Source organism: Pseudophryne corroboree, chromosome 4 (genome assembly GCF_028390025.1).
Source record: "Pseudophryne corroboree isolate aPseCor3 chromosome 4, aPseCor3.hap2, whole genome shotgun sequence".
NCBI lineage: Eukaryota > Metazoa > Chordata > Amphibia > Anura > Myobatrachidae > Pseudophryne > Pseudophryne corroboree.
Genome location: NC_086447.1, coordinates 679,574,102 through 679,862,459, shown reverse-complemented (window position 1 = coordinate 679,862,459; position 288,358 = coordinate 679,574,102). Strand labels below are relative to the sequence as shown.

Below are 288,358 nucleotides of genomic sequence, written 5' to 3'. Positions count from 1 at the left end.
AAGGCCTCCTCCACTTTGGTTGGATTATAACCTCGTGCTAGAAATCTGTCCTTGAGGACTTCTGCTTGTGTTGTGAATTCGCTGAATTCACTGCAGTTTTTTCTAGCCTAAGGAACTGCGAGTATGGAACTCCATCTATCCAAATTGGATGGTGGCAGCTTGACACTGGAATAAAATTGTTCGCGTCTACTTCTTTAAAGAAAGTGGATGTCTTCACTACTTTTCCTACTTCACTCACCAACTTGAGATCCAATAGTCAATTTTGGTAAGATATGTTCTGAAGGTGAACTTTAAATTGAAGGGATTCATTTGCAGATGGCTCATGAACTGCTCTACACTCTGTTCATCTCCCTTATGAATTTAAGTGCAATTAGCTTGATGTCTTGTCGATCTATACTTTACCATGTGAGAATCAGAACTTGACTTTACAATAGAAGTGTCCTACATGTTTTGTACATTGGGCTATGTAAAATTGCAGCCTTTTAATATTAATTTTCGGAATAAATGGGGTGCGTTCCACCTAGTATATGATCTCAATACAGTTCCTCTTTTCTTTAGTATAAAGATTTTCATTCGCCACGAGGCGTTCCTAGATATTGCGACATCATCATCTGACGGGGATGCGGGGTGGTCCGGGCTCTGGGGGCGGCGCCGCGAGCTGGGGTCTCTGACGCGAGCGACGCCGGAGACGCTAAGCCCGGCGTGCTGACGGAGTCCGTGGCATCAACGCAGTTCTCGTCAGGTGACCGATGGGGGCGCAGTTTGGCCATACTATGCAGGCATACTATTCTTCCCTGTTCTGAAGGAGACAGAAATTTATTTACGGGCATGTGATGCGTTCCAGCTGAAACGCATACCGGAATCATTAGTTCCTTACCAGCTGAAGTCATTTTCAGTGTGGTTTAATTTCAAATAGAGAATTTTGCCAATAGAATGTAGCATAAGATCTATCCCTATTTTACATAGGACATCTATGTTTAACAAACAGATCACTAAGCCTCGTTGTAGTAAATTTAAACATCAGTTTTATTAGTCAGCAGTAATGCAAAATGCAGCTAATTAAGGGAAATGGTGTAATCACACTAGGAGTTTAAATAGCAGCCAGGGTGAGAGGCATTTCATTCTGAAATTTCCACACCCATGGTTGCAAGTTAGGAGATCGTTTATGGTGAGTGCATCTTTCTGATACATTTGTGTTTAAAGTAGTGATGAGCGGGTTTGGTTCCTCGGAATCCGAACCCGGCCGAACTTCACCTTTTTTTTACACGGGTCCGAGCGACTCGGATCCTCCTGCCTTGCTCGGTTAACCCGAGCGCGCCCGAACGTCATCATCCCGCTGTCGGATTCTCGCGAGACTCGGATTCTATATAAGGAGCCGCGCGTTGCCGCCATTTTCACACGTGCATTGAGATTGATAGGGAGAGGACGTGGCTGGCGTCCTCTCCGAGTCCGTTGTATTATATTAGAACTTAGTTAGTTATAATTGTGGGGAGGATTGGGGACGGGAAGCAGCTGTTAGGAAGTACAGTGCAGGGTTTTGAGTTTAATCCGTTGTTTCTCTGCCTGAAAAAAAACGCTCCACCATATCTGTGCTCACTCAGTGTGCTGCACTGCTGCATGATATATCTGTGCTGAGTGCACTGCTCACACTGCCTAATTGTGGGGACTGGGGAGCAGTTATAGCAGGAGTACAGTGCACAGTTTTGCTGACAGTGACCACCAGTCCAGTATACGTTTGTCTGCCTGAAAAACACTGTGGTGTTTTTTTTTTTCTTTCTTCATGCTAGTTTGTTTAGCAGTCTGCTGACAGTGTCCACCAGGTCCATTATACAGTATATTATATATATAATTAAGCACTAAGCAGCAGTACGGTAGGCCACGGCTGTACCTACCTCTGTGTCGACTCGTCACTCGTCGTCCATAAGTATAAGTAATACTATCCATCCATCTACATTGTATACCTGTGGTGTTTTTTTTTTTTCTTTCTTCATACTAGTTTAGCAGTCTGCTGCTGACACTGTCCACCAGGTCCGTTATACAGTATATTATATTTATATATAAGCACTAAGCAGCAGTACGGTAGGCCACGGCTGTACCTACCTCTGTGTCGTCACTCGTCGTCCATAAGTATAAGTAATACTATACTATCCATCCATCTACATTGTATACCTGTGGTGTTTTTTTTTTCTTTCTTCATACTAGTTTAGCAGTCTGCTGACACTGTCCACCAGGTCCGTTATACTCACAGTATATTATATTTATATATAAGCACTAAGCAGCAGTACGGTAGGCCACGGCTGTACCTACCTCTGTGTCGTCAGTGCACTCGTCGTCCATAAGTATAAGTAATACTATACTATCCATCCATCTACATTGTATACCTGTGGTGGTTTTTTTTTTCTTTCTTCATACTAGTTTAGCAGTCTGCTGACACTGTCCACCAGGTCCGTTATACAGTATATAATATTTATATATAAGCACTAAGCAGCAGTACGGTAGGCCACGGCTGTACCTACCTCTGTGTCGTCACTCGTCGTCCATAAGTATAAGTAATACTATACTATCCATCCATCTACATTGTATACCTGTGGTGTTTTTTTTCTCTTTCTTCATACTAGTTTAGCAGTCTGCTGACACTGTCCACCAGGTCCGTTATACAGTATATTATATTTATATATAAGCACTAAGCAGCAGTACGGTAGGCCACGGCTGTACCTACTTCTGTGTCGTCACTCGTCGTCCATAAGTATAAATAATACTATACTATCCATCCATCTACATTGTATACCTGTGGTGTTTTTTTTTTCTTTCTTCATACTAGTTTAGCAGTCTGCTGACACTGTCCACCAGGTCCGTTATACAGTATATTATATTTATATATAAGCACTAAGCAGCAGTACGGTAGGCCACGGCTGTACCTACCTCTGTGTCGTCACTCGTCGTCCATAAGTATAAGTAATACTATACTATCCATCTACATTGTATACCTGTGGTGTTTTTTCTTTCTTTCTTCATACTAGTTTAGCAGTCTGCTGACACTGTCCACCAGGTCCGTTATACAGTATATTATATTTATATATAAGCACTAAGCAGCAGTACGGTAGGCCACGGCTGTACCTACCTCTGTGTCGTCACTCGTCGTCCATAAGTATAAGTAATACTATACTATCCATCCATCTACATTGTATACCTGTGGTGTTTTTTTTTCTTTCTTCATACTAGTTTAGCAGTCTGCTGACACTGTCCACCAGGTCCGTTATACAGTATATTATATTTATATATAAGCACTAAGCAGCAGTACGGTAGGCCACGGCTGTACCTACCTCTGTGTCGTCACTCGTCGTCCATAAGTATAAGTAATACTATACTATCCATCCATCTACATTGTATACCTGTGGTGGCTTTTAGTTGTGCGCAAAATATGGAGAACAAAAATGTGGAGGTTAAAAAAATAGGGAAAGATCAAGATCCACTTCCACCTCGTGCTGAAACTGCTGCCACTAGTCATGGCCGAGACGATGAAATGCCATCAACGTCGTCTGCCAAGGCCGATGCCCAATGTCATTGTACAGAGCATGTAAAATCCAAAACACAAAAGATCAGTAAAAAAATAACCCAAAAATCAAAATTAAAAGCGTCTGAGGAGAAGCGTAAACTTGCCAATATGCCATTTACGACACAGAGTGGCAAGGAACGGCTGAGGCCCTGGCCTATGTTCATGGCTAGTGGTTCAGCTTCACATGAGGATGGAAGCACTCATCCTCTCGCTAGAAAAAAGAAAAGACTTGCGGCAAAAGCACAGCAAAGAACTGTGCGTTCTTCGAAATCACAAATCCCAAAGGAGAGTCCAATTGTGTCGGTTGCGATGCCTGACCTTCCCAACACTGGATGGGAAGAGCTTGCGCCTTCCACCATTTGCACGCCCCCTGCAAGTGTTGAAAGGAGCACCCGCAGTCCAGTTCCTGATAGTGAAATTGAAGATGTCAGTGTTGAAGTACACCAGGATGAGGATATGGGTGTTGCTGGCGCTGGGGAGGAAATTGACAAGGAGGATTCTGATGGTGAGGTGGTTTGTTTAAGTCAGGCACCCGGGGAGACACCTGTTGTCCGTGGGAGAAATATGGCCATTGACATGCCTGGTGAAAATACCAAAAAAATCAGCTCTTCAGTGTGGAAGTATTTCAACAGAAATGCGGACAACAGGTGTCAAGCCGTGTGTTGCCTTTGTCAAGCTGTAATAAGTAGGGGTAAGGACGTTAACCACCTCGGAACATCCTCCCTTATATGTCACCTGCAGCGCATTCATAATAAGTCAGTGACAAGTTCAAAAACTTTGGGCGACAGCGGAAGCAGTCCACTGACCAGTAAATCCCTTCCTCTTGTAACCAAGCTCGCGCAAACCACACCACCAACTCCCTCAGTGTCAATTTCCTCCTTACCCAGGAAAGCCAATAGTCCTGCAGGCCATGTCACTGGCAAGTCTGACGAGTCCTCTCCTGCCTGGGATTCCTCCGATGCATCCTTGAGTGTAACGCCTACTGCTGCTGGCGCTGCTGTTGTTGCTGCTGGGAGTCGATCGTCATCCCAGAGGGGAAGTCGGAAGACCACTTGTACTATTTCCAGTAAGCAATTGACTGTCCAACAGTCCTTTGCGAGGAAGATGAAATATCACAGCAGTCATCCTGTTGCAAAGCGGATAACTGAGGCCTTGACAACTATGTTGGTGTTAGACTTGCGTCCGGTATCCGCCGTTAGTTCACAGGGAACTAGACAATTTCTTGAGGTAGTGTGCCCCCGTTACCAAATACCATCTAGGTTCCACTTCTCTAGGCAGGCGATACCGAGAATGTACACGGACGTCAGAAAAAGACTCCACAGTGTCCTAAAAAATGCAGTTGTACCCAATGTCCACTTAACCACGGACATGTGGACAAGTGGAGCAGGGCAGACTCAGGACTATATGACTGTGACAGCCCACTGGGTAGATGTATTGCCTCCCGCTGCAAGAACAGCAGCGGCGGCACCAGTAGCAGCATCTCGCAAACGCCAACTCGTTCCTAGGCAGGCTACGCTTTGTATCACCGCTTTCCAGAATACGCACACTGCTGAAAACCTCTTACGGCAACTGAAGAAGATCATCGCAGAATGGCTTACCCCAATTGGACTCTCCTGGGGATTTGTGGCATCGGACAACGCCAGCAATATTGTGCGTGCATTACATCTGGGCAAATTCCAGCACGTCCCATGTTTTGCACATACCTTGAATTTGGTGGTGCAGAATTATTTAAAAAACGACGGGCGTGCAAGAGATGCTGTTGGTGGCCAGAAGAATTGCGAGCCACTTTCGGCGTGCAGGCACCGCGTACAGAAGACTGGAGCACCACCAAAAAAACCTGAACCTGCCCTGCCATCATCTGAAGCAAGAGGTGGTAACGAGGTGGAATTCAACCCTCTATATGCTTCAGAGGATGGAGGAGCAGCAAAAGGCCATTCAAGACTATACATCTGCCCACGATATAGGCAAAGGAGGTGGAATGCACCTGTCTCAAGCGCAGTGGAGAATGATTTCAACGTTGTGCAAGGTTCTGCTGCCCTTTGAACTTGCCACACGTGAAGTCAGTTCTGACACTGCCAGCCTGAGTCAGGTCATTCCCCTCATCAGGCTTTTGCAGAAGAAGCTGGAGGCATTGAAGGAGGAGCTAAAACAGAGCGATTCCGCTAGGCATGTGGGACTTGTGGATGGAGCCCTTCATTTGCTTAACCAGGATTCACGTGTGGTCAATCTGTTGAAATCAGAGCACTACATTTTGGCCACCGTGCTCGATCCTAGATTTAAAACCTAAGTTGGATCTCTCTTTCCAGCAGACACAAGTCTGCAGGGGTTCAAAGAACTGCTGGTGAGAAAATTGTCAAGTCAAGCGGAACGCGACCTGTCAACATCTCCTCCTTCACATTCTCCCGCAACTGGGGGTGCGAAGAAAAGGCTACGAATTCCGAGCCCACCCGCTGGCAGTGATGCAGGGCAGTCTGGAGCGACTGCTGATGCTGACATCTGGTCCGGACTGAAGGACCTGCCAACGATTACTGACATGTCGTCTACTGTCACTGCATATGATTCTCTCACCATTGAAAGAATGGTGGAGGATTATATGAGTGACCGCATCCAAGTAGGCACGTCAGACAGTACGTACGTATACTGGCAGGGAAAAGAGGCAATTTGGAGGCCCTTGCACAAACTGGCTTTATTCTACCTAAGTTGCCCTCCCTCCAGTGTGTACTCCGAAAGATTGTTTAGTGCCGCCGCTCACCTTGTCAGCAATCGGCGTACGAGGTTACTTCCAGAAAATGTTGAGAAGATGATGTTCATTAAAATGAATTATAATCAATTACTCCATGGAGACATTCACCAGCAGCAATTGCCTCCAGAAAGTACACGGGGATCTGAGATGGTGGATTCCAGTGGGAACGAATTAATAATCTGTGAGGAGGGGGATGTACACAGTGAAAGGGGTGATGAATCGGACGATGATGATGAGGTGGACATCTTGCCTCTGTAGAGCCAGTTTGTGCAAGGAGAGATTGATTGCTTCTTTTTTGGTGGGGGCCCAAACCAACCAGTCATTTCAGTCACAGTCGTGTGGCAGACCCTGTCGCTGAAATTATGGGTTGATTAAAGTGTGCATGTCCTGTTTATACAACATAAGGGTGGGTGGGAGGGCCCAAGGACAATTCCATCTTGCACCTCTTTTTTCTTCTTTGCGTCATGTGCTGTTTGGGGAGTATTTTTTGGAAGGGCCATCCTGCCTGACACTGCAGTGCCACTCCTAGATGGGCCAGGTGTTTGTGTCGGCCACTAGGGTCGCTTAGCTTACTCACACAGCTACCTCATTGCGCCTCTTTTTTTTCTTCTTTGCGTCATGTGCTGTTTGGGGAGTATTTTTTGGAAGGGCCATCCTGCGTGACACTGCAGTGCCACTCCTAGATGGGCCAGGTGTTTGTGTCGGCCACTAGGGTCGCTTAGCTTACTCACACAGCTACCTCATTGCGCCTCTTTTTTTTCTTCTTTGCGTCATGTGCTGTTTGGGGAGTATTTTTTGGAAGGGCCATCCTGCGTGACACTGCAGTGCCACTCCTAGATGGGCCAGGTGTTTGTGTCGGCCACTAGGGTCGCTTAGCTTACTCACACAGCTACCTCATTGCTCCTCTTTTTTTCTTTTTTGCGTCATGTGCTGTTTGGGGAGTATTTTTTGGAAGGGCCATCCTGCGTGACACTGCAGTGCCACTCCTAGATGGGCCAGGTGTTTGTGTCGGCCACTAGGGTCGCTTAGCTTACTCACACAGCTACCTCATTGCGCCTCTTTTTTTTCTTCTTTGCGTCATGTGCTGTTTGGGGAGGGTTTTTTGGAAGGGCCATCCTGCGTGACACTGCAGTGCCACTCCTAGATGGGCCAGGTGTTTGTGTCGGCCACTAGGGTCGCTTAGCTTACTCACACAGCTACCTCATTGCGCCTCTTTTTTTCTTTGCGTCATGTGCTGTTTGGGGAGTATTTTTTGGAAGGGCCATCCTGCGTGACACTGCAGTGCCACTCCTAGATGGGCCAGGTGTTTGTGTCGGCCACTAGGGTCGCTTAGCTTACTCACATAGCTACCTCATTGCGCCTCTTTTTTTCTTTGCGTCATGTGCTGTTTGGGGAGTATTTTTTGGAAGAGCCATCCTGCCTGACACTGCAGTGCCACTCCTAGATGGGCCAGGTGTTTGTGTTGGCCACTTGGGTCGCTTAGCTTAGCCATTCAGCGACCTCGGTGCAAATTTTAGGACTAAAAATAATATTGTGAGGTGTGAGGTGTTCAGAATAGACTGAAAATGAGTGGAAATTATGGTTATTGAGGTTAATAATACTATGGGATCAAAATGACCCCCAAATTCTATGATTTAAGCTGTTTTTTAGGGTTTTTTGAAAAAAACACCCGAATCCAAAACACACCCGAATCCGACAAAAAAAATTCGGTGAGGTTTTGCCAAAACGCGTTCGAACCCAAAACACGGCCAAGGAACCGAACCAAAAACCAAAACACAAAACCCGAAAAATTTTTCATCTTTATTTTTATTTGTATTGATTTCAGTATACCCATAAATCTTTTTTTCTCAGCCAATCATATAGCACATGGCCCATTTTCACTCTATTTTGGCAGGGTGATCCAGTACTAAAGATGGAAAGGCTCTGTTTAGAGTCAAAGTGGGAAGCCACTTTTTAAGGTCCATGTTCCTTTTATATATGAAGAGCTTGCCTTTATATAAAGGTACTTTATTTCATTCCATTTATTCACAACAGTTTTTTAGTTGAAGGAAGGCACAACCCCTCACAATGAGTCTTCTTTTTACTTAGGTTGTTTTAAAAACATCTTTACTGCAGAACTATTGATGTAATATTTTGATCCTAACATTTTTGGTAGGTGCTCATTAATTTCCTTTTTTTCACTTAATATTATACCCTAAGAATATCAGTTTTTTCAAGAATTATAATTAGTTTCTCTATGTCCCCAAACAAGCTACCCCTGATGAAGTTAAATAGACGAAACACGTTGGGTTTATCAGCTACAAATCAGTAATCCAGTTGAGGATAACGCTCCCTTGTACCAAGTTTACACCTTGTTAAGGTGACGGAGTTCGTACATCCATATCACCTACTGGATATTTATGGATTCATAAAAGAATTTGTTTTCATGTACAATAGTTCATAAGACCTTCTGTTTAAGGCTTTTTGTGAATTCATTTTGTTATTAAATAATTTTATTCTAATTGTTTGTTTGGGTGACTTTTTGGTGAGGGGTTATTCACTGTAGGTATCCAGAAAACCCCATCTTCTACAGTATAAGATATATCCATTTGGAAGGACTTCCGTTCAATCTATACAAGAACTTTAGCGCACTCAGGAATTGTTTTTTCTGTTTATGTAAGTTTGAGATTTGGCAACGGAGATCTCACCTGTAGTGCTGCTCTTTTCCTTTAGGTGCAAGATAAGGATCATTTTTTGTGTCTTATATATATATATATATATATATATAAATAAACTTCTAACTTTTCTTATTTATGTCTGCACAGAACATGTCTAATAATGAAATAACTGTACAGTACATTGCCCACGCAGGTGCTTAGCAGAGTATCACAGTAGGACAGCTTACAGGGGCAGACTATGCATTTCCTACCCATTTATACTCCATTCAGGAAGGCATATGGTACAGTAGAGTGGATTTATTTTACAGTTACTTGTACAATTCAGGCTGACAGTACTAACGCAAGCATCCAAGTGCCGCCCCCCAAACAAGTGCCGTCTCTAGGCATGTGCCTTACGTGCCTAATGAGAAATTTGCCACTGCCTAGTAGAGATGACTCAAAATTGGCTGAATTCAGGGTTCCAACAAAACTGTCAGGTCCATGTATTTTTCATTCCATCCACCAGTGTAACAGATAAGGAAGCCATGTTGGGCGCACTAGAAAGGTTACACTATTGGAGGTGAGCCATACCTGGACCTAAGGCATACAGTGCCTTGCTAAAGTACCCCCTTGGATTTTTACCTATTTTGTTACATTACAACCTGTAATTTTAATTATTTTTTAATCTGAATTTTATGTGCTGGAAATGCACAAAATAGTCTAAGTTGGTGAAGTGAAATGAGAAAAATGTATACAAAAAATAATTTTTATAAATAAAAATCTGAAAATTGGCACGTACACATCTATTCACCCACTTTGCTATGAAGCCTCTCAAAAGTTCTGGTGCGACCAATCACCTTAAGAAGTCACATAATTAGTGAAATAAAGTCCACCTGTGTGCAATCTAAGTGTCACATGATCTGTCAGTATAAACACAACTTTTCTGAAAGGCCCCAGAGGCTGCAACACCACTAAGCAAGAGGCATCACACCATGAAGACCAAGGAGATCTCCAAACAAGTCAGGGACAAAGTTGTTGAGAAGTACAAGTCAGGGTTGGGTTATAAAAAAATATCCAAATCTTTGATGAGCCCCCGGAGCACCATCAAATCCCTTATCTTCAAATGGAAAGAACATGGTACTACAACAAACCTGCCAAGAGAGGGCCGGCCACAAAAACTCACAGACCGGGCAAGGAGGCCATTAATCAGAGAGGCAGCGCAGAGACCAAAGGTAACCCTGAAGGAGCTGGGGGGGGGGGGGGAAGGGGGAAACCTGGTTTGCACATCCTATTACTAAAGATATCGGAGGTAATTCTGAGTTGATTGCAGCAGGAAATTTGTTAGCAGTTGGGCAAAACCATGTGCACAGCAGGGGAGGCAGATATAACATGTGCAGAGAGAGTTAGATTTGGGTGGGGTGTATTCAATCTGCAATCTAAATTGCAGTGTAAAAATAAAGCAGCCAGTATTTACCCTGCACAGAAACAAAATAACCCACCCAAATCTAACTCTCTCTGCAAATGTTATATCTGCCTCCCCTGCAGTGCACATGGTTTTGCCCAACTGCTAACAAAGTTCCTGCTGCGATCAACTCAGAAATACTCCCATCAAGAGGTGCTATCATGCTGAGGCTTCTAATACTATGCTGGAGGAAGAGAGATGCAGATGCACTAAGAACACTGATAGTAAAAATAATTAAAATAAACCCTCACAATTAACATGGAGTATAATTGAAGTTCTTAGCACACATTTGCGCAAATATGCGGGCCCATGTACCGCGGCCAGGTGACTTCTTCACATGGGTCCCTAACATTCCTAGGAGCTGCAGTGTTCTACAGCAAAGACTGGTGTATATGTGTATGTGACCACAATAAGCCGTACACTCCATAGATCTGGGCTTTATGGGAGAGTGGCCAGAAAAAAGCTATTAAGAAGGCATGTTTTGAGTTTTCCAAAAGGCATGTGGATGACTCCCCAAATGTATGGAGGAAGGCGCTCCGGTCAGATGAGACTAAAATTTAACTTGTCGGCCACCAAGGAAAACGCTATATCTGATGCAAACCTAACACATCCCATCACCCCAAGAACATCATCCCCACATTCAAACATGGTGGTGTCAGCATCATGCTGTGGGGATGTATTTCAGCAGCAGGGACTGGGAAACAGTTTCGAGTCGAGGGAAAGATGGATGGTGCTAAATACAGGGATATTCTTGAGCAAAACCTGTTTCAGTCTGCCTGTAATTTGAGACTGGGACGGAAGTTCACCTTCCAGCAGGACAATGACCCGAAGCATACTACTAATGCAACACTCGAGTGGTTTAAGGGGAACATTTTTAATGTGTTGGAATGGCCTAGTAAAAGCCTAGATCTCAATCCATTTGAGAATCTGTGGTCAGACTTGAAGATTGCTGTTCACAAGCAGAAACCATCCAACATGAAGGAGCTGGAGCAGTTTTGCCTTGAGGAATGGACAAAAATCCCAGTGGCAAGATGTGGCACACTCATAGAGACTTATCCAAAATGACTTGCAGCTGTAATTGCAACAAAAGGTGACTCTACAAAGTACTGACTTCAGGGGGGTAAATAGTTCTGCACGCTGAAGATTTCTGTTATTTTGTCCTATTTGTTGTTTGCTGCACCAAAAAAAAAAACATCTTCAAAGTTGTAGGCATGGTCTGTGAATGGAATTATGCAAACCTTCAAACAATCCATTTTAATTCCAGGTTGTGAGGCAACAAAACATTAAAAATGCAAAGGTGTGTGTGTGTGTGTGTGGTAATACTTTAGCAAGGCACCGTATAAGGGAAAACTGACACTTGTGTACAGAAAGATCCATGTGAAGAACATCCTGCTCTCGGAAGAACCATCCGACCCAACCATCTGGGGTGTTTTATTTAACCACTTAACTGACGATTTATTTAGCCGAAAACCGCTCCGAAATTGTCAGTTTTTTCTTATGACTGATTTAGGTGAAGAACATGACTTTAACCCTATCCCAAATGATTTTAGCTAAAAAAAAAAAAAAGGTTTTTGTTTTTACAATTGTATAAAAAATATTCCCCCCCAAACAGCGAAACATCGCGACCATCGAAACATCAGGACCATCGCGGCTTTCATTTTGAAAGACGGGACAGCCTGCAGGTATACAGGGGGTGTCTGGGGGTGGCTTGGGAGGTTTCATTTACTCTCCCCAGCGCCTGCCATTCTCTGCAGCTGTTGGGGAAGGGGGGGGGGTGTTACCGTGCTAACCGAACAGCAGTGATTGGCAGCACGGCAGACACAGGGGGAGAGTGCAGGGGGTCAGAGGGACCTTCCGGCCCCTCTGACAGCAGCGGAGGGAAGTTTATCTTCCCTGCTGCTGCTAACGCTCTCTATCTGACTAATCGCATCCTGTGCGACCAGGTCAGATAGAGCACTTGCAGGCATGGTCGCATCTGATGCGACCATGCCAGGCAAGTCGTTAAACAATAGCTACAAACCATGTAAAAGAACAATGACAAGATAATGCTTATTCCAGGTATGACCCAAGTCATGGTTGTTCTGTAAGTCTTCAAAGCATGAGTGTTTTTGTTTTCAAAAGGAAAAAAAATCACTATGCAGATATAAATGAAAAAACGTAATTAATAGCGTCAATCAAGCATAATCAATAGTATTAATCAAGTGCCACAAGAAAAAAGGAAAATAAAATTAGCTAAATATTAATGTTTGTGGACACCGCATAGTTAGTGAGACACACGCATAGTTTTGTGTGTAAACAAGAAAAAATTCATTAACTTACCTTTACGTGTGCTTCTCCCACTATTGAACATTCCAAAAATGAAGCCATTGCTTAATCAGCTGATATGGGTGTGTTTCAAGAAAATAGTGTTGTCAACTGTGTCCGTGATTCAGCAAGTTGTGCGCACCTTTTCATGTGCATATCAGCAGGGGCGGAACTGAAGCGGAACTCCCGGAGGCAACGGAGTCAGTTGCCGCCGGGCTCCAGCCCTGAAGGGGGCATCTGGCTCCTGCACTGATCGTGCCCTCCCTGTTTAACTAGAAGCCTGCAGCCACCCAGAGGAGGTGGTACGCAGATCAGCATTAGCACTGTGCTCCCCCCCCCCCCGTGACCCGGTGCTGATTCGTCTGTGCTGTGTTAGTCATGTGTAGGGCCGTCTCCATTGGATTCTTAGGGCATGTGTGTGTATGAGACCCTGCGCTGCACTACGCTCATCTGCCTCCAATACATTGCTCCATCAGCTCTCTCCTCTGACTGAATGCTACCGCCACCACCCTGGACAACCGTGCCAGACAGCCGCGCCGATAGCATCCATGCCCCACCTCCTCGCTTGGACCAATGGCCTTGCCGAAAATAGAGGCGACAGGAGAGAGCTGGTGGAGCATTGTATTGAAGGCAGATGAGCGTAGTGCGGCGCAGTGACTCTCACACACACACACACACACACACACACACACACACTGAGGCTGACGGAAGCTGACTGAGTTGCGCCTGCACGCACAGAGCCCTGGCCGGCAGCAGCAGCAACCGGAGCAAGGCGGGGGAGATGAACTCAGGGATGCGGGTGCGGAAGAGAATTAGAGTGGAAAGCTCAAAAAAGTGAGTTGTCACCTGGGAAGGAGAGCTGGGGGCAGGCTGTCATTAGGAGTCAGTGCCCAGCAACATCTCCACAGGTGACCGTATGTAGAACACTGCTACTTATTCTTCAATTATACTATACTGGATATAGCATGAACTGTGGGGCCAGTATGCGCTATGGTGGAGTGGGCAAGCAGACTGTCTACAGGTCAGTTATCCAATCCCCCCATACCAATGTTCCTTCTACCCCAGCCCACCCCCACCTCACTGCCCCTCCCCACTCATCCCATTGCCTCCCTCTTTTCCAGCCCAGTATCCTCCACCATATTACTGACACCCCTATGTCCCAGTGTCTCCCACCCTGCCAGCTCAGAGTCTTCCCCCTTCTCTCCCCAACCATCCCACTTCTCCACCTCACTGCCCCCTCACCTAGCACCCCTGAGATCCAGTCCAGTCACAGTGACCCCGCCCCTCTCATTCAGCCTAATAACCGCTCTTCTCCAGTTTAGTTTTCTCCCTCCCGCCCCCATCTCACTAACCCTCTTCCCAAACAGTCCTGTACCCCCCTTCTCCCCATTGGAGGATGTGGTCGTAAAGATAGAACACCCCCTACTGCCTGTGGGACATCACAGTCACCGCCGATAGCATCACCACTGATCACCACTGGAGGTTATTTTGTTATTTTTCATGTGAAGCCAATGGGTGGTATCTAATTAGCCCCAATCCGTTTTAAGCTGACAAAAACAACCAGATATCGTGATTAATGAATGATGGTCATTATCGTGGTATCTTATTACAGGCCATTTTCATCAGACAAAAAATGAACACGCAATCGTACAATAACACATGAGATCAGGGATAAATCCCCAATCCCATGTATTACCGCGGAGTTCGTTCATTGCAGATTATGCTTCAGGTGCCTGTGTGCTTTATTATTTTCACTGTGGTGGCCTGTGTGCTTTATTATTTTTCTATCTGTGCCAATGTGTGTGTGTGTGTGTTTTTAACAACAATGGAAACAGTAATGTAGTGTCGGGTTAAGAGGCGTCACTGATGTAGTGTAGGGTATAGAGGGGTCAGTGATGTAGTGTAGGGTATAGAGGGGTCAGTGATGTAGTGGCGGGTATAGAGGAGTCAGTTAAAATACTAATTATTTTTTGCGGGGGAGGGGGCACAATATTTATCTTGCCTCCGGGCATCTGGGATGAAGTTACGCCACTGCATATCAGCACAGCTGTTGGTAGGCATATGTCACATCTGAATGAACACACAGTAACTCATCTACGCTCTTATGAAAATGCACCTTCCCACACACATTCCACCTCTCTGGTTGCAATAGTTAATATAAGCAGATTGCGTTCAACTCCTGTTTTAGTGTTCACTCTGCATAAGGACCAGAATCATTGGCGTTTCTATCATGGGTGCAATGTGTGCAGTGCACATAGGTTCCAGGGGCTAGGGGGAGCACACAATGCATCCATAATGTTTTAATACTTATTTTTCTGGAGTCCCGCGACGGGTACTGCAGCCATGGCAAAAATCACACCCAAAATGGCCTCTGTACAAGCGCAGTACGAAATTGGTCTCCTAACCATGGTGGGCGCCATGTTTCTGGAGACCTGCGCTTGCGCAGTAGACTCCGGCACAATCCTGGAGCCTATGGCACCGCGGAGAGAGGGCCCACCCGGAGTCTCCACACGGGCCCCCTCCACCCTTAAAACGCCCCTGCCCAGAATTCTTAATCCAATATACACTTATATTTTGTCTAACTTGTAGTAATCTTCTTTGTAAATAAATGTGTTTTTTTAGACTTGTAGTGACAGCATACAATGATTATTAAGACAAATATGTTAACTTTTCAGGTTCATTTGCTTACCTGCTGTAAATCTCTTTTTATTATTCTGAAAGTAAAGCCCAGTATGAAAGTGTGATAACATCTGGTGTACGGTCATTATTTATTCCAAAACTTGAGACTTTTGTCGGTAATAGGCTTGACTCATTCATAAAGATTGGATCATGCTTTCTCCAGAATTACATCCAATATGAAGTACAATTAAAGTAAATCTCCTTCTATAATTGCATTTTCCTTCATTCAGAGAACAGTGCTTCTGATTCTGTTACAATAGAGAAAGCCATTTAACACTTCATGGACTTATCTGATATCAAAGCAAATATTACAGTTAGTGCTGCTTGGAAAGGAGAGTAGGAGTTGGGCAAGTTTATGGATTCATTGGGGTAAATTTACTAAGAAGTAAGTTTTTTTTTTTTTAGAACTGGTGATGTTGCCCATAGCAACCAATCAGATTCTACTTTACATTTATCTACCTGCATCTAGAAGATAATAGAATCTGGTTGCTATGGGCAACATCACCAGTTCTAAATAAAAAAACTCCCATCTTAGTAAATTTACCCCATTGAGTGTATCTATTTTTGTTTCCATGAAATATGTTACAAAAAACCCTTAACCCTAAAAAAGTAAATTTCCCTTTAAATTAATCAATGCGAATGCTACCAGGAAATGCGTCCTGCCATTCCAGTGCAGGCTTCTGTCAGATGAGCATTGTGCTGCATTATTATTTATTGTTATTACTGACAACTAATAAGCTGGCTGTAAGTAACCTTTTGTCCAGCTGCTAGTGCTAGGTCAGGGACCAAGTTAGAGGAAAGGAAGGGAAAACTGGGTGTGGTATTGTGCCTAAGGGTTAAGAGTACATCTATTAACATCTGCTCCTGCTTTGAATATATGCTTAAATGTTTGTCATCTAGTTCATCAGATAGTAAACACATTTCACCACATGATGCCTGGGTCATGGTCTGATAACACTTCTTCCCCAGCCTGAGGGTAACTGATTTACAGAATTATTTTGGAGTACCTCAGCCACTGGACGCTCCCTGGGTAGCAGAGCCAAATATGCACCTTGTTAGAAATAATTTTGTAGAATTATATAGGCAAACACCAGTGGATAACTCAAACCATGAACAGCCCAGTTACCTAACCAGTGGCACTGGCTTATTGATAGACTGCAGGTACATACATACACTGGTGATGGACCATAGCTTGCGCAGAGTGGGGTTTCACACAACTCACCATCCAGTGAGTGTGTACATAGATATGTCCTCATATATTATTGCCTGTGATCAGGTATGGAGTGGGATGGAAAGCCAGCACGGGAAATTTTTGTAAGTAGCCCCAATGGAGGCGGGGTTTGTTGAGGAGGTGAGGTCTCTGTAAAGATGCCGGGTACTCCTTTCTCATAGGGTCTGATTCTTAGTTGAAGGCAGTAGAGATGAGCGGGTTCGGTTTCTTTGAATCCGAACCCGCACGAACTTCACTTTTTTTTCCACGGGTCCGAGCGACTCGGATCTTCCCGCCTTGCTCGGTTAACCCGAGCGCGCCCGAACGTCATCATGACGCTGTCGGATTCTTGCGAGGCTCGGATTCTATCGCGAGACTCGGATTCTATATAAGGAGCCGCGCGTCGCCGCCATTTTCACTCGTGCATTGAGATTGATAGGGAGAGGACGTGTCTGGCGTCCTCTCCATTAGAATAGAGATAGATAGATTAGATAGAGAGAGATTGTGCAGAGTCGCAGACAGAGTTAGTTTACCACAGTCAGTGACCAGTGCAGTTGCTAGTTAACTTTTATTTAATATAATATATCCGTTCACTTCTCTCTGCTATATCCGTTCTCTGCCTGAAAAAAAAAACGATACACAGCACAGTCAGTCACACAGTGTGACTCAGTCTGTGTGCACTCAGCTCAGCCCAGTGTGCTGCACAGTCATCAATGTATAAATTAAAAGCTTATAATTAATTGTGGGGGAGACTGGGGAGCACTGCAGGTTGTTAGCAGGAGCCAGGAGTACAATTATATTAATTAACAGTGCACACTTTTGCTGCAGGAGTGGTGACCAGTGCCTGACCACCAGTATAGTATTGTTGTATACTACTAATATCTCTTTAAATATCAACCAGTCTATATTAGCAGCAGACACAGTACAGTGCGGTAGTTCACGGCTGTGGCTACCTCTGTGTCGGCACACGGCAGGCAGTCCGTCCGACCAGAATTGTATTATTTATTATTATATACCTACCACCTAACCGTGGTTTTTTTTTCATTCTTTATACCGTCATAGTGTCATCCTAATTGTTACGAGTATACTACTATCTCTTTATCAACCAGTGTACAGTGCGGTAGTTCACGGCTGTGGCTACCTCTGTGTCGGCACACGGCAGGCAGTCCGTCCGACCAGAATTGTATTATTTATTATTAATTATATACCTACCACCTAACCGTGGTTTTTTTTTCATTCTTTATACCGTCATAGTGTCATCCTAATTGTTACGAGTATACTACTATCTCTTTATCAACCAGTGTACAGTGCGGTAGTTCACGGCTGTGGCTACCTCTGTGTCGGCACACGGCAGGCAGTCCGTCCGACCAGAATTGTATTATTTATTATTATATACCTACCACCTAACCGTGGTTTTTTTTTCATTCTTTATACCGTCATAGTGTCATCCTAATTGTTACGAGTATACTACTATCTCTTTATCAACCAGTGTACAGTGCGGTAGTTCACGGCTGTGGCTACCTCTGTGTCGGCACACGGCAGGCAGTCCGTCCGACCAGAATTGTATTATTTATTATTATATACCTACCACCTAACCGTGGTTTTTTTTTCATTCTTTATACCGTCATAGTGTCATCCTAATTGTTACGAGTATACTACTATCTCTTTATCAACCAGTGTACAGTGCGGTAGTTCACGGCTGTGGCTACCTCTGTGTCGGCACACGGCAGGCAGTCCGTCCGACCAGAATTGTATTATTTATTATTATATACCTACCACCTAACCGTGGTTTTTTTTTCATTCTTTATACCGTCATAGTGTCATCCTAATTGTTACGAGTATACTACTATCTCTTTATCAACCAGTGTACAGTGCGGTAGTTCACGGCTGTGGCTACCTCTGTGTCGGCACACGGCAGGCAGTCCGTCCGACCAGAATTGTATTATTTATTATTATATACCTACCACCTAACCGTGGTTTTTTTTTCATTCTTTATACCGTCATAGTGTCATCCTAATTGTTACGAGTATACTACTATCTCTTTATCAACCAGTGTACAGTGCGGTAGTTCACGGCTGTGGCTACCTCCGTGTCGGCAGTCGGCAGGCAGTCCGTCCATCCATAATTGTATTATTATTATAATATATACCACCTAACCGTGGTTTTTTTTTCATTCTTTATACCGTCATAGTGTCATACTAGTTGTTACGAGTATACTACTATCTCTTTATCAACCAGTGTACAGTGCGGTAGTTCACGGCTGTGGCTACCTCTGTGTCGGCAGTCGGCAGGCAGTCCGTCCATCCATAATTGTATTATTATTATAATATATACCACCTAACCGTGGTTTTTTTTCCATTCTTTAATCTTTATACCGTCGTCATAGTGTCATACTAGTTGTTACGAGTATACTACTATCTCTTTATCAACCAGTGTACAGTGCGGTAGTTCACGGCTGTGGCTACCTCTGTGTCGGCAGTCGGCAGGCAGTCCGTCCATCCATAATTGTATTATTATTATAATATATACCACCTAACCGTGGTTTTTTTTTCATTCTTTATACCGTCATAGTGTCATACTAGTTGTTACGAGTATACTACTATCTCTTTATCAACCAGTGTACAGTGCGGTAGTTCACGGCTGTGGCTACCTCTGTGTCGGCAGTCGGCAGGCAGTCCGTCCATCCATAATTGTATTATTATTATAATATATACCACCTAACCGTGGTTTTTTTTTCATTCTTTATACCGTCATAGTGTCATACTAGTTGTTACGAGTATACTACTATCTCTTTATCAACCAGTGTACAGTGCGGTAGTTCACGGCTGTGGCTACCTCTGTGTCGGCAGTTGGCAGGCAGTCCGTCCATCCATAATTGTATTATTATTATAATATATACCACCTAACCGTGGTTTTTTTTTCATTCTTTATACCGTCGTCATAGTGTCATACTAGTTGTTACGAGTATACTACTATCTCTTTATCAACCAGTGTACAGTGCGGTAGTTCACGGCTGTGGCTACCTCTGTGTCGGCAGTCGGCAGGCAGTCCGTCCATCCATAATTGTATTATTATTATAATATATACCACCTAACCGTGGTTTTTTTTTCATTCTTTATACCGTCGTCATAGTGTCATACTAGTTGTTACGAGTATACTACTATCTCTTTATCAACCAGTGTACAGTGCGGTAGTTCACGGCTGTGGCTACCTCTGTGTCGGCAGTCGGCAGGCAGTCCGTCCATCCATAATTGTATTATTATTATAATATATACCACCTAACCGTGGTTTTTTTATACCACCTAACCGTGGCAGTCCGTCCATAATTGTATACTAGTAAACTATCCAATCCATCCATCTCCATTGTTTACCTGAGGTGCCTTTTAGTTCTGCCTATAAAATATGGAGAACAAAAAAGTTGAGGTTCCAAAATTAGGGAAAGATCAAGATCCACTTCCACCTCGTGCTGAAGCTGCTGCCACTAGTCATGGCCGAGACGATGAAATGCCAGCAACGTCGTCTGCCAAGGCCGATGCCCAATGTCATAGTACAGAGCATGTCAAATCCAAAACACCAAATATCAGAAAAAAAAGGACTCCAAAACCTAAAATAAAATTGTCGGAGGAGAAGCGTAAACTTGCCAATATGCCATTTACCACACGGAGTGGCAAGGAACGGCTGAGGCCCTGGCCTATGTTCATGGCTAGTGGTTCAGCTTCACATGAGGATGGAAGCACTCAGCCTCTCGCTAGAAAACTGAAAAGACTCAAGCTGGCAAAAGCACCGCAAAGAACTGTGCGTTCTTTGAAATCCCAAATCCACAAGGAGAGTCCAATTGTGTCGTTTGCGATGCCTGACCTTCCCAACACTGGACGTGAAGAGCATGCGCCTTCCACTATTTGCATGCCCCCTGCAAGTGCTGGAAGGAGCACCCGCAGTCCAGTTCCTGATAGTCAGATTGAAGATGTCAGTGTTGAAGTACACCAGGATGAGGAGGATATGGGTGTTGCTGGCGCTGGGGAGGAAATTGACCAGGAGGATTCTGATGGTGAGGTGGTTTGTTTAAGTCAGGCACCCGGGGAGACACCTGTTGTCCGTGGGAGGAATATGGCCGTTGACATGCCAGGTGAAAATACCAAAAAAATCAGCTCTTCGGTGTGGAGGTATTTCACCAGAAATGCGGACAACAGGTGTCAAGCCGTGTGTTCCCTTTGTCAAGCTGTAATAAGTAGGGGTAAGGACGTTAACCACCTCGGAACATCCTCCCTTATACGTCACCTGCAGCGCATTCATAATAAGTCAGTGACAAGTTCAAAAACTTTGGGTGACAGCGGAAGCAGTCCACTGACCAGTAAATCCCTTCCTCTTGTAACCAAGCTCACGCAAACCACCCCACCAACTCCCTCAGTGTCAATTTCCTCCTTCCCCAGGAATGCCAATAGTCCTGCAGGCCATGTCACTGGCAAGTCTGACGAGTCCTTTCCTGCCTGGGATTCCTCCGATGCATCCTTGCGTGTAACGCCTACTGCTGCTGGCGCTGCTGTTGTTGCCGCTGGGAGTCGATGGTCATCCCAGAGGGGAAGTCGTAAGCCCACTTGTACTACTTCCAGTAAGCAATTGACTGTTCAACAGTCCTTTGCGAGGAAGATGAAATATCACAGCAGTCATCCTACTGCAAAGCGGATAACTGAGTCCTTGACAACTATGTTGGTGTTAGACGTGCGTCCGGTATCCGCCGTTAGTTCACAGGGAACTAGACAATTTATTGAGGCAGTGTGCCCCCGTTACCAAATACCATCTAGGTTCCACTTCTCTAGGCAGGCGATACCGAGAATGTACACGGACGTCAGAAAAAGACTCACCAGTGTCCTAAAAAATGCAGTTGTACCCAATGTCCACTTAACCACGGACATGTGGACAAGTGGAGCAGGGCAGGGTCAGGACTATATGACTGTGACAGCCCACTGGGTAGATGTATGGACTCCCGCCGCAAGAACAGCAGCGGCGGCACCAGTAGCAGCATCTCGCAAACGCCAACTCTTTCCTAGGCAGGCTACGCTTTGTATCACCGCTTTCCAGAATACGCACACAGCTGAAAACCTCTTACGGCAACTGAGGAAGATCATCGCGGAATGGCTTACCCCAATTGGACTCTCCTGTGGATTTGTGGCATCGGACAACGCCAGCAATATTGTGTGTGCATTAAATATGGGCAAATTCCAGCACGTCCCATGTTTTGCACATACCTTGAATTTGGTGGTGCAGAATTTTTTAAAAAACGACAGGGGCGTGCAAGAGATGCTGTCGGTGGCCAGAAAAATTGCGGGACACTTTCGGCGTACAGGCACCACGTACAGAAGACTGGAGCACCACCAAAAACTACTGAACCTGCCCTGCCATCATCTGAAGCAAGAAGTGGTAACGAGGTGGAATTCAACCCTCTATATGCTTCAGAGGTTGGAGGAGCAGCAAAAGGCCATTCAAGCCTATACAATTGAGCACGATATAGGAGATGGAATGCACCTGTCTCAAGTGCAGTGGAGAATGATTTCAACGTTGTGCAAGGTTCTGATGCCCTTTGAACTTGCCACACGTGAAGTCAGTTCAGACACTGCCAGCCTGAGTCAGGTCATTCCCCTCATCAGGCTTTTGCAGAAGAAGCTGGAGGCATTGAAGAAGGAGCTAACACGGAGCGATTCCGCTAGGCATGTGGGACTTGTGGATGCAGCCCTTAATTCGCTTAACAAGGATTCACGGGTGGTCAATCTGTTGAAATCAGAGCACTACATTTTGGCCACCGTGCTCGATCCTAGATTTAAAGCCTACCTTGGATCTCTCTTTCCGGCAGACACAGGTCTGCTGGGGTTGAAAGACCTGCTGGTGACAAAATTGTCAAGTCAAGCGGAACGCGACCTGTCAACATCTCCTCCTTCACATTCTCCCGCAACTGGGGGTGCGAGGAAAAGGCTCAGAATTCCGAGCCCACCCGCTGGCGGTGATGCAGGGCAGTCTGGAGCGACTGCTGATGCTGACATCTGGTCCGGACTGAAGGACCTGACAACGATTACGGACATGTCGTCTACTGTCACTGCATATGATTCTCTCAACATTGATAGAATGGTGGAGGATTATATGAGTGACCGCATCCAAGTAGGCACGTCACACAGTCCGTACTTATACTGGCAGGAAAAAGAGGCAATTTGGAGGCCCTTGCACAAACTGGCTTTATTCTACCTAAGTTGCCCTCCCACAAGTGTGTACTCCGAAAGAGTGTTTAGTGCCGCCGCTCACCTTGTCAGCAATCGGCGTACGAGGTTACATCCAGAAAATGTGGAGAAGATGATGTTCATTAAAATGAATTATAATCAATTCCTCCGCGGAGACATTGACCAGCAGCAATTGCCTCCACAAAGTACACAGGGAGCTGAGATGGTGGATTCCAGTGGGGACGAATTGATAATCTGTGAGGAGGGGGATGTACACGGTGATATATCGGAGGGTGAAGATGAGGTGGACATCTTGCCTCTGTAGAGCCAGTTTGTGCAAGGAGAGATTAATTGCTTCTTTTTTGGGGGGGTCCAAACCAACCCGTCATATCAGTCACAGTCGTGTGGCAGACCCTGTCACTGAAATGATGGGTTGGTTAAAGTGTGCATGTCCTGTTTTGTTTATACAACATAAGGGTGGGTGGGAGGGCCCAAGGATAATTCCATCTTGCACCTCTTTTTTCTTTTCTTTTTCTTTGCATCATGTGCTGATTGGGGAGGGTTTTTTGGAAGGGACATCCTGCGTGACACTGCAGTGCCACTCCTAGATGGGCCCGGTGTTTGTGTCGGCCACTAGGGTCGCTAATCTTACTCACACAGCTACCTCATTGCGCCTCTTTTTTTCTTTGCGTCATGTGCTGTTTGGGGAGGGTTTTTTGGAAGGGGCATCCTGCGTGACACTGCAGTGCCACTCCTAGATGTGCCCGGTGTTTGTGTCGGCCACTAGGGTCGCTAATCTTACTCACACAGTCAGCTACCTCATTGCGCCTCTTTTTTTCTTTGCGTCATGTGCTGTTTGGGGAGGGTTTTTTGGAAGGGCCATCCTGCGTGACACTGCAGTGCCACTCCTAGATGGGCCCGGTGTTTGTGTCGGCCACTAGGGTCGCTTATCTTACTCACACAGCGACCTCGGTGCAAATTTTAGGACTAAAAATAATATTGTGAGGTGTGATGTGTTCAGAATAGGCTGAAAATGAGTGTAAATTATGTTTTTTGAGGTTAATAATACTTTGGGATCAAAATTACCCCCAAATTCTATGATTTAAGCTGTTTTTTAGGTTTTTTTTAAAAAAACACCCGAATCCAAAACACACCCGAATCCGACAAAAAAAATTCGGTGAGGTTTTGCCAAAACGCGGTCGAACCCAAAACACGGCCGCGGAACCGAACCCAAAACCAAAACACAAAACCCGAAAAATTTCCGGCGCTCATCTCTAGAAGGCAGTCATAGTCATCCTTGCCTCTTGCAAGACCTCATGATCAGGGCCCTCTTCTGCTCATGTTCCTTTCCCTCTCCCACCTAGACCATCATTCACTTCATACTCCCCACAATGGCACCCAACCCTCGACTGCTAATTGCACAATGCCTACATATCATGCACTTGTCCTGCATTGTCTTGCACTGTACGTTGCTGATTTCTTGTTTTGCTCATTTGCCTATATACCTCGTTAGGAGCTGCAGAACCCCAGTGGCATCATATAAAGAAAGGATAATAATAATAATAATAATAATAATAATCATTATCACCATTTGAACTCCTGCAGTTTTTAGGACGAATACCATGTGTAAAAGCAAAAGTGATTACTGCACTGCACCCATGTGCTGAAAAGTCATACATAGTGTGGACCTAGAGGCTATATGCTGATAATCAAGGTTAAGAATGAAATGCATAGTTTTGTGACACTAAAGAACAGACACTAACACACAGAGACGCTGACACACGGATGCTGACACATTGACACTGACGATGACATGAACACACTGACACACAGGTGCAAACACACAGATGCTAACAGACACTGACACAGACAATGTCACACTGACACACATGCTGACACAAAGACACACAGATGCTGACACACTTACACACACAGATGCTGACACACAGATGGATGCTGACACACAGATGCTGACACAGAGACACTGAAGCTGACACACTGACGCTGACACAGACACACAGATACTGATACACTGACCCACAGATGCTGACTCATGACACACAGATGCTGGCACACAGACACTGACACACTGGCCCTGACACCCTGAAGCTAACATACAGGTACTGACAGACACACAGATGCTGACACACAGATGCTGGCATGCTAACACAGAGATGCTGACCCACAGATGCTGACACAGATGCTGATATAGAAGCTGACTCACACACATTGACACAGAGACACTGAAACACTGCAATTTCTGTGAGGCAGTGTCATCGTTCCCCTGGGCCCTGGCCCAGTTTCTGCCTACTTCATCCACAAGTGCAGCAGAAAACCAGGACAGCCAGTATGGTGAGGAGAAGACACAGAGGAGGCATAGCCAGTGTCTCAGCCAGTAGCAGGAAGAGGAGGGCTTATCATGTCCGTGGCAACCAGGGCAGTAAGGGGCCGGCCCCAGCAGTGTCTGAGCTGAGCATAGTTGCCAATTCAGCTTATAACAAGCGGAATTGGGCTTGTTTTTTCTTCTGGTTGCTTATTTTTTTGGGTGGTTGCTTGTTGCTTGTTTTTGGGCTTATAATTTTTTTTGCTGCTTGTTTTTGGGCTTCTTTTGTTTTTAGGTATCACTGACACCAACTTTCAGAGATAATTAGTCATTCATCCATATAACACAGATCCTCACACTGACATACTGTAGGTGAGACGTTGTGGATGAATAGAGTCTTAAAGAAATGATGATGAGTCATTCCTTATGTCTATTGTTGCCGACTGCCGGTTGTGTGTATTCAGTAGGGCTAATTTGTTTTTAACAATGACAACAACAAAGACACTGACCAGTGACCAGACACACAACAGTGAAGCAATTTAGGACCACTTTATGTGGTATTCTTTATGTCAGATATGGTTTAAGACCCTTGGGTATTTGTTGCATGGATTTTAAACCAACTACCAATATGCTTCAGCGCTTCAACTCAGGAATGTATAACATGGAAGCTTCTATAGACGATGGAGACAGCTCAGATGAATTTGCTTATATCCATTTTACATAAAACCTTTGTAATTCAGTGTGCCATGTACTTTACCTCACAGTATGCCATCTGCAATGCACTTTACTTCACACAGTGTGCCATGCACTTTACCTCACACAGTGGGGGTCATTCCGAGTTGTTCGCTCGCTAGCTGCTTTTAGCAGCATTGCACACGCTAGGCCGCCGCCCTCTGGGAGTGTATCTTCGCTTAGTAGAATTGCGAACGAAAGATTAGCAGAATTGTGAATAAATAATTCTTAGCAGTTTCTGAGTAGCTCGAGACCTACTCCTACACTGCGATCAGCTCAGTCCGTTTCGTTCCTGGTTTGACATCACAAACACGCCCTGCGTTCGGCCAGCCACTCCCCCGTTTCTCCAGACACTGCTGCGTTTTATCCTGGCACGCCTGCGTTTTTTCCGCACACTCCCAGAAAACTGTAAATTTCCGCCCAGAAACACCCACTTCCTGTCAATCACACTCCGATCACGTCAACGATTAAAATTCTTCGTTCGGACGTGAGTAAGTCTACCAAGTTTTGTGCGAAATTACTTAGCGCATGCGCACTGCGTACCATGCACATGCGCATTTTTGCCTTAATCGCTCCGTTGCGAAAATCGGCAACGAGCGAACAACTCGGAATGACCCCCAGTGTGCTATCTGCAATGCACTATACTTCACACAGTGTGCCATGCACTTTACCTCACATAGCATGCCATCTGCAATGCACTTTACTTCACACAGTGTGCCATGCACTTTACCTCACAGTGTGCCATCTGCAATGCACTTTACCTCTCAGTAATTCCTATGTTATTTATTGAATTGAGTTACTATTTAATATTTATATATGCATTTATTATTTTGAATTGTCTTAATAATCTTTTGTTTTGTTACCTTGATTTGGCCTCTTTATTTATTTAATAGAAGTACAAAGTTGGATGTTGTAAGATTATTTGTTTTATCTTTCCATCGAATAAATATTTCACAGTGAATACAAATGACCACAGATACAGTATATACAGTTGACAATTTTCACTTGAGATTTTTCTTTAGAGGAAACATGAAAGTATAGTATCTTAAATTCACAACTCTAACTATAATATTTATAAAAATTCCAGTATTCTTTAAAAGCCAGTTTTGTGCTGATAAATATCATTGTAAAGACCTTAAAGGCAGATTATAAAATAATTATATGTATTTTAATAAGACAAACAATAATGTTTGTTTTTATATATAAAAAAAAAAACTTGAGTTGGGCTTTTTTTTGGGCTGCTTAGGATTGGTTTGGGCTTGTTTTGGGCTTATTTTTCAGTCATTGGTTGCTTGTTTTTCATTTCAGAGTTGGCAACACTGGAGCTGAGCATTGCTAGTGTTATCTGCGCTGCCTGGCAGAAAACAAGTGTGTGCATGCACACCGCAATCTTGAACCTGGGATTGGCCTCCCTAGTCAGAAGGTATGGTGGAACCAGGTTGTTGTGGTTTGCTTTCCACAGTTAACTTAAAACCTGGAAGCATATCACCCAGCACTGGCAGTGTAGGCCAGGACCATCCGTCAGTGTCGGATGGGCCGGCCTGGCAGAGTGGGGCAAATGGTCAACCAACCGGAAAATTGTCTCGGCATCCAAATCCACCCCTGCTTGTGATGCTACGCATTGCGGACTAAAAGTTTTGGCATATCATTTGCTAGCGGGAGCGTGCATACACACGCTCCCACTAGCCTTACAGTACAACAAGCAGGGGCAGCCGCAGGAGGTAGCGTACTTGTATGTATGGGGAGCCAACAAAGGTGGTTCAATGGGAGCAGTGGGAGTTTATTCTTTCGCTACCTGTTACTTTTGCAGGAGGCAGCAGTGGTAGCAATAGCATGCATACACACATGCCTTCTCTATAATACACTTCTAAGGGGAGCCAGCAGCCACAGAATGCTGGGGGTGGGGAAGGGGGGAGGGGAGGGGGGATCTAGGGGCTGCTACAGTTTGGTCATTAGTTCCTCTGCTGTCCATTTTCTTCTAACTGGTCAGTTGTCTTAGGAATTCTATGGCTCACCTTCTTGTGCAAAACCATGGGCAGTGACCTCAAATAATGGTCCATGACAGCTCTTTCAATCAACTGAGGTCCAGTTAATGTCTCTGGTTGTAACCATTTCTTGGTCAAGTGGATTAGGGTGTGCATTTCTGAGAGGGGAGGCTTGTCTATGTAGTACACACAGCAGTGAGCTCATTTTGCTCAGACTGACAGATTTCAGTTTCTAGCTTTTCATAGTCCAGAGTATCTGCAGTGCTTAAGACAAAGTAAGATTTTTGAGGTTCTTCTGGAAGATAGGGTGCCAACAGGCTGGCCCACTGTTCTTTAGGCCACCTCTCACACTCAGCAGTTCTCTCAAAGGGGGTCAGATATGCCTCTACATCAGCCATAGTCATTTTTTGAAGAAAGTGACTAGCTCATATGAAGCTGATTGGGCCATTAGAGGAAGCATTTCCAGGCTGTGCTGCAAGATGCAGCACTACCGCTTTTAAGCTCTCACGGTCCTGGTTCTGCATCCGTATCGTCTCGCCATCCAATTGATGTTTCCTAGTGGCTTCCTGCTGCTCTGCTGTAGCAAGGCCTTAATTATGTCTTCCATGTTATCAAGTTTTTCCAGCAACTTTGTAGCCGTTTTTACCCAGGACATGTATCAGCGCTATTTTACAAAAAGGGAGGATCTGGCTCTTTAACTGTTCCACTTGGACTTGCCTTTGCATGTGAGGCACCACATCTCCCAGCACGTGTCACGCTGCGAAAAAATCTCTGTAGAGTATTGCTCTTGCAGTTTTACTGTGTGGTGTTTCTATTAGCTTCTATTCAGGCAAACACAGACTTGCGTTCTGCAGGTATCTCAAGCCTGCTACTTCTTTCACTATGCGCAGATCTTTTGCAAGCAATTTCTCCACCAAGTTGTAACAGGGTTATGGAACAGGTACCATCTCCTGGGGCAGCTGGCAGTGCACAGCAGCTGAGAGTTCACACAAGTCCAAGGTTTCTGGTGCAACTGACCTCAACCAGTTTTTTTTTTTTATGCAGCAAAATAAAATAAAACATCAAAATAAATACCTTGCCACCTGGCACTAATTAAGTCATACCCAACTAATACTACAAAAACACAAAAAGTTTCTTCAAGCGTAGAGCACTTGTTTTCAGTTGCAGGTTTTCTCTTATAGGGGTAAATTTACTAAGGTGGGAGTTTTTTTTTAGAACTGGTGATGTTGCTCATAGCAACCAATCAGATTCTACTTAACATTTTTCTATCTGCTTATAGAAGATAATAGATAGAATCTGATTGCTTGCTATAGGCAATATCACCAGTTCTAAATAACTCCCACCTTAGTAAATTTACCCCATAAAGACTCTGCAGCCCCTTTTCCCCAGGCATTATGAGAGACGTAATGATGAGGCTGACAGCCTTTTAACACCTGCGGCTTGCTGGAGCCCAAACATCATCTTCTGCACTTGTGCGGCACTGCATGCTTCTAAAAGCAGGAAACCCCAACCAGCCCGGCACACACAGGATAGGACACTGCCAGGATAAGCAGCATTGGGTGCTAGACAGATCTTTGGCTAATACGGTGAGGGAAAAAGTAATATGGGGGATGGCAACACCAGATTTTTTTTTTTTTTTTTGGGGGGGGGGGGGGGGGGGGGGGGGTTTGCATTAGTAACCTGTTTATGTTTCTCTATCAATCCATGTCTATGACCCTCTGTTACCCCATATATATGCCCCTCTGTCACCATATGTATGTCCCTCTGTCGCCTCATGTATTCGTGCCACTGTCACCCCATGTATATGTGCTACTGTCATCGCGTGTATGTCCCTCGGTCACTCTGTGTATCACTCTCCACTGAAACCTTTGCAGGCTGTAAAGTGAAAACTCAGTGATATCTATGACTTCATTGCAGTTTTCTCTTCTATAAATAGGGAGAAGAGGAAAAAAAAATATTTTCTCCAGCTGAAATGATGGAGAAAAGAGGTTTTAATGTTTACTAGCTCGAGCTCAAAATCTACTTTAACCACTGTATAGTATATTTCCATTATGTGTGCCAAATATCATGTTCTACCTATGTAACCCAACAGCAAGATTGTGTTACTAACCCATTACCTGAAGGAAAATAAAATAATAATAATAATCAAAAAAATAAATACATTTTATTTATATATAAATTTATTTATATATAAATATATATATATATATACTGCTCAAAAAAATAAAGGGAACACTTAAACAACACAATGTAACTCCAAGTCAATCACACTTCTGTGAAATCAAACTGTCCACTTAGGAAGCAACACTGATTGACAATCAATTTCACATGCTGTTGTGCAAATGGAATAGACAACAGGTGGGAATTATAGGCAATTAGCAAGACACCCCCAATAAAGGAGTTGTTCTGCAGGTGGTGACCACAGACCACTTCTCAGCTCCTATGCTTCCTGGCTGATGTTTTGGTCACTTTTGAAAGCTGGCGGTGCTTTCACTCTAGTGGTAGCATGAGACGGAGTCTACAACCCCCACAAGTGGCTCAGGTAGTGCAGCTCATCCAGGATGGCACATCAATGCGAGCTGTGGCAAGAAGGTTTGCTGTGTCTGTCAGCGTAGTGTCCAGAGCATGGAGGCGCTACCAGAAGACAGGCCAGTACATCAGGAGACGTGGAGGACGCCGTAGTAGGGCAACAACCCAGCAGCAGGACCGCTACCTCCGCCTTTGTGCAAAGAGGAACAGGAGGAGCACTGCCAGAGCCCTGCAAAATGACCTCCAGCAAGCCACAAATGTGCATGTGTCTACTCAAACGATCAGAAACAGACTCCATGAGGGTGGTATGAGGGCCCGACGTCCACAGGTGGGGGTTGTGCTAACAGCACAACACCGTGCAGGACGTTTGACATTTGCCAGATAACACCAAGATTGGCAAATTCGCCACTGGCGCCCTGTGCTCTTCACAGATGAAAGCAGGTTCTCACTGAGCACATGTGACAGACGTGACAGAGTCTGGAGACGCCAAGGAGAACGTTCTGCTGCCTGCAACATCGTCCAGCATGACCGGTTTGGCAGTGGGTCAGTAATGGTGTGGGGTGGCATTTCTTTGGGGGGCCGCACAGCCCTCCATGTGCTCACCAGAGGTAGCCTGACGGCCATTAGGTACCGAGATGAGATCCTCAGACCCCTTGTGAGACCATATGCTGGTGCGGTTGGCCCTGGGTTCCTCCTAATGCAAGACAATGCTAGACCTCATGTGGCTGGAGTGTGTCAGCAGAAGGCATTGATGCTATGGACTGGCCCGCCCATTCCCCAGACCTGAATCCAACTGAGCACATCTGGGACATCATGTCTCGCTCCATCCACCAATGCCACGTTGCACCACAGACTGTCCAGGAGTTGGCGGATGCTTTAGTCCAGGTCTGGGAGGAGATCCCTCAGGAGACCATCCGCCACCTCATCAGGAGCATGCCCAGGCATTGTAGGGAGGTCATACAGGCACGTGGAGGCCACACACACTACTGAGCCTCATTTTGATTTGTTTTAAGGACATTACATCAAAGTTGGATCAGCCTGTAGTGTGTTTTTCCACTTTAAGTTTAAGTGTGACTCCAAATCCAGACCTCCATGGGTTAATAAATTTGATTTCCATTGATAATTTGTGTGTGTTTTTGTTGTCAGCACATTCAACTATGTAAAGAACAAAGTATTTAATAAGAATATTTCATTCATTCAGATCTAGGATGTGTTGTTTAAGCATTCCCTTTATTTTTTTGAGCAGTGTTTAGATATATACATAGATATATACATATATAAATATATAAATATATATATATATATATATAGTCTGTGACAAAGAGCACACACATCCAAAGTACTGCTTCAAAGACTTTTATAAAACATTCAGAAAAAGTTCACATAGCTCCACATAAAGTGCATTTATCCGGAATCAGGACAATTATAAAGGTATACAAGCCTGCCAGGGTGGTCTATAATATAGCCATGTCCCGCAAATTCCGGTGAGCATCAGCATGGTGTCAACAGCTGTTTCGGTGCCTTATGAGCACCTTCATTCCGGATATATGCACTTTATATGGAGCTATGTGAACTTTTTCTGAATGTTTTATAAAAGTTTTTGAAGCAGTACTTTGGATGTGCGGGCTCTTTGTCACAGACTGCATTTACCGTATTATGTGTCGGCAGACCAACCTTTACCAGTTATGTGTGCGACCATTTTTTCCCTATATATATTGATAAAGCTAATTATTTATCTTATAACATTCACTATATATTGGAAAGAGACTCAGTACGCAATGGGCGTACGGGGTACCGTAATGGTACGCACTTAGCGTAGCAGACGCTAGGCCGTGGTCGAGACGCACGAGCGTCACGTTCGCTCACGGCTTACGCTGGGTATCGAGCACGCTATAGGCGGCCCGAGCACCGTAATGCTACGCTACTAGCGTAGCGGACGCTGTGTCCACGAGAGGAACACGAGCGGCGCAGACGCTGACAGGATGACACACAGTAAACCTTGTATGCAACACAATGAAAGGCTAAGCCTATACTGTAAACCTTGGTCTAGTAATGTTAACACAATGTAACGCTGATTAACCTCTATTATATAAAAGCTGCTTGAGCGATTGAGACGCTCAGAAACCCTCTATACTAGCTAGTGAAACACAGACACCTTGCTGAGGTTCCAACACCTTTACTAACGTGATTTAGCTATGTAAAAAGGGGAAAACAGTTAAAAGCTTATACACTACAGCACTAACATAAAACACCTAAACAGAATAACTGGACATATATATACAATAGCGTCTTAATCCTAAACAATAACAGTGAGAGAGAGAGAGTATGGCAAATACAAACAGAGAATAAGTTGGTTACAGAGAACTTACACACGTGGGGAATGATCGCTAGCGCAGTCCTGGAACCAGCTCTCTAGTTAGTCAATGATGAAAACTTTTGTGGAGAGAAGACTGAGCTGGCCCAGGCTGGCTGTTCTTATATACACTACATACAGTACACTACAAAGGGCCCTACAATCTCATTGTTCATTGGACACAGGACTCTGTCTTCACATTAAAACAAAAGGTCATAGGTTGATTCGAACAGGTGGGCTGTGACTATTTCAAACTGCTCAGGTGGGAGGGAATCTCAGGTTTCCCGCCGCATGGATAATCAACTGCAAATACAGTAAATGTCCATAAACTTCTTATAAACATAACTATACGAAGGAGCGATTAATCTCTTTCAAACCAACACCGGAATGTTACTAATAATATACTCTTCCGTTGCATACTAAACACCACTGCTCAAAACCTGTCTGACCCTTCGTATCATGTAAAGAGGGATCTCTCTGTCCATGAACCAGTTACACTAAAGAAACTTACTGATATTATTAAGGGGACCATAACCTATAAAATACACTATTTAGATTAACTATGTAACGATCGAGTCGCCCGCCAGACGCACACAAACTCTACCGTAAATGCGCATACCACGCGCCTGAGCGCACGACCGTGGAGGCGCCGTCACGCAACTGCGAATATGCGCACGCACGGGAGAGAATGTGCACGTGCAGCGGGCAAGCGCATGGGGTTAGTACAAGGCATCATAGGTCGCTATATTTTTCGACTTTGACAATATATATATATATATATATATATGGAAAAAATAGAGTACAGCACCAATTGTGAGATATAGCTCTAGTTACAAAATAAATTATATATGATTACAGCATTTAGAACACACAAACCCAATATCAGGGCGTCAGCCAACCTCTAAAAAATATCAGTATTACTACTGTGGTATGTGAATTGGAAAAGAGGGAATAGGGGTGCGGCGACTAGTGATGTTCAATAATAGATATAGGTTTCTATAAATATGATAAAAGGGTATAAAAATACAGGTTGAGTATCCCATATCCAAATATTCCGAAATACGGAATATTCCGAAATACGGAATATTCCGAAATACGGACTTTTTTGAGTGAGAGTGAGATAGTGAAACCTTTGTTTTTTAATGGCTCAATGTACACAAACTTTGTTTAATACACAAAGTTATTAAAAATATTGTATTAAATGACCTTCAGGCTGTGTGTATAAGGTGTATATGAAACATAAATGAATTGTGTGAATGTAGACACACTTTGTTAAATGCACAAAGTTATAAAAAATATTGGCTAAAATGACCTTCAGGCTGTGTGTATAAGGTGTATATGTAATATAAATGCATTCTGTGCTTAGACTTGGGTCCCATCACCATGATATCTCATTATGGTATGCAATTATTCCAAAATACGGAAAAATCCGATATCCAAAATACCTCTGGTCCCAAGCATTTTGGATAAGGGAGACTCAACCTGTATATAATTTCTAAAAGAGTATAAAATGCAGAGATCTGGACATGATAAAACTGATAAAAAAATACAATTTTAATTTCTAAATAACAAAAAACACATAAGGTCAGAAAAACAGAGTGGATTAAAAACCTAGGCGGTCAAACTTATCTCAGATAGAATGGAGGTCAGTGAGGGAACCCAATGCGTTTCGTCCGTTCTGGACTTCATCAAGGGGTGATCTAATGCTGGGACTGGGCTCAAATCTATACCTCTCATATTAGTTAATTGGTTGTGACATCACTTCCTGTTTGTCATATCTCATAAGTAACTGTGGTCCAAAGAAAAAAGGATAAACCTATTGGAGTATTATGGGAAATATGTAAGGACTATGTCCTTTCTTAAATATATGGAAAACAAGTGTTTGAAAGTCTAGTTTTAGTTCCACATATCGTGAGTGTGGTGCTTCCACCACACTTCCTGTAAAGTCCGTCTGACGTCGCGCCGGTGTCCAACTTCCGCCACACTTCTGGTTCTTCATTGCACACGCGCTGGCTGCCTGGGTAGTACGTCCTCTGTGGTCCAGGCCTTGGTGAACCGCATCCCGGAATGCAGGCAGCTTCCTGTATGCTTTCTCCTCCTTCCTTCTATTTAGTGGAGGTGATGGCGGCCATTTTCATGTAGCTGCAGACATATCTCTTGCTGAAATAGGTGTCTTGTATTCTATGAATTAACAGCTGCCGTGGCATAGATAATAAATAAAAAGGAAATCAGAATATACAAGTATTGTGGTTGTTATTTAGTGTGCTTACAATAATTACAAAGGGTTAATTATATGAATTGTGATTTTTATATACTTAGGATTATATATTGTTATTTTTATATTGTTTAATCTAAAAGGAAATCCAGAACCAGTGAAAATAAAATTATTAATATACATTAATATATACTTTAGTGCTAATAAAGAAGGTGTGAAGTGCTTAGTGAGTGCTGATTATAATCTATATTGCATATACAGGTGATGGATGACATATATTAAATAATAATAATTGTTTTTTTAAGCCTCTAGTTCACTTACAGTACTGAAACTTCCCAGGTAGTCTCCCTCCCTGGTACTGATCCAGCCCAACACTGCTTAGCTTCCAAGATCAAATGAGATTGGGCGTTTACCAGTGTGGTTTGACTGTATAGACATCATGACACTAAACCAGTTGTTAAAACTACTTTATTTAATAAATGTGAATTATACATAATTTACGTGAGCTATAGACTGTAGAGAAAATAATAATAGAAGCGAGGGATACTGCACTTCACAGAAACGGTGCAATTTCGTATCCTTCATTAAGACCTAAAGGATGCAGAGTTTGAAGTTGAAAGATCAAGTACATTTCACGTCTTGACAGTTTATTCGCAAGGTCACAGCCTCTTTCTCCTAGTGTGACATGTTCAATTGCCTTGAATGTTAACTCCTCAGGATTGGAATTATGTTTCAACGTGAAATGCCTTGGTACTGCGTGATTGTCCACTTTATTCTTTATACTTCGGACATGTTCCTGGATCCTCATCTTAAGAGTTCTCTTTGTTTTACCAACATATTTCATTCCACAAGTGCATTCCAGTAGGTAGATCATGGATGAAGTAATACAGTTCATAAATTCCTTGATGGTGTATTCCTTTTTTTTTTTTGCTGTCTTCTCTCGCTGGATTCCTTATTGTGTCTTTCATTTGTGCGCCTGTCCTTGCTGATAAATCCTGGTCGGTAATGGATCCCAATCTCTGAAGAGCGGTAAACCTGTTGGTTGTTCTTACATATGGACTGGATGGTGAATCAGTGCTTCCCTTCCTTCTCAATTTCCCTTTGTCTGGTACAGTTTTACATTGTTGTTTTCCCATATTGTTCGGCTGGTAACCCGGAGCTTTGAATCTGCTCCAAGTTTTCGTAAGTCCCTGGTCATAGTCTTTTTTGTCCCGTAGAAATTTCTTCTCTTCCCCTTTAATCACCTCCTCCTCCATGTGTTCCAGCTTTTTATTTAATACTTTCTCATTGATTTTATAATCCTCCTTGTCTTTAAAAATAACCATCTCTGATTCTTTTGTTCTGATCTCAGTTTCCATTTCCACAAGGGTGGTCTTTTTCTTAGTTATGAGTAGCCTCATTAGACTAATGGAACAGGAATGTAAAATAGAATCCCATTCTTCTAGAAACTTTGGATCTATATTCCCCAGGGTAGGTTGTATAAGAAGTCTTAGGTCTCTGGGTACTCTTTTAACTGCAACATAATGTTCAAGTCCTTTTATGACCCACCATGTTTTCACTTCTTTAATGAGGAGTTTTTACACCCGCCAGAACATATCATCAAGTTCTTGTGTAGGTGTCGTTTCAGTGCTCTGTTTACTCTCATTAAAAATCTTTTGACACATCATTCCTTTTGGTTGTGCGGTCACTACCTCTAAACATTTTTAGCCTAGTACTGAGCGCTTAGTCCCACCAGGCAGCGGTAACAGTATACCAACAACAAATTTACGGAAAAAATAGAGTACAGCGCCAATTGTGAGTTATAGCTCTAGTTACAAAATAAATTCTATATGACTACAGCATTTAGAACACACAAATCCAATATCAGGGCGGCAGCCAACCCCTAAAAAATAACAGTATTGGTATACTACTGTGGTATGTGAATTGGAAAAGAGGGGATAGGGGTGCGGCGACTAGTGATGTTCAATAATAGATATAGGCTTCTAAAAATATGATAAAAAGGTATAAAAATTTATAAAAATATATAATTTCTAAAAGAGTATAAAATGCAGAGAACTAGACATGATAAAACTGATAAAAAATACAATTGTAATTTATAAATAACAAAAAATACATGCAGTACTAAAACTTCCCAGGTAGTCTCCCTCCCTGGTACTGATCCGGCCCACACTGCTTTATTCTTTATACTTCGGACATGCTCCTGGATCCTCATTTTAAGAGGTCTCTTTGTTTTACCCACATATTTCATTCCGCAAGTGCATTCCAGTAGGTAGATCACGGATGAAGTATTACAGTTTATAAATTCCTTGATGGTGTATTCCTTTTTCCCCTCTGCATCACTAAACTTCTTCCTGTTGCGATGTAGGTGTTTGCACACGTTACACTTTCCACATTTATATGATCCTACACATTTCAGACCACTTTGAACAGTTTTTTTCCGGTATCATACTTGATGCGATAATGTCCTTCAAATTTCTAGACTTCCTGAAAATGAGCTGGGGTTGAGGAGGTAAAATTTCCTTTAGGATTGGATCCATTAGCAAGATTCCCCAATGAGTTCTGAGGGAGTCTCTTATGATCTACCTACTGGAATGCACTTGCGGAATGAAATATGTGGGTAAAACAAAGAGACCTCTTAAGATGAGGATCCAGGAACATGCCCAAATTATAAAGAATAAAGTGGACAATCACGCAGTACCAAGGCATTTCACTTTGAAACATAATTCCAATCCTGAGGAGTTAACAAGGCAATTGAACATGTCACGCTAGGAGAAAGAGACGATGACCTTGTGAATAAACTGTCAAGACGTGAAATGTACTGGATCTTTCAACTTCAAACTCTGTATCCTTTAGGTCTTAATGAAGGATACGAAATTGCACCATTTCTGTGAGGTGCAGTATTCCTCGCTTCTATTATTATTTTCTCTACAGTCTATAGCTCACGTAAATTATGTATAATTCACATTTCTTAAATAAAGTAGTTTTAACAACTGGTTTAGTGTCATGATGTCTATACAGTCAAACCACACTGGTAAACGCCCAATCTCGTTTGATCTTGGAAGCTAAGCAGTGTTGGGCTGGATCAGTACCAGGGAGGGAGACTACCTGGGAAGTTTCGGTACTGTAAGTGAACTAGAGGCTTAAAAAAATCAATTATTATTTAATATATGTCATCTATCACCTGTATATGCAATGTAGATTATAATCTGCACTCACTAAGCACTTCGCACCTTCTTTTTTATTAGTACTAAAGTATATATTAATATATATTAATAATTTTATTTTCACTGGTTCTGGATTTCCTTTTAGATTAAACAATATAAATATAAAAATAACAATATATAATCCTAAGTATATAAAAAGCACAATTCATATAATTAACCCTTTGTAATTATTGTAAGCACACTAAATAACAACCACAACACTTGTATATTCTGATTTCCTTTTTATTTATTATCTATGCCAAGGGAGCTGTTAATTGATGGAATATAAGACACCTATTTCAGCAAGAGATAGGTCTGCAGCTTCATGAAAATGGCCGCTGTCACCTCCTCTAAATAGAAGGAAGGAGGAGAAAGCATACAGGAAGCTGCCTGCGTTCCGGGATGCGGTTCACCAAGGCCTGGACCACAGAGAACATACTACACAGGCATCCAGCGCATGCGGAATCAAGAACCGGAAGTGGGGCGGAAGTTGGACACCGGCGCAACATCAGACGGACTTTACCGGAAGTGTGGTGGAAGCGCCATACTCACGATATGTGGAACTAAAACTAGACTTTCAAGCACTCGTTTTCCATATATTTAAGAATGGACATAGTACTTACTCCTTACATATTTCCCATAATACTCCCATAGGTTTATCCTTTTTTCTTTGGCCCACAGTTACTTAAGAGATATGACAAACAGGAAGTGATGTCACAACCAATTAACTAATATGAGAGGTATAAATTTGAGTCCAGTCCCAGCATTAGATCACCCCTTGATGAAGTCCTGAATGGATGAAATGCGTTGGGTTCCCTCACTGACCTCCATTCTATCTGAGATAAGTTTGACCGCCTAGGTTTTTAATCCACTCTGTTTTTCTGACCTTATGTATTTTTTGTTATTTATAAATTAAAATTGTATTTTTTTATCAGTTTTATCATGTCCAGATCTCTGCATTTTATACTCTTTTAGAAATTATATAGTCTTATAAATTGTTATACCTTTTTATCATATTTATAGAAACCTATATCTATTAAAGCGCCTTGAGTCCTATTGGAGAAAGAGCGCTATATAAATAACATTATTATTATTATAATTATTGAACATCACTAGTCGCCGCACCCCTATCTCCTCTTTTCCAATATACATATATATATATATATTTATTTATGTAAGACATCGCACAAGCAGCGGCACTCGGAGACTATTCCAGTGAATAGTTGTAAACAAGTGCAGTTTAATTCATCACATCAAAATGCAGCCAACGTTTCGGGGCACTAACGCCCCTTTGTCAAGGTGAAGCAAAAGTATTAACAGTGCATACAAACAGTGGGGGTCATTCCGAGTTGGTCGCTCGGTAAAAATCTTCGCATCGCAGCGATTTTCCGCTTAATGCGCATGCGCAATGTCCGCACTGCGACTGCGCCAAGTAAATTTGCTATGCAGTTAGGATTTTTACTCACGGCTTTTTCATCGTTCTGGCGATCGTAATGTGATTGACAGGAAATGGGTGTTACTGGGCGGAAACAGGCCGTTTTATGGGCGTGTGGGAAAAAACGCTACCGTTTCCGGAAAAAACGCAGGAGTGGCCGGAGAAACGGAGGAGTGTCTGGGCGAACGCTGGGTGTGTTTGTGACGTCAAACCAGGAACGACAAGCAGTGAAATGATCGCAGATGCCGAGTAAGTCTGAAGCTACTCAGAAACTGCTACGAGGTGTGTAATCGCAATATTGCGAATACATCGGTCGCAATTTTAAGATGCTCAGATTCACTCCCAGTAGGCGGCGGCTTAGCATGAGCAAATCTGCTAAAATCCGCTTGCGAGGGAACAACTCGGAATGTCCCCCAGTACCTTTATAAGTGAGGAGACCCGCCGACGGGAATGACAACGGAGCCCGGAGACAGCAGTTACTTCTGCGACGGCTCCAGTGCACAGTGTAGTGATGTAAGAGCGCTGGACATGTGACCACGCGCTGTGCCATTGGTTCCCCGGGTATCCTAGAAACCCATTCGAAAACAGATGATGTGTCACACCGCGTCCATAATCTCCATGGCAACCAGGATTCGTCCAGGGGACCTGGAGTCAGGCAGCCACTGTCTTGCGCTTTAAAAACAAAACAAACATATATTAGACACGAGCACGTTGTAAATTCATATATAAATTAAATACAGCAGCATACAACCTAATGTACACTCTAATATATGCAGCATCGTAGTACAGAATAGCGCTATTCCTGTGAAGGTCCTAAGGATTCCAGTCAGGCCCCGTTGCAAATGGACTGAATATTGACTATAATTTCTATATTTCTATGTATCTATTGGAAGGTCATGTCTACTTAAATACTGATGTGTTAATAAAAAAAAAACAGTGTAACTATTATATCACAAGCCCCTTCTATAGATACACTATAAAAAGATAACTCCCCAAGATACTATGATATAAACCACTATGTTCCAAAATACAAGGATATAACTACTTACTGGGTTAGTTCTGCCTAAAATCCATTCCACTGCATATATATATATATATATATATATATATATATACATACAGAATGTGGTCCGGCTCTCCCTTAGGTGGTCTATGCGCCGGGTGCCCGAACGAGGAGATAGCAACAGCAGGAGATAGAAGGTACGGCACTCCAAGCGACTTGAATAAAAAACTCTTACACCAGCATGAAGTTTAGACAACGTTTCAGGGCTTTTATTCAGCCCTAGCTGACCTGACGAAAGGGCTAGAATAAAAGCCCTGAAACGTTGTCTAAACTTCATGCTGGTGTAAGAGTTTTTTATTCAAGTCGCTTGGAGTGCCGTACCTTCTATCTCCTGCTATATATATATATATATATATATATATAAAGATAAGGATTGGACCGGCACTCCCGCAAATGGTGCAGCTGCCCTGGTGCCCTCTGAAGAAAATCCAATTACAAACGCATAGAAAAAATCAGCGGCACTCAGAGACTGTTTAAATGGTCAAAAAATATTCTATTAAAGATTACTGCAAAAAATTCCTTTTTGCAGTAATCTTTAATAGAATATTTTTTGACCATTTAAACAGTCTCTGAGTGCCGCTGATTTTTTCTATGCGTTTATATATATATATATATATGCGTATATATATATATATATATATATATACTGTATATATCTATATATATCTATATGTGTGGATATATATATATATATATATATATATATGTACTGTTGTGTTCACCTTGACAAAGGGGTGGTAGCACCCCGAAACGTTGGATCTTTTTTGCACTATCATGGAATAAATACCGTTTGTTTGGAAACCCCATGAGTTATTTCCCTGAGTGCCGCTGCATGCTAGGAGCCGTGACGTGTATATATATATATATATGTATATATAAAAACAGTAGTGATATGCAGCGGCGCTCAGAGAAAAAAACATGTACACAAGCCTGTGTTTTGCCAAAACACAGGCTTGAAATGTTGGCAAAACACAGGCTTGTGTACATGTAGTTTTTTCTTTGAGTGCCGCCGCATATCATTATTGTTATACAGAGGGACACCTATGCCTTTTCAGCGGAGGGCAACGGGGCAAGTACTGCTGCTTTGTAGAGAGTGCCGTTCATACAGATTGTTACATATACTGTATATATATATATATATATATATATAATGAGAAAAATTTATATAAAAAAAGAATTTCAACAGGATAATGACCCGAAGCATACTGCTAAAGCAACACTTGAGTGGTTTAAGAGGAAACATTTAAATGTGTTGGAATGGCCTAGTCAAAGACCAGATCTCAATCCATTTGAGAATTTGTGGTCAGACTTGAAGATTGCTGTTCACAAGCGGAAACCATCCAACATGAAGGAGCTATAGCAGTTTTGCCTTGAGGGATGGGCAAAAATCCCAGTGGCAAGATGTGGCAAGCTCATAGAGACTTATCCAAAGCGACTTGCAGCTGTAATTGCCGCAAAAGGTGGCTCTACAAAGTACTGACTTTAGGGTGGTGAATAGTTATGCACGCTGAAGTTTTCTGTAATTTTGTCCTATTTGTTATTTGCTGCACTAAAAAAAAAAAAAAAAAAATCTTTAAAGTTGTAGCCATGCTATGTGAATGGAATGATGCAAACCTTCAAACAATCCATTTTAATTCCAGGTTGTGAGGCAACAAAACATGAAAAATGCAAAGGGGGTGAATACTTTAGCAAGGCAGGAGCATCAGGTAGAAACCTATTTAGGCGATAAGAACACACATGCACACCCTTCCATACAAGAGGGAAGAGGTTTAGTGATTGTCAAGATCCTCAAATCAGGTGCGTCAGGGTGGGACCCCTGTGGATACCTGTGGACATAAGAGAAATCACATTATCAACGGTAAGTTCTTACCATTACGTCTATTTCTCTGGCTGGGTCCACAGGATTATCCACAGGATAACATTGGGATTCCCAAAGCCAGTTTTAGTGGTGGGGACGCTCCTGATTACACAGGAGGACCTTTCGCCCGAAGTCTGCGTCATGAGAGACAAAAGTATCCAAGGCATAATGTCTAATGAATGTGTTTATGGAAGACTATGTGGCTGCCTTACAAATCTGTTGTGCTGAAACACCCTGTTGTGCTGCCCATGAAGGACCTACCTTACGTGTAGAGTGAGCAGAGACATTAGCCGGAGTAGGGAGATCTGCATGAGAATAAGCTTCTGATATTAGCATTCGGAGCCATCTTGCCAGCATCTGTTTACTAGCAAGCCATCCTCTTCTATGAAATCCGTAGAGAATGAAGAGAGAATCTGTTTTCCTGATGGCACTAGTACGATCTATGTAGATTCTTAAAGCTCGGACTACGTCCAGCAACGCTTCTCCCACAGAAAGTCCCGATACCTGAAAAGCTGGGACTACAATCTCTTCGTTAAGGTGAAACTTTGAAACCACCTTACGAAGATAACCAGATCTAGTTCTGAGAACTGCTCTGTCTGGAAAAAAACTTAGGAAAGGAGACTTACACGATAACGCTCCTAAATCTGACACTCTTCTGGCTGACGCCATTGCCAGTAGAAAAAGTACTTTAGCCGTTACCCATTTAAGATCTGCTCTCTTAAGTGGTTCAAACGGAGGTCCCTGGAGGAACTTAAGAACTAAATTCAAATCCTAGGGAGCTGCAGGAGGAACAAATGGAGGTTGAATATGTACAACTCCCTGAACGAAAGTACGTACATCCTGTAAATCAGCAATCTTTCGCTGAAACCATACAGTTAACGCTGATACTTGAACTCTCAAGGAAGCTACTTTCAAACCTTTATCCAATCCTGCTTGAAGGAAATCCAAAATCCAGGATACTTTAAAAGATCTTGGATTCAAACTTTTTTCATTACACCAATGAATATAGGCTTGCCATATTCTATGATACACACGAGCTGAAGAAGGCTTTCTTGCTCTGAGCATAGTTTGGATTACTTGTTTTGAAAATCCTCTAGCTTCTAAGATAGAGGTTTCAACAGCCACGCCGTCAAAGACAGACGATCCAGATGGCTGTGCCAACAAGGACTCTGCATTAGCAGATCTGGACGTTGAGGGAGCAGTATCGGTGCTTCCACGGACATTCTCAGTAGATCTGTGTACCAATGCCTTCTTGGCCAAGCTGGAGCTATTAGAATTATTGCTCCCTTTGCTTGCTTTATTTTTCTCACTACTCTGGGTAACAGAGATATTGGAGGGAACAGATATGTGTTAGGGTCTCCTGCCCTGTGCTGCCACGTCGTCATGGCAACCGGGAGACAAGTGCTAGTGAAGTAACCTGAGCGCAGCTGATACTCCGGTTCGGGTCTTTTGCTGTGCAGTGGTTATAGGCTCTGTGCACGGCAGGGGATCCGGTGCTGGTTTTTGTGCTCACAGTCTGTGAGGTCTGAGTGGGGCGTGGACAGCACCTGCTTTATAAGGCCTCTTTTCAGGGTAAGCAGATGCTGCTGAATCTTTGTTGGTTAGTCAGTTCATGAAAGTTAGCCAGTACTGTGTAGCTTTGTATTTGTTTGTTGCTTACTGCAAATAGGCCTGGGGATTTGGTATTACACTCTGCCAGTCCAGACCTAGCAGTAAGACTGGAGTCAGTCGTTTGGCTTGCTGGGGTTCTGTTACTACTCTGTGAACTTAGCAAGTTTGCGGCTGTATTCTAAGACTTGCCTGTCTAATCCTGTCTCACTGTGCTAGGTGTCAGGGGTCAGTTTAGTGGCAGTAAGCTAAAACCTGTGCACTGCAAGTGAGAAATAGGATTGTGGAGACTCTCCTTGTGTCTATCATTCCATCTCTGACCAAGGAGTTTGCTGCCACACCCGTTGGTAACCCTTTAGGGTTTTGCTGTTGCCCTTAGCAACAGCATTTCGGGTTCTCTACGTATTAAAACACAACATCTTGCTTTTTCCATCTGTGCAGTTCTAATACAAGGGAGATACCCAGTTCCAGTGGCGGATCCAGGGGGGGGGGCACTCGGGCCCGTGCCCCCCCTGTCATTTGTGGCTTGCCCCCCCCCGTCCCCCGCCCCCCCCCCCGCGCGGCGGCGGCGCTGCACAGGGAGATGACGGGCGCCCGCTGAGATTGTGTTACCAGCGGGCGCCCGTCTCCCTGCACAGCGGTAGCCGGAGGCAGGAGCTCAGTACTGAGCTCCGGCTTCCGGCGCTGTCACTGCGCCGTGCGCTATGGGAGAGACGTCAGTCATGACGTCTCTCTCATAGTACTGAGGAGAGGACGCCAGCCAGAAGGAGGACTGCAGCGGTGCGGGAACGGGGCTCGGTAAGTATTATGTTTTTTTCTTCCTTAATGCAGTGGGGGCATCTCCTGGGGGAAACTACGGGGGGACATTACTACTGGGGGGGGCACCAACAAGGGGCATTACTACTGGGGGGGCATCAACAAGGGGCATTACTACTGAGGGGGGGCATTACTACTGGGGGCATTATAACTGGGGGCATCACTACTGGGGGGGCAGCTACTGGGGGCATTATTACTGGGGGGGCAGCTACTGGGGGCATTATTACTGGGGGGCACCTACAGGGGGCATTACTACTTGGGGGCTAAACTACAGGGGGAGCCAAACTACTGGGGGCATAACTACAAGGGCCAAACTATTGGGGGCATTACTACTGGAGGCTATACTATAAGGGGGGCATAACTACAGGGGCTAAACTGCAATGGGGCAAACTACAGGGGGGCATTACTACTGGTGGCTAAACTATAAGGGAGGCATAACTACAGGGGCTAAACTACAATGGGGCAAACTATAGGGGGGCATTACTACTGGTGGCTAAACTACTGGGGTCATAACTGCAGGGGCATTACCACTGGGGGCATAATGACTGGGGGCATTACTACAGGCAACATTACTACTGGGGGCAATACGGGCACTGCATAAGGGACACCACTACTATGGGGTCTATATAAGGGGCACTACCAGTACAGTGGACATTGCATAATGAGCGCTACAACTGTGGGCATTGTATAAGAAGCGCCACCTCACATGCACCGAAGCCGCACGCAAATGTACTTGCCCCTTCCATGGTGCCCCCCCTATCATTTTCTTCTGGATCCGCCCCTGCCCAGTTCCTTAGCCTCTGGGCTTCTCTGTTCACTTTGTGTGTGTTTTGTTGCCCTATTACCTTCTGTGTACGTTATGTCATATTCCCCAGTTTGTCTGTGAGTCCATTTGTTTTGCATAACAGTTCAGACACCAGTACATTCCTGCAGACACTGGAGTGCATAACAGTTCTGACACCAGTACTTTCCTGCAGGCACTGGTGTGCATAACATATTCAGCAGCCTAATACTCCTGTTGAAATTTTGTGGGAATATGGAGCATACCCCTCAAAATACGTTGCAACAGGTGGTCGATCAGGTGCAGGTCCTGACTCGACAATTTAATGATTTGTCCATTAAAATGCACACCTCCCAGGCTGCTGGCGGAGCTCCCGCAGCAGCAGCACCTGCAGGGGTTAAGGAGCCGAAAGTAAATCTCCCGGATCGTTTTTCTGGAGATCGCTCGCAGTTCTTTTGTTTCAAGGAGAGCTGCAAGCTATACTTCCGGCTTAGGCCTCAGTCTTCTGGGTCGGAGATTCAGCGGGTGGGCATAGTGATTTCCTTGCTACAAGGAGACCCACAGGTCTGGGCATATGGGTTGCAGCCTGACTGTCCGTCGCTTAAAAGTGTTGATGCTTTTTTTACGGCACTGGGCATGTTGTATGATGACCCTGACAAGACGGCCTCAGCCGAGGCTCAGATTTCGATCCTTAAGCAAGGGCGAAGGCCAGTTGAGGTTTACTGTACGGAGTTTCGGAGGTTGGCCCATGATACCCAGTGGAATGACCCAGCCCTGAGACACCAGTACCGAAGAGGTCTTTCTAACCAGATAAAGGACCAACTGGTACAATATCCCTTGCCTGATAGCTTGGATCAGCTCATGCAGTTATCCATCCGGGTGGATAGACGGCTGAGAGAGCGTAGGCTTGAAAGGGAGACTGAGATTTCCTTCCTTCCCAAGGGAACCTCAGACTCCGAGGAATTTTCTGAGGAGCCTATGCAGATTGGGGCTACCCGCCTCTCCTCGCGTGAGAAGACGCGGAGGAGACAGCAGGGGTTGTGTTTGTACTGTGGGAATAAAGGTCATGTGGTAGTATCATGCCCAGAAAAGCCGGAAAACTTCAGGGCCTGAGGGTGATGGGAAATATCCTGTCAGGCCAGAAGTCAGAATTTCCCAAGAAGACTTTTATCATTCCGGTGACCTTGAAGATCCTCGGTCAAACTGTCAAGACTGAGGCCTTTGTGGACAGTGGGGCTGACGGGGTTTTTATGGACCGCCAATTCGCCCTGAAACACTCTGTTCCCTTAGTACCCTTGGCATCGGAAATTGAGATTTGTGGGTTAAACGGGGAACCATTATCCCAAGGTAAAATTACCTCTTGCACTAGCCAGATTTCTTTGTTTATTGGAGCCACACACTCTGAAAAATTGTCCTTTTATGTGACTGTCTGTACTTTTGCCCCATTGGTGTTGGGGTTACCCTGGTTAAGGGCCCACAATCCTCAATTTGACTGGGTCTCTGGGGAGATTCTTAGTTGGGGTACTGATTGTTTCAGGAGTTGCTTGAGCCTTCCAGTCAGGCTCTCGCAGCTAAGTTTGCCAGGATTGCCAGGGTGTTATGCAGATTTTGCGGACGTGTTCTCCAAAAAAGTTGCAGAGGTACTACCTCCCCATCGCCCCTATGACTGTGCCATTGATTTGTTGCCAAATGCTAAGCTTCCCAAGAGCAGGTTGTACTCCCTGTCACGTCCTGAGACTCAGGCTATGGCAGAGTACATTCAGGAGAACTTGGCTAAGGGATTTATCAGACCTTCACAGTCTCCAGTTGGGTCGGGGTTCTTCTTCGTGGGTAAAAAGGACGGTTCGTTGCGACCCTGCATCGACTTCAGGGAATTGAACCGTATCACGATTAAAAACTCATACCCACTGCCTCTCATTTCGGTCTTGTTTGACCAGCTTCGTACTGCCACCATTTTTTCTAAGATTGACCTACGCGGTGCGTACAATCTAATCCGAATAAGAGAGGGGGATGAATGGAAGACTGCCTTTAATACCCACTCAGGGCATTATGAATATTTGGTGATGCCTTTTGGGCTCTGTAATGCCCCGGCAGTCTTCCAGGATTTCATGAATGATGTGCTCAGGGAATATTTGGATAGATTCTTAGTTGTATACTTAGATGACATCCTAATCTTCTCCCATTCCCTGGAGGAACATCGGAAGCATGTACGCTTAGTCCTCCAGAAACTCAGAGACCACCGGCTTGGGGCGAAGCTGGAGAAGTGCGAATTTGAAGTTCAGCAAATCGCATTTCTAGGATATATTATCTCCCCAGAAGGTTTCCAAATGGAGGGTTCCAAGGTACAGGCAGTCCTGGATTGGGTGCAGCCCACTAGTTTGAAGGCGCTTCAGCGTTTCCTGGGCTTTGCGAATTTTTATAGACGATTTATCGCTGGATTTTCGTCTATAGTGGCGCCCTTGGTGGCACTCACTAAGAAAGGGGCGGATGTTGCTCGCTGGTCTTGTGAGGCTAAAGCGGCTTTTGCCCGTCTCAAAAGGGCATTTGTTTCGGCCAAGGTGCTGCGACACCCAGATCCAGAGCGTCCTTTTGTGGTGGAGGTGGATGCCTCTGAGATGGGTATTGGGGCAGTGCTTTCTCAGATGGGAGTGTCTGATAATCGCCTTCATCCCTGTGCTTACTTTTCCCGTAAATTTTCGCCTGCCGAGATGAATTATGACGTGGGTAACCGGGAATTGTTGGCTATTAAGGATGCACTCGAGGAGTGGAGACACTGGCTTGAGGGGGCTAAGTTTGTGGTCTCAATTCTCACTGACCATAAGAATCTGGCATATTTAGAGTCAGCGAAGCGTCTCAATGCCAGGCAGGCACGATGGGCTTTGTTTTTTGCTCGCTTTAATTTTTTGATAACATATCGCCCTGGGTCAAAAAACATCAAGGCTGATGCGCTCTCGCGGAGTTTTGCTCCAATCCAGGAGACCACCGAGGAGCCGTTGCCCATTGTTTCCCCATCATGTATTAAAGTGGGCATTACCCAGGACCTCTTATCATTAGTCCTTAGAGCACAGGAGCAGGCTCCTCCAGACCTTCCGGTAGGTCTTTTGTTTGTGCCTCCTAGGTTAAGACAGCGAGTGTTCCTGGAATTCCATGCCAAGAAGTCGGCAGGTCACCCGGGTATTGCCAGAACTCGGGAGTTGCTATCTAGGGCGGTGTGGTGGCCCTCGGTGGCTAAGGATGTGGATCAGTGGGTTCGGGCATGTGACATCTGTGCCCGAAATAAGACTCCTAGAGGGGTTCCTGTTGGCCCATTACATCCACTCTCTATCCCATCTAAGCCATGGACCCACATTTCAATGGATTTTGTGGTGGACTTGCCCAAATCCTCGGGGATGACAGCCATCTGGGTTGTCGTTGACAGGTTTTCGAAGATGGCGCACTTCGTTCCACTGGTTGGGCTGCCATCAGCCAGACGCCTGTCTGAATTATTTATGCTGCATGTTGTGCGTCTCCACGGGTTGCCACTTGATGTGGTCTCTGACCGCGGATCCCAGTTTGTGGCCAAATTCTGGAGGGCATTTTGTTCCGATCTCCAGATTTCTGTCAGCTTGTCGTCAGGCTACCATCCGCAGTCTAATGGGCAGACTGAAAGGGTGAACCAGTCCTTGGAGCAGTTCCTCAGGTGTTATGTCTCCAAGTGTCAGACTGACTGGGTTGCTCATCTGTCCATGGCGGAGTTTGCCTATAACAACGCGGCTCACTCTGCTACAGGGATCTCTCCCTTCCTTTGTGTGTATGGGCATCATCCTAAGGCCAATTCTTTTGACCCCCTGGACTCCACGCCTGGTGGTTCCTCTGTGGTTTCGGTCCTTAGAGGTATTTGGCGGAAAGTGAAGAAAGCCCTTGTGTCTGTGTCATTAGTGACCAAAAGGGTTTTTGATAAGCGGAAAAGACCCTGCAGCTTCAAATTAGGAGACTTCGTCTGGTTGTCTACCAAGAATTTGAAGTTGAGACAGCCATCTCATAAGTTAGGGCCCCGGTTCATCGGCCCTTATAAGATCACCAGGGTTATCAATCCGGTGGCATTTCAGTTAGATCTGCCCCGTTCTTTGGGTATCAATAAAACATTTCATTGTTCCCTTTTAAAACGGGCGATTAGTAATCCTTCTTCCAGTGGAAGACCTTCCCCTCTTCTGATACGTGGCCAGAGGGAGTTTGTTGTTGAAAGGATTCTTGACTCCAAGGTGGTTCGGGGTCGGATGTCATTTTTGGTGCACTGGAAGGGGTATGGCCCGGAGGAGCGGTCGTGGGTGCGCAGTTGTGATCTTCATGCCCCCAGACTGATACGCTCTTTCTTCTCGCAGTTCCCCGATAAACCCGGTGGTAGGGGTTCTTTGACCCCTCGTCAGAGGGGGGGTACTGTTAGGGTCTCCTGCCCTGTGCTGCCACGTCGTCATGGCAACCGGGAGACAAGTGCTAGTGAAGTAACCTGAGCGCAGCTGATACTCCGGTTCGGGTCTTTTGCTGTGCAGTGGTTATAGGCTCTGTGCACGGCAGGGGATCCGGTGCTGGTTTTTGTGCTCACAGTCTGTGAGGTCTGAGTGGGGCGTGGACAGCACCTGCTTTATAAGGCCTCTTTTCAGGGTAAGCAGATGCTGCTGAATCTTTGTTGGTTAGTCAGTTCATGAAAGTTAGCCAGTACTGTGTAGCTTTGTATTTGTTTGTTGCTTACTGCAAATAGGCCTGGGGATTTGGTATTACACTCTGCCAGTCCAGACCTAGCAGTAAGACTGGAGTCAGTCGTTTGGCTTGCTGGGGTTCTGTTACTACTCTGTGAACTTAGCAAGTTTGCGGCTGTATTCTAAGACTTGCCTGTCTAATCCTGTCTCACTGTGCTAGGTGTCAGGGGTCAGTTTAGTGGCAGTAAGCTAAAACCTGTGCACTGCAAGTGAGAAATAGGATTGTGGAGACTCTCCTTGTGTCTATCATTCCATCTCTGACCAAGGAGTTTGCTGCCACACCCGTTGGTAACCCTTTAGGGTTTTGCTGTTGCCCTTAGCAACAGCATTTCGGGTTCTCTACGTATTAAAACACAACATCTTGCTTTTTCCATCTGTGCAGTTCTAATACAAGGGAGATACCCAGTTCCTTAGCCTCTGGGCTTCTCTGTTCACTTTGTGTGTGTTTTGTTGCCCTATTACCTTCTGTGTACGTTATGTCATATTCCCCAGTTTGTCTGTGAGTCCATTTGTTTTGCATAACAGTTCAGACACCAGTACATTCCTGCAGACACTGGAGTGCATAACAGTTCTGACACCAGTACTTTCCTGCAGGCACTGGTGTGCATAACAATATGCCAGACGAAATTTCCATTCTACTGACTGTGCGTCTACAAGGACCGCTCCGGGATCCTTTGTTCTCGATCCGTACCTCGGAACTTTGTTGTTTAGACGAGACGCCATGAGGTCTATCTCTGGTAGACCCCATCTGTTCACTAGTGTCTGAAATACTTCTGGGTGTAATGCCCATTCGGTTTCCTGAATGGTGTGTCGACTGAGAAAATCCGCTTCCCAGTTCAGTACACCTGGGACAAACACTGCCAACAATGCTGGGAGATGAAGTTCTGCCCACCTTAGAATGGGAGTTACTTCCTCCATCAATCTTTTGCTGTGAGTTCCTCCTTGATGATTGAGGTACGCTACTGCTGTCGCATTGTCTGAGCAAATCTGGACCGGTCTTCCTTGCAAACTGTCCTTTGCCTGAACCAGAGCCATATAAATGGCTCTTGTTTCCAACAGATTTATTGGCAGGCGACTTTCCCTTACGGTCCATTTTCCCTGGAACCAAAGGCTTCCGAGTACCGCACCCCAGCCTTGCAGACTGGCATCTGTTGTCAGGACTTGCCATTCTTTTATCCAAAAGGGCCTCCCGTTGTTTAAATGGTCTGTCTGTAGCCACAATGCTAGAGACCTTTTTACGTTTACTGGAAACTTTATCGTCTGCTTTTTTATCGTCTGATGATTTCCGTTTCATTTGGTCAGAATAAGGTGCTGTAAAGGTCTGGAGTGGAATTGTGCATATTCCACCATGTCGAAGGTTGATACCATCAGACCCAACAGTCGCATTGCTGCATGGACTGACATTGTCTGGGCGTGCAATGCTTCCTGAGTCATGACCTGCACCTTGACTATCTTTTTCTCTGGTAAGAGAACTTTCTGTAGGTCTGAATCCAATGTGGTCCCCAAATGAACCATCCGCTGTGACGGATTCAGAGAAGACTTTTCCCAATTTATGAGCCACCCGTATCTCTGTAAACAAACTATTGTCTGTTGAAGATGGCTCAAAAGTAACTCCTGCGAATGTGCTAGGATTAACAGGTCGTCGAGGTATGGAAAATTCATATCCCTTGCTTGCGGAGATAAGATGCCATAACCACCATAATCTTGGTAAACACCCTGGGTGCTGTTGCTAACCCAAAGGGCAAAGCTTGGAACTGAAAATGTTCCTGGAGGATGGCGAACCTGAGGTAACACTGATGAGACAGTGCTATAGGCACATGTAGGTAAGCATCCCGTACATCCAGAGATACCATGTAATCTCCCGGTTCCATAGCCAATATTATGGAGCATAATGTCTCCATGTGGAACCTTGGGATCCAAATGTATTTGTTTAACAATTTCAGATTGAGAATTGGTCGAAATGACCCATTTGATTTCTGGATCAGAAATAGATTGGAGTAAAACCCCTGTCCCCTTTGTGATGGAGGTACTGGGACAATCACACCTGACTGCAGTAATTTTTGGACTGCTTCTTGCAGGGCATTGGCCTTCAACTCTATACAAGACGGGCTGGTGCAAAAAAAATCTTTGAGTAGGCTGCCTCCTGAATGGGAACCCATACCCCTGAGATACCACCTTCTGCACCCAAGCATCTGTTGTCGACTGTTGCCATATGTGTGCAAAATGAAGGAGTCGGCCCCCAACCATGGAATCCTCCAGGCGGAGGCCCGTCTCTTCAGGCTGATGGATTCTGTTCAGGCTTGGAAGCTGGCTTTCTACTAGCCCATTGCTTCCTACCCCTGGCCGATCTATTGGACTGGGGCTGCTTAGACTCCTCTTTAGCTTTCGCTTTGCTTTGCCATCGAAATGGGCAAAACTTTGAACCCTTTCACTTAGGGTTATAAGTAGCCGGAAATCTGACCTTCTTTGATTCAGCCTCTGATTCTAGGATATCAGATAATCATTTTCCAAACAATATATTACCAATGAAAGGCAATGCTTCCAATTCTTTCTTGGATTCTGCATCTGCTTTCCAGGTACGTAGCCAAACTGCTCTACGAGCGGCTATTGTCAAGGCTGAAGCTTTAGAAGCAACTGTACCCATATCAATTGCTGCTTCTTCCAAGTATTGGGCAGATTGTCTTAAACGGCTTAAATAATACTCTTGCTCCCTATTAGGAGAAGAAAGGCCACTCTCTAGTTCCTCTATCCATTCGCCCATTGCCTTTGCTACCCAGGCCGAAGCCATAGCAGGTCTTACCACTGCTCCTACAAGAGAAAATAAATTTTTCAAGAAGCTATCTACCCTTCTGTCAGTGACATCATTTAGTGAGGCAGATGACAGTGGTAAAGCAGATTTATGCACAAGTCGCAGTACATGTGCATCTACTTTTGGAGGAACTTCTCTTTTCGAACACTCCACAGCTGGAAATGGATAATAAGAATCCCATCTTTTCGGAATCTTATACTTTTTACTGGGCGTCGCCCAAGACTCATCCATCATTTCCGTCAGTTCATCTGACGCTGGGAATACAGTTTTAACTGACTTTGTTCGTTTAAACACAGGTGCTTTAGACTTTAACACTGTCTTGGCTGGCTCTTCCAAGGAGAAAACAGCCTTCACAGCGTCAATAAGTTCAGCTACATCCTCTGAACTAAAACTCTGTGACTGATCATCATACGGAGTATTTGAATATACTGTATCATCATCTGTTGTATCATCTTGTGTAGTCTGCCACATCGACGCATCTGTCTTAGTCTTACCTGTCCCTTGGTTACTTGTAGAGGCTACTGGAACCAAGCCGTAGGAAGGGAGCTGCATGTATGGGTTAATAGTATAACCTAACCCTTGGGGTGGTGCTACCGGAGTTAGCCTGTCCGCTATTGAAGAAAAAGTCTTTGCGAACATATTCCATGGTGGCACTGTTGGTGGTTGAACCAAATCCTGTTTTTTACTTTGCTGAAAAGCAAAACAGTTCGCACACAACCCCTCATAAGTGACCAACTGGTCCATACCAATTAACCCTGTCTTACAAGATAAGCATGTTAGGGCTTTAGGAGTGCCTGATAAATTCTCCTCGTCCCTTTTGCCGCTCACAGACATGGTAATATTCTGTTAATGACTACACAAATTGTGACTGAAAATCACCTATATATGGATATATAGAAGTGAGATCAAGCTGACCACAACCGAGCACCTGATTTGAAGGTCAGAATAGGACTGACAACATAAAAAAGTCAGCACACATCCTAGCAGTCAGTCACATGTCAAAGCATTAAACATTGTCATATGAGAATACAACCCCCATAACAATTTACAAGTAAGTAGGAAAATTGTACTTCTGTTTTTAACTGGTTCTTCTCAAACATAACATGCAGAAACAACAGTAATATACAGATCTCATATGCAATATGTACTAAAATTAACAATTCATACTAACAAGTAGAGAGAATTTTTAGTACTGTATACCCTTCCTCCGTAGAGCGGGATACAGGGAGACTCACCACACTTCCATATCCAAACAAATACGCTCGCAAGACGCTGAGTGGATTCAGATGCTACTGGTGTACACTGCCTTTCTGATAACTGATGCAAGACACGGACGCTCACTGACGGACACAGTCAGATGTATAGAAGGTTTCCTTTCTAAGTGACCCTTCAGTACCTTGGTTTCCAAATTTTTGTACAAGTTATCTCACCACAAGGCCACACTGATTGTTCATCAGAAAGCCTCTGTGTTATATTGAAGTTTCCATCATGCATGTATGAACAAGTTTTGTCGCATTATACTGTTTGTATAAACTACTGTACTTCTCAGCTGCTTGAGAGATACCCCTGATGAAGTCTTTTGTATAAGACGAAACACGTTGGGTTGTCTGTGTTGTGAAGCTATCTCCGAACCAACTATAAGGAGAATGAGGAGATTGTTGTGATCCTTCAACATTTGTATTCAGCGCTAAGAGTCATACATCTTAAAGTGTGGAATGATATATCTCCTCTGTATTAATTTGAATATGTTTTTAATAAATGTTTTATGATGGAACATGTTGTTATTTTTAAAAAAAGTATTAACCAATTAGAGGTTGGAATAGTGGGAGTTGATGCGACCCCCTGGCGCCAATTCTTCTATTGTTGTATATTCCTTATTTCCAGTCCCTTCTAACAGGGGACTTAGTTGAATCAGGCTGCCTATACTAAATAGTTTACGTACGTATTTATTCGGGTTGACAGGTTTTACAAATTAGCGCAAAGGGAGAGTATTTGTTTGATATATATATATATATATATATATACATACATATACATACACACACATACACATACACAAACACACACACACACACATCCGAACATCCACACCAAAAGGCTCCAGCAGGGGCTGTGTTGAGGATGAGACCAGCACACCTAAACAAATTTAATGTCACATACAGTACAGTACGTCATTGTGCAAAATCAGCATTGTAGGCAAAGACAGTTCATGACATAGAACATAGTGTATCTGTGTATCTCACAGCTTCTGAGGTCCTCTGAACAACCCAGTCAAAGCTCTCTGAACTGTCTTTGCCTACAATGTTGAATTTGCACAAATGACTTAAGTGACATTAATTTGTTTAAATGGGCTGCTGGACTCATCTTCAGCATAGCCCCTGCTGGAGCCTCATGGTGTAGATCAGGCATTCCCAACCACGGTCCTCAAGGCACACCAACAGTGCATGTTTTAGTGATATCCAGGCTGCAGCACAGGTAACATAAATAGTAGCTCAGTTATTTTGATTTAACAATCTGTGCTGCAGCCCTGATATCACTAAAACCTGCACTGTTGGTGTGCCTTGAGGACCGTGGTTGGGAATGCCTGGTGTAAATGTTTGGATATATATATATATATATATATATATATTGGGACAGGAGAGGTACTTTGCCACCTATGCGCTCCATTGTAGCCAATGGTGGGAACTTTGCGGTCAGCGGTGAGGTTACTTTCCGTCAACCGCTGACCGCAAAGTTCCCACCATTGGCTACAATGGGGCGAATAGGCGCTACATTGTATCTGTGCCGTGTGCTGCCTCACAGACACTACAGGAGCACACAGCCAATCAGGAGAGTGCCACGACGTGGCGCTCCCTGATTGGCTGAAGGGACCCTCTTTGACAGGAGTCAGGGGGGGTCCTGGCAGTCGGGGAAAGGGGTCCCATGTGTAAACATGGGACCCCTTTCAGTGCGTGGTCGGGTTTTTGTTTTTTTGTTTTGCCAAATACGTGGATTATACTTTGGACACAATCTACACTGGATTATGTGAGTATAATTTTTTTCACAGGTCCCCCAAGGATTCTACATGGAGAAGAGGACCGAGCCTCGTGGGAACATAGGTAAGTATGTATGTATGGTGGTGTGCATGTATGTAATAAACTTATACTTTCACGGTGTGTGTGTCCTGTTTTTTGGGGGGTATTTGTTTAGTAGTAGTACTACAGGTACCAGCGGGCCAGGTTTTCAACCGCATGCTGGTACTTGTGGTTCTCCAAGTACCAGCTTGCGGGGGAGGCTTGCTGGGACTTGTAGTACTGCTACTAAAAACAATATTCACATTTTTTACACATGGCTATCAGCCCCCCATCCGCCGCCCTTGGATGGGGGGACAGCCTCGGGCTTCACCCCTGGCCCTTGGGTGGCTGGAGGGGGGGACCCCTTGATTTAAGGGGTTCCCACTCCTCCAGGGTACCCCAACCAGGGGTGACTAGATGGGTATGTAATGACAGGGCCGCAGGGACCAGTATAAAAGTGTCCCCCTGCTGTGGCATTATGTACCTGGCTAGTGGAGCCCGGTGCTGGTTTCAAAAATACGGGGGACCCCTACGCTTTTTGTCCCCCGTATTTTTGGAACCAGGACCAGGCGCAAAGCCCGGTGCTGGTTGATGAAATATGAGGGAACCCCTGTCATTTTTTTCTCCATATTTTGTCTACCAGGACCGGCTCAAAGAGCCCGAGGCTGGTAGTGCTTAGGAGGGGGGACCCCACGCAATTTTTTTCGGATTTTTTACTACTTAAAACACCTTTTTAAGGTACACAATGAAGCCCTGCACGGTTCTCACAGATCCGGCTGGGATTCCTTGTGTTTTGTCAGGCAGTGTTTTACTCATCACTCCCGTAAAACACTGCCTAACATTACGAATCACATCGACATCGTAAAATATGAATTGGGAAAAGTCGGCAGCTTAGTGAATGATCGTATCAGGATTAAAAAAGTTGCAGTAAAATGCACCTGATACCATTTGAGTTCAAACACCCTTCAAAACGGCAAAAACACAAATCTTTGTAAATATACCCCTAGGTGTTACCGGTGCCAAGAGCTTGGCCATATAAGGTGGAATTGTCCATATAGGCCAAGACCAGTGAGGGCCGGGGTGACTACTAGGCCCAGAGTGTACTTAAAAACCTTCCCCAGTCCAGAGTTGGTTAATGTCAGGTGTCACAAACACCCAGACAAGAATGAAGCGACTTCCTCAGTAGCCAGTAAATCCGAGCCCGATAATGGAAACATCCATAAAGGTGGAAAGGTGAAAAGAAGGGGAAGTTTAGTGGGCAACAGGAAGTTTTCCACTAAACGATAACTTTGGCCACTATGCCAAAGTGGAGGGAAAGGGAAGGTGGCACAGTGGAGTTAGTGCCACCAACCTTTAATGGAAATAGATTCCAAGTCCAGTTAAAAGGGCCTCGGACGTGTACTTGGGAGAGGAACTTGGGACCCAGGTGTATGGGCCAGAGTTATGTCCCAAAGATTTGTCAGCCTAAAATAATTGGCAATTGTGAAACCTTGCCAATGTCACATGCCGCTTTTCTGAGCCAGGAAATGCTGAGGGAAAGGGTATGTGGCAGGAGAGGTACTTTGCCACCTGTAAGCTACACACAGGGTCCTGGGGGTGGATGGGAAGTGTGGATGGACTGGGTTCCCATCCATTTGGCCCAGACCATGTCTTATAGGCTTCTTAGCCCCAAGAAGCTGCTTCATCAACCAGCACCTGGGTGCTGGGTTTAAAGCAGAGTCTCTCCCTTGAGTCAGGGCTCCTGAAGGCAGTTAGTGTCCAGGTGATAGGCCTGCTAGGGACAGTGGGATCCGGAGGACTGGGCCACTAGTGTCAGGATGCCGGGACCTGAAGGGTTCCTTATTAAGTAAGAGGGAGTGAGGCAGGGCCTAACCTCCCTGGTAGTTTGAACTAAAGACAGTGATCTTTGTTTTATGTATATCTTTGTTTTTGAGCTACCTGAATAAAAGTATTTGTTGTTTTTGCACAAGCCTGGAGTCGGTCATTGGTGGATTTTTGTAGCAGAGCACATTCTAGCAGGTCTACTGTTACTATATATATATATATATATATATATATACTGTATGTATATATAGCTATACATATATACATATATAAATATATACACACATATATATCTCCTATATATTTGCCCAACTCTGTGACTCTGTGCTGGCCGTAACGCTGGGCGGAGTCACAGGCACAGATCTGGCCAGGAACAGTCCCCTCCCTCTCTCCGCCCAGTCCCCTCCCGATCTCCGCCCAGTCCCCTGTCTCCCTTCTCCCCGTACTGCCCCTGGTGAGTGGTGACACCGCAGCCGCTGACTGTGAGCGGAACTCACATTACCCGCCTCACAGTCTTGCGGCTGCCACTGAGTCAGGGAGACATGCTGAACAGTGACTCGCCCCCCCTCCCTCCAGCCCGCGGCAACCACCCGCATCTGCCCCCCTCCCGCGGCACTCCCGTCCCCTCCCCCTCCCGCAGCACCAACATCCGCAGCACTCCCGCCCAGAGTCTTCACTTTTCTAACACCCGCTGCGGTAGCGGGCGATAAGGGGGCGTGGCTACGTGGCAGAGGGCGTGGCTTCGCATCCCGACCCCCGTTTTCGGCACGTTGTGGTTCGGTGGACACTGCTGAATCTGCAGTGCTGGCTTCTGCGCTGTGACAGGAGCCGGCACTTTGGTGTCACCCCTCAGAGGGTAACACCCGGGTGCGGGCCGCACTCCCCGCACCCACGTTGTGGCGCCACTGCTCCTGCCCCCTCCCTCACCCGTAGCACAAACACCCACCGTCTCCACCCACCACCCGCGGCATTCCCGTCCCCTCCCCCACCCAGAGCACAAACACCCACGCAACCCACCCGCGGAACTCCCGCCCCCTCCCCCACCCGTAGCACCAACACCCGCGCCACCTACCCACAGCACCCACCCCATCCACCCACCACCCGTGGCACTCCACCCCCTCCCCCACCCACAGCACCAACACCCGCGGCACCCACCGCATCCACCCACCACCCGTGGCACTCCTCCCCCTCCCCCACCCGCTGCACCAACACGCGCACCACCCGCGGCACTCCCGTCCCCTCCCCCACCCAGAGCACAAACACCCGCGCCACCCACCCGCGGAACTCCCGCCCACTCCCCCAACCCGTAGCACCAACACCCGCGGCAACCAACTGCATTCGCCCCCCACCCGCGGCACTCCCACCCTCTCCCCCACCCGCAGCACCAACACCCGCGCCACCTACCCGCGGCACCCACCGCATCCACCCACCACCCGTGGCACTCCACCCCCTCCCCCACATGCAGCACCAACACCCGCGGCACCCACCGCATCCACCCACCACCCGTGGCACCCCCCCCCTTTCCCACCCGCTGCACCAACACCCGTGGCACTCCCGTCCCCTCCCCCACCCAGAGCACAAACACCCGCGCCACCCACCCGCGAAACTCCCGCCCCCAACCCGTAGCACCAACACCCGCGGTAACCCACCGCATCCACCCACCACCCGCGGCACTCCCACCCTTTCCCCCACTCGCAGCACCAACACCCGCGGCACCCACCGCATCCACCCACCACCCGTGGCACTCCCCCCCCTCCCCCACCCGCAGCACCAACACCCGCACCACCTGCGGCACTCCCGTCCCCTCCCCCACCCAGAGCACAAACACCCGCGCCACCCACCCACGGAACTCCCGCCCCCTCCCCCAACCCGTAGCACCAACACCCGCGGCAACCAACCGCATTCGCCCCCCATCTGCGGCACTCCCACCCTCTCCCCCACCCGCAGCACCAACACCCGCGGCACCCACCGCATCCACCCACCACCCGTGGCACTCCCCCACCCACAGCACCAACACCCGCACCACTCGTGGCACTCTGCCCCCTCCCCCACCCACAGCACCAACACCCACTGCCCCCCCCCCCAGCGGCACCCAACGCATCCCCCACATCCGCTCCCACCCGCGGCACTCCCACTCGTAGCTCCCACTCCTGCAGCACCCCCCGCCCCTCCCCCACCTGCTGCAACCCTGCCCCTCCCCCATACCCACCCTCTCCCCCACCCGCAGCACCAACACCCGCACCACCTACCCGGGGCACCCACCGCATCCACCCACCACCTGTGGCACTCCACCCCCTCCCCCACCCGCAGCACCAACACCCGCACCACCCCTGGCACTCTGCCCCCTCCCCCACCCACAGCACCAACACCCGCGGTAACCAACTGCATTCGCCCCCCACCCGCGGCACTCCCACCCTCTCCCCCACCCGCAGCACCAAAACCCGTGCCACCTACCCGCGGCACCCACCGCATCCACCCACCACCCGTGGCACTCCACCCCCTCCCCCACCCGCAGCACCAACACCCGCGGCACCCACCGCATCCACCCACCACCCGTGGCACCCCCCCCTCCCCCACCCGCTGCACCAACACCCGCGGCACTCCCGTCCCCTCCCCCACCCAGAGCACAAACACCCGCGCCACCCACCTGCGGAACTCCCGCCCCCAACCCGTAGCACCAACAACCGCGGTAACCAATCGCATTCACCCCCCACCCGCTGCACTCCCACCCTCTCCCCCACCCGCAGCACCAACACCCGCGCCACCTACCCGCAGCACCCACCGCATCCACCCACCACCCGTGGCACTCCACCCCCTCCCCCACCCGCAGCACCAACACCCTCGGCACCCACCGCATCCACCCACCACCCGTGGCACTCCCCCCCCTCCCCCACCCGCTGCACCAACACGCGCACCACCCGCGGCACTCCCGTCCCCTCCCCCACCCAGAGCACAAACACCCGCGCCACCCACCCGCGGATCTCCCGCCCCCTCACCCAACCCGTAGCACCAACACCCGCGGCAACCAACCGCATTCGCACCCCAGCCGCGGCACTCCCACCCTCTCCCCCACCCGCAGCACCAACACCTGCGGCACCCACCGCATCCACCCACCACCCGTGGCACTCCACCCCCTCCCCCACCCGCCCCTGCAACCATAGCACCCTCACACCCACTCACCCCCAACCGCACCACCCCGGCTAACTGCCCCCTCCCCCACCCGCGGCAAAGCCGTGCAGAGGTTAACGGGGCGAAGCCCCTAACGACGGTGTGAAGAGCGCCCGCAGGGCGCGATGAATCGCCTAGTATATATATAGATATATATGCTGCAGTACATCTTGCTGAATGGCATGCGAGCTGTGACTATTTAAAAACACCATATGGCAGGTAATCAATAGCTGGTGGTCAAAGTATGAGACAACTACCAGCTCTTTTTGTATCTAAATATACTGTACATTATGCGGTATAATCGGTTTTTAAGTAGAGTGTACAGGTCAGCAACCACTTGCGATGTGAGATCCATTCACAGGAGTGTATGCCCTATTCAACCCTAAAGGCTGCAGGTGAATGCAGCGCACACACACATTCAAGGGCACCCTAGTTGAACCCACTTTGCTACGAATATCCGCAATTGTGGCATTGTTGAGCATGTAGATATCTGTACAAATCACTGGCCTATGAACAGTGGCTTATACTCCTTGTCCTGATAACACCATTATCTGATAGTGTTACCAGAACAACATAAAGTATTTAAAAAATCTTCACGGAAAAAGCATGATTTTTTTTCTAAATATAACATTATTTACACTAATTGTATTGATTATAAAAAGGAAAGTTACTTATTAATTATACAAGTGCACTGTATGACCCAGTGAACAATCTGATATGATGTTAAAAACGTGCATTGTCACAAACAGATTATTTTGTATCAAGGGAGCCACACTATACTGTAGTTGCAAACACTGGTTAACAAAATAAACTTGGATGTTACTTTTGTGTAAACTCTGCCTCCTATGTGAATTTAAATCCTAGAATGAGCCGCTTATGTTTTAAAAACTGTTGGTATTAAAATGAAAAATGATTCAAATGGTCCCCAGCTGTAGGAGGTAATAAATAGCCCAGTCTGCTAATGGGTCCACAAAAAAAAGGCAATGCCCACTGGTGATCAGGCTGCAATGGAATAATGCCCATTCCAAACTGGTATAGTGGATAGGCCGCAACACTTACAAAACAATATGACCCATTCGGTAAGTAGCACATTTTTCTTAGAGCGAGGGAAGATGCCAGCAAGCTGAAGTCAACTTCTGTGAAACTCCTGGAAAATCCGTCGCAAATCACTCCCCGTGAAAATAGAGTGGCTAATATGGGCGGCTGTATGCAGCAATTGTATAGGAGCAATGTATCCAGTGAGAAACACTGTGGCATACAGGTAGTTAATTTGCAGACTAGAAACCTGCACTGTTCTCACCTAGGTATGCATCCTAACAACCTATGTGTTTTTGTGCTGGTCTGCAAGGTCCATACTGTACTATGCCCATATAGGACCAGCTCTGCTCACCCAATTCTATCTCTTTAGTTGCAAGGGTCATTGCGACTAAAGAGTCGTTATTTCCTATTTATGCAGAACCTTTGAGGTTAACAATAGATACCAGGAGGTTGGGATCGATATGCCGGTGTTCAGGATGCTGGCAGTCAGTACAGACCGTGGCATCCCGATGCTCAGAATGCCGACAAGGGAAGGTAAGTATACTTACCTTCCCCCAGTGGCCCCATAACCCTAACCCTCCCTTGTAGCAGCCTATTCTGGCATCAGTGTTTCGACTGCTTTCCCTGTCTTTGGGGTTATTTAGAGATGGACGCAGATCTTGCTTCTGCAGAAAGATCTGCGTCATTCTACTCACATGCTGTGGGACTGCCCAGCACAGGGCAAGGCAGTACAGCATGTGTGTTGCACCATCTCGCAATTTAATTGTGAGAACATCAATTAGAGGATGACCCCTGTCTGCGCAGTGGTTCATGCCATCTTTTGTATTGCACCTGATGAATGTGAGGTCATGCAGCCACCCTGAAAATGATACGGACACACCTGCGTTGTCCGGACAACGCCCACCAAACTCCACTTAGCCGCTCCCCCAACGGCCGCTGCTGTCAATTACTATGCAATTGTATCCTTTTGGGATGTGATCGCATTTTGGAAGGGTCGCGCATGTGCGTGCACAGACTCTATGGACACGGCCGCTGCATGCGAACACAGGGGCTACGTCCATCTCTGAATAGCCCTCATTGTCGCATCTGATCCGACCAGTCAGAAATCCCACTGTGCGGCTGCAGGAAGAGAATCTACCTGCAGCCACAGCTATTAGTGGGACCTCATAGTATCTCTGCTTTCTGGCTTCATACCCTCTGTAGCAGCAGCTGGGGGTAAAAAGCAGCCCCATACCTTTCCTCTGGACCTCTGGAGGCTACAGAGAGGAGCAGGCTCTGGGAAAGTGTGAAGTCGCCATGGTCTCGATGTTCTGATCATTGATTGTCAGATGGTCCGATCAACAATGTTTGTATTGATGTTTCAAAATTATCATACTGGTTTTTTCTTTTATTGTATTGGGTATACAGTATTTTAAATAGGTGAAATAGGTGTCCTTAACCAAATTCAATCATAAAAAAAAATAAAAAATTCTGAACTTTTTTGGGAAAAAATATTAGCCAGTTAAGTGTTTAAATGTTATTTATCCACCAGAAAACAGCAGCTTTATATCATCTAACCCGCAATTACTGTTGAATAGCTTCAGACATGCTGAGTGAATAAACATTTCACTTTCTTTTGGCTACTTGACAATGGGATTACACAGCATTGTAAAGATATGATACACTTCAGAAGTGAAGGTACTGTAACATACTGTGATAAGACCAGCAGCCAAGAAGCTTGGGAAATGCTTTAAGACAAAGACCACTTGGGAAACTCCTCTGGCAACCTTCACATTTGGCAACAGTTGCTCTGCCTTGCTAACATGGTAAATGATCAGCTCAGTGGCACCATATCAGAGAAACAGAGCTGTGCGCAGCAGTCAGTGGCAATGCTACTGATCTGTCATTGAGCAGGCTCTCGTCAGGGAAATAATTACACTGCTAATACTATCTCTCTTTAAGTAATCCTACAACCTCTGTTCTCCAGTTTTCTATTCTGTTTGTGATACAGCCCCCATAGGTTTCAATCAGTAGTGATCAGTTATGCTTCATGATCTTCTCTAAATGTCTCCAAAAGTTAACTTTATTTTTATATTTTGTTGTGGTAGGAAAATGCATAAAAACACAACCGTTCAGGCAGAATAAAAAAATAAATAAATTAAAAATGAAAGTAATAATAATAATAATAATAATAATAATAATAAAAAATCTGAAATAAAAAAAAAAAAGACTTTTAAGTGTTGTATATAAATTAGGCAGCATCATGGAGAGTAACAGGGTAAAGTAACAGATCAATTATAAATGAGTGCTAAGGAGCTGCAATTATACTGTATTTCATTTAAATTCATAGAATGTTTGCTCCAATATATTACAATAATTTGTCTAGCCGTCCAACTGCATTTAAGTCCCCTCTTCTGGCCATTTCCTGCACTGACTCCCCATTGCTTGCTCCCCATTCTTCCATATTTTAAGGTAATTCCCAAGGTGCTCATTAATTGGATGGGGTTCTGTTTCTTTAAGCCAATAAGCTGTCAGACATAAACCTATTAATAAAGCATAGTGTATAACAGCGGCAGCTCCTACCTGGATGGAAGAGGGGGGCTGCCACTAGCCAAGCTGACTTGTCCCCGCCGACTGCTCCTGCTGCCGGCCAGGTCACGTCACCTGCACAATGTAACTAACAGGTGCCAGGACCGGTGCATGTGCAGTAGTGGTGGCGGTACTGCAGATGTGCAAATCCCCAGCTTCTATGGACTGCATTAGCTGCAGCCCATAGAAGCCAGCTAGGGCTGAATGGCATGGAGTAGCTTCCTCACGCCTCAATCTCTGCCCTCCTGCCTTTCCCTCACACCCACCCTATGCACTGTTGCTTTTCCTTCACATCCCACCATCTGTCTATCAACTATTCTTTAATGTTATGGGGTACAAGGCAGTAAAGACTAGATATGGGGGTTCAGGGCAGTGATGATAACACAGGACGTCAGTGTCACAACTGAGGGCCTGAGCTGACGGGAGGCAGCCTCAGTTGTAGGGGCTGAGATGTACCGGAACCTGGGAGGTTGTATCAGACCCCTGGACATGTAAGTAACATGAATAATAACTGCCCGAAGGCGTGACCACGACAAGTTAGATAAAAGTCAATGATGTTTATTATGACAACTCCGCATCACAGCAGCAATAAAAGAAAACGTAAAAGTCAGCAAAGAATAAATACAGTTCCTGAGTACTACAGCATGGCAGGAGCCGCAGGGCACTGGTAGTGTGAGATAGTTCTTATGATCTTCCAGATGGAAAGTCCTTACCAGGCCCGGCTGTAGCAATGGAGATAACCCAGGATTGTACCAGCTGGTGTTCCAGGAAGAGCTGGGTTGCTGAAGGTAAAACAGCTGCTGTGGATACTGGCTGGAACCAGACTGTTGTTAGCACGGAGTGGATACTGGCTGGGACCAGTTAAATAATAAATGAACTTTGGGAGCGATGAAATGTGAACTGAAATGTAGAACTTGAGAGCGGAGAAATAATAATTCCGGTGGAGAGTGGTAAAGTGTAGAAAGGACACCGGCCCTTTAAGGGAAGCTGTATTCTGCTGGAAGCTGAGGCTGGAAGCAGGTAGTGTTGTAGCTGGAAACAGATGAATCCACAATGGATTGGAGAGTCAGGCTACACCGCAGGTGGAATGCTGGTGCGGGTCTCTATGGTGGAAGTCTTGAGACAGGAGCTGGAACCTGGAAGACAATCATAGAAGAGAGACAAACAGGAACTAGGTTTGACAACCAAAGCACTGACGTCTTCCTTGCTCAGGCACAGCTTACTTATACCTGCAGCAAGGAAGGGGTTGGCTAGGCAATTATGCAAATCAACAATACAAACAGCAGATTGGTGGAAATGATCAGATGACAGAATCCAAGATGGCTGCGCCCATGCAGACACTTGGAGGGAAGTTTGGTTTGTAATCCATGTGGTCTGGGAAACAGTAATGGCGGCGCCGGCCACCGGAGACAGGAGACGCCAGGCTGATAGATGCACATTTAACCACGCGGGCACAGCGGAGGCCACGGCTGATGAAAACACCACTCTGACACTCTGCATGTGGAAACTCAGGAACAGCGGAATCTGGTCCTGGAACGCTGAGCCCGCCTTAGGAGGCATCTGAAGGGTAAGTAATGGCGTCCAGATACCCGGATCGTGACAGCACCCCCCCCTTTAGGAGTGGCCCCAGGACACTTCTTAGGCTTTAAAGGAAACTTTGCGTGGAAATTTCGGACCAAGGCAGGAGCATGGACGTCAGAGACATTGGTCCAAGAGCGTTCTTCAGGACCATAGCCCTTCCAGTCAATGAGATACTGAAGTTGACCGTAACGGTGACGTGAGTCCAGGATCTTGGCCACTTCATACTCAACGCCTCGTTGAGTTTGGACTTTCGGAGTTGGTGGAAGTGAGGAATGAAACCGATTCAAGATTAGCGGTTTCAACAGGGAAACATGGAATGTCCTGGGTATTTTTAAGAAGGGAGGTAACTGGAGTCTGTAAGCAACAGGATTGATGACTTGATCAATTTTAAAAGGACCGATGTAGCGAGGTGCAAACTTCATACTGGGAACTCTTAACCTCAAATTCTTCGTGGATAACCATACCCGATCACCCACCTTGAGAGCAGGAACTGCTCGACGCTTCTTATCCGCAAACTTCTTGTACCTGAACGATGCCTTGAGCAGAGCTGATCGTACGCTCTTCCAGATATTGGCAAACTGATGCAAGGTGATATCCACTGCGGGAACAGAAGTTGCTGGAAGCGGTTGGAACTCAGGGACTTTAGGGTGGAATCCAAAGTTGGTGAAGAATGGTGTTGAAGAAGATGAAGAATGATACTGGTTGTTATGACAGAACTCGGCCCAGGGAAGTAATTGAACCCAGTCATCTTGAGAGGAGGACACATAGATGCGGAGGAAGGCCTCCAAGTCCTGATTCACCCTCTCAGTTTGACCATTGGTCTGAGGATGGTAAGCCGTGGAAAACTTTAACTTGACTTGGAGGACTTGACATAAACTTCGCCAGAATTTGGCTGTGAATTGAACTCCTCGATCCGAGATAATTTCTTCTGGAAGACCGTGGAGTCGGAAGATCTCTTGTATGAATACTTGAGCCAACTTGGAAGCTGACGGAAGACCGGTGAGAGGAATGAAGTGTGCCATCTTGGTGAACCGGTCAACTACCACCCAGATGGTATTGAACTTGTTGCACATGGGCAAATCTGTAATAAAATCCATCGACAAATGGGTCCATGGTCGACGGGGAACAGATAGTGGAACCAGTTGCCCCGCAGGCGACTGGCGGGATACTTTATGTTGAGCACACTTTGGGCAAGATGCAATAAACTCCAAAACGTCCTTTTTCAGAGTTGGCCACCAATAGGACCTAGAGATAAACTCCAGGGTTTTTTGGATACCTGTATGTCCGGCAAAACGGGAAGCATGGGCCCAATGCATGAGCTTCTTCCTTAGTGTCGGCTTCACAAAACTTTTCCCTGATGGGGGCGTAGAGTCCATCCCTACCGTGGAGAATGCCAACGGATTTATAATAGGATGCTTGTCTGAAGACTCTGACTCATTTTCTTGCTCCCATGAGCGGGAAAGGGCATCGGCCTTGCGATTCTGAGAGCCCGGACAGAACTGGAGTTTAAAGTCGAACCTGGAAAAGAAAAGTGCCCATCTGGCCTGACGAGGGTTGAGACATTGTGCGCCTTTTAGATATAGAAGGTTCTTGTGGTCTGTAAGGATGGTGATTGAATGAGAAGCTCCCTCCAACAGATATCTCCACTCCTCTAGAGCGAGCTTGATGGCTAGCAACTCCTGGTCGCCAATGGCATAGTTGCGCTCCGCTGGGGAGAACTTCCGTGAGAAGAAACTGCAAGGATGTAAATGACCATCTTTAGCCCTCTGAGATAACACCGCTCCTACTCCAACGGAGGAGGCATCCACCTCTAAGATGAAAGGAGAGTCGACGTCAGGCTGTTTCAGGACAGGTGCAGAGATGAACCTCTGTTTTAAAAGATGAAAAGCTTGCATGGCTTCTTCAGACCACTTGGACGGGTTAGCACCCTTCTTGGTGAAAGCAGTAATAGGCGCCACAATGGTGGAAAAGTCTCGTATAAACTTTCGGTAATAATTGGCGAACCCTAAGAACCTCTGGACCCCTTTGAGGGTTAAGGGTACTGGCCAATTCTGGATTGCTTGTAGTTTCTCAGGATCCATCTCTAGTCCGGAACCGGACACAATGTACCCTAGAAACGGAATGGACTTGACTTCAAAGACGCATTTCTCTAATTTGCAGTAGAGATGATTGACACGGAGACAGGACAGAACCTCCTTTACCCAGAAACGATGTTCCTCTAAATTGTTGGCAAAAATGAGGATATCATCTAGATAGACCACGACATGACGGTATAGAATGTCTCTGAAGATCTCATTGACGAAATGCTGGAAGACAGCTGGAGCATTGCTCAATCCGAAGGGCATGACGAGGTACTCATAATGTCCGTCACGGGTGTTAAATGCGGTCTTCCACTCGTCACCCTCACGGATCCGGATGAGATTGTATGCACCTCTCAGGTCCAGCTTTGTAAAGATGGTAGCTCCGCTAACTCTGTCAAAGAGCTCAGTAATCAGGGGTAAAGGATAGCGGTTCTTGATGGTAATGTCGTTCAAACCTCTGTAGTCGATGCACGGCCGCAGACCACCATCTTTCTTCTTTACAAAAAAGAAGCCTGCGCCGGCTGGAGAAGAAGAAGGTCGAATGAACCCCTTTGCTAGGTTCTCTTTTATGTATTCCTCCATAGAATGCGTCTCGGGGAGAGACAACGGATAAGTTCGGCCTCGAGGTGGAACCTTCCCTGGAACGAGATCAATCGGGCAGTCCCATTCTCTATGAGGGGGAAGGATATCAGCAGAAGCTTTACTGAACACATCCGTGAAATCTTGATATGGAGGAGGTGGAACATCAGACGACCTGGGGGAGGAGGAACAGACAGGCAACACTTTAAACAAACATGTCTTAGTACAGGAGGAACCCCATGCCAGGATTTGCGTAGTCGTCCAATCAATTGTAGGATTGTGAAGACGGAGCCATGGAAGGCCCAGGACCACAGGATGTGTGGCTCTTGGAATCACTAAAAGTGAAATAAGTTCGGAATGAAGAACTCCCACTCTCAGACGAACTGGTAGAGTCCTTAGAGAAATAACTGTATCAAAAATTTTACTGCCATCCACAGCAGTTAAGGAAAAGGACGAAGGAAGTCTCTCGGTGGGTAGGGACCACCGTTTAACATAGGCTTCGGTAATAAAGTTCCCAGCTGCTCCGGAATCCAGGAGGGCAATGACGTTCTGATAACGTTGAGCAACTTGAAGCGAGACTGGGAGGTTACAATCTTGAGGAGATGGAGAGGAGATCATTACTCCTAGCCGGCCCTCTCCTTGGCGAGCTAGGATTTGGAGTTTCCCGGACGTTTGGGACAGGCATTAATGGTGTGAGACGGAGCTGCACAGTACAAACAGAGAAACTCGGAGAGACGTCTTCGGCGCTCAGCAGGAGTTAAACGGGAACGGCCAATTTGCATGGGTTCATCTTTAGTTGGTGACAGTTGGCGAGGAGGAGGAGCAGAAGATTTTGGAGCAGATGATCTTCCACGCTCAGTTGCTCTCTCTCTGAAACGTAAGTCAACTTTCGTACAAAGTGAGATTAACTCATCTAACTTGGAGGGTAAGTCTCTGGTAGCTAACTCATCTTTAATACGCTCGGATAAACCATGCCAGAATGCAGCATACAGGGCCTCGTCGTTCCATGCCAGTTCGGATGCCAGGATCTGGAACTGTATAAGATATTGTCCTACAGTACGTGATCCCTGGCGTAAACGGAGAATCTCAGACGAAGCTGAAGTTACCCGGCCTGGCTCGTCGAAGATGCGCCTGAATGTTGACACGAATGCAGTGTAAGAAGATAGCAGGGTGTCGGACCTCTCCCACAACGGTGATGCCCAATCGAGGGCTGAGCCACTGAGAAGAGAAATAATGTAGGCAATTTTTGTACGGTCACTGGGGAAATTGCCAGGTTGTAGCTCAAACTGAATCTCACACTGGTTGAGAAATCCCCTGCAGAATCTTGGAGATCCGTCAAATTTTGCTGGCGTTGGAAGATGAAGACGTGGAGCAGGAATGGGTAAGGTGGGTGGGGTTATAGCTGGAGTCACTGTGGTTGACGCACCAGACGCGCCTGATCCACGGAGAGTGGTCTGAATCCCATCCAGCCGAGTAGAGAGATCCTGGAGACAGCGGATGATGTGGCCCTGTGCAGCCTCCTGATGTTCTAGTCGGGCTGCCAGTTCTTGCATCGGCCTGGCCGCTTGATCCTGGTCTCCGGCTGGATTCATTAGGTCAGTGCTTACTGTCACAACTGAGGGCCTGAGCTGACGGGAGGCAGCCTCAGTTGTAGGGGCTGAGATGTACCGGAACCTGGGAGGTTGTATCAGACCCCTGGACATGTAAGTAACATGAATAATAACTGCCCGAAGGCGTGACCACGACAAGTTAGATAAAAGTCAATGATGTTTATTATGACAACTCCGCATCACAGCAGCAATAAAAGAAAACGTAAAAGTCAGCAAAGAATAAATACAGTTCCTGAGTACTACAGCATGGCAGGAGCCACAGGGCACTGGTAGTGTGAGATAGTTCTTATGATCTTCCAGATGGAAAGTCCTTACCAGGCCCGGCTGTAGCAATGGAGATAACCCAGGATTGTACCAGCTGGTGTTCCAGGAAGAGCTGGGTTGCTGAAGGTAAAACAGCTGCTGTGGATACTGGCTGGAACCAGACTGTTGTTAGCACGGAGTGGATACTGGCTGGGACCAGTTAAATAATAAATGAACTTTGGGAGCGATGAAATGTGAACTGAAATGTAGAACTTGAGAGCGGAGAAATAATAATTCCGGTGGAGAGTGGTAAAGTGTAGAAAGGACACCGGCCCTTTAAGGGAAGCTGTATTCTGCTGGAAGCTGAGGCTGGAAGCAGGTAGTGTTGTAGCTGGAAACAGATGAATCCACAATGGATTGGAGAGTCAGGCTACACCGCAGGTGGAATGCTGGTGCGGGTCTCTATGGTGGAAGTCTTGAGACAGGAGCTGGAACCTGGAAGACAATCATAGAAGAGAGACAAACAGGAACTAGGTTTGACAACCAAAGCACTGACGTCTTCCTTGCTCAGGCACAGCTTACTTATACCTGCAGCAAGGAAGGGGTTGGCTAGGCAATTATGCAAATCAACAATACAAACAGCAGATTGGTGGAAATGATCAGATGACAGAATCCAAGATGGCTGCGCCCATGCAGACACTTGGAGGGAAGTTTGGTTTGTAATCCATGTGGTCTGGGAAACAGTAATGGCGGCGCCGGCCACCGGAGACAGGAGACGCCAGGCTGATAGATGCACATTTAACCACGCGGGCACAGCGGAGGCCGCGGCTGATGAAAACACCACTCTGACACTCTGCATGTGGAAACTCAGGAACAGCGGAATCTGGTCCTGGAACGCTGAGCCCGCCTTAGGAGGCATCTGAAGGGTAAGTAATGGCGTCCAGATACCCGGATCGTGACAGTCAGACAATGAGGAAATTAAATGAGAGATCATGCCAGTGATAAAGGGATATGAAGAGGAGCTGGTCAACAATAACAGGATATGTGGGTGCAGGACAGCAATAAATATATATGATCATGTAGGGCAGGATGTGGGAGATCATATTTGTGATCAGAACCGCCATCAGAGGGGGACTGCTGAGACTGTTGTCCCGGGCCCAAACAGAGAGGGGGCCCACTGCAGCTGTGGATTAGTGTATCTGTATAGAAATGCCCTCAACAAAATTAGAGATGAGCGGGTTCGGTTCCTCGGAATCCGAACCCGCCCGAACTTCAGCTTTTTTTACACGGATCCAAGCGACTCGGATCTTCCCGCCTTGCTCGGTTAACCCGAGCGCGCCCGAACGTCATCATGACGCTGTCGGATTCTCGCGAGGCTCGGATTCTATCGCGAGACTCGGATTCTATATAAGGAGCCGCGCGTCGCCGCCATTTTCACACGTGCATTGAGATTGATAGGGAGAGGACGTGGCTGGCGTCCTCTCCATTTAGATTATAAGAGAGAGAGATTTACTGGAGCTTAGGACTAGGAGGAGTACTGTAGAAGTGTAGAGAGTGCAGAGAGTTTACTAGTGAGTGACCACCAGACAGTGCAGTTTATTTAATATATCCGTTCTCTGCCTGAAAAAAGCGATACACACAGTGACTCAGTCACATACCATATCTGTGTGCACTGCTCAGGCTCAGCCCAGTGTGCTGCATCATCTATATATATTATATATCTGTCTGACTGCTCAGCTCACACAGCTTATAATTGTGGGGGAGACTGGGGAGCACTGCAGTGCCAGTTATAGGTTATAGCAGGAGCCAGGAGTACATAATATTATATAGTGAGTGACCACCAGACAGTGCAGTTTATTTAATATATCCGTTCTCTGCCTGAAAAAAGCGATACACACAGTGACTCAGTCACATACCATATCTGTGTGCACTGCTCAGGCTCAGCCCAGTGTGCTGCATCATCTATATATATTATATATCTGTCTGACTGCTCAGCTCACACAGCTTATAATTGTGGGGGAGACTGGGGAGCACTGCAGTGCCAGTTATAGGTTATAGCAGGAGCCAGGAGTACATAATATTATATAGTGAGTGACCACCAGACAGTGCAGTTTATTTAATATATCCGTTCTCTGCCTGAAAAAAGCGATACACACAGTGACTCAGTCACATACCATATCTGTGTGCACTGCTCAGGCTCAGCCCAGTGTGCTGCATCATCTATATATATTATATATCTGTCTGACTGCTCAGCTCACACAGCTTATAATTGTGGGGGAGACTGGGGAGCACTGCAGTGCCAGTTATAGGTTATAGCAGGAGCCAGGAGTACATAATATTATATAGTGAGTGACCACCAGACAGTGCAGTTTATTTAATATATCCGTTCTCTGCCTGAAAAAAGCGATACACACAGTGACTCAGTCACATACCATATCTGTGTGCACTGCTCAGGCTCAGCCCAGTGTGCTGCATCATCTATATATATTATATATCTGTCTGACTGCTCAGCTCACACAGCTTATAATTGTGGGGGAGACTGGGGAGCACTGCAGTGCCAGTTATAGGTTATAGCAGGAGCCAGGAGTACATAATATTATATTAAAATTAAACAGTGCACACTTTTGCTGCAGGAGTGCCACTGCCAGTGTGACTGACCAGTGACCTGACCACACTGACCACCAGTATAGTTAGTAGTATACTTATATTGTGATTGCCTGAAAAAGTTAAACACTCGTCGTGTGACTTCACTTGTGTGTTGTTTTTTTTTTTATTCTATAAAAATAAAACTCATTCTGCTGACAGACAGTGTCCAGCAGGTCCGTCATTATATAATATATAATATATACCTGTCCGGCTGCAGTAGTGATATATATATATTTTTTATATCATTTATCATCCAGTCGCAGCAGACACAGTACGGTAGTTCACGGCTGTGGCTACCTCTGTGTCTGCACTCGGCAGGCAGTCCGTCCATAATTGTATACCACCTAACCGTGGTTTTTTTTTCTTTCTTCTTTATACATACATAGTTACATAGACATCTCTTTATCAACCAGTCTATATTAGCAGCAGACACAGTACAGTACGGTAGTTCACGGCTGTGGCTACCTCTGTGTCTGCACTCGGCAGGCAGTCCGTCCATAATTGTATACCACCTAACCGTGGTTTTTTTTTCTTTCTTCTTTATACATACATACTACTACGACATCTCTTTATCAACCAGTCTATATTATTAGCAGCAGACACAGTACAGTACGGTAGTTCACGGCTGTGGCTACCTCTGTGTCTGCACTCGGCAGGCAGTCCGTCCATAATTGTATACCACCTAACCGTGGTTTTTTTTTCTTTCTTCTTTATACATACATAGTTACATAGACATCTCTTTATCAACCAGTCTATATTAGCAGCAGACACAGTACAGTACGGTAGTTCACGGCTGTGGCTACCTCTGTGTCTGCACTCGGCAGGCAGTCCATAATTGTATACTAGTATCCATCTCCATTGTTTACCTGAGGTGCCTTTTAGTTGTGCCTATTAAAATATGGAGAACAAAAATGTTGAGGTTCCAAAATTAGGGAAAGATCAAGATCCACTTCCACCTCGTGCTGAAGCTGCTGCCACTAGTCATGGCCGAGACGATGAAATGCCAGCAACGTCGTCTGCCAAGGCCGATGCCCAATGTCATAGTACAGAGCATGTCAAATCCAAAACACCAAATATCAGAAAAAAAAGGACTCCAAAACCTAAAATAAAATTGTCGGAGGAGAAGCGTAAACTTGCCAATATGCCATTTACGACACGGAGTGGCAAGGAACGGCTGAGGCCCTGGCCTATGTTCATGGCTAGTGGTTCAGCTTCACATGAGGATGGAAGCACTCAGCCTCTCGCTAGAAAAATGAAAAGACTCAAGCTGGCAAAAGCAGCACAGCAAAGAACTGTGCATTCTTCGAAATCCCAAATCCACAAGGAGAGTCCAATTGTGTCGGTTGCGATGCCTGACCTTCCCAACACTGGACGTGAAGAGCATGCGCCTTCCACCATTTGCACGCCCCCTGCAAGTGCTGGAAGGAGCACCCGCAGTCCAGTTCCTGATAGTCAGATTGAAGATGTCAGTGTTGAAGTACACCAGGATGAGGAGGATATGGGTGTTGCTGGCGCTGGGGAGGAAATTGACCAGGAGGATTCTGATGGTGAGGTGGTTTGTTTAAGTCAGGCACCCGGGGAGACACCTGTTGTCCGTGGGAGGAATATGGCCGTTGACATGCCAGGTGAAAATACCAAAAAAATCAGCTCTTCGGTGTGGAGGTATTTCACCAGAAATGCGGACAACAGGTGTCAAGCCGTGTGTTCCCTTTGTCAAGCTGTAATAAGTAGGGGTAAGGACGTTAACCACCTCGGAACATCCTCCCTTATACGTCACCTGCAGCGCATTCATAATAAGTCAGTGACAAGTTCAAAAACTTTGGGTGACAGCGGAAGCAGTCCACTGACCAGTAAATCCCTTCCTCTTGTAACCAAGCTCACGCAAACCACCCCACCAACTCCCTCAGTGTCAATTTCCTCCTTCCCCAGGAATGCCAATAGTCCTGCAGGCCATGTCACTGGCAATTCTGACGAGTCCTCTCCTGCCTGGGATTCCTCCGATGCATCCTTGCGTGTAACGCCTACTGCTGCTGGCGCTGCTGTTGTTGCTGCTGGGAGTCGATGGTCATCCCAGAGGGGAAGTCGTAAGCCCACTTGTACTACTTCCAGTAAGCAATTGACTGTTCAACAGTCCTTTGCGAGGAAGATGAAATATCACAGCAGTCATCCTGCTGCAAAGCGGATAACTGAGGCCTTGACAACTATGTTGGTGTTAGACGTGCGTCCGGTATCCGCCGTTAGTTCACAGGGAACTAGACAATTTATTGAGGCAGTGTGCCCCCGTTACCAAATACCATCTAGGTTCCACTTCTCTAGGCAGGCGATACCGAGAATGTACACGGACGTCAGAAAAAGACTCACCAGTGTCCTAAAAAATGCAGTTGTACCCAATGTCCACTTAACCACGGACATGTGGACAAGTGGAGCAGGGCAGGGTCAGGACTATATGACTGTGACAGCCCACTGGGTAGATGTATGGACTCCCGCCGCAAGAACAGCAGCGGCGGCACCAGTAGCAGCATCTCGCAAACGCCAACTCTTTCCTAGGCAGGCTACGCTTTGTATCACCGCTTTCCAGAATACGCACACAGCTAAAAACCTCTTACGGCAACTGAGGAAGATCATCGCGGAATGGCTTACCCCAATTGGACTCTCCTGTGGATTTGTGGCATCGGACAACGCCAGCAATATTGTGTGTGCATTAAATATGGGCAAATTCCAGCACGTCCCATGTTTTGCACATACCTTGAATTTGGTGGTGCAGAATTTTTAAAAAAACGACAGGGGCGTGCAAGAGATGCTGTCGGTGGCCAGAAGAATTGCGGGACACTTTCGGCGTACAGGCACCACGTACAGAAGACTGGAGCACCACCAAAAACTACTGAACCTGCCCTGCCATCATCTGAAGCAAGAAGTGGTAACGAGGTGGAATTCAACCCTCTATATGCTTCAGAGGTTGGAGGAGCAGCAAAAGGCCATTCAAGCCTATACAATTGAGCACGATATAGTAGGTGGAATGCACCTGTCTCAAGCGCAGTGGAGAATGATTTCAACGTTGTGCAAGGTTCTGATGCCCTTTGAACTTGCCACACGTGAAGTCAGTTCAGACACTGCCAGCCTGAGTCAGGTCATTCCCCTCATCAGGCTTTTGCAGAAGAAGCTGGAGACATTGAAGGAGGAGCTAACACGGAGCGATTCCGCTAGGCATGTGGGACTTGTGGATGGAGCCCTTAATTCGCTTAACAAGGATTCACGGGTGGTCAATCTGTTGAAATCAGAGCACTACATTTTGGCCACCGTGCTCGATCCTAGATTTAAAGCCTACCTTGGATCTCTCTTTCCGGCAGACACAAGTCTGCTGGGGTTGAAAGACCTGCTGGTGACAAAATTGTCAAGTCAAGCGGAACGCGACCTGTCAACATCTCCTCCTTCACATTCTCCCGCAACTGGGGGTGCGAGGAAAAGGCTCAGAATTCCGAGCCCACCCGCTGGCGGTGATGCAGGGCAGTCTGGAGCGACTGCTGATGCTGACATCTGGTCCGGACTGAAGGACCTGACAACGATTACGGACATGTCGTCTACTGTCACTGCATATGATTCTCTCAACATTGATAGAATGGTGGAGGATTATATGAGTGACCGCATCCAAGTAGGCACGTCACACAGTCCGTACTTATACTGGCAGGAAAAAGAGGCAATTTGGAGGCCCTTGCACAAACTGGCTTTATTCTACCTAAGTTGCCCTCCCACAAGTGTGTACTCCGAAAGAGTGTTTAGTGCCGCCGCTCACCTTGTCAGCAATCGGCGTACGAGGTTACATCCAGAAAATGTGGAGAAGATGATGTTCATTAAAATGAATTATAATCAATTCCTCCGCGGAGACATTGACCAGCAGCAATTGCCTCCACAAAGTACACAGGGAGCTGAGATGGTGGATTCCAGTGGGGACGAATTGATAATCTGTGAGGAGGGGGATGTACACGGTGATATATCGGAGGGTGATGATGAGGTGGACATCTTGCCTCTGTAGAGCCAGTTTGTGCAAGGAGAGATTAATTGCTTCTTTTTTGGGGGGGGTCCAAACCAACCCGTCATATCAGTCACAGTCGTGTGGCAGACCCTGTCACTGAAATGATGGGTTGGTTAAAGTGTGCATGTCCTGTTTTGTTTATACAACATAAGGGTGGGTGGGTGTTAGGGTCTCCTGCCCTGTGCTGCCACGTCGTCATGGCAACCGGGAGACAAGTGCTAGTGGAGTAACCTGAGCGCAGCTGATACTCCGGTTCGGGTCTTTTGCTGTGCAGTGGTTATAGGCTCTGTGCACGGCAGGGGATCCGGTGCTGGTTTTTGTGCTCACAGTCTGTGAGGTCTGAGTGGGGCGTGGACAGCACCTGCTTTATAAGGCCTCTTTTCAGGGTAAGCAGATGCTGCTGAATCTCTGTTGGTTAGTCAGTTCATGAAAGTTAGCCAGTACTGTGTAGCTTTGTATTTGTTTGTTGCTTACTGCAAATAGGCCTGGGGATTTGGTATTACACTCTGCCAATCCAGACCTAGCAGTAAGACTGGAGTCAGTCGTTTAGCTTGCTGGGGTTCTGTTATTACTCTGTGAACTTAGCAAGTTTGCGGCTGTATTCTAACACTTGCCTGTCTAATCCTGTCTCACTGTGCTAGGTGTCAGGGGTCAGTTTAGTGGCAGTAAGCTTAAACCTGTGCACTGCAAGTGAGAATCAGGATTGTGGAGGCTCTCCTTGTGTCTATCATTCCATCTCTGACCAAGGAGTTTACTGCCACACCCGTTGGTAACCCTTTAGGGTTTTGCTGTTGCCCTTAGCAACAGCATTTCGGGTTCTCTACGTATTAAAACACAACATCTTGCTTTTTACATCTGAGCAGTTCTAATACAAGGGAGATACCCAGTTCCTTAGCCTCTGGGCTTCTCTGTTCACTGTGTGTGTATTTTGTTACCCTATCACCTTCTGTGTACGTTATGTCATATTCCCCAGTTTGTCTGTGAGTCCATTTGTTTTGCATAACAGTTCAAACACCAGTACATTCCTGCAGACACTGGAGTGCATAACAGTTCTGACACTAGTACTTTCCTGCAGGCACTGGTGTGCATAACATATTCAGCAGCCAAATACTCCTGTTGAAATTTTGTGGGAATATGGAGCATACCCCTCAAAATACGTTGCAACAGGTGGTCGATCAGGTGCAGGTCCTGACTCGACAATTTAATGATTTGTCCATTAAGATGCACACCTCCCAGGCTGCTGGCGGAGCTCCCGCAGCAGCAGCACCTGCAGGGGTTAAGGAGCCGAAAGTAAATCTCCCGGATCGTTTTTCTGGAGATCGCTCGCAGTTCTTTTGTTTCAAGGAGAGCTGCAAGCTATACTTCCGGCTTAGGCCTCAGTCTTCTGGGTCGGAGATTCAGCGGGTGGGCATAGTGATTTCCTTGCTACAAGGAGACCCACAGGTCTGGGCATATGGGTTGCAGCCTGACTGTCCGTCGCTTAAAAGTGTTGATGCTTTTTTTACGGCACTGGGCATGTTGTATGATGACCCTGACAAGACGGCCTCAGCCGAGGCTCAGATTTCGATCCTTAAGCAAGGGCGAAGGCCAGTTGAGGTTTACTGTACGGAGTTTCGGAGGTTGGCCCATGATACCCAGTGGAATGACCCAGCCCTGAGACACCAGTACCGAAGAGGTCTTTCTAACCAGATAAAGGACCAACTGGTACAATATCCTTTGCCTGATAGCTTGGATCAGCTCATGCAGTTATCCATCCGGGTGGATAGACGGCTGAGAGAGCGTAGGCTTGAAAGGGAGACTGAGATTTCCTTCCTTCCCAAGGGAACCTCAGACTCTGAGGAATTTTCTGAGGAGCCTATGCAGATTGGGGCTACCCGCCTCTCCTCGCGTGAGAAGACGCGGAGGAGACAGCAGGGGTTGTGTTTGTACTGTGGGAATAAAGGTCATGTGGTAGTATCATGCCCAGAAAAGCCGGAAAACTTCAGGGCCTGAGGGTGATGGGAAATATCCTGTCAGGCCAGAAGTCAGAATTTCCCAAGAAGACTTTTATCATTCCGGTGACCTTGAAGATCCTCAATCAAACTGTCAAGACTGAGGCCTTTGTGGACAGTGGGGCCGACGGGGTTTTTATGGACCGCCAATTCGCCCTAAAACACTCTGTTCCCTTAGTACCCTTGGCATCGGAAATTGAGATTTGTGGGTTAAACGGGGAACCATTATCCCAAGGTAAAATTACCTCTTGCACTAGCCAGATTTCTTTGTTTATTGGAGCCACACACTCTGAAAAATTGTCCTTTTATGTGACTGTCTGTACTTTTGCCCCATTGGTGTTGGGGTTACCCTGGTTAAGGGCCCACAATCCTCAATTTGACTGGGTCTCTGGGGAGATTCTTAGTTGGGGTACTGATTGTTTCAGGAGTTGCTTGAGCCTTCCAGTCAGGCTCTCGCAGCTAAGTTTGCCAGGATTGCCAGGGTGTTATGCAGATTTTGCGGACGTGTTCTCCAAAAAAGTTGCAGAGGTACTACCTCCCCATCGCCCCTATGACTGTGCCATTGATTTGTTGCCAAATGCTAAGCTTCCCAAGAGCAGGTTGTACTCCCTGTCACGTCCTGAGACTCAGGCTATGGCAGAGTACATTCAGGAGAACTTGGCTAAGGGATTTATCAGACCTTCACAGTCTCCAGTTCGGTCGGGGTTCTTCTTCGTGGGTAAAAAGGACGGTTCGTTGCGACCCTGCATCGACTTCAGGGAATTGAACCGTATCACGATTAAAAACTCATACCCACTGCCTCTCATTTCGGTCTTGTTTGACCAGCTTCGTACTGCCACCATTTTTTCTAAGATTGACCTACGCGGTGCGTACAATCTAATCCGAATAAGAGAGGGGGATGAATGGAAGACTGCCTTTAATACCCACTCAGGGCATTATGAATATTTGGTGATGCCTTTTGGGCTCTGTAATGCCCCGGCAGTCTTCCAGGATTTCATGAATGATGTGCTCAGGGAATATTTGGATAGATTCTTAGTTGTATACTTAGATGACATCCTAATCTTCTCCCATTCCCTGGAGGAACATCGGAAGCATGTACGCTTAGTCCTCCAGAAACTCAGAGACCACCGGCTTGGGGCGAAGCTGGAGAAGTGCGAATTTGAAGTTCAGCAAATCGCATTTCTAGGATATATTATCTCCCCAGAAGGTTTCCAAATGGAGGGTTCCAAGGTACAGGCAGTCCTGGATTGGGTGCAGCCCACTAGTTTGAAGGCGCTTCAGCGTTTCCTGGGCTTTGCAAATTTTTATAGACGATTTATCGCTGGATTTTCGTCTATAGTGGCGCCCTTGGTGGCACTCACTAAGAAAGGGGCGGATGTTGCTCACTGGTCTTGTGAGGCTAAAGCGGCTTTTGCCCGTCTCAAAAGGGCATTTGTTTCGGCCAAGGTGCTGCGACACCCAGATCCAGAGCGTCCTTTTGTGGTGGAGGTGGATGCCTCTGAGATGGGTATTGGGGCAGTGCTTTCTCAGATGGGAGTGTCTGATAATCGCCTTCATCCCTGTGCTTACTTTTCCCGTAAATTTTCGCCTGCCGAGATGAATTATGACGTGGGTAACCGGGAATTGTTGGCTATTAAGGATGCACTCGAGGAGTGGAGACACTGGCTTGAGGGGGCTAAGTTTGTGGTCTCAACTCTCACTGACCATAAGAATCTGGCATATTTAGAGTCAGCGAAGCGTCTCAATGCCAGGCAGGCACGATGGGCTTTGTTTTTTGCCCGCTTTAATTTTTTGATAACATATCGCCCTGGGTCAAAAAACATCAAGGCTGATGCGCTCTCGCGGAGTTTTGCTCCAATCCAGGAGACCACCGAGGAGCCGTTGCCCATTGTTTCCCCATCATGTATTAAAGTGGGCATTACCCAGGACCTCTTATCATTAGTCCTTAGAGCACAGGAGCAGGCTCCTCCAGACCTTCCGGTAGGTCTTTTGTTTGTGCCTCCTAGGTTAAGACAGCGAGTGTTCCTGGAATTCCATGCCAAGAAGTCGGCAGGTCACCCGGGTATTGCCAGAACTCGGGAGTTGCTATCTAGGGCGGTGTGGTGGCCCTCGGTGGCTAAGGATGTGGATCAGTGGGTTCGGGCATGTGACATCTGTGCCCGAAATAAGACTCCTAGAGGGGTTCCTGTTGGCCCATTACATCCACTCTCTATCCCATCTAAGCCATGGACTCACATTTCAATGGATTTTGTGGTGGACTTGCCCAAATCCTCGGGGATGACAGCCATCTGGGTTGTCGTTGACAGGTTTTCGAAGATGGCGCACTTCGTTCCACTGGTTGGGCTGCCATCAGCCAGACGCCTGTCTGAATTATTTATGCTGCATGTTGTGCGTCTCCACGGGTTGCCACTTGATGTGGTCTTTGACCGCGGATCCCAGTTTGTGGCCAAATTCTGGAGGGCATTTTGTTCCGATCTCCAGATTTCTGTCAGCTTGTCGTCAGGCTACCATCCGCAGTCTAATGGGCAGACTGAAAGGGTGAACCAGTCCTTGGAGCAGTTCCTCAGGTGTTATGTCTCCAAGTGTCAGACTGACTGGGTTGCTCATCTGTCCATGGCGGAGTTTGCCTATAACAACGCGGCTCACTCTGCTACAGGGATCTCTCCCTTCCTTTGTGTGTATGGGCATCATCCTAAGGCCAATTCTTTTGACCCCCTGGACTCCACGCCTGGTGGTTCCTCTGTGGTTTTGGTCCTTAGAGGTATTTGGCGTAAAGTGAAGAAAGCCCTTGTGTCTGTGTCATTAGTGACCAAAAGGGTTTTTGATAAGCGGAAAAGACCCTGCAGCTTCAAATTAGGAGACTTCGTCTGGTTGTCTACCAAGAATTTGAAGTTGAGACAGCCATCTCATAAGTTAGGGCCCCGGTTCATCGGCCCTTATAAGATCACCAGGGTTATCAATCCGGTGGCATTTCAGTTAGATCTGCCCCGTTCTTTGGGTATCAATAAAACATTTCATTGTTCCCTTTTAAAACGGGCGATTAGTAATCCTTCTTCCAGTGGAAGACCTTCCCCTCTTCTGATACGTGGCCAGAGGGAGTTTGTTGTTGAAAGGATTCTTGACTCCAAGGTGGTTCGGGGTCGGCTGTCATTTTTGGTGCACTGGAAGGGGTATGGCCCGGAGGAGCGGTCGTGGGTGCGCAGTTGTGATCTTCATGCCCCCAGACTGATACGCTCTTTCTTCTCGCAGTTCCCCGATAAACCCGGTGGTAGGGGTTCTTTGACCCCTCGTCAGAGGGGGGGTACTGTTAGGGTCTCCTGCCCTGTGCTGCCACGTCGTCATGGCAACCGGGAGACAAGTGCTAGTGGAGTAACCTGAGCGCAGCTGATACTCCGGTTCGGGTCTTTTGCTGTGCAGTGGTTATAGGCTCTGTGCACGGCAGGGGATCCGGTGCTGGTTTTTGTGCTCACAGTCTGTGAGGTCTGAGTGGGGCGTGGACAGCACCTGCTTTATAAGGCCTCTTTTCAGGGTAAGCAGATGCTGCTGAATCTCTGTTGGTTAGTCAGTTCATGAAAGTTAGCCAGTACTGTGTAGCTTTGTATTTGTTTGTTGCTTACTGCAAATAGGCCTGGGGATTTGGTATTACACTCTGCCAATCCAGACCTAGCAGTAAGACTGGAGTCAGTCGTTTAGCTTGCTGGGGTTCTGTTATTACTCTGTGAACTTAGCAAGTTTGCGGCTGTATTCTAACACTTGCCTGTCTAATCCTGTCTCACTGTGCTAGGTGTCAGGGGTCAGTTTAGTGGCAGTAAGCTTAAACCTGTGCACTGCAAGTGAGAATCAGGATTGTGGAGGCTCTCCTTGTGTCTATCATTCCATCTCTGACCAAGGAGTTTACTGCCACACCCGTTGGTAACCCTTTAGGGTTTTGCTGTTGCCCTTAGCAACAGCATTTCGGGTTCTCTACGTATTAAAACACAACATCTTGCTTTTTACATCTGAGCAGTTCTAATACAAGGGAGATACCCAGTTCCTTAGCCTCTGGGCTTCTCTGTTCACTGTGTGTGTATTTTGTTACCCTATCACCTTCTGTGTACGTTATGTCATATTCCCCAGTTTGTCTGTGAGTCCATTTGTTTTGCATAACAGTTCAAACACCAGTACATTCCTGCAGACACTGGAGTGCATAACAGTTCTGACACTAGTACTTTCCTGCAGGCACTGGTGTGCATAACAGTGGGAGGGCCCAAGGACAATTCCATCTTGCACCTCTTTTTTCTTTTCTTTTTCTTTGCATCATGTGCTGATTGGGGAGGGTTTTTTGGAAGGGACATCCTGCGTGACACTGCAGTGCCACTCCTAAATGGGCCCGGTGTTTGTGTCGGCCACTAGGGTCGCTAATCTTACTCACACAGTCAGCTACCTCATTGCGCCTCTTTTTTTCTTTGCGTCATGTGCTGTTTGGGGAGGGTTTTTTGGAAGGGACATCCTGCGTGACACTGCAGTGCCACTCCTAGATGGGCCCGGTGTTTGTGTCGGCCACTAGGGTCGCTAATCTTACTCACACAGCTACCTCATTGCGCCTCTTTTTTTCTTTGCGTCATGTGCTGTTTGGGGAGGGTTTTTTGGAAGGGACATCCTGCGTGACACTGCAGTGCCACTCCTAGATGGGCCCGGTGTTTGTGTCGGCCACTAGGGTCGCTAATCATACTCACACAGCTACCTCATTGCGCCTCTTTTTTTCTTTGCGTCATGTGCTGTTTGGGGAGGGTTTTTTGGAAGGGCCATCCTGCGTGACACTGCAGTGCCACTCCTAGATGGGCCCGGTGTTTGTGTCGGCCACTAGGGTCGCTAATCTTACTCACACAGCTACCTCATTGCGCCTCTTTTTTTCTTTGCGTCATGTGCTGTTTGGGGAGGGTTTTTTGGAAGGGACATCCTGCGTGACACTGCAGTGCCACTCCTAGATGGGCCCGGTGTTTGTGTCGGCCACTAGGGTCGCTTATCTTACTCACACAGCGACCTCGGTGCAAATTTTAGGACTAAAAATAATATTGTGAGGTGTGAGGTATTCAGAATAGACTGAAAATGAGTGTAAATTATGGTTTTTGAGGTTAATAATACTTTGGGATCAAAATGACCCCCAAATTCTATGATTTAAGCTGTTTTTTAGTGTTTTTTGAAAAAAACACCCGAATCCAAAACACACCCGAATCCGACAAAAAAAATTCGGTGAGGTTTTGCCAAAACGCGTTCGAACCCAAAACACGGCCGCGGAACCGAACCCAAAACCAAAACACAAAACCCGAAAAATTTCAGGCGCTCATCTCTAAACAAAATGGCCACCACCATGGAGGAGACAAATAACTGACAATATGGAATAACAAACACATACAGTAGAAAGACAAGGAAGCATCACATTTAACAAAAGATAGAAGGCAACATTATGTCTGCAGGATCGCGGCAGAACAAATAGCACACTGGAAAACTCTGGCCAACAGCTGGTCTGGCCGCGGGGGGTTGAGTATAGGTTTATGCTGTGGGTAGGGGGGTGTTAGGTTTAAACACCACTGGGCATGGTTAGTATTAGGCTGCTCAGGTGGGGGTAGGGAGGGGCAGTTAGGGTCAGGCTGCGGGAAGGGAGGGGTAAGGGGTAGGAGGGGAGGGTGTCGGGATACTGCATGTCAGGATGCCACTGTCAGTATTCTGACTGCTGGCATCCCAAGAGCTGGGATCCCGATACTATCCCGGTACAGGCTGCAGGGTGCCATTCCATGCACTCTGCAAGCCAAATGCAGGTGCCATGGGCACTCCCCATAAAGCCCTACACCCTGGTTGACAGCACTACTTACACACCCCTTATTGAAGCCCTGCTCTCCACATGACAGCTATATGTGATGCTTTTATTATTATTATTATTATTAATTATTATTATCTGTCATGTGAACGATTTTTATCAAATAAGTTCATTATACTAGGTACTAGTGATGTGCACCGGAAATTTTTCGGGTTTTGTGTTTTGGTTTTGGATTCGGTTCCGCGGCCGTGTTTTGGATTCGGACGTGTTTGGCAAAACCTCCCTGAAATTTTTTTGTCGGATTCGGGTGTGTTTTGGATTTGGGTGGTTTTTTTTACAAAAAACCCTAAAAAACAGCTTAAATCATAGAATTTGGGGGTCATTTTGATCCCATAGTATTATTAACCTCAATAACCATAATTTCCACTCATTTCCAGTCTATTCTGAACACCTCACACCTCACAATATTATTTTTAGTCCTAAAATTTGCACCGAGGTCACTGGATGGCTAAGCTAAGCGACCCAAGTGGCCGACACAAACACCTGGCCCATCTAGGAGTGGCACTGCAGTGTCAGACAGGATGGCAGATTTAAAAAATAGTCCTTAAACAGCACATGATGCAAAGAAAAAAAGAGGTGCAATGAGGTAGCTGTGTGACTAAGCTAAGCGACCCAAGTGGATGACACAAACACCTGGCCCATCTAGGAGTGGCACTGCAGTGTCAGACAGGATGGCAGATTTAAAAAATAGTTCCCAAACAGCACATGATGCAAAGAAAAAAAGAGGTGCACCAAGGTCGCTGGATGGCTAAGCTAAGCGACCCAAGTGGCCGACACAAACACCTGGCCCATCTAGGAGTGGCACTGCAGTGTCAGACAGGATGGCAGATTTAAAAAATAGTCCCCAAACAGCACATGATGCAAAGAAAAAAAGAGGTGCACCAAGGTCGCTGGATGGCTAAGCTAAGCGACCCAAGTGGCCGACACAAACACCTGGCCCATCTAGGAGTGGCACTGCAGTGTCAGACAGGATGGCAGATTTAAAAAATAGTCCCCAAACAGCACATGATGGAAAGAAAAAAAGAGGTGCAATGAGGTAGCTGTGTGACTAAGCTAAGCGACCCAAGTGGCCGACACAAACACCTGGCCCATCTAGGAGTGGCACTGCAGTGTCAGACAGGATGGCAGATTTAAAAAATAGTCCCCAAACAGCACATGATGCAAAGAAAAAAAGAGGTGCACCAAGGTCGCTGGATGGCTAAGCTAAGCGACCCAAGTGGCCGACACAAACACCTGGCCCATCTAGGAGTGGCACTGCAGTGTCAGACAGGATGGCAGATTTAAAAAATAGTCCCCAAACAGCACATGATGGAAAGAAAAAAAGAGGTGCAATGAGGTAGCTGTGTGACTAAGCTAAGCGACCCAAGTGGCCGACACAAACACCTGGCCCATCTAGGAGTGGCACTGCAGTGTCAGACAGGATGGCAGATTTAAAAAATAGTCCCCAAACAGCACATGATGCAAAGAAAAAAAGAGGTGCACCAATGTCGCTGGATGGCTAAGCTAAGCGACCCAAGTGGCCGACACAAACACCTGGCCAATCTAGGAGTGGCTCTGCAGTGTCAGACAGGATGGCAGATTTAAAAAATAGTCCCCAAACAGCACATGATGCAAAGAAAAAAAGAGGTGCACCAAGGTCGCTGGATGGCTAAGCTAAGCGACCCAAGTGGCCGACACAAACACCTGGCCCATCTAGGAGTGGCTCTGCAGTGTCAGACAGGATGGTAAATTTAAAAAATAGTCCCCACACAGCACATGATACAAAGAAAAAAAGAGGTGCACCAAGGTCGCTGAATGGCTAAGCTAAGCGACCCAAGTGGCCGACACAAACACCTGGCACTGCAGTTTTCTAGTGAGAGGATGAGTGCTTCCATCCTCATGTGAATCTGAACCACTAGCCATGAACATAGGCCAGGGCCTCAGCCGTTCCTTGCCACTCCGTGTCGTAAATGGCATATTGCCAAGTTTACGCTTCTCATCAGACGCTTTTAATTTCGATTTTTGGGTCATTTTACTGAACTTTTGTAGTATACTTGACGACACAGAGGTAGAGCAGTGGACTACTGTACCATACTGCTATATATATACTGGTGGTCAGCAAAATTCTGCACTGTCCTCCTACTATATACTGCGCACAACTAAAATGCAGCACAGGTATGGATGGATAGTATACTTGATGACACAGATGTAGAGCAGTGGACTACTGTACCGTACTGCTATATATATACTGGTGGTCAGCAAAATTCTGCACTGTCCTACTACTATATACTGCGCACAACTAAAATGCAGCACAGGTATGGATGGATAGTATACTTGACGACACAGAGGTAGAGCAATAGACTACTGTACCGTACTGCTATATATATACTGGTGGTCAGCAAAATTCTGCACTGTCCTCCTACTATATACTGCGCACAACTAAAATGCAGCACAGGTATGGATGGATAGTATACTTGACGACACAGAGGTAGAGCAATGGATTACTGTACCGTACTGCTATATATATACTGGTGGTCACAGCAAAATGCTGCACTGTCCTCCTACTATATACTACAATGCAGCACAGATATGGAGCGTTTTTCGGGCAGAGAACGTAGATATTTTCAGCACACTGAGCACAGATATTTGCAAGCACACTGAGCACAGATATTTGCAGCACACTGAGCACAGATATTTGCAGCACACTGAGCACAGAAACTGAGAGAACGCAGCCACGTCCTCTCGCTATCATCTCCAAAGCACGAGTGAAAATGGCGGCGACACGCGGCTCCTTTTATAGAATACGAATCTCGCGAGAATCCGACAGCGGGATGATGACGTTCGGGCGCGCTCGGGTTAACCGAGCAAGGCGGGAAGATCTGAGTCTGCCTCGGAACCGTGTAAAATGGGTGAAGTTCGGGGGGGTTCGGATCCTGAGGAACCGAACCCACTCATCACTACAAGGTACATTTCAATGTTTACAAAATGTAATCAAACCTTTTTACTCACCAAAGAAGCTTTTGCCAATATAACCGCTGAACACACTCGTAGCAGACTTTCTACTACATTGGAAATAAAATATTGTGCTGATTTAGAGATGGATGCAGTGAGCAACACTGGTGCATCTCTGGATGCAGAAGCGATGCTCAAATATTCTAATGCAGCAGGAGGCATCTGTGGAAAAAAGATGCCTCCTGCATGCATCGCTGATCAGAGTGCTGAGTCCTTAGATGCAGTATCATATCACCATTACAACCATCGGCATACATCGGCCATCTGATAGGCAAAACTAGTTCCACCTCTGCTTCAGCCCTGACCCTGCAATTACCCTATTGAGTTACCAACTGCACCTGTTCCAGCATGAAAGCTACCTGGCTGCTGCAGCTCTGCTTTCTGTATGCGCTGTGCATGCAGCTCCTAAGTCCCCTCCTCAGCATCACATGACACATTGCGTCCATGATACTCAGGAGTAAACCTGGAAGCCACTCTGCATTGTATGTGCCTGCAGAACACAAAGACAGAGGCTCAGATAGATCCAAGAGAGGAGCCAGAAGATGGGGGGCATGATACAGGGAGGCACTGTGGAGCATATTATGAAGGGGGGTCTGTGTGGCATACAATAGGGGCACTGAGGGGCAAATATGGTGGAGAACTGTGTGGCTTGGATCAGGTCTCCCTACGAAGGCTTTTTAATAGTGATTGGTATATATATATATATATATATATATATATATATATTTTTTTTTTTTTAATTATTATTTTTATTTCTTTTTTAACAAATTCTTTTTACTGAAGCATAAATATGATGTCATGAGATTGGTACATTTCTCATTAATCAGGAGGTGTATGTACACTGCTACTGTTTTTTCTTCACTTCAATGTGTCAGAACATTGTGTGTTTCTGTACGGCGGTGGGGCGCTATGACATGAGCCTGCCTTGAGTTTCATGGCTCCACGCTATGCATCTGATCGTATGTTCTCAGAAATTGAAAGAACTGTAGACCAGATTTTGGACTGTTAGATTCCTGGACATTTGATGCCCGGAATTAGTTACCATCCAGGCTCTGTATGTGTTTTATGATCACTAGACTGTCCGGAGTAATCCCAGATGAGTGGTAACCCACCCTAATATCTAAAACCCACAATGTCTCCTATTGAAGTCACCCTGCTCAGTGACAATATGGCTATACCTACAATATACAGTAAGGCCACTTTTATAGTATTTTCCAGGACCAGTTTAAAACTCCCATTCCAATTCCTGCCCTATGCAGGATAACATGTCTCCATCCTACCTTATCCCTAATCTACAATATATTTTTGGAATGTCCTGTGGTGGGGAAGCTGGGAAGCACACATTTTATGGAGAGACCCTGGGGGCAGCCCAGCAACTTGGAGTGTGCTGGACATGCCCCCTACAGTGACACAAACAAGGGTTCCCGCTAGGCTCTGTCCCTCCTGCCAATGCCCCACCCCTTTTTTGGGCACACTGAGGTCCCAACTATTTGTTCTAGAATGTTGAGAGGGATGCACTTATCTGTCAAGAAAATGGAATAGGTTTTAAGTAGAGATGAGCGGGTTTGGTTCTCAGAGAACCGAACCCTACCGGACTTTGCCTTCCGAGTTCGGTTCTGAGCCAGACTCGGGTTTTCCCGCCTATTCAGAAACCCGAATGCGGCAAAACGTCATCATCCCACTGACGAATTCTCGCGGGATTTGGATTCCATATAAGGAGCCGCGCGTCGTGGCCATTTTCACTCCAGTCTCGGAGAGTGTATTGAGAGGACGTGTACTCAGTGTTCAGTGTCTGTGTAGGGGCGCTTCCTCCACTGCTCCTACCCACCCCCTTCTGCGGCACCCCTCCCCCCACCACACAGGCTTCTCTCTCCACTCCTTTGTGCTTCCTCTACTGCTCCACCCACCCCCCATCCACAGCACCCATCCCCCACCCCACAGGCTTCTCTTTCCAGTCCCACACTCCCCTGCACAGATTCCCCTCTCCTCTCTGTTACCTCACAGCTCCAAACCCCCCCCCCCCCTTCGCCACACAGTTTCCCCTCTCCAACTCTCACTCCCCTCACAGCTCCAAACTTCCATAAACAGAACCAAGGCACCCATCCGACCCCGTCTCTCCCCCACAAAGATTTCCCTCTCCTCCCCTCACAGCTCCAAGTGCCAGCGCCCAGTACCCCATCCCCCAATCCCCCCATCGATGGCACCTTTGCCCTGCATCACCCACATGAGTTCCCCTTTCCTGCTTTCTACCCTCACAGCTTTAGCCCCTCTATCCACAGCATCCCCTATCACCCCCTCACCCCACAAACCAGTTAGGGGTTGACTGCAGTTATGGTAGGGGTTAGGATTAGACTGCAAGTGGGGTAAAACTGCAGTTAGAGTGGGATTAAGATTAGGCTGCATTTAGGGTAGGGTTAGGATTAGATTGCGGTTAGGGTAAAACTGCAGTTAGGGTGGGGTTAGTATGAGAGGCTAGGGTGGGGTTAGTATGAGGCTAGGGTGGGGTTAGTATGAGGCTGCAGTTAGGGTGGGGGTTAGGATTAGACTGCGGTTAGGGTAATGCTGGAGTTAGGGTTAAGATGCAGTTAAAGTGGGGTTAGGGTAAGGGTAGGATTACAAAGAATTAAGGTTCAAAAAGGGTTGAGATTACCTAAAGCATAAAAAAAGGGGCAGACTAAATGGACAATGTGGTTCTTATCTGCCATCAAATTCTATGTTTCTATATTTCTATGATTAGATAGGGTTAGCCTGCAGTTAGGGTGGGGTTAGGGTAAGGGTAGGATTAGATAGGGTTAGGCTGCAGTTAGGGTGGGGGTTAGGATTAGACTGCGGTTAGGGTAATGCTGGAGTTAGGGTGGGGATAGGATCAGGCTGCAGTTAGGGTGTTGGCTCCTGGGAGATAGTGGGTGACACCCAATGTCTCCCTCCCTGTCACCCACTATCTCCATGTCACCCTCTCTCTAACACCCACTGTCTCCCTGTCACTGCCCATGTAAGGCCGCTCCCAGAAATTTTTCCAGGGCCACTTATAGTCCCCAATCTGCCCCTGGACTCATTACTACACCGTCACGCTGCACCATGACTAAGGACCCTGGAGACTGCTACCCTCTGCCTCCTGAGTGACTGCAGGGGACTGACAGACTGATGCTGATGCCACAAGGGTGATGATTGAGGCCAGGCAGATAGAAGGAACAGCCTGGTCCCTGCCTACAGAGAGAGAGCAAGCCCATCTCACACCCAGCCCCAGAAGTAAGTACTGTAAGCTTACAATTATCACTCCTTGTAGCCACCTCACAGCTTTCATACACTGCCTCCCCAGTCACCCACTATCTCCCTGTTACCCTCTACCTGTCACCCACTATCTTTCTGTCACTCTCTATCATCCTGTCACCCTTTTCCTATCACCCACTATCTCCCTGTCACCCACTATCTTCTTGTCACCCTCTTCCTGTCACCCATTATCTCGCTGTCTCCCTCTTCCCATCACCCAATGTCTCCCTGATACCCTCTATTTCCCTGTCACTCAATGTCTCCCTGTCATCCTCTGCCTCTTTAGAAACCCCCTTTCACAAATCCTGCGTTTGCCTCTGACCCAGGAGGTGCTTAGACCTAACCTCCCCCCTGCTCATAACTCTAAGCTGTCCTCTATACTTACGGTTGGGATTCTGACATTGATCTCCTGACCCTGTTGGGATTCCAGCGTCAATATTCTGATGGGTGTCAGATTCCGGCGTCTGTATTTTGACTGCTGGGATCATAACAGCCAGCATCCCAATAGGGTAATGTGACTTTAATATTTACAAAATGTCAAACCTAATCCCAAAGCTATCCTTGGCTGTAAATACAGTATGCTTAGTGTATGCCTGATGTAGAAATACTACTTTGTTTTGAGTTGTATGTGTGCTGAGGTGTGTAACTTAACATACCCACATAAGTCTGACATAATCTTAATGCTGACGTTCAGGGTGCAAACTGTGTCTAGTGCTAAAGGCTCTGACAGTTTTATCCAACTGCTGTTTATAAACAATAAAAGGCCTTGTAAAATCTAGTACAGGTTGAGTATCCCTTATCCAAAATGCTTGGGACCAGAGGTATTTTGGATATGGGATTTTTCCGTATTTTGGAATAATTGCATACCATAATGAGATATCATGGTGATGGGACCTAAATCTAAGCACAGAATGCATTTATGTTTCATATACACCTTATACACACAGCCTGAAGGTCATTTTAGCCAATATTTATTATAACTTTGTGCATTAAACAAAGTGTGTCTACATTCACACAATTCATTTATGTTTCATATACACCTTATACACACAGCCTGAAGGTCATATAATACAATATTTTTAATAATTTTGTGTATTAAACAAAGTTTGTATACATTGAGCCATCAAAAAACAAAGGTGTCACTATCTCACTCTCACACAAAAAAAGTCCGTATTTTGGAATATTCCGTATTTCGGAATATTTGGATATGGGATACTCAACCTGTAAAACAATTACGTATTTTGTATGTTAAGAACGCTGTTAAGCCTCTTTGTGTGTTCTTAATGTTATTAAAATCTCAATGACCTACATTAGCCCATATTTTATAAAATACATTTATTGCTGACTCAAGAAAATGCACGTTAGCAATTTGTAGTCACTGCACATCTGCATATAAACTAAAGTGAGGGCAGACGAGATTCTCAAAGCTCTGAACAATGAAAGGAAATCCCAACCCAAACTTTTTATATCTCCTGGAAATGCATTCCCCTGAAAACTACAGTGATAACATGCTCTAAAAATGCCTAACTTTATATTCAACATACTTATAAGGATATATTTGGCTAATACATAATCATTTGATGCAAGAGAAAAACTGTTGTTTCTTCCTCTTATTGTAAAGTACCTATTTCTTTCTGAAAGGTTATAATGTTACCATGGATAGGTGATTGCATCAAGGTGACTGCGCGGGAGCATAATGTTGCACCTTCTTTTGGTGCCAATGTACATTCATGGTAAATGCATCTTGTATGGAAAAGCATATTTATATGTAAGCACAATCAAATCTAGTAAGTACCAGTTTCCACATAGGCTCATGAATTATTTGAGACAGAAATTAAATCAAATGAACAGGTTTTTTTTAGAAGAATAGAAAAAGTAGCAATTCATTTTTCGGTGATGCAGAGGTTACAGGCTAGCCGCTAGTCAGTCACTAGCTCAGATCCTTGAATCATCAATCACCCACTACTACATATGTTCTCAAACGCGGTCCACAAGGCACCCCAATGGTCCAGGTTTTAAGTATATCCATGCTTGGCCACAGGTGACTAAATTAGCACCTCAGTCAATTTGATTTAACCATCTGTGCTAAGCCATGTATATACCTAAAATCAGGACCCCATTGGGCATACTTGCCTACCTGACCCTCTCCATGAGGGAGAAAATGCTCTATTCCTGGACTTTCCTGGTAATGTATGATTGCCATCACCTGTGGTGAAACACCTTTCTTATCAATTAACTAGCTCACCACAGGTGATGGCAATCATACATTAGCAGGAAAGTCCAGGAACAGAGCATTTTCTCCCTCATGGAGAGGGTCAGGTAAGCAAGTATGTGTTGGGGTGCCTTGAAGACCACATTTGAGAACCTCTGCCCTACGGTATTAAAAAGAGGTGTAACCACACCTATACGCAGCTTGAAGAGCTTATTCAGACATACTTGGGGAGGTTTCTAATTGCTTGATAAACCTCCTCCTACCTGAGAATGAGGTGATCATTTACTGACAGACTGGAACCTCCCTTAGGAACCGCCAATTCACTGCATGCAGCCATAGATCTTAAAGATCTGTTCCTCCCTTTCCTTTCCATCTGTGTGTGCCCACCTTCTCCTGCCAATGACACAAATATAGGGGGCCACTCAAAAACTGTAATCTGTGTGTATTTAGCAGAGGAATGTATTCACATGCTGAGCAAAATATTTAAGATGCAGGCCAGCATCATGTATTCCTAATTTCAGCAAGCCCTATATAATACTATATACTTTAAACACCACTGAATTACAGTTATATCCAGTCACCTCTCATATTCAGACACTTGCACTGGCTTGTAAACCACACCAATACAGGCAAAGGCATAGGGCCTAATTCAGATCTGATCGTAGCAGCAAATTTGTTAGCACTTGCGCAAAACCATATGCACTGCAGGGGGTGCAGATATAACATGTGCAGAGAGAGTTAAATTTGGGTGGGGTGTGTTCAAACTGAAATCTAAATTGCAGTGTAAAAATAAAGTAGCCAGTATTTACCCTGCACAGAAACAAAATAACCCACCCAAATCTAACTCTCTCTGCACATGTTATATCTGTCACACCTGGGCCCGCTGGTACCTGTAGTTCTACTACAAAAAAAAATACCCAAATAAAAACAAAACACACACACCGTGATAGTCAAATTTTATTACATACATGCACACCAACATACGTACATACTTACCTATGTTGACACGAAGAGTCGGTCCTCTTCTCCAGTAGAATCCTGGGATACCTGTAAATAAAAATGATACTCACAAAAAATCCTGTGTAGATCAGTCCTCTTCTTTAAGTTTGTAATCCGGGGATTTGGCAAAATAAAAAAACTTATTACCCGATCCACGCACTGAAAGGGAACCCCTGTCAATTTTTTCCCTGTATTTTTACAACCAGGAATATATATATTTACACTGCGCTCAACCCCGATTTCTGGTTATGCATGTATATATAATTGTATACCAAATAATGCAATAATAAATACATTTCAAAATTGTGTTTATTTTAAATGCAATGGTTGCTGATTGTCCAAAATTAGCATAATATGCGTACTATGCTGTAAATGGCTTTCTTAAGCCCTATATTGGTTGTACAGGGGCACAATTGCTCTTTGGGATACTTGAATTGAGTCCAGCACACGAGAAAAAGGGGGGAAAAAATGAAAGGAGTAGAATGTGAAAAGAAAAGTCAGTTTGTTTAAAATGCAGACTGCGGCGTCCTGCTGGTCTGTATGTGAAGTAGTGCACTAGTTGGGATCTAAGCCGTGTTTGATGTTTAGACAGTTAAGGAGGTTGAAATCAAAGAAAGGGGACTCCGGACTGGTCTTACCTCCCCTAGCTCCTGCCACCGGCACTGTGACTGTGTTCGGTCACACGCCAGAGGCCGGTCAGCCTGGGTTCGGTGCCTGTCTTGGGGGGGAATGCACGAACTGCGACTGCTCTCAGAGCGGTTCGTTGCTGCACTCCCTCCACCTACAGAGACTCACCTCGATTCTCCTCCTCCGCTGCTGACTGCATCAGTGACAGGCTTTCTCCTTGATGTCTCTCTGCCGTCCGTGGCCTGCAATCACTTACTGGTCTTCAGTCACGTGACCGGGTGCCGTCTCGGGTGCTGCTGCTTCTTCTTGATCGTGCCGCTGTTGTGGGTCGTATTATTGGGATGCTCCAACGCGTTTCGGCCCTTGGGGGACTTCCTCTGGGAGAGAAGTGTATGGGAATTTCTCCTATGGTGAATTTAAATAGCCTGATCTGTGACACCTTGCTCTGATTGGTTCTCGTTCTCCATGTGGTGATAGGTTGTTAATCTTGTCAGTCACATTGTACGTCCAATGGAGATATCACTACTGTGTTCACATGTGATCAAGCCTGTGTTATCCTTGGTTGGTTTTTGATTCTGTCAATCATGTGCCTTATCTAATGAAATAAAAATAGGTTTCTACCTATGATGTTCTATTTTCTGTAACATGTATTTTATTGAGCTGCTAACTGTGACAATGAATCTGATTTAGTGAACATAAATAAACAAACGAAAGTCTAATAAATTATATGAATGTAAAATTAAAATTAAAATTAAAATAAATATAAATGGATATGAATGAGACTGCTAAATAAATCAAATAGAGTGAATGAATGTAAATATGAATCAAATAAATAATAATAATAATAAATAAAATAAATATAAATAAATGTAAAGCTACAACCTACTATGAAGTGTTATTTCTGGATCTTTGGTTAATCGCAGGAAATTGATATCAAGTATGGTGTGTGAGCATTAGTTCTCACTGGCAAATAATGGATCTCACCTCATTATCAAAATTGAGCCCTTTTGGTACTAATGTGTCCATCTCAATCATGACTCTTAGTTCTTCTTTATTTATGTGGTGAATGAAGTTGCCCCCTCTCCATTTTGGTTTAACTTCTTTCAATCCTATGAATGTGAGTACTGTGGGGTCGCTGTTGTGGAATTGTTTGAAATGCTTGGATAATGGATGTTCCTCTGTCCCTTTTGTTATGTTCCGAATGTGTTCGCTTAACCTTATCTTAAGCTGTCTGACTGTCCTCCCTACGTATTGCTTGTGACATGGACATTCAAGCATGTATGTCACTCCCTTGCTGTGACATGTCAACGTGGATCTGATTTGCATTGTTTTCTTGTTTGAAGTGAATGTGACTGTGTGAACAGGTTTGGTACTTATGCTTCTAGTGGTTGTGCATGCTTTACATGTACCACAATAATAAAAACCTCCTTTTATGTCAACTTTGTCAATAGTGGTCTGTTTCTGTGTTTTAGGTGCAATGTGATTCTTCACAATTTTCTGCCTAATGTCTGGCGCTTTTCTGAATATTATTCTGGGTTTTGGTGGTAGAACATTCACCTGTGTTTCGTCTTGTAACAGAATAGGCCAGTATTTGTTAATGATCTTTCTAACTTGATGGGAATTCCTGGAATATTGCGTGATAAAGTATATGTTATCATCCTGAACTTGTTTCTGTTTTTGGTTATAGTGTAACAGTGGTCCTCTATCCAGTTCTCGTACTTTTCTGAATGTTTCTTGAATTGGTGGCACTGTCGTATTTCTTTTCTATAAACTGGCTCTTTAGATTTTGTCCCTGTATGTCATAATCTGTCAGGCGTGAGCAGTTCCTCCGTAAACGTCTGAACTGCCCTGTGGGGATGTTCTTTAGCCATTTCTGATAGTGGCCACTGGATGTGAGGATGTGACTGTTCACGTCTACTGGTTTGTGAAAAGTGTTTGTGTGGATGGTGTTGTCTGTTATGAAAATATTGAGATCCAAAAATTTGACTTTTTCTTTACTGAAATTGGTAGTGAATTGTATGTTTTGATCGTTGCTGTTGATGTACCTTAAAAAGTTTTCTAGTGATGCCTGAGTACCCTTCCATATGAAAAATATATCATCTGTGAATCTTGATCACAGGACGAGGTTCGCGCCGAGCCCCACCATGGACCAGATAAAGAGGTCCTCCCAATGGCTCATGAAAAGATTGGCGTAGCTAGGCGTGAACCTCGTACCCATGGCCGTGCCGGTGACCTGTAGGTAAAACTCATCTTCAAACCACAAGTAGTTGTGGGTGAGTATGTATTGTATGCAATCGATGATGAAATCTCTCTGAGCTGGTGCCATTGTTTCGTCTTTGGTTAGAAAGTAGTGTGTGCTGGAGGTGCCCTGATCATGATCTATTATTGTGTAAAGTGATGTTACGTCACATGTGACTAGCCAGTAGTCTTCCTGCCATGTGATTTCCTGTAATTTGTTCAATATGTCAGTTGTATCCTTTAGATGTGATGGTTGTGCTGATACATATGGTTGTAGAAAGGTGTCTATATACTGAGAAAGGTTGGAGGTGAGTGAATTGATTCCGGATATGATTGGTCTGCCTGGTGGGTTAAGTTTGTTTTTGTGTATTTTAGGGAGATAATAAAATACTGGGATTATTGGATGTGATTTATCTAGAAATGAATGTTCTTTTGGTATCAAGATCTCTGTATCCAAACCTCTCCTCAGGAGTGCCCAGAGTTCTTTTTGGAATTTGGCTGTAGGGTCTGCGGGTAATTTCCTGTAAGTGGTGGTGTCATCGAGAATCCTATGTGCCTCCTTAAAATAATCCTCACTGTTTAAACAACTACTCCCCCTCCTTTGTCGGCTGGTTTCACTACTATGGTCGCATCTTTACTTACTCCGTGAGTGCTTTGAGTTCGGCTTTTGTCATGTTAGTCTTGTGTTTTGATGGTTGGTCACAGATTTTCAATATGTCATGTTGAATCATGTTAGGGAATGTCTCTATCTGTTTTCCCATTACATAACTGGGGTAGAAGGTGGATGATGGACGGTGTTCAGTATGTTTGTATATGTCTGTGATTGGTGGTTTGTGTTGTGGTAATGGAGTCTGTTGGAAGAATTTTTTGAGGGTGAGTTTGCGTGTAAATTTCTGGATATCCAAATATGTGTTAAATTTGTCCATGTTGGTTGTTGGGGCAAACTTAAGGCCTTTATCCAGTGCACTAATGTGATTTTTGCTTAATGTTGCATTGCTAAGGTTAAAAATTCCCTTTCCTGGAGTGACGTTGATCCTTGGTCCTCTCATTTTGCAACTTTGTCCCACTCTACATCCTCGTCTGCCTCTTCCTTTTTCCTTTTTAGTGGTTTCCTCTGTGTTGAGACGGGTTCCATTTGTAGGCCCGTCTCCTGATCTAAAAAATGTTGATTGACACATGATTTGTCTGTAGAATTAATTGGATTGGGTCCGGTCTCAGTAGTGATTGTGTGTAATTCTTCTGGTTGGGGTACAAGCAATGACTGTATGTCACGCCACCCTTGCTCTAGTGAATGTCGCGCTGTCTCAAATTCTATATCATCTTCTAAGTCATGTAGAGAAAATGAAATGTCAGTGGTCGAACTGATTGTGGATAGGTTGTCAAGATCACTGGTGTCTGTATCCCTTTTTGTGTCGATATCTGTGGTACTATGAAGTTTTGTCATGTATTGTTGATAGGTTAATTTCAGTCTCTTGTAAATGGGTGTGTTAGGTTTGGGGGTAGTATTCTTATTGATTCGTTGTGTGAGTTGCTTGTATCTGCCTGATGACCTGTCCTTTGTTGGGCTGGTGTGTTTCCTAATTATGTTAGTGGATTTGTTTGTCTTTGAGCGGGATTTGTCCTTAATCCCGTATTTGTCCCTTAGTATTTTGTTTTTCTTTGTGGTTATGATTCTGTCTTCTCCCTGTTTTATTTTGGTCAAAGTGAGATGTACTAGTGTCTTGAATTCATCATCTTGCTCAAATGGCTGCAGTTTAGTGTTTAAGTCGTCAATCTCTTTTTCTAGGTGATATTGTTCCTCTTTCTGTGTGTCAATCAATAATGTGATGAGTGATTGAGAGCAGGTATCGAGTATTTCATTCCACTTGGCTATGAACAGGATGTTGTTAATGTAATGTGATGGATTTTTCTTTATTTTCAATCCTTTTGGTGTTATCTTGTTGATGCTATACCATTCTAATGTTTTTGTGTCCCACCATAGTTTGTTTTCTTTCTGAACTATTTTTGAATGTGGTGAGAAATTCGCTAATATGTAGGTTTGGGGAACTTTTGGTATCTAATTCTGTGAAAACTGATTGGGCCCTCTTTACCCTATCTTGTCTATTGCTTGAGTTGTCAGTCCCATATGTGTAGCTTCTTGTACTTCTTGCTGCAGTTCCTGGACGCTGTTTTAAAGATAATAGTAACAAAAGGTGGGTGGACTGCGCACAGAGGCACACTATGTTACGGGGAGTGCTGCTGATGTTTAACAAGTTGGTCCTACTTGTTATAATAAATGGTACCAAGAATATATATATTTACACTGCGCTCAACCCTGATTTCTGGTTATGCATGTATATATAATTGTATACCAAATAATGCAATAATAAATACATTTCAAAATTGTGTTTATTTTAAATGCAATGGTTGCTGATTGTCCAAAATTAGCATAATATGCGTACTATGCTGTAAATGGCTTTCTTAAGCCCTATATTGGTTGTACAGGGGCACAATTGCTCTTTGGGATACTTGAATTGAGTCCAGAACACGAGAAAAAGGGGGAAAAAAATGAAAGGAGTAGAATGTGAAAAGAAAAGTCAGTTTGTTTAAAATGCAGACTGCGGCGTCCTGCTGGTCTGTATGTGAAGTAGTGCACTAGTTGGGATCTAAGCCGTGTTTGATGTTTAGACAGTTAAGGAGGTTGAAATCAAAGAAAGGGGACTCCGGACTGGTCTTACCTCCCCTAGCTCCTGCCACCGGCACTGTGACTGTGTTTGGTCACACGCCAGAGGCCGGTCAGCCTGGGTTCGGTGCCTGTCTTGGGGGGGGGGGGGGGAATGCACGCACTGCGACTGCTCTCAGAGCGGTTCGTTGCTGCACTCCCTCCACCTACAGAGACTCACCTCGATTCTCTTCCTCCGCTGCTGACTGCATCAGTGACAGGCTTTCTCCTTGATGTCTCTCTGCCGTCCGTGGCCCGCAATCACTTCCTGGTCTTCAGTCACGTGACCGGGTGCCGTCTCGGGTGCTGCTGCTTCTTCTTGATCGTGCCGCTGTTGTGGGTCGTATTATTGGGATGCTCGAACGCGTTTCGGCCCTTGGGGGCCTTCCTCTGGGAGAGAAGTCTATGGGGATTTCTCCTATGGTGAATTTAAATAGCCTGATCTGTGACACCTTCGCTCTGATTGGTTCTCGTTCTCCATGTGGTGATAGGTTGTTAATCTTGTCAGTCACATTGTACGTCCAATGGAGATATCACTACTGTGTTCACATGTGATCAAGCCTGTGTTATCCTTGGTTGGTTTTTGATTCTGTCAATCATGTGCCTTATCTAATGAAATAAAAATAGGTTTCTACCTATGATGTTCTATTTTCTGTAACATGTATTTTATTGAGCTGCTAACTGTGACAATGAATCTGATTTAGTGAACATAAATAAACAAACGAAAGTCTAATAAATTATATGAATGTAAAATTAAAATTAAAATTAAAATAAATATAAATGGATATGAATGAGACTGCTAAATAAATCAAATAGAGTGAATGAATGTAAATATGAATCAAATAAATAATAATAATAATAAATAAAATAAATATAAATAAATGTAAAGCTACAACCTACTATGAAGTGTTATTTCTGGATCTTTGGTTAATCGCAGGAAATTGATATCAAGTATGGTGTGTGAGCATTAGTTCTCACTGGCAAATAATGGATCTCACCTCATTATCAAAATTGAGCCCTTTTGGTACTAATGTGTCCATCTCAATCATGACTCTTAGTTCTTCTTTATTTATGTGGTGAATGAAGTTGCCCCCTCTCCATTTTGGTTTAACTTCTTTCAATCCTATGAATGTGAGTACTGTGGGGTCGCTGTTGTGGAATTGTTTGAAATGCTTGGATAATGGATGTTCCTCTGTCCCTTTTGTTATGTTCCGAATGTGTTCGCTTAACCTTATCTTAAGCTGTCTGACTGTCCTCCCTACGTATTGCTTGTGACATGGACATTCAAGCATGTATGTCACTCCCTTGCTGTGACATGTCAACGTGGATCTGATTTGCATTGTTTTCTTGTTTGAAGTGAATGTGACTGTGTGAACAGGTTTGGTACTTATGCTTCTAGTGGTTGTGCATGCTTTACATGTACCACAATAATAAAAACCTCCTTTTATGTCAACTTTGTCAATAGTGGTCTGTTTCTGTGTTTTAGGTGCAATGTGATTCTTCACAATTTTCTGCCTAATGTCTGGCGCTTTTCTGAATATTATTCTGGGTTTTGGTGGTAGAACATTCACCTGTGTTTCGTCTTGTAACAGAATAGGCCAGTATTTGTTAATGATCTTTCTAACTTGATGGGAATTCCTGGAATATTGCGTGATAAAGTATATGTTATCATCCTGAACTTGTTTCTGTTTTTGGTTATAGTGTAACAGTGGTCCTCTATCCAGTTCTCGTACTTTTCTGAATGTTTCTTGAATTGGTGGCACTGTCGTATTTCTTTTCTATAAACTGGCTCTTTAGATTTTGTCCCTGTATGTCATAATCTGTCAGGCGTGAGCAGTTCCTCCGTAAACGTCTGAACTGCCCTGTGGGGATGTTCTTTAGCCATTTCTGATAGTGGCCACTGGATGTGAGGATGTGACTGTTCACGTCTACTGGTTTGTGAAAAGTGTTTGTGTGGATGGTGTTGTCTGTTATGAAAATATTGAGATCCAAAAATTTGACTTTTTCTTTACTGAAATTGGTAGTGAATTGTATGTTTTGATCGTTGCTGTTGATGTACCTTAAAAAGTTTTCTAGTGATGCCTGAGTACCCTTCCATATGAAAAATATATCATCTGTGAATCTTGATCACAGGACGAGGTTCGCGCCGAGCCCCACCATGGACCAGATAAAGAGGTCCTCCCAATGGCTCATGAAAAGATTGGCGTAGCTAGGCGTGAACCTCGTACCCATGGCCGTGCCGGTGACCTGTAGGTAAAACTCATCTTCAAACCACAAGTAGTTGTGGGTGAGTATGTATTGTATGCAATCGATGATGAAATCTCTCTGAGCTGGTGCCATTGTTTCGTCTTTGGTTAGAAAGTAGTGTGTGCTGGAGGTGCCCTGATCATGATCTATTATTGTGTAAAGTGATGTTACGTCACATGTGACTAGCCAGTAGTCTTCCTGCCATGTGATTTCCTGTAATTTGTTCAATATGTCAGTTGTATCCTTTAGATGTGATGGTTGTGCTGATACATATGGTTGTAGAAAGGTGTCTATATACTGAGAAAGGTTGGAGGTGAGTGAATTGATTCCGGATATGATTGGTCTGCCTGGTGGGTTAAGTTTGTTTTTGTGTATTTTAGGGAGATAATAAAATACTGGGATTATTGGATGTGATTTATCTAGAAATGAATGTTCTTTTGGTATCAAGATCTCTGTATCCAAACCTCTCCTCAGGAGTGCCCAGAGTTCTTTTTGGAATTTGGCTGTAGGGTCTGCGGGTAATTTCCTGTAAGTGGTGGTGTCATCGAGAATCCTATGTGCCTCCTTAAAATAATCCTCACTGTTTAAACAACTACTCCCCCTCCTTTGTCGGCTGGTTTCACTACTATGGTCGCATCTTTACTTACTCCGTGAGTGCTTTGAGTTCGGCTTTTGTCATGTTAGTCTTGTGTTTTGATGGTTGGTCACAGATTTTCAATATGTCATGTTGAATCATGTTAGGGAATGTCTCTATCTGTTTTCCCATTACATAACTGGGGTAGAAGGTGGATGATGGACGGTGTTCAGTATGTTTGTATATGTCTGTGATTGGTGGTTTGTGTTGTGGTAATGGAGTCTGTTGGAAGAATTTTTTGAGGGTGAGTTTGCGTGTAAATTTCTGGATATCCAAATATGTGTTAAATTTGTCCATGTTGGTTGTTGGGGCAAACTTAAGGCCTTTATCCAGTGCACTAATGTGATTTTTGCTTAATGTTGCATTGCTAAGGTTAAAAATTCCCTTTCCTGGAGTGACGTTGATCCTTGGTCCTCTCATTTTGCAACTTTGTCCCACTCTACATCCTCGTCTGCCTCTTCCTTTTTCCTTTTTAGTGGTTTCCTCTGTGTTGAGACGGGTTCCATTTGTAGGCCCGTCTCCTGATCTAAAAAATGTTGATTGACACATGATTTGTCTGTAGAATTAATTGGATTGGGTCCGGTCTCAGTAGTGATTGTGTGTAATTCTTCTGGTTGGGGTACAAGCAATGACTGTATGTCACGCCACCCTTGCTCTAGTGAATGTCGCGCTGTCTCAAATTCTATATCATCTTCTAAGTCATGTAGAGAAAATGAAATGTCAGTGGTCGAACTGATTGTGGATAGGTTGTCAAGATCACTGGTGTCTGTATCCCTTTTTGTGTCGATATCTGTGGTACTATGAAGTTTTGTCATGTATTGTTGATAGGTTAATTTCAGTCTCTTGTAAATGGGTGTGTTAGGTTTGGGGGTAGTATTCTTATTGATTCGTTGTGTGAGTTGCTTGTATCTGCCTGATGACCTGTCCTTTGTTGGGCTGGTGTGTTTCCTAATTATGTTAGTGGATTTGTTTGTCTTTGAGCGGGATTTGTCCTTAATCCCGTATTTGTCCCTTAGTATTTTGTTTTTCTTTGTGGTTATGATTCTGTCTTCTCCCTGTTTTATTTTGGTCAAAGTGAGATGTACTAGTGTCTTGAATTCATCATCTTGCTCAAATGGCTGCAGTTTAGTGTTTAAGTCGTCAATCTCTTTTTCTAGGTGATATTGTTCCTCTTTCTGTGTGTCAATCAATAATGTGATGAGTGATTGAGAGCAGGTATCGAGTATTTCATTCCACTTGGCTATGAACAGGATGTTGTTAATGTAATGTGATGGATTTTTCTTTATTTTCAATCCTTTTGGTGTTATCTTGTTGATGCTATACCATTCTAATGTTTTTGTGTCCCACCATAGTTTGTTTTCTTTCTGAACTATTTTTGAATGTGGTGAGAAATTCGCTAATATGTAGGTTTGGGGAACTTTTGGTATCTAATTCTGTGAAAACTGATTGGGCCCTCTTTACCCTATCTTGTCTATTGCTTGAGTTGTCAGTCCCATATGTGTAGCTTCTTGTACTTCTTGCTGCAGTTCCTGGACGCTGTTTTAAAGATAATAGTAACAAAAGGTGGGTGGACTGCGCACAGAGGCACACTATGTTACGGGGAGTGCTGCTGATGTTTAACAAGTTGGTCCTACTTGTTATAATAAATGGTACCAAGAATATATATATTTACACTGCGCTCAACCCTGATTTCTGGTTATGCATGTATATATAATTGTATACCAAATAATGCAATAATAAATACATTTCAAAATTGTGTTTATTTTAAATGCAATGGTTGCTGATTGTCCAAAATTAGCATAATATGCGTACTATGCTGTAAATGGCTTTCTTAAGCCCTATATTGGTTGTACAGGGGCACAATTGCTCTTTGGGATACTTGAATTGAGTCCAGAACACGAGAAAAAGGGGGAAAAAAATGAAAGGAGTAGAATGTGAAAAGAAAAGTCAGTTTGTTTAAAATGCAGACCGCGGCGTCCCGCTGGTCTGTATGTGAAGTAGTGCACTAGTTGGGATCTAAGCCGTGTTTGATGTTTAGACAGTTAAGGAGGTTGAAATCAAAGAAAGGGGACTCCGGACTGGTCTTACCTCCCCTAGCTCCTGCCACCGGCACTGTGACTGTGTTCGGTCACACGCTAGAGGCCGGTCAGCCTGGGTTCGGTGCCTGTCTTGGGGGGGGGGGGGAATGCACGCACTGCGACTGCTCTCAGAGCGGTTCGTTGCTGCACTCCCTCCACCTACAGAGACTCACCTCGATTCTCCTCCTCCGCTGCTGACTGCATCAGTGACAGGCTTTCTCCTTGATGTCTCTCTGCCGTCCGTGGCCCGCAATCACTTCCTGGTCTTCAGTCACGTGACCGGGTGCCGTCTCGGGTGCTGCTGCTTCTTCTTGATCGTGCCGCTGTTGTGGGTCGTATTATTGGGATGCTCGAACGCGTTTCGGCCCTTGGGGGCCTTCCTCTGGGAGAGAAGTCTATGGGGATTTCTCCTATGGTGAATTTAAATAGCCTGATCTGTGACACCTTCGCTCTGATTGGTTCTCGTTCTCCATGTGGTGATAGGTTGTTAATCTTGTCAGTCACATTGTACGTCCAATGGAGATATCACTACTGTGTTCACATGTGATCAAGCCTGTGTTATCCTTGGTTGGTTTTTGATTCTGTCAATCATGTGCCTTATCTAATGAAATAAAAATAGGTTTCTACCTATGATGTTCTATTTTCTGTAACATGTATTTTATTGAGCTGCTAACTGTGACAATGAATCTGATTTAGTGAACATAAATAAACAAACGAAAGTCTAATAAATTATATGAATGTAAAATTAAAATTAAAATTAAAATAAATATAAATGGATATGAATGAGACTGCTAAATAAATCAAATAGAGTGAATGAATGTAAATATGAATCAAATAAATAATAATAATAATAAATAAAATAAATATAAATAAATGTAAAGCTACAACCTACTATGAAGTGTTATTTCTGGATCTTTGGTTAATCGCAGGAAATTGATATCAAGTATGGTGTGTGAGCATTAGTTCTCACTGGCAAATAATGGATCTCACCTCATTATCAAAATTGAGCCCTTTTGGTACTAATGTGTCCATCTCAATCATGACTCTTAGTTCTTCTTTATTTATGTGGTGAATGAAGTTGCCCCCTCTCCATTTTGGTTTAACTTCTTTCAATCCTATGAATGTGAGTACTGTGGGGTCGCTGTTGTGGAATTGTTTGAAATGCTTGGATAATGGATGTTCCTCTGTCCCTTTTGTTATGTTCCGAATGTGTTCGCTTAACCTTATCTTAAGCTGTCTGACTGTCCTCCCTACGTATTGCTTGTGACATGGACATTCAAGCATGTATGTCACTCCCTTGCTGTGACATGTCAACGTGGATCTGATTTGCATTGTTTTCTTGTTTGAAGTGAATGTGACTGTGTGAACAGGTTTGGTACTTATGCTTCTAGTGGTTGTGCATGCTTTACATGTACCACAATAATAAAAACCTCCTTTTATGTCAACTTTGTCAATAGTGGTCTGTTTCTGTGTTTTAGGTGCAATGTGATTCTTCACAATTTTCTGCCTAATGTCTGGCGCTTTTCTGAATATTATTCTGGGTTTTGGTGGTAGAACATTCACCTGTGTTTCGTCTTGTAACAGAATAGGCCAGTATTTGTTAATGATCTTTCTAACTTGATGGGAATTCCTGGAATATTGCGTGATAAAGTATATGTTATCATCCTGAACTTGTTTCTGTTTTTGGTTATAGTGTAACAGTGGTCCTCTATCCAGTTCTCGTACTTTTCTGAATGTTTCTTGAATTGGTGGCACTGTCGTATTTCTTTTCTATAAACTGGCTCTTTAGATTTTGTCCCTGTATGTCATAATCTGTCAGGCGTGAGCAGTTCCTCCGTAAACGTCTGAACTGCCCTGTGGGGATGTTCTTTAGCCATTTCTGATAGTGGCCACTGGATGTGAGGATGTGACTGTTCACGTCTACTGGTTTGTGAAAAGTGTTTGTGTGGATGGTGTTGTCTGTTATGAAAATATTGAGATCCAAAAATTTGACTTTTTCTTTACTGAAATTGGTAGTGAATTGTATGTTTTGATCGTTGCTGTTGATGTACCTTAAAAAGTTTTCTAGTGATGCCTGAGTACCCTTCCATATGAAAAATATATCATCTGTGAATCTTGATCACAGGACGAGGTTCGCGCCGAGCCCCACCATGGACCAGATAAAGAGGTCCTCCCAATGGCTCATGAAAAGATTGGCGTAGCTAGGCGTGAACCTCGTACCCATGGCCGTGCCGGTGACCTGTAGGTAAAACTCATCTTCAAACCACAAGTAGTTGTGGGTGAGTATGTATTGTATGCAATCGATGATGAAATCTCTCTGAGCTGGTGCCATTGTTTCGTCTTTGGTTAGAAAGTAGTGTGTGCTGGAGGTGCCCTGATCATGATCTATTATTGTGTAAAGTGATGTTACGTCACATGTGACTAGCCAGTAGTCTTCCTGCCATGTGATTTCCTGTAATTTGTTCAATATGTCAGTTGTATCCTTTAGATGTGATGGTTGTGCTGATACATATGGTTGTAGAAAGGTGTCTATATACTGAGAAAGGTTGGAGGTGAGTGAATTGATTCCGGATATGATTGGTCTGCCTGGTGGGTTAAGTTTGTTTTTGTGTATTTTAGGGAGATAATAAAATACTGGGATTATTGGATGTGATTTATCTAGAAATGAATGTTCTTTTGGTATCAAGATCTCTGTATCCAAACCTCTCCTCAGGAGTGCCCAGAGTTCTTTTTGGAATTTGGCTGTAGGGTCTGCGGGTAATTTCCTGTAAGTGGTGGTGTCATCGAGAATCCTATGTGCCTCCTTAAAATAATCCTCACTGTTTAAACAACTACTCCCCCTCCTTTGTCGGCTGGTTTCACTACTATGGTCGCATCTTTACTTACTCCGTGAGTGCTTTGAGTTCGGCTTTTGTCATGTTAGTCTTGTGTTTTGATGGTTGGTCACAGATTTTCAATATGTCATGTTGAATCATGTTAGGGAATGTCTCTATCTGTTTTCCCATTACATAACTGGGGTAGAAGGTGGATGATGGACGGTGTTCAGTATGTTTGTATATGTCTGTGATTGGTGGTTTGTGTTGTGGTAATGGAGTCTGTTGGAAGAATTTTTTGAGGGTGAGTTTGCGTGTAAATTTCTGGATATCCAAATATGTGTTAAATTTGTCCATGTTGGTTGTTGGGGCAAACTTAAGGCCTTTATCCAGTGCACTAATGTGATTTTTGCTTAATGTTGCATTGCTAAGGTTAAAAATTCCCTTTCCTGGAGTGACGTTGATCCTTGGTCCTCTCATTTTGCAACTTTGTCCCACTCTACATCCTCGTCTGCCTCTTCCTTTTTCCTTTTTAGTGGTTTCCTCTGTGTTGAGACGGGTTCCATTTGTAGGCCCGTCTCCTGATCTAAAAAATGTTGATTGACACATGATTTGTCTGTAGAATTAATTGGATTGGGTCCGGTCTCAGTAGTGATTGTGTGTAATTCTTCTGGTTGGGGTACAAGCAATGACTGTATGTCACGCCACCCTTGCTCTAGTGAATGTCGCGCTGTCTCAAATTCTATATCATCTTCTAAGTCATGTAGAGAAAATGAAATGTCAGTGGTCGAACTGATTGTGGATAGGTTGTCAAGATCACTGGTGTCTGTATCCCTTTTTGTGTCGATATCTGTGGTACTATGAAGTTTTGTCATGTATTGTTGATAGGTTAATTTCAGTCTCTTGTAAATGGGTGTGTTAGGTTTGGGGGTAGTATTCTTATTGATTCGTTGTGTGAGTTGCTTGTATCTGCCTGATGACCTGTCCTTTGTTGGGCTGGTGTGTTTCCTAATTATGTTAGTGGATTTGTTTGTCTTTGAGCGGGATTTGTCCTTAATCCCGTATTTGTCCCTTAGTATTTTGTTTTTCTTTGTGGTTATGATTCTGTCTTCTCCCTGTTTTATTTTGGTCAAAGTGAGATGTACTAGTGTCTTGAATTCATCATCTTGCTCAAATGGCTGCAGTTTAGTGTTTAAGTCGTCAATCTCTTTTTCTAGGTGATATTGTTCCTCTTTCTGTGTGTCAATCAATAATGTGATGAGTGATTGAGAGCAGGTATCGAGTATTTCATTCCACTTGGCTATGAACAGGATGTTGTTAATGTAATGTGATGGATTTTTCTTTATTTTCAATCCTTTTGGTGTTATCTTGTTGATGCTATACCATTCTAATGTTTTTGTGTCCCACCATAGTTTGTTTTCTTTCTGAACTATTTTTGAATGTGGTGAGAAATTCGCTAATATGTAGGTTTGGGGAACTTTTGGTATCTAATTCTGTGAAAACTGATTGGGCCCTCTTTACCCTATCTTGTCTATTGCTTGAGTTGTCAGTCCCATATGTGTAGCTTCTTGTACTTCTTGCTGCAGTTCCTGGACGCTGTTTTAAAGATAATAGTAACAAAAGGTGGGTGGACTGCGCACAGAGGCACACTATGTTACGGGGAGTGCTGCTGATGTTTAACAAGTTGGTCCTACTTGTTATAATAAATGGTACCAAGAATATATATATTTACACTGCGCTCAACCCTGATTTCTGGTTATGCATGTATATATAATTGTATACCAAATAATGCAATAATAAATACATTTCAAAATTGTGTTTATTTTAAATGCAATGGTTGCTGATTGTCCAAAATTAGCATAATATGCGTACTATGCTGTAAATGGCTTTCTTAAGCCCTATATTGGTTGTACAGGGGCACAATTGCTCTTTGGGATACTTGAATTGAGTCCAGAACACGAGAAAAAGGGGGAAAAAAATGAAAGGAGTAGAATGTGAAAAGAAAAGTCAGTTTGTTTAAAATGCAGACTGCGGCGTCCTGCTGGTCTGTATGTGAAGTAGTGCACTAGTTGGGATCTAAGCCGTGTTTGATGTTTAGACAGTTAAGGAGGTTGAAATCAAAGAAAGGGGACTCCGGACTGGTCTTACCTCCCCTAGCTCCTGCCACCGGCACTGTGACTGTGTTCGGTCACACGCCAGAGGCCGGTCAGCCTGGGTTCGGTGCCTGTCTTGGGGGGGAATGCACGAACTGCGACTGCTCTCAGAGCGGTTCGTTGCTGCACTCCCTCCACCTACAGAGACTCACCTCGATTCTCTTCCTCCGCTGCTGACTGCATCAGTGACAGGCTTTCTCCTTGATGTCTCTCTGCCGTCCGTGGCCCGCAATCACTTCCTGGTCTTCAGTCACGTGACCGGGTGCCGTCTCGGGTGCTGCTGCTTCTTCTTGATTGTGCCGCTGTTGTGGGTCGTATTATTGGGATGCTCGAACGCGTTTCGGCCCTTGGGGGCCTTCCTCTGGGAGAGAAGTCTATGGGGATTTCTCCTATGGTGAATTTAAATAGCCTGATCTGTGACACCTTCGCTCTGATTGGTTCTCATTCTCCATGTGGTGATAGGTTGTTAATCTTGTCAGTCACATTGTACGTCCAATGGAGATATCACTACTGTGTTCACATGTGATCAAGCCTGTGTTATCCTTGGTTGGTTTTTGATTGTCAGTCATGTGCCTTATCTAATGAAATAAAAATAGGTTTCTACCTATGATGTTCTATTTTCTGTAACATGTATTTTATTTAGCTGCTAACTGTGACAATGAATCTGATTTAGTGAACATAAATAAATAAACGAAAGTCTAATAAATTATATGAATGTAAAATTTAAATGAAAATTAAAATAAATATAAATGGATATGAATGAGACTGCTAAATAAATCAAAGAGTGAATGAATGTAAATATGAATCAAATAAATAATAATAAATAAAATAAAATAAATATAAATAAATGTAAAACTACAACCTACTATGAAGTGTTATTTCTGGATCTTTGGTTAATCACAGGAAATTGATATCAAGTATGGTGTGTGAGCATTAGTTCTCACTGGCAAATAATGGATCTCACCTCATTATCAAAATTGAGCCCTTTTGGTACTAATGTGTCCATCTCAATCATGACTCTTAGTTCTTCTTTATTTATGTGGTGAATGAAGTTGCCCCTTCTCCATTTTGGTTTAACTTCTTTCAATCCTATGAATGTGAGTACTGTGGGGTCGCTGTTGTGGAATTGTTTGAAATGCTTGGATAATGGATGTTCCTCTGTCCCTTTTGTTATGTTCCGAATGTGTTCGCTTAACCTTATCTTAAGCTGTCTGAACCAACCAGGACCGGCTCATAGAGCCCGAGGCTGGTTATGTTTAGGAGGGGGGACCCCACACATTTTTTTTTCTGATATTTAACTCTTTCCCACTCTTTCCCACTGATAAACATGCACGGATCTCACGGATCCGTGCATGCCTATCAGAACACGGTAAAAAAAAGCAGGTCTATTTGAAAACTGCTTTTTTTACAATTTGTATTTTTTCACGGCAGTGTTTGGCTATTGCCGGCAGTGATTGTGAATACGAATTTTTAGTAAATTACCGAGTTGTATAAAATAACAGACGTATTTGACCGATGGTGTATTCATTCATATATTTTTTTTTTCGACTTCCAAAAAATATGAATGGCCTCATCACTGCCGAGATTTCAGTTTAGGAAATTCCTGAGATGACACTTTGATGAAAAACACCAAATCGGTCAAAATCGGGAGCTTAGTAAATATACCCCATAGTCAGAACTTTGTGGACCCCATAACCACATCATTGAATAGGCACATGCAACAATGATTCTAGAGGGACACATTTGTTTGTGCCAGTTGTTCATTTTGTGTTAGAATTTTACATTCAGAATGTGTACACTATAATGTTGACAAGTTCAGAATATTAACATTCAGAATGTCAACATGCTTGTCAGGGCCATCTTAACATATGGGCACACTGGGCAGCTGCCCAGGGTCCCATTATTCTAGGGGCTGTCGAGCCTGGGGTGTGCTGGGCTGGGGGGGCATTTGCCCCCATGGGCTGGTGCCTCCAGAGATTGTCCACTCTGAGCCACTGTCCAACGACTGAACCTCAGGAAAATCCATATTATCCACAGAGGGGAACAAGGGTCAACAGTACTATCCCCCAACAGTTTCTTCACTGCAAGTCATATCCTCCGAGCTTGTGGTAATAAGGGTGGAAGAGAGGCAATCGTAGAACAAGCTAGTAGGAATTGCAGCGGAGAAAACATCAAACCTGCCTTATTTAGAAATGGCACAGGGAGGTTACCATAATGCTCAGGAGAAACCCATTCCCTCAACTGAGCCTCCTGAGCAGCCACATAATAAAGATACAAATCTGGTAGGGACAAGCGCCTCTCATGCCTAGACCTACACAGAGTCTTAACAGCAATACGGGCTTGCTTTGAACCCCAAATAAAAGAAGTAATGTGACAAATAATCAGATGAAATTGGGAAAGAGGAATGTAGAAGGGAGACTTAAGCAATATATATAAGTTCTTCAGCTGAACAATCATTTTGACAAAGTTCCCCCGACCCTTAACAGATAAAGGGAATTTCTGCCAGACACGTGACTTTTCTTGCGTTAAATTTAGGGCAATAAAGTCAGCTGGAGAGTGATAAATCTGAATTCCAAGATATTTAAATTGGGAAATCCAATTTTTGGGGAAGTCATAAGTGGGTAGCTGCAGGGTAGATGGAAGAAATGGAAATACCACCGACTTATCCCAGTTAATGTGGATTCCCGAATAAGAGACAAACTCTTCAACCAGCTCACGGAGCCGAGGCAAAAAATGAGCCATACCAGACAGGAAGAGAATCATATCATCAGCGTAGAGGCCAATTTTTTCTTCACAGTCTACAATCTTGATACCTTTGATAGCAGAGGATTCTCAAATTTTACACGCCAGGGGCTCTATTGCCAACGCAAAGAGCAAAAGGGACAATTGACTGCCCGGGCGCATTCCCCTCTCTAAGTAAAAGGAGTCAGTGGTAAAGCAATTAACATTTATCCTAGCAGCCGGGGAGGAGTATAAAAGTTTAACCCATGCTATAAAATTCGGGCCCAAACCAAACCTAGCTAATACTTCCCAGAGATAAATCCATTCCACGGAATCAAAGGCACGGGCAGCATCCAGGGATACAATAACCGCATCGTCCATCTCCTCACAGGCCAATTGCATATAAGTAAAGAGACAGCGTAAATTAAGGGCAGTAGATCTGCCTGGCATAAAACCAGTTTAGTCCCTATGCACTATTTCAAGCACCACAGTATTAAGACGTAGAGCCAGTAATTTCGCCAAAATGTTAATATCAGTGTTGAGTAAGGAGATAGGACACTATGAGTCATGTAAACAAGAGTCTTGACCCAGCTTTGGAATCAAGACCACTAAAGCTTCCGCCACAGAGGAGGGGGGAGGGGGGGGGGGTGAACCTAGCAAAGAATTACAAATTTCCAGAAGCTTAGGAGCAAAAAAAATCTTTTATACAATTTAATGGGAAGACCATCCACCCCAGGAGCCTTATTATTAGGGAAGGGCTGAATTGCAATCTCCACTTCTTCCAATGTAAAAGAACTTTCCAGAAACTGTTGGGAGTCCGAACAAAGCACTGGCAGTACAACCTCATCCAGATATGCAGACAGCTGCAAACTAGAGTAGTGCACTTTAGACTTATATACACCAACAAAGTGAGCATAAAAACTAGCCGCAATAGAAGGAGTGTCAACACACATAGTAAGATCAGCCCACCTCAAACCATGCACAGTAGTAGGGGAAAACTCCTCTCTAGCTAAATAAGCTAAAAACGTTCCCGTCCTATCACCCTGAATATAAAAATCATGTGACCAGAAAAGCAAACTCCGTTCAGAGTTATCCAGGAGAAGGTCCGTCCACTACTTATGGACGACCAACCACTCCGCTCGATCAGCCAATAAACAACTATGCTGCTGCAGATAAACTTGCTCCAACTCCAGACTCTGTCTCTCCACCTCCTCCTCAAACTTTCTAAAAAGCTTTTATTTTGGCAACTCTAGAAATCAAGGAGCCTCGCAGAAAGGCCTTAAAAGCGTTCCATGTCAGAGGGGCATCGTCACCCACTGGGTTGTTCACAAAAACTTCCTCCCACAGCACTAGTAACTCAGAGGCAGCCCCCATCTGAGACAACCAAAAGGGGTTAAATCTCCAAAAAGATGCCCCCTTAGGGATATTGAAGTCTAGAGAAAGAAGTATTGGGGAGTTATCGTAATTCCCTCGAGCAAAATAGTCTACAAAGGAGACAGATGGAATGAGGGAGACAGATAAAAGGGCCCTGTCTATGCGAGAAAACACACCAAAGGAGCCAGAAAAGCAGGAAAAGCGTTTAACTGAGGTTGAACGTAAATACCATACATCCAGGAAACCCATTTCAGAAACCAAACGAGCAAAGGCAGGAGTGCCCCCTCGCACAGTCTGAGAACCAGATCTATCCATATCTTCATGCATAACAGCATTAAAGTCGCCAATACAGATGACCGGAGTTGAGGGATAATACTGTATAAGCACACAAACTTTAACTAAACTGCCAGAGTTATAGGGAGGGGGAATGTACACTGCCAGAAGTATAAACAGGGCATTATGAATGGTGGCAGCTAAAAAAACATGACAACCCAGCGAATCAATCTGCACCCTCTGACAAAGGAAACTCAGATTTTTATTAATTAAAACTGATACATCCCTGGAATTAGAGTGAACGGTAGAATGAAAGGTTCATCCCACCCATGTTTTTTTAAGGAGAGTACACAACTACCCACTAAGTGGGTTTCAAATAAGCACACCAAACCCAGGAACTGGGCCTTAAGCCGTTTCAGGACAAGGGCGTGCTTATCCTCATTAAGGCCTCTAACATTCCATGAGACAATATGTACCATTGTAAGGCAATAAGAATAAGAAAGTTAGAAAAATCAGAGCAAAGACTAAAGCCACCATCGCCCCAGCACACTGCCAACCACCATCCATGCACATAGAGCAAACATATATCAGCACAAGAAATGCAAAAGATAAAACACACAGACAAGAAAAAAACAGACGTAAGAAAGGAGAATACCGGAGACAGGCGGGCCAAGCAGGGATCCACCAGGGGGGAAGCTGGACAAAGGGGAAGGTAGGAGGCACACAGCAGGCACTATATCACCGGTCCCAAGATGCCACAGGGTGCACATCGGCAGCCGACAGCGGTGCTGCCGCACTACACTTAGGCAGGTAACAGGGAGAGGAGGCTCAGATGGGGTCCCGCACACATCTCAAAGTGGGTAGCAAACACTCAGCCAAACAGGCACCAATATGTGGATGGCCACCTCAGGCAGCAGGAGAAAGAACAGGATAATTAGGACAGGGAGCTAACAGGCACACGTCCTACTCTATGCTCATCTAGGCCACGCCCCCCATACAGTACACACTTGATACCACATATAAACACACACAGTACACACACATCCACCAATGTCACATATACACACACACACACACTTATAGTACACACAAGCACCACCACATATACACACTACACACACATCACCACATATACACACACACAAACAGTACACAATACACAAACAGTACATATACAGTACACACCACTCATACAGTACAGTATACACACTAATTGATGCTATTAATCAAGTAGCCATCATAGAACTTTCGGCGTGGATTTTGTTCAAAGTTTTCAAACAAGTGATTTCCAAATTTTTAGGCAATGTCAAGGATTCAAACTCCAAAGAAATTGTCAGGAAAATGCTTAATAGTTACAGAAACCTTGGCTGCAATATGAGTTTAAAGGTACATTTTTTTGAATTCCCATATTGAGCATTTCCCGAATAATATCGGAGACTACAGTGAAGAACAGGGTGAACGGTTCCACCAAGATGTTACAGATGTAGAAAGAAGATGCCAGGGTTGTTGGGACATCAGCATGATAGCTGACTATGGCTGGATGATACACAGAGACGACACAGAAAAAAAGATATTTACGATTTTTTCAATAATTATGGTTTTGTTTCTATTATTTATTTTATTGTTATTTTATTATGTACTTATGACAAAAACCCAGTGATCTCATCTACACTTCTTCGTATTTCACAATAAATATGTCAAGAACATTTTTAAACTTCTTGTTTTTTTCTTAAAAATGTATGTAACCCCCTTATAGGTAGATGTGATGTGCTAATTTTTTTTTATATACTTTTTCTCCTGTACAAAGGAGTATAATTAAGAATATGAAAGTATTATTAAAAAAGCTTTCAATACCTTAAAATTTGCAGACCTGTGTAATCAGTGAGCCTGACACTGTCATAGAAGGCTTCTCCTTAATTACATCATTTTTTAAGTGAGCTTGGGGGCGAGAATTGAGCTTCAAGATTAAGGTTTTCCCAGAAAGGGACAATGTACACAAATGAAGATTTCCATTCACAGCTTGTCAGACCCTGCCCCCTCCTCCCCTATTTTTGCACTCACTGCAAACTGTGATCTTCGCAGACCCGGAGGCCCTGCAGCTGTGGGGTTGTCATATAAGATTCAAAAGCTGCTAATAGGGAGGAGCATTTGAAGCATCGACATCAGCAAAAAAGGTGAGATGACACAAGAGGTTAATTGTGTGTAATCTCTTACCAGATTTCTATTCAGCCTGACCCTTATTCCCCCTACCCCCCACAGCCTAACCCTAACCCTCCCCGGCGGTGTCTAACCACCCTACCCTGCCCACAGCCTAAACCAAACCAGCCCTCCCCGCAGCCTAACCCTGTCCCTCCCTCGTGGTGCCTTAGCCTAACCATCCCTGTTTGCAGCCTAAACATAACCCTCCCCCTCGCAGCATAACCATAACACTTCACCTGCAGCCTAAAGCTAACCTCCCCCCGCTGTGTCTTACCTCTGTGCAGTGCCAGCAGCCTCTCATTTGGGATTCCAGTGTTCGGGGTCCCGGCGCTAGCATTTCGATCCATGTTGGGATCTTGGCATTAGTATTCCGAGCAGTGTCGGGATTCTAGCATCAGTATTCCAACTGCCAGGATCCTGAACTAGTGGCAATATAATAAGACTACGACACTGTAATGTGGCTTAATATGAAATGGGAGGCACTGTATAAACCGTGGGTACTTTAATGTGGCACAATATGAACTGGAGGCACTACAATGTGGCATAGTATAGACAGAGGCACTGCGTGGTATAATATGAATAAGGGCACTATTATGGATCATAAAATATCTAGGGTACTACTATGGGAGGGGATGCGGTCAAGATCCCGCCGGACGGAATCCCGGCGGTTGAAATACCGACGCCGGAATCCCGACGGCACAATCCCGGCATATTCTCTCTCCGTGGGTGTCCACGACAGGGGCTGCGTTCCGCTTGCCACCCCGGCCGGGATTGTGTGGTCGGGATTCCGGCGTCGGTATTTCGACCACCGGGATCCTGTCCAGCGGGATTTAGTACTGATCCCTATGGGAGATAACATTAACTAGGTCATTACTATCAGACATAATACTAACTTAGGTCACTACTATTGTTCATAAATGAAATAGGGTACAATTTGGGGCATAAAATGAACAACAGCTGTAGAGATAGGTATCTCCCTAGAAGCATTGGGTAGGGGTCCCTTGAAAATGGTGTTATGTGGCCCACAAAGTTCTGGAATGGCAATATTGCCATATGTAAATACAAAACAGAAAAAAAATAGTTTTGGGCAAAAACAATGCCCACACTAATATATGTTTAAAACTCCATTTAATTGTAGCTTAATGCACTAACCTCTCATATTTAGAGCCTCATACAGATGGAGCCTCACTCATCTAGCCTTCTCTGCTGTGCATAGGTGCACCAAGGCTTATTAGCAAAAGCCTTTCGTCTATTGTTCTCAGATGCAATACAATACAGAGAGAACAATACACCAGAAATTACTGCTGTGAATGTACGATAAGCAGGACCATGCATGCGCAGAAGACCTGGCAGACCTCACAGCATATCATAGGGATTGGCTCCTTTTTAGAACTCCTTTCCCTGTGGGTGCATGTTAATTCTTTTACCCACAGTGATTGCATATTCCAATGTGATATTGGGTGCTAATATTGTGCCCAGATCGCATTGCATATGTAACGAATAATAAACTGGCCCCAAAGTGCCCAGTAGACATCTCTGGTAAATCTTGAGAACCACTGGACAGATTTTTATGTGATTTTTACAGTTCTATAGAGGATTTCTCAAGGTAGGTTTAAGTGTATGAAACATTACTCTTTGACAAAAGGGAGCCGAGCAGTGACGATTTTAGTGAAGCAAGCCAAAGAAATTCTGGCGCTTTTTTTTAGCTTACACTGCCTAAATCTTTAAAGATATATCACAATGATGGACTTTATTTCATACTACAGTATGTAGCCAGTGATATGTATTATCCGGTTTCTCCTGAAAAATTTATGTTTACAGATACAAAATTTAAGGGTTTTCCTTTTTTCCATTCCTATTTCATTTATGTGAAAAATAATAATTTTTCCTCAAAGTAATCTTATAAAACCTCAGACAAAAAAGCCTATCATCGTAAATTCAGAATTACTCCCATGCAAAGCCAGGGCGGGTAGCTAGTGTTAGATACTGTATATCTAATTTTCGATATATTTCACTTTTCTACAGTTGGGCAAATGTTTTTATCATCTACTACTAAAATACCATTTTGTTTTGTTTCCAGTGTAATAGATAAAAACACATCTAATAAATATCCAATAAGCAATGCTGGATCATTAAATATTAAAATTAAGATTATGTGTCCCTACTCAAAAATATATTTAAGTTTTCCTTTATTATCTGTTTAAAAGAGTTTTCTACATTAATTGTGAATTTTATTTAAACGTTTCTTTTCTGATTAATAGATCTTTCATTTATTTCCCTCTTCTGGGATCGCTGGATACCACAGCTGGACTGGCCATCAGGCAATTCTGTGAAATGCCAGAAGGTTTGATGTCAAGATGGGTCGGTCAGCTGGATTGTTGTGAGACCATGCCTGTGACTCATGGCACACCCCTGTGTTGTGTGGTCACACCTATTTGCACATGACTACACCCCCTTTTCAGTGAGCGCAGTGAAAATGGATGCCAAGTCTGGATTATAGCCCCAATCCTTCCCTGGGTGGCAAATCTGCTGATCAAATTCAGTATTACTTTGTGTATTATGGTCTGGGGTCTAAAGGCGAGGGGTGGGTACAAATTACTTGTGCCTCCATTAGGGCCTGGTGATGATGATGATGGCGAGGCAGTTTAGACTCAATTGTCCATTCATGTCTTCAACTGAGCCATATTGTAGGTGAGGGATGTGACCTTGCAGTCCAGTAGCTTCCTATAAGTTCTCATTGTCACACCACATCTATGGGCTGATTCTGAGTTGGGAGTAAAATAAAAAAGATCAGTGTCATCACTAGGGGGACGTGAGATGTACTGGGTGACACCATCTGAGGGGGTGACACCAAAATAGCAGTGCTGCTTTGCTATTATGGTGTAACAAAGTTGTTGGGAGAGGCTGGGGGCTGCAAGAGAGCTGGCCAACAGAGGCACTCCTGTGCCCAAAACATCACAACAGGCTACACCCCTTTTCTCCCCTACAGAAAACAAGAGCAGCAGCCAGGTGTCCACCAGAAAATGTAAGCCACCGGCACTGCCGCAACCATAATTCAAGGCCCTTGCTACCTCCACAGAGGGGACAGGCAGCCACAGAGGAGGGAGGTGGCTCCGATTCTGCAGAAGTCGTGGACAGTGGCAGGAAGTGCCTGGCAGTACAGAGGGACCATCTGTGGAGGAGAATGCAGAGTGACAACCCTAAAATATCACACCAGATGGTGTAACTTTTCGGGCATGAGGCCACAGCCCTTTTGCAAACGCACAAGCCTATGGAGCATGAACACTCCAACTACCACACCGAGTGTCACAACACCTGGTGACACCTCTGAAAAAACGCAAGTACTGTAACATTGCGCATTGGCAAAACCATGTTATACTGCAGGTACAGCAGGTATAAAATGTGCAGAGAGCTTTCAGTGATCTCCATCAGGAAAAAACATGACACAGTAGCACTATGGGGGTCATTCCGACCCATTCGCACGCAGCGGTTTGTTGCTGCAGTGCGAACGGGTCCAGAATGCGCTTGTGCGGCGGCCACACTGCGCATGTGCGACATTGCCCGGCGACAGGGGTCGCCGGGTTACGTCGTGTCCTACGAGAAAAGTGGTTGCTGAGCCGACCGCAAGAAGATTGACAGAAGGCATTCCTGGGCAGATCCGGACTGTTGGCTGGCGTTTTCGGGGAGTGGTAAGGAAAACGCAGGTGTGTCCAGAAGAACGGAGGGCGGATGTCTGACGTCAAAGCCGACTCCAGCATCGCAGAGATCGTCGCACAGGGTAAGTATATCCAGGGCTGGTCTAGTTTTATTGAACTAGTGAATACACTCCCCCATAGGCGTGTACTTGTTGACCGCAGCTGCGATCAACAAGGAATGACCACCTATGTCTTTTCATTGAAATCACTGTCAATTCTTTCCTGCTATATACAGTAGAGTCAAACAGTGCAGGGGGCAAGGGCGTAGCTACCATAGGTGCAGGAGATGCAGCTGCTATGGGGCTCAAGCCATCTTTGGGGCCTGGCCCTTCCCCAGCTCCCAAGTTGCTGACCCCTGCTGGCAGTTTTTACCTTAGAAGTGTGCTGCTGCACCACAGCCACACCAACTCACCCAAATGCCTCCGCCCATTGGCGTTTCTATCATGGGTGCAATGTGTGCGGTGTACACGGGCCCCTGGGTCCAGGGGGCCCCACACTGCACACATTGCACCCATATTTTAGTACTTACCTCTCCGGAGTCCAGCATTGGACACTGTAGCCGCCTCCGTCGTGCAAAAATCCACTGCAAAATGGCCGTAGCGCATGCGCACTTTGAATTTGAGCCTACAGCGCTGTGGAGAGGAGGGGGCCCACCCGGAGTCTGCACATGGGCCCCTCCTCGCTTAAGACGCGCCTGGCTGAGTCCTATCTAATGTTGGATGGAGGCATGGCTGAGTCTGCAGGGACCTCCCCGGACCACGGCCACACCTCCTCCCAGCGTCTGTGAGGAGGAGAGACTAGATGGAGCAGGCTGGGAAAGCAAGTGTGGCTGCAGTGCAGCAGCACACTGCTAACATGTATAAAAGCAGAAATTGAGGCCCCAGTGGTGAGTGCCCACCTGCTACAGGTAGTCCACGGGGGGAGGGGGGCCCTTAAGTAGTCGGGCGCAGGGGATTTTTAAGTAATCCACGAGGAGGGGGCCCCTCTGTGCAGTCAGTTGGGGGCCAGGGTGGGGGGCATGGAAATTATGCTATGGGTCCCCAATTTGCATAGCTACTCCCCTGGCAGGGGGGTTTATGTAAACACTAGCACACCATATTGCTATTTTTGAGAATTGATGGCGTTTAGTAGAATTTGTGTTTGCATCAAAAAGCCTCTTTAAAAGCATTTACTATACCAGTGACGTGCGGTGGGGTGAGGCAGGTGAGACAGAGCCTTTCCTGTCATACTTATGTTTCTAGCAGAGTTTTGATTGTATAAAGTAGAGATGTGCACCGGAAATTTTTCGGGTTTTGTGTTTTGGTTTTGGATTCGGTTCCGCGGCCGTGTTTTGGATTCGGACGCATTTTGGCAAAACCTCACTGAAATTTTTTTGTCGGATTTGAGTGAGTTTTGGATTCGGGTGTTTTTAGAAAAAAAACCCCCTCAAAAACAGCTTAAATCATAGAATTTGGGGGTAATTTTGATCCCATAGTATTATTAACCTCAATAACCATAATTTCCACTCATTTCCAGTCTATTCTGAACACCTCACACCTCACAATACTATTTTTAGTCCTAATATTTGCACCAAGGTCACTGGATGACTAAGCTAAGTGACCCAAGAGGGCGGCACAAACACCTGGCCCATCTAGGAGTGGCACTGAAGTGGCAGACAGGATGGCACTTAAAAAAATTGGCCCCAAACAGCACATGATGCAAAGAAAAGAGAAAAAGAGGTGCACTGTGGTCGCTGGACGGCTAAGCTAAGCGACACAAACACCTCAATATCACAGGAATTATTTGTTCTAATCAATGGTATTATTGGTCCAAATCACTGTAAGAAAATGACAAAATCACAGGAATTATTTGTTCTAATCAATGGTATTATTGGTCCAAATCACTGGAAGAAAATGGCAAAATCACTGTAATCATTTGGCAAGATCACTGTAATTAATAATTAATTATAAATCACTGATATTAATTGGTAAAATCTCATTTCGCCTGCCTAGTGAAGTGGAATCTAGATGGGATTTTGTACCGGGGACACAATAACTTCATCAATTGCCTAAATCCCAATGCACTAATGGCGGAAAATGGGCGCACGTCTATCAGCGCACTGATTATACTGAGCACTGATTATACTGAGCACTGATTTTACTGAGCACTGATTTTACTGAGCACTGATGATACTACGGAGAACTGACACTGAGCAGCGAGAACAGCACTGGACTATTGTACTGTAGTATACTGGTCACCACAATGCAGCACTGACACTGAGCACAGATATTAAGCACTGATCAGGATACTAGAAGTGACACAGAGCAGCAAGATACAGCAATGGCCTACTGTACTATATACTGGTGGTCACCAAAATGCTGCACTGTACTACTATACTGCTCACAACAATGCAGCACAGATATGGATACTTGAAGTGACACGGAGCTGCAAGAAACAGCAATGGCCTACTGTATTGTACTATATGTATACTGCTGGTCACCAAAATGCTGCACTGTCCTACTATATACTGCTCACAATAATGCAGCACAGAGATAGTATACTTGACACAGAGCTGCAAGATACAGCAATGGCCTACTGTACTGTACTACTATAATTATATACTGGTGGTCCCCACAATGCAGCACACTGAGCACAGATATTTGCAGCACACTAAGCACAGATATGGAGCGTTTTCAGGCAGAGAACGTAGATATTTGCAGCACACTGAGCACAGATACAGAGTTTTTCAGGGAGAGAACGCAGCCACGTCCTCTCCGTTCAATCTCCAATGCATGAGTGAAAATGGCGGCGACGCGAGGCTCTTTATATAGAATACGAATCTCGCGAGAATCCGACAGCGGGATGATGACGTTCGGCTGCGTTCGGGTTAACTGAGCAAGGCGGGAAGATCCGAGGCTGCCTCGGAGCCGTGTAAAATAGGTGTAGTTCAGGGGGGGGGGGGGGGGGTTCGGATCTCGGAGAACAGAACCCGCTCATCTCTAGTATAAAGTATATAACAAATACAAAGAATATGTTTGAAATATTGTTTTTGCATTATTCTAATCATTTTTATAGCCAAAACTCTGGAGTAAAAAGTCTATGGTAGATGAGGCAGTGCATCCCCTGCTTATCTTTTCCGTACATCTCTGATCAAAACTCACTAAATTTCCAGGAGTTTATACTGCTGCACCTGTGTATAATTAGAGATGAGCGGGTTCGGTTCCTCGGAATCCGAACCCGCCCGAACTTCATGATTTTTTACACGGATCCGAGCGACTCGGATCTTCCCGCCTTGCTCGGTTAACCCGAGCGCGCCCGAACGTCATCATGACGCTGTCGGATTCTCGCGAGGCTCGGATTCTATCGCGAGACTCGGATTCTATATAAGGAGCCGCGCGTCGCCGCCATTTTACACGTGCATTGAGATTGATAGTGAGAGGACGTGGCTGGCGTCCTCTCCGTTTAGAGAAGAAATAGATAGGAGAGTGAGAGTGAGACAGTGACACTTCATTTACTGGAGCTTAGGAGGAGTACTCAGACAGAGAGTGCAGAATTTTGCTGATAGTATTAGTTAGTTATACTAGTGACAGAGTGAGACAGTGACACTTCATTTACTGGAGCTTAGGAGGAGTACTCAGACAGAGAGTGCAGAATTTTGCTGATAGTATTAGTTAGTTATACTAGTGACTGACCAGTGACCACCAGTGCAGTTTTATATTATTTAATATAATCCGTTCTCTGCCTGAAAAAACGATACACAGTGACTCAGTCACATACCATATCTGTGCTCAGCCCAGTGTGCTGCTGCATCATCTATGTATAATATCTGACTGTGCTCACACAGCTTAATTGTGGGGGAGACTGGGGAGCAGTTAGGTTATAGCAGGAGCCAGGAGTACATATTAAAATTAAACAGTGCACACTTTTTTTCTGCAGGAGTGCCACTGCCAGTGTGACTGACCAGTGACCTGACCACCAGTATATAGTATACTATATTGTATTGTGAATGTCTGCCTGTAAAAGTTAAACACACGTCGTGTGACTTGTGTGGTGTTTTTTTATTCTATAAAATAAAAAACTCATTCTGCTGACAGACAGTGTCCAGCAGGTCCGTCATTATATAATATATACCTGTCCGGCTGCAGTAGTGATATATATATATTTTTTATATCATTATTTATCATCCAGTCGCAGCAGACACAGTACGGTAGTTCACGGCTGTAGCTACCTCTGTGTCGGCACTCGGCAGTCCATCCATAATTGTATACTACCTACCCGTGTTTTTTTCTTTTCTTTCTTCTTTATACATACTACATCTCATTATCATCCAGTCTATATTAGCAGCAGACACAGTACAGTACGGTAGTCCACGGCTGTAGCTACCTCTGTGTCGGCACTCGGCAGTCCGTCCATAATTGTATACCACCTACCCGTGGTTTTTCTTTTCTTTTTTCTTTATACATACTACATCTCATTATCAACCAGTCTATATTAGCAGCAGACACAGTACGGTAGTCCACGGCTGTAGCTACCTCTGTGTCGGCACTCGGCAGTCCATCCATAATTGTATACCACCTACCCGTGGTTTTTTTTCTTTCTTCTTTATACATACTACATCTCATTATCATCCAGTCTATATTAGCAGCAGACACAGTACAGTACGGTAGTCCACGGCTGTAGCTACCTCTGTGTCGGCACTCGGCAGTCCGTCCATAATTGTATACCACCTACCCGTGGTTTTTTTTTTCTTTCTTCTTTATACATACTACATCTCATTATCAACCAGTCTATATTAGCAGCAGACACAGTACGGTAGTCCACGGCTGTAGCTACCTCTGTGTCGGCACTCGGCAGTCCATCCATAATTGTATACCACCTACCCGTGGTTTTTTTTTCTTTCTTCTTTATACATACTACATCTCATTATCATCCAGTCTATATTAGCAGCAGACACAGTACAGTACAATAGTCCACGGCTGTAGCTACCTCTGTGTCGGCACTCGGCAGTCCATCCATAATTGTATACTAGTATCCATCCATCTCCATTGTTTACCTGAGGTGCCTTTTAGTTGTGCCTATTAAAATATGGAGAACAAAAATGTTGAGGTTCCAAAATTAGGGAAAGATCAAGATCCACTTCCACCTCGTGCTGAAGCTGCTGCCACTAGTCATGGCCGAGACGATGAAATGCCAGCAACGTCGTCTGCCAAGGCCGATGCCCAATGTCATAGTACAGAGCATGTCAAATCCAAAACACCAAATATCAGTAAAAAAAGGACTCCAAAACCTAAAATAAAATTGTCGGAGGAGAAGCGTAAACTTGCCAATATGCCATTTACCACACGGAGTGGCAAGGAACGGCTGAGGCCCTGGCCTATGTTCATGGCTAGTGGTTCAGCTTCACATGAGGATGGAAGCACTCAGCCTCTCGCTAGAAAACTGAAAAGACTCAAGCTGGCAAAAGCACCGCAAAGAACTGTGCGTTCTTCGAAATCCAAAATCCACAAGGAGAGTCCAATTGTGTCGGTTGCGATGCCTGACCTTCCCAACACTGGACGTGAAGAGCATGCGCCTTCCACCATTTGCACGCCCCCTGCAAGTGCTGGAAGGAGCACCCGCAGTCCAGTTCCTGATAGTCAGATTGAAGATGTCAGTGTTGAAGTACACCAGGATCAGGAGGATATGGGTGTTGCTGGCGCTGGGGAGGAAATTGACCAGGAGGATTCTGATGGTGAGGTGGTTTGTTTAAGTCAGGCACCCGGGGAGACACCTGTTGTCCGTGGGAGGAATATGGCCACTGACATGCCTGGTGAAAATACAAAAAAAAATCAGCTCTTCGGTGTGGAAGTATTTCAACAGAAATGCGGACAACAGGTGTCAAGCCGTGTGTTGCCTTTGTCAAGCTGTAATAAGTAGGGGTAAGGACGTTAACCACCTCGGAACATCCTCCCTTATACGTCACCTGCAGCGCATTCATAATAAGTCAGTGACAAGTTCAAAAACTTTGGGCGACAGCGGAAGCAGTCCACTGACCAGTAAATCCCTTCCTCTTGTAACCAAGCTCACGCAAACCACCCCACCAACTCCCTCAGTGTCAATTTCCTCCTTCCCCAGGAATGCCAATAGTCCTGCAGGCCATGTCACTGGCAATTCTGACGAGTCCTCTCCTGCCTGGGATTCCTCCGATGCATCCTTGCGTGTAACGCCTACTGCTGCTGGTGCTGCTGTTGTTGCTGCTGGGAGTCGATGGTCATCCCAGAGGGGAAGTCGTAAGCCCACTTGTACTACTTCCAGTAAGCAATTGACTGTTCAACAGTCCTTTGCGAGGAAGATGAAATATCACAGCAGTCATCCTGCTGCAAAGCGGATAACTGAGGCCTTGACAACTATGTTGGTGTTAGACGTGCGTCCGGTATCCGCCGTTAGTTCACAGGGAACTAGACAATTTATTGAGGCAGTGTGCCCCCGTTACCAAATACCATCTAGGTTCCACTTCTCTAGGCAGGCGATACCGAGAATGTACACGGACGTCAGAAAAAGACTCACCAGTGTCCTAAAAAATGCAGTTGTACCCAATGTCCACTTAACCACGGACATGTGGACAAGTGGAGCAGGGCAGGGTCAGGACTATATGACTGTGACAGCCCACTGGGTAGATGTATGGACTCCCGCCGCAAGAACAGCAGCGGCGGCACCAGTAGCAGCATCTCGCAAACGCCAACTCTTTCCTAGGCAGGCTACGCTTTGTATCACCGCTTTCCAGAATACGCACACAGCTGAAAACCTCTTACGGCAACTGAGGAAGATCATCGCGGAATGGCTTACCCCAATTGGACTCTCCTGTGGATTTGTGGCATCGGACAACGCCAGCAATATTGTGTGTGCATTAAATATGGGCAAATTCCAGCACGTCCCATGTTTTGCACATACCTTGAATTTGGTGGTGCAGAATTTTTTAAAAACGACAGGGGCGTGCAAGAGATGCTGTCGGTGGCCAGAAGAATTGCGGGACACTTTCGGCGTACAGGCACCACGTACAGAAGACTGGAGCACCACCAAAAACTACTGAACCTGCCCTGCCATCATCTGAAGCAAGAAGTGGTAACGAGGTGGAATTCAACCCTCTATATGCTTCAGAGGTTGGAGGAGCAGCAAAAGGCCATTCAAGCCTATACAATTGAGCACGATATAGGAGGTGGAATGCACCTGTCTCAAGCGCAGTGGAGAATGATTTCAACGTTGTGCAAGGTTCTGATGCCCTTTGAACTTGCCACACGTGAAGTCAGTTCAGACACTGCCAGCCTGAGTCAGGTCATTCCCCTCATCAGGCTTTTGCAGAAGAAGCTGGAGACATTGAAGGAGGAGCTAACACGGAGCGATTCCGCTAGGCATGTGGGACTTGTGGATGGAGCCCTTAATTCGCTTAACAAGGATTCACGGGTGGTCAATCTATTGAAATCAGAGCACTACATTTTGGCCACCGTGCTCGATCCTAGATTTAAAGCCTACCTTGGATCTCTCTTTCCGGCAGACACAAGTCTGCTGGGGTTGAAAGACCTGCTGGTGAGAAAATTGTCAAGTTAAGTGGAACGCGACCTGTCAACATCTCCTCCTTCACATTCTCCCGCAACTGGGGGTGCGAGGAAAAGGCTCAGAATTCCGAGCCCACCCGCTGGCGGTGATGCAGGGCAGTCTGGAGCGACTGCTGATGCTGACATCTGGTCCGGACTGAAGGACCTGACAACGATTACGGACATGTCGTCTACTGTCACTGCATATGATTCTCTCAACATTGAAAGAATGGTGGAGGATTATATGAGTGACCGCATCCAAGTAGGCACGTCACACAGTCCGTACTTATACTGGCAGGAAAAAGAGGCAATTTGGAGGCCCTTGCAGAAACTGGCTTTATTCTACCTAAGTTGCCCTCCCACAAGTGTGTACTCCGAAAGAGTGTTTAGTGCCGCCGCTCACCTTGTCAGCAATCGGCGTACGAGGTTACATCCAGAAAATGTGGAGAAGATGATGTTCATTAAAATGAATTATAATCAATTCCTCCGCGGAGACATTGACCAGCAGCAATTGCCTCCACAAAGTACACAGGGAGCTGAGATGGTGGATTCCAGTGGGGACGAATTGATAATCTGTGAGGAGGGGGATGTACACGGTGATATATCGGAGGATGATGATGAGGTGGACATCTTGCCTCTGTAGAGCCAGTTTGTGCAAGGAGAGATTAATTGCTTCTTTTTTTGGGGGGGTCCAAACCAACCCGTCATATCAGTCACAGTCGTGTGGCAGACCCTGTCACTGAAATGATGGGTTGGTTAAAGTGTGCATGTCCTGTTTATACAACATAAGGGTGGGTGGGAGGGCCCAAGGACAATTCCATCTTGCACCTCTTTTTTCTTTTATTTTTCTTTGCGTCATGTGCTGTTTGGGGAGGGTTTTTTGGAAGGGCCATCCTGCGTGACACTGCAGTGCCACTCCTAGATGGGCCCGGTGTTTGTGTCGGCCACTAGGGTCGCTTATCTTACTCACACAGTCAGCTACCTCATTGCGCCTCTTTTTTTCTTTGCGTCATGTGCTGTTTGGGGAGGGTTTTTTGGAAAGGCCATCCTGCGTGACACTGCAGTGCCACTCCTAGATGGGCCCGGTGTTTGTGTCGGCCACTAGGGTCGCTTATCTTACTCACACAGTCAGCTACCTCATTGCGCCTCTTTTTTTCTTTGCGTCATGTGCTGTTTGGGGAGGGTTTTTTGGAAGGGCCATCCTGCGTGACACTGCAGTGCCACTCCTAGATGGGCCCGGTGTTTGTGTCGGCCACTAGGGTCGCTTATCTTACTCACACAGTCAGCTACCTCATTGCGCCTCTTTTTTTCTTTGCGTCATGTGCTGTTTGGGGAGGGTTTTTTGGAAGGGACATCCTGCGTGACACTGCAGTGCCACTCCTAGATGGGCCCGGTGTTTGTGTCGGCGACTAGGGTCGCTTATCTTACTCACACAGTCAGCTACCTCATTGCGCCTCTTTTTTTCTTTGCGTCATGTGCTGTTTGGGGAGGGTTTTTTGGAAGGGACATCCTGCGTGACACTGCAGTGCCACTCCTAGATGGGCCCGGTGTTTGTGTCGGCCACTAGGGTCGCTTATCTTACTCACACAGTCAGCTACCTCATTGCGCCTCTTTTTTTCTTTGCGTCATGTGCTGTTTGGGGAGGGTTTTTTGGAAGGGACATCCTGCGTGACACTGCAGTGCCACTCCTAGATGGGCCCGGTGTTTGTGTCGGCCACTAGGGTCGCTTATCTTACTCACACAGTCAGCTACCTCATTGCGCCTCTTTTTTTCTTTGCGTCATGTGCTGTTTGGAGGGTTTTTTGGGAGGGACATCCTGCGTGACACTGCAGTGCCACTCCTAGATGGGCCCGGTGTTTGTGTCGGCCACTAGGGTCGCTTATCTTACTCACACAGCGACCTCGGTGCAAATTTTAGGACTAAAAATAATATTGTGAGGTGTGAGGTATTCAGAATAGACTGAAAATGAGTGTAAATTATGGTTTTTGAGGTTAATAATACTTTGGGATCAAAATGACCCCCAAATTCTATGATTTAAGCTGTTTTTTAGGGTTTTTTGAAAAAAACACCCGAATCCAAAACACACCCGAATCCGACAAAAAAAATTCGGTGAGGTTTTGCCAAAACGCGGTCGAACCCAAAACACGGCCGGGGAACCGAACCCAAAACCAAAACACAAAACCCGAAAAATTTCCGGCGCTCATCTCTATGTATAATGCCCAGATGTACCCTTTGGCTCATATTTTGCATGTAAATCTGGCTCTGGTGCTAGCAAGTGTCCCCTTAGCCTTTTAGCTCACCGCATGGCCCTGACCTCTATTATATATTCTTATATTTGCTGTTTGTCATAATACAATGTAGTATACAAAAACAAATTTGTTTCATGTGTTAAATGGTCATTAAAATGATTTAAAGTTACTTTACAGCTATTTTTACAATGTAATTAACTCAAAGAATTGCCTTGGGATTAACTCGTTTGTTAACTGTGATCTTTCAGCAGGTGTAGCAAATCTCAGACTCCGATCGTCTCAGAAACTCTAAAGCATATAGAAGTGAAAGCTAATAGTATAGTATAATACATTTAAAAAATGCATTTATTACACAAAAGAAAAAAAATGTAACTCTACATTTAAAATAGTGCACAACTGTTTTGTACAAATAGAACTTTTCTGAACAACTGGAACAATATAGTCAGAGGAAAGGAAGGATTCCAAAGGGGAGAACTACCTTAATGCCCCTGTTTGGCTCCTTCTGCCAGATGCCAGTTGTTTGTGCGCATGCATGAATCATGTTCACATGTATACACTAGCACTACCGAGTCAGACTCGGTAGTGCTAAGGGGCCCTATACACGAGAGAGATGTGTGCTGAGCGAACCACTCAGCAGCACACATCTCTCCCGCCGCTCAGCACACATCGCGCGGGGGGAGACGGGGGCTCATTTCACCCAGCGGGTGACATAAGCGAAGTGCTAGATTGACCTGCACGGCAGGCCAATCTAGCACCAGTGATAGCGATGCGCGGGGCTGCGCATCGCTATCGCTGTAGGGGCTACACACGAGTGATCCATGCTTAAAATTTAAGCAATCTAGTCCGATTGCTTAGATTTTAAGCATGGATCTCTCCGTGAGTACCCCCCTTAAGATTCACTTGTCTATTTGCTAAGCCTTGGAAGGAGATAAAGTGGACGGAGATAAAGTACCAGCCAATCAGCTCCTAACTGTCATTTTTCAAACCCAGCCTGTGACATGGCAATTAGGAGCTGATTGGCTGGTACTTTATCTCCGTCCACTTTATCTCCATCCAAGGCTTAGTAAATAGACCTTAGTATGTTACGGAAGTAGCAGTGATAGGGACCGCGGCGACAGCTAATCTACGGACTAGGCGGCCACCTAAGTTCGGGGAGCACATTTGAGAAGACGGATTCACCTCTGGTTTACAGGCATTTTTCTCTGACATTGGGCTCACACTGGATTACTTAATTTAGCACCACTGCTATTATTAGTTTACTATATACTGTATATGTTACACAGGGAAAAGTTTTCTGGGAAATCTAAACTGAGGAAGCTATTTATTAAGTAATTGCTAGGGATATACTCGTTGTACACTTTCACACGTACTACAGTTTTTCATGTCATAGTACTCGCCATCAACACAATACAGAAGTACACTACTCAGAGAGAGTGAGAGAGAGGCAGCCTGTTTATAGTCATGTGCCTCTGGGGATTTAGGAGGGTGATGCTTGTTGTTCAGTACTGATGGAAATAAATGTAAGCAAATCATATTTGAAAAGGCAATGGAATTGTGCATTGTTTAGAGTCAATTCAGTGCATCTAGGGAAATGACGAGAAGGAAATTGTTCCATGTCTCAGGAACTGTGTGGTGTCCTGAGATAAGACGGGACTTGTTCTCCATGAGTATAAATGCAGGAAGTGTGCTACACATGTTTCCTTTGACACCACAAAAGCGCACTAAGGATGTAGAGTAACTGCTCTCACTTTGCCATTGGAACTCAGTCACATAAAGAGTTCTCGCATGACTGAATTGGACATACAGTAGCTACGGTATATTAGATTTTTACCTTGGATATGGGTAACATCACAGTTCATCAGAACATTACATGCCATGCCGAGCCATACAATATTACATGCTCAAAGGAACTGGTGGAAGAGTTTGTGGGTAAGATAATGATTTCATTTTCACTTTCTGATGGTTATGTTGATCTTATTGTTTCCCTTTGTCTCGATGAGGATTATTGGTACTGTATTACAAATTGACTAATTTGTATGTGACACTCGTCTAACACATGCTAATACATGTGTCTGTGTGTGTGTGTGTGTGTGTGTGTGTGTGTGTGTATATATATATATATATATATATATGTAGAATTCTATTTTGAGGAAAACATAAAAGGTACTTTATTATTAACTTAATAAGATATTATTATGTAAAACATTAAGAGTTTGAGGCTAGCTATGCCCTTGGGAGATTTGGGTAAGACATGTTAATAGAATGGTATTGCATTTAAAAAATAAATAAATCTGTTGCATTTACATTATGGAAAAAATAATGTGTGTAAGTATGTCATATTCCATGTGGTACAAAGTATTTGTGTTTCTATGGCTTTATCATTAAATATTGTACACAATTTTGTCCCTTTTGGTTATGAAGGGATAGAGGTAATTAGGAAAACTATTACTAAAGTAGATATGTTCTATTTTGATTTTATTACAATTTAACAATTTTCATTGAGGTATGCTGTACGTTTTTGCATATTGAGTATCGTACAGTATCTAATGATATAGAGAAAACAGTGAGCACAGATTTGACTTAAGTATACAAAAACATTTGTCTGGAGCATAGTAAATGTATCTTTACATAGTTAATGTATCTTTACTCTTACGTATTAGAGGTCCATTTATTAATATTATTTTTACTAAAATAATGTGAAAAAAAGGTGTTTTCACACCCTTTTCACATTATTTTAGTATTACCTGAATGTATTAAAGGGCATTTGGAGCAGTTTTCCTGAAAAACTGCTCCAACCCCTTTAATTCGTTTTTTTTTTTTTAGTAAGCCACATTGCATTCCCCATACTTATAATGGGAGATGCGATCTGACCAGATTTACTAAAAAAAAATTTGGAAAAAATACTGCAGTGTGCCCTTCACAAGACAGCACTGCAATAGGGAGGCAGCTTTCTCTGCTCCTGGCTGAGCGGGGACCCAGCAGTATGATCAGCTATGTGTGATGGACACACAAGGTGATCAAAGTATTCAAAAAAACAAAAAGTAAAAAAATAAAACAATAAACCCAACATACCCACCTGTCCAGGGAGTCGTTGTCCGCTGCTCCGGTGAGTGCTGCCGGGTCCCCCATATGCTACAATGTGACCGCGGTGCAGGAAAGTGACGCTGCAAAGCGGCAGCGCACTTTACAGCACCGGGGGTCACCGCAGCACACAGGATCCAGCGCCGGCTCCCTGGACAGGTGAGTATATTATGCTGATGGGGAAGGGGGTCCGCGGCACGCGGGGGTAGTCGCGATGGTGGGGGGGTCAACCAGGCAGCGGTGGTAGTGGCGATGGCGGCAAATGGGCAGCAGGATATCGGGGTATTTTTTCCGAAAAATACCCTGGTGATGCTGCGAAGAGACATTGCAGGGCCAGAGCTTGACCGCAAGCTCTGTCCCTACGTGCGATAATTGATACATCCCTGCAATGTAATCAGTTTTCGCAGTGCGAGTTTGGGCGATTTTATCACATGACATCCGCATCCAAGATGCGGTTTGTGATAAATAGGCCCCTTAAGCCCAGTACCCACGGGCCGATGCTGGAGAGATGTGTGCTGAGCGAACCGCTCAGCACACATCTCTCCTGCCGCTCAGCACAGCGCGATCTGTGCTGAGCGTGCGGGGGGAGACGTGGGGGCCGATCATTTCACCCAGCGGGTGAAGTGAGCGACCCGCTAGATTGGCCTGCATGCAGGCCAATCTAGCAGCAGCGATAGCGATGTGCGGGGACGCGCATCGCTATCGCCGAGGGGGCTACACACGGAGCGATCATGCCGATATTCTAAGCAATCTAGTCAGATTGCTTAGAATATCACTCCGTGAGTACCCCCCTTTAGAATGCTGTAAGAACATAGTGATCTAATTGTAATGGAGTTCCAGTTCTACCACAAACAATGGCCATTGTTTTTATATGGGAGATTAAAATGAGGCATAAGGAGGTGGAGGTAGAGAAAGTTGTTCCCTGCTTTGCAAAGTGGCACTAGTAGTAGCAGTGGCATAAGTTGAAGCACAGAGGCCATGATTTTTATATTTAATCCTGCCTGATACCTCTGCTTTATCCCAGACTGACTCTTGAATTTGCAACCACCTGCCTCTATAGGTGATTATTTTAGGCATTCTTTAAAAAAAATTTATTCAGTATTTAAATTTTTTTTTTAAATTATCAAAATTCTTGCATAGTAGTAAAAGACTGTATTGACAACCAGAATGCATCTAATGAAACTGGATCTATTAGTGATGGTCAATTAAGGTATTAGCAAATCCTTCTTATGGATGTACTGATGTTGTCTGGCAAGGGAGAGTTTAATCAGGTTTCCATTTCTTTTGTCTGGGCTTTCCTTATCTTAAGGGTCTGCCCAGTATGACTAATCGACTGGTTTCAGGTATTGAAGTGTGCTCCTGCTTTGAACATGTGGTGCTGAACTACTGGCCCAGCTGCCGTCACGATTTAAGCCACAGTTATGCCAACACGGGATAAATATTTGAAACCATGCTCCTAATAACACAGCAGAAGTGGTGTCAAATACAAAGTTGATGAGGGTGTGGCCCGGCCTGATCTATGTATGCACTACCTGGAAGCACAGTCTCATTCACATGAATGGGTTTCCTGCACTGCTGGTGGGTCACTCCCGTCCTTTCTTGGTGAGCAAACTGGCACTTCCAATACCCCCCTGCAGTTCCTTCTTGTTGGGAAGAAAAGAAAGGTGTTTGCTCCAATTTTATACCAGGAAATTAGTTTTGGTGCGCTGCACACATATTGCTTGGATTTTGGACTGCTTGGGATCTAGATACACCACTTTGGGACATTAGTGGACTCCCCGAACAGGGCAGTTTTGATTGATGGCAAGTCTTTTTGTCCCCTTTATGGGAGCTTTACTTAAAACTTTTGGCCAGCTTAAAAAAGACTTTCCCCTTCCCAATTGGAACTTTTTTCGTTACTCACTATTGCGTCATTCCCTCTGTGCCCGGTTCTGGGATTCCTTCCCTGTACAGATGGGTTCACGGTTATCTTGGCTAGTTTGCTGCGCCTAGGCACAGCATGGTTTATTAACATAAACCCTTCATCTATTGTTCTCAGCTGCAATACAATACAGAGAACAATACAGCAGGAGATTAAGTCATTACAGCAGGGGATTAAGTCCAACTGCCCAGTCTCAGTTAATCCTATTAAAGGTCAAGATAAACATAACCCCATTTGTATTTTAGACTTTCCTGTGAAAAAGTTGCTGCTCTCTATGGTCTCCCATTGTGTCTGCTGTTTATTCTATCTTATGTTGTCTTTCTTCTTTTGATAGCCTTACACAGTTTTTGAAACCTACAGATATAGCTATGCTTATCCTTGCTGCGATGCAGGATGCTGCAACATGGTTAGGCTACAACTATTCGCAGCCAGTGATCGCTCCATTAATTCCTATTGAAATTTATGAAGTGATCACCGGCTGCAAATAATCGCAGCCTGGCATGCCATACAGCATGCCGTGATGCAACATTTAAGATGAGCATGACTACATCTGTAGGTGGGAAACTGACTTAGGGACCCTCTCAGATGAGCAGTGGGTCCATATGCTTGGCTGTAATCTGGATGCTAATGCCTCTATCAGCTATATGCAGATACAGTTTTATTTTTTTTAATAGAATGTATTACTCTCTACTTAGTCTATCTAATATGGGAATTTGGGCTGACTCCACATGCTGTAGATATGGGTTAGGGTTGTCAGAGGCAGCTTTCTGGCATATCCTTTGGGAGTGTCGGATGTGCAAATAGGACTGTGTCCATACTACTCTACCCACTTTGATTCCTCGTAATCAGTGGTCGAAATGGAAATTTTGAAGTGGGGTATGGAAAAGTGAAGGCTTTCCGTGTGCGCTCTGGAAAAAGGGGCATGGCCACTCAAAAGGGGTTGTGCTCTTAAGTGGTGGGTGTAGTATGGGATGCCGACGGCCGGGCTCCCGGCGACCAGCATACCGGCTCTGGGAGCCCGACCGGCGGCATACCGACAGCGTGGCGAGCGCAAATGAGCCCCTTGCGGGCTCGCTGCAGGCACGGTGATGCTATTTATTCTCCCTCCAGGGGGGTTGTGGACCCCCACGAGGAAGAATATCTGTCGGTATGCCGGGTGTCGGGATTCCGGCACCGGTATACTGTGTGCCGGGATCCCGACATTCGGCAACCTGAAGACCACCCGTACCACACCATATACCCCTTTATACACATTATGCACCACAATAGTAGGACCCGTTATACTATCTAGTACTGGTGCTCCTTACACATTATGCCACATGGAATGAGCCAAAATTCACACGGAATGAGACAAAATTCACATTATGCCACACAGTGTGAGATGAAATTCACATTTTTCCCACACAGTATGAACCAAACTTCACACAGAATGAGACAAATTCACATTATGCCACACAGAATGAGCCAAAATTCACATGGAATGAGCCAAATTCACATTATGCCACACGGAATGAGCCAAAAATTCACATGGAATGAGCCAAATTCACATGATGCCACACTAAAATTACCTAATCAGCAGAGGCGGTGTGGAGGAGGCTGTGATTGGTGGCGTGGAGGATGAGGAGGTTGTGGTCAGCAGCAGTGCAGAGTTGGTTGTGATTGGCGACTGATGAGGAGGCTGTGGTCAGCGGAGCAGAGGCTGTGGGCAGTGGTGCGGAGGAGGCTGTGCTGTGGGAGGTGACGGTGTAGAGCAGGAGGCTACGGGTGTGGGTGCAAAGGAGGCGGTGGTAGCCTTTGGCGTGGCTCTGGACCTCTCGGACCTCTGGCAAGGCGGACACCTCTCGGACCTCTGGCAAGGCGGACACCTCTCGGACCTCTGGCAAGGCGGACACCTCTCGGACCCCTGGCAAGGCAGACACCTCACGGACCTCTGGCATGGCAGACTTGGATGACTGAGTGACCCTGAAAGACAAAATATCATTTGGACTGACCATTGACACGGCCGTCCTAATTTGCCCAGTAGACGGAAAAACAGCATCCTCATGCCATGAGGCAAGGGCAGACAGGTCCTCATGCTGTGAGGCAAGGGCAACAGAGACCTCATGCCGTGAGGCAAGGGCAACAGAGACCTCATGCCGTGAGGCAAGGGCAGCAGAGACCTCATGCCGTGAGGCAAGGGCAGCAGAGACCTCATGCCGTGAGGCAAGGGCAGTAGGGACCTCATGCCGGGTCGCTGGGCCGTACACCCCTCCTGGGGTCGCTGGGCCGGACACCCCTCCTGGGGTCGCTGGGCCAGACACCTCTCCTGGGGTCGCTTGGCCGGACACCTCTCCTGGGGTCGCTTGGCTGGACACCCCTCCTGGGGTCGCTTGGCCGGACACCCCTCCTGGGGTCGCTAGGCCGGACACCCCTCCTTTTGAAATTTGAGCACCACAGTGGCATAACGGAGCAGAATTAGGCACTATGGCAGAATGAGGAAAGCTCTTTTTAGGTTTGCGAGCAGGATATAATTGAATAAAATGTCCAGACCTGCCGCAACAAAAACAAAGTTTTTTATCCCTTCTGTGTCTTTTTTCTTCCTCAGAGAGGCTGGGTCGTGGAGAGCTCCAGAACTTGCCTTTGCTTGGGATTGGAAAACAGCGGCCAGAATTGAGAGCACCAGACTCATATTTTTCCCTTTTCCCCTGCGTCTCCTTAAAGGGACCTGGTAATCTTATTGAATATTCAGGCAGAGCAGACAATATCTCTGAAGACAGGGTTTGAATATTCTCCAGTTTCTCTCTGAAATCCACTAGCAATGTAGAACCCACGAACGGCATAAACTCGAGAGGCAGGGAATTTTTTTTAAATGAAGCCATTTTATGAAATTCAGCTTTACCTCAAACTCCTGCACACGTTTATTTGGGCAGATCATTCTGTTAGAATTACTAGGTTTCTCTGTGTGTGCATACCTGAAATGAGGTCAGCTGAAGCTAGGTGAAAATTAAAACAAGGTTTATTGTAGAAGAGAACCAGTAAAATATCAGCATACAGAAACTGAATCCTTGAGTAACATGGAACAGAACACAATATTCCCAAATAATTGTAATGGCTTGTTATAGAAACAGGGAGGATGATTATGCTCGAATATAGGTATAGTCCAGGTTAATTACAGAGGTGAAATAAACATGAAGAAATCCGGGTTTAAACCAAGCAGGGGGAAAATAACATACCAAAACGTAGCAATCAGGCAGGGGTGGAAACAGACTGCAAATAATAATACAGGAATGCAGATGTTGATCCAGCAGGGTTAGAAGTCTTGTAGCAAGACATATGTAACGGCAAACTGCAGGGAATGTCTCCAAGATGTAGGTATGGCAGAAGCAGGACAGGATAACTGGAGAGAGCCTAGTCACACTCCAGACGGAACCACAATGATCTGCACATGAATGCTGGTGAGCTGGAGCTAAATAGCAGCACAAGGTGTTGGCCACAGCTGCTCACAATCAGGTAATCAACCTGCAGGGACAGAGTGTGCAACTGCCATTCAGACCTAAGGCAGCAAGTGAGACCCCTAGAGGCAGGAATGAGACAATGCAAGGCAACACAAACACAGACATTCCTAACAGTATGAGCTGCAATTCAGGGACAGTGAGAGTGACAGCAGGGACATAGGGACAGGGAGTGTGACAGCAGGGACATAGGGACAGTGACAGTAGGGACAGGGAGTGTGAGAGGGACATAGGGAGAGGGACAGAAATGACATAGGGACAGGAGGAGAGAAAGGCAGCAGTATAAAATTACCTAATCAGCAGAGGCGGTGTGGAGGAGGCTGTGATTGGTGGCGTGGAGGATGAGGAGGTTGTGGTCAGCAGCAGTGCAGAGTTGGTTGTGATTGGCGACTGATGAGGAGGCTGTGGTCAGCGGAGCAGAGGCTGTGGGCAGTGGTGCGGAGGAGGCTGTGCTGTGGGAGGTGACGGTGTAGAGCAGGAGGCTACGGGTGTGGGTGCAAAGGAGGCGGTGGTAGCCTTTGGCGTGGCTCTGGTCCCCCTATGACCGCCAGTATATCAAATCTGCCGTAGACCAGCAGCCAATCAGGAGCGTCCCTCAATAGCGCTGAATTTGAAATACTGCGGTGATGGGGGTTTCAGTCAGTGCTCGAAGTGGCAGTATGCCATACTGGTGTATACTGGCCCACTTCGAGCACTGCTCGTAATACACTCATATGCCTTTTTGGTTTATCCACTGAAGAGATGTTTAATGTTATGACATCTTAATATGTCATTACCTAAAGTTATTATAGCGTATTAGGCTTGGGGTTGATTCGCCTGATTTCCATAGTTGAATCTCACTGGCCAATGACACAGTCATGAGAGATACTTGTACACGGTCAGTAGCGGCTCTTGCCACGGGCAAGCAGGCTTTTTGCCCGGGGCGCTGCTACCCTGATGGCGCCGCCGTGGAAAGAGCCGCTATTGCTCCTCCTTCCCTCCCCACTCCCGGCTGCAGCGAGCGCTGTGTGCGCCCGCTACAGCCAGCATCACTGACTGACGCTAGAGGTCAAAATTGACCCCTAGTGTCAGTGCGGCGCTGCTATGGGAGAGACATCATGACGTCTCTCCCATAGAGAGGAGCCGGCGCCCGGAGACAGCAGCAGCGGCAACAGCGGTCCGGAAACAGGAGCGAGGCTGGTAAGTATTTTCTTTTTTCTTTTAGTCTTTGAAAGCGTCGCTACTACTGGGGGCACATACAGGGGGCACAGCTACAAGGGGCCCTATCACTGGGGGCACAGCTACAAGGGGCACAACTACAGAGGGCACATACTGGGGGCACTGCTACAGGGGGAACAGCTACTGGGGCACTACTACAGGGGGCACATACTGCGGGCACATACTGGGGGCACTACTACGGGGGGCACATACTGGGGGCACTACTACGGGGGGCACAGCTACAAAGGGCACAGCTACTGGGGGCACTACTACAGGGGGCACAGCTACAGAGGGCACATACTGGGGGCACAGCTACAAAGGGCACAGCTACTGGGGGCAAATCTACAGGGGGCCCATACTGGGGGCACTGCTACAGGGGGAACAGCTACTGGGGGCACTACTACAGGGAGCACTGCTACAGTGGGCACTGCTACAAGGGGCACAGCTACTGGGGGCATATCTACAGGGGGCACATGCTGGGGCACTGCTACAGGGGGAACAGCTACTGGGGGCACTGCTACAGGTGGCACAACTACAAGGGGAACAGCTACTGGGGGCACAGCTACTGGGTGCAAATCTACAGGAGGGCACAGCTACAGTGGGAAAGTCAACTGGGGGGCACAACTACTTGGGGCAAATCTGGGGGTACAGCTACTGGGGGCACAACTGTGGCCGCGACCCTCCCCTAGGAAGCCACGCCCCTATTTTTTGCAACCTAACTATTGCCGCGGGGGGGGGGGAGCAGTGGAAACTTTCGCACTGGGCGCCGCAAGGTGTAGAATCGGCCCTGTACACGGTTATAGTGGCTTTGAATAAATTTTACAAATTGTGGTCATCATGGTATGCATCTTCTACGGGCGTAGGAGGATAGTTTCTTTGTCTTGCCAGTGCACTATCTTACGATTACTTGTTGTTTGTCTTATGTTTTTGTTGATTACTTGCTCAAGTTGCTTCCTCTGTACTTTTTACTTGACTACCACAAGTACATTGTGTTTGAGAGTTTTGCGCTAATACTAAAAAACACTCTGGTGTCTGATATCTGAATAAACCATACACTTTAAATGTTATACCAGATACATTATTTTATTTTTCAATGGCATGAATATTCAGTATAAAAAATAAAATATCACATGAACAACCAGTTATTCACATCACAATACCAATAAAAGCAGACATCACACACATATAAATCGGGATCCGGTCTGAAGATCGACACTGTCTAGGTCGACAATGTTTAGGTCGACCACTATAGGTCGACAGTCACTAGGTCGACAGGGTTTCTAGGTCGACATGTGCTAGGTCGACAGGTCAAAAGGTCGACATGAGTTTTTCACATTTTTTTTCTTTTTTTGAACTTTTTCATACTTAACGATCCACGTGGACTACGATTGGAATGGTAATCTGTGCTGAGCGAAGCGAGGCACCATGCCCGAAGCATGGCGAGCGGCGAGGGGACACGGTGCACTAATTGGAGTTCCCAGTCACTCTACGAAGAAAACGGCAAAAAAACCTCATGTCGACCTTTTGACCTGTCGACTTAGCACATGTCGACCTAGAAACCCTGTCGACCTTCCATCCCTGTTGACCTAGTGACTGTCGACCTATAGTGGTCGACCTAGATACTGTCGATTTGATGAACCACACCCATATAAATCATACCTCCCAACATGATCCTCTCCAGGAGGGACAGAATACTCTGCTCCTGGATTTCCCTGATAATTTAGGATTGCCATCACCTGTTGTAAAACACCTTTCTTATCCATTAACCTGTTTAAAACAGGTAATGACAATCATACATTAAAAGTCCAGAAGCAGAGCATTCTGTCCCTCCTGGAGAGGGTCATGTTGGGAGGTACTGTATGTAAAATGGTCTTTCCTACTAAAGGTGGATTTTGTATATTAGCTCTTATAGGACACTTCCACAGGATTATGCACAGCCCTTGTGTTGATAAACTTCCAGAAAATGACTGGTTAAATCACAATATCCTGATGCATATGCTTTCCTTCCTTTGTATATTAAATGGAATTGAACAAGTGATTATCCCAGCAGGTGCCTAATTAATTGTGCAGAGTTCTAGTGCACTGATAAAGCTAAATATTTATCGTATATAATACCCTTTATGAGGTCTAAGAACACTGTACGCTATCTACGTATGAAGTACCGTAAGGGTACGCTAGTTGCGTAACAATCGCTTTGCCGTGATCGAGACGCTCAAGCGTCACGTTCACTCACGGCCAAGAGATCACAGGCAGGCACGTTATTGGCTGTTGACTAAAGTAATGATTCGCTATAGCGTAGCGGACGCTCGGGACCACGAGGAGATCACCAGCGGCGCTGACGCTCACTATATTAAACCTTTGTATCTAAACCATAAACAGTGTATTGTGCAGTAAAACCTTAGTGTAATGTTAGAGTGTAAATGCAACACAGTATAACCTTATTACCTTTAAAGCTGTTCGAGCGTCACCGACGCTCTGAGAATACTTAATACTATAAGAAACACACAGATACCGTGCTCAGGGTCCAACGCCTAAAATATATATTATGAATGCTATACTTGCAAAAAGAGTTAAACACAATACAAGTCATACACTACAATATAACATAGACTACCTAACCAGATAACTACACAGGAAATACAATACAATACAATTTAAGGGAAAATGAGAGAGAAAGAGGAGGAGAGAGAGAGATTGGCCCACAATAACAAGAAGATCAATATAGTTGCGGAGAAACACTTACGCACAAAGGAAACGATCGCATGCGCCTCTGGACATCCAGCTCACGATTTTCAGCAATGATAACCGTTGAAGAGTGAGCTGGATGTGATCGGCTTGCCTATTTATGCCCCACACACAATACAATTCAATGGTCCCTACAATCTCATTGTTCATTGGACACAGGAATTCGGCTTTGCATTATAACATAAAGGTCATAGGTTGATTCATACAGGTGGGCTGTGACTGCTTCCAACTGTTCAGGTGGGTGGGACACTGAGTTTCCCGCCGCATGACTAAATAAGAACAAATAATAGTAAATGGACATAAACTTCTTATGTCCATAACTATTCGCACGAGCGATTAATCCGCTCCAAACCAACACCGGAATATTGCTATTTAAATACTCTTCCGATGGGTACCAAACACCACTGTATGACCCCTGTTAGACCCTTCGTACAATACAAAGAGGGATCTCTCTGTTCAGGAACATGCTATGTTAACTAAACTTTCAGAATCTATCAAAGGGACCATGATCTACAAAATACATTATTACTGAAAATATGTAACGATTGAGTCGCACGCTACGATCACATAAACTCTACCGTAAATACGCATACCGTGCGCCTGCGGGTGCCCGCGACTGTGAGTATGCGCATGCACGGGAGAGCGCACGCATGCGCAGCGCGGACCAGAATGAGGTGCAAATATGGCAGTGTGTATAGAGATATTTTTCTGACTTTGACAGTCCACCCTTTGGCAGTCAATAATAACTGCCACCTTCTAAAACATTTCAAAAGAGAAAAATATATGTCAGGGGTTAATACATTTACATGGTTGGGTAGGGGAGGAGAGGAGAAGGTAGGAAAAGGGTATGACCTAGTGAGATAGCAGAAGCATGTGTGTATGAATCCGTGCTTGGGGGTCATGTATCATCGTGCCGTACGTGTTTTAAATCAAGCTTCGAGGTATTGCGAAGTATACATTTGAATTCCTTCTTATCCCGTGGTACGGGTCTGTGGATGGGCTGTCAAACTTTACCGAGCTCTTTTCGGTTTTGGTTGTAACAAAATGGGGGAGCACATTTTAGTTGATGATACATGAATGGGGGAGATATGTGATTGCTGATATCTGTGCCTGTATTCCCTATCGACTATGTGTGTCATTACCTGAGGGTTGTAGAAATGAAGAAAATACATAATTACGGTAAATGCGGTGGTATTCTATGTCAGGTAAATGTACATTCGTCGATTGAGGTCTTGTTTGGTGTCTGTTGAATGCAGTCTTCTTTGTGCTTTTGCCCATAAGGTGCGAGCAAAAGCTGTCAATGTCCATAGATTTACAAAAGTGTTGGGCTAGCGTAATTTTAAAATTTCTAGGGAAACTGGGGATCCATGGCATAGTTCATCAAAAATCTGTGTATCAGGTTGTCAAAACTTCTTCTTTAATCCCTCTGTTGTCTGTATATCGGCTCATCAAATTCCTCGTCCAAGTGGGTCTTTTTACCTTGGAGAAAACGGAAAAACAGGTGAAAGAAACGGACCGTATAATCGCATTTTCATTACATCATTGTTTCTACCGTTGGGTCGTAAATCAAGTCCATCGGAATTACAGTTTCCTCACTCCTCAAACTCATTACCTCAGGTAGTACATTTCCAATATAACACAATCCTTCAGAGTTTGGGGCAAGCCGCTCATACGCCTTTCTCCCGCATATGAAATATGCATCATCGGGGAGAACATATGGGACGGAAAATGTCATTACCATGTTACACATTTTCCATGTGAACTCTCCTAACCCTACTTCTCCCATCTGTTTAGTACACCTATCAGTTTGTACGATCTGTGCACTGTATCCTAGTGATACCTCTCCAACTCTCGTAATCCTACTTCCTAGGGTATACCTATATCGGAAATATTTTCCACTATCGGCTATGTGGCGTATAAGCTCTGTATCTGTAGGCATTCTATCTGCTCTATGCGAAAAGGTCATGGTCTGATTACTCCATGACACTTCCCAATTTCCCGGCTTTCGGGGATTGGAAATGTTAAAACATATGAGGGATCTATCCACATGATATTGGTGGAGCTTCAAACTAGGAGGGCTGGAGATATTAAACCTCCTGTCCACCGGTCTCCCACCCTTTAGCTCAAGTACCTCCCCTACCGTTAAAGGAAATGGTACTAGCCCTGATTTGCTATGACCTTGAGGTACTTGAGAGCATACCCAACAATCTGTTTGATTTAACACACTACCCACTAAGGAGTGATAGTCACTCAATGGATGCCGGTCCATGTGGATATTAAAACTGGATTGGCATTTCTTGATGCACCCATCCTCAACTACATTGTCACAGAGCCTACAGATACAGTTCTCTTTTCAGCTAACAATCCTTAAGAGAAAAATGTTTACAACTAACATGGCTAGATCGTTTCTGGTACTCGCCTTTTGCTTGGTGGTTGTATTGCTATTGGAAATTTACACCTCCGTCTCAGTCATCGGAACCTTTCTGGATCCTTTCTCGACCTCCATGGTACTCTCGCCGGAACAGACTGCTCTGGTCAACATCATGGTCAACAGGAAAATCCATATCACAGTCTCTTTGGGCAAGTCCATCTTACAGGAGGAGAAAAGAAGAAATTTGTAATGGGGGTACAGAAAAAAACAGTTTGAGGGGGAGAGAAACTTGTCACGATAATTAAGTTCTCTAGTCTTGTTGTTCTTCTTGTTCTGCTGTCATCTCAAAGGTGCTGTCTCTCAGTCTTCCAAACGAACATTCCGGTGATGCAATATTCCCTCCAAACCAGCGATCTTTCTGTAAGGAGAAAAAAAAAATCTTGCATTGCCATTTGTCTAACTGAGGTGTGACATACCATCTTTAAAACATGAGTGAGAAGAGGAAAAAAAACAAAAGAGAGAGAGAGAACAATTCATATATGTATATATAACATAACACATCAATAAACACCAGAAAAAGAAAGAAACATTTTTCAACATAAACATTTTCTAAAACATTGTCAGATCATCAGGCTGTCATATCTACATGTCCAATGGTTTCCTTGCGCAGTCCCTCCCCCCCAGCACTTCCACATTCCATTGTCTGTATCTGGCCAGAATACATTGATGCGGATAGGTCATGCTGGGGTTTGGTAGACTTCTGCAAAGACCGAGTATATATGTAATGTTTGAATCCTACCAATAATCGTCAGAGATGGGGAGAGAGAAAAAGAAACATTTCACAGATACATTTACAACGTTTCACCCGGTCATTCCTGTGTCTTCAGGGAATGACCTCCCAATTTATTAACTATAACCTCAGGCTTACCATCAGTCCTAATGATCACCTTTCTTGATTGCACATTATGGGTGTGGCTCAAAATTCTTCCTATATGACCCCTGTTTATAATGGTGTGTGTTTTAATTTTGCTCATTTCTTGGTCTAGGGGGTCTGACTTTATGTGGGTTATTACAGTCGCTGGCATAATGCCCTTCTCTTCTACAAGGATAACAAACCCTGGGTTTCCTCCAAGTGTCAATGACCTGAGGTCTTGGTTGATTTGATGCCTCCTCAAACGCTCGGATGCTCATCGCCATCAACCGTTTTCCCTGTGCTTCCCTGATTTCTTGGATATTATGATTATGTCGTTGTCTAGGGGGCTGATGTGACTTTTGTCTACTTCCTGATCTACAATCTCTTGCAAAATGACCTTCCTTCTGGCAATTGTAACTGACTTCCACATTTGAATTCCTCGCAGGGGTTTGGGGCTTATGCTGGAGTGGTCTTGTGGTTAGGGCCTGTATACTTGTGGCCATTAATTTATCACTTTGTGACTCTCTGTATCTGGTGATATTTCGATCAATATCAATAGCGGCCTCTCTTAATGCAGCCACTGAGATATTTCTCCAGTTTGGGTTGGTGGTCTGTACCCTTGTTCTCAATACCTCCTTTAAACCATTCATTAATACCTTAACCGCTATTTCTCTATGCTGTGCGCATGTTTTGATGTCTGTGATCCCAGTGTTCCTAGCCATTACTTGCAGTGCTCGATTGAAATAATTGGAAATACTTTCCCCTTCGTTTTGTCTTATGGAGAAGATTTCATTCCACTTGACAACGGCAGGGAAATATACTTCCAACTGTTGGTTTATCTGCTTAATACATTCCTGATTGTGTTCCTCCGTTTGAGGTACTTCTGTGTCTAATTGACAATCAGTAATAAATTTCGCAGGGTCAACACTGGAGGGCAAACATGCCCTCAGCACTGTCCGCCAATCTTTGTTGGTGGGTTCTGTTGAGTTTCCTAGTTCTTTAATGAACCTTTGACATGCGACTAGATTTTTCCTTGGATCAGGAAATTCGGACATAATTGATCTCAATTCGGTCCGGGACCAGGGACAGCGCATTGCACTGTCCTGGACGGGAATGGTTCCCTGATCGTCAGTCTTCCCATTGGGGACTGTGATCACCCTGACAGGACTAAACTCAATTACATCACCTTGTTTTGGTCTTACAATATGGGGTACATTTGTTTGTGCGTGATATAAAACATTGTACGTACCTGTGGACACGACCTCACCTGACCCTCCGTTAGGGGGTTTGATTATTGCCTTTACCGATTTGGTCGCGTCCACCTGGATGTCTTGTGTGATGGCTGCTGGAAGTGGTGCCGACATCGTGTTGAGTTCACTTTCTTGCTCGTATTCCTGAGGGAAGTTTGACATGGGGTGCAACTTGCACGGGTTAATAGTTGTACATTTAACAGCATTACAATTATCATCGTTATGTTTATTACACTTATTCTTATCATCTATACTACAGTTGCTAAGTGCGTTTTTATTGTTCAACATTGTGCCTTTCTCCGCAACCATAATCCTCTCCATTGCCACATCTCTCCTCCCAAGATGAGAGTCAGGTATGTCAGTTAGCTCTTTTTGCATTTCACTTTCCTGTTGCCATAACTTTAAACAGTCATAATGTTTGATCCGTCTCTTTGCTGGTTCAATAAGACCTATCCTTCTCCTTAGATTTAGTAACACTTCTGGGCTAAAGCTACCTATTCTTGGGAATTTCTCCCCGTCATGTACAGTCATTCTTTCCCATTCATCACATAAAACCTCTGTGTGTGAACCATATTTTTCACACATTACATACCTGGCCGACCCTATTGGTCGGTTTACTAAATCAACCCGAACCGAGGTTGATCGCCCACTACCTGAACAACTGGCCCCCATAACTTGCAGGTGTTGCTTTTCTTCAGCGAACCCTTACAAAAACCAAGATGTCCGGGGCAGGCTGGCGGTGAAGTTTACCGAGTACTCCACTCACTTCTCGCCCACGTTGGCCAGTAACACAATCACTGTATCCAGAGCTGTTGTACCCAACCTAGGGCCCCTGTGAACCTTTATTTACTGGGGCGCGTTCCCCAGCAAGTATCGGTTGTTGGATAGTTCCTGAGTGACCAGCGAACTTCCCTTAAAATAAAAAAAATTACACAAATCACGTTAAAATGTACAAATAGCGTTTATGACCTTCGTACACAAATAGTACCGGTCAGGTTTACTAATGCACACAATTACGTGCGGTACAATCGTTCAGCACATAAGCAACTAATCTTATGTGTGGAGCGACCAGTGGAATCGAAAATTTCGGCTGCGAATTCCTTCAGCCAGAGCTTAATGGCCTATATGGGTTCCGCACCAACCCTTCTTGGTGTTGTGCTACTTGTCTCTATAGCGGACTTCCTTGTCTGCTGTACCTGGATCTCCTGGTCTGTTATGCGACCTCCTGGTCTGTTACAGTATGACCTCCTGGTCTGCTACACTCTAATGCTCAAATTTTTTTATGTTTAACCAGAGATGCCTCCCTAGCCACCATGCACGTCACTTACATGTATGTACCTTCACGAGAACTCGATACTTTTCTTGTGGTTCAACCTCAAAATTGTATAATTGCAAACACTCACTCACCACATGTACACTTTTGTTTCTATTTCTATTTCTGCGCAGAATTTTTTTTTAAACCAGATGTGTTGTAAATTTGGAGAAGGATCTGTTAATCTAAATTTCGGATATAAAAATAGATTTGCGCTATTTATCGCCTGTTGCGTTACTTACCGCGTTGCGCTATTTATCGCGTTGAAAAAAAAATTAACACTTGTGATTTGAGTTACGTGGGCGTACCCGTACGCTCCGTTGCGTAATATACGCTGCGTGCGTCGGCCCTTGGATTGCGTACGCAAGTCTCAGTCCTTTGTTAGAGACACGTGTACGCAAAGCAAAGATCCACCGTAACACAATTTATACGTTTATCAATGTAGATGATCCTTTATCATCTACCGCGCACCACACTGACCTCCTCGTCTCTCAGGCAAAGCTGTGTGTTTGTCTATACTTTAACTATATTACCTTTACTCAAACTATTGAAATAGCGGCAAATCTCTCTCAGCACGTTTATCAATTATAAAAAGGCAAACAGAAGAGTGATATACGAAAATACACAAATGAAAAAGAAATGCATATATATGTGCGTGCGTGTGTACGCAAGACAGAAAAAAATAAATAGTTTTAAAAGAGACTATCGTTTTGTTCTTACCTCCGGTTCCGGATTCCTTCAGCACCCTTTACTAAGAGAAGCAGACGCTTATCCCGACAGCACTACGAGGAATATAACCTCCCGCCCTTTGCTGATGGATAATGTCTGCTGTATCTACCTAGTGCAGATATGTGAAGGACGGGCGAGCCGCCAATTGATAAAGCTAAATATTTATCGTATATAATACCCTTTATGAGGTCTAAGAACACTGTACGCTATCTACGTATGAAGTACCGTAAGGGTACGCTAGTTGCGTAACAATCGCTTTGCCGTGATCGAGACGCTCAAGCGTCACGTTCACTCACGGCCAAGAGATCACAGGCAGGCACGTTATTGGCTGTTGACTAAAGTAATGATTCGCTATAGCGTAGCGGACGCTCGGGACCACGAGGAGATCACCAGCGGCGCTGACGCTCACTATATTAAACCTTTGTATCTAAACCATAAACAGTGTATTGTGCAGTAAAACCTTAGTGTAATGTTAGAGTGTAAATGCAACACAGTATAACCTTATTACCTTTAAAGCTGTTCGAGCGTCACCGACGCTCTGAGAATACTTAATACTATAAGAAACACACAGATACCGTGCTCAGGGTCCAACGCCTAAAATATATATTATGAATGCTATACTTGCAAAAAGAGTTAAACACAATACAAGTCATACACTACAATATAACATAGACTACCTAACCAGATAACTACACAGGAAATACAATACAATACAATTTAAGGGAAAATGAGAGAGAAAGAGGAGGAGAGAGAGAGATTGGCCCACAATAACAAGAAGATCAATATAGTTGCGGAGAAACACTTATGCACAAAGGAAACGATCGCATGCGCCTCTGGACATCCAGCTCCCGATTTTCAGCAATGATAACCGTTGAAGAGTGAGCTGGATGTGATCGGCTTGCCTATTTATGCCCCACACACAATACAATTCAATGGTCCCTACAATCTCATTGTTCATTGGACACAGGAATTCGGCTTTGCATTATAACAAAAGGTCATAGGTTGATTCATACAGGTGGGCTGTGACTGCTTCCAACTGTTCAGGTGGGTGGGACACTGAGTTTCCCGCCGCATGACTAAATAAGAACAAATAATAGTAAATGGACATAAACTTCTTATGTCCATAACTATTCGCACGAGCGATTAATCCGCTCCAAACCAACACCGGAATATTGCTATTTAAATACTCTTCCGATGGGTACCAAACACCACTGTATGACCCCTGTTAGACCCTTCGTACAATACAAAGAGGGATCTCTCTGTTCAGGAACATGCTATGTTAACTAAACTTTCAGAATCTATCAAAGGGACCATGATCTACAAAATACATTATTACTGAAAATATGTAACGATTGAGTCGCACGCTACGATCACATAAACTCTACCGTAAATACGCATACCGTGCGCCTGCGGGTGCCCGCGACTGTGAGTATGCGCACGCACGGGAGAGCGCACGCATGCGCAGCGCGGACCAGAATGAGGTGCAAATATGGCAGTGTGTATAGAGATATTTTTCTGACTTTGACAGCACACACTTTCTTTCATTTGTATATTGAGTAAATGCTAGCTTAAAAAAACGTTTTTTTTTTTCCACTAGAACCAGTGTACCCATGGATTTAAAAGCACATATATATCTATCTCTATGCTTTGAGTTGATCTCTGTGTGTAGCTGTTCAGGTAGAACGCATACTTGCCTACCTGACCCTCTCCATGAGGAAGAAAATGCTCTGTTCCTGGACTTTCCTGGTAATGTATGATTGCCATCACCTGTGGTGAACTAGTTAATTGATAAGAAAGGTGTTTCACCACAGGTGATGGCAATCATACATTACCAGGAAAGTCCAGGAACAGAGCATTTTCTCCCTCATGGAGAGGGTCAGGTAGGCAAGTATGGGTAGAAGGACTTGTAATATTACAGCAATATATAACAGTTCTCCTCAGTCCTGCAGCTTTCACATACTTTACCGCTCAAGTAGAATGGTAGATTTGCACTCTTTAGCTCTCCTGATGATCAGGCACATGGAGTCGAGATCACCACTGTGCGTGGTGAGGGCGTCCGGCTGCAGCTCCCGGTTCTACCTCTGTAACCGTGCTAACTCTGCTCCCTCTGATCAGTCACAATCAAATGAGTCAGGCTGTCACTGGCCTCTGGGGTTTGGCAGAGAAAAGCTGCCATGGAGCATACCGATAATGTCCCAATGGAAATCTTGCGTCCCAGGTGAATAACAGGACTGGTGAATGGTCCACGACAATCAAAGGCAGTAGCACGTAAATTCTCTTATATTTTCCATGCGATTTGTATATATTATCCACCATGTTTGGTGTACGTAAATGTCATTATACTCTATGGTCTATGCTTACTGTTTTTTTATTTATTGTTTATGTTTTTTTTTGGATAAAACAATTTGATAACATTTTTTGATTTAAATAACAAAACAAAAAACAAACGTAGAAAAACTGCATGCTTGATATAGGTAGTGTAATATCAAAAAGTATTTTATAATATTACTAGTTAAAAGCCTGTGAAAATGACTGACACCAGGGCCAGATAATATTAAAGGGGTGGGGTGGGGGGGGGGGTAGGTCACTACTCACACAGGAACAGCTGGGTTTCTGGAAGTCCTCCTGCTGGGAGTCAGGGGTCTGTCATGCTATGTGTGTGCGAATGTGTGTGTAGCGTTAGCCTTTTATAAATATAAAAAAGAAACAACAATATAGTGGGCGCTATTCAATTCTTTTTAAGAAATCAATAGGATTATCAGTATTTTGAAACAATATTCATATGGCTGCCCACACCAGGGAGGATCTGGATATCGTCCAATACAATAGGGTATCTAAACACGAGGATAATGTGGGCGCACAATTAGAATGTAATAAAAGTTGGATCAGCTGCTGGTTTGATTATTAGTACAATTAATTTATAAAAAAAACCATAATATAATTACGTTAAAAATTATAATAATTCATATTACCCATAAAAAAACAGCAAGAATGAATTGAGACATTAGTATCTCATCTGTATATAGAAATTAATAAATAGCAATTGCTGGTTTATAGATAGCAGGTTAATGGTACGCATGCATAATCTGTCTGTTAGTTGCAACTCCTTAGTACAGGGCTGGCCAAACCGGTCCTCGAGATCTAGCAACAGTTCATGTTTTCCAGGCCTCCTGGAGATCTGTAGAATTGTCAGGTAGGAATAAATGCAGCACATCTTAATTAGTAATGACTACACCTGTGCACCAGCTAGGTGGTCTGGAAAATGTGAACTGTTGGTAGATTTCGAGGACTGGTTTGGCCAGCTCTGCCTTAGTATATATGTAGTCTGTTAGTGTTAGCGCAGTCTCTAGTAATGTAAGCATACAGTTGATGTAACTAATACTTCAACCTCAATTGGCGTTAAATGGATAGTTTCCTTTTAGTTGATTTCCATATATCCTTAGCCTTTGCTGTAGATTTATTTGGCTCACAGTCACTTACAGATTCACGGGTATGCAGCTATTTAAATGCTGATGACAACTCGGTAAGACTGACAGTGCTGTGTGGGCTGTTCGGCTATTTGGCCTCATTCAGACCCGTTCGCACGCTGCATTTTTTCGCAGCCGTGCAAACGGGTCTGAACTGTGCATGCATGTGACCGGCAATGCGCAGGTGCGTCGTTGCCTGGTGACGGGGCTCACCAGGAGAATGACGGCTTCTACGAAGAAAGCGATCGCAGGGGCGATCACAAGAAGATTGACAGGCAGAAGGCGTTCCTGGGCGGCAACTCACCGTTTTCTAGGAGTGTCGGAAGAAACGCAGGCATGTCCGGTCGTTTCCTGGAAGGGTTCCTGACGTCCGCTTCTTCAAGGATCATCGCAGCGGGTGAGTAAGTCCTGAGCTGTGCAGAAACTGCACAAACATTTGTTTGTGCAGCTCACTGCACAGCTGAACGCAGCCCTACAAAGCCCTAACCCCCTCCCTTGTAGGCGGTGATTACCTGGTCGCAGCAGTGCAAAAAATAGCCTGCATGCGACCAGGTCTGAATTAGGCCCATTGTTCGTTGTTCATAGCCCAAGCGCCTTTGCCATCCCTGCTAAGTATCCCACTCTGCAGTGGTTTAAGATGGCCCAGCCAGAGCCGGATTAAGGGGTCAGGCCGCCCCCAGGCACAATGATATTGCCCCCCCCCCCCCCAAGCACCACGGGAAGGGGCGTGGCCACAGAATAGTACCAATTCACATTACACCGCACAGTAACATAGTATCTAAGGTTGAAAAAAGACAATTGTTCATCGAGTTCAACCTATTTGTGGTCTACTGTGCAGTATTATTTTTGGACTAAATTCTATTTGATCCTGATGTCAGCCGTTGTGTTTTATTCCTCTTTTTTTTATTTTATTTTTTATAACTATAGTACGTGACTACGCACCATAACCCTGGATATCCTTATCCATTAGGAATTTATCTAACCCATTCTTAAAGGTGTTGACTGAGTCCGCCATTACAACTCTCTCAGGCAGGGAATTCCAAACACGTATAGTCCTTACTGTGAAAATACCTTTTCACTGCTTTGTGCGGAATCTCCTCTCCTCTAACCTAAGCGAGTGTCCACGTGTCCTCTGTGCTGATCTTACCAGAAACAGGTCCTGCACAAGCTCTGTATATTGTCCCCTTATATATTTGTAGATGTTGATCATGTCCACTCTTAGTCTTCTCTTTTCCAGTGTAAACATGCCTAGCCTTGCAAGCCTTTCCTCGTATTCCAGCATCTCCATGCCTTTAATTAGTTTGGTCGCCCGCCTCTGAACCTTTTCTAGCTCCAGGATATCCTTTTTGTGGTATGGTGCCCAAAATTGTACACAGTATTCAAGATGTGGTCTCACTAGTGATTTATATAATGGGAGTATAACACTGTCGTCCCCTGCATCAATTCCACGTTTTATGCATGCTAATATTTTATTAGCCTTCTTTGCTGCAATCCTACTTTGGGTACTGCTGCTTAGCTTGCTATCTATGTGAACACCTAAGTCTTTTTCCAGCACAGAATCCCCTAATAATACTCTATTTAGTATGTAGGTGTTCTTTTTGTTCTTGTTATCACAGTGCATTACCTTACACTTGTAGGTATTGAAGCTCATTCTCCATTTGGCTGCCCATGCTTCTAGTTTAACTAAGTTGTTCTGAAGAGACTCAGCATCCCCCTCCATATTTATAACCTTACACAACTTGGTATCATCTGCAAAAATTGACACCATGCTCTCTAGACCTACTGTTAGGTCGTTAATGAAAATGTTGAACAATAGTGGTCCAAGTACAGACCCTTGTGGCACACCACTTAGCACTTCGGTCCAATTTGAAAATGATCCATTAACCACAACGCGTTGCTCCCTATTATCTAACCAATTTCTGACCCAAGTGCATATTGTGCTCCCTAGCCCTATATATTGTACCTTATAGATAAGTTGCATGTGTGGTACTGTGTCTACAGCTTTGGAAAAGTCTAAAAAGATTACATCAACCTCCTTACCCTGATCAAGGTTCGCACTTACTGTTTCATAAAAGCCAAGTAAGTTGGTTTGACATGATTTGTCCTTCACAAATCCATGTTGATTCCTTTTTAATGACCTTATTGGCTTCAAGGAACTTCTGAATACTATCCCTTAGAATACCTTCCAATACTTTCCCCACTATAGATGTAAGACTAACTGGTCTATAATTACCCAGTTCAGCTATACTACCCTTTTTGAATATTGGCACTACTTCCGCTATACGCCAGTCTTTGGGAACCATACCTGATATAACTGAATCTGTAAAGATAAAAAATAGCAGTCTTGCAAGTTCAGAGTGATGCTCCCTAAGAACCCTTGGGTGAATTCCATCAGGACCCCGTGACTTTTAATAATCTTTACATTTTTTATTCGGTCACAGACAACCACCTCACTTAAATAAGCACTTAGCAGTGGGACATTATCTTTGTTGAGATTGTGTGTTAGTCCCTGCATTTGGTCCTCTCTTGTAAATACCATTGGAAAAAAACTCATTTAGTTTGTCTGCTATGTCATTATCATTTTTGAGTAAGACTCCCAACTTGTCTTTTAAAGGGCCTATACTCTCCTTTTTTAATCTCTTGATGTTGATATACAGTATTAAAAAAAAAAAAAATTGGGATTCGTTTTGCTTTCCTTTGCTACTAGTTTTTCAGTTTCTACTTTAGCCGTTCTTATTTCTTTTTTGCTTATTTTGTTACAATCCTTATAGTGCTGAAATTACTCCACATTCCCGTCAGATTTGTATTTTTTAAATGCTCGCCTTTTCTTGCCCATTAGTTCCTTTATCTTTTTGTTAAGCCACATTGGTTTGGGATTGTTATTCCTTTTTTTTGCTGCTTGTGGGAATAAATTTGCCAGTATTTTTAACTAGCAGTGATTTTAATACATCCCATTTCTCTGTAGTATTTTTCCCTTGAAACAAAATTTCCAATTCAATGTCCCTTAAAGCTTCCGTCATCATGTCAAAGTTGGCTTTGCTAAAGTTTAGAGTCCTAGTTGAGCCAGTATAGGACTGCTTATGAAAACTGATATTGAATTTGACCATATTGTGGTCGCTGTTTCCTATAGGCTCCGCTACTATAATATTTTATACCAGTTCCCCATTGTTTGTTAATACCATGTCTAAGATTGCATTGTTCCTAGTTGGTTCATCGATTAATTGAACTAAGTAGTTATCAGTTAGTGCGTTTAAAAACATATTACCCCAAGCAGTATCACATGAATCGTTTGTCCAATTTATCTCCGGATAGTTGAAATCTCCCATCACTATTACGTCACCTACTCCCACCGCTTTATCAATTTGCTTCAGCATAATTTCCTCGACAGACACATTAATACCAGGCGACCTGTACCATAACCCCAATACTAAATTTTATTCCTTTACCCCTTCATGCAATTTCAACCCATAACGTCTCAACAGTATTTACAGTCCCCTCTTAAATATCTTCCCGTATATCAGGTTTTAAGGATGGCTTTATGTAAAGACATACCCCTCCACCCCGTTTATTTAATCTGTCTCTCCTGAACAGCATATAACCCTCTAGACTGACTGTCCAATCATGAGATTCGTCCCACCAAGTTTCAGTAACGCCTATAATATCATACTGTTTGCTTGTTGCAAGGATTTCTAGTTCGCCCTTTTTACCTGTAAGGCTTCTAGCGTTTAAATACATACAGTTAAGATAAGTATTTCCCCTTGTGCTAGGGACATCATTCTTTTTATGCAGCATCGATAACCCGTAATTGTTAATAATTATTGTTTTGGTAAAACATTTTTTAATACCCATGTTAATGCCCTTGCCGGCTGCTCTTTCCCTCCCCCCACTCCTCCCCCATTTCGTTCACTACCACCATCCCCAATATTCTCACTGCATGACCCATAGTTTCTAGCTAAACCCTCTACCCAGGCATCTAGTTTAAAATCTCCTCCAACCTTCTTACCATCCTTCCCCGCAGCACAGCTGCCCCCTCCTCATTCAGGTGCAATCCATCACAGCAAAAAAGATGGCGCCTGACTGAGAAGTCTGCCAAGTGTTCTAGGAACACAAACCCCTCTTTCCTGCACCAATCCCTAAGCCACACATTTACCTCCCTAATCTCCCTCTGCCTCCCTGGGCTAGCGCGTGGCATGGGTAATATTTCAGAGAATATTACCTTAGATGTCCTTGCCTTAAGGTTCTTGCCTAAGTCCCTATAGTCTTTCTTAAGGACATCCCACCTTCCACTTACTTTGTAGTTGGTGCCAACATGCACCAAGACTGCTGGGTCATTCCCAGCCCCGCCCAACAATCTATCTACTCGGTCCGCGATGTGCCGCACCTAAGCATCCGGGAGACAACAGACTGTACGGCGATCACGGTCCCGGTAGCAGATTGCCCTATCTGTCTTCCTGATAATGGAATCCCCTACCACCACAATCTGACTACGTACCTCACTATCTTTTATCCCAACTGCGCCAGAGGGACCGCTCCTCTGGTTGCTAGAGGGAACAGTCTCCTCCAGCAGCGTCATTTCCTCACTACCATCCACCGAATCCTCGTCCAATCAGGCGAATTTGTTGGGGTTTGGTAGTTCAGAGATGTCGAGCCTCCCCCTCTTTTTCTTCCTTCTAACTGTGACCCAGCTAGCTGTCTGGTCATCCTCATCTACCGGTGACCCCTCCTGCAACTCCTCCACCGTTCTATGTAAGCCTTGCTCGAAATTGTGAATCTCTCTCAGCTGCGTAACAGTTTGCTCTAGATCAGTTACCTGGGCTTCCAGGGCAACCGTTCGCACACACCTCATGCAGATGTAATCACACTGGGATGGTTGCTCTAGATGCGTGTACATCTTGCACGACATGCACTGAGTGAGATCCCCAATCACAGCCCCACCCATAATGTTTGTTTGGTCTAACTCCCTGTTACCTTCAGAAGAAAAAAAAGAAAAAGAAGAACAATCTATGTAATGCAATACAGTACGATAGCCTAGCTGTGACGAGAAACAATATACAACAATAGGATAGTGACTGATAATACAAAATAAACTAGGACAAGGGCAGAAAAAGTGGGACAGAGAGAACAGGAGATAAAAAACAAAACACAAAAAGCACTGACTTATACAATTATGAAGTTGGGCTTATACTTATCAATCCTTGTGCACCCCCTGATCCTTCTCTTTTATGTAGCAGTAGTCCCCGGCTCCTACAGCGACAGCAGCAGCAATGGCAGCAGTCTCTGGCCCCCTCCGTCCACTTCTCTGATGGCTGCAGCAGCAAACTCTGTTTCCCTTGAGCAGCTCCTACTGGCAGCAGCAACAGTAGGCTCTGACCCCACAGGCAGGCTGTGGGAGCAGCAATTCGTTGCTCGGCTGCAGGCAGTACCTAGTACACTCACATAAAAAAAGGGAGAAGAAAAAAAAGTGCAGCCCCTCACACAAAAACAAAACAGGCAGCCCTACACGCACGAAACACACAAAACCACTTCCCCTCACACACACACAATCTCAGCCCCTTACACACACACAAAATCTCAGCCCCTCCAGTGCCAGATTAATGTCCACATAGGCCTGGAGCTGAAATTCATGAAGGGCCTATTGTGTGTCAATGCAGCAGAGCCGGATTAAGGGGGGGGGGGGGCAGGGTGCGTTATTTCTCGGGGGCCCCGGGTGCCTGCCATCAACCACCAGCCGATTGAATGTATTTTTCTTTTTTAATGAAGACGTTCAATAGCCTAATGGCCAGCCCCCATGTGGTCACTGGTATCCTACAACTCTCCCATCATGCACCTTGATGCTCAGACACCTGGGACAGAGAGAGAGAGCGAGAGATGCCTGGGACAGAGAGAGCAAGAGGCACCTGTGGCAGAGAGAGTCAGAGACCTGGGGCAGAGAGAGCGAGAAACACCTGGGGCAGAGAGAGAGAGAGAGTCAGAGACACCTGGGACAGAGATAGAGTCAGAGACACTTGGAGCAGAGAGAGAGAGAGAGACAGACATGGAGTGAAGAGAAAGACACCTGGAGCAGAGAGAGACGTGGAGCAGAGAGAGAGACGTGGAGCAGAGAGAGAGACGTGGAGCAGAGAGAGAGAGACATGGAGAAGAAAGAGATACATGCAGAAGAGAGAGATACGTGGAGAAGAGCGAGAGAGACGTGGAGCAGAGAGAGAGAGAGACGTGGAGCAGAGAGACATGGAGTGCAGAGAGAGAGAGACATGGAGCTGAGAGAGAGAGAGAGAGACGTGGAGCAGAGAGAGAAAGATGTGGAGCAGAGAAGAGGAAAAGAGACCTGGGGCAGAGAGAGAGAACAAGAGACTCTTGGGGCAGAGAGAGAGAGAGAGAGCAAGAGACACTTGAAGCAGAGAGACATGGAGCAGAAAGCGAGAGAGACACTTGAAGCAGAGAGAAAGAGACACTTGGAGCAGGGAGAGAGACCCGGGGCAGTTAGAGATAGAGAGAGACGTGGAGCAGAGAGAGACGTGGAACAGAGAGAGAGAGAGAGAGAGAGATGTGGAGTAGAGAGAGAGATGTGGAGCAGAGAAAGAGAAAGATACGTGGAGAAGAGAGAGAGAGATACGTGGAGCAGAGAGAAGGAAACATGGAGCAGAGAGAGAGACCTGGGGCAGAAAGAGAGAGAGCAAGAGACACTTGAAGCAGATAGACATGGAGCAGAAATAGAGAGATAGACACACTTGGAGCAGAGAGAAAGAGACACTTGGAGCAGGGAGAAAGACCTGGGGCAGTAATGGTGCCCATACACTTGTGCGATGCCCCGCAACATCGCGGGGCATCGCACCGGTAGTTCAGGTGCGATTAAATCGCACCTGAACTGCCAAAGTTATTCCCATGCGATCATGCGATAAGTCGCATGGTAATCACGTGATGGGCACGTCACCACTGAGTGGGAGTGGCCCGGCGGGTGTCCATTGCAGTGCGATATATTGCATGTGTTAAAAAAAAAAAAAACATGCGCTCGCACTGCGATGTGATAAAATTAAATGCAGCATATAATATCATGAGATGCGACATTCGAGCAGCGTGCCCGCGCATCGTGTCGCATGGTACCTTAAATGTGCATACAATCCTTCGATTTATCTCACAGATGCGGTTGAAATCGAAGTATTGTACCTGATATCTCACAAGTGTATGGGCTACATTAGAGAGAGAGAGAGAGACGTGGAGCAGAAAGAGAAAGAGACACTTGTAGCAAGGAGAGAGACCTGGGGGGGAGAGAGAGAGGGGCAGTGAATGAGGAAATTAATCTTGGGAGTGTAGGTGAGGCAGTAAATGAGGGATGGGATAATGAGAAGTGACATAGCAGGCCGAGCTGACATAGTGTAATACTGCAATTTTTCAATCAGTGGGTATCTGTGTTTAAGCAATTGCTAGTACTTCTTATGATGGTCTACATATATGTAGACAATTCAAGCTTTTAAGGAGCGGATGACACAAGATAGGCCAATCTGATCTACTTCAAAAGGACTTCTTTCAAATGGTTTCTCTTCCACAAACATAAAATCAAGAAGAAAAAATCTCCATAGTGTAAAACCTAAGGATGATTTATTTAAAACACAAAGTGGGACAGGAGGTTCCTGCACCCACACAGTAAAAGGTCAAATACAATTGGAAACACAATCCAAAATACAGAAGCTGGGACTCCTACCAGATGGTGTTGTCCACTCTGAAAAGTAGACAATGCAAGCATGGATCAAGGGAGTATACAGGCGTCCCTGGGTCTCAACCTCCAGATCCTGGGTAGGGGTCCCTCTGTCTGGTCACCTTCCTTTCCAACGCGTTTCGATACGTAGTATCTTCCTCAAGGCATAAGGAAAGTGAGCACACAGCAGGCTATTTATACCCACCGGATGTTGGAGAAACCTTTCCCTAAAACTAGACATGGATCAACTAACGCTATCCCCTATATACATATAAAAGACAGATTCCCAATATTCAATCCGTTTCATAAATTAGAGAAAGTCATAATACAAAGAAGAGCCCGTCAAATCCACCCGAGTATCCATCCGTGTATGTCATCACATCGCGCCTCGCGTGCGGCCGCATCCGTCACCTCCATCCGTCTTCCCGGAAGTGACGGCCGCCGCGTCATCGTTGCTGGCGTCACGCCCGGAAGTTCCGTCCCGCATCTCCACTCTCCTCGTTCTATCGTACGTGTGAGAGATTGAGGGAAAACATGCAGTGGATTCCGAGAGTTCATTACGGAGATACCATTGTATATGGCTGATGTTCCACTTTTAATGTCACCAGATGTTAATCGTCGGTGGCCATCTTTGTGTATGACGTTGGATTGAAATTTGGATTAAACAACATTATATGGAAATCCCCATCGAAAGTACCTTAATAAAAAACCCACAAATTAGTTTTTTTAATTACCAGAATATAAATTATAAATAACAAAAACCATTTCAACTCAAAATCTTTATTGATACCTTCCGGTATCAAATGTTTTAAAACAGTGAATCATACTCATTTCGGTTTTGGCCAACCTCTTACTGATATCACTATTGTAGATATGTGATATCAGTAAGAGGTTGGCCAAAACTGAAATGAGTATGATTCACTGTTTTAAAACATTGATACCGGAAGGTATCAATAAAGATTTTGAGTTGAAATGGTTTTTGTAATTTATAATTTATATTCTGGTAATTAAAAAAACTAATTTGTGTGTTTTTTATTAAGGTACTTTCGATGGGGATTTCCATATAGTGTTGTTTAATCCAAATTTCAATCCAACGTCATACACAAAGATGGCCACCGACGATTAACATCTGGTGACATTAAAAGTGGAACATCAGCCATATACAATGGTATCTCCGCAATGAACTCTCGGAATCCACCGCATGTTTTCCCTCAATCTCTCACATGTACGATAGAACGAGGAGAGTGGAGATGCGGGACGGAACTTCCGGGCGTGACGCCAGCAACGATGACGCGGCGGCCGTCACTTCCGGGAAGACGGACGGAGGTGACGGATGCGGCCGCACGCGAGGCGCGATGTGATGACATACACGGATGGATACTCGGCTGGATTTGGCGGGTACTTCTTTGCATTATGACTTTCTCTAATTTATGAAACGGATTGAATACTGGGAATCTGTCTTTTATATGTATATAGGGGATAGCGTTAGTTGATCCATGTCTAGTTTTAGGGAAAGGTTTCTCAAACATCCGGTGGGTATAAATTGCCTGCTGTGTGCTCACTTTCCTTATGCCTTGAGGAAGATACTACGTATCGAAACGCGTTGGAAAGGAAGGTGACCAGACAGAGGGACCCCTACCCAGGATCTGGAGGTTGAGACCCAGGGACGCCTGTATACTCCCTTGATCCATGCTTGCATTGTCTACTTTTCAGAGTGGACAACACCATCTGGTAGGAGTCCCAGCTTCTGTATTTTGGATTGTGTTTCCAATTGTATTTGACCTTTTACTGTGTGGGTGCAGGAACCTCCTGTCCCACTTTGTGTTTTAAATAAATCATCCTAAGGTTTTACACCATGGAGATTTTTTTCTTCTTGATTTTATGTTTGTGGAAGAGAAGCCATTTGAAAGAAGTCCTTTTGAAGGAGATCAGATTGGCCTATCTTGTGTCATCCGCTCCTTAAAAGCTTGAATTGTCTACATATATGTAGACCATCATAAGGGGTACGAGCGATTGCTTAAACACAGATACCCACTGATTGAAAAATTGCAGTATTACACTATGTCTGCACATGTTTTTGTTTTGAGGTATTGAGGACTACTGATTTATGTGAACCCCGGATGAGAAGATCCAACCTCTATTGATCTGTCTACCGAAGAATTTGTGCGCTTTTTGTGTGGTGGTATCTTTCTTTATCGTCATTGCATTTGTTTGGGGTGTGGGTGATACTCCTTCCATTTACATAATAGAGCCATTTTTGCGCAGTGGTGAAACTCCATTTTGTTTAAGAATAGCAGGCAGAGCGTTTGGGAGTGTGACAGGCTGGATGGAATAGACAGGACACCGGAGGGGGGTGACGGCTGTATGGGGGCCCGATAAATGCCGGCGCTGACCCCTTGTACACAAACACCTGCTCTGCTTACCTCATACCTGGCTGTAGCAGCTCCCACTCTCTTTCGCCAAAGCCTTCCATGGTTCTGCCATACCAATGTCTGAGGAGTCAGGACAATAGCACAGTCAGCAGTTCACCTTCCTCCAGGTCTCAGCACATTTCTTAAGTTTTTTTAGCAGCTCCCCTCCGTCCGCCGCTCTGCCTGATGACTGCCCTTCCTCTCGGAGCTCACAGGTCTGCGGGCATTGAATGAGGAGCAATGCATACCCCAGCTTGCTGCTTTGCGCCGGCCCTGGGTGGGTTATCAGTATGCTTAATAAGCCTTGCTCCAGCATCCCGCACAGGCTGGCGCCCAGGGATTATGCCCTGCCATCGTTACACCACTGCTGCCATGATGTTGCCACCAGATACCCCTCTAGACGTGGGGCATAGAGCAGCCAGTGACAAACAGCAGCTGCAGAACACCTCACACACCACTGTTTGGCAGCATATTAAATATTTTTTAATTGAGGACTGGCCGCTAAAGCAGCAGGACAGGACTACAGGTGAAGCAGGGAGCGTGAGACTGAGACAACGCTGCGCGCGGTCCAGTGGGCAGAGCTTCGGCTGATGGGGTGCTCAGTAACGTTGGACCAGGGGGCAGAGCTTAACATGGCTAAGGGGTGGAGCTTCAGGTGAAGGGAATCGAGTGGAAGAACTAGAGATGAGCGGGTTCGGTTTCTCTGAAACCGAACCCGCACGAACTTCATGTTTTTTTTCACGGGTCCGAGCAGACTCGGATCCTCCCGCCTTGCTCGGTTAACCCGAGCGCGCCCGAACGTCATCATGACGCTGTCGGATTCTCGCGAGACTCGGATTCTATATAAGGAGCCGCGCGTCGCCGCCATTTTCACACGTGCATTGAGATTGATAGGGAGAGGACGTGGCTGGCGTCCTCTCCATTAGAAATTAGATTAGAAGAGAGAGAGAGATTGTGCAGAGTCAGACAGAGTTTACCACAGTGACCAGTGCAGTTGTTGTTAGTTAACTTTTATTTATTTTAATATAATATATCCGTCCGTTCTCTGCTATATCCGTTCTCTGCCTGAAAAAAAAACGATACACAGCAGCAGCCAGTCACACAGTGTGACTCAGTCTGTGTGCACTCAGCTCAGCCCAGTGTGCTGCACATCAATGTATAAAAGGCAAAGCTTATAATAATTGTGGGGGAGACTGGGGAGCACTGCAGGTTGTTATAGCAGGAGCCCCCAGGAGTACATAATATTATATTAATTTAAAATTAAACAGTGCACACTTTTGCTGCAGGAGTGCCACTGCCAGTGTGACTAGTGGTGACCAGTGCCTGACCACCAGTATAGTAGTATATTGTTGTATGTATTGTATACTATCTCTTTATCAACCAGTCTATATTAGCAGCAGACACAGTACAGTGCGGTAGTTCACGGCTGTGGCTACCTCTGTGTCGGCAGTCGGAACTCGGCAGGCAGTCCGTCCATCCATAATTGTATTACAATATATACCACCTAACCGTGGTATTTTTTTTTCTTTCTTTATACCGTCGTCATAGTGTCATACTAGTTGTTACGAGTATACTACTATCTCTTTATCAACCAGTGTACAGTGCGGTAGTTCACGGCTGTGGCTACCTCTGTGTCGGCAGTCGGCAGGCAGTCCGTCCATCCATAATTGTATTATTATTATAATATATACCACCTAACCGTGGTTTTTTTTTCATTCTTTATACCGTCGTCATAGTGTCATACTAGTTGTTACGAGTATACTACTATCTCTTTATCAACCAGTGTACAGTGCGGTAGTTCACGGCTGTGGCTACCTCTGTGTCGGCAGTCGGCAGGCAGTCCGTCCATCCATAATTGTATTATTATTATAATATATACCACCTAACCGTGGTTTTTTTTTCATTCTTTATACCGTCGTCATAGTGTCATACTAGTTGTTACGAGTATACTACTATCTCTTTATCAACCAGTGTACAGTGCGGTAGTTCACGGCTGTGGCTACCTCTGTGTCGGCAGTCGGCAGGCAGTCCGTCCATCCATAATTGTATTATTATTATAATATATACCACCTAACCGTGGTTTTTTTTTCATTCTTTATACCGTCGTCATAGTGTCATACTAGTTGTTACGAGTATACTACTATCTCTTTATCAACCAGTGTACAGTGCGGTAGTTCACGGCTGTGGCTACCTCTGTGTCGGCAGTCGGCAGGCAGTCCGTCCATCCATAATTGTATTATTATTATAATATATACCACCTAACCGTGGTTTTTTTTTCATTCTTTATACCGTCGTCATAGTGTCATACTAGTTGTTACGAGTATACTACTATCTCTTTATCAACCAGTGTACAGTGCGGTAGTTCACTGCTGTGGCTACCTCTGTGTCGGCAGTCGGCAGGCAGTCCGTCCATCCATAATTGTATTATTATTATAATATATACCACCTAACTGTGGTATTTTTTTTTCTTTCTTTATACCGTCGTCATAGTGTCATACTAGTTGTTACGAGTATACTACTATCTCTTTATCAACCAGTGTACAGTGCGGTAGTTCACGGCTGTGGCTACCTCTGTGTCGGCAGTCGGCAGGCAGTCCGTCCATCCATAATTGTATTATTATTATAATATATACCACCTAACCGTGGTTTTTTTTTCATTCTTTATACCGTCGTCATAGTGTCATACTAGTTGTTACGAGTATACTACTATCTCTTTATCAACCAGTGTACAGTGCGGTAGTTCACGGCTGTGGCTACCTCTGTGTCGGCAGTCGGCAGGCAGTCCGTCCATCCATAATTGTATTATTATTATAATATATACCACCTAACCGTGGTTTTTTTTTCATTCTTTATACCGTCGTCATAGTGTCATACTAGTTGTTACGAGTATACTACTATCTCTTTATCAACCAGTGTACAGTGCGGTAGTTCACGGCTGTGGCTACCTCTGTGTCGGCAGTCGGCAGGCAGTCCGTCCATCCATAATTGTATTATTATTATAATATATACCACCTAACTGTGGTATTTTTTTTTCTTTCTTTATACCGTCGTCATAGTGTCATACTAGTTGTTACGAGTATACTACTATCTCTTTATCAACCAGTGTACAGTGCGGTAGTTCACGGCTGTGGCTACCTCTGTGTCGGCAGTCGGCAGGCAGTCCGTCCATCCATAATTGTATTATTATTATAATATATACCACCTAACCGTGGTTTTTTTTTCATTCTTTATACCGTCGTCATAGTGTCATACTAGTTGTTACGAGTATACTACTATCTCTTTATCAACCAGTGTACAGTGCGGTAGTTCACGGCTGTGGCTACCTCTGTGTCGGCAGTCGGCAGGCAGTCCGTCCATCCATAATTGTATTATTATTATAATATATACCACCTAACTGTGGTATTTTTTTTTCTTTCTTTATACCGTCGTCATAGTGTCATACTAGTTGTTACGAGTATACTACTATCTCTTTATCAACCAGTGTACAGTGCGGTAGTTCACGGCTGTGGCTACCTCTGTGTCGGCAGTCGGCAGGCAGTCCGTCCATCCATAATTGTATTATTATTATAATATATACCACCTAACCGTGGTTTTTTTATACCACCTAACCGTGGCAGTCCGTCCATAATTGTATACTAGTATCCAATCCATCCATCTCCATTGTTTACCTGAGGTGCCTTTTAGTTCTGCCTATAAAATATGGAGAACAAAAAAGTTGAGGTTCCAAAATTAGGGAAAGATCAAGATCCACTTCCACCTCGTGCTGAAGCTGCTGCCACTAGTCATGGCCGAGACGATGAAATGCCAGCAACGTCGTCTGCCAAGGCCGATGCCCAATGTCATAGTACAGAGCATGTCAAATCCAAAACACCAAATATCAGAAAAAAAAGGACTCCAAAACCTAAACTAAAATTGTCGGAGGAGAAGCGTAAACTTGCCAATATGCCATTTACCACACGGAGTGGCAAGGAACGGCTGAGGCCCTGGCCTATGTTCATGGCTAGTGGTTCAGCTTCACATGAGGATGGAAGCACTCAGCCTCTCGCTAGAAAAATGAAACGACTCAAGCTGGCAAAAGCACAGCAAAGAACTGTGCGTTCTTCGAAATCCCAAATCCACAAGGAGAGTCCAATTGTGTCGGTTGCGATGCCTGACCTTCCCAACACTGGATGTGAAGAGCATGCGCCTTCCACCATTTGCACGCCCCCTGCAAGTGCTGGAAGGAGCACCCGCAGTCCAGTTCCTGATAGTGAGATTGAAGATGTCAGTGTTGAAGTCCACCAGGATGAGGAGGATATGGGTGTTGCTGGCGCTGGGGAGGAAATTGACAAGGAGGATTCTGATGGTGAGGTGGTTTGTTTAAGTCAGGCACCCGGGGAGACACCTGTTGTCCGTGGGACGAATATGGCCGTTGACATGCCAGGTGAAAATACCAAAAAAATCAGCTCTTCGGTGTGGAGGTATTTCACCAGAAATGCGGACAACAGGTGTCAAGCCGTGTGTTCCCTTTGTCAAGCTGTAATAAGTAGGGGTAAGGACGTTAACCACCTCGGAACATCCTCCCTTATACGTCACCTGCAGCGCATTCATAATAAGTCAGTGACAAGTTCAAAAACTTTGGGTGACAGCGGAAGCACTCCACTGACCAGTAAATCCCTTCCTCTTGTAACCAAGCTCACGCAAACCACCCCACCAACTCCCTCAGTGTCAATTTCCTCCTTCCCCAGGAATGCCAATAGTCCTGCAGGCCATGTCACTGGCAAGTCTGACGAGTCCTCTCCTGCCTGGGATTCCTCCGATGCATCCTTGCGTGTAACGCCTACTGCTGCTGACGCTGCTGTTGTTGCTGCTGGGAGTCGATGGTCATCCCAGAGAGGAAGTCGTAAGACCACTTTTACTACTTCCACCAAGCAATTGACTGTCCAACAGTCATTTGCGAGGAAGATTAAATATCACAGCAGTCATCCTACTGCAAAGCGGATAACTGAGGCCTTGACATCCTGGGTGGTGAGAAACGTGGTTCCGGTATCCATCATTACTGCAGAGCCAACTAGAGACTTGTTGGAGGTACTGTGTCCCCGGTACCAAATACCATCTAGGTTCCATTTCTCTAGGGTTGCGATACCGAAAATGTACACAGACCTCAGAAAAAGAGTCACCAGTGTCCTAAAAAATGCAGCTGTACCCAATGTCCACTTAACCACGGACATGTGGACAAGTGGAGCAGGGCAGGGTCAGGACTATATGACTGTGACAGCCCACTGGGTAGATGTATGGACTCCCGCCGCAAGAACAGCAGCGGCGGCACCAGTAGCAGCATCTCGCAAACGCCAACTCGTTCCTAGGCAGGCTACGCTTTGTATCACCGGTTTCCAGAATACGCACACAGCTGAAAACCTCTTACGGCAACTGAGGAAGATCATCGCGGAATGGCTTACCCCAATTGGACTCTCCTGTGGATTTGTGGCATCGGACAACGCCAGCAATATTGTGCGTGCATTACATCTGGGCAAATTCCAGCACGTCCCATGTTTTGCACATACCTTGAATTTGGTGGTGCAGAATTTTTTAAAAAACGACAGGGGCGTGCAAGAGATGCTGTCGGTGGCCAGAAAAATTGCGGGACACTTTCGGCGTACAGGCAGCACGTACAGAAGACTGGAGCACCACCAAAAACGCCTGAACCTGCCCTGCCATCATCTGAAGCAGGAGGTGGTAACGAGGTGGAATTCAACCCTGTATATGCTTCAGAGGTTGGAGGAGCAGCAAAAGGCCATTCAAGCCTATACAACTGACCACGATATAGGAGGTGGAATGCACCTGTCTCAAGCGCAGTGGAGAATGATTTCAACGTTGTGCAAGGTTCTGCAACCTTTTGAACTTGCCACACGTGAAGTCAGTTCAGACACTGCCAGCCTGAGTCAGGTCATTCCCCTCATCAGGCTTTTGCAGAAGAAGCTGGAGACATTGAAGGAGGAGCTAAGACAGAGCGATTCCGCTAGGCATGTGGGACTTGTGGATGGAGCCCTTAATTCGCTTAACAAGGATTCACGGGTGGTCAATCTGTTGAAATCAGAGCACTACATTTTGGCCACCGTGCTCGATCCTAGATTTAAAACCTACCTTGGATCTCTCTTTCCGGCGCACACAAGTCTGCTGGGTTTCAAAGACCTGCTGGTGAGAAAATTGTCAAGTCAAGCGGAACGCGACCTGTCAACATCTCCTCCTTCACATTCTCCCGCAACTGGGGGTGCGAGGAAAAGGCTCAGAATTCCGAGCCCACCCGCTGGCGGTGATGCAGGGCAGTCTGGAGCGACTGCTGATGCTGACATCTGGTCCGGACTGAAGGACCTGACAACCATTACGGACATGTCGTCTACTGTCACTGCATATGATTCTATCACCATTGATAGAATGGTGGAGGATTATATGAGTGACCGCATCCAAGTAGGCACGTCACACAGTCCGTACTTATACTGGCAGGAAAAAGAGGCAATTTGGAGGCCCTTGCACAAACTGGCTTTATTCTACCTAAGTTGCCCTCCCACAAGTGTGTACTCCGAAAGAGTGTTTAGTGCCGCCGCTCACCTTGTCAGCAATCGGCGTACGAGGTTACATCCAGAAAATGTGGAGAAGATGATGTTCATTAAAATGAATTATAATCAATTCCTCCACGGAGACATTGACCAGCAGCAATTGCCTCCACAAAGTACACAGGGAGCTGACATGGTGGATTCCAGTGGGGACGAATTGATAATCTGTGAGGAGGGGGATGTACACGGTGATATATCGGAGGATGATGATGAGGTGGACATCTTGCCTCTGTAGAGCCAGTTTGTGCAAGGAGAGATTAATTGCTTCTTTTTTGGTGGGGGTCCAAACCAACCCGTCATTTCAGTCACAGTCGTGTGGCAGACCCTGTCACTGAAATGATGGGTTGGTTAAAGTGTGCATGTCCTGTTTTGTTTATACAACATAAGGGTGGGTGGGAAGGGCCCAAGGACAATTCCATCTTGCACCTCTTTTTTCTTTTATTTTTCTTTGCGTCATGTGCTGTTTGGGGAGGGTTTTTTGTAAGTGACATCCTGCGTGACACTGCAGTGCCACTCCTAGATGGGCCCGGTGTTTGTGTCGGCCACTAGGGTCGCTTATCTTTCTCACACAGCTACCTCATTGCGCCTCTTTTTTTCTTTGCGTCATGTGCTGTTTGGGGAGGGTTTTTTGGAAGGGACATCCTGCGTGACACTGCAGTGCCACTCCTAGATGGGCCCGGTGTTTGTGTCGGCCACTAGGGTCGCTTATCTTTCTCACACAGTCAGCTACCTCATTGCGCCTCTTTTTTTCTTTGCGTCATGTGCTGTTTGGGGAGGGTTTTTTGGAAGGGACATCCTGCGTGACACTGCAGTGCCACTCCTAGATGGGCCCGGTGTTTGTGTCGGCCACTAGGGTCGCTAATCTTACTCACACAGCTACCTCATTGCGCCTCTTTTTTTCTTTGCGTCATGTGCTGTTTGGGGAGGGTTTTTTGGAAGGGACATCCTGCGTGACACTGCAGTGCCACTCCTAGATGGGCCCGGTGTTTGTGTCGGCCACTAGGGTCGCTTATCTTACTCACACAGCGACCTCGGTGCAAATTTTAGGACTAAAAATAATATTGTGAGGTGTGATGTGTTCAGAATAGGCTGAAAATGAGTGTAAATTATGTTTTTTGAGGTTAATAATACTTTGGGATCAAAATTACCCCCAAATTCTATGATTTAAGCTGTTTTTTAGGGTTTTTTGAAAAAAACACCCGAATCCAAAACACACCCGAATCCGACAAAAAAAATTCGGTGAGGTTTTGCCAAAACGCGGTCGAACCCAAAACACGGCCGCGGAACCGAACCCAAAACCAAAACACAAAACCCGAAAAATTTCCGGCGCTCATCTCTAGGAAGAACCAGGGGGCGGAGTTTAAGGTCCAGATACAGAGCTTTGGATGATATGTGAGAGCAGAGGAACTATTCAGGTACAGCTGCAGATGGACTAAGAGGGCGGGGCTTATCGCGACCGAGGGGGCGGAGCTTATCATGGCCAAGGGGTGGAGCTTCAGGTGAAGGGAATCGAGTGGAAGAACCAGTGGGCGGAGCTTAAGGTCCAGATACAGAGCTTTGGATGATATGTGAGAGCAGAGGAACTATTCAGGTACAGCTGCAGATGGACTAAGGGGGCGGGGCTTATCGCGACCGAGGGGGCGGAGCTTATCACGGACCTGCGGTGGAGCTTGCCTTGGGGAGACATGGAGGGTGAGTGGTTGGTTATGCAGGGCTGCTAGTGAATTGGGAGCATAGTTGCCTACTTTGCTGCCTCCTCCTCAGGGAGGAGGCAGCGTTGTAGGTGTATGGGGGGCGTGGCCGGCACAGGATAGGCGGTCCGGGTGCGTGGCCGGCAGCAGAATGGGCGGTCCGGGGGCGTAACATCAGGGTCGCGTCAACATGACTCCGCCCCCCGCTGTGCTGAGAAACGAGCCGCTGCATAGCGGGGGGCGGAGCTACGATGACGCGATTCAGCGCGAATCACGTCATCGGACCCCCTCGGGCCGCCCGCTTGTTCTCTGCTGCGGGCGGCCGAGGGGGAAAGCAGGAGGCTTGCCCACCTTTCCGGGAGGCCGGGAGGGTCACCCGATTTTCGGGAGCCTCCCGGCCATTCCGGGAGGGTAGGCAAGTATGCTTGGGAGGGGATGGGCAAAGCTTAGGACTGGATTGGAGGAATGCAGTTTGTGATTACAGGAGAAAAGTTTTTTTTCTCCTGTCAACACTATCTGCGTTGCAGGAGATCCTGTGGGCCTATTTTCAGTGGGGGCTTGGAGCTACAGCTCCATCCGCCCCATTGTTAATCCGGCCCTGTGCCCCTCACACACACACAAAATCTCAGCCCCTCACACACACACACACACACACACACACACACACACACACACACACACACACACACACACACACACAAAATCTCAGCCCCTCACACACACAATCACAGCCCCCTCACACACACACACACACACACAAGGTCTCAGCCCCTCACACACACAAATCACAGCACCTCAGTCACTCAACGTTACAGCCCCTCACTCACACAAAAAGGCAGCCCCTTCAGATTACACAGAGAGCGGCAGTGGCTGCACGCTCCGGTCAGCTTTGGCCTCCTCCCCGGCGTTCGCTCTGCCCCCCTTCGGTGCCCAGTACCTGATCTGGACCCCCTCTCCGGCACCTCAGCACACCACCTCATACACGCATCCAACCTCCGCGCGACACGTGAGCACTTCCAGTCCGGTTCATCGCTCCTCCTCCTATCCTGTAGATTGCAATTGTCCATCAGTCACATTACACCACACAGTAGTACCCCTTATACACACCAGGAATACATATTGTGCCAGGTAGAGCCCGTATCACACATTACGGCAGGCAGAGTCCCCTTTCACACATTACGGCAGGCAGAGTCCCCTTTCACACATTACGGCAGCAGAGTCCCCCTTTTTACACACTATGGCAGGTAGAGTCCCATTATTAAACACTGTGGCAGGCAGTGTCCCCCTTTTTACACACTACGGGAGAAGAGTCCCCCTTTTTACACATTACGGCAACAGAGTCCCCCTTTTTTCACATAACGGCAACAGAGTCCCCTTTTTTACACATTACACAGCAGAGTACCCATTTTTAAACATTACGGCAACAGAGTCCCCCTTTTTAAACACTATGGCAGGCAGAGTCCCTCTTCTACTTATACTACTGCACAATGGGCAGGCCCGGTGACAGGGGGGGATCAAAGGGGACACCCGTATGGGGCCCCAAAGTTCAGGGGGGCCCCTGAGGTCAAGGACACAAAATATATGGGGTTGCAGTGACTAAAAATGCTGCTGAAAACTAATCAAATTGCCCTCAAATTAATCAATTATAAGTATGTAGCAACCCAAAACCTCCCCCACCCCCGTTTACCCAGTCACTTGGTCCGGTCCTCGCCGAGACGCCGTCACTTCGCACCACACCGCCTATCCCTGCCGCCGCTGATGACAAAGAGCCAGGCCGCATACAGGAGCAGCATACAAGAGCCGTCTGCAGCTCCACAGCACAATACCGAGTCCCGACCCTGGCTGTGGTGAGTGTATGCATGCCATGGTAGTGGATCGGGGACCGTGGCAGGTAAAAAAAAAAAAAAAAAGAGGGAGATTGTGTGTGTGTGTGTGTGTGTGTGTATGTGTGTGTATATATATATATATATATATATATATATAGATTTTAGAGATGAGCGGGTTCGGTTCGTCGAGATCCGAACCCCCCCCCAACTTCACGTGGTCCGAGGCAGCCTTGGTTCTTCCCGCCTTACTCACAAAACCCGAATGGGGGAAAACGTCATCATCCCGCTGTCGGATTCTCGCGAGATTCGGATTCCATATAAAGAGCCGTGTATCGCCGCCATTTTCACTCGTGCATTGTAGATTGAGCGGAGAGGACGTGGCTACGTTCTCTGCCTGAATAGCCCAATATCAGCTAAATATCAGCTCAATATCTGTGCTCAGTATCAGTGCTGCATTGTGGTGACCAGTATATACTATATAGTAGTACAGTACAGTAGTCCATTGCTGTATTTTGCTGCTCCGTGTCAGTTCTATTATCCTGAACAGTGCTCAATTTCTGTGCTCATTATTATCATTGCTGCATTGTGGTGACCAGTATATAGTAGTACAGTACAGTAGTCCAGTGCTGTTCTCGCTGCCCAGTGTCAGTTCTATTATCCTGAACAGTGCTCAATATCTGTGCTCAGTATCAGTGCTGCATTGTGGTGAATAAAAGTCCAGTGTATTGTGCTGCATCTTGCTGCTGTAGGGTGCTGTGGTAGTGTCCTGTCACTGTGCATAGGTCATCATCATTCCAGTCACAGTGGTATCTGGTATCTATCTAGTGGTATCTAATTCCAGACATTACTGCCGTCTAATTCCAGATATATTACTGGCATATAATTCCACACTTTAAAACATGGAGAACAAAAATGTGGAGGGTAAAAAAAGGAAAGATCAAGATCCACTTCCACCTAGTGCTGAAGCTGCTGCCACTAGTCATGGCAGAGACGATGAAATGCCATCAACGTCGTCTGCCAAGGCCGATGCCCAATGTCATAGTAGAGAGCATGTAAAATCCAAAAAACAAAAGTTCAGTAAAATGACCCAAAAATCTAAATTAAAAGCGTCTGAAGAGAAGCGTAAACTTGCCAATATGCCATTTACGACACGGAGTGGCAAGGAACGGCTGAGGCCCTGACCTATGTTCATGGCTTGTGGTTCAGCTTCACATGAGGATGGAAGCACTCATCCTCCCGCTAGAAAACTGAAGAGAGTTAAGTTGGCAAAAGCAGAGCAACGAACTGTGCGTTCTTCTAAATCACAAATCCCCAAGGAGAGTCCAATTGTGTCGGTTGCGATGCCTGACCTTCCCAACACTGGACGGGAAGAGGTGGCTCCTTCCACCATTTGCACACCCCCTGCAAATGCTGGAAGGAGGACCCACAGTCCAGTTCCTGATAGTCAAATTGAAGATGTCACTGTTGAAGTACACCAGGATGAGGAAATGGGTGTTGCTGGCACTGAGGAGGAAATTGACAAGTAGGATTATGATGGAGAGGTGGTTTGTTTTAGTCAGGCACCCGGCGAGACACCTGTTGTCCATGGGATGAATAAGGCCATTGACATGCCTCGTCAAAATACCAAAAAAATCACCTCTTCGGTGTGGAATTATTTAAAAAATGCAGACAACTGGTGTCAAGCCGTGTGTTGCCTTTGTCAAGCTGTAATAAGTAGGGGTGAGGACGTTAACCACCTAGAAACACCCTCCCTTATACGTCACATGGAGCACATTCATCAGAAGTCATTGACAAGTTCAAAAACTTTGGGTGACAGTGGAAGCAGTCCACTGACAACTAAATCCCTTCTTCCTCTTGTACCCAAGCTCCTGCAAAAAACACCACCATCTCCCTCAATGTCAATTTCCTCCTTAGACAGGAATGCCAATAGTCCTGCAGGCCATGTCACTGGCAAGTCTGACGAGTCCTCTCCTAACTGGGATTCCTCCGATGGAACCTTGAGTGCAACGCCTACTGCTGCTGGCGCTGCTGTTGTTGTTGCTGGGAGTCGATCGTTATCCCAGAGGGGAAGTCGGAAGACCACTTGTACTACTTCCAGTAAGCAATTGACTGTCCAACAGTCCTTTGCGAGGAAGATGAAATATCACAGCAGTCATCCTGTTGCAAGGCGGATAACTCAGGCCTTGACAACTATGTTGGTGTTAGACGTGCGTCCGGTATCCGCCGTTAGTTCACAGGGACTTAGAGAATTGCTTGAGGTAGTGTGTCCCCGGTACCAAATACCATCTAGGTTCCACTTCTCTAGGCAGGCGATACCGAGAATGTACACAGACGTCAGAAAAAGAGTCACCAGTGTCCTAAAAAATGCAGTTGTACCCAATGTCCACTTAACCACGGACATGTGGACAAGTGGAGCAGGGCAGACTAAGGACTATATGACTGTGACAGCCCACTGGGTAGATATATTGCCTCCCGCAGCAACAGCAGTGGTGGCACCAGTAGCAGCATCTCGCAAACGCCAACTCGTTCCTAGGCAGGCTACGCTTTGTATCACCGCTTTCTATAAGAGGCACACAGCTGACAACCTCTTACGGAAACTGAGGAACATCATCGCAGATTGACTTACCCCAATTGGACTCTCCTGTGGATTTGTGACATCGGACAACGCCACCAATATTATGCGTGCACTACATGTGGGCAAATTCCAGCACGTCCCATGTTTTGCACATACAAAGAATTTGGTGGTGCAGAATTTTTTTTAAAATGACAGGGACGTGCAAGAGATGCTGTCGGTGGCCCGAAGAATTGCCAGCCACTTTCAGCATTCAGCCACCGCATGCCGAAGACTAGAGCGCCATCAAACACTCCTGAACCTGCCCAGCCATCAGCTGAAGCAAGAGGTGGTAACGAGGTGGAATTCAACCCTCTATATGCTTCAGGGGATGGAGGAGCAGCAAAAGGCCATTCAAGCCTATACATCTGCCTACGATATAGGCAAAGGAGGGGGAATGCACCTGACTCAAGCACAGTGGAGAATTAATTCAACGTTGTGCAAGGTTCTGCAATTCTTTGAACTTGCCACACGTGAAGTCAGTTCAGACACTGCCAGCCTGAGTCAGGTCATTCCCCTCATCAGGCTTTTGCAGAAGCAGCTGGAGAGATTGAAGGAGGAGCTAAAACGGAGCGATTCCGCTAGGCATGTGGGACTTGTGGATGGAGCCCTTCATTAGCTTAACCAGGATTCACGGGAGGTCAATCTGTTGAAATCAGAGTACCACATTTTGGCCACCATGCTCGATCCTAGGTTTAAAGCCTATGTTGTATCTCTCTTTCCAGCAGACACAAGTCTGCAGATGTTCAAAGACCTGCTGGTGAAACACTTGTCAAGTCAAGCGGAACGTGACCCGCCAACAGCTTCTCCTTCATTTTCTACCGCCACTGGAGCTGCCAGGAAAAGGATAACATTTCCAAAACCACCCGCTGGCAGTGATGCAGGTCAGTCAGGAGCGATAGCTGACATCTGGTCCGGACTGAAGGACCTGCCAATGATTACTGACATGTCGTCTACTGTCACTGCATATGATTCTTTCACCATTGAAAGAATGGTGGAGGATTATATGAGTGACAGCATCACTGTAGGCATGTCAGACAGTCCGTACGTATACTGGCAGGAAAAAGAGGCAATTTGGAGGCCCTTGCACAAACCTGCTTTACTTTAACTAAGTTGCCCCCCCTCCAGTGTGTACTCCGAAAGAGTGTTTAGTGCAGCCGGTAACCTTGTCAGTGATCGGCATAGGAGGTTTCTTCCAGAAAATGTGGAGAAGATGATGTTCATAAAAATTAATTATTATCAATTCCTCCGTGGAGACATTCACCAGCAATTGCCTCCAGAAAGTACACAGGGACCTGTGATGGCGGATTCCAGTGGGGACAAACTAATACTCTGTGAGGAGGGGGGTGTACACAGTGAAAGGGGTGAGGAATCGGATGATGAGGAGGAGGTGGACATCTTGCCTCTGTAGAGCCAGTTTGTGCAAGGAGAGTGATTGCTTCTTTTTTGGTGGGGGCCAAAACCAACCAGTCATTTCAGCCACAGTCGTGTGGCAGATCCTGTCGCTGAAATGATGGGTTTGATAAAGTGTGCATGCCCTGACATAAGGGTGGGTGGGAGGGCCCAAGGACAATTCCATCTTGCACCTCTTTTTTTTTTTATTTATCTTTGCATCGTGTGCTGTTTGGGGACTATTTTTTAAGTGCCATCCTATCTGACACTGCAGTGCCACTCCTAGATGGGCCAGGTGTTTATGCCGCCCACTTGGGTCACTTAGCTTAGTCATCCAGCGACCTCGGTGCAAATTTTTCGGACTAAAAATAATATTCTGAGGTGTAAGGTGTTCAGAATAGACTGGAAATGAGTGGAAATTATGGTTATAAAGGTTAATAATACTATAGGATCAAAATTACCCCCAAATTCTATGATTTAAGCTGTTTTTGAGGGGTTTTTGAAAAAAAAACACCCGAATCTGACAAAAATTCTTAAGGGAGGTTTTGCCAAAATGCGTCCGAATCCAAAACACGACCGCGGAACCGAATCCAAAACCAAAACACAAAACCCGAAAAATGCCCAGTGCACATCCCTAATAAATAAATAAATAAATAGATAAATATATACAGGTTGAGTCTCCCTTATCCAAAATGCTTGGGACCAGAGGTATTTTGGATATGGGATATTTCCGTATTTTGGAATAATTGCATACCATAATGAGATATCATGGTGATGGGACCTAAATCTAAGCACAGAATGCATTTATGTTACATATACACCTTATACACACACAGCCTGAAGGTCATCTTAGCCAATATTTTTTATAACTTTGTGCATTAAACAAAGTGTGTATACATTCACACTATTCATTTATGTTTCATATACACCTTATACACACAGCCTGAAGGTCATTTAATACAATATTTTTAATAACTTTGTGTATTAAACAAAGTTTGTGTACATTGAGCCATCAGAAAACAAAGGTTTCACTATCTCAGTCTCACTCAAAGAAGTCCGTATTTCGGAATATTCCGTATTTCGGAATATTTGGATATGGGATACTCAACCTGTGTATATATATATATAATATCATGGTGTGAACAGCTCTGTATATTGTTAGTGGATTGGGCACCCAGTATATATACAGGCATTCTCCCTCTATTTATTACACACTGCACTAACAATATACAGAGCTGTTCACACCATGAAAGAAAAAAAAACGTTATATATATATATACACACTAGAGATGTGCACTTGAAATTTTTCGGGTTTTGTGTTTTGGTTTTGCGGCCGTGTTTTGGGTTCGACCGCATTTTGGCAAAACCTCACCGAATTTTTTTTGTCGGATTCGGGTGTGTTTTGGATTCGGGTGTTTTTTTCAAAAAACACTAAAAAACAGCTTAAATCATAGAATTTGGGGGTCATTTTGATCCCAAAGTATTATTAACCTCAAAAACCATAATTTCCACTCATTTTCAGTCTATTCTGAACACCTCACACCTCACAACATTATTTTTAGTCCTAAAATTTGCACCGAGGTCGCTGGATGACTAAGCTAAGCGACCCTAGTGGCCGACACAAACACCTGGCCCATCTAGGAGTGGCACTGCAGTGTCACGCAGGATGGCCCTTCCAAAAAACACTCCCCAAACAGCACATGACGCAAAGAAAAAAAGAGGCGCAATGAGGTAGCTGTGTGAGTAAGCTAAGCGACCCTAGTGGCCGACACAAACACCTGGCCCATCTAGGAGTGGCACTGCAGTGTCACGCAGGATGGCCCTTCCAAAAAACACTCCCCAAACAGCACATGACGCAAAGAAAAAAAGAGGTGCAATGAGGTAGCTGTGTGAGTAAGATAAGCGACCCTAGTGGCCGACACAAACACCTGGCCCATCTAGGAGTGGCACTGCAGTGTCACGCAGGATGGCCCTTCCAAAAAACACTCCCCAAACAGCACATGACGCAAAGAAAAAAAGAGGCGCAATGAGGTAGCTGTGTGAGTAAGATAAGCGACCCTAGTGGCCGACACAAACACCTGGCCCATCTAGGAGTGGTTTTTTTAAAAAAAAAACCACGGGTAGGTGGTATAAAATTATGGATGGACGAGCGACTGCCGACACAGAGGTAGCTACAGCCGTGGACTACCGTACTGTGTCTGCTGCTAATATAGACTGGATGATAATGAGATAAAATTAAAATATATATATATATCACACTAGTACTGCAGCCGGACAGGTATATATTATGTAATGACGGACCTGCTGGACACTGTCTGTCAGACTCAGCACTGCAGACTCCTAAAGTAAGCTACTAGTATCAAGAAGATAGAAAAAAAAAAAACCACGGGTAGGTGGTATACAATTATGGATGGACGAGCGACTGCCGACACAGAGGTAGCTACAGCCGTGGACTACCGTACTGTGTCTGCTGCTAATATAGACTGGATGATAATGAGATAAAATTAAAATATATATATATATCACACTAGTACTGCAGCCGGACAGGTATATATTATGTAATGACGGACCTGCTGGACACTGTCTGTCAGCACTGCAGACTCCTAAAGTAAGCTACTAGTATCAAGAAGATAGAAAAAAAAAAAACCACGGGTAGGTGGTATACAATTATGGATGGACGAGCGACTGCCGACACAGAGGTAGCTACAGCCGTGGACTACCGTACTGTGTCTGCTGCTAATATAGACTGGATGATAATGAGATAAAATTAAAATATATATATATATCACACTAGTACTGCAGCCGGACAGGTATATATTATGTAATGACGGACCTGCTGGACACTGTCTGTCAGACTCAGCACTGCAGACTCCTAAAGTAAGCTACTAGTATCAAGAAGATAGAAAAAAAAAAAACCACGGGTAGGTGGTATACAATTATGGATGGACGAGCGACTGCCGACACAGAGGTAGCTACAGCCGTGGACTACCGTATTGTGTCTGCTGCTAATATAGACTGGATGATAATGAGATAAAATTAAAATATATATATATCACACTAGTACTGCAGCCGGACAGGTATATATTATGTAATGACGGACCTGCTGGACACTGTCTGCAGAATGCGTTTATAAAAACACCACACGACGAGTGTTTAACTTTTTCAGGCAGACAATCACAATATACTGGTGGTCAGCAGACAATCACAATACTGGTGGTCAGTGGTCACTGGTCAGTCACACTGGCAGTGGCACTCTGGCAGCAAAAGTGTGCACTGTACTTAAAATATGTACTCCTGCTATAACTGCTCCCCAGTCTCCCCCACAATTAAGCTGTGTGAGCAGTGAGGACTCAGCACAGTCAGATAATGATATACAGTATTACATATGATGCAGCACACTGGGCTGAGCACAGATATGGTATGTGACTGTGTCACACTGTGTATCGTTTTTTTTCAGGCAGAGAACGGATTAATTAAACTGGTGGTCACTGGTCACACTATCAGCAGCAAGTAGTACTCCTCCTAATAATATGCTCCCCAAAATTTGTGTCTCTCTCTAGTACTCTAGTCTAAACGGAGAGGACGCCAGCCACGTCCTCTCCCTATCAATCTCAATGCACGTGTGAAAATGGCGGCGACGCGCGGCTCCTTATATAGAATCAGAGTCTCGCGATAGAATACGAGCCTCGCGAGAATCCGACAGCGGGATGATGACGTTCGGGCGCGCTCGGGTTAACCGAGCAAGGCGGGAAGATCCGAGTCGCTCGGCCCCGTGTAAAAAAACCTGAAGTTCGGGCGGGTTCGGATTCCGAGGAACCGAACCCGCTCATCTCTAATACACACACACAGATGTGTCCACTTACATCTTTGCTTTTTTACCAATTTGGCACAACATGCAAAACACGGCTAAGCTGTTTTTCATGAGTAGCGAGTGGATGAATTTTAACATTTTTGTTTGCCATAATAGAATATGTATAAAGTAACATATTAAAGAAGCAAATTAAGAAAAATCACAAGGCATGGCTATGTATGTGTGTGTGTGTGTGTGTGTGTATATATATATATATATATATATAGGCATTCTCCCTCTATTTATTACATGCTGCGGTGGTCGATTTGCAATGTTTCAGGCCTCAGTAGCCCGACTTCAGGCGGGAAATACATACAGTAATGATGATGGGGTGAGACCCCCGAAACGTTGACATAAAGTCTTTTCACCTTTACAAGTCTGGGAGTGCCGCCTTTTGTTTTGCTATATATATTTATACAGGTTGAGTATCCCTTATCCAAAATGCTTGGGGCCAGAAGTATTTTGGATATCGGATTTTTCCGTATTTTGGAATAATTGCATACCATAATGAGATATCATGGCAATGGGACCCAAGTCTAAGCACAGAATGCATTTATGTTTCATATACACCTTATACACACAGACTGAAGGTAATTTAGCCAATATCTTTAATAATTTTGTGCATTAAACAAAGTGTGTGTACATTCACACAATTCATTTGTTTCATATACAACTTATACACACAGCCTGAAGGTCATTTAATACAATATTTTTAATAACCTTGTGTATTAAACAAAGTTTGTGTACATTGAGCCATCAGAAAACCAAGGTTTCACTATTTCACTCTCGCTCAAAAAATTCTGTATTTCGGAATATTCCGTATTTTGGAATATTTGGATATGGGATACTCAACCTGTGTGTATGTATATGTGTATGTATATGTGTATGTGTATATATATATATATATAAAGAAGAGAACACAAGAGCCAAAATGTGTTTTAAATTATTTTAACAGGTGAAATCAGATATGTGGGATGGTAAGTTTAGCTTGATCACTTATCTGATTTAGATATGCAATGATCTGTCAGCCTTCATTTGGATTCAATACATGGAAATGAAAAAAGCAAAACATAGTGTGTACCATTCACAAAACATATCGCATAACACTGTCTGAGTCAGAGTGGCATCATTAGGGATTTGGCAAGTTCCCACTAGTAAATAATTCTTAGCCACATCAGTGTAAATTTTAAAAACATAAATTTAATACAATGACATAAGAATGGCTGAATAACACACGTACAAGAAATAAAAACATATAAAGCTTATCTGTCCATAAATTGGATATCTGGACTTCACACACACACACAAACACACGCGCACATATATATAAATATATACTGTGTGTGTGTATATATGTGTGTGTGTGTGTGTGTGTGTGTATATATATATATATATATATATATATATATATATATAAAATAAGAATTTACTCACCGGTAATTCTATTTCTCGTAGTCCGTAGTGGATGCTGGGACTCCGTAAGGACCATGGGGAATAGCGGCTCCGCAGGAGACTGGGCACAACTAAAAGAAAGCTTTAGACTACTGGTGTGCACTGGCTCCTCCCACTATGACCCTCCTCCAGACTTCAGTTAGGATACTGTGCCCGGAAGAGCTGACACAATAAGGAAGGATTTTGAATCCCGGGTAAGACTCATACCAGCCACACCAATCACACCGTATAACTCGTGATACAATACCCAGTTAACAGTATGATAACAACTGAGCCTCTCAACAGATGGCTCAACAATAACCCTTTAGTTAGGCAATAACTATATACAAGTATTGCAGACAATCCGCACTTGGGATGGCGCCCAGCATCCACTACGGACTACGAGAAATAGAATTACCGGTGAGTAAATTCTTATTTTCTCTAACGTCCTAAGTGGATGCTGGGACTCCGTAAGGACCATGGGGATTATACCAAAGCTCCCAAACGGGCGGGAGAGTGCGGATGACTCTGCAGCACCGAATGGGCAAACTCTAGGTCCTCCTCAGCCAGGGTGTCAAACTTGTAGAATTTAGCAAACGTGTTTGACCCCGACCAAGTAGCTGCTCGGCAAAGTTGTAGAGCCGAGACCCCTCGGGCAGCCGCCCAAGAAGAGCCCACCTTCCTCGTGGAATGGGCTTTTACTGATTTAGGATGCGGCAGTCCAGCCGCAGAATGTGCAAGCTGAATCGTACTACAGATCCAGCGAGCAATAGTCTGCTTTGAAGCAGGTGCACCCAACTTGTTGGGCGCATACAGGATAAATAGCGAGTCAGTCTTTCTGACTCCAGCCGTCCTGGAAACATATACTTTTCAGGGCCCTGACTACGTCCAGTAACTTGGAATCCTCCAAGTCCCAAGTAGCCGCAGGCACCACAATAGGTTGGTTCACATGAAAAACTGATACCACCTTAGGAAGGAATTGGGAACGAGTCCTCAATTCCGCCTTATCCATATAAAATACAGATAAGGGCTTTTGCATGACAAAGCCGCCAATTCTGATACACGCCTGGCCGACGCCAAGGCCCACAGCATGACCACTTTCCACGTGAGGTATTGTAGCTCCACGGATTTAAGTGGCTCAACCCAATGCGACTTCAGGAAATCCAACACCACGTTGAGATCCCACGGTGCCACTGGAGGCACAAACGGGGGCTGACTATGCAGCACTCCCTTAACAAAAGTCCGAACTTCAGGCAGTGAAGCCAGTTCTATTTTGAAAGAAAATCGATAGAGCCGAAATCTGGACCTTAATGGAACCCAATTTTAGGCCCATAGTCACCTCTGACTGTAGGAAGTGCAGAAATCGACCTAGCTGAAATTCCTCCTTTGGGGCCTTCCTGGCCTCACAGCACGCAACATATTTCCGCCATATGCGGTGATAATGGTTTGCGTTCACTTCTTTCCTAGCTTTAATTAGCGTAGGGATAACTTCCTCCGGAATGCCCTTTTCCTTCAGGATCCGGCGTTCAACCGCCATGCCGTCAAACGCAGCCGCGGTACGTCTTGGAACAGACAGGCCCCCTGCTGCAGCAGGTCCTGTCTGAACGGCAGAGGCCATGGGTCCTCTGAGATCATCTCTTGGAGTTCTGGGTACCAAGCTCTTCTTGGCCAATCCGGAACAATGAGTATAGTTCTTACTCCTCTCCTTCTTATTATTCTCATTACCCTGGGTAAGAGAGGCAGAGAAGGGAACACATACACCGACTGGTACACCCACGGTGTTACCAGAGCATCCACAGCTATCGCCTGAGGGTCCCTTGACCTGGCGCAATATCTTTATAGCTTTTTGTTGAGGTGGGACGCCATCATGTCCACCTGTGGCCTTTCCCAACGGTGTTCAATCATTTGGAAGACTTCTGGATGAAGTCCCCACTCTCCCGGGTGGAGGTCGTGTCTGCTGAGAAAGTCTGCTTCTCAGTTGTCCACTCCGGGAATGAACACTGCTGACAGTGCTAACACATGATTTTCCGCCCATCGGAGAATCCTTGTGGCTTCTGCCATCGCCATCCTGCTTCTTGTGCCACCCTGTCGGTTTACATGAGCGACCACCATGATGTTGTCTGACTGGATCAGCACCGGCCGGTGTTGAAGCAGGGGTCTAGCCTGACTTAGGGCATTGTAAATGGCCCTTAGTTCCAGAACATTTATGTGTATGGAAGTCTCCTGACTTTTCCATAGGCCTTGGAAGTTTCTTCCCTGTGTGACTGCCCCCCAGCCTCGAAGGCTGGCATCCGTGGTCATCAGGACCCAGTCCTGTATGCCGAATCTGCGGCCCTCTAGAAGATGAGCACTCTGCAGCCACCACCATAGCGACACCCTGGCCCTTGGAGACAGGGTTATCCGCCAATGCATCTGAAGATGCGACCCGGACCACTTGTCCAACAGATCCCACTGGAAGATCCTTGCATGGGACCTGGCGAATGGAATTTCTTCGTAAGAAGCTACCATCTTTTCCAGGGCTCGCGTGCATTGATGCACCGACACCTGTATTTGTATTAGGAGGTCTCTGTCTAGAGACGCCAACTCCTTGGACTTCTCCTCCGGGAGAAACCCTTTTTATCCTGTTCTGTGTCCTAAACCATACCCAGGAACAGTAGACGCGTCGTAGGAACCAGCTGCGACTTTGGAATATTCAGAATCCAGCCGTGCTGTTGTAGCACTTCCCGAGATAGTGCTACTCCGACGAACAACTGCTCCCTGGACCTCGCCTTTATAAGGAGATCGTCCAAGTACGGGATAAGTACTTCGGCCATTACCTTGGTAAATACCCTCGGTGCCGGGGACAGACCAACGGCAACGTCTGGAATTGGTAATGACGATCCTGTACCACAATTTTGAGGTACTCCTGGTGAAGAGGGTAAATAGGGACATGCAGGTAAGCATCCTTGATGTCCAATGATACCCTGAAATTCTCCAGGCTTGCAATAATCGCCCTGAGCGATTCCATTTTGAACTTGAACCTTCGTATATAAGTGTTCAAGGATTTCAATTTTAGAATGGGTCTCACCGAACCGTCTGGTTTCGGTACCACAACATTTTGGAACAGTAACCCCGGCCTTGTTGAAGGAGGGGTACCTTGATTTCACCTGCTGGAAGTACAGCTTGTGAATTGCCGCCAGTACTACCTTTCTCCGAGGGCAGCAGGCAAGGCTGATGTGAGGTAACGGCGAGGGGGAGTCGCCTCGAACTCCAGCCTGTATCCCTGTGATACTACTTGCAGAACCTAGGGATCCACCTGTGGGCAAGCCCACTGGTCCCTGAAGTTCCCGAGACGCGCCCCCACCGCACCTGTCTCCACCTGTGGAGCCCCAGCGTCATGCGGTGGACTCAGAGGAAGCGGGGGAAGATTTTTGATCCTGGGAACTGGCTGTCTGGTGCAGCTTTTTCCTTCTTCCCTTGTCTCTGTGCAGAAAGGAAGCGCCTTTGACCCGCTTGCTTTTCTGAAGCCGAAAGGACTGTACTTGAAAATACGGTGCTTTCTTAGGCTGTGAGGAAACCTGAGGTAAAATTTTTTCTTCCCAGCTGTTGCTGTGGATACGAGGTCCCAGAGACCATCCCCAAACAATTCCTCACCCTTATAAGGCAAAATCTTCATGTGCCTTTTAAAGGCAGCATCACCTGTCCACTGCCGGGTCTCTAATACCCTCCTGGCAGAATGGACATTGCATTAATTCTGGATGCCAGCCGGCAAATATCCCTCTGTGCATCCTTCATATAAGACGACGTCTTTAATATGCTCTATGTTAGCAAAATATTATCCCTGTCTAGGGGTTTAATATTATCCGACAGGGTATCAGACCACGCTGCAGCAGCACTATTTATGCTGAGGCAATTGCAGGTCTCAGTATAGTACCTGAGTGTGTATATACAGACTTCAGGATAGCCTCCTGCTTTTTATCAGCAGGCTCCTTCAAGGTGGCCGTATCCTAAGACGACAGTGTCACCTTCTTTGACAAACGTGTGAGCGCCTTATCCACCCTAGGGGATATCTCCCAACGTGACCTATACTTTGGCGGGAAAGGGTACGCCATCAGTAACTTTTTAGAAATTACCAGTTTCTTATCGGGGGAACCCACGCTTCTTTACACACTTCATTCACTCATCTGATGGGGGAACAAAACACTGGACTTTTTCTCCCCAAAAATAAAACACCTTTTATGTGGTATTTGGGTTCATGTCAGAAATGTGTAACACATTTTTTATTGCCGAGATCATGCAACGGATGTTCCTAGTGGATTGTGTATATATATCTCAACCTCGTCGACACTGGAGTCAGACTCCGTGTCGACATCTGTGTCTGCCATCTGAGGTAACGGGCGTTTTTTGAGCCCCTGATGGCCTTTGAGACGCCTGGGCAGGCGCGGGCTGAGAAGCCGGCTGTCCCACAGCTGTTACGTCATCCAGCCTTTTACGTAAAGAGTTGACATTGTCGGTTAATACCTTCCACCTATCCATCCACTCCGGTGTCGGCCCCACAGGGGGCGACATCCCATTTATCGGCCTCTGCTCCGCCTCCACGTAACCTTCCTCATCCAACATGTCGACACAGCCGTACCGACACACTGCACACACACAGGGAATGCTCTGACTGAGGACAGGACCCCACAAAGTCCTTTGGGGAGACAGAGAGAGAGTATGCCAGCACACACCAGAGCGCTATATAATGCAGGGATTAACACTATAACTGAGTGATTTTTCCCCCAATAGCTGCTTGTATGCATACATTGCGCCAAAATTTAGTGCCCCCCCTCTCTTTTTAACCCTTTGAGCCTGAAAACTACAGGGGAGAGCCTGGGGAGCTATCTTCCAGCTGCACTGTGAAGATAAAATGGCGCCAGTGTGCTGAGGGAGATAGCCCCGCCCCTTTTTCGGCAGACTTTTCTCCCGCTTTTTCATGGATTCTGGCAGGGGTAATTTATCACATATATAGCCCTGGTACTATATATTGTGATGATTTGCCAGCCAAGGTGTCTTATATTGCCCTCAGGGCGCCCCCCCCCCAGCGCCCTGCACCCATCAGTGACCGGAGTGTGAGGTGTGCATGAGGAGCAATGGCGCACAGCTGCAGTGCTGTGCGCTACCTTGTTGAAGACTGAAGTCTTCTGCCGCCGATTTTCCGGAACACTTCTTGCTTCTGGCTCTGTAAGGGGGCCGGCGGCGCGGCTCCGGGAACGAACACCAAGGTCGGGTCCTGCGGTCGATCCCTCTGGAGCTAATGGTGTCCAGTAGCCTAAGAAGCCCAAACTACCACCTGTTAGGTAGGTTCGCTTCTTCTCCCCTTAGTCCCTCGCTGCAGTGAGTCTGTTGCCAGCAGATCTCACTGTAAAATAAAAAACCTAAATATACTTTCTTTCTAGGAGCTCAGGAGAGCCCCTAGTGTGCATCCAGCTCAGCCGGGCACAAGAATCTAACTGAAGTCTGGAGGAGGGTCATAGTGGGAGGAGCCAGTGCACACCAGTAGTCTAAAGCTTTCTTTTAGTTGTGCCCAGTCTCCTGCGGAGCCGCTATTCCCCATGGTCCTTACAGAGTCCCAGCATCCACTTAGGACGTTAGAGAAATATATATATATATACTTTAAAGCCACCCTCTGCTTTAAAAGGGGTTGGGTCGAGGGGGTGCGGGGCCCCAGAGATCCTCCTGTACCCGGGCCCAAAGATTTCTGTTGCCGGCCCTGACAATGGGTACACGGCTGGGCCTGGGGGACATCAGCTTCTCTAATGGAAAAGTCTGGGCATGACCTGTGTGGGAGGGGCGAGCACAGGACCCCATCCCTATGCCGGCGCACAGTACATATAAAGCAGCCACGCCAGTTATCTGCCTCCTCCTCACCCACATCATCTGCAGCCCCAGCACCAGCGCTTTCTCCTCCTGGTTACTGTACTGCTCACCCCACAAAGGGTATAACCCATTCCTGCTGGACTAATTCACCTTCTCCCTCCCATTGGTCAGTGGCCACACGTGTCCCTAGTGCCTCTGCTCTGAGAGCTACGGTTAGTGCTGCTACTTGTTGCTGAGTCCCGGGATATCTAGTAACCTGGGGTTGCAGCATAGTATATGGAGATGGCAGAGTATGCGATATATGGTGAATCAGTATATGGAGGAGGTGGGTGACCTGTATATAGGGGGCACTATATGGAGGGGTATGAGAGTGCAGTGTGTATATAGGTGCAGTATATAGTGGCAGGTGCAGTGTACATAGGGAGTGTTTGTGTGTGTGTGTCCATGTCCCAAACAGAGGTCTGTTCGGCACCCTCCAGTGGCCAGCGGCGGCACCACAAAGGTGGCTATTTTAAAAAAATCTGCATCTCTCTCTCCACTGCCTATCTGCCCCTACCACTCCACCCTCCCCAGTTCCTATCTACCCCAACCCACCCTTTCTCTTCCCCAAGCCCTATCTGCCCCTTCTCCCTCTCTTTCCCCAGTCCCTATGTGCTCCAACCCTCCTGCCCTCTTTCTTTCTCCCCACAGTCCCTATCTGCCCCTCACCCCCACTCTCTCTCTCCCCAGATCAGTATTATTAATTTTAGCAGCAGCAGGGTAGGAGGCTGAAACATCTCCCCGCAGTATCATTTTTACTTTGAGCTTTGTTAGCTTCCAGCACACAAAGGAGTAATTTAGTCCATGTGGCGGCCTCTAGTGGCACCAATGCACACAACAGAGGTGAGGAGCAGACTTGGCTTTTAATATATAGGATACTGAATAGTAGTTTGCTCCATGTATTGGATTGTGATGCCTTTCTTAACATCTAACACAGACATGGAAAATATATTATAAAATTAGTATTTGTATTTAGATACACTGCATTTGAGCTGATCAAGTATGTAGTCTAAGTGACTACATTTGTCTTTAAATAACAAAATACTAAATGACAACTGTGAGCAATGGAGTATCAGAGAGTCTGTGGTCGTTAAACTTATGACAAACAATTAGGTGTTAAATAAAACATCCCAATGGAAGTGGAAGGATACAAATATGAAAACAGATGACAAACAGCATCCCTTTAAGTATAGAACAAGATGATGAGTCCTAAGAACAAAGCAGTAGGGAAAAACCCTGGCACAGTAGTTGTTGGAGCATTTGATAAAGAGGTATTGCGGGGGCGTAGCCAGAAGTTTGTGGGCCACATAGCAACATTTTAATGGGGCACCAAGGCTAGTACTGGCCCACAGGGGTACAAAGGAAACGACCGGCAGGCCCCACTGCGTGGGGGCCCACCTCCTGCTCTAAGGATCAAGTTCTAGACTGTGCACTTGAATTATACATGATACATATGTTACCTTATACTGGACTATGGTGTATTTTCTACGGTGCATTGCTGCTATTAATCTGGTACATTATCATGCAAGCAGCAGCTGAATTTATTGTATATATTTATGAAAGGACCCAGACATTGTACTCTCTAATGGTTAGTCAAACCAATGAGGTGGCAGGCCACACCCCCTCAGCAGACTGGCCACACCCCTAAACATGGGCCCCTACCAATGCACTCCCCGGGTGGGCCCTACATGCCCCAGTCCGACACTGGGGGCACCGGTCCAAATGCTTCTAGAGAGACACCTCTCTGCAGCAGGTGTTAATTGCATGCCACATAATAGTGCACCTGTCCAATAGCTTCTAGAGAGACACCTCTCTGCAGCAGGTGTTAATTGTATGCCCCATCATGGTGCCAGAGTTCATTTTCTGAACCATAGTAGTGGATTAGTTAATGTTATGCCCCATAGTAGTGCCCTAGTTCACATTGTATGTCACACTGTATGGCTGCCAGTACACATTATGTAACACAGTACCCCAGTTCATATTATGCCACATTACACTGCACCAGTTCATATTATGCCACACTATATTGTCTCTAATTCATATTGTGCCACATTACAGTGCCCAAGTTCATATTATGTAACATTATAATGCCCTCCAGTTTATTTTATACCACATTACAATGAGCAGGACCAGGGGCATAACTAGATAAATTGTAGGTCCCAAGGTAAAATATTGTAAGAGCCCCATGTACCAACCATTGATGAAAAATGTATATAACATGTGTGACTTTGAGAGGAAAGCTCTGGGGCCCATAGCAGCTGCACTCCCAGCACCTATGGTAGCTACGCCCTTGGGAATTGGTAGTTTCTCATTATATAGTTCAGTTTAATACAAAAAAGTACATTAGAAACTGTTCCAAATCTATTCCCTACACTGGGGTAGTAAAACCAGATAATGCTAACCCTATTTAAATGTTATAGATTCTTTCTGTAAGTAATATAGGTGGCTATTCATGAAGGATTAAAAAGAGTGGATAAGGGAGCCAATGGGGAAGTTGCCCAAGCAACCAATCAGTGTTGATGTAACATTTATAAAGTGCATTCTATAAAATTATTCATAGCAGCTGATTAGTTGCCATGGGCAACTTCTCCACCGTCTCACTTCTCCACACTTTTCACTGCTTCATGAATAGACCGCTTAGTTTGCTCATAATCCAATGAATGCATATGTTGCTTTTGAAATATTCAGCTTCAGTAAATGTCAACAACTATAAATAATGAGAATTACATTCTGTATACAATAGTGGAGTGAGAGACAGTTTTCAGTACCACATTTTGCATATGTGTAAAGTGGACTCAGCCTTGCTAAGTAATTGAAAGGTATGTAAACAATAAGTGCTGGAGAGATTGGTGCATTGGGGATTGAGCTATAGAGTCATATATATATATACTCACTAAAGTGTTGAAAATTAAATTTCTGTGTGTGCAGGCAAGTTCTATATCCAGGGTTGTGCAACTGGTGTTTCCACACTGAGCGCAAGTCTATTTGGGTGGCACCATCACTGTCCCATAGCCCTTACAGTACTTCTGGCCAGCAGCCTGCAGCCTGTACAGCTAATCAGAGTTTCCTCAGAATGCTCTGGTCAGCGCTGCACTTAACAATGCTGCCGCCACCCCCCTCTGCAGGATGTCATGATGTGGGTTGCTCAGGTGGTGGGCCTGTACATGGTGCTTTTGAGCCCTATTACAGCACTGTGTGCAGAACAACAACATTAGATGGCAACTTTTGCCTTATTGCGGATTACAAATACATGCAGTGACCACCAAGCAACAGAGTACCCCAATGAAAGGACTGGTTCAGAGGTTCACATAATGTTGAACACAACGCATACCTCCCAACTGTCCCGATTTTCGCGGGACAGTCCCTTTTTTTGGGACTGTCCCGCTGTCCCACCTGCGGGCCGCAGTGTCCTGCGGTGGGGGCAGTTGGGAGGCTCCTGCACTCACTGCGAATAGACGCTGGGCATGCCCCCTTAGTGATGAAAATAGAACATGGCTCACGATTGCGGGCCCTCCCGTGAAGCCATGCCCCATTTTCCCATAGGCCACGCCCCCTTTCCAGGCGCGCGCGCAGATGTCCCTCTTCATGACACATAGAAGATGGGAGGTATGCACAACGGAGCGATTTTTTTGCCTCTGCACGGGGTTGTCTTAACAGCATTGTAGGCTCTGGGGCTCCTACAAACCCATTTTTTTTAAAATGAGAATTTGCCCCTTCTGCAGTCCTGTGCTGTCTCTTTACATGGTTTCATGCAGTGATTGTCAGCACTCTGATTATTATTATTACTATCCTTTATTTATATAGGGTCACAAGGGTTCTGCAGCGCCCAATTACATAGTACATAAACAAATACTCAAAACAGGAAAACAGCGACATACAGTTGAAAACAATATAGGACAAGTACAGGGTAAATAAACAGCTACATCGGCAGACGACACTGAGATAAGTATCAGGTGGCAGAAAACTACGGGATTTGGTGCAGTTGAAAAATATTAAAGCAAGAAACGGATAAGCACATGAGGGGAGAGGGCCCTGCTTGTGAGAGCTTACATTCTAAAGGGGAGGGGGAGACACAGATGAGGTTGACAGAGAACGTGGAACAGAGGACTTAGGATGAGAGATAGCTGGGTTTAGTGAAGAAGTGGGTTTTGAAAGCCCAAACTTTTGTAGAGAGGTGGAGAGTCTGAGGGGGATAGGTTGAGAATTCCAGAGAAAGGGAGCAGCACGTGAAAAATCTTGGTGGTAGGAGTTGGAGGAAGTAATCAGTAGGCAGGAGAGTTGGCGTGCATTAGCAGAGCGAAGAGGATGGGTGGAAGTGTAAATGGAGATAAGGTCAGAAATGTAAATGGGAGAGAAGTGGGTGAGGGCTTTGTAGGCGAGTGTGAGAAGCTTGAATTGGAGTCTGAAAGGGAAGGAAAGCCAGTGAAGGGCTTGTAGGAGACAGGAGGTGGACGTAGTGCGTTTGGTGAGATAGATGAGCAGGGCTGCAGCATTTAGGATAGACTGAAGTGGACAAAGGCATTTGTCAGGGATGCCAGTCAGGAGGAGATTACAGTGCTTGATCCTGGAAATATTTTTTAGATGAAAATGGCAGGTTTGTGAGAAGTGCTGAATGTGTGGTTTTAAGGAGAGGGAGGAGTCAAGCATTACTCCAAGACAGCTTACTTGGGGGCTAGAGGAGATAGTTGTGCCATCAATCGATAATTAAATTGTGGGAGGTGAGGTTGTGTGGGAGAGTGAGAAGATGATCAGCTCAGTCTTAGAAATGCTAAGTTTAAGAAAGTACTGGGACATCCAAGAAGAGGTAGCATAGAGACAGTTGGAGATACGAGTAAGGAGAGCGGGCGAGAGGTACGGGGAGGAAAGGTAGATTTGAGTATCATCAGCATAGATGATATTGGAAGTCAAAGAGGACGTATAGAGAGAGAAAAGGAGAGAACCAAGAACAGAACCTCGAGGGACACCTAGTTTGTACCTCTCTTACCATTCCTTCCGTCTCCTCTCATGACTCCACCCCCCCCCCCACACACACTTGCATTAACTGTAGGACCTACAGTTAGTGCAAGGTGGGGAGGTGGAGTCATGAAAGGAGACAGGGAAGGAATGGTAAGAGAGGTACGAAGACAGCCAAGGGAGGGCAGTATCGCACAGACCAATAGAGTGAAGGATTTGCAGAAGAAGAGTGTGGTCCACAGTGTCAAATGCATCAGAGAGGTCAAGAAGAATAAGCAAAGAGTAGTGGCCCTTAGATTTGGCAGCATGGAGGTCATTGCAGACTTTTGTGAGTGCAGTTTCAATGAAGTGGAAAGGAAGGAAGCCAGAATGGAATGGGTCAAGCAGTCAGTGTGAGGAAAGAAAGGAAGTAAAGCGGTTGTAGACACTACACTGAAGGAGTTTGGAGGCAAAAGGGAGGAGAGAGATGGGTTGGAGGTTGGAGAGATGGCATCAGCAATCCATCAATTAGCATACTGATAGCCATTCACTGTCTGGCTGCAGACTGGGTGGCAGGTAGAGAATGCTGCCTCGCTGCTCTGATTGTGTGACCACCAGCTGCTACTGCTCGGATGCCCCTAGAATTGGGGCCCTGTGCACCTGTGTCTATACATTAAGACGGCCCTGCCACCGCGCACGTGCCAAAGCCTCACTGTGGACATGCAACAAATTATTGGTGATTGCAGACACACACTGGATTTATTCCCAAAGTGAGCAACAGGTAGTCAGCATAGCAAGTAATGGTAGTGGCTAAAAAATGCATGTGTGTCGGCACAGTATTCTGGGCATTGCCTCATCAGTCACTGGGCATTTGTTTGCAGCTGGAAAGGCTCAGGCGTCTTAGGAGCTGCTCTGTCTGAGACAGCATAGAGGTTCCCAGAGGTCTGAACGTCCAACCAATGTGCACCCAATGTTCTTGATGTTTTAATTTATATGCCTGAGCGGTGGATGTGAGACGCCAGCAGAGGCTGTCTCTGTGCCCACGATCATGGAGTCATTATATTTTCACATGTCCAGTGTGAATGAAATTTTGAATGAAATTGCAGCTGTACATGTAATGCTTGCACCTCTGAATCAGGCCCTCTGTGATCACTTATATTAAGTAAATGAATCAGTCTTGGGTATTTACAGTTTTGCATGCTAATATAAAAGGTATTCTATTTTACTATTCACTATATGTGTTAATGTGAGAGATCCTGTGTATATTCAGGGTATACTATGCTAGTAGTATTGGTTGGCCTGGTTTCTATGTCTGAGGAAGTCTGTAGTACAGTAGCAGCAATCATGTATATAGTATCAGACAGAGGGAGGGATAACAATGCACTCAGTCTATAAAGCATCAGTTGATTCTCATCATCATCGTCATCATCGTCCTCACCAGTGTGTATTTTGCAACAGGGATCGAGCAAAATATATGTCATCTGACAGACATATTTATGCTTGTGTTCTGGTCATATTTATGAGAATATTTCCCTTCCTTTACTTGGCTTACATTTGCATCCCCCTCCTACATTTTATGAGGTTGATGTACAGATGTGTCCAGATACAATGTTGCAGTGATGCGTAAGCACAGCATATGCATCGCAGCACCACTATGTACCACCAGGCTTCATACACTTTATTCCACGTGTTTTACATTCAGTAAGTATGGATTGTGGCTGCAAGCTTATGCACGTCCCTGAGATAACACAATTCACATGCTTCACTGCGACAGCATATCTGGACACATCTGTATTAAGCCTTGGACATTGATAAAGTACCAACCAACCAGCTAGCAACTGTCATTTTTAAACACAGCCTGTACCATGGCAGTTAGGATCTAAAGGCTTAAGCCCCATACACACTACCGGCGGGAGGCCGGCAACGGCAAGTGCATACACACTTGCCGATGCGGCCGGGACAGGCAGCGACAGTGGTGGGGCGGTTGGGGGAACGACAGCCATGCTGCATCTGCAGCACGGTTGTCGTTAACGAGGACCTCCCTCGTCTGTACTTTGAAGGGGATCATTAAAGGCCCTTCTGAGCGAGACCTCTCATTTTCTCATCTAGTGTGTATGGGCCTTTAGTACATCTGCCCCTACCTGTGGTCTATTTACTAATCCTTGGATAAATATAAAATACCAGTCAACCAGCACTTAACTGCCATGTTGCAGGCTGTGTTTGAAAAATGAAAGGAGCAGGTTGGTTAGTACTTTATCTCCGTCCAAGGCTTAGTAAAATAGACCCCTAGTCATGAGTGCAAGATGCAAACAAATTTGCACTTGAATGGAAATGTACTGTAAGACTTTTTTTGTAAGTGCAAACTGTACAAAAATGTATATTTTATGCTAAGAAAAGACAAGGTCGTCCAGCTGTACACGAGCATCACTGTATTTATTTACCTACCATTAAAATGAAATGAATGCTTATATACTAAAATGTATTCTGCCCGTTATACTCTTGTGTAGTCAAATCAACATCTTGTATATAGTTTTCCTCCTAAACGTTTAATATAAATCTTAGAACATATTCAATGTTGTATTCACTACTTTAACTATGTTTCATTATTAGCATAAACACATGCATAATACAGTATCATTCTATCATTTATATGTAACATAATCTAGTTTGTATCGACATGTATGAAATCTGGTATTTAGAATCATTATCATTTGCTTGCTCTGTGGCTATTCATGGCTGGAGGCCAGTTTGGTATATACCATCAAGCAGTTAATCTACAATAAATATGACTGAAGACAGAGAGGGGGCAAAGAATTTGTTTGATAATGTCAACATAGGTCCATGAATTTGCTCTGAAAAATACAATTAGCATAACATTAAAAAAATAAATTCTGCAATCAAATGATCCCTAGTGTGAGTGCAGAAGACCTGATCGACCTGTTCATGTGTGAAACTCTGAGGATTGATCTCCAGTTTATAGATCAAAGATCTGAAAGTATTTTCCATGTATTTTGGTCTCTACATATTCCTTATTATTGGGATATATATATATATATATATATATATATATATATTTGTTTTCTTGTTCTCTGTGCACCATTTTTGGTCCCTCCCTTAAGCTTCACTTCACTGGGAGATGGTCTGCACATAATGTCTTTTGTGAGAGAGAGAAAATAAAAAACAACAACATTTTATTGTATTCCTGTGGGCGTGTAAAGGATTAGGGGCTTAGTTATAATAATACAGTTCACTTTAGATGTGTTAATAACAATGATAATTGCAAAGTGAAAATGTTTGTTTGCAGTTATCAATCTTCATGTGCCGGGACAGAGCCTCTGAGAAAGCCCTGTCCAGGCGAATAATTGAAATGAAAGTGTGCTACCAGCAGGGGCGTTTCTAGAGAGGAGGAGGAGGCCCGTGTGCAGGCTCCGTCTGGGCCCCATCCTCTCTAGCCAGCAGCACTTAGCTGTGGGCACTAGGGGACCCTAGTGCTGTCCCAGAGTCCACAGCGCGTGTGCAGATCTCTGAGAATATGACACTATTCACTGATTTTTGCAGCGGTGCTCCAGAGAGTAAATATTAAAAATAATGGGTGTGCGACGTGGGCCCCTCAGGACCCGGGGGGGGGCCCATGTGCATTGCACACACTGTACCCATTATAAATATGGCAGTGACTACCAGGTATGGACTTGATGAGCTTATTGCTCATGTGGAGCTGCCGGGTTGTGCATAAGCCATACAGGACTACAGAGAATTATCTGGAGGATCCCTCCCTGAAAGAAAATTGTCTGCAATAGCCCACAGGCCACTATGGACTAGAGATGTGCAGTTCAGTTCTTTAGAAATCCAAACCCACACAAATTTTGCGGATCCAAACGGAACCAAATCCCAGTTCGGATCTCATGAGGAGATTCAAACTGAACTGTGGTTCGGATCTCCCCATGGTTCAGAATTCTGATTTGAAACAAAAATTTTGGGTTTTGGACTGCAAAAATTACATGATTTAGCTGGGGTTTTTTTTAATCCATTTTCATGAAATCCAAAACCCAAGATTCAGATTTTAAATCAGATTTTTTTTAAACCAAAATACTTGAGGGTAGATTTGCAAAATCAAAACATGGTGATGAAATCAGAACCAAAACAGAAGACTCCATGCACATCTCTACAATGTATTAATGCCATCTGAAGATGCCATCACCTAATAGGTAAATCTCACAATTAAGAAGCTCCCATGATATCAAAAAGAAGGGACCACTGCAGAAATTTTGGATACCTGGTGTGGGATCCCCCCCTACATACACTTTGTGGATAGTTAATATTTGCAAGTATCTCCTGAAAATTGATGTTTTTGGATGGATGGCCAGCAAATTTATTTTAGTAAATATGCTCCATAGAGACTTTTCAAACTTTGTAAGGATGCATGTGTACTGATTTTATAGGATATACTAGATAAGTAATGCCTAGGATCTGATCCACTTGTCCTCTTTAGAAAGTCTTATGAATCTATCCCGAATTATTTTCAAATGCTCTTGTATGGGGAGCTAGTGCTACTGTACAGTAAATAGGATTTTGAACACCACAGTAGCTAGGGTGGATCCACATTGTAGAACAGGATGCAGTACACAATTCTAATGCTGAATCAAAATGTTGTCATCATAGGATAGTAGTAGCATAGATTGAAAATAACGTTTTATTTTCAAAAAATGACAACATCCCAGTGCAAATCACAATAAGGTGTCTGGGGTCTACTATACCAAAATATGTACCTTTCCTTTTAGTTATTCACTGCTATCTTTCCATTGTCAGACAGGGCGCCTGCCAGATAGGTTAATATTGATTTGAACTAAACTATGTAGACAAAAGTGATTGGACACCCTTGCGCAAGTGAAATGAAGTGCTACTGCAACTGACACATGTTCGTGAAGTTATAAAACAGGTAGAGGGGCACTGATTAGATCATTTGCTAACAAAATGGTTTGCCGGAAGGAAATAACTGAGTTTGAAAAGGGGATCATCGTAGACTGCTCAATCGGAGGTGATAAGTAAGTGAAGCATTGCGGATGTTAGGAAGGTTGCTAAATCCACTATAGGGCCCCATACACTAGGGTGATGTATCTCAGCAATGACTTCTATGCAAATTTCCTGCAATCTTACCGGGAGCTTCCCGGGAGGCCTGCAATTGCGATTTCATACTTGAGTGTATTTTTACATGTGATTTATCTCAGGCAATCTAATGTTATTAAACCTATTTCCATGCAATTGCGATAAATATTATGTGCAGCACTTGCGATCTGCGATCGCGATGGGTGACACACGGGAGCGTGCAATCGCAAGAAAAGTACATGCAATTTGAAATTTTTCATGCTATCCATCTCAGGAACTCGTCGCAATTGCACGAAAACAATGCAATATCGCCCTAGTGTATGGGGCCCCTATGTCTTACGTCATTAATGTGTGGAAGAAGAACGGTCATTGCAGGAATGCATCTTTCCCTGGAAGACCCCCGAAACTGCAACCAGGGACCAGAGAGTGCTAACCAGGGAGCTGCAACAGAACAGGGGTCGTCCCATGACTACTATTGCACATAAGTTCCAAATGCCCACTAATGTGCCGTTTTCAACAAGAACATTTAGTAGGGAGGCCCAAGCACTGGACAGTGGAAACAATGGCGGCGAGTGTTATGGAATGCCAAATCATGGTTTACACTTTTTAGATCAGATGGATGTGTGTACAGTACCTACAGTAAAGCATGGAGGTGGTGGTGTTATGCTGTGGGGCTGTTTTAGCTGGTTTAGCACTAGTTGTAATGTATGGTCATATTAACTCTGAGAAGTATAGAGATGTTCTTGATAACTCTCTGCTCCCTACATTGTGGCAGTTCTATGGAAATGACAAGTATTTTTTATCAGGACAACAATGTATCCATCATGTATCCAGGGCAATGCTGGACTGGTGTGCAGAAAATTTGGTAACCCGGATGGACTGGCCAGCACAGAGTCCAGATTTTAACCCCATTGAGAACCTCTGGGATGAATTTGAGTGAATTTTGCATTCTAGTCCAACTCAACATTCTTCAGTGTCACAGTTGGTCACTGTACTTAAGGTGGAATGGAAAACATACTGTACCACATGCTGTTGCCCAGAAAGTTTTGCCAAGAAGCATGTCTGTAGTAATCATTGCATGTGGTGGACCAACAAGTAACATCAATAAAATCTCATTGATCTATTTGCTGTCAGTGTCCAATCACTTTTGACCAAAATAGTGTATATACTGTTGAGAGAGATTTCTAAAAGAATTGAAGAGGGCTGACCAGGCAGAAACCATTCCCTTGAGGAAAGAGACGTCTGAAAGGACTTTATTATGAAACATCTATTCTGAGTTTAAAAATTAAGGTTAAATATGGTTACTTTCTTGTATTTTATACAGAAAGATAACCATGGAGCAATGACCACAATTCACAATAAATTGACATTAAAGTTAAGGTAATTTGTCATCCTTAAGTAAGTTTCTCTACCATTCAGAGGTTGCAATCGTATATTTTACAGTTTATCTTTGTTACACTGGATAATCGACTTTTTTTTACAACTTTATGTAGTGGCGGAACCAGTGAGTGGTGGGCCCAGGTGAAACAAAATGTTTTGCCCCCCCCAACTCCTAATGAGACATTCTTCGCATGCTCCCGGATTTAAAAATAAATATTTGTATATATCATTTAAAAAGAGGAGTGCAGGGTTAGAGTTAGGCTGCTTTACTGACAATGGACATTCCTTTACTGCTTTACTGACAATGGACATTCCTTTAGAAACTGAGGGAGTCATCAACCAGTGACTGCAGCCATAGAGGATACAGGTGTTTAGTGCAACAGTGCTTGGCTGTTGCAGTTATGTAAATAAAAATATATAAGCATCACTAACAATATTTCAGTTCAGTTAAAGTAGTCTGAAGCTGTAGATGGCATATTCAATAAAATAACAATTTAATAGTTAAAAAAAAAACCAGATTAAAATCCAATCAGCAAGTATAGCATACTAGTTAGTAGCCCATCAGAATGACAGAACAATATATACTGTAGTAATGTCTGTGAAGGCACCTGTACTCGCCCGAACGGAGCAACAATTTACTTGCTCCATCAGGCACCATCCAGTGGCTGCCCGCTCACACAGCACTTGAATTTACGCCAAAGAGGTGAGGAGCAGCGTTAGCCTTTTATTATATAGGATGCCATCTCAGCAGCTCATACCCATTGTGAAGATATCGGGTTCCAAATCACTCAAGCTTGGCAGTAGATAACCGTGGTTTATTGACAGAATAGGTTATAACACAGTTCAGCACACGTCTGTAATCCAATTCTACATGACGATTCCCTCTTGGAACTCCTGACAGAACATTACTTCTTAGCCAGTCCGTGCAACATTCTACCCTTACCACAGCTCATACTCTCCCTGTCCCTCAGTCGAGGTCACTCCCCTTGTTCCACCCCCTACCCACCCCGTCTATGCCTCACACAAGCAGGTCAGTGAGAGTGTCACAGAGGAGTGGAGACGAGGTGTCTGGGTTCCTGCACACAATAGGGTGTACATGATCAGATTATCTGCAGGCCCATACATAAACTGTTTACTGTTTAACCTGCTCATCTTACTCCCATCTGATTGTGCAGCTAGGGGACTTCAATTACAATGGACTGACTTAACTATAATAAACAACTCTGGCCTCCACTTATCCTGTTAACAGTTACATTGCACACAGTATAACTAAATAACCTACATCTTCCAAATATGGCAGATAAACATAACTGTACACTGTAACAATAACATCATACAATATAATACAATATTGCCTAGTATATAGCCAAATACAGATCGGCAATTAGTGTAGTCCATGGGATTGGACCAGGGCTAGGAAAGTAATTGTGTGTCTTTTACCACTGTGCGACACAACGCGCCGGCTGTGTCGTTACACCCATATATTATGCAAGCTTACAGTATATTCATATTAAGTGCTGGTTCATATAAAGAGAATCGAAATGCGATCTGTTCAATACAATTCAAGAAAATGCAGTCACTGGCTGATGACTGCCTCAGTTTCTAAAGGAATGCCCATTGTCAATAACCGTTTCCAAATATGAGCTCTTCTTGTATGTCGATAGTGCCCTCTTCTAGATGACTTCTTTCTGGCGCCCAAAATTGCCCTCACTTCCAGATGACCCCTTTGAGGAGGAGGTGGCACTGAGATGAAGAGAGGGGACATAGCATGGGAAATGTGAGCCGGGACCCGGGAAGGAGATACAACATGGAAAATAGGAGGCGGGGCAAAGGAGGTGGGTGGAGCATAGGAGCCAGGAAGGGGGCTTTTAAAGATCAGAAGAATAGAAAGGAGAGAGCACAGAAGGCGTTGCGCCGCTCATTTACATCTAAAGGAGCCTTGTCCACTGAGAAGGAGAACAGCAGCACCAACACTGAACAGGCTGGTAGCTGCTGTGTTATATAGAACACAGAAGGACACTGTTGCGACCAAATCACCCTCTATGGGTGGCATCCTACTTAGCTGTGTATCACGCGTTATTATAGGGCCGCCCCTGAGGCATACTTACATTTGGGATTCCTGCTGTTGGTATTCCAGCTTCAGAATTATGACAGGTGTCGGGATTCTGGTGCCGGTCTTCTGCCCAACGGCATCCCGTCCGCTCGGATGCCAACTACATCTATTAGTTTAGTTTGTGTAACACTCCAAAAACTTAATTCCTGATTTGTTGCTGTGGATTGCAGCATATTTATTTTACACCATGCTTGCTATTTTCTGGAAAAAAACACCACCTTTGTTTATATGAACTTTGACTTTTACAGTAATGTTCTATGCAAACAATAATAAAAAAAACAATTGTAATCCATTCTTTTCATGATATAATACAGATGGCAATCATTTTTAAGTTTATACAATACAGTACAATGGCTTTTTTGACGTGTTGTGCTAAATATAGGCCAAATGTTTTCTTTCACTGTATTTTCCAACTGCAGGAAAGGGCATGTCTGGAAAATGATGCTATATTTGCTAAATAGTGATACCACCTCTCAAGTTCTTCACATTATAATGAGTTTCCTATTTGGAAAATGAACGCCAAAATGTTACTGATTACCTTATTTATATAAAATCAAATGTAGTCTGCTTTTCACTAAGATAAGTGAGAATGCCGAACAGTTTCCACAGTATTATCTTTTGATTGTTTGCTTTGAATCTTATTCCAATGACTGATATAATTTCAATTGTCTGTTACCATTTTTGCTTTAATTGTGGCCATATGCTAGTCTGGAAAGCTCTGGATTAGCAATATAGCTACAATAAAGGGACTGCCTACCATTTTTTCAGGAATAATACCTAAATGCAGTGCCATAGCTAGACATTTTAGCGCTGTGTGCAAAAAACAGCATCGGCGCCCCCCTATATTTAAAATAGAGTCAGTGCATGCCTACGGCATGCAGCAAAAATATAGGGGTGTGGTTTCATGGGGCCGCAAAATAATACCAATTCATATTACGCTGCACAGTAGTCTCCAATATTCAAATCATGCCGCACAGTAGCACCACTTACACACATTACACCAGGTAGAGCCACTTTTACACATTACGCCAGGTAGAGCCCCTATCACACATTACACCAGGTAGAGCCCCTTTTATACATTACACCAGGTAGAGTCCCCTTTTACACATTACGGCAGCTAGAGCTCCCTTTTACATATTATGGCAGGTATATTCCCCTTTTACACAGTACGGGAGGCAGAGTCCCCTTTTACACATTGTGACAGAGTCCCCTTTTATGACAGGAAGATTCCCCTTTTACACAATACGGCAAATAGAGTCCCGTTTTACACATTATGGTAGGCAGAGTCCCCCTTTTATACATAACAGCAGGCAGAATCCCTCTTTTTACACATTATAGCATGTATAGTCCACTTTTTGCACATTATGGCAGGTAGAGTCCCCTTTTTACACATTACGGCAGGCCGATTCCCCTTTTCACTCAAAACAGAAGACATAGTCCCCTTTTACTCATAATGGCATGCAGAGTCCCCTTTTTTACACATTACAGCAGATAGCATCCCCTTTTACACATTACAGCAGGCAGAGTCCCCATCACCTCGGTCCTGAGTAGGCAACAGGGCAGGCGCAAGTCATCTACTGGGGTGGAGATCTGGGATTCCGGGCTCAGACAGCGCGCTTTCTGCAGCACAAAGCAGTGAGCTCTGGGGAGAGCTGGTGGCTTAGAGTCCAGACACTACAGGTGTCTGGGTGCAGAGGAGCGGCTAGAGTCGCAGGACCTGGAAACAGCCCAGGCTTCATAGCAGGCGCATCCTCTGTGGGGCTGAACTGTAAACTCCAGGGGGTGACACTCAGGATGCATGGTAAGGGCAGGTTGTGGGATCGGGCATTGCTGCCCACGTAAGCTCACTGTACCTCCATTCGGTGGGGGATGTCAGGGCCACGCTACACTGTAAGCGCCGGCTGCTGGGTTGGGATAAGACATTGCTGCCTGTGGGAGGGGGGTGTTCAGGGCCAGGCTAACTCTAAGCGCTGGCTGCTGGGGTGGGATAAGACATTGCTGCCCGTGGGGGGTGTTCAGAGCCAGGCTAACTCTAAGCGCTGGCTGCTGGGGTGGGAGCGGCGCACTGTAACCTCCACTGGTCAGGCAGTAGACGAGTAGAGGGAAGGAGAGGGAACTGAGAAGAGGAGCACAGGGTGCGCTCTCCAGACATCGGCTTTACCCCGCAGACAGACACATATTGCTGCACGGAACTACGGTGTTACCAGCGGTACTGCGCTCACAGTGCATCTGCACTGTGTGCCAGGCACCGCTGGCACACACCTAGTTATGACCCTGCCTAAATGATGCAGCTGGTGAAAGGATTTTTTTCTGGAATAATAAAAGAACGATATGCTGTCTGATCCGGCTGATCTGACTGACATATTGGGTACATTGTCTAGTATGTACCCACTTTGTCGCTGACGATGGGTACTCCTGTACGTCATCAGCAACATCCTCCCTCTGCCCTACATGCAGTCCTAATGGGTGACATTGCTAGCGGTGCCAAATGCAGCATGGCCACTGCTGTCGCTCAGTTGCTGCCGACAGCGGCAAATGTGTATGCACTTGCCGATGCCAGCTCCCCTGCCAGGTCCCATTGCCTGCAATATTGTCCTGGGTACACTACGTGTGTATCCGGCTTAAGGGCCTAATTCATGTTTGTACACAATGCCTGTAGTGAACACCCAATTTCAGATCGGAGTGGGCATGATTAAAAAATTGTATTAATCACATTGGGTGATGTATCAATGTATAGTGTATTGAAGAAAATGTCTTAGGATGACAAATGGTTGAAAGTTAATTACATTCCTAGGATGTACTCAAACACACCAGAACTCCACAGGCCAAATGCTAATGACCCTGTGTTCTATGTGGAGCTGTTAATCTAAGTCCAGGTACTGGGACAGAGCTTGTTTAAAATACAGCCCAGAGGAGACACTGTCCACCAGAGGTGTGAAATCTCGTTTAGTGTAGGGGAAAAGAGATTGCTTGGAGAAAGCATTGAGTCCAGTCCCCCCTGAGTAGGCCCATACAACCTACAGAGTACTGCTTGGCATTCCAGACCTTTAAGCTTCAAGTAATTAAGTGCCCCTGGGGAAACAACTCAGAGACACTATGGCCAGAAAAGTGTGAACTTTTCATCCTGAAGCATGTTGTAAAAACTGGTCCAGGCTGATTACAAGACCAGATCTCCAAGCTTCAAACAGCTGTTGAGATAAAAGTATCAGCCTCTGCTTGAGTGACACAGGGACCCATAGCATAATCTTACACTCAATCTCTTCTGGTTTTGGAAAGGTTAAAATACCTCCGGGGGATGGGTGGGATGAGAGTGAGCTGCAGTGGGGTTCAATATGAAAAATACTCCACGTTGTCATTAAGGGATATAAAGGATCATGATAAAACCAAACCTCAGGAAGAGACTTAGTTTCCGACAGCGTCCAACCCTGTCTAGTTGATATGAAAGCTGTTTTTCTCCCATTTATTTGTTTTATGAAATTGTTATTACTGGTGTGACCATTGAAAACTATTATAATCTTGTAACCTTTTTTGTAGCTATAAGCTTTGAAGATATTCTTGAATTAAATACCAAATTCTAGTTCTGGTTCTGTGTTTTCTGGTCAAAGGCCCAAAGCGGCCCATGTTACCTATTTTTCAAGTATAAATAATTGAGTGTGCAGGTGAGAGCTGAAGCTTGCCCTGGGCATTGTCTCAAACAGTCACTTCAGCTGGTAGCAGTATCCATGTTGATTAACCACACACGCATAATGTGTCATGGGTGGCGATTCTCAGATTGGTGTATCTGGAGTTGTGACAATGCCAATGTTCATGCAATGGGCTGATTATCAGCAGACTGCACATGTGCCGCAATCACATAGTGCATGTGCCAAGGTGCCTGTCCGATCGCACTCGCACTAAGAACTTTAACAGATAGTGGGGGTCATTCCGAGTTGATCGTAGCTGTGCTAAATTTAGCACAGCTACGATCGTTAACACAGACATGCGGGGGGAAGCCCAGCACAGGGCTAGTCCTCCCCGCATGTCAGTGCCGCCCCCCCTGCTCAAATACAAAAGCATCGCACAGAGGCGATGCCTTTGTATTTGAGGAGTAACTCCCAGCCAGCGCAGCTCCTGCGGCTGGCCGGGAGTTGCTTGTCACTCCCGCTGGCTGCGGCGGCTGCGTGAGATGTCATGCAGCCGCCACGGCCCACCCCCCCAATGGTCTGGCCACACCTGTGTTGGCCGGACCGCTCCCCCTAAACGGCGGCTTAACACTGCCATTCAGCCCCTTCCCGCCTAGCGACCACCTCTGTCTCAGAGGCGATCGCTAGGTAACCAATGCACAACCAGAAAAAGTGGAACTGCTCCCAAGCACTGCTCTATATGTATATGCAGGTAACTTCTCTTAGAAATCCAAAGATAGATCCTCAAAAAAAAGAAAGGAACATATTCATGCAGTGTCAGATGTCCATATATATGTTTCGTATAGATGATCCTAAACTGACCTCTGGGCTATGCCCTATGTTCACATCAAGGTTTCTTTATGTCTTCAAAACTCATAAAATCACGTCTTAACTTATTGGTATATGGCTCACCTTCGGTAAATTCCCTATGTGCATCAAAAGGTTTCTTTCTAGTACACCATTCGTTTGGATCAGGCTGAGCGATGTCTGGCTCTTATGCAGTCATAATATATGGAGTACATCAAACCAATAGTCCATGCAGTATCAGGTATAAACCGATTTATTCATATAAAAAAATGTATAAAATATATACAATTCACTGTACCATAGGTCACAAAAGTACACAGTCTTTCCAACCGGCAAGATCTATATCACCGTACACCCCTCAGATGAAACGGGGGGGGGGGGGGGGGAGAAAAAGGGGAATCATATGTAGGGTATCCAAACGAATGCTGTACTAGAAAGAAACCTTTTGATGCACATAGGGCATTTACCGAAGGTGAGCCATATACCAATAAGTTAAGACGTGATTTTATGAGTTTTGAAGACATAAAGAAACCTTAATGTGAGCATAGGGCATAGCCCAGAGGTCAGTTTAGGATCATCTATACGAAACATATATATGGACATCTGACACTGCATGAATATGTTCCTTTCTTTTTTTTGAGGATCTATCTTTGGATTTCTAAGAGAAGTTACCTGCATATACATATAGAGCAGTGCTTGGGAGCCGTTCCACTTTTTCTGGTTGTGCATTGGTTTGAGGAGTGGTGCTCCTTAGGAGTGGTGATCCGAGTGCAGCCTTTTAGGCGCAAGTTAATATTATCTTTTTGTTTTGTAAGGTAATGAAAGCTGCCATGTGCCGGCGCATGCGCAGTTCCGACCCGATCGCTGCGCTGCGACAAACTGCAGCGAGCGATCGGGTCGGAATGACCCCCTGTGAACAATAGGAAGGGACCGTTTAGAGGAGTTAAACAGGAGTGGTGGCAAAAATGTAGGCATGTCGGAGTATGTATAAGACATATGCAGCGATTATGTAAGTAGAGAAACATAGTGCTAGCATCGCTACTGCCGTGGACAGTCTGCATGACCATCCGACAACCCTAGCAGTCGATGTTCCTCGTTCTTGCGTATAGTCTGCATGTACGTTGTTGCAAATGAGTTTGTGATGGCTCCAGTCAGCATCTACATCTTTACTGGGCTGCAGCTTCACGTGCTAAGATTAGCAGTTCCAAAGCCTTAACAATCACAAATGCAGCTGCACACAAACATAAATTAGGCCCCAATTCCAATTTTTAAAGTAAGTGGAGATGCTCAGCAAGGAGGTAGCTCCGTATTAACACAACACAAACCTCATTGACTCAGCAGCATACACAAGGCAACTGTTATAGTCTAAGTCAGTGGTTCTCAAACTATGGGCTGTGGCACCATGGGGTGCCTTGGGACACTTGCAGGGGTGCCTTGGATTGGTGGTCCAGGACCAATTCAAATTATTTATGGTCAAAGTAATAGGCAAATCCAGTGCTGGTGACTGTCAATCATAAAATATGTGGACAAACAGAAGTGAATCCTGCCCCTCACCCCACAACTGAACCTAAGGATGACATATAAACACAATTTACTTAATTTAATATTTCTTTCTAAATTTCTCAATAGGAAACATTTGGCCTAGGGGTGCGGTAAAAAAAATATGTGATGCTATAGGGCGCCGTGATTCAAAAAATTTTGGGAAACACTGGTCTAAGTAATAAGAATCAGATGCTGAGCAAGTAATAAGGATCAGATCTGGGTTTCAGTTACATTACACACATGTGAACAGACAGAATGAACTGTGGAGACTGTCCAAGTAAAGTAATTTATCTCTTTGGCCCACTATTACCAGGAGAACTGAGTAACACACACATGATAATATTTTTACACACAGTACCATATTAGTCAAAAGACAATTTTTAGCACATTGTTAAGTGGCAATACAAAATTCACTTCCTGTTGATTAATGATAAATAGGTCCTTGGGATGTAGTTGCTTTACCGGCGGTCGGGATCTCGGCAGTCAGGATACCGATGCCGGAATCCCAAACCGCTTACAATGTTGGCAGCCACAATGCCAGCAAACAGGTGCTATTCCCACTTGTGGGTGTCCATGAGCCACCAAGCCGCGAGCCACCAAGCCCACTTCTTGGAGAGCGCAGTGAGCCGCAAGGGGCTCTGTTGCGCTTGCTCCCACCGGCATTCTGTTGGCCGGGATCCCGTGGTTGGGATGCTGACCTCCGGGATCCCGACCGCAGGCATTACAGCCCCAACCCAGGTCCCTTACCTTTTGGAATTTGTAGGCTTTCACAAATTTCCTTTGCAGACCGCATATAGGCTCCATTTGTGTATGAAAACTTTCACACACTGTAGTCTATATCTGGGATCTATAATTACCTGTGAAGTGTGTGCATAGGTTGATGGATGTTTTTTTCATCCGGACTTTTACTAGGATGTGTCTTAAATAACGCATTTTTTACATTACATTAATTTGACAGCTGTACATAAAACCTGACATGGGAATGGTTACCTGGTGACATGATGACAAATAAACATGGTTACAAGTATAATGTGTATTCCAAATATACAGATTTTTACCAGGGTCTCCAAGAGCTATGTTTTTCTTATTTTTATCTTTTATGGCCATTCTGTGATGTGGTCATAGAAGACACTTTGCAGTAGTACAAGGCAATGGCTTGGGGATGCCAGCAGGGGATATAGCTGGTGATAGCACTCTTGTTGTTGGGGGTAACCTTTTGTTGTAAGAATGGCATGTCAAGGAAAAACGATGTGTGGATCTCTAAGAGACACAGCAAGTGACTGTAATTAAGCAGGGCCTGTATAAGGGTTCCCGATGACCTAGACTAATACACCACCTTTGATTCTGCTAAACACAGTGCAGCATGGTATAATGATGACTGAGTGAAAACCTCCCCATGTGTCTGCCCCACCCCTCCTCCCATAGTGTCATCAGCCCAGCCCCTTTCCATCTGCCTCCCCACATAGTAGTGCTATCAGCCCCTGAGCCCACACTTTCCTTGTCTTTACCTCCCCCTCATCCAGCTCTTAACTTTTTGTTCACTGTGTCCCATGCTGTCAGTGTGTGGTGGCTGGGACAGGTCCTACAGCTGCTGCTCCCTCTGCAGGCTCCCTCTCTGTGTCTGACTCTGCAGTTGCAGCTAGAGATGGGTAGCTCTCTATTGAGCCTGGCTCATCTACTAAATGAGCTGAGTGTGCCGTGAGCAGTTTAAAGTGAGCTGCGGTTCTTCCTGCCGGTTCTTCACTGACAGACTGCGATGAAGAACTGACTCGCTCCAGGAACAGAGCTGGTGCTAGTGGTGTACTGTATATTACAACCAGCAGCAGTGAGTGCCCGATGCCCACCCCCTTCTCTCTCTGCATGGTGGCCGTTCCCTTCCCCGGGAGCAGCCACCAATGTGCTGCTTTCTTAACATCCATTCTCCCGCCCCTCCCGAGGCCCAGCCTCTCCTCTGAGGCCCAACCCCTTTTTTTTCTTTGCACGTGACTGCTGTGCTGTGTCTATCACCCTGTTTTCACTTAGCCGGCCTGCAGCTCCTTGGGTTGATGCCACAGAACCTCATGCAAGCAGCATAGGTAAGTATCTGTGGAGGAGTGGCTGTTATATTACCAGGGGATGAATTAATGTTATCTGTAATTGGGTCCAGAATAAGTGATTGTATAATGTTATGGTGGTTGGTTCTCAAATTCTACACTATTAGTAATAGTGTAGAACTTGAGAACCAACAACCATAATATTAACATAGTCTATTACATTACCTCGTTTAAACAAAATCTGTAAAAACTTTAACAAAAATTACAATACTTTCCTTACCTATAGTTGGAGGGTCAATTTACTTTGTTCTTTATTAAATAATACCTTATTATTACGTAACAACAATAATAACAAAGGGTATTGGCGCTTAAAATTAATACAACATGTCTCCATTTAATTGTACTGAATGATGTATTTATTTAAAAAAAATAGTATACTGTAACTTTTAGTTTGTTTTATTTCACTTTTTGGTAAATGTAATTCTTAAGAGGACTAATGAAATGGAAAAATGGGTAAGAAAACTAGTAAAAACAGAATTTTTTTTTAATACCGAATACCAATATTAACTTAATTAATGAGCCAGTGAGCCGTTCAAAAGAACCGGCTCTTTTCCGTGAGCTGAACCGTTCAGAGCCACTCACAGAAAAGAGCTGAGTTGCCCATCTCTAGTTGCAGCTCAGCAGCCTCAGGCAGGAAGGTTGTGTCTATGTTGCCTTCGTGCAAAGGACCTGGACGTGACAAAACGAGTGGGCAGGAGACAACTTCCGCCCTTACAGCTCCTAAATGTTTTCTTCTTTCTCCGTTTGTTTGGGGTATTTTTTTTTTCTATGCAGCATTGGACCCTCGCGGGCTCGCTTCGCTCGCCACGCATCGGGCTTGGTGTCTCGCTGCACTCGCCACACTTTTCTATTCCATATAGATTGTGACATGGACCCAGGGGGTTATGGGAAAGGTCCTCTGCACGAAGAGAATCTAGACGCTACCCAGGCAGGAAGTGAAAGTAAACACACTTCCTGTCTAGGCTGAGCAGAGCATGGAGGTTAGTGTGGGTGGGGCTGCCTCCATCCTTGATCGTTCCTCTCTGCAGGTACTGTCCCATTAGGCCTCGCGCATGCGCAGTCTGGATTACTGACAGGACAGTAGGGAAACCCAGGATTTATTTTAAGCTTTGCGTGGTAGCAGGAGACCCGTGAATCAGGTAGGCAACCATGATATGAATATAAATGATAAATTATGTGGATAATCTTTAACTGGGAGTCATATAATGTATTCGTAGTGACTGGCGCACCCCTATATTGGTGGTTGAGGCTAAGGGAATGATTTCTGAGGATACGGATGTGAGGTGATAAAATCGATGGAATCCGCAATGCGATTATTGATTACATCACATGGATGTATAAATAATTGCATGCAGGGACAGATCTTGCAAGAAAGCATACTTACCCGGTGATCGGTGCTCCAGTGCGATCCTCCGGCTTCGGTCATGAGATCTCCGGCTTCTGCACTGTGATCCGGTCACTTGATGCTGAAAACTGCTGCAAATGCCGGTTTTCAGCGTCAGATGATCGGGGTCACAGTGCAGGAGCCGGAGATCACATGACCGGAGCCGGAGGAGAGCACCGATCACCGGGGAATCTAAGTATTTTTTTTTTTTTTACCCAGTGATCAGTTTGTGTGTCCATCAGAAGGTCCTCGCACAGCTTTCTCTGCATAGGGGCAGAGAAAGCTGTGCAGAAGGCTGTATATCGGTGAATCTGGCGTAATTATCATAGGGGTCACTGCAGTGTTTTTTGACAATATTTTTAGTAAATTCGACCATGTTGCATTTCCTATTATAATCATGGGAAATGCAATGTGGTTAGTAAAAAAAATGAGAATTAAAGGGTTTGGAGCATTATTTTACAAAATCTACTCCAAAGCCCATTAATACATTCAAGTTAAACTAAAATCATAGGCGTGCGCACGGGGGGAGGGGGGGGGGGGGTGCGCACAGGCACCACCTATTGTTCGGCACCCCCCACACGCCACTCCTGCTGCACCCCAGGAGGACTTGGAGCCACTGCTGCCCAGCAAGGCACCTCACACAGTGGGAGGTGAAAGTGCAGAAGAGTGCACATAAATGCGGCGTTGCTGGACCTCCATCTGCGGAGAGTAGCTGCCCGGCTTCTAGTGGCCTGCCACTTGCAAATATGGCCGCACTGTTCCTGGAGGAGGGCTGCTGCGCATGCTTAGCGGCAGCTCCTCCTCCCTTGGGCCTTTGCGGAGTCACTCTAACTCTGGCTAGCCTGCCAGCCAGCCGCCCGCCCAATGCCACCCTCCTACCCACACACCACAAAGCATCAACAAGTGCAGACAGAGGCATATTGATATCTTAAAAAGTACGTTTTTTTGTGTGTACAGACATACATGTCTGTGTGTGTGTGTGTGTGTGTATATATATATATATATATATATATATATACATATATATGCAATGATGACCGGCACTCCTCCTTAGCAGAATGGATTTGCCCTGTATATATGTACTAGGTGATTCATCGCGCCCTACGGGTGCTCTTCACACCGTCGTAATTGCATACCCTTGTGGCGTGCAATATTTACATTATATGGAGTATTACCTCCAATCATAATTGTGTGAGTGGTTAAATATTGCACGCAAAGGGAGTGCAATGGTTAAGTGGTCCCTTGCAACGGCGTGAACAGCGCACACAGGTCCTGGTGAATCACCTAGCTGTGGTTGGGGGAGTGGTGAGTGCGGGGGAAAAGCAGATGGGGGAGGAGGTCCGGGTGTGCCGCGGGTGGGGTTGTTGCAGTGGTGGCATGGGTGGGGGAGGGGCTGGTGTGGTGGTGGGGCGGGTGCCGCGAGTGGGGGTCCGGAGCCACCGCGGGTGCTGGGGTGCCATGGGTAGGGGAGGGTGAGGGGCAGGTGCGGTGGTGTGACAGGCGGAGGAGGGGCAGGTGAGGGGGTGCTGCGGGTGGGGGAGGTGGTCTTGAGCCACCATGGGTGGTGGAGGGGGAGAGTGCAGGTGCCACGGATGGGGCCTGGAGGTACTACGTGGGGAGGGGTGGGTAATGCTTCTCTTGCTTCTCCTCCTGGAAGCAGCTAGGCTGCTGTCCTCCCATTGGCAGTGTCTCTCCTGGAGACTCGCACAGCAGACAGTCACTATTGTTAGCACCAGTGTCCCAATGCGCTGCATTACAGGGAAGAAGATGCATTCAAGAAACTACAGCTCCCAGCAGGCCTTAGCGCTGGAATGCTTCGGCGCTAAGGGCAGCTGGGAGCTGTAGTTTATTTAGTGCGTCTACTTCCCTGTAATGCGGCGTGTTGGGACACCGGCGCTAACAATAGGGACTGACTGGTAGAACTGACTGACTCACTGAATCAGTGTAAAAGGTAAGAGTGCTGTGCAGTGTCAGTGACACTGCACACCCACTGCACTGCACTGCACAGCACTGTAACCTTGTACATTGATTCAGCGTCCAGACATTACCCTACGCGATATCACCCACTCTATCCGTTACATTAGCCATCTTGGGACTTCCAGGCCAGCAGTTCAGGTGCTATGTTGCGGAGTCAGGGCCTCTGGGGATCTGTGCATGGCTGTGGCGGGGAGGCACTTCTGTGACATCACGTGCAGAGGAGACGCCGGGGCTCAGTGAGTATGCGGCACAGGGAGGGCTATGAAAGGCTTCCGCTGCGCCGCTTTCATACACATCTATGCCGGTGACCGCAGCAGCTTTTGTTCCATCTGCGCCACAGCTAGGGAGTGGGGATTGTTGATGCCGGAGGGGGCAGGCGGACTGGCAGCAGGACAAAGGGGGTGATTACGACCTGATCGTAGCTAGCTGTGCTAAATTTAGCACAGCTACGATCACTTACACTGACATGTGGGGGGACGCCCAGCACAGGGCTAGTCTGCCCCGCATGTCAGGCCTGCCCTCCCCCCCTGCACAAGTACAAAAGCATCGCACAACGGCGATGCTTTTGTACTTGAAGAGTAACTCCCAGCCAGCACAGCTCCTGTGGCTGGCCGGGAGTTACTTGTCACTGCCCTGGTCACAGCGGGTGGGTGTGACGGCCCAGCTCGCAGTCCAGCCATGCCTGTGTTGGCTGGACCGTGCCCACAAAATTGCGACCAAACGCCACCGTTCCACCCCCTCCCACCCAGCGCAGCCTCTCCCTGTCAATCTGGCAGAGGCGATCGCCTGTCAGCCATGCGCCGGCGCACTGCGCTGCTGGCACATGCGCAGTTCTAATCTGATCGCTGTGCTGCGATGAACTGCAGCGAGCGATCAAGTCAGAATGACCCCCATAGGACGCTGCAGTAAAACGTTTTTTTTCCTCCTATCTACAGCACAGAGACTTGCTGCAGATGCAGTGTCATACCCTCCAGCTGTACCTTTTTGGCAGGTACAGTCCCTTTTTTATGGTCTGTACCGATTTTTGTCTCTCCAAACTCCCATTGAAAGTATAGGAAAAGGGTACAGTTTTTGTGACCACGCCCCCTTTTTTGAATTTGTCCCTATTTTTTTGTGTAAATTGTTGGAGGGTATGTTGCTGCAGATGCAGTGGGCCTATTTTGGGGTGTGGACCTGGAGCAGCAGCTCCATCAGCCCCATTGTTAATCCTGCTCTGGGAACACACAGCAGCCAAAGGGCAGAGCCTCCCACTGGATGTAACCTGTGTGGGAGGGCATTTCTCACCCAATCAGCTGTGGACTGGGTGTGATAGACCTGCTACTAACCCTATGAGAGCTCCTAGCCACTCCCAGCGTTATCCACACAGTCGCAGAGTGACAGATCTGGGCTAATATATAGGAGATGTATGTATAATATATAATTTTCCCATGTGGGGGCAACGTGCAGAGTCATGGGCACTTTAAGAATTTGATAGTGTGGGCTGGCTCCTCCCTCTATGCCCCTCCTACCAGATTCAGTTTAGAAAATGTGCCCGGAGGAGCCGGTGACGCTTATGGAAGCTCCTGAAGAGTTTTCTGCATTTATTTTATATACTAATCCGGCGTCCCGGTTAGCGGGGTGCCGGCCATTATGGCGGCATGAGCGTACGGAGACGCACGGCTTCTAATCGGGGCAGAATGCATCTCCAGACACAATACACAGCTGCGTCTCAGTACACTGTACACAGTACCCACACTGGCAAAAACAGCCTTAAAACGGTTTTCTCTCCATTTTAAGCACCAGATTACATCAGCCAGTATAAAAAAAACAGCAAGACCGCGCGCCATTGAAGGGGCGAGGCTTCACTATGAGAGGATCCAGCTGCTCACCAGCGCCATTTTCCCTTTGCAGTGGACACAGACGCTGACTGACAGGAACGAGCAGCTACTCCGTAGAGACTCCAGATTACCTCAGCGGTACCAGGAGGTCATAGCAGGGGGGGAGCGATTATTAGTGTACTAAGGGCGTGGTGGGGGCTGGCTCCAAATAACTCTGTGTCTCCCTGAAGGGCTCTTTGTGGGTTAATTGTGCTTAACCTTTTCCTGTGTGTGTGTGCTGTCACATTTACATTATGTCAGGCAAAGAGTGTGTTTCTTGTACAGCAGAGTGTTCCTCTTCACCAGGGGGCTCACTACTGGGTACTCAGGGCAGTGCACCTTACCAGAATAGCAGGGCTGAACCGGAGTGGGTTAATTCCATTAAGGGAATGATCTCAAATATTTCTACGAAATTATCCCGCAATGAGAAAGAGACGCAATACTTAAGACAGTCTGTGGATGACTTTATGAAGAGACTCAGTCACCAAACCAGCGTCTCAATCCTCTCCCATTTGTCCGCAGAAATGATCTCTGGCCCATATCCTGCAGTCTGACTCTGACTCTGACGCTGAGGGGTCAGACATGGAGGAGGGTGAGGTGGATTTGAAGGGGGAAGATACTACTCTGTCACAGGGAATAGAGGCTCTTATAGAGGCTATCAGAGATGTTCTGCAGATTCCTGATAAGGTGCCAGAGGAGTGTGAGGAATGTTATTTTAATGTAAAAAAGAAGTCCTCAGTCGGGCGCCACGCCCTGGATATGGAGTAGGACGTGATCTCCTAGCTCCCCAGCCTGCATACTCCTGTAAATTATCCTGTTGCCCTGTGTAAATGCCCACTGGGCCCTACAATGCTGTCTGAAGGGCTCCTGACCACTTAGGGACGTGCTGCAGGGTGATTTTCTGCCCTGCTCCCTGGCTAGGGACATCCACAGGAGCTGTGCCTCTCTGGCCGGGACCGGCCTGCGCCATCTTGAATTTCTCCTGATTGGGTCCGTGGTCCTGATTATACCCCCTCACTAACCTGTTTTGCCCTGCTGCTGCCTGGGCGACGCTCTGTGTGATCCCTCTGCCGTGGGCGCCTGCGGACCTGACCCCCTCCTGTGCTTGATTACTGCTGTGGAGCTGCTGCCCGTGAGTCCTGGCCGGGCGCCATATTGCAGTTGGCGGAGGTTGCGGCCTCCGCTTGCTCTGCGCCACTTGCCAGCCGGATCGCGCGCCTGCCCTCTCCTGGAGTGTGGTCTGCGGCACCCGTTGTCCTTGCCGTGCGGTGTCCTGACTCTCCCCTAGTGCTGGATCTTCTGCTGGGGGCGCTGGGTATAGGTGGCTGGCGGGCGCCATCTTGTGACTGGCGGGGAGCGCGACCTTGCTCCCGCCTGGATCTCTCCTGCTGCCTGCTCGGCTTAGCCTGTCTGGACGGTCACTCAGTCTCTCCTCCACTACCTGGGGGAGTAGTGACCTGTGCCTGCACCACTGTGGGGGGATCCGATTTATTACTATAGTAGCTCCTGATGCCTGCAAGAAAGAACAGTTTATATGGCCCTGCTGCAGCTTATTGGTCTCCACTGTGTTTGAGAGTTGTGGGGTTGTGTGGGTTGGTGGTCTCCCTCCTGCATTTACCCCCCCCCCCACCCGCTTCCCCTCTGTGCTCCAGTACTGTATGGCTCTCCGCTGGCACACCTATCATAGTGCAAGTTCCTATATTGGCACTGACATTCCTCTGCCTTCCTTCTGCATTTCTACGTTCTTTGCCTGTCCTGGGATTTATAACACAAATTTTTATTCGCCTGGCCCTGTTCTGTAAACCTGATGGTCTGTAACCGTCGCTCCTCTGCTGCAGCCCGTTTGGCACAATTTGCTCACGTAGAATGCACTCCTGTTTCTTCTGCATCGTCACCGGTCCCCTCCTCTTCCCCCTTATCCAGCATGGTGGAGGTTGCTGAGGTTACTATGTCTCAACTTTTGCAAGCCATTACGGATTCTGAGAAGCGGCTCACGGATAGAGTGGCGGAAATTCATATTGACATTTCACTTATACGCCAAGATATGCAGAAACTCCGGGATAGAGATTTGGGGAGACTAGAACCGCATTTCTTTGTTTGAAGACTCCTGTACGCCTGTCCCCGCCCGTCTCGCTTCCCTGGAGACGGAGATGTCTGCGTGCAAGCTTAAACTGACGGATACCGAGGGGCGTCTCAGACGGAATAATGTTTGTTTTGTGGGCCTACCAGAAAAGGCGGAGGGTTCTCAACCGGAACAATTTCTGGAATCCTGGCTGTTATCCACATTCGGCAAGGATTCGTTTACTCCACACTTTGCTATTGAAAGGGCCCACCGTGTTCCTACTCGTCCTCTTCTCCCGGGCGCACCGCCTAGGACCTTCATCGCTAAGATTCTCCATTACAAGGACAGGGATGCTATCCTACGACTTGCTAGGATTAAAGGCCCGCTGGAGCATGGAGGTCAGCGGGTGTCTGTGTTTCAGGACTTTTCGGCTGAGGTCCAGAAGTCCCGTGCGCAGTTTACGCAGGTTAAACAGCGGCTTCGTAATCTTCAGCTACAATATTCTATGATATATCCTGCTCGTCTTCGGGTGGTGTCTGGGAACCGCACTCATTTCTTTGATACTCCCAGGGATGCATCTGCCTGGATTGATCTACAACCTCAACATTGTGCTGCTCCACCCTGAGAGACTTTTATATATGTTTTGTTTTTTTCCTGTTTACATTGCTTTTCTCTTTTTCTAGCATCTCTGTTGTGTCATTTGAGTGCTGTTTTTTTATAGGAGTGTCTTTTGCCAGGGTTATTGTATCTCTGTTATTGGCAATGTTCCTGATGTTAGGCTGGGGACTTCATGTCCTAAAGGTTATGGGGTTTGGTTGCCCCGCAAATACTTTTTCTTAGTTAATTTGACTCTCTCGTAGAGTCGATATAATGTTTGGGATTAGGTGTACCTATGTTTGGGTTGGTATGCGGGGAGGGGGAGGTTGGGTGTTGTTATTTTTCTTACTACTATTGTTATGTGCTTTCTTTTCTTACATGTGCTCGTATTGTGCTGTTTGCTCTGAATGTGCTTTGTTATATTTGCCTTGTGATTGCGTGGGGGCTGGCCGATGTCGCGCTGGGGTACCGATGCTTTGCTGTTGTCATACTTAAGTGTAATACGTCAATATGGTAAATGTTTTTTCATGGAACGTTAGAGGCCTTAATGATACGGTTAAGCGTTCCCTAGTTTTAAAATATGTTAAGTCCCAGAATCCTGGCCTAGTTTGTCTTATGGAGATGCACCTTACTGGTAGCTGAGTTCTCTCGCTTAAGAAACCCTGGGTGGGGTGGGCGTTTCACTCCACTTTCCATTCCAGTTCTAGGGGGGTTTCCATATTGATTCGTAAACATTTGAATTTTGCCTGCACTAAGGTCTAACTTGATCCGCTAGGGTGTTATGTGTTTTTGGCTGGCACGATACAGGGTTCCGCATTTGTGCTGCTTGCTATATATATACCTCCTCCGTATAATTCTGGAATTTTGGTGAAAGCGTGTGCCTTTATGCAGGAGTTTCCCTCCGCCCCAGCCTTTTGCATTGGTGACTTTAATGCTGTTTTGAATGAAGCTGCCGATAGATGGTGGCCTGCTGATCGGAGCGTGGCTTCTGGACCCACCCCCTTTGCCCGTTTAATCTCTGAGCTTGGACTTCTGGATGTGTGGTGTCTGCGTAACCCTTCGGTCAGTTGTTTTTCTTGCTTCTCTAGCTCGCATGGAGTATTTTCCCGTATTGATATGGCATTGCTTATGCGCACCCTACTTCCCTTTGTGTCTTCAGTGGGATATTTACCACGTGGGATATCTGATCACTTCCCTATATTGCTGTCCCTATGTTTTGATATACCTAGGGGGGCATCGTTTTGGAGGTTCAACCCCTTTTGGCTGACCCTGATGGGTGCAGCCTCTGAACTGATAATGCTTTGGGAGGAGTTTTTTGTTAACGATCCTATCTGTAATGACGCTTTGTTGGTGTGGGATGCTTATAAAGCCTTCCTACGAGGTTCACTGATATCCAGGGTCGCCCAGTTGAAGATAGCTATCAGAAAATCTGAGGAGGAGTTGGAGAGGAGGAGTGCTGAGCTCGAACAAACTTATTTGCACAGTGGCCTTGCTGCAGACCGGGTGGAATGGCTGGTTGTACATAGGCAACTAACGGACCTACTCCTTGATAAATCAAAATGGTGTTTGCTGTTCCGTGCCCATGATTTCTATACTCAGAGAGATCGCTCGGGAAAATTTCTGGCCTTTTTGGCTAGACAGGAGACCCCCCCCCCCCCCCCCCCCCGCCGCTGTGCATAGTATTACGAGTATGTCTGGTGCTGTCTATACTGACACCCCCTCTATAGCTTCTAGCTTTTATACCTATTTTTTAGATGTTTATAAATCCAGAGCACAATATACATACTCAGCCTTATCTGACTATTTTGATAAGATAGATTTCCCTTCTCTGAGCCCTGAGTCCCGACAATTTTTGGACACTCCCATTACACTAGAAGAGGTTGAAAATGCCGTTAGGTCCTTTCCCAGTAACTAGGCTTCAGGGGTTGATGGTCTCCCTATTGAACTGTACAAAACCCACTTGGATTTTTTTGCCCCCAAACTCCTGTTGTTATTTAAATTACTGTTGCGGGATGGCACTCTTCCCCCTTCTATGTCAGAGGCACTGGTGGTGCTGATTCCAAAACCGGGTAAAGATCCTCTCATCCTAGACTCGTACCGTCCTATCTCCCTGTTGTCAACTGATATAAAGATTCTTGCCAAAATTTTAGCGCTCCGACTCAACACTGTGGTCTTGGAGTTAGTTCATTGTGATCAAACAGGCTTTATGCCAGGCAGATATACCACTGTCAATCTCAGACGATTATTTACGTATATGCAGTTGGCGGGGGATGAGTTGGACGGTGCGGTAGTGGTTTCCCTCGATGCTGCCCGTGCTTTTGATTCTGTAGAATGGGTGTATCTCTGGGAGGCCCTTGCCAGGTTTGGGATAGGCCCGAATTTTCTGTCCTGGGTTAAACTTTTATATTCCTGCCCGGCTGCTAGAGTTGTGGTTAATGGTTTTACTACTGAGTCTTTCCTGTTAGCGCGGGGGACTCGACAGGGGTGCCCTTTGTCCCCACTGCTTTTTGCTCTTGCTATAGAGCCCTTGGCTTGCGCAGTTAGGGCTGCTACAAATATAGTGGGACTTAGAGTTGTGGGTCAAGAAGAAAAAATTGGTTTATATGCAGATGATATGATACTATTTCTAAAAGATATATTCCCTTCCTTGCCCGCTCTCCTAGACCTGGTCCGGGAGTTTGGGTTTTTTTCGGGTGTCTGCATTAATTGGGGTATATCGGTGGTGTTCCCGTTAAGTTCCTCTATGTCACCTCCGCCCTACTACGATCTTCCACTTCGGTGGTGCACCCAGTTTAAGTACCTTGGTATTCAAATCTCTCATTCCCCAAAAGATTTTGTCACTTTGAATCTGACTCCCCAGATTGATAGTTTGCGCATCAAGTCGCGAATTTGGCAGAAACTCCCTTTAACTGTAACGGGCAGTGTGAATATTATAAAAATGATTATTCAACCTAAATTTCTATATATACTGCAGAATGCACCAGTCTACATCTCTGTTTCACAGTTTTTGCTGATCTCCCGATATATTGCTTCTTTTATTTGGGGTGCTAAACGGTATGTATTGCATATAAAACACTCTGTAGACCAAAATCGGAAGGAGGCTTGGCATTACCTGACATGCGACTCTATTATTATATTTAGCTACCCAGTTAGTACAACTCTATGAGTGGGTTGCTCCGGGCGATTACGGGAACCTACCGGTGGCTCTTCTGGATAAGGCTGGGCTCCCATTTTCTCCAATACAGTTTCTGTTGGCAAAGTCTTTATTATCCTCCCTCCCCCCTTTATTACAGCAGGCTCGTAGAGTATGGTTGGTGGCTGAGAGGCTGCTGGGAGACTCCACTGTGGATCCTTGCTCTCCTCTTTGGAACAATGTAAATTTTTCCGAGCTTTTTGGATTGGAGGGTAGCTCTGTATGGATTTTGTATGAGGTTACTGCTGTGGGGCAACTTTATCAGGATGGGGTGCTCCATAGCTTTGTGTATTTGTCTACTACATTTGATATTCCTAGACGTTATTTTTTTCATTATTTACAGCTCCGGCATGCTCTGACGGCGCAGTGGCGGGGCTCTGCTCCACAACTCTCTGAATCCCCTGTTCATAAGATGATTCGCACTTTGCCTTCTCGCGGGAGGGTCTCGTCTTCGTACTCCTCCCTCCTCTCCTCCTCTGGATTGGATGGGCTGACCGCCCTCCGAGCTAAATGGATGCAGGATTTATGTGATATTGATGAGGAGGATTGGACACATATCCTGGCCTCCCCGCGTGCGGCCTCAACGAGTGCTAGATTCCAGCAGATACAACTATATATTTTACACAGAGTCTACTGGACGCCTTCCCGTCTGTTTAAGATTGGAGGCTCGACTTCTGATAACTGTCCGAGGTGCTCTGCTCCGGCTGCTGGTTTCTGGCATTTGCTTTGGCTGTGCCCGTGGGTGAATGCCTTTTGGGAAAATGTCACAACATCTATTGATCATACGGGTGTCCGAGTTCCTCTGATGAATCCACGCATTTGTATATTCGGCCTTGATTTGAGGGAATGCCTCCCAGCACATTCCTATCTTTATGTAACCATAGTTCTCGCATTGGCCCGTGTATGTATCGCTCGTAATTGGATGGCTCATGCTCCCCCATCGTCTGCTGAATGGGTTGCTCTTGTGATTGCTACTCTTTCTCATGAACGCTTTATGTATACTAAACGGAATTCACTACTGAAATTTGATAAGATATGGGGTTTGTGGAGAAACTCTCAATACTTTATTGACCCCTCACTTTAAACATTGGTCATAGATACTGTCTGTGGTGATGTGTTGCTCCTGGTGCGGACCGGCCATCTCCGCGCTTCTCCCCCCTTCACGCAATACAGCACGTATTTTGTTCTTTTTTTTTTTTTCTCTGTAGTTGAATAGGATTATTCTAAAAAGTGAAGTGAATGCTATTTGATATTCACACAATAACGCTACTTTACAGAGGTGTTAATCGGAAAGCACAAATTTGACTTTGTAATGGTTTAACTTCACTGTTTATTGTAATGGGTTTTTTTTGTTTGTTTTCTCTGTTTTTGTTCCTTTCATTCTCTTGCAAAAACAATAAAAAAATACTTGATTAAAAAAAAAAAAAAAAGAAGTCCTCAGTCACTTTTCCTGCGTCAAAGGATTTGAATACCCTGTTTGAAGAACCATGGGTTAATCCTGATAAGAAATTTCAAATCCCTAAAAGGTTGCTCTCATCTTTTCCTTTTCCTCTGGAGGATAGGAAAAAATGGGAAAATCCACCGACAGTGGACGTATCAGTCTCTAGGATGTCACGAAAAATTGTATTGCCTGTCCCTGGTGCAGCCTGCCTAAAAGACACGTCTGATCGTAAAATTGAGACAACACTCAAATCATTGTACACAGCTACTGGGGTGGCCCAGAGACCCACTATTACATGTGCGCGGATCACAAAAGCCATTGCTAAATGGTCAGGTAACCTAATTGAGGGGTTAGATTCCTTGTCTAGGGGGGATGTTGTTTTACTCCTGCAGCATATACAGGACTGCGAACTTTATGGTGGAAGCCATAAAAGAGATTGGTTTGCTTAATGCATGCACAACCGCTATGGCAGTGTCAGCACACAGGGGCTTGTGGCTACACCAGTGGACTGCTGATGCGGACTCCAGGAAAGGCGTGGAAGGCCTACCATTCACAGGAGAGACATTGTTTGGAGACGGAATAGACAAATGGATCTCCAAAGCTACTGCGGGTAAGTCTACATATCTTCCTTCCGCAGCTCCCCCTGCTAGGAAGGCTTATTCAGCTTCAAATTTACAGTCCTTTCGGACGGCCAAGTTTAAGGGCAAATCCAGAGGTGCTTCTATGGCCTTCAGAGGCGCAAGAGGTAAACCACACAAACCAGCAACTGCAGGTGCTCAGTAACAGATCTCAGGCTCTGCTTCCTCAAAGCCTTCAGCATGACGGTGGTCCACGATGCCTGGAGGACCATCAGGTGGAAGCCCAACTAAAATTCTTCAGTCACATCTGGTCATGTTCGTACTGGGATCCCTGGGTCATAGATCTTATTTCCCAGGGTTACAGACTGGAGTTCTAAGAGCTCCCACTTCACAGATTCTTTAAATCAGGCTTACCAGCTTCACAAGAGGCAAGTATAACTTTACAGCATGCCATCCAAAAACTGGTACAGACTGAAGTCATTGTTCCAGTTCCACCTCATCTGCACAACAAGGGGTACTATTCCAACTTGTTTGTAGTACCGATTCTGAACCTCAAGTCCTTGAACCCGTTTTTAAGAGTGTTCAAGTTCAAGATGGAGTCTCTGAGAGCGGTGATCTTGGTTCTGGAGGAAGGGGAATTCCTAGTGTCTCTGGGTATCAAGGATGTGTACCTTCACGTTCCGATCTGGCCGCCTCATTAGGCTTATCTACGGTTTGCACTGAATTACTGTCACTACCAGTTCCAGGCCCTGCCATTTGGTCTCTACACGGCACCGAGGGTATTCACCAAAGTGATGGCAGAGATTATGTTTATACTCCACAAACAGGGAGTGAATATAATTCCGTACCTGGACGATCTTCTGATAAAGGCGCCATCCAGGGAGAGGTTGCTCGACAGCATTGGTCTCTCAACCAAGCTTCTCCAGGATCACGGGTGGATTCTGAACCTTCTGAAATCTAGAGCCTAGAGCCACCTAGAGCCAACACAGAGGCTCCCATTCCTGGGAATGATTCTGGACACGGAATCACAGAAAGTGTTCCTTCCGTTGTTAAAAGGCATTGGTAATCCAGTCGATGATTCGGGATGTCCTGAAGCCAACCCGGATATCGGTGCATCTATGCATTTAAAGTCAAATCCCCAAAGGGAGGGGAAAGAAAAAAGAAATCAGTTATTTGTGCGGTGCACACAACCCAATATCTACTGTATTAAAATTAATTTCTTTATTGATAATTCGTTAAAATCCCTGTATTATTCACACATATAGGCAAAATGCCACATTCAATGTTTATTGTGTATATAGATAATTGAGATAATTTTTTCAGACTAGTATTGTCCTTTATTAAGAATCAAGCGAAGTAATAAAAGATAGTAAGGAAAGTGAAAAAGAATGAAAATAAGTGGATAAAGATTAAAAACAGAGCTGGTGTGCCGAGTGCATTTTGTATTTGTATTGTAAGATAATCCTAATATGCGTGGACCGTACTAATTCCTGCTATGTTATACTTAAACAAACGTTCTCACTGAAGGATCTGTGGGTAATTGAATCCAATGTAATTCATTAATAAGTATACATATATTTATAGATAACAGTAGCAGAAAATAAGTGCTGTATTCAAATAATTATTGAGGGTTCCATAAGATCATACCCTTGGGATATTGTATATTATTATGCCTGCATGATTAAATTACTGAAAATAATTTATTGTGTACTTAATTATTGTACAACAATTATATATGAGGTGAGATCCAAATCTTTTAATGTGACAATTGGAATTCTCACACTGCCCTTATCTTGTATTATATTGGCACAGTTGCCTGGAAAATACTGGCAATATAGACTGTGAATCTGCTGTATGATACTATTGATATAATATCACAAGTTGTTAAACCACCATGTTATGTTTTTCAAGAAAGGTCTGCAGTTCAAAAGAACCTAGGTATGGTCAATGAATTCAGTAATTGGGGCTAACCAGAGCACCTGTATGTTCATATAGTGCCACACTTAATATAATATGCACAGTAGAAACGTGTCAGTGTGCACTCTACAATTATAAGTGGTGCCTCTGTGATCAAATAATTACTTTTTATTGCTTATATTGCGCAGTTCACAGTGTTATTATTGAGATCTCTATTTAGATAAACCAGTATATGCATTTGGCATTAAACATATAGGATTATTAATCACTGCAGCTGCACGGCATAATTCAGAGTATCATAACAGTTATTTCATATATGGTGACCTCATATATTATAAAGCTGAGTAAGCCTAATCAATATACCATTAGGTATCCACTCTAATGGTTCTTGTTTAATACAACACATCAGTGGGATATCAGGCAAGGAGAATTCTTGTTTCCTATAACTGCTGCCATAAAATTGGCAGTGCCGTTATTTATTTCTTGTTCCTAACAGTCACATGTGGTCTCCAGCAAAAACGGGCAGTTGCAGTAGGTGCCTTTGTGGTCAAATTGATGCTTACTGCTGCCGATATTACGCAGTTAAAGGTATCCTTATAAGGAACTGTATTCACATGGACCCATAGGTTAATGTATTAAGCATTAAGCAAATAGAATTGTTAACCACTGCAGCCACTCCCGCTAATAGTATCTTCACGAATGTTTCATATATAGTAACCTCATATAATAGAACTGAATCAGTATATTTAATATATTTACTCTAATAGTTCCTGACTGATACAATACGTCAGTGGGAAGTCAGCAAAGGAAGTTATTAATTCCTATAGCTACTGCCGTGAGATTAGCAGTGCCGTCATAGATTTCTTGTTGCTAAAAATCACATATAACATACAGCAAGACGGGCGGCTGCACCGCTCGTCCGGAACGCTGCCTAGGACTAATTATAGCAATACCCCTTAATACGGTGCACACATATATTAATAGGACATTATTTCAAGTAATTATATTTAGCACATCGGACACATTAGCTCAAAGCCAATGCACATTTCGCTTATAGGCTTCCTCAGGGCACTATAGTGCCCTGAGGAAGCCTATAAGCGAAATGTGCATTGGCTTTGAGCTAATGTGTCCGATGTGCTAAATATAATTACTTGAAATAATGTCCTATTAATATATGTGTGCACCGTATTAAGGGGTATTGCTATAATTAGTCCTAGGCAGCGTTCCGGACGAGCGGTGCAGCCGCCCGTCTTGCTGTATGTTATATGTGATTTTTAGCAACAAGAAATCTATGACGGCACTGCTAATCTCACGGCAGTAGCTATAGGAATTAATAACTTCCTTTGCTGACTTCCCACTGACGTATTGTATCAGTCAGGAACTATTAGAGTAAATATATTAAATATACTGATTCAGTTCTATTATATGAGGTTACTATATATGAAACATTCGTGAAGATACTATTAGCGGGAGTGGCTGCAGTGGTTAACAATTCTATTTGCTTAATGCTTAATACATTAACCTATGGGTCCATGTGAATACAGTTCCTTATAAGGATACCTTTAACTGCGTAATATCGGCAGCAGTAAGCATCAATTTGACCACAAAGGCACCTACTGCAACTGCCCGTTTTTGCTGGAGACCACATGTGACTGTTAGGAACAAGAAATAAATAACGGCACTGCCAATTTTATGGCAGCAGTTATAGGAAACAAGAATTCTCCTTGCCTGATATCCCACTGATGTGTTGTATTAAACAAGAACCATTAGAGTGGATACCTAATGGTATATTGATTAGGCTTACTCAGCTTTATAATATATGAGGTCACCATATATGAAATAACTGTTATGATACTCTGAATTATGCCGTGCAGCTGCAGTGATTAATAATCCTATATGTTTAATGCCAAATGCATATACTGGTTTATCTAAATAGAGATCTCAATAATAACACTGTGAACTGCGCAATATAAGCAATAAAAAGTAATTATTTGATCACAGAGGCACCACTTATAATTGTAGAGTGCACACTGACACGTTTCTACTGTGCATATTATATTAAGTGTGGCACTATATGAACATACAGGTGCTCTGGTTAGCCCCAATTACTGAATTCATTGACCATACCTAGGTTCTTTTGAACTGCAGACCTTTCTTGAAAAACATAACATGGTGGTTTAACAACTTGTGATATTATATCAATAGTATCATACAGCAAATTCACAGTCTATATTGCCAGTATTTTCCAGGCAACTGTGCCAATATAATACAAGATAAGGGCAGTGTGAGAATTCCAATTGTCACATTAAAAGATTTGGATCTCACCTCATATATAATTGTTGTACAATAATTAAGTACACAATAAATTATTTTCAGTAATTTAATCATGCAGGCATAATAATATACAATATCCCAAGGGTATGATCTTATGGAACCCTCAATAATTATTTGAATACAGCACTTATTTTCTGCTACTGTTATCTATAAATATATGTATACTTATTAATGAATTACATTGGATTCAATTACCCACAGATCCTTCAGTGAGAACGTTTGTTTAAGTATAACATAGCAGGAATTAGTACGGTCCACGCATATTAGGATTATCTTACAATACAAATACAAAATGCACTCGGCACACCAGCTCTGTTTTTAATCTTTATCCACTTATTTTCATTCTTTTTCACTTTCCTTACTATCTTTTATTACTTCGCTTGATTCTTAATAAAGGACAATACTAGTCTGAAAAAATTATCTCAATTATCTATATACACAATAAACATTGAATGTGGCATTTTGCCTATATGTGTGAATAATACAGGGATTTTAACGAATTATCAATAAAGAAATTAATTTTAATACAGTAGATATTGGGTTGTGTGCACCGCACAAATAACTGATTTCTTTTTTCTTTCCCCTCCCTTTGGGGATTTGACTTTATATCCTGACCTAAATCAGTTGGTAGCACCTATAATTACCTTGTTAATGTTCCATGATTTATTCACTAATAGTGATAGTGGCATTATTCTACGTAAAGGTATCCCAAGCATATAGATTACTTGGATAATCATATCTTGGTGCGGGTTACCCTCCAACTTGGAAGAGAGCTATACTCTCTCCATTGTTTGGGGAATTTTGAAAGCATCTATGCATTTGCCTTCTGGGGAAAATGGTGGCCTCTTACGAGGCACTTCAATACGGAAAGTTTCACGCAAAACCCTTCCAGCTCGATCTGTTGGACAAATGGTCTGGATCGCATCTTCACATGTACCAGAGGATCCATCTGTCACCAAAAGCCAGGCTCTTCCTTCTGTGGTGGCTTCAGACTTCTCACCTCGTCGCGGTTCGGAGGTTCGGAATTCAGAACTGGATTCTCTTAACCACTGATGCAAGCCTCAGAAGTTGGGGAGCAGTCACCCAGGGGGTGCAGTTACAAGGAAGATGGTCAAGTCAGGAAGTCATCCTTCCAATCAACATTCTGGAACTCAGGGCCATATACAATGCCCTTCTGCAGGCCTCATATCTTCTTCAAGATCGGGCATTCAGGTTCAGTCGGACAATGTGACGGAGTGACGTACATAAACCGACAGGGCGGAATGAAAAGCAGAGCAGCAATGTCAGAGGTGTCAAGAATTCTCCTCTGGGCAGATAAAAACGCTGTGGCATTGTTAGCGGTCTTCATTCCGGGAGTAGACAACTGGGAAGCAGACTTCCTCAGCAGACACGACCAGCACGTGGGGGAATGGGGCCTTCACCCGGAAGTGTTCAGGTGCTTGACACGTCGATGGGGATATCCACAAATCGACATGATGGCCTCTCATCTCAACAAGAAGCTCGAGCGGTATTGTTCCAGGTCGAGAAACCCACAGGCAGTGGCGGTAGATGCTCTGATGACTCCATGAGTCTATCAGATGGTGTACGTGTTTCCTACACTTCATCTGATCCCAAGAATTCTAAAAAGAATAAAAAGGGAAAAGGTTCAAGCAATACTCATTGCTCCAGACTGGCCAAGAAGGGCCTGGTATGCGGACCTTCTGGAGATACTCCTTGAATATCCGTGGCCTCTACCTCTTCGCAAGGATCTTCTGCAACAGGGCCCATTTGTCTATCAGGACTTACCGCGGCTCAGGGCCGGACTGGCCATCTGGCACTTCTGGCAGATGCTAGAAGGGCCGATGGCCACGTGGGCCGGTCCAGCGGTCACTGAGACGCGCTGCCGCTCAGTCCGGCGGCAGCGCGTCTCAGCTGTCAGGCTTGGAGAGCTGTGAGGGACGGGGGTCAGAACGCCGGGCGCCCGCCAGCATGGCTGTGTCTGGTGCGGCGCGTATAGCGGACTTCAAAGCTGCCGCCGGTTCATGAGCCAATCAGAGCTCGCGGACCGGCAGTCAATCAGAAGCCGCCGGTCCGCGAGCTCTGATTGGCTCACGAGCCGGCGGCTGGTTTGAACGCTTATACGCTGCCGCGCCAGACACGTACTGGCGGGCGCCCGGCGTTCTCACCCCCGTCCCTCACAGCCCGGAGGAGGAGGAGCAGCAGCAGCAGCAACAGCAGCAGTGCAGCAGCGGTAAGCAGCTGCAGCACTGGCTGCTGTGGGGGCAATTGTATACCTGGCACTGTGGGGGCAATTGGCTGGCACTGTGGGGCAATTGTATACCTGGCACTGTGGGGGCAATTGGCTGGCACTGTGGGGCATTTGTATACCTGGCACTGTGGGGGGCATTTGTGGATCTGGCACTGTGGGGGCATTTGTGTACCTGGCACTGTGGGGGCAATTGTTTACCTGGCACTGTGGGGGCAATTGGTTACCTGGCACTGTGGGGGCATTTGTATACCTGGCACTGTGGGGTCATCTGTATACCTGGTACTGTGGGGGCATCTGTATACCTGGCACTGCGGGGGCATTTGTATACCTGGCACTGTGGGGGCATTTGTGGATCTGGCACTGTGGGGGCATTTGTATACCTGGCACTGTGGGGGCATTTGTATACCTGGCACTGTGGGGGCATTTGTATACCTGGCACTGTGGGGGGCATTTGTGTACCTGGCACTGTGGGGGGCATTTGTGTACCTGGCACTGTGGGGGCATTTGTGTACCTGGCACTGTGGGGGCAATTGTTTACCTGGCACTGTGGGGGCAATTGTTTACCTGGCACTGTGGGGGCATCTGTATACCTGGCACTGTGGGGGCATTTGTATACCTGGCACTGTGGGGGCATTTGTATACCTGGCACTGTGGGGGCATTTGTGGATCTGGCACTGTGGGGGCATTTGTATACATGGCACTGTGGGGGCATTTGTATACCTGGCACTGTGGGGGCATTTGTATACCTGGCACTGTGGGGGGCATTTGTGGATCTGGCACTGTGGGGGCATTTGTGTACCTGGCACTGTGGGGGCAATTGTTTACCTGGCACTGTGGGGGCAATTGTTTACCTGGCACTGTGGGGGCATCTGTATACCTGGCACTGTGGGGGCATTTGTATACCTGGCACTGTGGGGGCATTTGTATACCTGGCACTGCACTATCGGGGGCATATAATGTAAATTTCGACTCATACCGGGTGCTGTAATGTGAATTTTGTCTCATACTGTGTGGTATAATGTGAAAGGGGCAGCAGTACTAGATAGTATAAGGGGTCCTACTATTGTGGTGCATAATGCGTATAAGGGGTGTATGGTGTGGTAAATTACACTGAAGACCACACCCCCTTTTGAGTGGCCACGCCCCCTTTTCCGGAGCGCGCGCCTTCGGCGCGCGCTTAATTACAAGCCTCACATTTACATACCCCCACTTAAAAATGTCCACTTCAACCACTGGTTGTGTATATTTTAATAGAGAATGATGTACGCCTGTATGTTGTTAGAATATTAATTATATTTGTAAGAACATAGACTAATAAGTGGGAGGAGTCATGAATAGTAAGGGGAGGAGTCACAGAGGTGGGCCTGTGTGCTTCAAAAATGCCAGGGCCTATTTTTAGTCCCAGTCCGGCCCTGCCGCGGCTACATTTGACGGCATGGAAGTGGAGCGGCCGATTCTAGCCAGAAGAGTGATCCCTAACAAAGATATCTCGACTATGATCCAAGCCAGGAAGGGGGTATTGTCTAAACACTACCACCGTATTTGGAAGAAATACGTCTCTTGGTGTGAGCGCAGAAATTGTTCTGCGGTGGAATTTCATCTGGGACGTTTCCTACTTTTTCTGCAGTCAGATGTGGATGTGTGCCTATGTCTGGGCTAAAATCTGGGCATAAAAGTCCAGATTTCGGCCTTGTCCATTTTCTTTCAAAAACAATTGGCTTCTCTCCCTGAGGTCCAGTCGTTCTTGAAAGGTGTTCTGCACATCCAACCTCCCTTTGTGCCTCCCATGGCACCTTGGGATCTCAAATTGGTGCTGCAGTTCCTCCAATCGGACTAGCTTTGAACCGTTACAGGAGGTGGACATAAAATATCTTACGTGGCCTTGGCTTCAGCAAGACATGTGTGAGAGCTGGGGGCTTTGTCTCACAAGAGTCCCTATTTCATTTTCCATGAGGACAGAGCTGAACTCAAAACTTGTCAGCAATTTCTTCCTAAAGTGGTGTCGGCGTTTCACATCAACCAACCTATTGTGGTTCCGGTTATCACCGACACTTCTGCTACTTCAAAGTTGTTGGATGTTGTGAGGGCTTTGAAGGTATACGTAAAGAGGACAGCTCGTCACAGGGAATCCGACTCGCTGTTTGTTCTCTATGATCCCAATAAAATTAGGTGTCCTGCTTCATAGCAGACAATTGCACGCTGGATCAGGCTCACTATCCAGCATGCTTATTCCACGGCAGGTTTGCCGGTTCCAAAATCCTGTACAGGCCCACTCTACTAGGTCGGTGGTTTCTTCCTGAGCGGCTGCCCGGGGTGTCTCGGCTTTACTGCTCTGCCGAGCGGCTACTTGGTCTGGTTCGAACACGTTTGCTAAGTTCTACAAGCTCGAAACTTTGGCCTCTGAGGACCTTCAGTTTGGTCAATCAATTCTGCAGGAACCTCAGCACTCTCCCACCCGGTTTGGGAGCTTTGGTGCATCCCCATGGTACTAAATGGAACCCCAGTATCCTCTAGGACGTAAGAGAAAATAGGATTTTAATTACCTACCGGTAAATCCTTTTCTTGTAGTCCGTAGAGGATACTGGGTGCCCGCCCGTTGCTTCGTTCTTCCTGCACTGTTACTTGGTTAAGTATTGTTGGTTCAGCCGTTGCTGTTCCTGTTTAAAGTTGGGTTAGCATAGCTTTCCTCTTGTTTGTGTGTGCTGGTTCGGAATCTCACCACTATCCTGTATATCCTTCTCTCAGAGTATGTCCGTCTCCTCGGGCACAGTTTCCTAGACTGAGTCAGGTAGGAGGGGCATAGACGAAGGAGCCAGCCCACACTATCAAATTCTTAAAGTGCCCATGGCTCTTAGTGGACCCGTCTATACCCATGGTACTAAATGGAACCCCAGTATCCTCTACAGACTACGAGAAAACGATTTACCGGTAGGTAATTTAAATCCTATTTTTTCCCTGTGTAGTGGCAATGTGACATTTGTGGCATTTTTCCTGTGTGGCGGCAATGTGTTTAAATATTTGCCCTTGTGGCAGCAATGTGTTTGACATTTTTTCCGTGTGGCGGCAGTGTGACATTTTTCCCGTGTGACGGCAACGTGTTTGAATATTTTCCTGTGTAGCGGCAGTGTGACATTTTTCCTGTGTGACGGCAATGTGTTTGAAATTTTTCACGTCTGGCGGTAATGTGTGTGAATTTTTTTCTGGGTTGTGGCAATGTGTTTGACATTTTTCCCTCCGTAGCGGACAGTCAGTACCAGCCGGTGGTCACACCATTATGTTTCTTTTTTTTCTCTGGGGTGTTATATCTACTTTATTATTATTATAAAGTACACCCCCAACCACTGAGAATTAGGCTGCTCCCTGGGTTATAAAAAAAAGGTATTTTTTTCTTACCGTTATTTATATGCATGTGTATATTACGGTAGATACTGGAAGTAAAAGCTATCATCGGCCTATTTTGTGAGCCCCTACTGCTAAAGGTTTAAGTCCAGGTGGCATTTCAATTACCGTCCTCCATCAGCCTTGATAAAGAGTGGTAAACTCGAAACGCGTTGGCTGAGGACCATTGCATGTTGGACAACACACCGCTCATTTTTGGGAGAAAGGTACGGCCATCGTTTTTATTATATTTAGCCTATAGGTGCCGGTTCTTGTAGACTGAATATTGGTCCTCCCAATCCCCAACACGGGCGGTGCCTTCCGGCAATCAATGTTTTATTTATTTTTTGTAATTCTTTTATAAGATTTTTTATTAAAATTTATTATACTCTCCAAATGATACCTTGATGTGACTGGAATATATAAGAACATCTGTGAGTACTGGTACGCCCTTTTGTACTTGAAAGATACCTTTATATGAGGATATTACACCTAACCAGTGTAAGTTAGGTACGCACTGTAAGAACCAACTTCGTGCACTGTTCTTTTGTACTTTATTGGAACATGGTCCTGTCTTAAAAGATACCTTGATAAGTCTGCTATTAATTTTTATTGTGTAAGTTGAGGTACGCCTCTACCCCATGTAAATATCCTATTGGAATATGTGTGGCTCCTAAGTCTTCTGAAAAGAAACTGCTATGGGCTTCATTTTACCTTTTATTATGTAAGCTAGGTATATCTATTAAGATAAACTATATATAAGAATAACCAGACAGGAATAATTCATCCGCAATTTGGGTTCAACATATAATCTACAATTATTGCAATCCTTATTTTACATGCACCGTCTGAAATTCTATGGAGGAATACCATTAAGAATATAAAGGGAAAAGAAGAGATACCATAAAGTCAATACATCCCGTCATCTAGATAAGTATCAATATTTTATTTTTACCCTCAGCGCCAACCCTCTTTTTCCACTTTTCATCATCATCTGCATGCAGCCTGCTGTCTCCATGGGGAGGAGAAACAAAATAGAAGTGCTGGGTAAGTTTCTGGGCTGTTGGGAAAACTTGTCAGGTTTCGCTTTGTGCCAGAAGAGATAATTGGAAAGAATCTTCACTCCATTGGTCATTAGTGATGTGCACCGGACATTTTTCGGGTTTTGTGTTTTGGTTTTGGATTCGGTTCCGCGGCCGTGTTTTGGATTCGGACGCGTTTTGGCAAAACCTCCCTTAAAATTTTTTGTCGGATCCGGGTGTGTTTTGGATTCTGTTTTTTTTTTACAAAAAACCCTAAAAAACAGCTTAAATCATAGAATTTGGGGGTCATTTTGATCCCATAGTATTATTAACCTCAATAACCATAATTTACACTCATTTTCAGTCTATTCTGAACACCTCACACCTCACACCTCACAATATTATTTTTAGTCCTAAATTTGCACCGAGGTCGCTGGATGGCTAAGCTAAGCGACACAAGTGGCCGACACAAACGCCTGGCCCATCTAGGAGTGGCACTGCAGTGTCAGACAGGATGGCAGATTAAAAAAATTGTCCCCAAACAGCACATGATGCAAAGAAAAAAAGAGGCGCACCAAGGTCGCTGTGTGACTAAGCTAAGCGACCCAAGTGGCCGACACAAACACCTGGCCCATCTAGGAGTGGCACTGCAGTGTCAGACAGGATGGCAGATTAAAAAAATTGTCCCCAAACAGCACATGTTGCAAAGAAAAAAAGAGGCGCAATGAGGTAGCTGTGTGACTAAGCTAAGCGACCCAAGTGGCCGACACAAACACCTGGCCCATCTAGGAGTGGCATTGCAGTGTCAGGGAGGATGGCACTTCAAAAAAATTGTCCCCAAACAGCACATGATGCAAAGAAAAATGAAAGAAAAAAGAGGTGCAAGATGGAATTGTCCTTGGGCCCTCCCACCCACCCTTATGTTGTATAAACAGGACATGCACACTTTAACGAACCCATCATTTCAGCGACAGGGTCTGCCACACGACTGTGACTGAAATGACTGGTTGGTTTGGGCCCCCACCAAAAAAAGAAGCAATCAGTCTCTCCTTGCACAAACTGGCTCTACAGAGGCAAGATGTCCACCTCATCATCATCATCCTCCGATTCCTCACCCCTTTCACTGTGTACATCCCCCTCCTAACAGATTATTAACTCGTCCCCACTGGAATCCACCATCTCAGGTCCCTGTGTACTTTCTGGAGGCAATTGCTGCTGGTGAATGTCTCCACGGAGGAATTGATTATAATTAATTTTGATGAACATCATCTTCTCCACATTTTCTGGAAGTAACCTCATACGCCGATTGCTGACAAGGTGAGCGGCTGCACTAAACACTTTTTCGGAGTACACACTGGAGGGAGGGCAACTTAGGTAGAATAAAGCCAGTTTGTGCAAGGGCCTCCAAATTGCCTATTTTTCCTGCCAGTATACGTACGGACTGTCTGACGTGCCTACTTGGATGCGGTCACTCATATAATCCTCCACCATTCTTTCAATGGTGACAGAATCATATGCAGTGACAGTAGACGACATGTCAGTAATCGTTGCCAGGTCCTTCAGTCCGGACCAGATGTCTGCACTCGCTCCAGACTGCCCTGCATCACCGCCAGCGGGTGGGCTCGGAATTCTTAGCCTTTTCCTTGCACCCCCAGTTGCGGGAGAATGTGAAGGAGGAGATGTTGACGGGTCACGTTCCGCTTGACTTGACAATTTTCTCACCAGCAGGTCTTTGAACCTCTGCAGACTTGTGTCTGCCGAAAAGAGAGATACAATGTAGGTTTTAAATCTAGGATCGAGCACGGTGGCCAAAATGTAGTGCTATGATTTCAACAGATTGACCACCCGTGAATCCTGGTTAAGCGAATTAAGGGCTCCATCCACAAGTCCCACATGCCTAGCGGAATCGCTCTGTTTTAGCTCCTCCTTCAATGTTTCCAGCTTCTTCTGCAAAAGCCTGATGAGGGGAATGACCTGACTCAGGCTGGCAGTGTCTGAACTGACTTCACGTGTGGCATGTTCAAAGGGTTGCAGAACCTTGCACAACGTTGAAATCATTCTCCACTGCGATTGAGTCAGGTGCATTCCTTCTCCTTTGCCTATATCGTGGGCAGATGTATAGGCTTGAATGGCCTTTTACTGTTCCTCCATCCTCTGAAGCATATAGAGGGTTGAATTCCACCTCGTTACCACCTCTTGCTTCAGATGATGGCAGGGCAGGTTCAGGAATGTTTGGTGGTGCTCCAGTCTTCGGCACGCGGTGGCTGAATGCCGAAAGTGGCCCGCAATTCTTCGTGCCACCGACAGCATCTCTTGCACGCCCCTGTCGTTTTTTAAATAATTCTGCACCACCAAATTCAATGTATGTGCAAAACATGGGACGTGCTGGAATTTGCCCAGATGTAATGCACGCACAATATTGCTGGCGTTGTCCGATGTCACAAATCCCCAGGAGAGTCCAATTGGGGTAAGCCATTCTGCGATGATCTTCCTCAGTTTCCGTAAGAGGTTGTCAGCTGTGTGCCTCTTCTGGAAAGCGGTGATACAAAGCATAGCCTGCCTAGGAACGAGTTGGCGTTTGCGAGATGCTGCTACTGGTGCCGCCGCTGCTGTTCTTGCTGCGGGAGGCAATACATCTACCCAGTGGGCTGTCACAGTCATATAGTCCTGAGTCTGCCCTGCTGCACTTGTCCACATGTTCATGGTTAAGTGGACATTGGGTACAACTGCATTTTTTAGGACACTGGTGACCCTTTTTCTGAGGTCTGTGTACATTTTCGGTATCGCCTGCCTAGAGAAATGGAACCTAGATGGTATTTGGTACCAGGGACACAGTACCTCAATCAAGTCTCTAGTTGCCTCTGAATTAACCGTGGATACCGGAACCACGTTTCTCACCGCCCAGGCTGCCAAGGCCTGAGTTATCTGCTTTGCAGCAGGATGACTGCTGTGATATTTCATCTTCCTCGCAAAGGACTGTTGGACAGTCAATTGCTTACTGGAAGTAGTACAAGTGGTCTTCCGACTTCCCCTCTGGGATGACGATCGACTCCCAGCAGCAACAACAGCAGCGCCAGCAGCAGTAGGCGTTACACTCAAGGATGCATCGGAGGAATCCCAGGCAGGAGAGGACTCGTCAGACTTGCCAGTGACATGGCCTGCAGAACTATTGGCTTTCCTGTGTAAGGAGGAAATTGACACTGAGGGAGTTGGTGGTGTGGTTTGCAGGAGCTTGGTTACAAGAGGAAGGGATTTAGTGGTCAGTGGACTGCTTCCGCTGTCATCCAAAGTTTTTTAACTTGTCACTGACTTATGATGAATGCGCTGCAGGTGACGTATAAGGGAGGATGTTCCGAGGTGGTTAACGTCCTTACCCCTACTTATTACAGCTTGACAAAGGCAACACACGGCTTGACACCTGTTGTCCGCATTTGTGTTGAAATAATTCCACACCGAAGAGCTGATTTTTTTTGTATTTTGATCAAGCATGTCAATGGCCATATTTGTCCCATGGACAACAGATGTCTCCCCGGTGCCTGACTTAAACAAACCACCTCACCATCAGAATCCTCCTTGTCAATTTCCTCCCCAGCGCCAGCAACACCCATATCCTCATCCTGGTGTACTTCAACAGTGACATCTTCAATTTGACTATCAGGAACTGGACTGCGGGTGCTCCTTCCAGCACTTGCAGGGGGCATGCAAATGGTGGAAGGCGCAAGCTCTTCCCGTCCAGTGTTGGGAAGGTCAGGCATCGCAACCGACACAATTGGACTCTCCTTGGGGATTTGTGATTTAGAAGAATGCACAGTTCTTTGCTGTGCTTTTGCCAGCTTAAGTCTTTTAATTTTTCTAGCGAGAGGATGAGTGCTTCCATCCTCATGTGAATCTGAACCACTAGCCATGAACATAGGCCAGGGCCTCAGCCGTTCCTTGCCACTCCGTGTCGCATATTGGCAAGTTTACGCTTCTCATCAGACGCTTTCAATTTTGATTTTTGGGTCATTTTACTGAACTTTTGTTTTTTGGATTTTACATGCTCTCTAATATGACATTGGGCATCGGCCTTGGCAGACGACGTTGATGGCATTTCATCGTCTCGACCATGACTATTGGCAGCAGCTTCAGCACGAGGTGGAAGTGGATCTTGATCTTTCCCTATTTTAACCTCCACATTTTTGTTCTCCATTTTTTAATGTGTGGAATTATATGCCAGTATCAATAGCAATGGCCTACTACTATATATACTGCGCACAACTGAAATGCACCACAGGTGTAGAATCTAGATGGATAGTATACTTGACGACACAGAGGTAGGTACAGCTGTGGCCTACCGTACCGTACTGCTATATATACTGGTGGTCACTGTCAGCAAACTGCAAAACTGAAATGCACCACAGGTATAGAATCTAAATGGATAGTATACTTGACGACACAGAGGTAGGTACAGCAGTGGCCTACCGTACCGTACTGCTGTATATACTGGTGGTCACTGTCAGCAAACTGCAAAATTAAAATGCACCACAGGTATAGAATCTAGATGGATAGTATACTTGATGACACAGAGGTAGGTACAGCAGTGGCCTTCCGTACCGTACTGCTATATATACTGGTGGTCACTGTCAGCAAACTGCAAAACTGAAATGCACCACAGGTATAGAATGTAGATGGATAGTATACTTGACGACACAGAGGTAGGTACAGCAGTGGCCTACCGTACCGTACTGCTATATATACTGGTGGTCACTGTCAGCAAACTGCAAAACTAAAATGCACCACAGGTATAGAATCTAGATGGATAGTATACTTGACGACACAGAGGTAGGTACAGCAGTGGCCTTCCGTACCGTACTGCTATATATACTGGTGGTCACTGTGTCAGCAAACTGCACAACTGAAATTCACCACAGGTATAGAATCTAGATGGATAGTATACTTGACGACACAGAGGTAGGTACAGCAGTGGCCTTCCGTACTGTACTGCTATATATACTGGTGGTCACTGTGTCAGCAAACTACAAAACTAAAATGCACCACAGGTATAGAATGTAGATGGATAGTATACTTGACGACACAGAGGTAGGTACAGCAGTGGCCTTCCGTACCGTACTGCTATATATACTGGTGGTCACTGTGTCAGCAAACTACAAAACTAAAATGCACCACAGGTATAGAATGTAGATGGATAGTATACTTGACGACACAGAGGTAGGTACAGCAGTGTCCTTCCGTACCGTTCTGCTATATATACTGGTGGTCACTGTGTCAGCAAACTGCAAAACTAAAATGCACCACAGGTATAGAATGTAGATGGATAGTATACTTGACGACACAGAGGTAGGTACAGCAGTGGCCTACTGTACCGTAAGGCTATATATTATATACTGGTGGTCAGCAAACTGTGCAAAACTGAAATGCACCACAGGTATGGATGGATAGTATACTTGACGACACAGAGGTAGGTACAGCAGTGGCCTTCTGTACCGTACTCCTATATATTATATACTGGTGGTCAGCAAAATTATGCACTGTACTCCTACTATATACTGTCTACAATGCAGCACAGATATGGAGTGTTTTTCAGGCAGACAACGTATACTGGTGATCACTGGTCAGCAAAACTCTGCACTGTACTCCTCCTATATAATATTATACTGGTGGTCCCCAGTCCCCACAATAAAGCAGCACACTGAGCACAGATATGGAGTGTTTTTCAGGCAGACAACGTATACTGGTGGTCACTGTCAGCAAAACTCTGCACTGTACTCCTGCTATATAATACAGCTGCTCCCCAGTCCCCACAATTAAGCAGTGTGAGCACAGATATATGCAGCACACTGAGCACAGATAAGGAGCGTTTTTTTCATGCAGAGAACGGATAAAACTGGTGGTCACTGATCAGCAAAACTCTGCACTGTACTCCTCCTATATTAATATACAGCTGCTCCCCAGTCCCCACAATTAAGCAATAAGTAAAGCAAGCACAAATATTTGCATCAACAATACACAGAGAGGACGCCAGCCACGTCCTCTCCCTAACATTTCCAATGCACGAGTGAAAATGGCGGCAACGCGCGGCTGCTTATATAGAATCCGAATCTCGCGAGAATCCGCCAGCGGGATGATGACGTTCGGGCGCGCTCGGGTTAACCGAGCCATACGGGAGAATCCGAGTATACCTCGGACCCGTGTAAAAAGGGTGAAGTTCGGGGGGGTTCGGTTTCCAGGAAACCGAACCCGCTCATCACTATTGGTCATATGTGTTCCACTGGGATATCAGTAAATCTAACTGTCTATCTATATGTCGATTACCATGGAATGGGGCAATATCTAAAATGGGGAATAGCTTGATTACTATATCAATGATTCAAAGACAATTGGTGTTTTCATTAGTAAAGCAGACCAGCTTAATTTAGCTCATTAACATATTATAGTATACAGTGCAGTATATATGCAGAATGTTTTATATAGAGAAAAACTAATTGTATGGTTCTTATGCTTTGGACACATCAGTGGCGGTTGTGTTAAGCGAATTGTCATAAGCTCGACATTGTACCCTACTCCACAAGCTTGCTGTCTAGGTGTCATCCTTGACTCTGATCTGTCCTTTTTTCCCCACATTCAATCTTTCTCAAGATCATGTTACATGCATCTAAAAAAACATATCCAAAATACGACCATACCTTACACAAGACACTGCAAAAAACTCTAATCCATGCTCTCATTATCTCCTGCATTGATTATTGCAATAGTCTCCTAACTGGTTTTCCCAAAACGAGACTCTCACCACTACAATCCATTCTGAATGCAGCTACAAGGCTAATCTTCCTCGCTAGACGTTCATCGTCTGCAGATCCACTCTGTCAGTCCCTCCATTGGATACCTGTATTCTACCGTATTCAATATAAAATACTTTTACTCACACACAAGGCCATTAACCAAACTACACCAACGTACATCACTTCGCTTATCTCAAAATATCTCCCAACCCGACCTCTTCGCTCTTCACAAGACCGGCGTCTTTCATCCACACTCATTACTTGCTTCCACTCACGATTGCCGGACTTTCATTGGGCTGCACCCACTCTGTGGAATGCCCTACCACGCACAATAAGACTCTCCTCTAGTCTCCAAACCTTCAAGCATTCCTTGAAAACTCACCTCTTCAGGCAAGCGTATCAAATTCCAGAACCACCCACATAACTTTCATAAACCTTCCTATCAAATTGCATCCACTCTGCACAGTCCACACATATCCTCACATGTCTTCTCATTCTTCACTTTCCCTTCCTCTCGACCCCGGTTCATCATTGCTGTATGACCCTATCATACAGCCCGCCAACAACCTTTGCAATCTGGTGGACAACTATGCAGTAGATAGGACCTATCCTTGTGTATCCATGCCTATTTCCCTATAGATTGTAAGCTTGCGAGCAGGGCCTTCCTACCACTATGGGGTATATTCAATTGGGGTCGGATCCATTCCGACATGCATTTGTCGGAATGGATCCGACAACCCCTAATCAATCCCATCTCAATTCGACTTGAATAAAAGTTGAATTGAGATGAGACCTGTGAGTGGAGGAGATGGGGGAGACCAGCGGGACAGCCGCGAGCAGACGGAGGAGAGCAGCGCTGCAGATGGATGTCTCACAGCCGCCAGACCTCATGGCAGTGTCCACCCGGCTCCAACAAGCGTGACCTCACTTGCTGGAGCTGGGTGGACGCTGCCGTGAGTGGCGCGGCTGTGACACATCCTCCTGCAGCGCTGTGCTGTAGCGCTGCTCTCCCCTGTCTGCCCGCGGCTCTCCCCTGTCTCCCTGCGGCTCCCCCCCCTCCTCCTCTAAGGTCCCTCATCTCGGTCCGATATTTTTTTATGTCGGACTGAGATGGTCTGAAATGAGGCCCAATCCTGTCGAATTTGGCCCAGTTTCCCTCAAAAGTACGTGAATCGACAGCTACACCGCCGATTCATGTACTATTCGACAAGTTGAATTCCCCGACTTGTCGAATAAAAATAGCGGGGACTGAATATGTTGAATCACGATTCGACCTTAAAAAGTCAAAAACTGCCGCCTTTTCGACAGACGGCAGCTTTTGACCCTAATTAAATATACCCCCATGACTGTTTATTATTAACCAGTTTTGTTATATCGTTGTTATTGCCAATTGTAAAGCACAATGGAATTTGCTGTGCTATATAAGAAACTGTTAATAAATAAAATAAATAAATAAGCTACACACATAAATGACACTTGTGGCCTCTTGACAGCCCGAGGTGAAGAATGTACAGTTCAGATACTCAGTTTTCTCTCTGTATGCCTCAATTCCATTGTAGGTGCAACTCTGCCTGAGTCACTGAGGTTAAAACGTTTTAGACACTTGGTTATCTTTCAGGCTGTGATGTGTTTACAGGATGGAGAATATGACCTGTTTGAAGTATGGTATGATATGGTACATTGAATGAGTTATATGATGAAATTATTTATTTATATATATATATATATATATATATATATATATAGTATATAGTAGCATAAGTTAGCTATATGGTGGCAGGGTGGGGCAATATAGTGGTAGGATGGACTGATGGGGCTATATGGTGGGCTGATGGGGCTATATGGTGGCATGTGCACTGATGGGGCTATATGGTGAGATGAAATGACTATATGATGGTATTGTGGTCCTGCTGTATATTGTGGCATGATGGTCCTACTGTATATGATGGCATGATGAGGCAAAATAATATCATGACTGGGCTCCATAGTACTATGATGGACTTATTCTGTGTGCAGTGTAGGATGGTGTACAGATGCTTGTATGGGTTTCCTCCCACAATCCAAAAATATATTGGTAGGTCAGTTGGCTTCCACCAACAATAAATTAACGTGTGTGTGTGTGTGTGTGTGTGTGTGTGTGTGTGTGTGTACATGTGTTTAATGGCAGATTAGATGGGTCAAGTGATTCTTATCTGCCATCACATTCTATGTTTCTGTGTTATGTAACTCTGCTCCCAACAATCAAGTGACTCCCTAGCTGTGGTGAGTGTCTTTGGCTGTATGATCAGGCTCCTGCCACCTTCATTACGCTGTTACTGCCACTGTAGTGAAAACTCAAAAGTGAATACTCCCAGATCACAAACACACATGTACACACTTATAGGTGTGTGTGTGTGTGTGTGTGTGTGTGTGTGTGTGTGTGTGTGTGCGTGTGTGCGTGTGTGTGAGATATCAGTGTATCGGGCCCCAAGATTTATTTTGCTGGCCCTGCCAATAGGTAACAAAGGGGCAGACTAGATGGGTCAAGAGGTTCTTATCTGCCATCAAATTCTATGTTTATATAATACATGGGAGGCAGGGCCAGACTGCCCATCTGGCACTTCTGGCATATGCCGAAGGGCCAATGGGCTGGTAGGCCGGTCTGGGCACATAGAGAGCGGGGAAGGCTGCACGCAGCGCAGCTTCCATCTCTCTGTCCCCACCGCCTTCTGGCTGCTAAGAATACATGGGGCTTGCCGCGAGTCCACGCCCCCTGACTCCCTTGAAAAGTGGTCATGCACCCCCTTTCATGTGCGTGCGCGACAGGGCCGCTTTCCAGCCCCAGACCATCCCTGATGGTAGGTGGCATTCTGCATACCTTTTTAATATTCTACTAATATTCTTTTACTGAAAAAGTAAAATACAGGTTGAGTATCCCATGTCCAACTGACATAGTGAAACCTTTGTTTTCTGATGGCTCAATGTATACAAACGTTGTTTAATACACAAAGTTATTAAAAATATTGTATTAAATGACCTTCAGGCTGTGTTTATAAGGTGTGCGAATGTACACACACTTTGTTTAATGCACAAATTTATTACAAATATTTGCTAAAATTGCATTCAGGCTGTGTGTATAAGGTGTATATAAAACATAAATGCATTCTGTGCTTGGACTTAGGTCCCATTGCCATGATATCTCATTATGGTATGCAATTATTCCAAAATATGGAAAAATCCGATATCCAAAATACTTCTGGTCCCAAGCATTTTGGATAAAGGATACTCAACCTGTAATAACAAAAACATCTAACAGGGTGATATGCATTTGGGGTACAGTATCTGTAAAATCACATCTACACCATGGTTACCAATCCTCCCTCATTCTGCAGGAGACTCCCTGAAATAGTAGCAATCTCCCTCACTCCCTGAATAGTCCATCAATCTCCCTGGCCCTAGCTTACCCCTATTAAATAGCTGTTACACTTTGGGGGGAAAAAAGAAATCCGAGATACATACATTAAATGAGCTCATCAGTGCCATTTCCCTGCATTGGTTATAAGGCACAGTGATCCCTATGCATTATAAATAAGGTTTCTCGTGGCCACTTACAGTATATGGAACCTCTTGTAAAACAGAATACACGCACAATTGCTGAAAAATATCAGTGTCTTTTCTTCAACAAGAATATCCAAATGTAAATGAGCCTGAAAGTTTGTAAGTCATTTTCATGATACGCATCTCAGATGTAGCAGTACACATCAGCGCATATAGGTGTTACTTTCAGAATCTCCCTGAAATGCTTTCTCAAAAGTAGGCAAGTATGATCTACACCACATCAGCATACAAAGAACACATGGGAAGGGATACGGTATCTGTAAAATCACATTTCACCACATCAGCATAGAAAAAACATATGGGAGGACACGGGGTACAGTATCTGTAAAATCACATTTGCAGCACATCAGCATAGAAATAACACAGGGAGGACACGGGGTACAGTATCTGTAAAATCACATTTGCAGCATATCAGCATAGAAATAACACAAGGAGGACACGGAGTACAGTATCTGTAAAATCACATTTCACCACATCAGCATAGAAATAACACAGGGAGGACACGGGGAACAGTATCTGTAAAATCACATTTGCAGCATATCAGCATAGAAATAACACAGGGAGGACACGGGGTACAGTATCTGTAAAATTACATTTGCAGCACATCAGCATAGAAATAACACAGGGAGGACACGGGGTACAGTATCTGTAAAATCACATTTGCAGCATATCAGCATAGAAATAACACAGGGAGGACACGGGGTACAGTATCTGTAAAATCACATTTGCAGCAGATCAGCATAGAAATAACACAGGGAGGACACGGGGTACAGTATCTGTAAAATCACATTTGCAGCACATCAGCATAGAAATAACACAGGGAGGACACGGGGTACAGTATCTGTAAAATTACATTTGCAGCACATCAGCATAGAAATAACACATGGGAGGACATGGGGCACAGTATCTGTAAAATCACATTTGCAGCATATCAGCATAGAAATAACACAGGGAGGACACGGGGAACAGTATCTGTAAAATCACATTTGCAGCACATCAGCATAGAAATAACACAGGGAGGACACGGGGTACAGTATCTGTAAAATCACATTTGCAGCAGATCAGCATAGAAATAACACAGGGAGGACATGGGGTACAGTATCTGTAAAATCACATTTGCAGCACATCAGCATAGAAATAACACAGGGAGGACATGGGGCACAGTATCTGTAAAATCACATTTGCAGCATATCAGCATAGAGATAACACAGGGAGGACACGGGGAACAGTATCTGTAAAATCACATTTGCAGCACATCAGCATAGAAATAACACAGGGAGGACACGGGGTACAGTATCTGTAAAATCACATTTGCAGCATATCAGCATAGAAATAACACAGGGAGGACACGGGGAACAGTATCTGTAAAATCACATTTGCAGCACATCAGCATCGAAATAACACAGGGAGGACACGGGGTACAGTATCTGTAAAATCACATTTGCAGCAGATCAGCATAGAAATAACACAGGGAGGACATGGGGTACAGTATCTGTAAAATCACATTTGCAGCACATCAGCATAGAAATAACACAGGGAGGACACGGGGTACAGTATCTGTAAAATTACATTTGCAGCAGATCAGCATAGAAATAACACAGGGAGGACACGGGGTACAGTATCTGTAAAATCACATTTGCAGCACATCAGCATAGAAATAACACAGGGAGGACACGGGGTACAGTATCTGTAAAATTACATTTGCAGCACATCAGCATAGAAATAACACAGGGAGGACACGGGGTACAGTATCTGTGAAATTACATTTGCAGCACATCAGCATAGAAATAACACAGGGAGGACACGGGGTACAGTATCTGTAAAATCCCATTTGCAGCATATCAGCATAGAAATAACACAGGGAGGACACGGGGTACAGTATCTGTAAAATTACATTTGCAGCACATCAGCATAAAAATAACACAGGGAGGACACGGGGTACAGTATCTGTAAAATCACATTTGCAGCATATCAGCATAGAAATAACACAGGGAGGACACGGGGTACAGTATCTGTAAAATCACATTTGCAACACATCAGCATAGAAATAACACAGGGAGGACACGGGGTACAGTATCTGTAAAATCACATTTGCAGCACATCAGCATAGAAATAACACAGGGAGGACACGGGGTACAGTATCTGTAAAATCACATTTGCAGAATATATGCATAGAAATAACACAGGGAGGACACGGGGTACAGTATCTGTAAAATCACATTTGCAGCACATCAGCATAGAAATAACACAGGGAGGACACGGGGTACAGTATATGTAAAATCACATTTGCAGCACATCAGCATAGAAATAACATGTGGGAAGACACTAGCAAATAATATGCATTTCGGGTACAGTATCTGCATAATTGCACCACAAAAGAAAGGGGGACAGTAGCACTATATTAAACACATAACAGGGTGTGTCAGTACTGCATTGTAAAACATTGGTGGTCAGTGTATGTGTACAAACAAAAGTTGATCAGCGTCTGCAGGGGCAAAAAAACAGATGGCGGTCATTAGGTCGACACACATTGGGTCGACCACTTTTGGTCGACATGATCATTAGGTCGATATGTACTGGGTCGACACGGAAAAAGGTCAACATGAGTTTTTCACAATTTTTTTATTTTTATTTTTTGTCCTTTTGATACTTAACAATCCACGTGGACTACAATTGGGAATGGTAACCTTGCCCGAGGGGACACGGTGCACTAATTGGGGTTCCCCGTCACTTTTCGGAGAGAAAACGACACCAAAAAAAGTAAAAAAAACTCATGTCAACCTTTTCCCATGTTGACCTAGCACATGTCGACCTAATGACCATGTCGACCTAGTGATCATGTCGACCTAATGCATGTCGACTAAACGTGGTCGACCCAATATATGTCAACCTAACTCATGTCGACCTAATGAACCACACCCCAAAAAAACATCCTCTCTCTGCATCAATAACCATTGGTGGACAGTGTGCATTGTTAATAAGCAAATACATACCATGGGCGGGATGTACTAATGTACATCGCCGCCCATCGCCGCCCTGCGCCACGATGCTGATCGCATATGTACTAACATATGCGATCAGCATTGCGGAGGACAGCTCTTCCGATAAGAGCTGTCCTCCGCGATGCGCAGCGGCAGCCTGACTTCCAGGATTCGGCCCCAGGAGTCAGTCTGCGCATGCGCGGGGTGACGGGGGCGGCCGCAGGGCATGCTGGGAGGGATCCGATCGGATCCCTCACACAGCGCCGCGGAGAGAAGCCCATAGGCTTCTATGGACGTCCTGCCGGCCGGGGGTTAGTACATCAGGAAAATGCGGTAAACAGGGAGTTTGCCGCATTTTCCGCTTAGTACATCCCGCCCCATATGCTGTATAATCCGGGCTTGGATCACTTGAATCAGTGGTGCGCTGTTTCCTGCTCTCCTCTCCTACCATCAGCGTGTGCTGCAGCAACATGGCAGGTGTGAGTGTACCTGGAAAATGTCACTCAAATGACGGTGATCGATCGATCCATCGTATGATACATTGTAAGTGCATAAAACATGGGATATAATTCCGACCTGATCGCTGCTGTGCGAATTCACACAGCGGCCGATTATTGAATGACTGTGCATGCACTGCAATGCGCATGCACGTCACTAAACAGCGATAGGATGGTGCAAAAATTTAGATCGCACAGGCGTTCGCAAGGTGATTGACAGGAAGAGGACGTTTGTGGGTAGTAACTGCCCGTTTTCAGGGATGGTCAGGAAAAACCCAGGCGTTCCCAAGCGTGTGACGTCAGCTCCAGCCCCGATCAGCCTGTATGTATCGCACTGTAGGGAATGTTTTTATTTAAAATTGCAACCACATATTTACAGTTTCAAATAAATAATAAGGTAATAGCATACTCCATATGTAGTTCTGAACAAGAAAACAAAAAACAAAAACAAAACAAAACTTTTACATATTCCACATAATCATAAAATTATATATAAACAAATAACCAAAACAACTTCTTTAGTTCCCCCCTTCCTTTCCACCCAAACCCTTCCCTTCTGAATCCTCCTCTAGATTCTAAATTCCTTGGCAATCTTTATTCTAAACCTCTTTTCTCATACGTCCTAGACAGGGCCGGATTAACAATGGGGCGGATGGAGCTGCAGCTCCAGGCCCCCCCATTGAAAATAGGCCCACAGGATCGCCTCTAGTGCAGCCAGCGCCGGCCAGGCGGTGTACCTGTTCGAATCAGTGTAATCTCGCCAATGTATGTTAAAGCCCTCCCACTGCTCCGCCTCCGCTCTTTGCCATCCAGTGGTGGGCGGGAAGGGTGAAGCTAGGTACGCACGCCCGCAATGTCATTGCTGGGCCAATAGGAGTAGGATGGGGCGGGGATGGAAAGCCAGCATCAATGGGCGGAGGCTCTGGGTGGTGGGCAGGGCTGGCGCCAGACTAATTCTGCTGTCACCCGTAGTTACCGCGGGTGCAGGATTCTTAGCTGCTATGGGGCCCAACCAGTTCACTCCCCCTGCAAGCAGTAAATGCCACAGTGGACTGGGAACGCGACGCCTCCCAGAAACAGAGAGTCGGGCCAGACCACGCCGGGCAGCCCCCGTCACCCTCCTGACAGCATCAGACGGACCACACCAGGATAGAGGAGCCCGCAGCATGATGCCTCCAAGAAGTAGCTGTACACCTAAGAGGTGAGCGCTCAGCGCCTGCAGTGAGCTGCAGAAGTGCATACAGTGAGAAGTGAGCACAACTGGGGGATATGCCCACTCATGGGAGAATGCTGTGGGGAGTAGGAGGGCGGGGGGCATAGCAATGGGGTCCACACAGATATAGTTACATGCCCTGACCCTGTGTGCCTGACTCCTCACCCATGTGCCTGCCACCTCACCCCCTGTGTGTGCTTAACCCTTCTGTGCCTGATGCCTCACCCCTGTGTGTGCCTGATGCCTCACCCCTCTGTCTGCCTGCCGCCTCACCCCTGTGTGTACCTAACACCTCACCCTATGTGCCTGCCACCTTACCCCTGTGTGCCTCACCTCGCCCCTGTGTGTGCCTGCCGCCTCACCCCTGTGTGTACCAACTACCTCACCCTATGTACCTGCCACCCTACCCGTGTGTGCCTCAACTCGCCCCTGTGTGTGCCGTGCCGCCTCACCCTATTATTTCCTGCCACCCTACCCCCATGTGCCTGATGCCTCACCTCGCCTCTGTGTGTGCCTGCCGCCACACCCATGTGTGTGCCTGACACCTTACCCCTGTGTGCCTGACACCTCACCCCTGTGTGCCTTCCACCTTACCCTATGTTCCTGTCATCTCACCCCTGTGTATCTGCCACCTCACCCTGTGTGCCTGATGCCTCACCCCTGTGTGTCCCTGCCACCTTACCCCTGTGCTGCCCCTTACCCTCACTTATGTGCGTGCGGCCACGGGGCCATTTCAGCGGAGAAACATAATGTGGTTGCCACTCCATGGGGGGTGCAGCGCAGCCATCACCGGGACCAATGACTGCCAGCAGCCAGCCACCAACACTGCTGCATCTGTATGCAGTGCCAAATAAAAAATAATTTCTGGCCCAGGACGCATTTGAGCCCAGCGCTACTCGGAAGATGAGTCCAGCGCTGCCTTGGCCATGACATCATGGAGGTCATGCACCTGCGCGTCGCACAGTGCATACTAACCTAGGCTGCCGCTGTGGGCAAGGGAGAAGGAGAGAAGCCAGATTCCACTGCAAGTTCTGCAAGGACAACTCTGGCAGACTGCCTTCTTTTCAATGTGTGTTATTATTTTCCTGTGGGGGCAATGTGTGTTTGTCTGTCAATAAGTGGTGACTGTCAGTAAATGGTGCCTGTGACAGTAAGTAGCATCTGTCAATAAGTGTGTGTGTGTCTAAGTTTATCTGTGTTATGTGTGTCAGTAAGTGGTGTCTGTGTCAGTATATTGGTAATTAAGTGATGTCTGTGTCAGTAAATGATATCTGTCAGTAAGTGGTGTCTGTCGTGTGTCTCTGTATCAGTAAGGGGTATCTGTGTCTAAAAGTGTGTGTCAGTGTGTGTGTTTCAGTAAGTGCAATTTGTGTCGTAAGCGGTGTATTGTCAGTAAGTGGTATCTGTCAGTGAAGGGTGTCCATGTCAGTAAGTTGTGTCTGTCAGTATGCATGTGCCAACAAGTGATGTCTGTGTCCTTAAGCGGTGTGTGTTCCAGTGTTTATGTCATAAATATTAAGGGTGTTTGTAAGTGGAATTTGTGTCAGTAAGGGGTGTCAGTGTTAGTAAGTGGTATCTGTTTATGTAAGTGTGTCAATGACTGTGTCAGTAAGGGTGTCTGCATCAGTAAGGGGTCTCTGTGTCAGTAAGTGGTATCTGTAAGTGTGTTTGTGTCAGTAAGGAGTGTCTGCACTTACTGACACAAATACACTGACACAGACACCCCTTCACAGATTGCACTTACTGACACAAATACACTGATACAATCTGTGAAGGGGTGTCTGTGTCAGTGTGTTTTTCAGTAAGTGGTGTCTTTGTCAGTTTGTGTGCTAGGAGCCCTCAGTTCCCTATCTGTATTGCCCGCATCTTTTCTAATCATTCCACATCTGATCTGTTTTGCCCCATCATTGCTCCCCCTTCCACCTTCTTTGCATGTTGAAACAACTCTCAGTATTATGTGGAGGTCACGGCATTGTTCTCTGTATCATATAGTGGTCACTGATGCTCTGCGTTATATAGAGGTCACAAACTTTTTCTTGTTATATTTAACTATTAAGTGGTTGAGGATAGGCACTAGCTATGAACGCCATGGAGATAAATAGCCACACTCATTGTACAGGCCACTCCCCCTATTTAGACCACTCCCACACCACACTGATCACACCCCCTCATCGCTACTTACACCACTGCAGTGTTTGTCACACCTCCTTCCGAGGCACACAATAGGCCCTTCATAAATTTCAGCTCCAGGCCCATGTGGATCTTAATCCAGCACTGGTCCTAGAGGATGCTGGGGATGCTTCAAGAACCATGGGATATAGACGGGATCCGCAGGAGACATGGGCACTTTAAGACTTTGAATCATACTTGCCTACCTGCCCTCTCCATGAGGGAGAAAATGCTCTCTTCCTGGACTTTCCTGATACGATTGCCATCACCTGTGGTGAAACACCTTTCTTATCAATTAACTAGCTCACCACAGGTGATGGCAATCATACATTACCAGGAAAGTCCGGAAACAGAGCATTAGGCTTACCTGAGGTTTGCAATTCAGGATTGTCATTACCAATTTCACCAAGGTGAGGGCGGTATGATGGTTGTCCTTCGATAGTAAGGAGTCATTATTATTCTATACAGGGACGCTCGCCTGATTACGGCAAGGTCAAGTAACCAAGTGGTTGTTTTCTTCCAGTGGAAAAGGCTCTGAGGATCCAGAGTCTGCTCAGACCTGCAACAGTGCCAATCAATCAATACATTCAGTTGCTAAAAAAGATGGTTGCGGCCTACAAGGCAGGCTACATGCCAGGGTGTTTTTAGCGGGACCAGTTGGACAAGTGGTCCGGTTCCCACCTGGGATAATACTGTTTTTCAAGGCCAGAATCTCACTCCTGTGGTGGCGGCGCAGTTCTCATTTCTTAAGCGCAGGTTCGGGTTCCAGGACTGGATCCTAGTGACCACGGATCCATGCCTCCGAGGCGTGGGAGCTGTCACACAGGAGGAACACTTCCAAGAAAGAGGGTCAAGTTAGGATACTTGTCACCACATTAACGGTCTAGAGTTAAGGGCCGTTTATAATGGTTTTCTACAAACGAAAATCGGAGCATGAATGGCAGAAGACAGAAAGATTTTCCGCTGCTCGACGAAACATATACGCGCTCTGTCAGCGATGTTCATTCCAAGGGTAAACAACTGGGAAGCAGACTTCCTCGGCAGACACGTTTTCCATTCAGGAGAGTGGAGTCTTCATCAAGAGGTTTTCACAGAAGTGACAAGTCATTGGGGAATTCCTCAAATAGACATGATGGCGTCTCGCCTCAATAAGTAACTTCAGAGATATTTTTCCAGGTCGAGGGACCCTCAAGCAATAGCGGTGGATGCCCTAGTGGGGTTTTTTCTGTCGGTCTATGTGTTCCCTCCACTTCCGCTCTTTCCAAAGATGCTAAAGATCATAAGAAGAACAAAGGTTCAGGTGATCCTCATTGTTCCAGACTGGTTAAGGAGGGCTGGTATCCGGATCTTCAGGAATTACTCATAGGAGATCCCTGGCCTCTTCCTCTATGAGAGGATCTGTTACAGCAGGAGCCGTGCGTGTACCAAGAATTACCGCGGCTTCATTTGACGGCTTGGAGGTTACACGCTGTATGGTAACCCGAAAGAGTATTCCCAGTGAAGTCATCCCTACTCTTCTTCAGGCAGAAAACGTTACCACCGTATTTGGAAAAAGTATGTGTCTTGGTGTGAATCCAAGAAGGCTCCTATGGAAGATTTCCAGTTGGGTCGTTTTCTCCAATTTTATTACAAGATCGAGTGGATGCGGGTCTTAAGTTGGGCTCGGTTAAGGTTCAGATTTCAGCCTTATCGGGTTTCTTCCAAAAACAATAGACCTCCTTTCCAGAAGTTCATACTTTCGTAAAAGGAGTGTTACACATCCAACCTCCCTTTGTGTGCCCCCTGTGGCACCATGGGATCTTAACGTGGGGTTGCAGTTCCTGCAATCTCATTGGTTGAACCTTTACATAAGGTTGAGTTGAAATTCCTCACTTGGAAAGTGGTCATGCGGTTGGCCTTGACATCCGCAAGGCGGGTGTCTGAATTAGCGGCTTTGACTCACAAGAGCCCCTGTTTAATCTTCCATGAAGATGGAGCGGAGTTGAGAACTCGTCAGCAATTTCTGCCAAGAGTGGTTTCATCGTTTCACATAAACCAACCTTTATTGTGGTACCGGTGGCTACTGACGCCTTGGCGGAATTGAAGTCTCTCAATGTGGTCAGAGTTTGAATATTTATGTCGCCAGAATGGCTCAGATCAGGAAAACGGAGGATCTGTTTATCCTGTATGCTCCCAACAAGATTGGGGCGCCTGCTTCCAAGCAGACTATTGCACGCTGGATCTGTAATACGAATAAGCATGCTCATTCTATGGCTGGATTGCCATTACCGAAATCATCCTGAGCGGCGGCCCGAGGAGTCTTGGCATTGCAGTTTTGCCGAGCAGCTGCTTGGTCGGGTTCAAACACTTTTGCAAAGTTTTACAAGTTTGATACCCTGGCTAAGGAGACCTCTTGTTTGGTCAATCGGTGCTGCAGAGTCATCCGCACTCTCCCGCCCGTTGTCAGAGGCGTCACCAGGTGTGGTGACACCCGGTGCGCACCCTTGATGTACTGCCGCGATCGCGGCAAAAAGGGGGCGTGGCCTTACAGCTAGGGGGCGTGGCTTCGTGGGAATACTGGTATCGTCACTCTGGGGGCGTGCCCAGCATCTCCGGAGATGCTGGGCTTCCCCCAGAGACGGTCTCAGTGTGCTGTCGGCTCCTCTGCTATGACAGGAGCCGGGTGCTGTAGCGGAATTTCACACTGCAGCACCTGGCTCCTGTCACTACGGAGGAGCTGACATTTGGTGTCACCCCCTCCAGGTGTCACACCCGGGTGCGGGCCGCACCCCCCGCACCCGCCTTGTGACGCCACTGCCCGTTGTAGAGCTTTGGTATAAACCCCATGGTTCTTGAAACATCCCCAGCATCCTCTAGGACGTATGAGAAAATAGGATTTTAATACCTACCTGTAAATCCTTTTCTCTTAGTCCGTAGAGGATGCTGGGCGCCCGTCCCAGTGCGTACTGTATCTGCAGTTATTGGTTATGGTTACACACATGCTGTGTTGCGTTTAAGTCAGCCTGTTACTGATGTTATTCATGCCGTAGCATGTGTTATGCTGTTATTGGTTGTGTTTGCACACAGGTTGTGTTATGTTTTATGTCAGCATATTGCTGCATATTTTTTTCATGCCGTCGGCTGGTGTTCTATTGAATGCCACGTTCTGCGACATGCTTGAGGTGTGAGCTGGTAAGACGCTCACCGTGGTTTAACAATAAATTCTTTCCTTGAAATGTCCGTCTCCCTGGGCACAGTTCCTATAACTGGAGTCTGGAGGAGGGGCATAGAGGGAGGAGCCAGTTCACACCCATTCAAAGTCTTAAAGTGCCCATGTCTCCTGCGGATCCCGTCTATACCCCATGGTTCTTGAAGCATCCCCAGCATCCTCTACGGACTAAGAGAAAAGGATTTACCGATAGGTATTAAAATCCTATTTTCTCCTGTCCCTTTCTGTCTCCAGGAGCACATACTTAACTCCAAACTCCCACCCATTCATTCTCCCTCCACCATCATACTTTCATCCCCATTCATACCCTTTCATCTACCTATACATCCCCACTCACCCTCCTCTCAAACCAAGACTGCCAACACTAAACAAGTAAAGAATAGAGCATGTTTATAGCCCATCCAATACATACAAACCATTTCCTCAAATATATAGTTCTAAAACCTAAAAAGATTTGAAAGTGCAAAAACAGTATCAGCCAATAGACTGGAAAGAGGGAAGTCATCCGAACCCACCAAGGGGGCTTCAACTGGTGCAACAAGCGGGACCAGTCGACGATGTCTAACCTCCCCCTCTCCAGCTCCATCATCCTCCTCACCTCGTGCAGAATTAAAGCTGTAGGAAGCAGTGCCGTAACTAGGCATTTTAGCGCTGTGTGCAAGAAACGACAGTGGCGCCCCCCCATGTAAGATAGGGGCAGTGTGCGCCGTAGGCGTGCGAAAAATTTATAGGGGCGTGGCTTCACGGGGAAGGGGCGTGGCCACAAAATAATAGCAATTCATACTACGGTGCACAGTAGTCTACATTATTCAAATTACGCTGCACAGTAGCGCCACTACACCAGGTAAAGCCCCTTTTATACATTACAGCAGACAGCGTCCCCCTTTTTACACATTACGGCAGCCAGTCCCCCTTTTTACACATTGTGGCAGCCAGGACCCCTTTTTACACATTGCGGCAGCCAGGCCCCCTCTTTACACATTGCGGCAGCCAGGCCCCCTTTTTACACATTGCGGCAGCCAGGACCCCATTTTACACATTGCGGCAGCCAGGCCCCCTTTTTACACATTGCGGCAGCCAGGACCCCTTTTTACACATTGCGGCAGCCAGGACCCCTTTTTACACATTGCTGTAGCCAGGCCCCCTCTTTACACATTGCGGCAGCCAGGCCCCCTTTTTACACATTGCGGCAGCCAGGCCCCCATTTTACACATTGCGGCAGCCAGGCCCCCTCTTTACACATTGCGGCAGCCAGTCCCCCTTTTTACACATTGCGGCAGCCAGGACCCCATTTTACACATTGCGGCAGCCAGGCCCCCTTTTTACACATTGCGGCAGCCAGGACCCCTTTTTACACATTGCGGCAGCCAGGACCCCTTTTTACACATTGCGGCAGCCAGGCCCCCTCTTTACACATTGCGGCAGCCAGACCCCCTTTTTATACATTGCGGCAGCCAGGACCCCTTTTTACACATTGCGGCAGATGGTGTCCCCCTGAGCAGTGGCGGAACAAGCAAGCGGTGGGCCCAGGTGCAACAAAATGCCTTCCAAGTCCACCCCATGGGCAGTGCGCGCCTTAGGCGCGCGCAAAAATACATAGTGGCGTGGCTTCGTGGGGAAGGGGTGTGTCCACAAAATAATACCAATTCATAAAACGGTGCACAGTAGTCTCCATTCTTCAAATTACGCCGCACAGTAGCACAACTACACCAGGTAGAGACCCTTTTACACCTTACAGCGAACAGATTCCCCTTTTTACACATAACGGCAGACAGCGTGCACTTTTTACACATAACGGCAGACAGCGTCCCCATTTTACACATTATGGCAGACAGCATACACTTTTTACACATAATGGCAGACAGCGTGCCCTCGTTACACATAGCGGCAGACAGCATCCCCTTTTTACACATTACGGCAGACAGCATACACTTTTTACACATAATGGCAGACAGCGTGCCCTCGTTACACATAGCGGCAGACAGCGTGCCCTCGTTACACATTACGGCAGACAGCGTGCACTTTTTACACATTACGGCAGACAGCGTCCCCATTTTACACATTACGGCAGACAGCATACACTTTTTACACATAACGGCAGACAGCATCCCCATTTTACACATTACGGCAGACAGCATACACTTTTTACACATAACGGCAGACAGCGTGCCCTTTTTACACATTACGACAGGCAGATTCTACCTTTTTACACATAGCGGCAGGCAGATTCCCCATTTTTATACATAGCGGCAGGTAGATTCCCCATTTTTACACATTGCGGCAGGCTGATTCCCCCTTTTTACACATTGCGGCAGGCAGATTCCCCATTTTTACATTGCGGCAGGCAGATTCCCCCTTTTTACACATTGCGGCAGGCAGATTCCCCATTTTTATACATAGCGGCAGGCAGATTCCCCATTTTTATACATAGCGGCAGGCAGTCCCCCCTTTTTACACATTGCGGCAGGCTGATTCCCCCTTTTTACACATTGCGGCAGGCTGATTCCCCCTTTTTACACATTGCGGCAGGCAGTCCCAACAAATAAAATAAAGAAAGAGAAAGAAAGAAAGAAAGAAAGAAAGAAAGAAAGAAAGAAAGAAAGAAAGAAAGAAAGAAAGAAAGAAAGAAAGAAAGAAAAATTATACTTACCCTCTCTGTTGGCTCAGGCTCCTTGTGCAGCTTCCCGGACAGTAGAGAAGAAGGAGGAGGGAGGTGGAGGAGGGAGCCGCAGCAGCGCTGTGTTATTGGTGGAGGCGCTGCTGCTGCTGCCCCTCTGCTTCACTATAGGCTGTTCTCAGAGACAGCCTATAGTGAAGCAGAGGAGCAGCAGCAGCAGCGCCTCCACCAGTAACAAAGCGCTGCTGCGGCTCCCTCCTTCACCTCCGTCCTCCACCTTACCCCGTACCGCTGCAGTGCGCGCCGCTCCTCTCCTCTCTCTCCGGGCGGCTGTGCGCTGCGGGCAAATGCAGGATTTCTAGAGGGGGGTTTCCAAATGCATTCCACAATCGGGATCAGTACGAAATCCCGCTGGACGGGATCCCGGCAGTCAAAATACCGACACCGGAATCCCGACCAGCAGAATCCCGACAGGGGTGGCGAGTGGAACGCAGCCCCTTGCGGACTCGCGCTCGCCACGCTGCCTTGCTACGCTCGGCACACTGTTTTATTCTCCCTCTATGGGTGTAGTTGACACCCACGGAGGGAGAATATGTCGGGAGTGTGCCGGTCGGGATTCCGGTGTCGGTATTTCGACCGCTGGGATTCCGTCCGGCGGGATCTTGACCGCATCCCTCACATTCTTCCTCTTTGCAGAGCATTAAATCGATTGCAGAAGCCTGGGTAAGTGGTAGAAGAACCTAGTACTGACCCTGGACATATATGTATACATTGGTCTTTTTAGACACTGAATATATAGATGTTCTATATCAAGCATAATTATTATAAATAAGATAAGTGGTCAGAAAAAGATTATAATTCCATAATATATAAATAAATACATATACATACATAATAGAACTTGTAGGAGACAGAACTGTATTTTGTAAATGCACATTCTTCCCACCTCATTGTAAGTCCAGTCTCTTCTTCCTGGCAGCTACTTTCTGCTTCTGTGTACTCACTGAGGGCCTAATTCAGCATGGAACGCTGCTCTTACAGGGTCCGCATGTTGAAGCCCTCTGCAGTGTGCGCATGAGCAGAAGGCGAACTGCGTGTGCGCACACAGTGAGATGCGACACCAGAGGCGTTTGCGGGGTGGGAGGGCGGTCATTTTAGGGGGGCAGTCCGGACAACCGAGGTGTGTTCAGACCGTTTTTGGGCCGGGCCACGGAGACTGCATGACATCACACGTAACTTCTGCGAGCCTAAACATGGTGGGTTGCGGTTAGTCTTTGCAGCTAGGCTTCGTAGGCAAAGGGCACCCCTAAACATGAGAGAGCACCGTTGTGCGATACGCTCGCATGTTTGCGGGGGGGAGCAGGATCTGGCATGCGGGGCAGACTTGCCCTGTGCTTATGCATCCCCCCCGCATGTCAGACTAAAGAGTTGTAGGTGTGCGATTTTTCTTTTCGCACATATACAACTCATACTGAATTAGGTGCTCAGATCCACACACACAACAAACTTGGTAGAAGAAGCTGCTACCACTGGGCATGTGCATCAGCTCCAATCTGTCCCTTACACTGCATGATGTGGTAGCAGCTCTAGTAATCGTATTATATACAATGGCTGCTGTGGTCATAATGTGAGCCGCTGGTCAAAAGGAGGGGGTTTCTGGGCAACCAGAACCCCCTCTGCGTTTGATAATGATTTCTGAATTAGGCCCATGGTACGATGTGCAAACAATTACAACTGATCATATGGACTGCACGTATGATCTAAGGATACGTCATTCGTCCCATGGGGCCGCGCATTGCATCGTAATTGTGCCTAAAACATTCACAATGTGCACAAGATGTATCGAATGAGACATCGAAAGCGTACATTCGTATGCAATATTAACCAAATGTATGGCCAGCATAACACCGGGCACAAATGATTAAAATAAAAAGTGTGTATTTAAAAAGAAATCCCATATTATTGGGTAACCTGCAGTACTGCTGTTTATGGAAGCAACATTCTGAACACAGTGCATACATATAGGTTATTATAATAATGCTCATGTCCAGAATGAGTTGACTCATAGCACAACATCTTCAGGTCTGCTGCTAATATTACTTAATTTTACATAAAAGATCAAATTATGTCTCAATAATGGTCCTAAAATGCTACACAACGTGACGTCAAGCACAAAAACAGCAGCAGCTAAATCATGCATTATGCAGACAGAAGATAATCTTAGCTATCCTAGTGACTGCAGTGCTGCACATTTCTGTAAGATAGATACAACATTGTATCATATGTCACACTGGCCACAGAACAAATAATATTACGCAATCGGGACTGTATGGAGCAGTATGTGAACCAAATCCAATGATTTGCTAAATAGCATTGCATTCAATTTTCATGCAGATGCAATTCATACAAAATTAGAAAATGTTCCTTTGTTGAGGTAAGTGACTAAGGGCCTAATTCAGACCTGATCGCAGCAGCAAATTTGTTCTCTAATGGGCAAAACCATGGGGGTCCGAGTTGATCGCTAGCTGCATTTGTTCGCAGCGCAGCGATCAGGCTAAAAAAATGACAGTTCTGCACATGTGCATGCGGCGCAATGTGCACGCGCAACGTACGGGCACAATGAATGATGTAGTTTTGCACAGGGTCTAGCAATGCATTTCAGTCGCACTGGTTGCCGCAGAGTGATTGACATGAAGTGAGCGTTTCTGGGTGGCAACTGACCGTTTTAAGGGAGTGTTTGGGAAAACACAGGTGTGCCAGAAAAAACGCAGGCATGGCTGGGCGAACGCTGGGCGGTTGTGTGATGTCAAATCCAGAACTGAATAGGCTGAAGTGATCGCAAGCGCTGAGTAGGTTTTGAGCTACTCTGAAACACCACCACATTTTTTTGCATGCTCTCTGCAATACATTCGTTCGCACTTCTGCTAAGCTAAAATACACTTCCAGTGGAGGGCGGCATAGTGTTTGCACGGCTGCTAAAAACTGCTAGTGAGCGATCAACTCGGAATGAACCCCCATGTGCACTGCAGGGGGGGGGGGCAGATATAACATGTGCAGAGAGTTAGTTTTGAGTGGGGTGTGTTCAAACTGAAATCTTGCAGTGTAGAAATAAAAAATTAAATAAAGCAGCCAGTATTTACTCAGAAACAAAAAAATCTAGCCAAATCTAACTCTCTCTGCACATGTTATATCTGCCCCCCCCTGCAGTGCACATGGGGGGTCATTCCGAGTTGATCGCACAAAGCAAATTTTTGCTGCCCGTGCGATCAACTAGACGCCGCCTATGGGGGAGTGTATTTCTGCATAGCAGGGCTACGAACGCTTGTGCAGCCTTGCTATGCAAAAAAGTTTCCTGTAAAAGAAGACCAAGGTATGAATTACTTACCCCGTGTGCAGGTCTCAGAATTGACGTCAGACATCCGCCCTCCAAATGCCTGGACACGCCTGCGTTGAACTCACCACTCCCCGAAAGCCGCCCGGTTCCGCCTTTCTCCAGTCAATCTTCTTGCGGTCGCCGCTACGACCGCTTTCCTCTCTAGTGGCGTCACTGCCTGGTGACGGCCGTCGCCGGGCAACGATGCACCTGTGCAATGTGGCCGCCGCGCATGCGCAGTTCCAACCCGATCGCACGGCTGTTAGGATGCGCAGTGTACGATTGGGTCATAATGACCCCCATGGTTTTGCCCATTAGAGAACAAATTTGCTGCGATCAGGTCTGAATTAGGCCCTAAATACTAATGCCACACAAAATGTCTCTCTGCTTATGCCTGCTGATACTTGGTACTCTGTGCCTGAAGCAGAGTCGCAAGCTGTGCCAGTATGACCGCAGTTGCTCGATGTTTTATGTACTGCTTATGCTGGGGGAACTCACAAATTTTATTGTAGGGGTTTGCAAGTTTCCAGTGTTGCACCGATGGTTTGTTTAAAGGCGCACTAAGATGGATTTGCCTCGGAGCTGTGGTAGGCATCTCAGTTTTGTAGAAATGGGCCGAGTCATTAGCATAAAGACGTAGATGCAGCAGCAACTCCGAATCAGGCCCTCTATGTGGAATATTTTGCAGACCTACAGTATGTCAGATGACCAATTGTTTGTGAGCTTTTAAATACAGGTTGAGTATCCCTTATCCAAAATGCTTGGGACCAGAGGTATTTTGGATATGGGATTTTTCCGTATTTTGGAATAATTGCATCCCATAATGAGATATCATGGTGATGGGACCTAAGTCTAAGCACAGAATGCATTTATGTTTCATATACACCTTATACACACAGCCTGAAGGTCATTTTAGCCAATATTTTTTATAACTTTGTGCATTATACAAAGTGTGTGTATATTCACACAATTCATTTATATTTCATATACACCTTTTACACACAGCCTGAAGGTCATTTAATACAATATTTTTAATAACTTTGTGTATTAAACAAAGTTTGTGTACATTGAGCCATCAAAAAACAAAGGTTTCACTATCTCATTCTCACTCAAAAAAGTCCGTATTTCGGAATATTTGGATATGGGATACTCAACCTGTATTATAATGACCTCTAGCTTTCTAGACAATGACATACACTACCAATAGCATCTTAATAAGTAATATGCTATAGATAGGACATCCTAATGAATGCTACACAATACATAGAGGACCTGATTCTGAATCGTCCTAAAGCGGATGCGTCTAGTGATTATTAGCAAACCACACAAGCTGAACACCCTGCATACGCATGTGCACACAACTTAACGGAGGGTCTACTGGCGGACAGTTCTCTCTGTCTCTGTCCAGTTCTCTCTGTCCATTTCTGGGTGTCGTCTGGGCAACTGCCTTGCAAAAACCTGCAAGAGACTTGTTTGGTGAGAGTATTGTGGGCATGTGCTATTATGTGGCATGCATATGATGAAGGGACGTCGGTTTCTGATGGATTTTTTGCACCCAGTGTGGGGTAAGTGTAAGTGCTGATTGTAGATGAAAAACCGTATAAACTAGTGGTTCCAAGACTGGGTGCCTCTGGGTACTTGCAGGGGTGCCCCGAGTTGGTGGTCCAAGACCAATTCAGATAATTTATGGTCAATGTCATAGGCAAAACTAGTGCTTGTGGCTTCCATTCTTAAAATATGTGGACAAACAGAAGTGGATCCTGTACCTCACCACATAACTGAACCTAAGGATGACAAATAAGCACAATTTACTGAATATTTTCTTTCTGAATTTCTCAATAAGAAACTTTTGGCCTAGAGGTGCCGTAAATAAAAATTCTGATACCCTGGGGTGCCATGATTCAATAAAGTTTGGGAACCACTGGTATAAACAATATACAATTGAAATGACATAGTAGTGGGCTATATACAACACAGAGAATATTCTAGTAACAAAAAATAGGATTTTAATTACCTACCGGTAAATCCTTTTCTCGTAGTCCGTAGAGGATACTGGGGTCCACATAAGTACCATGGGGTAGAGACGGTTCCACTAGGAGCCTTGGGCACTTTAAGAAATCAATAGTGTGCACTGGCTCCCCCTCTATGCCCCTCCTACCAGACTCAGTCTAGAAACTGTGCCCGAGGAGGCAGACATATCCTGAGGAAGGTTGTAACAGAACATGTGGTGAGATTCGAACCAGCACACATAAACAAGAAGAAAGCCATGCTAACCAAACTTGAACAGGAACAGAAACAGCTAAACCAAAAACATTACTTAACAAAGTAACAGTGCAGGAAAAACGAAGCACTGGGCGGGCGCCCAGTATCCTCTACGGACTACGAGAGAAGGATTTACCGGTAGGTAATTAAAATCCTATTTTCTGTTACGTCCTAGAGGATACTGGGATCCACATTATTACCATGGGGATGTACCAAAGCTCCCAAACCGGGTGGGAGAAATCTGAGGTTCCTGCAGAACAGATTGACCAAACTGAAGGTCCTCAGAGACTAAAGCATTGAACTTGTAGAACTTAGCAAACATGTTCGATCCCGACCAAGTAGCTGCTCGGCAGAGCTGTAAAGCTGAGACACCCTGGGTAGCCGCCCAGGAAGAACCCACCGACCTAATAGAGTGGGCCTGTACTTTAGGAACCAGCAATCCTGCCAATGAATAAGCATGCTGGATAGTAAGCCTGATCCAGCGAGCAATAGACTGCTTTGAAGCAGGACACCCAATTTTGTTGGGATCATAGATAACAAACAGCAAGTTAGAGTTCCTGTGACGAGCTGTCCGCTTCACATAGATCTTCAAAGCCCTTACAACATCCAAGGACTTTGAGGTAGTAGAAGTGTCAGTAAGCACTGGAACCATAATAGGTTGTTTGATATGAAATACCAACACCACCTTAGGAAGAAATTGCTGACGAGTTCTGAGTTCAGCTCTATCTTCATGGAAAATCAAATAGAGGCTTTTGTGAGACAACGCCCCCAGTTCCGACACACGCCTTGCAGAAGCCAAGGCCAACAGTGTAATGGTCTTCCACGTAAGAAACTTTACGTCAACCTCCTGTAAAGGCTCAAAAAATTCCGATTGTAGAAACTGCAACACCACGTTAAGATCCAAAGGTGCCGTGGGAGGCACAAAGGGCGGTTGGGTGTGCAGAACCCCCTTCAAGAACGTCTGAACCTCAGGGAGGGAAGCCAATTGTTTCTGGAAGAAAATGGATAAAGCCAAAATCTGGACCTTCGAAGAGCCCAAACGTAGGCCCACATCCACACCCGACTGTAGATAAAGGAGAAAACATCCCAGCTGATATTCCACTGGAGGAAATTTCCTGTTTTCACACCACGAGACATATTTTTTCCAAATACGGTGGTAATGTTTAGACGTTACCCCTTTCCTGGCTTGGATCAGGGTTGGAATACCTTGTCTGATATGCCTTTCCGGGCTAAAATTTGATGCTCAACTTCCATGCCGTCAAACGTAGCCAAGTCTTGATAGACGAACGGCCTCTGTTGTAGAAGATCTTCTCGAAAAGGTAGAGGCCACGGCGCCTCTAGGAGCATCTCCAGTAGATCCACATACCAGGCCCTTATTGGTCAATCCGGAGCAATGAGAATTTTATTCTTTTTATTCTTTTGAGAATTCTTGGGATCAGGGGAAGAGGTGGAAACACGTAAACCCTCTGGTAGACCCATGGAGTCACCAGAGCGTTCACCACCACTGCTTGCGGGACCCTCGACCTGGAACAATACCGCTTTAGCTTCTTGTTGAGACGAGAGGCCATCATGTCTATTTGTGAAAATCCCCACTGACGTGTTAAGGACTCGAACACCTTGGTGGAGGTCATGTCTGCTGAGGAAGTCCGCTTCCCAGTTGTCTACTACCGGAATGAGGATTGCCGACAGTGCCACCGCGTGTCTTTCTGCCCAGAGGATAATTTTTGTTACCGCTGACATTGCTGCTCTGCTCTTCGTTCCGCCCTTTCGGTTTATGTACATTACTGCCGTCACATTGTTCAACTGAACCTGAATGGCTTGATCTTGAAGAAGTTGCGATGCCTGTAGAAGGGCGTTGTATATGGCCCTTAGTTCCAGAATGTTGATTGGAAGAATTGCTTCCTGACTTGACCATTTTCAGTGGAAATGTTCCCCCTGGGTGACCGCATCCCAACCCTTGTTGTGTAGGTGAAGTGGAACTGGGACAATGACCTGAGTCTGTACTAGTTTTTGGATTTCTGCCTGTAAAGTAGTACTTGCTTCCGGAGATGCTGGTAAGCCTGATTTGAAGAATCTGTGAGGTATGAGTTCCTGTAACTCCAGTCTGTATCCCTGGGTGATAAGTTCTGTGACCCAGGAATCCTGGCAAGATGTTGCCCAAACGTGACTGAAATAACGTAACCGAGCTCCCTCTTGCCTGTCTTCAAGGCAGTGCGGACCACCGTCATGCTGAAGGATTTGAAGAAGCAGACCCGGAGGTCTGTTCCTGAGAACCTGCAGCTGCTGGTTTTCTGGGTTTACCTCTATTACCTTTGAAGGCTGTAGAAGAACCTTTGGATTTGCCTTTGAATTTTGCTGTCCAAATGGACTGCAGAGTTGGAGCAGAGTAGGTTGTCCTAGCCGGGGGTGCTGCGGAAGGAAGGTACCAGAGGCGGAACTACCACCAGTGCAACCAGTGCATTGCACTGGGGCCCGCCACTGTCCAGGGCCCCAAAGCATGTAACGAGTCAAACTGACTCATTACATGCTGCTGTGTGCTGCGGGCAACCGCTGCCCGCAGCACACAGCCGCCCGGAGAGGAGCACAGCGGACACGGGGGGAAGGAGGAGGAGGGAGGTGGAGGAGGGAGCCGCAGCAGCGCTTTGTTACTGGTGGAGGCGCTGCTGCTGCTGTCCCTCTGCTTCACTATAGGCTGTCTTCTGCCGCTGTGAAGCGCATCCCAGCATTCACAGCAGCGGAGAACAGCATATGGTGGAGGACTGGGACAGCAGCAGCAGCGCCTCCACCAATAACACTGCACTGCTGCGGCTCCCTCCTCCTCCTTCTCTCCTGCCCGTGGTCTCTGGAGAAGCTGCACCGAGGAGCCTGAGCCAGCGGAGAGAGTAAGTATAATTCTTTCTTTCTTTCTTTCTTTCTTTCTTTCTTTCTTTCTTTCTTTCTTACCAAAAAGGGGGACTGTCTACCGTAATGTGTAAAAAGGGGGAATCTGCCTGCCATAATGTGTAAAAAGGGGATGCTGTCTGCCGTAATGTGTAACAAGGGCACGCTGTCTGCCGTAATGTGTAACAAGGGCACGCTGTCTGCCGTTATGTGTAAAAAGTGCACGCTGTCTGCCGCTATGTGTAACAAGGGCACGCTGTCTGCCGTTATGTGTAAAAAGGGGACGCTGTCTGCAGTTATGTGTAAAAAGTGCACGCTGTCTGCCGTTATGTGTAAAAAGGGGAATGCTGTCTGCCTTAATGTGTAAAAAGGGGACGCTGTCTGCCGTAATGTGTAAAAAGGGGACGCTGTCTGCCGTAATGTGTAAAAAGGGGAATCTGTCCGCCGTTAGGTGTAAAAGGGTCTTTACCTGGTGTAGTGGTGCTACTGTGCGGCGTAATTTGAATAATGGAGACTACTGTGCACCGTTTTATGATCTGATGTATCGTCATCAGTGTCATCCTGCATGAGCTGGGCCAGAGAACGCTTTTGTGGGCAAATGGCGGGGGTTTGAGACAATGGTATGGGAACTGAATCTCTATTCATCAGGTCACCCATAGACTGTCTTAAAATTTGCGTCTCTCATTTATTGGATAATTTAGTTGAAATATTCAATATCATCCCTTTAATGGAAGCTAACCATGGGGGTTCTGCCCCACTAGCCTGAGAATGAGCACTATCCTGGGTACAGGGTAGTGAGTCTCCAGGGGAAGAAAGGCACTCAGCCATGCTGGAAACAGTCCCTGGACATGATGATAATGTGAAGGGACACACCCACACCCACACACAGAATGTGAAAACACAGTTTTAACCCACACACAGCCCTCAGGGAGACACAGAAATCGGAGCCAGCCACACACAGCGCCCCTGTAGCAACGAAAATATTAGCTGGGTGGCCATACTAAGTCCCTTAATAGGGTTTAGTATTTAACACTAACCCCCCATCCCCTTTTAAGACCCCCTGGTACCGCTGAGGAGACTTGGAGCCTTTGTGGAGGAGCTGTGCTTCCCTGTGATTCCTGTCAGTGCAAGCTGCAGAGGGAAAATGGCGCTGGTGAGCTGCTGAATCCGCACTTAGTGAATCCCTGCCCCCTTAATGGCGCTCAGCTTCCCGCTTTTTTATACTGGCCTGAGGTAATTTTCTGTATAACAAAGGGTTAAAACCCTTGTTAGATATGGGTGCCAGTGTGGGTAATCATTGGTGGCTCAACGCGCCCCTCACAGCGGAACATACACAGCCGCATGTCCTCCTGAGCCCCCTGGAGCGCAGCCTGCACTCAGCGCTGCGCTCCTACCCTTGTGCCGCCATTCCCACCGGTGACTCGCTAACCGGGACGCTGGTGCTGTACTCACCACTCTTCTATCTTTTGGCTCTGTTAGGGGTGGCGGCGTGCTGCAGGAGGGTACGCTGCGCCGTGGTGTTGTTTGCGAATAACCCCGTCAGGAACTCAGTGTCCTGTCAGCGGAGAAATGGGACTATTACTTTTCAGGAAGTTGGGCCATTCTCCCCCCTAAGTCCCACGATGCAGGCAGGCTGGTGCCAATTAGCTCTGCCTGAAAACAACATAAAGAAAATAAATGCAGAAAACTCTTCAGGAGCTTCCTCCGGGCATATTTTCTAAACTGAGTCTGGTAGGAGGGGCATACAGGGAGGAGCCAGTAGCTCACTATTGATTTCTTAAAGTGCCCAAGGCTCCTAGTGGAACCGTCTATACCCCATTGTACTAATGTGGACCCCAGTATCCTCTAGGACGTAAGAGAAATACAATCTAAGGGCATAGTAACATTCAATAGTAAATAGGCTTACCTTTATCTGATACATTGAGGCTGTGCTGCTTTAAATTGATGTAAGTAATGTTACGTACCGGAGATCCTTCTTATTTTCATAATAAATATGTTACAAATATGGGCACTATGTTCCCGGAGACCTGTGCGTGTACGGTAGACTTAAGGCCCGTACACACTGGTTGATATATCGGCCGTTCTCTTGAACGGCCGATATATCGCGGGACCATCGGCCAGTGTGTACGGCCGATACGTCTGTGAACTCCGTCGTTCACAGACGTATCGCATCGGCCGCGCAGCACAGCCGACGGCCAATATATCTACCGATATATTGGCGCATCGCAGTGTGTGTACGTACACATGCTGCGGCGGCCGGCGGTGATTGACAGCTGAACTGGGCGGGCGTGTGTACACGCCCGCCCAGTTCATGACGTCAGTTCCCGACGGATCGGGCAGTGTGTATGCACAGCACACTGCCCGATCCGTCCATACATATATCTGCAGATCAATTGATCTGCAGATATATCTATTAGCGTGTACCCACCTTAAGGCATAGTTCCAGAGTCTATTTGCATCTTCGCGCATAATATAATAGTGATAGTGTAAAATGGCAAAACTCTATACCAGAATAAACTGTATCTGTATAATTCTTTTGCGTCTGTATTATCCCTTCTGAATAAATTCCTCCAACATCAATCGTAAAATGATGTAAATATGGATGCTATGCCAAACATAGGCCCTGATTCAGCTTCATATGCTAAAGTGCGGAAGTTACAATTTTTGCGATTTCCACACTTACGCGCATGCACGCCGATCATATGCAATCGCAGTTTAAATGCCGGCAGGGGTAAGTGACGAGGTGTTGTTGTGGCATTTTGACGTCACAAAAGCCGCTGCGAGCCAAAACACAGCGGCCCGGTGACTGCCTTCACAGCTAGACTGCGAGGGCAGGGGGCTACCCTAAAGATGCAAGCACTTACCTGTTTAACAAAGCGCTCACATTTTAGCGGGGGGAAGGACCCGGCATGTGGGGCCGCCTTGCTCTGTGCTGGGCACGGGGGCCCCGCATGCTAGTGGAAGGAGTTGTAGTTATATGAATTTTCGCAAAACTACATCTCATGCTGAATTAAGCCCATAGTGTAGAATTTTTGCACAAATTATTTAATAATCCAAAAATATAAAATGTACACAAAATAAAAATACAAATATATAGCTTATCTGATGTATTTCTACTTCCTTCAGAGAATATAATTGTGCAATTAAGAATAGTGATTAGTTTGAATATCTCAAATGACCAAGGCATACTCCACCTGCACTTTGGAATTAGGAGAGCGTGTGGAACTGGGCTGCTCCTCCACACTCTACCTATCACCAGCCCTACTTGACCTGCAGCGACAGGATCAGACCCTGGAGTAACCAGAGCCAGTTCCAGGTTCTATGGAAACACATGCGATGTTGACCTATTGCCTGAATATTCCTGGCTGACCACGGACAGATGGGAATGGAATTATTTGGGGCTCATGCTACACTGATGGGCACAGGCGTTAAACCTAGTTATTGCTCCTGGGCCTAGTGGACGCTTGACAAAGGGTAGGTTGGGGTAGACTGGGCCTATTTCCCAGATCACCCTTATGATACTACACAGGCCCTAAAGCCTGCCTACTTGGGCCAAAGGATTAGGACTAGGGCCTAGCTCCCTCTAGTGTGAGCTCAGGCCTAGTACCTGTTTTCACCTACGTGCCTAGTGCTCGCCTACTTGATAGCCAGTGATCTTGGCCTAATGCCAATATCACTATAAAAAGAAGGGCCCAGTACGCCTAACTAACACTCAGGCCTAGTGCCTGCCTAACTGATGGCAAGTAATCTTGTCCTAATGCCAAGATCACTATAACCAAAGGGGCCCAGTACTTCTACTAACACTCAGGCCTAGTGCCTATATGGCTCCACAGGCCTAGTGCCTGGCAACCCGGCGGTCTAGTGGGGATTTAAAGGAAGGTAGTGGGTGCCCAGGGCCGCCTACCAGCACCGTAGGGAGAGGCTGCAGCAGGGAGCTTCGTTAGCTCTTTTTTATACCTCGCGCTGCAGCACTCTCCACCGGTCTTCTTTCGCTGCCAGGATTCTTCTGTCTTCCTCTTGTGGACGCTTCTATCTTCCTTTCCGCCGCCACTTCTATCTGCTCCCCGGCCGATTCTTCTTTCTTCTTCCAGAAATCTTCTTTCTTCAGCGTCCGGTTCTTGACTGAACTCTCCCGCTCCGAAGCGTCTATTATAAGACGCTGGGAGAGGGCGAAGCTATGATGCGGCAAGCTCGGATTGGCTCGCCACGGCCTTTCCTCATTGCCGCCAACCCGCGAGCCCCAATTGGCTTGCGCTTGGCGCCTCATTCAAAATGGCGCAACCTGATTGGAGGAACTTGAATCCTGGCGGAAGCAAGTTTTTCCGTGCCGGAAGCCCGCCATGAGACACCGCCCGCCTGAGGGGACTGGAGGTGCTCAGGTGAGTATCCTCCATTCCATCCCCAGCCAGGCACCCACACACCCCCCCCACTCACACCAGAGAGGGCAAGTAGCCAAAAGGTAAAGGCAAAGTTGAAAGATGATCCTAATGAATCCAAAAGTTTGGATTTGCAGTATCTGTTGCTTGGAGTAATGATAACATGGTCTGAGTGGATTTGCGATGTGACAGCCAAGTAGAGTGACCACATGGGGTCTCACTTCAACTAAGCAAGCAATACAGCTTTCTCACATTTTGGCCACTCAGATGGAAACTGTTCTATATTTATTAGAAGATGACATGACACCAGGGAGATTTTAAATTGAAAACTTTTTTTTACAATTTATGTTTTCACAGTTTTTCAGTTTGTTTATGTTATTGTATTTTTTTTACAGGTATTTTACAGGTGCCAGGATGCCAGATCATGCTGGTTCGCAGTTAAACAAGTGATAGCTTTTTTTTTAAGCTATGAAAATGCTGGTATTTGTAGTTCTACAAGCACCAACATGCATGATGATTTTATACTTGCCAGGATTTGCTAAGACCTTTAGTGCTCTGGCAAATACATACTGATCAAGCAGTTTATTTTATGTTTATTACCCTGTATCTGCCACTCATCGAAAAATTGGATAGAGAACTAATACTTTCAGCACTGGGCTGTTTTTTTCTAGGAGCCCAGTTCTCTTAGGCCAGAGTTTCCCAAACTCCGCCATTACAGTCCAGGTTTTAAAAAAAATCCATGTTTGAGCACAGATGACTTCATTAGTACAGTACTTCAGTCAATTTCGTTTAACAATCTGGACTCAAGCATGGATATCCTGAAAACCTGTACTGTATAGACAGAGTTTGGGTCTGTCCTAGGGAATTCAAACCTGATTTGAACAGGCTGAGTGACATTATGCCAGGAGTTTCCTGTTATAGAATCCGCAGCCCAGGATGACATAGGTGGTCATTACGAGTTGATCGCTAGCTGCTTTCGTTCGCAGCGCAGCGATCAGGCAAAAAAAAACGGCAGTTCTGCGCATGTGGCGCAATGCGCACGCACATCGTACTATTACAACGAACGATGTCATTTCACACAAGGTCTAGCGAGGCTTTTTAGTCGCACTGCTGGCCGCAGAGTAATTGACAGGAGGTGGGTGTTTCTGGGAGGTAACTGACCATTTTCGGGGAGTGTGTGTAAAAACGCAGGCGTGTCACATACAAACGCAGGCGTGCCAGGAAAAATTTAGGCGTGGCTGGTCGAACACAGGGCGTGTTTGTGACGTCAAAACTGGAACTAAACAGTGTGAAGTGATCGCAAGCTAGGAGTAGGTCTCGAGCTGCTCAGAAACTGCACAATCTTTTTTTGTAGCAGCGCTGCGATCCTTTCGTTCGCACTTCTGCTGAGCTAAGATACACTCCCAGAGGGCGGCGGCTTAACGTTTGCACGACTGCTAAAAGCAGCTAGCGAGCTAACAACCCGGAATGAGGGCCATAGTTAAGTGCTCTCAGCAGCTTTTTGGGTGTACCCTACACAGTTCATCCATGTGACTGTTTAGACTATGAGTTCTGATGTTGGGAACACTGTTGGGGAAAAGAGACATCGTTAGCATGGATCTTTCCACCGACCCTCAAAGAACCAAAAAAATACACATACAGTATTTGACAGTTGATTTCTGTTTGGATCTGCATCTGTTTTCAATTACACACCCTTACAGCCTGCATTTGACACCCCCACCTTCCTCCCTTCAGTCTCTCTAGTCGTGAGAAGGTTCAAGTGTCAGATGAGAAGAAATCTGCATTCACACATATGATTGCATTCTCAATAAGGCATGTGTAGTGCAAGTATGCACATTTTGTTCTGTGCAAACAAGAATAAGTCCTATCCTGTATTAGCCTGTACCCATGGGTATAGCTACCATTGGTGCATGAAGTGCAGCTACTATGGGGCCCAGCTGTCAAAGTTACTTGTATTATATACATTTTTCACCATTGGTAGATTCATCGGGGTCCTTACAAACTTTTTTTCTTGGGGCCTGCGATATATCTAGCTATGTTCCTTGGCTCTGCTCATTGTAATGTGGTATAAAATGAACTAGCGGGTATTATAATGTTACATAATATGACCTGAGGCACTGTTATGTGGCACAATCTGAAGTGGCATAATATGAACTGGGGACACTGTGTGTCATAATGTGTACTGGGGGTGCTGTGTTGCATAATGTATACTGACAGCCGTACAATGTGACATTATGTGAACTAGGGTACTACTATGGTTCAGAAAATCAACTAGGGTAGTATGATTGGGCATAAAATTAACAACCGCAACAGAGAGGTGTCTCTCTAGAAGCATTTGGAAAGGGGCCCCTTCAAAATGTTGATATGGGGCCCACAAAGTTCTGTCTACGCCCCTGCCTGTACCACTTACCTATGAATTATGAATACTGCACAGCTGATACTTTTGACAACACTGCACTACGTACCTATTGGAGTGTGTTAAATTAAAATGTATCATATTTGTTAAAGGCAAAACATGGAAGCTCTATGGGGTCTATTTACTAAGCCTTGGATGTAGATAAAGTCCACGGAGATAAAGTACTAGCCAATTGGCTCCTAACTGTCATTTTTCAAACCCAGCCTGTGACATGGCAGTTAGGGGCCGATTATCTGGTACTTTATCTCCGTTGACTTTATCTCCATCCAAGGCTTAGTAAATAGATCCCTATGTCACAAGAAACTCCTATTATCTTTTGGCTTTAATCCTGCATGTGTATCATACTTGCAGAAATGTATTATATATTCCTCCTCTGGGAGTCTTCCCAGAGCAGAGATAGATGTCACCATTGCAGATTGTGGAATTGCACAAAGCAGCTGGTGCTATGATGATTCAGTTCACAAAGTTCATATCATCATGCTCCCGTCTTGGCAGAGGGAGGTGGGAACGATGCAGTAGGGCACACTACCTTTCCAGAAGTCCATGGGACTCCCCAAAAATTCAGGAGTGTCCTGGACATTCCAGGAGCTGGAAAGTATGATGTATAATCTTCAGTATGTGTTCTACCCATGTCTGCTATTTATGTAAGATACATACAGTGTATATAAAAAAATGTATAATCAAGTGATTATCAGATAATGCAAAATAAGGATAGCATTTTTCAAAAAAAATAAATTAGTTGATTTGAAAAAATAAATTAGTTGATTTGGGTATAACCAGATCTATGTCTGGCCATTGGTAAACATTTATTTTCTTGCATTTTAGATTAGTTAGAAATAATTTTAGCTTTCATGTATTTCTCAGTTCTAATTGTTTTTCCCAGCAGTACAGTATTTCTAATATATGTTTGTCTATATATACAGGTGGTGTGATATTATCATTTACACTGTCCGTTGTAATTGGATTGGTGATTGGAGGTATAATATGGATTTTGGTCACCTGCTTGTCCCGTCGTCGAGCCAGTGCAGCTATTTCCCCAAGAATGACCAATTCATCAAGCAGACGTCCTAGGACATCATCCCAAAACCATGCTTTAAACAGGTCTGGGTTTTATCGGAATAGCAGCTGTGAGCGTCGGAGCAACCTCAGCTTGGCTAGTCTGACTTTTCAAAGACAGACTTCCCAAGAGCAGCCTGACCCATTCACTCGGAAACCTAGCTTCAGAGCATCTACATTCCATCCATTTTTGCAGGCTCCTCCCCTGACAGTTGAAGCTGACAGTCAACTTGTTACTCTACCCCGTACCAACAGCACTTCACCGACAATCAACAACACCGGCAACCTTGGCCGACCCGATTTCCACTGGTCAAGTAACAGCTTACGACTTGGCAACTCAACTCACACACCACCACCTGCTTATGAAAGCATCATTAAGGCTTTCCCTGACTCTTGAATATGATTGATGGATTATTATAGGACTGAGTAGTTTGAACAATTGCCCTAAGCATACAGATGAATAGTGAGCTGGCTATTGTATTATTGTAGGTGGCCACCAGACAGAAATATGAGTAAGTACACACTGTACTGTATACATAATTTGCACTAGACTAGTGCATAAAACAAGTGTGCAGATTTGGACTTAACATACAGACCTTCTTATTTACACAGTTTTAACAGGTGCACTAAAGTCTGCTCCATCTCTGCCATGGCTGTAGGGCTTGACCATGACACAACAATGTGTACTTGCTAATGTAGATCAATATATAAAATCAAAGCAGTTTCATTGGTCTTATATTATTGTTAAGTTCTTACATAGTTTGTCATATTATAATAGTTCCTTTGGTAAGTATAATTTTGAAAAGCTAAAAAACAAGTTTAATGCTTTGAGATAAAAAGATGCTGAGTCAATATTTGATTTATTATACAGATTGTGCAGTGCATACTTACTATGTCAAATATGCACACACGAAGAATTGCTAATTATCATCCTATTGCTTGTAACAGCTGCTTGTCTGAATATTAGTATTTCACCTAAATATTTGTATCGTATTAAAATATGTTATTGTTCTTTCTGCCTACAGTGGCATTGCTAATACTTACATTAATGTCTCATACTTCCATAATTTAATATTTGTCTAAACGTTTCTTCAGTTATTCATACATGTTTTCTTGCTTCACTTGAAACTAGCCATTGTCTGTCACATGGGTTAAAATGCCTTTGTATTTTCTAGCACAAATGTGGAAGAAAATCCTCACTGCTTAAGTTCCAATGTATAGTGGTTTTATTCCTAGACATAATAAAGGTTGATTACACTCACACTTTAATTGGTGCATATGTTTTGGGAACTTCCCTGAGAAAGACAATCTGCACCTGCCTTTGTGGTATTGCAGTTTCAACTGGAACTGCCCATGGTATACAGATGAAACTGTCACTCCTGTGTACTATTTAAATGAATGCTTCATTTTGCCTTAGTTACAGTAGGTCATAAATGAATCATTAGAATGAGGAGGTGACATGATGGTCTATTACTTACAGTATATCACCTTTGTGGGGCTGATTCAGAGGTGGACGCTAATGCATGTAAAAAGACACCCACTATTGGCTTCTATGATCCTCTGCCTGCATCCAAAGATGCACCATCGGATCGTCAGCCCATCAGACATCTGAGAAACCCTTAGTTTACTCCAGATGTCCGGCAAACCTATGCTGCTATGGGCCAGGAAACAGCATCGGAGGAAGTAGCCACTGGCTTTGGCATGCCCAGAAAATGTGTCTGACATGCCAACATTTTCTGGAACGCTCCCCATCGCAGCCCCCAATTGCCAGGAGCATGTTAATAATGCTGCGGCTTTCAGGGCACTGCAACCGATGTCGCAGGACCAGATCTGCACATGCACAGATCAAATGCCATTGGATAATTGCCTGATCATCAAATTAGCGTCCACCTCTGAATCAGCCCCTGCATGTTTGAACACTTAGATGTCTGTTATTGATATATACACGGTAAATGCTTTACAGTATGTTGTACAATTATGAGTTGCAAAATGGGATCCTATTAAAAGTATTGGCTGATGTTACCCAACAATGTTTAAAAGTCTTTTTGCAGTGGCCTCCCCTGTGAAGTGGCCTTTTTCCATACCCTTAACATGTACATGGCCTGTACTCAGTCAGAAATGGCCCGATCTGCCCAGCTGCTCTCATCAGAAGATACAATTACAATTGCAAAAAATTGAATACAATAAAAATCAATGCACATCACCAGTCGGTGTGAATACAGCAACTTCAACAATTAAAGGAATTTGTCCTAGTCTTCACATCCATAGGAAAAATACACAAATATACACAGCACAACCTCGCATTGACCACTCAAATGTAACTTTACTGCAGTTTTTATTTATGTATTTGTCCTAGCAGAAGATGCTACAATTTGCACCAAGTAGATGGTGTCATATTCACATACTAAATTAATGTGCATTGCCCAAAGTTAGATGCATTAATGCAAAATTGGAAGCAAATGACACATGAACTGTGGGAGACATACTGTATATGGGTTGGACTTCTGTAAATGACCTTTATTGTATACTGATATTTGTTTGTATTATGTAAAAAATTCTCAGTGTTTAAGTGTTTTTTGTTTTTATGATTTCATCTGCATTTATCTTAGTATTTCACAGGTTGCAATCCTTTTGTTTTTACAACAGACAGCATATTGCCAAAACACCGTAGCATGTCCGTATAAACAATATTGCTCCACATTTTATATATGTTGTTTAAAGCTGACCCACCAACATATGATATTGTATTTAACATCTGGAATTTCTATTTAATCTTAAAAATACATGATGGTTGTTTTCTCAGTTTTTAGTGTCTGAATTAAAACAATGAAAAATTAATTCCTCAACATGCCACTGTTTAATACACTACAGTAGATCAAGCTTTTTTTAAATGTATACCCTGCCTCTTAGTACTATAAAGTACACTAGTTAAATTAATTTTATAACATATCATTTTGATCCCTGAAGCATACAAAAGGAAGATAAAACACTTTGATATTATTTATATTTTTTTTATTATATTTTATATATCCAATACTAAAATGATAAAAATATTATTGGTTTACTTTGGTTTTGTAAAAATAATCTGACCTTGGAAAATTCTTTTTTTTTCTGTTATACTTGACCAGATTTGTTTGTGGCAGTTTTTGGATTTCAAATGATAAAATATATAAATACTGTATGCCATTCTATAATCAGTTTGTGTTTTTTGATAATAAAACAAAAGCAGAAAACTTGAATTAAAAATTTGACAAATAGAAAAAATCAATCAGCACTGAAATATTTTAAAATGGTAAGTATTGCTGTAAAATATTATAATATTAATTATTATCTTGAAATGAAGAAGAATGAAAGAAAGAAACACTTTACATAGTTATATGTTCCCTGACACCACACTGCTGAGAAAATTTTCCCTGGAAAAAGTATTTAGGGATATAATAATATTTTTGTATGACAATGTTGCTTAGGAAGTCTACCGAACAATGTGTGACTTGAAGAGTACTGACATGGTCTTCTATAAAATACTGTAAATCACGTTTCAAAAAAACAAAAACCCACTTTTTAAAATGACACTGGGGAAGAAGTATCATACCTTGGAGAGAGATAAAGTGGAGATAGATAAAGTGCCAATCAATAAGCTTCTATGTCATTTTTCAGACAGACTGTAAAATGACAGAAGTTGATTGTATGGTACGTCAGCTCTCTCCACTTTATCTCTTTCCAAAGCTTGATACATCTCCCCCATTGAATGATTATAAATCCTCATACAGTTGGGAGGTGACTTCCCAACAAATGCCATGTAATGCTGGTAATTCAAGATAGTATCAAGCAGGTAATTACATATTTCCCCAAGGGTCCATAATTTGACATTAATCCATCTTCTTTATTATAGACAGCTTTGGCATTTGCAATCCCCTGGCAGATAATGTAGACAACATCTGTTATTACCTTCCAATGAATATGATTGGTGTGCTTGCTATCGTGCGCAGTGGACTCAAATAGAGTTCAACTTGGTTGAGTGATTGGCTGGTACAGAGACAACCACAAAAGATTCATCTGCAGGTAATGATCAGTTTTGTCGAATAATATCCAGCTCTAGACGCACCTCCAGGTCCTAAATAGTGTTGAGTGCAGGTTTATTTCTATTGCTTTGGTAAATGTATTAGAGAGTTTAGATTATGATATGGTACATAAGCCAATGTCAAACAAAATGTCAGCTAAGGACTAAACCACTAGTACACAATACATAATATAAACCAAACAAGGAACATGCTGATGTTAATTCAACAGGACCGGCATCCATTCTTGCTTTCAGACAGTTTATAGTCATACCTAGTGTGAATGTGATCATTGACTTGTATTAGGAATGTGTCTATGCAACATAGTAAGTAGAGGTATCTATCTGAAACACATCATAAAGTCAGGAAGCGGATAGGGCTGTAATCAGTGAGTTCATTGCAGGTCTACACTCTAAGGTGCAAGAACAAAAATAACCAACTAGGTTGGAAGGGGCGCTCTAGCTGTGGCTCCAATTTATGTGTATTAGGCAGCTGTCTAAATAGGCTGGTCACACCTATATCATAATACATACAAACAGGAAAAACAGGAATGAAACAGCGCTGACTGAGATGGATTATCTTATAAAAATACAGTGATATTTAATGAATAAAATTGGAGTACAAATAAATGATTAAGATTAGATTGGTCACACTGCACCAATGAGCTTCTAGTCAACATACATATATTAGTTAGTCACTTGCCGCTTGCTCCAATGTCCCCATGGGACCCGCACAGTTTGAATGTCCCTTATCCTGGGGTTGTTGCACAGTCCCCGTGGCGAACACTTGTAATAACAACGCTGGAGGAATATCTGTCCCAGTAGTATGGCAATACAACAGGAAAGTCCTCACCAGTAGTCCGTAGTTGTAATGAAGTTCGGTCCTTGGATATGGATGTGGGTTCAAGTAGCAGCGCTTTTTGGCTTGGACCTCTGTGGACTCTGCCAAGCGTTGTTATTACAAGTATTCGGCCCGGGGACTGTGCAACAACCCCAGGATAAGGGACATTCAAACTGTGCGGGTCCCATGGGGACATTGGAGCAAGCGGCAAGTGACTAACTTATATATGTATGGTGACTAGAAGCTCATTGTTGCAGTGTGACCAATCTAATCTTAATCATTTATTTGTACTCCAATTTTATTAATTAAATATCACTGTATTTTTATAAGATAATCCATCTCAGTCAGCGCTGTCTCATTCCTGTTTTTACACTCTAAGGTCCAGGTCAATATTTACTTTAAGAATTTGCTGCCCTATATAAGAAACTGTTAATACTGTATATAAATAATTAAATAAATATTGCTACTGCACTGTTGTCATTGTGTCTTGCAATTCCTAAGGAAAATGAACTGTTACCATGTCCAGAAATAACAATTCAAATAGTACAACTTTAGTATGGTAAGTGTTAACCCCCTATCTTAATTGCCTGTGACTTTCACATATGATCTGAGCCCTGGGAACTATGGTCCCATGTGAAAGTCAAAGAAGATGGGACAGGTGGAGCAAGGTAGCTAAAATCAATAGTCCAATTCAGATATTGGGGGTAATTCCAAGTTGATCGCAGCAGGAAATTTTTTAGCAGTTGGGCAAAACCATGTGCACTGCAGGGGAGGCAGATATAACGTGCAGCGAGAGTTAGATTTGGGTGGGTTATTTTATTTCTGTGCAGGGTAAATACTGGCTGCTTTATTTTTACACTGCAAATTAGATTGCAGATTGAACACACCACACCCAAATCTAACTCTCTCTGCACATGTTATATCTGCCTCCCCTGCAGTGCACATGGTTTTGCCTAACTGCTAAAAAATTTCCTGCTGCGATCAACTTGGAATTACCCCCATTGAACACAACGGCACAGATTCACATATTGATTGGACTATTTAAAATTAACTATTTTAAAATATTCTTGCTCTGCATACTGTTAAGTAAAGTTATCTAACAGGGTGTGTAGTGCTCTTGAGCAGTCCTTGCTTCTATGTGATTATTATTAAAAAATAAAATGGGGCCAATTCTTACTTGAATCTACTAAACATAAAATACAACACAGTGGTAGTAATAACCAGCCCACTATATTTTATATTGCCCAAGGTAATAAAATTCGACTAGCGGAAAAATCTTGAAGTACTAATCCTTCACTCATGGGATCTAGTTCAGCGGGATTAGTTCACCTGTGACACTATGGAGAGAGGAAGTAGTATATACAAACATATATACATATGTACAAAAGGTAAGTGCTTCAGGTCTGCACTCTAAAATCTTTTAAAAACACACTCAAGACTTAATAAATTTCCTCCAGAATTTCACTAATGTTCATTTAGTTCCTAAAGAAATAAAAAAAAAATACAAACCAAATGCTTAGTTTTTTTTTGTGTGAAGCTTATTTTGTGCTGTAAATGCAAATGTAAAACACTTAGGGGGTCATTCCGAGTTGATCGCATGTAGCAACTTTTTGCTGCCCATGCGATCAACTAGACGCCTCCTATGGGAGAGGGTTTTTTTTGCATAGCAAGGCTGCGAACGCTTGTGCAGCCCTGCTATGCAAAAAAAGTTTTGTGTAGAACGAGACCAGGGTAAGAGTTACCTACCCTGTGTGATGATTCCAGTGTTGAAGGTCCCCGAATTGACGTCAGACATCTGCCCTCCAAACACCTCGATACGTCTGCGTTCGAATCTTCATGCCCAGAAAATGGTGAATTGACGCCCCGGGAACGCCTTCCTCCTGTTAATCTTCTTGCAGTCGCCGCTGTGACCGCTTTCTTCGCTAGCGGCGTTGCTACCTGGCGCCAACTGTCGCCGGGCAACGACACACCTATGCAATGCAGGCGCAGTGCATGCGCAGTTCCGACCCGATCGCACGGCTGCGACAAAGTGCAGTGTGTGATCGGGTCGGAATGACCCCCTTAGTCCTATTGGGAGAAAAGTGCTACATATATAATAATTATTTTTATTATTATTATTTCACCTATGGCTTTGGCGGGCTACAAAACACACTTTGCAAGTCTTTTACAGCAGTTAACTGATCTGATGAAGGTTTTTTATGCTATAGGGGGTAATTCAAAGTTGATCGTAGCAGCAAATTTGTTAGCAGTTGGGCAAAACCATGTGCACGGCTGGGGGGGGGGCAGATATAACATTTGCAGAGAGAGTTAGATTTGGGTGGGTTATTTTGTTTCTGTGCAGGGTAAATAATTGCTGCTCTATTTTTTACACTGCAATTAAGATTTCAGTTTGAACACACCCCACCCAAATCTAACTCTCTCTGCACATGTTATATCTGCCCCCCCCTGCAGTGCACATAGGCCCTCATTCCAAGTTGATCGCACAAAGCAACTTTTTGCTGCTGGTGCGATCAACTAATCTCCGCCTATGGGGAGTGTATTTAGCATGGCAGGGCTGCGATCGCTTGTGCTATGCTAAAAAAGTTTAACTCAAAACAAGACCAGGGCAGGACATACTTACCCTGTGCGACGTGTCCAGCGATGAGGGTAACGGCTTTGACGTCAGACATCTGCCCTCCGTTCGCCTGGATACGCCTGCGTTTTTCTTACCACTCCCTGAAAACTGCTCCAAACAGTGAATTGCCACCCCGGAACGCCTTCCTGCAGTCAATCTTCTTGCGGTCGCCGCTGTGACCGCTTTCTTCGTAGTCAGCATCATTGCCCAGCGACGGCATATGTGTGCAATGCGCACGCCATGCATGAGCATTCCAGACCCGATCACACCGCTGCGAGGAAGTGCAGCGTGCGATCGGGTCGGAATCAGCCCCATGGTTTTGCCCAACTGCTAACAAATTTGTTGCTGTTATCAACTCTGAATTAGGCCCATAGTCAGTTTACCACCACTGTTCAATGGGATATTTTGTCTGTGCTCTGCACGCCACTCACCATACTACAGTACATCCCATGGAATGTTGAGATATTAAATATGACAATGTGCTGAACATTACAGCTACAACTCCTCACCATTTCAAAATGGGTGCATTAGTGAGTGTGTGAGAGCTGCAGCAGCTGGGAAAGTTGGTGGAGAGCCAGATAAACTTTTTTTTTTTTTTAAAGACTCAAAAGGATGTTTTTGACCAAACTAACACCTGGTTAAAGGAAGTCATGGAGTTGTATCTACTTTTTGTCTGTATTTTGCTCTGTCTGCATCAACTTCAGCTTAATCCAAATGAACAACCTAAAGCAGTGGTTCTCAAACTGTGTGCCGTTGCACTCTGGGGTGCCTTGGGACACTTGCAGGGGTGCCCTGGGTTGGTGGTCCGGAACCAATTAAAATTATTTATGGTCAATGTAATGAGCAAAACCAGCGCTGGTGGCTGTCTGTCATAAAACAGATGGGCAAACAGAAGCAAATCTTGTCCCTCACCACACAATTAAACCTAAGGATGACATATAACCACAATTTAATTAATTTAATATTTCTTTCTAAATTTCTCAATAAGAAACTTTGGCCTAGGGGTGCTGTGAAAAAAAATTCGGATACTCTAGGGCGCCGTGATTAAAAAAAGTTTGGGAACCACTGACCTAAAGAATTTTTCTGTGGTCTTACCTTATATCCTCAGTTACCATTTTTGTATTTTGGTTACCATTTCTTCCTGTTTCTGGTTATTATATATTGCAGTGAGCCAACCAACGAGTGCAGCCCACAAGGGTACTCTTCTGTCTGTCATAACCCTTACCTTCTTCATGGACACATTTCAGTTTTCTTACAAACCTGGGAAAGAAATTGAATGCTTAATTTTGAGTTTGTTATAAGTGGGACTCAAAGTCTTTGCCCGATTTACATGACTGATTGTGAATAACCCTTTCATTCATTATCTTGATATTTCATGTGAGTATGAGAAGTTTGTACAATCTGGATTTCTTCTTAATTCCAGTAATGGTTTTCAGCTGAGTTATTGCATCATACATTTTAGCTATCAATTCTAGTTATCTTGTGTTTGCTTAGTAATAGTTATTGCTACCATGGGCTTAGCTACAGCGGGTGCAGGGGTGCCATTGCTGTGGGCCCCAGAGGCTTAGGGGGCCCACCTATGGGGCCTGATGTAAATGCACCAAGGTCATAAAGTAGTCTACCATGTTCCTAGAAATTCCACGCTTAGCGTGGTGTGGCATAATACAAACTGATGGCACTGTGTGGCATGTGTACTGTTAGCAGTACAGTGTGGCATATTGGTAACTTAGGGCACTACAGTGTGACATAATGTGAACTGGGGGTATTATGAAAGATTTGCAAGCGCCGTGAAAGGGGGCGTGCGGACACTACTCACAGGGGTGTGTTGTGAGTCAAGGGGTGGGGCGTGGACTCACAGCCCGCCCCCATATTTCTTACAAATGGGCACTTCGGGTGGTGGTGTGGACAAACAGAAAGCCGAAAGCTGCTTTGCGCGCGGCCTTCCAGGCTCTCTGTATGACCGGACAAGCCCATCGGCCCTTCTGACATCTACCAGAAATGTCAGATGGGCAGTCCAGCCCTGCATACAAACATGAATTAGGCCCATGATCGGGTGCAGCTTGTCTTCCTAGTCATTCTAGAATCATGAGTCCTTTTCCATGCATACATCAGCCATGGGTATTTCCTCACATTACTTACTGTTTCAATGTTGACAATTGATCAGACCCAATTGCTTAACAGGCAAATGTGGGAAATTGGTACGCAACTTGGTCCAGGTGTTCCTAAGCCTCTGGGCCCCATAGCAATTGCACCCCTTGCACCCACTACAGTTATGTCCCTGCTCTCCCTTCTGTCTGTGCTGTCCTGCATCTGCATCTTGCTCTATTTGCATGTCTGGTCACCCCTAGCTGACCTAAATAAATATAGTACATATACAGAGTTCCCTTGTATTTATTCTTTACCCCTGTTGATTCTTATACCCTCTATTGGGATTCTTATAAACAAAAGGATGTCTTTTTAAGACAGAAGTTTTTACCATCAACTTATTGTTCAGTGGTCTTTTTAAGGAAAATAGCAATTTTCACAGTATTAAGGATTATCCCTAATTATAAAACACAAATAATATGATGGTTATCTCTGGGTATGGTGAAGCACATATTTATCCAGAACATTGGCAGTATCTGTATAGCTGAGTGTCATCCTATGCATCCCCATCTCCCTTTTTTTTTTTTGTTTTAGTAATAACTGTCCTGTTGTTTATATCGGAAGTGTTTGTTGTACAGGAAGTGCCTCTTCAGCCACTGTTCAGTTTGACTGCAGCTAATAATTGTGTCAGAAGACTGGCTGTGATGGCACAAGGTCTCCGATGCATATATCTTTTTTTTGATGGCACCAATGCAGACGCATGGTTCAAGTTCAAGTGGGAATGATGCATATACTGCTCTGCTGGGGTCTTAGACAAACAAAAAAAGGTACAGGCATACACCCTACTCAACCCAGCTGGTAGTGAAGCTATTGACAAAGCAGACATATTTATCTATTTGAAGGGGGAGGATCAAGAGGATCCAGACACACTAATAAAAAATATGCTTAACAATGAAAAATGTTATAATGGACAGACATGCTTTTAACACTGCTGTGCAGTGCTCCTCTGAGAGTATCAAATAATATGCTGCCAGATTGAAAAGAAACAAAGAAATGTGATTATTGCGCATAGCAAGTAAGCTCTTCATTGACAGGATTGTGTGTGGGACTTATGATATTACTCGTGCACATTTACTGTGTGAGAAGGAATTATCATTGGACACTGCTATACACGTAAGCATTCTACATGAGCAGTCCAATAAATGTGCAGTAGTGTTAGCGCCAGGAGGTATGCATCCCAGCCGTTGCCTAGCAGCCGGGATGCCGCTCCTCCCACTGACCCCCGCCCTTCGCCTAGCAACAGGCGGACACCGGGCGCAAGGTCTCCTGGTCCCCGCCCGGCACCTAGCAACAAGCTGGCGCCAGGCGCTGGGGGCCACCGCAGTCCTTGGCAACGGGGATGCCAGAAGCATTAGGCATTCCCCGTTGCTTAGGTTCTTGGTCCGTGCAGCAGGGCAGCTGCACTTAGTTAATTTAGGTTCTGAGTGGTGATTGGGGCAGCATAATTTATATTCCCCTCCTGGTCACTCCAAAAATGCTGGTGATAGTTCTTAGTTCCTGCTGCAGTGTGAACCTGCCAGCACATAGGATATCCTGTCAGCCTGTGTTATGCCCGTGACCCGGAGACCTTGCGCGATTGATTAGCTGACCAGATCCAGCCAGCCTTGTGTTCAGGTTTTTGTGGTGTTTACTTTCCACACAAACATTGCTTTGCCTGCATTTCTGTATATAACATCTTTGAGCATTGCTGCTCTCACTCTTTATTTAGTTGCTTATAACATCTTAGAGCATTGTTGGTTTCACAATGACTCGTATATTTAGTGTCTTGCTTTCAACATTCTGTGCAATTTGATATGTGTAATTGGTTTGTGTTATGAACTCTCTCCTCAGTCAGTGCCTTGATTCCTATGTTGGGATTTCGGCACTGCACCGCATATAGGGGTTCATTCCAAGTTGTTCGCTCGCTAGCTACTTTTAGCAGCCGTGCAAACGCATAGTCGCCACCCACGGGGGAGTGTATTTTTGTTTTGCAAGTGTGCGAACGCCTTTGCAGCCAAGCGCAGAAAAAACATTTTGTGCAGTTTCAGAGTAGCTCTGGTCTTACTCAGCCCTTGCGATCACTTCAGTCTTTTTGGTGCCTGAATTGACGTCAGACGCAAATACCTGGACACGCCTGCGTTTCCCCAAACACTCCCAGAGAACGGTCAGTTGACACCCATAAACGCCCTCTTTCTGTCAATCACCTTGCGTTCTGCTGTGCAAATTGGAATCTTCGCTAAACCCATCGCCCAGCACCGATCCTCTTTGTACCCGTACGATGTGCCTGCGCATTGCATACGCATGCGCAGTTTTGCTGTTTTTTTACCTGATCGCTGCGAAAATTGTCAACTCGGAATGACCCCCATAATCTGTTCATTGTCCTTCTGTATTCTCTCCCATTGGTAGTCTCACAGGATTTAGTTAGCTTTCCCCTTACTCACTCACAGTCTCGGTTGGTGCCTTGTTACCTTGTAACACCTGGGGGCATCGGAGTCTGGGCAGACCTAATTCACCCATTCAAACGCGACTGCTATAGGGGAAGGCTAGCTCTGCAGGCACCATCCGACCACTGGGAGGAGTAACGGAGTCAGGGGTAGAGTAGGAGTTGCTGCGGTCAATTCATACTAACTGCAGCATCACCTGTGAGTACTGGAACTTCCCGATTGCCACACATTCCCCTGAGTTCCAGGTACTCAGTTCATAACAAATAGAGTTCAAAAGAAAGTCTGAAATATGCAATAAGCGTAGCAACAATCATGCCGTCTGAATTGTGTCAGTCGCCATTCCCATGAATGCCACAAATAACCTGCTTTCAATAAATTATATAATGCTTGTGACAAATAAAATCATTTTGCATGCTGGTGTTTGTCTAAAGCTGATGACAGAAAACCTTACATTGCATGTTACAGCAGCCCACCGCACCACGGGGGTCATTCTGATCGCACGCTGACATCCATCGCAGCACAGCGATCAGGTCAGAAGTGCGCATGCGTCGGCGCCTGCGCACTCTGTCATTGCCTGATTGACAGGCAGAGGCATTCACTGGACGGGAGAGGGAGGCACGGCGGCATTTGCCTACCATTTTATGGGATGCGGGAATGCGCACCGCAGTGGCTGCGTGACGTCACACGCATCCGTTGCGACCCAGGCAGCGACGAGTAGCTCCCGGCCAGCACGCAAATGCTGTGCAGGCCGGGAGCTACTCCTGAAGTGCAAAAGCATCACCACTGTGCAATGCTTTTGCACTTCTGCGGTGGGCCTGACATGCGGGGCAGACTAGCCCTGTGCTGGGTGTCCCCCCACATGTCAGTGTGCCTGATCGTAGCCCTGCAAAATTTTGCAGGGCTACGATCAGGTCTGAATTAGGCCCCAGGTTCACACTGTAGATGCTCCACCAGGAAACACCTCAGATACTGGTCTCCACTATAAGATTATTGAGTTCAACCCAAAAAGGGTGGTATTTACCACCATAATTTATAAGGAGACAAATAATGACATCAAAATAAAACTTGATACTGGCGCCAAGTGTGTTGTCATGTCACATGAACTCCTCCAGTGCACAAACCCCAAAACACCTAATGACTGTTCTAACACTGTGAATCAAATTGCTTATGGTCACCAGGTAATAAAGACCCTGGGCATGGCCAAGCTGCAATCCACAAATGTGCTGCTGCAGTTTCATATAATTGACAGTAATGTCAGCTGCTCCTAGGTCTGCAGGACAGAATAAAACTGGAGTTAATGACTTTAAGGGCTGATGTGTATGTCATTCAAAGAGTGTTTCAGAGTCAAAAGCATTTGTTGATCTATCTATTTGTAATACCACTGGGAAACTCCAGTCACCTATCACAGGCGTTTTGATGATACTGTTTATCCTATAGTACATGCTCCTAAACGTGTGCCTCTGGCCATGAGGGACAAATTGATAGCAGAGTTAGATCACATGACAGATCATTGGGTGTCATTGCTCCAGTGGTAGAAATACCCCTTCGGTGTCAGCTATGGCTGCTGCAGTAAAAAAAATGGTTCAGTAAGCATATACATTGACGCTGTATATTTGTGCAAAGCTCTGATAAGACCACTTCTCCCCCTCAGAATGGTGAAACAAGTAACAGTGTTATTACACAAGTTCATCTATAGGCGTCCAGTGCTGGTTGAGATAGAGCACCAACCCCTGATTGCCATTCTCTGCAAACCCCTGCGTACTACCTCACCATGAATTCAATGTTTTATGTTCATGCTCCAAAGATACCATATGGATTTGGTATACAAATGTGGAATACACCTCTATGTCGCTGACACCTAATCATATGCTCACACCTTCTGGGCTCAGGTGTCCCTGATGCTGACCTGGATGTCATGGAGTTTGATGTCCTCTCCTCCAGTTGCATGGAGGAGTTCTGTTATGCAACACTCAGGGATGACCTCTGCCAAAGGTTGTCACATGCTGTCCTGCATGGCTGTCGTTCTTCCTTCAGAGATGACCTCAAATTTTTCCTGTGGACACATTTCTGCACATGCATACCATGCAAGCTACTTACTGACAATGATATGCAGTTCATGAGTGTTGAGTTCTAGACTTTTACCAGTGAATGGTATATCTCACATGTAACTAGTAGACCTCACTATACACAGTCCAACAGAATATTAGAAAGGCCAATATGTTCTGCGCAACACCTGTTAGACAAATGATATAGAGAGTGTTCTGTCATACTTATAGTGCTCCTCAATTTGAAAAATACTCTGTCCAGGTGCACCTACACAATGATTACCATCAAACTTAGACTACAACCTGAAAACAGTTTACAAGAAGTTCTGCAAAATTCCAGGTTGCAGCTCAAAGCCACTCATGAGAAAACATTCCATTGCTTAAGACCATTGCCCCAGTTGTGCAACCTGATGGTGTTTTGTATGAGCGTAACAGGTGCCACCTCTTTAGGGTGTGCGAGCAAACACCTCCACCTCACCAGCCATCAACTAAAGGTGTTTGAACACCTATCATCATGGACAATAAGTCCCATGAAGAAGCACCAGGTCTGGGAGAATTTCTAATCCAAAATTCCAAGACTTTGTTATTTAACCTCCCATTTTTCAGTTTATATTTGTTCTTTGATTCACACTGTCCCCACCTCCAACATCTGTCACACTGTCTTCCCCTCTCACACCTATTTATTGGTCTTTATGTTGGAAAAGGTGGATGTAGATGTTTGTTGTATGTGCATTGCATCATTGCTATCCACTTGTCATGCAAGAAGTGTATGTTACACTGGAAGTGTTTGTTATACAGGAAGT

The 288,358-nt window shown here is 45.3% G+C and overlaps 1 protein-coding gene and 2 pseudogenes across 1 annotated transcript; 2 read left to right on the top strand and 1 right to left on the bottom strand.

Moving 5' to 3' along the window:
* Positions 1-35,247: 35,247 nt before the first annotated feature.
* Positions 35,248-35,367, bottom strand: LOC134912044 (5S ribosomal RNA; annotated as a pseudogene).
* A 2,576-nt stretch (positions 35,368-37,943) lies between these two features.
* On the top strand, positions 37,944-38,063 carry LOC134912404 (5S ribosomal RNA; annotated as a pseudogene).
* Positions 38,064-132,248: 94,185 nt separating this feature from the next.
* On the top strand, positions 132,249-274,699 carry MYCT1 (MYC target 1). The gene is made up of 2 exons (XM_063917853.1): positions 132,249-132,464; positions 273,298-274,699. Exons 1-2 carry the CDS (start codon positions 132,374-132,376, stop codon positions 273,825-273,827), a joined length of 621 nt encoding a protein of 206 aa, XP_063773923.1. The 5' UTR covers positions 132,249-132,373; the 3' UTR covers positions 273,828-274,699.
* Positions 274,700-288,358: the final 13,659 nt, after the last annotated feature.

Coding starts and splice junctions, on each gene's coding strand:
- MYCT1 (XM_063917853.1), top strand. CDS start 132,374: ATGGGTAACATCACAGTTCATCAGAACATTACATGCCATGCCGAGCCA. Junction 132,465..273,297: donor ACTGGTGGAAGAGTTTGTGG/GTAAGATAATGA, acceptor CTATATATACAG/GTGGTGTGATATTATCATTT.